The sequence below is a fragment of the Eulemur rufifrons genome, chromosome 2 (assembly GCF_041146395.1).
Source record: "Eulemur rufifrons isolate Redbay chromosome 2, OSU_ERuf_1, whole genome shotgun sequence".
Classification (NCBI taxonomy): Eukaryota; Metazoa; Chordata; class Mammalia; order Primates; family Lemuridae; genus Eulemur; species Eulemur rufifrons.
Window position 1 is genome coordinate 23096102 of NC_090984.1, and position 254836 is coordinate 23350937.

Below are 254836 nucleotides of genomic sequence, written 5' to 3' on the forward strand. Positions count from 1 at the left end.
CCAAGGCTGGCGTCAGGACCGAGTCAGAGTCAGGGCTGTGGCCACAGGCCAGGCCTGAGCCAGGGGCCCCCACCTGGGCCCAGCCCCACTCCCAATCCCGGCCACCCCCAAGATGCCTGCCTCGGGCAGGCCGCACACACTTCTTCCCTGTGTCCCACAGCCGCTGCCACGTCCTGATCAAGTCACACGGCCAGCGTCCACCTATGCCAACCAACACTGACCAGCAGGAATTGAAACAATTTCACATCCTCCTAACCCTGGGAGACAGCCTGCACCACTGGGTCCCAGTTTTGCAGGAGGAAAAAAAAAATTAAAGCCCAGATAAGTGATTTCATTAATGTCATAGAATTTGCCAGTTAGCACAGTGGAGACGAGTCCAGTCCTGCTGCACCTTTCTGCCCTTCCACAGAGCCACCTCATCAGCAGTCATCAGCATCAGTTCTAGTCGGTCCCCAGCACCCAGCCTCAATCTTTCCAATCCCGGCCAAGCACACCGGCCCCCCACCCTGCGCACACCCCGGACAGCTGGGCTGAGGCAGTCCTCAGCCAACCCGGGTGCATCCTGGCCAGCCCCCGCTCTCCCCCAGCTGTCCACAGTGGGGAAGCCCTTAGCAGCCACTTCCTGTCCAGACGCTTCCCGTCCAAACTCTGGCAGCCTCAAAGCCGCGCCGCCTGCTGAGTCAGCGGCCTTCCCCACTCCATTCATAAAGCACCCTAGGCGGGCACCACATCCTGTTCCACAAGGGCACCCCGGCCCACAGGAAAACCCAGCAGGCAGCCGCCTGTGCGCCTGCCCACTCCCTGCAGGAAGCACCAGGGCGAAGGATGAAGGCGCTCCCAGCTCCCAAGTCTGCCTTCCCTCTTCACCCCCAGACAGAACCAAGCCTGTCAGTTCTTCCTGGGCTGCCTCCCTCATGCTGCTGCTCTGCTGCTCTGATCTGCTGCCATCTCCCTCCCTGACCTGGGCCGACCTGTGACACTCCTCACTCGCCTGCTGGCTCCACTTTTTCCCTGCCAACTCCATTCCCCAAAATGCTTTCTCTTAGGAGCCAAGACATAAATTTGCTCTCATCCCTCCCCTGCTCAAGAACCTCCCATGGCTCCCCATTCACTATAGAAGTCAGCCCACATTCCTCTGCCTGGCACTCAAGACCCTTCTATGACTGTCTTCTCCATACACCAGGCTAATTCCTGCCACTGGAGTTCACTCCTCAGAATCACTTGGGAATGACACCTGTGTTCACGTGGGGGGAACAGAGAGCGCCCCTCCTGATCAGACCAACCAGGGCTCCCCAGGGCTGAGCATCCAGAGAGAGGATGAAGGGCTTTTGGGGTTGGGCACTGCGCTTCTGCTCCTTGGATTCCTTTCCTGGACCCTGGACCTGGAAACCCACCCTCATGGCTGGCCCTGGAGAGGAGCCTGATGGCCCAGAAGCCGGGAGACCTGAGAACTCCATGGCACCAAGACACTCCTGCCCCAGCAGCTGGGCCTCGAGGAGCCAAGGCCGGAGGGAGAAACACCTCTCAGAAATGAAGTGCTGCTCAGGGAATGGGAGGGTGGCCTGGGAACAGAAAGCCAATCACTGCCCGTCTGGACAGATGGGCGGTCCCGGGACCCAGAGCCACATGGAGATACGCAGACCTCATGCGACACACATGCCACCCACCCTCCTTTTCTATAATGCAAAGGGAAATTCTCATTCCCAAGCAGGACCTGCCCTGGAGTCAACATGTGTTACGCCTCCCTGTGAGTCACCAGCCAGCCCTCCCTCCTCCTCCTCCTCTTCCTCCTTCCTCCTCTGTCCCAGTCCCAGCCAAACGTGGGAACTGCAAGGCGCCTTGCCAGGAAAAACCACCCTGGGCTTTCACGGAGAAGTGGGAGTGAGAGGCCAGGCCACCCTCAGTCTAAGGGTACAGCAAGTACATCCAACCCCAGGGCCACAGAAAAGCTCCCAAGAGATGACCCAACATGTGCTTCCGTAAAGCCAAAACAACAACAAAACCAGACTGAGCCTGGGCTCTGAGCCAAGACGCCCTGGGCCTGGGGGCACCCAAGAGCATCTCCTTGCCCCCACCGGGACCACCAGCATCACTCTACATTCTCCTAACCCCCATCTCCTCCCAATCCCTGCAGTGGCTCCTTGGGCAACACTTTGCACAAAGAGGACAGGAAGGGTCAGAGAGACACAGAGCTCTGAAAATAGCTGGTAAGTCCCTGGATCCAGCTATGCCTGAAGCACACTGCATACCTAGACTGCCCAGACACTTGAGCCAATCACTTTTTTTCCTTAATTGGGTTTGAGCTAAGTTTCTATTATCTGTTACTAAAGGAGTCCTTGAATATACATTCATTCACGTCTTCGGTAATTCACTTCACTATTCACTGAAAGCGCCATAGGGAGGCGCCAGGGATGGAGGGGTGACTAAGCTATGTCTGTCCTCAAGGAGCAGGTTCTAACGGGGAAGGTGGCCATGCACATGGTCACTGCAGTTCAGTACAGCACACTGGCTGAGACACAGCAAGGGCCAGTGGAGGCACCTCAGAGACATGATGACCCAAAGGTGAGTCCTAAAAAGGTATAAGCAGCTCCCTGGGTAGACAAACTGGGAAAGGTGGTCCCTTCCCTCGCCTCAAGAGACCTGTCCTCCTGGCACTGCCTGCCTGCCTCCCAGCCAGATCCTGAAATTGTAGAAAGTGAACCCAAAGTACAGGTTCTAGTCCCAACTCTGATACTTTGCTGTGCAAGCTTAGTTAGGTGATTTCCCCTCTCTGAGCGCAATGTTCCTACCTATAAAAGAAAACTTTTGTGGATGCTAGTGGAACTTCATCAGTACTTTAAGCTTTCAGGTACTATATCCTTAAGGTTTAGCCAATTTGCTGCCATGCAGGTCACACTGAAATGTACAAAGTGACTGTGGCAGACACTACTGGTAGTCCTCTTACACCCATTCTCCCCTTCTGTAGAATTCTTAGGTAGACACATGGCCACTCAGCTAAAGACTACACATCCCAGCCTTCCTTGCAGCTGGGTGTGGCTGTGTGATGTGCACACTGCTGTATATAACTTCCGGGTCATGCCTTTAAATTGAGGGAGCATACCGTCTCCCTTCTACCCCCTTCCCACTGGCTGGGACACAGATGTGGTGAGCCCTCCAGGACCACACTGCCAAAGGCAATGCCCTGGGAACTGCAGAGCAGCAAGGCAGAGGACCCCGAGGGACTGTCATATCAGCCCTGGATATACCTGGATGGTCGCATGGGTGAGAGATAAACATTTATTCCAGCATACGTCACCGTTATTTTGGGTCTTTCTCACAGCATCTGAACTAACTTAGGGAGCCATCCCTCCTTTACCTTCCCTCCTCTTCCCCCTCTCCCTATCCCACGAAATTGCCATTGCTCAGAGCCACAGAAGGAAACCACACCTAAAATAGGTATTTCAAAATATGAACTGGAGACCATGTTATCAGGGTCACTTAGTGATGCCTGAGCCCAGCGTGGGCCATATTTCATGGGCAGACGTGGCCAGGCTAGGGGCTTGTTCGTATGGGAAGGATGCACTGAGGGCTTGCACAGATGAGCGAGTGTGGGCGCACATACTGGATGGGGAGACCTGGAAATGAAGCGGGAACAATCCCTACTGAGCTTGAGCCACGGGTCACACACGGTCCCATGAACTCCCGGAGACACAAAGCTGGAGCTCAGAACAGAGAATGACAGGGGAGTCATCCCTGCATTGGTGGTGGCAGAAGGCAACATTGAGATTGCTAAGAGGGATGATGGAATGCAAAGAAAGTCACATTTTGGAGAAACTACAGAAGTCAATGGTCAGGTGTCAGAACAGGGTGCCTCTCTCTGTCCCCCACCCCCACCAGCCTCTGTTTACCCTCTCCAGTGATGGGCACCTACTGACTCCAAAGGCAGTCCACTTGCTCTTGGACAGCTCTCATTGGTGGGAAGCTCTGCCTTACACCCAGCCCAAATTTGTCTCCCAGGACAGCCCACATCTCAGTGATTGGCTTAGGAACGGGCTGTGAGCCAAGCCCCAACCAATCAGAGACTTCCCCAGAGCCTTGCTGCTGGAGTCATCAGAAGACTCTGTCTTGCTGAGGTTGCTAAGAAGGACATGCTATGTGGCTGTTAGCAATGAATCTATCAGCTACCAACAACCTAAAGAACTGGTCCAAACAAATAAACAGGGGCAGAGATGAAAGCCAGAGGGATACAGAGTCCTAAAAACATCATTGAAACCCCCGTGCCTCAAGCTAGGTGCACACACAGACTGCCCAGGTACATGAGCCAATCATTTTGTTTGTTTGTTTTCCTCAAGCTAGTTTGAGCTAGGTTTCTATTACCTGCAACTGAAAGGGTCCTCGACTAGATCTGACATATTTTCACGTTCTCTGTTTCTCTCCACCTCTGCTTCTCTCTCTGGTCTTCCACATCACCATCACCTCTTGCCTGGATGACTACAGAAGCCTTTTCACTGGTCTGTCTCCTTTCTCTCTTGTCCCCCCGCCCAATGCTGTGCTCGTCTGTACTCTACACAGCAGCCAGAATAACTGATGTAAAAATATAAATGATATTATGTCACCACCTTCAATAGTTAATGCCAGGGCTGTTCACTTTCCTTGGGATAAGATCACAGCTCCTCCCCGTCCTACGGAGCCCTGTCTGGTCTGGCCCTGCCCATGTCCCCAGCCTCACTTCCTCCCACCTGCCCCTTACCACAGTGTGCTGCTTCCACTTCCTGCAACATAGAACTCTCTTACTTCACAGGGTTTTTGCCCACACAGTTCCTTCTTCCTGGATGACAGGGGTGCTGCTATGGTTCGAATGTCCCCTCCAAAACTCATGCTGAAATTTGATTGCCATCGTAACAGTATTAAGAGGCAGGGCCTTTAAGAGGTAAAGAGATGGATGGTAATATCACAGGAGTGGGTTAGTTACTGAGGGAGTGGGTTCCTGGTAAGGAAGGTAAGTTCCACCCCCATCCTCTGCCTCCTGTGCTCCCTGCCCTTCCACCACGGATAATGCAGCAAGAAGGCCCTTACCAGATGCCGGCACCATGCCCCTGCCCCTCTCAGTCTCTGGACCCATGTGCCAAATAAACTGCTTTTTTTTTTTTTTAAAATTACCCAGTCTGTGGTACCCTGTTATAGCAACAGAAAGCAGACGAAGACAATGGGTAACACCCTTGTACCTCGGCAGAAAAGTTAAGTCAGAGATCTGCCACTCTAAGGAGTTCCCTGTTCTTCACTGCACCCAGTCTGTTTTCTCCAAGTCATACTGGAGCTTCCCCGAGCAGAAACCACGTCTGCTCTACTTAACTACTACATCTTTAATTCTAACACAGGCTCGACACATAATGGGTGCTCAGCGCACCGCTGAGTACATGGATGAAGGAATAAATGATGCAGTGCATGTGCGTTTAGATAAACAGAAAGATGGATGGACAGATAGATGTTTGTATATGAGGAAAGGACCTGGAAGCCTGACAGTGAACCCAACCCTGGAAGGTGGGAATGAGGGTGAGAGTCTACTACCAACTTCTAACTGATATACTTCTGTTTTTGACAATGAACATGTAATTCTTTTTGCAATTAACAAAAGAAAAAAGGAAAACAGCAACATCAAAGATTTATGTGGATTTTAGACCAGGCTCTCTCACTCACTTGCTAGGCTCTCTGGAGCAAACCCCTTCCCTCTCCAGGTCTTCATCTCTTCAAACATCAAAGAAGAGCCCTGGCCACCACCCTGCACTATGACCATATCACGTGTTGGGCTAGTGAAATCACAGGTGGCTTCATGGAGGAAGTGAGCCCTAGTGTTTAAGATGACTTTGGAGTTGGAGAGACAGGTTCAAATCCAGACTCTGCCACTTCCTAGTCATGTGACTTTAGGGAACTATCTTCTCTGAGCCTCAGTTTGCTCATTTATAAAATGGGGATTATAAAACCTACCTTCACAGGATGATTATAAGACTCAACTGAGTACAATTATCTAAACTGACCTAATTAATACTAGGTGCTCTATAAATGGGGGAGGGGCTGGGGAGAGAGATGAGAGGTCTCCAGAGTTCCCTGGGAACAGCCTCCCTGTTGGCCTTTCTTTTTCCTGATCATCTGAGTCAGTCTTTTGTGTTCCAGACTGTGCACTGGGCACCACTCCCCAACCCCGTGATCCCACCCAAGAGAAGAAATCAATTCTTCCTCTCCAAGTGATTTCTGTGTGAGTCAGGACAGTAGTATGTCATCAGGGCCGGCCCAGCAGACTGGGGCCAAGGTCTTCCTGGAACCGGAGGCATGTACAGAGGCTGAGAAGCTGACCTGTACATGCACATGGGTGCACACACGTGTGCCTGTGCATACACACACATCCTTGGGGGCACAGAGCCCTGAAAAAAGCGAAAGCTACGCTGAGCTCAGAGGAGGTCAGCAAGAAGAAGGGATGGCAACAAGGGGAATGGAGGGAGGAAGGGAAGGGATGAGAGCACACGAGACCAGATCAGAGGGCAGACCTCAGGTCACCACGGGAAGCCCGTGGTGGCACTCACCCTTCGTTGATTCCTGCCAGGCACCCACCTAAATGTGTCCCGAAATCCCATCTTTTCCAGAAGCTTTTCCAGACGTTACTCAAGGAAGAGCACATTTTCTCCACATGAGTTCTGCTTCCAAATTCTTTAGGTTGCCACCCTAGCCTAGCAGAGCAACTCTGCCAGCCCCGCTCACCTAAGCGCCAGACCCCTCTGGCTCTCCCAGGGATTCCCTCTCAGAAGTGTGGCAGGCTCCACCAGTCCTCAGAGCTTGAAGGCCTCTTGGAGCTCCCTGGTCCAGTCCCAATCTCCATGCCCATTGTACAGATGGGAATCTGAGCCCAGACAGGGGAGGCTGGCTGCCCAAGTCCTCAGTCACCAGCAGAGATGGTAAGAGCCAGCTGATGGGTACCCCCCGGCCTGGATCCCTCACCTGTTACATGGAATCCCCAGGCCACCTTGCCTGTCCAGGGCACAGCATGGGCTAGGAGCAGGCAGCCCTGGGTTCAAATTCTGACACAGAAGTCTTGCTAGACACGTGACCAGGTGTAAATGACTTAACCTGTTTGAGACATCTGCAAAACGGGGGTGACAAGCCCAACCCCACAGGGCTGCTATAAGAATAAAATAAGACAATAGAGAGAGGGGACTTAGGACAGTGCCTAGCACCCAAACAGTGGTAACAATTATTACTCTTGCAGTTATTACTGCCATAGGCATGAGGACAAGGCCTCCCGTCTCCCCCCATGCATTCTCTGTGGCTAAGAGCTCCTCTGTCAGGCTATACATTGGGTCTCATGGACCAGTACTCCTTCTGCGCCCCCCTTTACACCCAGGCCTGCCCCCCACCCCCAGCTCCAAAGCAGCAAATGCACAACTTGACTCCACCGCTGGGTCCAGCTCATTCTAGTGGTCATCTCCTCCTTCCTCTTCCCAGAAGCCAGGTCACAGCTCTAGCACCCTGGGCTCCAGCCCTGCTGGTACCGTGCCGCCCAGCACAGGGCCTACCCCACAAACACACATTCCAATGTCTCCCCAGGGTGGGCACAGTTCCTAGGAGCCTGCATTGATTTTAGGGTGACCTGGGACCCCTGTCTCCTAGAAATAGTATCTCTCCCTGTTCCAAGGCTGCCAAGAAAGAATGCTTCTCGCTCCAGTCCCTGTGGATTTCCCTCAAACATATGCTCCCTCTGCCCAGGGAAGGCCAACGTTCAACCGCATCAGAGGTGTGGAGAAGGCATCCATTCTCTCGCCCACAAAGAGAATGAGGGAGAATGGGGGCAGCTGGCCAGAGCACTGGTCAGATCTGGAGGGTACAGGAGGGACTCCCGTGTGAGGAAGGGCAAGACTCTCGGCAAAGGCCCTGACCACTCTGTGAAGACCACTGGTCTCAGGGTCGCCCAGGTCAGGCCTGCCCTCTCCCCACCTCCCCAGAGTCCTATCTGCCTCCCTGTGGGGACCCTCAGCACATCTTGCCAGGTTCTAGAAAGAGAGGTAAAACCTGCCCCTGCCTCCAGAGTGGCAGAAAGAGCCAGTTCTGGAGGCGGACAACAACCCGGCTCCACGGTTTGCCCTCGTGTGTCTTTGGGCTGAGACTTGCCCTTTCTGGATCTGTTTCCCCATCTGTACAGTGGTACTGATGATTCTCTACCTCATAGGACTGCTATGACGATTCAATGGCATGATGTCTATGAAGCATCCAGCACAGGCCTACCCCCAAAACCAAAAGCCCAGTGCTCCTATCGGGCACACTGCAGGGGTGGCAGAACGGAGGGCGGCAGGTGAGGGCTGCATAACACTGCATGTGGCCCTCTCCCAGGTGTGGGGCCCATTCTGAGCCAACAGACCAAAGGAAATTTCTCAAAGATCCTACGGACCAGTCCTCACTCCTTTCCCCCTCCCCCAGACCATGGCTGTGCCCTTCTCCTTTTGTTAGTGGACTTCCCTGTGACTCCTGTCCTGGGGATGTGGGAAACGGACAGCAATGAGAAGTCACCACCCACTCAGAGGATAAGTTTATGGGCAGTGACATCATCCTCCCTGCCATTTTTCCTCCTCCCCTGACCCCGTGACTCAGATCCACAGCTCAGCAGCCCCGTGTGGTCATGATCTCGGAAGCTGCTTGGATTTGGTCATTTTTCTGCACGCAGCCCAAACCCCATATGACCAACCAAGAACCACCCACAACAGGCCAGACATTTGTTCTATAATACTTTTCAGGAGTCTCTCTGTGTGCTGTAGAACCCCAACTCACAGCTCTCTAATCACACTGCATCTCTGACCCCAAACAGTGTCGCCTAGTTCTGTGTCAAACCCAAATCCTACTCCAAAGAATGAAGATTTACTACTCCCGAGATGGTGAAAGTTTCAGGATGGGGGATTCCCACAGAAAGGTTCAGAAGTCAACCTCACCAGAATAAGGACACAGACTCCCCAGAGTAGGACTACTCTGAAGGGACAACACCTCTATAACTGTCCTTTCCATAAACATTAAAGCACTCGACCCAGCAGTCAGCTATCTGAGCATCTGAGATATTCAGCCAGCCTATTCCACTGGGTGCCGGGACAGAGGTGAACAGGGATGAGGACAGAGAGGAAAACTGGGTGCTCAAACACCAACACCCCTCCTCACTCTGAGGCTCACATCACACTTGTTTCTCACCTCTGACCAGCTGCAGGGTCTGACTTCTCGCAGCACAGGAGTCAAGAGTAAATTGAAAAGCTTACTGCAGGCAGGACAAACCACCAGCGATGCCATGAGGACACAGAAGAACTCCAAAGGTCAGTCATGGGACCATGAGAGCATCCCTGAGGCCACTTAATACAGAGGCAAAGCTCTGTCCCCCAAGAGTCCCCTTGAGCATCTTATGCAACCCCTCAGTGCAAAAACTGAAGTTCACAGGGCTGATTCGAAGTCATGAAGGAAAATGTCATTCACATCGAGACACTCTGGTAAGCTGACTGTGATGTATGTACATTTCCAGGGTCAACAGTTAACCTAAGTGTTAGTGCTAAAGCCCGGGAACTCCAGCTATCAGAGAAACGTACTCACCCCAAATACTCCCAATTCCCAAACCAGCTGGAAATAGCCACCCTTTCACACCCCACAGCCCCATCACCTCCACCCCACTCTACGCTCGCTCTGATCAGCCCAACCCACTGGACAGGTTTAGACTTCAATTTCAAGTTCAGACTTTAATTCCCTTCCGCCTCCAAAAGTGCCCCACCTATTTGCAGGCCCCCAGACTACAAGGGAGGCTGCCCAGAATCAGATTTCCTAGGGATTTCTGGGAGGCCAGAGGGAATTAGAGAGGCGGTTGAACTAAATAAAGAACTCTCTTAAAGTCAAAGCAGCTTCATTACTTTCTAATATAAAAACTAACTGCTAAAGATATGCTTGTAAGAAAAGGACCTGGGGCCTTAATTTAATGAAGAGATCAGACTCATTTACAATTATCCACATCCAATTTGAAGGTAAATAGTTTTTCTCAATTAAGTCAACCCCCCCCAACACACACACAAATACACACACACACACACACACACACATCTTTGCTTTTACTATTTGCCCAATGTTTTCCCCCAGCGACAGATTCCATATCTGAGTCATCCATCACGTATTTCTCATTAGGGCAGGTTTGGCTTAGAAATAAAACCCCTGCCTTAGGCTCCCAAACCTGCCAATTTGCTAGCTAAACAGTAATGACTGAGGGCCCTGGAGCCCTGGGATTCAATTCCCTCCCCTCTAGTGTGCCCCCACCCAGGCTCCTACCTCCCCCCACCGTCTCCCACGCCCTCTCCCACCACCTCCCCATCCTTGTTCGCTCCTCACCCTCTAATTTTCTTGGGTCTCTGTCGGCCTCCCCACCCTAACCATCCTTCCCAGAATCTGCACCCCACCCCGCCAACGCTCACTGCTGCCTGTGGACGTCGTCAGTCCCCGCAGCCGACCACTCCTGCACCTCAGGGCCGGGCAGAGCCGACCCACCTAGCCACTCGCCCTCCCCTCCCCCGCAGCGCCCCCTTTTCAGAGCTGGCGGTCCGCGTGTTCTCCTCTGCAGGGCCCGGGGGACCCTGCTTCCCTCCTAGCCCGGGCTCCGGCTTCGCTAAGCTTCCAGAGTCATCAACACAGTGACAGATCCGCCTCCACCCCCGCTCCACACCCCGGGCCTCCGCGAGCACTCTCTCCCATCCAGGATCCGCCAGCGCTTCCCGGGGGTCGGCACGGCGGACGCAGCCCCCGCCCCCGCCCAGCCGTGGGGAAGGGGAGGCTGCGCTGCGGGCGGGGTTGGGTGCGGGCGCCCCAGCTCCCTCCGGGCCCTGGAGCCCGAGCGGCGGCCCCGCGTTCCCGTGCTCACGTGCGCCGCGGCCGGGACCGGAGACGGCTGGGGAGGGGGCTCCGGCTTCAGCAGCCCGTGGCGCGAGCGCTGTTCGGCCTCGGCGGCTCCTCCCGGCCCGGGCCTGGCCGCAGACAAAGGCCGCCCCACCCGCGCCGCGCCGCGCCACGCAAGCACTCACCGCGCGCCGACTCCGGGGCTCGCGGCCGCGGCGAGCGAGGCCGAGCCCGAATGTGGGCCGGGGGCGGCCGGGAGCCCGAGGGGCGGGGCGGGCTGGAGAACGCTGCGGGCCCGGAAGGCGGCCCGGGTGCGCCACCAAGGCCGGATTGGCCCCGCAGCTGCGGCTGGGGGCAAAGGCCTGAGCCCGCCCGCTGGGCAGGGCGCGGGGCCTGGACCCCGCCCCCGCCCCCAGGCCGGACCCAGGCGGGGAAACCCGGGGCTCCCGGAGAGGGGCGCTGGTCTACTCGCTGCCCATCCCCCACCCCGCTCCCATACTTCCAAGAGCCGGGCTTTCTTTTCCGCCAGAGGGGACAGGTGACTATCATTGATCACTCCCACCCTCCAGGCTGCTGGCGGCAGAGCAAGGCTCGAATCCGACCGTCCAACCCCAGTCCTGTATTCTCCCTAGACACCGAGCTGGAACCGCAGCCTAGAAAGGGTTAACTCGACTGCGAGGAATTGAGAGCCGCTGGGAGCTCTCTATAAATACAGTGTCGTGGGCGCCCCAGCCAACCACAGGGCAATTTCCACTGAGTTGGTTTTCCTCTTTTCCTTCCACCCACGGCCACCCGGCCGGCCCTGCCCCCAAGCCCCAGGCCAGGCTTCGAGCCAGCCCAGGCTCCCACAGGGTGAGCAGGCCTGACGCCTGGTGCCCTTGGACTCTTGTCCTTACAGGGCCCAGCTCCAGCCTGGGAAGAGATGGGGGTCAGGCCTGTCCAGATTTTGCCTTCGTGCATGCCCTCCCTGCACCTGCTCTTGGATAGGTTCATCATCACACGGGCGGCAGCAGCTAGAGTGGAGGTTGGCTTCTGGGGCTGGAGTCTAGGCTAGGAGCTTTCTATGCTGGGCCTCTTTAGATCTTCACAACAGCTCCATCAGGTAGATAATATTACTACCATTTTACAGACGAGAAACCGAGACTCAAGAGGGATGAAGGGACTTCAACCTCGTGCTGCGGCCAGGCTCACCACCAAGTGACAACAGCAATATTGGAGAAGACTTGCGAAATGTGTATGAATACATGTATGTCTCTCTGCACATGTTGCCACCGTTTCAAGCTCTTTTCCATTTTATTGTCATTTAATCGTCACAACTTATTGAGGAGTATGCCATTATTATCCTCATTTTTACAGAAAAGGAAATAATACACGGAGAGATTAAGTAATTTATTTGAGGACACATAGCTATCAAGAGAGGATTTGTCCCCTTAAATTTAAGTGCTGTAGTCAAACTTAAATGTGTGTGTGGTACATGTGTAGGGGTGGTGATGCGTGGGTGTGGATATTTGTGAACACATGCACGTAACTCTCTGTATCTGAGTCTACGTGCACGTGTGTTTCTGAATGTGTTTGCCAGCAGCTGTATCTGTGGGATTGCTAACTGCGCCTACGGATGGCGGATGGCGGCAGAGAGGCCCAGCTGTCTGGTTCCTGATGACCTCCAGGGACCTCTAGACCAATCTATGCTTCTCCCCTCTGCCCTGTCAGGCCCTGTCTAGCCTTGTCCAGCCTGAGTCTAGCCACACAAGTCTCAGGATGAGTAGCCCCCACTTGGCCCGAAACCTGGGGAAGAAGCATCCCAGGGAGAGTGTCCTTGGGCTGGAGAAGCCAGAACCCTTGCAGCAGGACTCCTGTAGGAGGCTGTAGGTGGCACCGAACTGATCTAGAGGAACTTACTTTCCTTCCCTTCACCAAGAGTCAGTCATGTGCTTTGTGCCCTACAGTGGTGACAAGTCCTGTCCCAGAGGATTTATAGTCTGGCAGGGAAGGCATGACTCGGCCATGATGGACAGTGACGGAATGCCAGGGCAATGTATAGTGGGGAGTGGGGAGAGACTTTTATCGTAATTGCTCGAGAGCACAGGTCAGGAGGAAAGGAAACAGGTGTTGGCTCTCATTCCTGGAAGCAGTGGATTGAGGGGGCTCTGATCCCCTAGGAAAGGGAAACAGCTTGGGCAGGGCATAGATGGGGTGTCTATAGGGCCAGCTCAGCTGGGACTCAGACACTTGGCCCAGACATAGACATCTAGAATGACCATTCCAGCAGAGCAGTGTCTCCTTGGTTCACAGGATGTTTGTCTGGCTATCCCTGGGACTTTGGGAATGGGAGTGCTTCACAGAGGTCCCCATCTGAAGCAGAAAAATTCAGGATGGAGGGTTGCCTTCATGCATTCTTTCTGGACAGTAGCCTCCCCAGCAACACTCCCCACCTGCCTCCTGTGCCAGCACAGGAGAAGTGGATGGCTCAGAATAGTCTGTCTTCAATTTTGCCTCAGGTTCCCCAAGGAAGTTACAAAGCAATCCAAAAAGATCCAGATTGGGACAAGCCTTCCCCTACTTTTATCTACCTACCATCCTACAGGCTCCTCAAACTCAACATGTGCAAAAGTGAACTATCACCTGTCCCCCAAAACCTTTTTCTCCTCCTACATATACAGGAAGGACCAAGCGCCAAACCTGGACTCATCCTACACTTTTTCTTCCCCCTCACTGCCTCCACCCAGCCAGCCATGAAGGGATGCTCTAGAATATCTTTGGAATCCATTCTTTCCCTGAATACCCTACTGCCACCCCATCCTCATCTAGGTCCCCATCACTCCCCACTGGATTAACTGATTCTCCTGACTATAACTCCTCAGTCCATAGCTTCCAGAGAGATTTTTCTAAAATACAAATCCGCCTACAATGTCCACCAGCTACTCGAAGCTCTCCACTGTTCTCATTTGCCCTTGGGCTACTAGTTGTCCCCTAAAGTTCATTCTCCTCTTCTTCCTTACCAACAGAGTACAGCTTTTGTCCTAAGAAGTCCTATGCTTGGTTGAAAATACATTGGTTCTCAGACTCCCATGCAGCTGGAGGCAGTCACATGACCTAGTGTAGCCAATGAGATGGAAGTGAAACTCACTGATTTGGGGAAAGCTTGTTAAAGGAGCAGCCTTGAGCTATGGAAACCAGCATGGTGGTTCCTCAAAAAATGAAAACAAGAGTTATCTTATGATTCGGCAATTCCACCTATGGGTATATCCCCCAAAGAATTGAAATCAGGGTCTCAAAGAGATATTTGTACACTGTGTTCATAGTAGCATTATTCACAATAGCCAAAATGTGGAAGCAACCCCAGTGTCCATGTACAGATGAATGAATGAGCAAAATGTGGTATATCCATACAATGGAATACCCTCTTAGTACTTTCCTCAGGGCAGAAATTATGAGTTCATGGTGAAATTAACAGACAAATTCCCTTTGCCTCTTTTGGCATACAAAAGTAAGTCTCTCCCCCATTTGTTTACATATACTTAAATCAAGCAAAGGATTCCTTAACCTAGGTTTCAAGTGGGAGCTATGCCGATGTTTCTGGCCATCTTTTAGAGCAGCTAAGCAGTCTATCTTATAGGAAGGAGCTCAGAGATGTTGGGATATCTCCCCTAAGAGTGATACTAAAATCTATTCATTTTAACTGCTCCCATAAGAAAGAAAAATCAATTCTTGGCAGTGCTGCGGGTTTAAGGCCCCATTTGGGTGTTTTCCCAAGGATCCCTGTGACACTTAGCCAACATCTTGACACTGGCCTCCTTCCACTTGGGCCGGTTGGTGCATGTTACTTCTCAAGTTGTTTGCATTTTTAGGCCTCAAGTCCTTGATGCTTTGGCAAAGGCCACCACCCCACCACCCACCCTGCCCCCTCATTTAGGACTCACAGGACTGCCATCTGGAGCCACTCCACCCAGCCCAGACTAAGGCGACCACATTTCCCCCCGAATGACTAGATCCAGTGTGAAGGTGAATATGGTACACAGTGACCACTGCAGGTTCCTGCTTTCTAGTTTCTTATTCCTGGAAACTGAGTCTTGGATTGGGCTTCAAGTATCCAGAACCAAATACTTCCAGCTGGAAGCATCTGGCACGCAAAACAACAGGGGCAGCCTAATGAAAGAAAGGAACTGACCCACCAAGGGGAATCACCCATCCCCAACACACATGCTACAAAATAACAAAATATCCTATAACCAGGCTTGTAGAAATAGCTGCCTCCATCTGACCCACTAACCTTTTCTTCCCTGTTTATCCTCTTCCATTATCGGTCTTCCTCCCCTGTGCCTGGTGGAACCGAGCCATTCAACTCCCTCCCCCTTTCCTATGTCTTCTCCATAGCCCAGGCCAACAACACTCCCAATACTAGGAATCCACTTCAGAGTTTGTGTCCTGCTGCTGTTGGGGGGAGGGGGGGCGGTAGGGGAGTCCTCCATATAAGAGGGTTGGGACAAAGTAAAAAACAAAACAACAGAACAAAACAAAAACAGTCCTGGGGAATTCTTCCATCTCACTGGGAGTTGGTTTTTTCTAATAGTTCTCACGTGCAAATAATCGAGGCATTCAACATGGCTCAGCACTCGTACTGACCCGAAAGTGGGCACTTCCTTCAATTTTGCGTCACGGTTACCTCACACACCTCACCCTATTCTTGGCCCGCGACAGGCTCAGAGAAGCAAACACAGACCAGAACAACTAAGGGTTCCAGCTAGAAGAGTAAGTTCGAGTGCCCCTTGCCTAGAGAACAAGGAGTCCAGCATCAGAAGCTGGTGGTGGTGACCCTCTTAACCCTCTTAAGGAAGATAGTGGATAAACCACATGAAATATCCTAATTTCAACCCACGTGCTCAATTTTTTTTTCTTTTTTTGGGAGACAGAATCTCACTCTGTCTCCTGGGGGCTAGAGTGCAGTGGCATCGTCATAGCTCACTGAAACCTCAAACTGCTGGACTCAAGTGATCCTCCTGCCTCAGCCTCCCCGAGTAGCTGGGACTACAGGTGTGCGCCACCACGCTGGGCTAGTTTTTCCATTTTTTTGTAGAGACAGGGTCTTGCTTTTGCTCCGGCTGGTCTGGAACTGCTGACCTCAAGCAATCCTCCTGCCAGGACCTCCCATAGTGCTAGGATTACAGGCATGAGCCACCATGCCCAGCCCAAGTGCTGAATCTTAAGTGCTAATATCGCTGTTTTCAGAGTCCCAGAGTCTCTTTGTGGTCATTTGTTTTCAGCTGGGCTTCAGACATCCTGCCTAGGCATCTTCAGGGCATCTTACCATAGTCTCAGCCCTGGTATGGACTCAAGGGAACTGCCCCAGTGGTGAGAACAGTTTACCCAATCCTCCCTAATGGGGCATTCTTAACCTGTCAGTTCTTCATGTCAACCCTAATCCTGGGCAGGACCACCGGCTGCCGATCCCTGCCCCTTTTCCCTCCCTTGCTTCTCTCAGTTCACTGCCCTGTCTTCTGGAGGTAAGCATTTTGTGATGGAAGTGACCCTTCTTAGGACCATGTCTTGGCTGCCACTGGGTCTCCACCTGGGTTACTGATCTTGAGGAACAACCCACTCAGAGACAAGCCAGGCCATAGAGCAGGATGCGTGAGTTGCAGAGTCCCCATTCAGTGACCAAGGCTCAGTCCCCTTACAGTTTCCCGCCCACCCTGATTCTGCCACCGGATGTGGGGCTTTCTGACTACTGGCCCCGTTTCACCCAAGGTCACTACATCAGATGTGGGGTATTACTAATATTTCTCATTGGCCTAACTGCTTCTTCTATTTTTGTTGTTAGCAGGTGCTAAGGAATACAATCTTGTGTTTGTTTTCTTCAAACAGGACTTTCAGCACAATAACATATTGGCACCTCTTCTTTCCTCATTTCTCATGATGAGATCATCACAAACATAACTTCTGAAGAAATCTTCACAACTAGTCCAGACGGAAATCTGACACCTCCACAGGCACAGGGTGATGGGCCTTGGGTTTGCAGACAGGAACTTTAGCAGCAGCGCTGACTTTAGCCTCTCAGGGAGATGTGTGGCCACCCCCAAGGAATAATGCCAGCCACAAAGTTTCTCCCCTCACCCTAGAAATTCCCCAACCGGCCCTCCATGATTCCCTTGGGGTCAGCATTGCTGTCAAACGTGGTCCCTCTCCATCACCGTCTACACCTCATATTTCTCCATAAATTTCCAGTTCCTCTCACTCAGAAAGAGGGGGTCCTTCAGGGGTGGTCCTCTCAAAGTGGACAAACCCACTTACCTTTCTAAGCCTCCTCCGAAGAAGATGCCAACTTCAACCCTGATCTGTTCTGATATGTGCTGCCCATCAGTGTCCTCTGCTTGGCCCCTTCCATGTGTCCTGTCTCCCCAGGCACTTTGAGAGCTCCCTCAGGGCAGGAACCTTGGCTCATTCTCCTGCAGGCTCCCTACCCGGACCCCTCATGTTGCAGCTGAATGACAGCTTGAACTCTGCAGTGAATGCCTTAACCCTGGCTGGCGGGAGGAGGCGTAGACAACACAGCAACACGCTGGAAACCGGGATACCAGCTGTGCCAAGGACTAGCTATGTGGCTGGGGGAAGTGGCCTAACGTTCTGGGTCTGTCTCCCTTTCCTCCAAGAGTCGTTCCCAGGCTCCTCTGCAGCCTGTTAAACCGCTATTTCTCTCTGAGAGCACCAGGAGGATTTCCCCCTTGGCCCTGGAGCAGACAGACAGGACTAATGAAGCAGGCCAGTGCCATGGACAAGCAGCCTGCGAAGCCAGGAAGGGACGGATAGTTTGCCCCCAACCTCCCTGCTCTTTCGAGTTCTCGCCATCATGGTTGACACCACTTGCTACCCTGAGCCCCCTCCTGGTGATAAGTGGAAATGCATCTGAAGAGGGCCTCCGTCCTCCCAACCCTAGACCTACAAGGATACTCCTCCATGCCAGGTTTGGAATTGCAGGAGGAAATGGGAGGGGAGGGGAGGCAAAAACCGTGGGCTGGGGCTGTAGACGTCAGGAAAGGGTTCCCAGAGGAGGTGGGCTCATAGCTGACCTTGAACGATGGGAAGAACTTGACAAGTGAAAGGCATCAGGGGCCTGCCCAGCTCTGGCCTTCTCTAAGATGATACACAGTTGGTAAGACCTCAGTCTAATTGCCCTGGCAGTGCTGCTCACGGAGTCTGAGACCAGGAAAGGAGTTAAGTGCTGGAGGCGGAAGGGGAGGACCACGCCTTGAAGAGCAGAAGTGGGAGGGGAGAGAGAGCATCTGGGCTGTATCCTCTGCGTTCCCTTCTGGCTCCGCTGAGGCCAGCCCTCCTCGTATGCACGCTCACCTACTAAAGGACACCACACCAGCAATTCTGCCCTCTCCCCACATCATCAGTCTCTTTACTCTCTCCTGAATCATTCATTCCCTTTCTTGAAACACTTCCTGCTTCTAGAACACTTCCCTCTCTTGCTTTTCCTCTCACCTCACTGGTTGCTCCTTCTAATCTCCTATGCTAGGTCCTTCTCCTCTCCCCAACACCTTACTTTTAGGGAACTCCAGGACTAAGTACTCAGACTCTTTTCTTCTGGGTCTATGACCACTCCCTTGGTCATCGTATTCAGTCCAGTGGCTTTAAATACCATCTGTGTGCTGAGAACTCTCCAATTGAAATCTCCAACTTGGACTATATCCTTGAATTCTGCGTATCCAACTGCCTATTTGACATCTCCTCTTAACTTGCACTGAATCAGACTCATGATTTCGTCCTCCCTCCACCCACTGCCAAAAACCAAAACAACAAACCGTTTATCCTGCAGCCTTCTCCACCTCAGATGATGGCAACTCCATTCTTGCATTAACTCAGGCCAAAAACCTTGCAATCATCCTGATTTTTCTCTTGTGCAAAACCCACACCAGCAATCCTACTGGCTCTACCTTCAAAATCTATCCAGAATTAGGGCAACCTCTCCCAGTACACACTGCTACCACCCTACCCAAGCCACCCCCATCCCCGTCATTTGCCTGTATTGCAGTGGCCTCCTAGTTAGTTTCTTTCCTTCCACTTTTATTCTCTCTGGTTAACTTTCTACGCAGCAGCTAGAGTGATCCTTTTAAACACAGACAAACCAAATACTTCCTCTGCTCAGAATTCTCCAGAGTAAAAGCTAAGTCCTTAAACTGACCTGTAAGGCTGTGCATTACCTGGGCCTATGCTTTCCTTCTGGTCTCATCTCCCACCACTCTCCCCCTTGCTTCCTCCACTCAGTGCTCCCTTCCTTACCGTTCCTTAGATACACCAGGCATGTTTGCCTCAGGACCTTTGCACTTGCCATTTCCTCTGACTGGGATATCATGCCCCCAGGTGTCCACATAGCTCATTCCTTACTTTCTCTAGCTCTCTGCTGAAGATCCAGGAAGGCCTTCCCTGACCACCCTACATAAAGCAATACCCACCAGCCCCAGCCCCAGCCCTCTCCAACTCCTTTACTCTGCCTGATGCTTTTCCTTTAGTACGTATGGACCTGACAATATTACACATTTCTTGCCTATGCATTTATTTTCTATCTCACTCCATAGAATTTCACTTCCATGAGGGTCAGGACTTTGTTTTGCTCACTGCTGTAGTCCTGCACCTAGAACAGTGTTCAAGACATGTTTGTTGGATGAATGGGTAGATGAATGAAGCACCAGTAGTTGACAAGTACACGGATGAGAAAATGTTGTGGTGCTTTAAAAAAAAAAAAAAAAAAGATTTTATTTTTTAGAGAAGTTTTAGGCTCACAGCAAAATTGAGCAGAAGGTACAGAGATTCCCATATAACCCCTGCCCCCACAAACGTATAGCCTCCCCCACTATCAACATCCCACACCAGAATGGTCCATTTGTTATAACTGATGAACCTACATTGACACATCGTCATCACCCAGAGTGCCTAGTTTACATTATGGTTCACTTTTGATGTTGTACATTCTGTGGGTTTGGACAAATATATGAAGACATGTATCTGCCATTATAGCGCTATACAGAATAGTTTCACTGCCCTAGAAATCTTTTGTGCTCACCTTTAACTCACCCTTAACTCCTGGCACCTCTGATCTTTTTATTGTCTGCATAGTTTTGCCTTTTTCCAGAATGTTGTATAGTTGGAATCATACAGTATGTAGCCCTTTCAGATTGGCTTCTTTCGCTTAGTAATATGCATTTAAGTTTCCTCCATGTCTTTCCATGACTTGATAGCTCATCTCTTTTTAGCAGTGAATAATATTTCATTGTCTGGATGTACCGCAGTTTATTCATTGATTCACCTAGTGAAGGACATCTCGGTTGCTTTCAAATTTTGTCAGTTGTGAATAAAGCTGCTATAAACATCCACGTGCAGGCTTTCATGTGGACATAAGTTTCCGCCTCCATCAGTTAAACACCAAGGATTATGACTGCTAAATTGCATGGTAAGAGTATGTTTAGTTTTGCAAGATACTTGTCAAACTGTCTTGTAAAGTGGCTGTACCATTTTGCATCCCCACCAGCAGTGCATGAGAGTCCAGTTGTTCTGGGTTTTCGCCATTCTAATAGGTGTGTAGTGGTACCTGACTGTTTTAATTTGTATTTCTCTGATGACATGTGATGTGGAACAGATTTTCATATGCTTATTTGCCATCTATGTATCTTTCTTGGTGAGGAGGTAAGGTCTTTGGCCCATTTTTTTAAGTGGATTGTTCGTTTTCTTATTGTTGAGTTTTAAGAGTTCTTTGTATATTTTGGATAAGTGCTTTTATTGGGTTTTTTTTTTTTTTTTTCTGACAGAGTCTCACTCTGTTGCCCTGGCTAAAGTGGTGTCATCATAGCTCACTGCAGCCTCAAACTCCTGGGCTCAAGCGATCCTCCTGCTTCACCCTCCTGAGTAGCTGGGACTACAGGTGCGCACCACTGTGCCCAGCTGATTTTTCTATTTTTTGTAGAGATGAGATCTTGCTCTTGCTCAGGCTGGTCTCAAACTCCTGGCCTCACGTGATCCTCCCGCCTTGGCCTCCCAAAGTGCTAGGATTACAGGCATGAGCCACCGTGCCCAGCCCAGGTATATCTTTGGGAAATATTTTCTCCTAGTCTGTTTTTGGTGCTTTTTTTCAAGAGATGAGAGACCTAAGCATGTTTATGTGCCATGGGAAAGTACCAGGAGAGAGGGAGAAGAGGTACAATCATTGACATGTAGAGATCTCTGAGGAAGCAGAAAGGGACAGGACCCAGAGCATGCGGAAAGCCACCCCTTCCTGGGGCAGGAGGGAAGCAGGTGGGGATGAGGGAATACTGGAGTCAGATGGGGAATTGATGGAAACTCCACTGATGGCTTCATGTTTTTTCCCCCTGTGAAGTATAAGGCAAGATCCTTTGCTGAGAGTGAGAGGAGGAAGAGTGAGCAGAGACTGAAAAGAAGGGTGAAGATTTCGGGTAGCGGCTCTAAGAAATGGGGGAGATTGATCTCCTGGGACACATGGCGTGGTTTTTAAGCAGTGATGAAAGCCCGCAGTTTGGAACAGCACTAGTCATGCAGCCTTTCCCCCTCTGCCTTGGGGGTTGCAGGCAAGATCCCGGTCGGTCGGCCAGGAGAGCTGCTATGGGGAGGCAGGAATCCAGGTCTTCCAGGTCTGGTCTGTGCCCTGCCTCATGACCCAGCTCTCTTCAGCTGCGCCCATGACCCAAACCACCAGACCCCAGCTGCTCCCCGAGTTCTGGCTTCCTCTTGACTCTAATTCAACCCAAGTGTGGCAGAGTGGGTTCTCTGGGAAGCAGATTCTGAGATTAGCATGTTAGAAGTTTAGCAGAGAGTGCTCTTGGGCTCAGCACCTGGGGAAGAGAAGGGACGGGAATGGTGTGGGGCAGAGGGAGAAGATGGGCCACAGCACAGTTTCAACAAAGGCCTTGGCCAGCCCCCTGGACGCTCTACTCTGAAGCTGAGATAACCTCTTTAGAGTTGTCTTGTGTTAGGGGCAGAGCTGGCCTTTAATACTCAAGGTCAATTATTGGATGTGGGTCTCCTGGAGGTTACCTTGATCCAGGCTACTTTCTTCAGCAGAGGCAGTTCCCAAAGAGGACTTACAGCGGAGAGCCGTCTTCCTGCAGCACTCCTAGCAGCTGGAGGAATAAGTCCTTCAGCCATTACGGGGGATCCACTGCATCCACCATCGTAATACTCATTTAATTATCCCTTAGACTCTGCCTGACCCAGGGTCTTCCTTGAACTTAGTGGGGGGGCTTAGAAGCTTCAGGAACTTACCTGAGGCATTTGGGTGCAGGTGTCAGACTCCTGCCTAGAGTAAGCAGCCTTGGGTTCTACTCCTAGGTCAGCTACTGACTCACTAAGTGATGTCAGGCAAGTCTCTGACCTCTTTCACCCTCAGTTTCCCCCTCTGTATATGAGGGTTGAGCTGAAGTCCTTGCCCAGTAGTCTATGGCTTTACAGTGCCTAAAATCATGGGGGTCAAGGAGTGAGAGCTGCCTGTGCCTCATTCTTGGGACTCAAAGGCCCCACCCATCACCTCAGCCTTCCCACTTCTGGAGATGTCAAGTTCAGGTCTTTATGTCCAGAAATCACCAACTGGATCTAATGTTAGATTTAGGAGAGAGTGAGCATCCCAGCACTCCTTTCAAACCCTCCAACCCTTCTCAGAATGGAGCTCAGCTCTTCCCAGCAGCATTAATAGTTTCTGCCTCTGCAAAGAGACATCACTGAATACTGTATTTGGTAGGCAAGATTCTTGGAGGTCATTGTGTTTATTGCCCTATTTTCTGGCATCACCGGCAGAGAAACGCCTCTCTCCTGGAGAGTTAGTCTCACATTAGTCGTTAGCAGCTTTGGGGGTTTCGGGGGCTTTGAAAGAGGCCAGAGCACAAGATAAAAACAATTTAGAAGTCTGTGTGTGCTTTGGAAAGGAACAAAAACACTTGCACTACTCCCCACTCCAGATACTCTGCTCCCTGCCACCAGGTTTGCATTTCTCAGGGTAGTCCTCTGTTCACCCCACTCAGCTGCCCATCACAGGAACGGTGGGAATGGTTTTTGTAGATGCTGTATGCTTTTTTTTTTTTCCTAAGAGAAAACAGTCTTCATTTCTCATCTCTACATTTTCCTCTCTGACTACTCAGGACCAGAGTGAAATCAGGAAGACTGTGGTGCCACCACTCACATTTCTGAACTAATGCAGAATGTTTAGAAGAAAATGAGCCAAACAATAATTGGGCCTGATCCTTGGAGTCATAGCACATGGGAGGTTGAAAAACCCTCAAATGTCACCTGGCCCATCGAGTCCCATTTTACATATGGGAAAACTGGGGAAAGAGCAAATGAGAAATACAAGTTACAAAGCCACACAAGAACCCCTGCTTCCATTAAATAGGAGAGCTTTCAGAAGAAAAGTAAGGCTTTCAGAACATGATCTTGCATTTGAAATGACAGAAAAGATAGACAAATCATTTTAAAAACAATCAATGCATACAATATGCTATAAAATAAGATGAAGAACTAGTAGCAGACCAGAAATATTGGGTATGTTTTAGAAGATGGAAAGCAAACGGGTCTTCAGATTCTTATCTTGATGCTGGAGTGAGTGGACTGCAGATTCCCTCCCCCAGACTCAACCCTGCAGACTCTGTATAAGTGAGAGACAGATGATGTATCCAGAATCCAACTCCTGGAGGAACAAAAGCTAGATGGGTCGCAGTCTGGGTGAACATTGCAATGTAGGGTGGAGAGAATCAGATATCATGGACGGATACAAGTGTGGGGGAGGGCTTTCTAGCTGTGCACTGTTCTCTCCTCCATAATTATCCAGGTGGATGGTAGCCTGCCTCTGTGGGCAGAAAACACCAGCACAGCACCAGCCAAAAATGGCAAGGTAACCTCAAGGCAGTTCTGCAGTTAGCCGAACTGGCTGTTGGAAAACAGATTCAATAGATAAAGTGGCAGGGAGCCACTGAGCAGCCTCTTCTTCCTCTTCTACACCTTGATTGGCGTAAGTGACTACACAGAGGGAGGCAGCTCTTGGAAAAAGCAGTGACTAGAGAAAAGCTCAGAAATGTTCTCTGTCCTAGCACTTAGGAGGGCTGAGGTGGGAGGGTCGCTTGAGGACAGGAGTTTGAGTTGCAGTGAGCTGATGATGCCACTGCACTCTAGCCCGGGTGACACCGCAAGACCTTGGCTCAATTAAAAAAAAAAAAAGTTCTCTGGAGGCAGAGCTCTCTGACTTGTCTGTGGGCAGTGACAATCAGGGAACAGATGCCCTGAGGCTCTACACCCTGGAGCACTCCTCTCATAACTTTACCCCAGGAGGCAAAACCGGAGCCCATTCCCCACAGAGTACACATTATTGGCCAAGATAGCTGACACTTCCAAGGGAATATGAGCTCAGAGCCAAAATAACCACCAAAAAATGACTAGCAGAAGAAGTAAAATGAACAGACTAGCGAAAGAGGAATTTACCATAGAACAATACATATCTTCAAGACATAAGGCAGGACACCATAAATATGAAGCAGGAAAGCAATGATTTAAAAATAACTAGAAATGTTGAAACAAATAACTCAGTAGATGGGGTAAATGGCAGAACCTATTCAATCAAAGGATAAATTAGAGAGTTGGAAGATTGGGCAGAAGACAAACACTAACTTCAAAAATGTCAGGAAGGGTACAAGATAGAAAATATAAAAAAAGTTATATGGATGACAAAAGTAGAAGTGCCTACTCCATTTAACAGGAATCTCAGAAAGAGAAAACTAGACAGAAAAGTATTTTAAGATACAATGTCCAATTATTTCTCATAATTAAATACAGGGAACCTCTCAGATCGAAAAGAGTCTTTGAAGCGTGGTCAATTTTTCCCACAGAACATTTGCTGAGTGCTTGGGTGGCTCGGGAGGCTGGGGGAGGGGCACAGTCCAACAAAGTGAAAATTCCCACTCTCACAGTAATTAGTGGACAACATCCTGCTGGGGGGGGGGGTTGTGTCAAACCCACAGCTGGTATCCCTCTCATATTTGCCAAATTTGAAGTTATACTGGGTAGGAAGCTAAAGAGCTAAGTCCAAACCTTTGAAAGGCACAAATGAATTTCCCACATAGTGTTATGCTGAAGAGATAGAGACTTAACAAGCTCTCAGTCAAACCAAAGGGAGACTAAGTCTAACATAACTACAACTTAACCCTAATCTAGTTCATTTTCTAATCATATTGTTGTGATTGGTTCCTTATCTTACCTGCCTAATAAGGAAAGGGTAAAACCTATCTGGGGAAAGATATCATCATTTTCAGTCTCAGTTTATTTATATACAATCTTCACTGAATAATAACGAATTATACGTCATGTGAAGAGGCAGGAAAATATGATCACACATTCTCAGGAGAAAAAAAGATAACAGAAGGAGATCCACAGATGACGCATCTATTGCAGTTAGCAGACAAGGCGTTTTAAAATAACTATTACAAATATGTTAAAGATGATAATGAAAAATACAACAGAATGGTTAAAAAGAAAACTTCAACAGAGAATTATCTATAAAAATAGTAAATGGATTTTATGGACCTGCAAACTACAGTATCTGAAATTACAAATTTACTGGGTGGATTTAACATCAACAGACAGAATTAGTGAACTCGAAGGTCAGTATAGGCTAGGTGCAATGGCTCACACCTGTAAACCTAGCGCTTTGGGAGACCATGGTGGGAGGATTGCTTGAGGTCAGGAGTTCAAGACCAGCTCTGAGCAAGAGTGAGACCCCATCTCTACAAAAAATAGAAAAATTAGCCAGGCATGGTGGTGTGTACCTGTAGTCCTAGCTACTTGGTAGCCTGAGGCAGGAGGATCACTTGAGCCCAAGAGTTTGAGACTACAGTGAGCTATGATGTTGCCACAGAGAAAAAAGACTGGAAAGAACATGAGACATGTGGGAAACAATCAAAGTTTGGACATATGTGTACATGGAGTCCCAGAAGAGAGGAGAGAGAGAATGAGATTGAAGCAAAATTGGAAGAGCTAATGATCAAGAATTCTCAAACTGATCAAAGATATCAATGTACAAATTCAAGATGCTAGTGAAACCCAAGCAGGATAAAAACACATAAAACCATACCTGAGCACTTCCTAGTCAAATAGCTGAAAAACCAAAGCTAAATAGCCAATCTTAAAAGCAGTCAGAGAACAAAGACACATTACTTTCAAAGGAGCAACAGTAAGATTTGATAATTTTGCATCAAAAACTTTAGAATCTAGAAGGCTATTGAATGACATTTTCAAGATGCTGAAAGAAGAAAACCTGCAGATCTATAATCCTGTATCTAGCAAAGATACCCTTCAAAATATGAAGACAAAAGGAAGATATTTTGGGGCAAACAAAACTGTAACTGCGATAGTGGGCTACTAGTGAAACGACAGTCAAATAAACCAGTGGAATCAAATGGGAAGTCCAGAAACAGATCTCCATATATACAATCAAATGATTTTTTTTAAAAATGAAAGTGTCGAAGCAATTCAATGGGAAAAGGAAAATATCCTCAACAAATGGTGCTGGAACAATTGAATATCCACATGGGAAATAAAGGACTTCGATCCTACCTAACACTGTACACAACACCAACTTGATGGGTCATAGACCTAAACATAAGAGCTAAAATAATAGTGAAGATACTAGAAGTGCTGGGAGAATATCTTTGTGACCTCAGAGTAAGCAAATATTGTTTTTCTTTTCTTTTCTTCTTAAATTTCATTTTAACAGATTTAGGGGGTACAAAAGGTTTTTTGTTACATGGATGAACCCTGTAGTGGAGAAGTCTAGGCTTTTAGTGCATCTATCACCTGAATAGTGCACATTGTACCTGATAGGTTATTTTTCATTGCTCCCACCCTGCCCCTTCTGGATCTCCAATGTCCATTATGTGACTCTCTATGACCATGCATACCCACTGAGAGTAAGCCACGTTTTCTTAGGGTGGACCTAGAAAGCATAAACCTTAAAAGAAAAGATTAATAAATTAGACTTACACAAAATTAAAAAGTTCTATTCATCAGAAAGCACCATCAAGAAAATAAATAGGCAAGCTACCAACTGAGGGAAAAGATTCACAACACATATCTAATGAAGGGTTTGTATCTATAATATATAAAGAATTATTACAATTCAATAATAAAAAGGCAACACAATTTTTATTTTTATTTTTTTATTTTATTTTTTTTTTTTTTGAGACAGAGTCTCACTCTGTTGCCCAGGCTAGAGTGAGTGCCGTGGCGTCAGCCTAGCTCACAGCAACCTCAAACTCCTGAGCTCAAGCGATCCTCCTGTCTCAGCCTCCCGAGTAGCTGGGACTACAGGCATGCGCCACCATGCCCGGCTAATTTTTTCTATATATATTTTTAGCTGTCCATATAATTTCTTTCTATTTTTAGTAGAGGTGGGGTCTCGCTCTTGCTCAGGCTGGTCTCGAACTCCTGAGCTCAAACGATCCACCCACCTCGGCCTCCCAGAGTGCTAGGATTACAGGCGTGAGCCACCGCGCCCGGCCCACAATTTTTAAATGAGCAAACACCAGATATTTTACAAAAGAAGACATATGGATGGCCAATAAGTACATGAAGAAAGTGCCTAAAATCATTATTTATCAGGGAAATGCAAATTAAAACAACAATAAGGCACCACTACATACCTGACAGACTAGTTAAAATGAAAAAGATATACAACACTAAATGTTGGAGAAGGTGGAGCAACTAGAACTCTCATATATTGCTGATGGGAGTGTAAAATGAAGCAATCACTTCGGAAAATTAGTGAGTTTCTTAAAAAGTTAAATATACATCTATATGACCCAACAAGTCTCCTAGAGAAATAAAAACATATGTCCACAAAAAGCCTTGTATAAGGATGTTCATAGCAGGTTTATTCATAATAGTCCCCAAATGGAAACAACACAGATGCCCATCAAAAGGAGAATAAATAAACTCTGGTGTATTGCTATAACAAAATACTACTAAACAATGAAAAGAAACAAACTTTTGGTGCAAATGACAGCAAAGATGAGTCTCAAAAATATTAGCTGATGAAAAAACAGACACATCAAAGTATATTCTGCCATGATTTCATTTAGATGAAATTCTAGAGCAGGCAAAATTAACATACAATGATAGAAATTAGAATAGTGGTTGCTTCTGGAGGGAAGAAGGAATTGACTGTAAAAAGGCACAGCTGACTTTCTGAGGGGAAGGAGATGCTCTGGGTCCAGCAAAAAGGCGTAAATAGTTCACGGAAGGTCTATGAATTTCAGCACATGGAACATTTATACCTCAATAAAAATACGATGCTTGATGAAGACACACAGCCTTCAAAATCACAGACAAGCCAAAGATGAACAAGATACTACTACCACTATTCAACCTGGGCACTATAAAGTAAGACCAAATAAATAAATAAATAAATAAACTGAAGAGGAAGATTTAAGCTTTGGAAAGAAGAGGCAAAGCTGTCATTATGTTCAAATGATAGGTGTGGTCATATGCATAGAAAACTCAACAGAAAGTCAGACAATTGTTTTTTTTTTTTTTTTTTTTTTGAGACAGAGTCTCACTCTGTTGCCCGGGCTACAGTGCCATGGCGTCAGCCTAGCTCACAGCAACCTCAAACTCCTGAGCTCAAGCGATCCCCTGTCTCAGCCTCCCGAGTAGCTGGGACTACAGGCATGCGCCACCATGCCCGGCTAATTTTTTCTATATATATTTTTAGCTGTCCATATAATTCTTTCTATTTTTAGTAGAGATGGGGTCTCGCTCTTGCTCAGGCTGGTCTCGAACTCCTGAGCTCAAACGATCCGCCCACCTCGGCCTCCCAGAGAGCTAGGATTACAGGCGTGAGCCACCGCGCCCGGCCCAGACAATTGTTTTAAAAATAAATAAGCACAGTTGCAATATTTAAAAGATTTAAAATTCAGTAGCATTCATCTACATCAGATATTACCAACTAGAAAATGTAATATAAAATGAGATACCATTCACAGTAGCAAAAAAACGATATACTCTATAGTGTTAAAAGATAAACTTAGGCACATTAAATTTTTAATGAGTTTCTTTGGGCATTCAGCAATTCATGAATCCATCAACACCGACTGCGAAGCAGTTCAGCTCTCCACACCCCACTGAGGGGGTGGGAGGGAGAAATGTTTATAAGGTGCTCAGGACAAACAAAATATTTGATTGGTTAAATGGGAAGTCCTTGGTTAGAGGCTAGCTGATGGTTTCCTATTGGTTAAGCTTAAGTGTTGTTTTATCATTTATGGAGTTGGGTTTTGGTTTCTTTACATAAGACCCTAAGGCATTGGAGCTATCTCAGCCTAATGGCCTCCCAATTAATGATTTTAACAATAGAAATTAACCTATCAAAGAATGTATAAGAAAAACTTAAAAACCCTTATAAAAGACATAAATAAAACCCAGGACATATGGAGAGACATGCCATGTTAAAGAATGGGAAATTTTAATATCACAAAGATGTAAATTATCTTTCTAAATAATCTATATATTTAGTAAAATTTCTATGGAAAAAAATTTTAAACTTAACAAAATATTCTCAAATGTATAGAGGAGAATAGAAATTCACAGATTAAGACAACTTTGAAGGAGAACAAAGATTAAAACAAAGATATTCTACAAAACCATAGTTCTGTACCAAAAAGACTTGGGGCCAGGCACCGTGGCTCACACCTGTAATCCTAGCACTTTGGGAGGCTGAGGTAGGAGGATTGCTTGAGGCCAGGAGTTTGAGACCAGCCTGGGCAATATAGTGAGACCCCAACTCTACAAAAAAATAGAAAAATTAGCTGGGCACAGTGGCATGTGCCTGTAGTCCCAGCTACTCAGGAGGCTGAGGCAGGAGGATCACTTGAGCCCAGGAATTTGAGGTTGTAGTGAGCTATGATGATGCCACTGTATTCCAGCCTGGACAACAGAGTGAGACCCTATCTCAAAAAAAAAAAAAGTAGGAACAAGCAAATAAACCAGTGGGACAGAAACAGATTTCATGAATTTGAAATATGAAAAAGATGGAACCATAAACTAGTGGAAAAAATGTTAATTTTATAGTTTGGTGATATTGAGAATTTGGGCTCATTTTATGGATTAAAATAAATGCCTACCTCACACCTTTTAAAAAGGTGAACTCTAGATGTATTAAAATTTAAATGTAGAAAATAAAATACACAGTTAACAGAAGAAGGTATATAATCACTCTTTGTGATCATCAGTTGGGGGAAAGATTTTTTAAACACAACCCCAAAGCAAAAGCTTTCATCTGGAAAGAATTGATGAATTGATCTACATCAACATAAAGGATTTCTGCTCAGTGAAGGACACCACTGACACAGACAAGTGATGGAGAGAAGATATTTTCAATGTTTACAACTGATGAGGGAGTATGTAATATTTTCCAGACCGTAATAAGGGAGTCTAACAATCGACAAGAAAAAGACAGGACCCCCAGTAAAAATGGGCAAATTATGTGAGATAGTCAGTACAATTCCGCAAATATTTCTGCTTCTCCTCCTGGATGCATGGCTATGATAAGTGGCCATGTACCCACTCGCCTGCCTCCTTGAAGTTAGATGTGACCACATTACTTGCTTAGTCAATGAAATTTAAGTGACGAGTATCACTGCTAAGCAGAAGCTTTAAAAGCCAGTGTGCAGTTTACCACATTCTCTTTCCCTTCGGTGTGGTGATTCCACTGGATTGGGTCCCTGAGTGGCTAGGACAAGTGGAGACCACAGCTGGCTTGCAATGACCAAGAAATACTCCTTTGTCATGTTAAGCCATTAAGACTTTATGGTTGGCCAGGCGCGGTGGCTCACGCTTGTAATCCTAGCACTCTGGGAGGCCGAGGCAGGTGGATCGTTTGAGCTCAGGAGTTCGAGACCAGCCTGAGCAAGAGCGAGAACCCGTCTCTACTAAAATAGAAAGAAATTATATGGACAACTAACAATATATATAGAAAAAATTAGCCGGGCATGGTGGCGCATGCCTGTAGTCCCAGCTACTCGGGAGGCTGAGGCAGGAAGATTGCTTAAGCCCGGGAGTTTGAGGTTGCTGTGAGCTAGGCTGACGCCATGGCACTGTAGCCCGGGCAACAGAGTGAGACTCTGTCTCAAAAAAAAAAAAAAAAAAAGACTTTATGGTTGCTTGTCACCAAAGCATAAAGTAATCTATCCTAATTGATACAGAAGTAGGGTCCTACCATAATAACATAATCTAAAAATATATGGCGATGGCTTGCGAGCTGGTCACCAGGTGGCAAGGACACTGTTAGCAAGTGTTGAAAGGATGGTGATTCATGTCATGCAGTGGCAAAATATTGGAAGGTAGATCTTGTGCTTAATAAACTTTAACCCTAGGGGAAAGGAAGACAGTAGTGAGCATTAGTTTCTTTTGACTGCATCTGAGGTACGTTCAGAAAATAATCGGCAAGTTTCCAAGTAAGAGTGGAAGGAAATCGAAGGTGACTAGAAAATTTGGAGTCTTGCACAGTTGGAAGCCGAGAATAACTGTTCCTCAACCCTAACAAGTAAAAGAAAAAATGAGAAGGATTTTGAAGGACAAAGACCAATTAAAATTTCAGCCTTTCGACAACGATCAAATTAAGTTTAAGGCTGTTTCATCCGTTGATAAAAAACCTTTGAATGGATGAAGATGTCTCAAAGCGAACATCAACTAAGGATGAGATATTCAGTAATTCCTTTTAATTGACTAAATGGTTCTGGGAAAAGAGACCAAGTGTGCTGCTCTTCCACCGCAGCCTGGTAAGCTCAGTACTTTGCATGCAGCTACGTGAAGGGGGGGAGTGGGGATGGATTGAGGAAGAAAGAAATACAGCAAATCCAAGAAGAATGTCTAGAAAATATAGGTGGACTCTGCCATGTGGAACTGACTGGAATCAAATAAGAAAGCTACTAAATTTTAAAAGAGCGTTGCATTGCCAAAGAAATTATGAGTGTAGAATTTTTAAAATCTGTGACCCTCTGAGTCTCAAATGACCCTAGGGCCCCCAACCATCCATGAGCAGGAAATGGGCAAAGCTTACTTCAGATAACGGAGAAGAAAGACCTTCCAGAAGGTAAAGCCAGGGGAACAACAAGGAAAACAGGACAAGGTAGCTACTCCCAGAGCAGGAAATCGGGGCCAAAGCAGGGAACATGTGCATCCCCAGGACAGAAGGTGGGGACGACCGTGTGGAATGTTTGAGACAACTCCCTTAGATACGGAGGGAGTGTATTTTTTATGAAGGGAAAGAAAGGAAACTGAATATTTGTTGACCAGGACAGCCAATGCTTGTCGTTAGTGCTGTGCCCCCAGTATCTCCAGTTCTCTTCCCTCCAGACACACAGTAGGATTGCACATTTCAAAGCATTAAGTCGAAATCTATAAGGTATCATGGATATATATTTAAAACACAATGTTGACTGAAAAACGAAACAGAACAAGGCTTTTAGTACCTTTTATATAAGTTAAAAATATAAACATACATGAGGCAAAAGTACATTCTTCCTGTGATGAGGAATAGGCGTTGAGATGGTGCCTGTTAAGGACATGATTTGTGACACTCATTAAAGATGGCAATGGAAACTGCTCAAGGGATGCCATGGTGTTGGTAGAGGGACCGCTGCGTGGGGTCTTGCCACAGGGGAGAGAGACTAGCCGCAACTCTGACTCCAACAACGACAAGCGGGAATGTATAACCAAGGAGCAGGGTGGTGGTGGTGGTGGTCAGTGAATGGAAAATTACTCAGAGGAAACACCAGCGGTAAGGGGGATTCTTGCTTGATGGACTCAGGAGAATTCTTGCTGAAGGCAGGCCAGGGGGTCAGAAGCCACAGATGGAGGAGTCTCACTAAACTGACTTAGCAGGATTCTTGTTCAAACTGGATTCTGCAGGGACAAAGAGGAAAGTCCAAGGTCGGGCCAGTTAAGCAGAGGACTCAGAGGAGTCTGACCAAAGTTTTGGTCCAAAGAAAGAGGACTTGTCATGCATGAAGACCAAAATAAGTAATAGTAATAGCAGTAGTAATAATAATGATAGAGGAACATTGTAGATTGATGACAATTGATTACTATGAATGGAAGATTAATTCAATCCAATGCACCAGAGGTCCACAAAAGCAAAGATCAATTAATTAATAATTAATTATATTAATAATAATTAATAATCAACTAATCAGTCAATTGACAGACAAAGCACAGCAAAGAAATTCACATTCTAAATAAATGTAGCTGAGATTTGAAACCTAAGTTAGAGACGTTTTCTTTCAAAGAGCTTCAAGGAGTCAGCAAAGGCAGGGAGCAAAAGTGGAACTTGGAGTAACAAATTAAAGATCTGCTCTGGAACAACGGAGCCAGCCATCATCATCTCTCTTCTCTCCATATAGAGCAGCTGGTGGCAACGTTTGACCCAGGGTGATTACCACTCTCTGATTAAATTGGAAAATCTTCCTGAAGGGGGCTCTTAGCTCTTGAGACCAGAGAATTAGATTAGTCCCAAGACAATTCTGTAAATTCAAAAGTAAGTGGAGGAAAGGAAGAAAAAATAGAAAGGTTAACCCCACCCATGATTGAAATAAAGCACTCATCTCTAGAGTAAACCTTCCTTTTTTTTTTTTTTTTTTTAGCATCTGTGGGAGTTGTCTGTTTCTGACCTTCACACCCGGAGAGACTCCATCAATCTTGCAATTAAGGAGAAAGCTGAGCTGTGGAAATGGAGCTTCAGTTGTTAAGAGAATGAATGTGAACCATCTATCAGCCTAGTCTTGCTTTTACAAAATATGAATGGACAATTAAGAATCCATACACATTTTAGGAAACCAACAGCATGGAAGAGAAAAAGCCAAGATGAACAAATGGGACATTCAACCCCAGAGGGAACAGAGTTAATTCAGGAAACAGAAAAACTTAAAATAATTTTTTAAAGTGAATTAGTATATTTGAAGATAATCAAGAGCAAACTGCACCTATAAAAGAAGAATATGCTGCTGTGAAAAGGCAGGAATAGAAAAACAAAAGGAATATTGACATTTATAAAGCTACTTGCCAAATAAAATTTAAAATTAAATATTAGAGGTCAATAACATAATGGGCATGGCTGAATGCTGATTAAAGCTCTGAACACAGTCAAGGACATCTCTCAGAATGAAAACCATAAAAACAGAGATGCAGAATATTAGTGGAAAAAAAACAACCCCAGAGGGAACAGAGTTAATTCAGGAAACAGAAAAACTTAAAATAATTTTTTAAAGTGAATTAGTATATTTGAAGATAATCAAGAGCAAACTGCACCTATAAAAGAAGAATATGCTGCTGTGAAAAGGCAGGAATAGAAAAACAAAAGGAATATTGACATTTATAAAGCTACTTGCCAAATAAAATTTAAAATTAAATATTAGAGGTCAATAACATAATGGGCATGGCTGAATGCTGATTAAAGCTCTGAACACAGTCAAGGACATCTCTCAGAATGAAAACCATAAAAACAGAGATGCAGAATATTAGTGGAAAAAAAATAAGAATGTGGAAGGTATATCTAGAACAGCATTGTTCAATAGAACCTTGTGTGATGATACATATGTTCATTCTGTGCTGTCCAATATGGTAGCCATTAGCCACAAGTGACTACTGACAACTTGAAAGGTGGCTAATGACACTGAGGAAATGAATTTTTAATGTATTTCATTTTAATTAACTAAAGTTTAAATTTCAATAATCACCTGTGGCTAGTGGCTACCACATTGGACAGTACAAATCTAGATCCCATGTATATATCATAGGAATTCAGGAGAGACAGTATAATAAATCGGACCAATAAAAAATAGAGAAATTTTTATAACTCAATAACAAAAGCCAAGCAACTCAATTAAAAAATGGGCAAAGGACTTGAATAGAAACTTCTCCAAAGACAATGAACACATGAGCAATAAACACATGAAAAGATGTTCAATATCACTAGCCATTAGGGAAATGCAAATCAAAATCACAATGAGATACCAGTTCCACCCATTAGGATGGCTATCATAAAAAAAAAAAAAAAAACACTGAAAATAAGTTTTGGCGAGGATGTGAAGAAATTAGAACCCTTGTACATTGCCAGTGGGAATATAAAATGATGCAAAGCTGGGCACAGTGGCTCACACCTGTAATCCTAGCACTTTGGGAGACTGAGGCAAGAGGATTGCATGAGGCCAGGAGTTCAAGACCAGCTTGGGCAACATAGTGAGACCCCATCTCTACAAAAAAGTAATAAAAATAAAATAACATGGTGCAGCTGCTATAGAAAACAGTTTGGCAATTCCTCAGAAAGTTTAACATAAAATTACCATAGGATCCAGTAATTCACTTCTAGATATATATCAAAAAGAATCGACAGCAGAGACTCAAACAGATACTTGGCTACTAATCTTCATAGCGGCATTATTCACAGTAGCCAAAAGGTGAAAACAGCCCACAATGTATGACTGGATAGACAAAATGTGATATATACATACAATAGAATATTATTCAGGCTTTAAAAGTAATGAAATTCTGATAACAACTTGGATGAACCTTGAAAATATAATGTTAAGTGAAAGAAGCCAGACACAAAAGGACAGCTATTAATATTTTATGGTTCCGCTTATATGTAGTTCCTAGAATGGGCAAATTCATAGAGATAAAAGGTAGCAGAGAAGTTACCAGGAGCTAGGGGAGGAAGGAATGCTAAGTTATTGTTTCATGGGTTCAGAGTTTCTGTTTAGGATGATGAAAAATTTCCAAAATGACTATTGGTGATGGTTGCACAGCATTGTAAGTGTGCTTAATGCCACTGAATAGCACACTTAAAAATTGATAAAGTGGTAAATATTTTACCACAGTAAAACTTTAAAAAAAATAGAGAAACCACAAATGCTAAGAATATGAAAAGATTTAAAAATAAAGATAAAAGGGTGATTGTAAGGTTGATAAGAAATCAGTAGATCTTAATTTTTTCATTACTAAATTTACTAGAATAGATGCTTTCCCAGGAGATGCATAAAATACCAAAACTGACTCAACAACGGGCAGAAAAACCAAACTGTAGGAGAGGGAGAAAAAAGCTTTCTCTTCTTCCCCTCGAGGTTCTCTGGCTGGGGCCCTGGAAATTAACTGAGAAACGACAAATTAACAAGAGAAAAACAGAATTTATTAGCATGTGCAGTGCGCATATACTCAGGTGAAGCTCAGTGGTAAGCAACTCCAAGGGATGGTTAGAACTTGGGCTTTATAGCTTCTTAACAGAGAACAGTAAATTTGTAGAGAAGGAAAAGGTCTTAGGCTCCCAAAGGCAGCAAACCATGGGAAGATAAATACATGGGGAAAACTAGTAGAGCAAGGTTTGTTTGTGCAGACCCATCTTGGCGCCAACTCTGTCTTCTTTGTGGCCATAAAACTTCGCTGGGAGAGGGGATTTATAGCAGTCCTCATTTCTTAGAAATTTCTGCTTTTCATCACATCTCCAGGAAGGCTGCTTCTGCATGTGCTGAATTTCAAATGCCTTCAGCTCAAAATAACTGTAGGTGGCATATTTGGGGGTGGCACATTTTGATCCCCTACAAGACAAATAGTAAAAAAAAATGTCAGAGAACTACCTTTCCTCCACCTGCCCTTTCCTTCCCCACTAAACCTCAGGCCCACAGGGTTTTATAGGCAAATACTTTCACACCTTCAAGGAAAAGAGAATTCCTATACTATTTATACCAGCGGTCTCCAAACTTAGCTGCACATCAGAATTACCTAGGTATGTTTTTGAAAACATACATAGATTTCCTGGCTTTTCCAGACTCAGTGAACTAGAGTCTCCAAAATTTGGCCTGGCAATCTACTTTTTTAATAAAGATTTTTTTTTTCATTTCAGAAGTTATATTTAGTGGTTGTAAAAAAAGAAATCCAACAACATAGACACGTATAAAATAAACATTATCTCCCCATTTTCTCCTTAATCCCACTGCTTCTGAGACAAATTTTATCAATTTATGTACAAATGTATTAATTTATGTATATTCTTCTGTATTTTTTTGGTGGTTATACAAAGATAAATGAAATCTGTACTTTAAAATATATTCACAGGTGACTGTAATGCAGTAAGTTCTTGAACCAGTATATGGATGAATTTAAACCATCACAGAGCATGGAAGAACGTGGGATGTGAGTTACTGTAACCCTGAACCCAAAACCAAAGAAAGATCACATAAAGAAAAAAGAAAAACTATAGAATAGTCTCATTTATGAAGACAGGTAAAAAATTAAAATATTAGCAAAGATGGTGGACAAAGCACACATTTGTTTTCTCTCCCTCCTGAAACTCCATTTGAATGACAGTAAAAGAAAACAAACCTAACACAGCAAAGGGAAAGAGACTTTCCAAGATTTCCCGAAAACAGTGAGCAGAGAGGAGCTATTGGTGGATGAAACACAGCAGTGGGCCGACCGTCCAGAACAAGAGAAGGAGCTAAGGAGGGGTGATACGCCCAGCAGAGCCTAAGATTTGGCAGGGGGCCCAGCAATCTGTCTTTTAACAAGCCTTCCTTGTGATTCTGCCGCACAAATGTGAAACAATAACAATAAAACATTTGAGTACCTGTTCTTAATTTTGGCTGCATGTTGGAATCACCTGGGAAGTCTTAAAAATATGCTGATGCCTGGGTCCTCCCTCTAGAGATTCTGACTTAATTGGTGCGGTCTAAGTATTGGGATTTTTTTTTAAAGTTCCCCAGGTGATCTAATGTGCATCGAAGTTCAAGAAGCAGCGTTTTACCGCACATTCCAGTGCATTAGTCTGCTATGCAAATTGGGCCTCACACAGATCAATTGAATTGAAATCTCTAGGGGACCTGGGCGTTGGTGTATATATCTATTTTGGCGCTAATGTTTTTTCTAGCTCCCCAGTTGGTTCTAATATGTAGCCAGGACAGAGAATCATTTCATTATTTTAACACTTGTGGTCTCTTTTTACTTGCTTCTCCCTGTGGGCTCAGGAGTGAGTTTTCTGGTGGGCAAGCGAGGCAGGACTTGAGCAAGCGTGAGACCTACCAGCTACAGAAAGCAGGTGCTTGGTTCTGTTTCTTTATGGTGCCCTAAGTTTCCCAGTGGTAGTGGGAGCCTTGTGGTTTTCCTGCACTGCCAGTCTTTCTAAATGGAAAAGGCTGCCAAATTCAGGGGCAAAGTATTGGCAAGCTCACTTGGCCAGCTGACTAAGCCATGTTCTCCAACATCTCCTTTATAAGGGGGATATTTTGATCTCTATGTGTCTGACTCCATGTGTGTCTCTCAATTGTTTCCAAATTTGAGCAGGGTTTAAAAGGGTGTTATGTGTTAGCCCCTAAAACCCCAGCCACAACAATGGGGAGAGCCTAACTCAGCTGTTGAGTTGCCCTGCCCCATTTGTGCATAGGTGATCAGAGTGGAGATGGTACCCAAGGTGCTTCCTGAAGAAATGATGAGCACCCCAAACTCCTGGCCCAGAGGTGAACCAATGTTATACAAACCTCAGCAGACCTTGAATGGAGAGCTTGCTCAAGAAGAGTACTTTATCCTCACAAAAGACTCAAGCTGTCCGAGGAAGGTCATTACAAGAGATTGTCTTCATGGTGACTCAGCCACCCTCAGCACATTCCAAGGACTTGGGTTTGAATTCCAGCTCTGTTACCTGCCAGCTGGGTACCCTGAACAAGTCATTCTTCTTTCTGAGCTCTAGTTATCTTGTTTATGAAATGAGGTTGCTGTGATAACCAAGTGAAATGATGGGATAACGAACGTGGAAATGCTTTGTAAGCTGCGAAGAGCTGTGGCATGTAAGAGGTTGTTATAATGAGCTCATGTTCTAGATGGGGAGACCGGATGTGGAGATGTGTAAAGTTAACCCATCATGCAAGACTTGATAACAGTTTCCAGTGGTACAGAGAGGAGCTTACAGGCATCTGGAGGAGGAAGGAAGCATTGAGGGCTGGTCATCTAGCCCGGGAACTGCTAGAGAGTCTCCTTGTGTGATGGGAGGACTGGTCCTCCCTCCCAACCCACCACATTGATTTCTGATCTCTGTGCTTCCTTCTCTTCCATTTGGAGACAGCAGCCACCACACCATGGCCTCAGGGGAGAGGGCTCCTGTCCCTTTATGTTCTAATCCAAGAGACGAATCACCCTTCCCTTAATCCCTGCATCACAGCTGAGCCTTGAGGGGACAGTGAAACAAAATGTTATTAACAGAAGGAAATGATGATGGAGAGTAACACGTGGTCAGGTTTAGAGCTAGCACAGTTTATTCACTCTGCTTCAATATATGTTACTTATGGACAGATTTCCTTCATTGCCAACTAAGTAGGTTCTGGACTAGATTTTATTAAGGAACCTATGGGTTTTCTCACAGGTGATCAAAATCTCAAACTCTTGATGTCTTCCGCAAGGCATTGCCTGATCCTGCCCCAATGCCTCTCCTTCAGCCTCAGCCTCTTTTTGCATCCTTTCCCCCTTGCTCTCTGAGCTCTAGGCACACCACACTCCTCTGCAGACCTTGACAAGCTCCTTCCAGCTTCAGACCCTTCACATCTGCCTGGAACATAGGCCTATGGCTGCCCCATCTTTGCCTGCTTAACTCTTAAGCATCCTTCAGAGCACAGCTTCACTGTCTCTGTCTCCAGGAGCCTTTCTTGCCCACTCCTCCCACCCTAAACTCAGGTTTCCTTGTAACATACTCTCTTAGCATCCGATATGTCTACCTTTAGCATGGACCTAAATTATAATCAAGGAATTGTTATCGTTATTGTTCAATGTCCATGTTCCCCATCACCATTGTATGCCTATACCTCTGCACAGAGTAGGCAGTCAAGATTTGTGAAATGAGTGAGGAATGAATGGTGACTAGAGGAGGCTTCCCAGAGCAAATGGGATTAGAGTTGGGCCTGGAGGCAGACCTTGTCTTCATCATCAGAGTGGTAAGTAAAATGGAAGGAGCACTGAACTGAGAATTGGGAGTTTCCAATTCCGAGTCTTGCTGTGTGCTCCCTCTGTGCCAGGCACTGTGTTAGGCACCGGAGAAACAGTGGTAACAGTATGGATGCTGTTGGTCATGGCTCCTTCCTCCTGGGGGTCTAGAGAATGATCCAAATGCAAGTCAAAGATTCATCTAAGTTTTTGCATTTACCAATAGTTCATTTTCTTTCTTTTTTTTTTTTTTGCTGAGTAATGTTCCATTATCTGAATATTTCAGTTTGTTTATCCATTCACCTGTTGCTGAATATTTGCGTTTTGGCTATTATAAATAAAGCTGCTATGAATATTCTTGTACAAATCATTTTGTAGACATACATTTTCACTTCTCCTGAGCACTGGGGACACAGGAGAATTGCCGGTTATAGATTAGATATACATTTAATTTTGTGATAAACTGCCAAATTGTTCTCCCAAGTAGTTTTGTCATTTTTATGTGCGTAGTAGCAATGTATGAGAGTTCCAGTTGCTCTGCGTCCTCATCAATATTTGGTATTTTCAGGTTTTAGAAAATTATTAAATACGTGTCCATGTATGTGAAGTGGTATCATTGTAGTTTTAATTTTCATATTAGGAGGGATAATTTGAAGTTGACATCTAAAGGATGATGATAGACAGACCAGATGAAGAGCATGGGGTATTGTGCATTTTGGGCAAAGAACACAATATGCAAAGGCCCCAAGGTGAGAAGGAGCAGAACAATCACAAAGAGCTGAAAGGGAGTGTAGTGTGGGGCGGGGCTGCGGGGGCAGCACTGAACCTTTCACCTTCAAGGGGTCATGTAGACCTGCTCAATGCACACGCCAGCAGTGACCTAACCAACAAACATAAAAAGAGGAATGTCCTGGGCTGCATAAAACCCCAGGAATTTCATATGAGCAGGAGGGCTCATAAAGACCAAAATGGAATTTCTTGTCACCTCAGCAGGAAGGTGCTCAGAATAGATAAAAATTGATTTAGAGAAATAAAAGGAGGCATTTCTTGCAACTGACCATTGCAGTTGCAAATTCATGCTCAACACATATGAAAGAGCAAGATTGCTGGACAGTGTTGCATACCGTTTTGAGGTTTGAGATCATGAATTTAAAATGTAGTGATTCAGCCTGTTTGTGTGATTTTTCTCCGGCAACATTCAGCTGCTAAGGTGCCGGCATGAAACCCCATCTCAGATTGTAGTGCTCAGTCAGGTTGTGGTTTTCCCAGGAAAGTGTGTTGGAGATTGAGGCGGGCAAAGGAATGATTATGATGATGAATCGTGGGCCCTAAACCCAAGAGAGAAATGAAGAATGGACAAAGAGAAATTGGTGGGATTAGTGGATGAGTGGTCTCAGTGAGGTTGAAGAATGATAGCAAATGGGGTGCTAGTAAGAAGAACCGAAAGGCTAGGTGGTGGTGAATGCAGAGTGGTGTATTATAGTTTCATATTTCAAAGAGAGAGCCTTTGGGGGGTTGATTAAATTGTTGAGGGTGTAACCTTGAGAGGAGTAGTTTAGTTCAGGAGAAAGTTGTTGGCAATGAGAAGGTGAAAGGATTGAGAACAGAGTACTCAATAGGGACGGATGTTGAACTCACCCATGGAGTTCAAGGATGGTGCTAGGAGTTGGAAGGGGCAGGGAAAAGATTACATTGACTGGGAGGTGAGAAGATGACAGCAATCAAGATCAGCGGGGTGGTACATCTGAATAGAAAGAGTTGTAAACGAGCAGGGATCTTTGTTGGAGGGAGGGGGGAACCATTAGGAAGTTCAACTCTAGGAATGCTACCACGGTCTTTTTTACTGACATTTGTTAGAAATGACCTGGTGCCATTAAGAAAATAGTCAGACACAGCAAATTGTCTCAGCAAGGCAAAATCTTTACTTCTGATCAGAAGGGCACCTAGTAGCAGCAAGAGCAGCCAGCCAGCGCGCGCTATGGGGAGAGGGGGTGTTTCCTCACCTTTTATCCCTAACGCAGACCTATGGCTGTGTCTCACCCCATTGGCTGGGATTTCAACCGCACAATCTTGTTCTTACCCTAGTGGCTAAGGTGTGTTAAGACACAAAGGAAGAGGAGGTAGGGGGCTCTTAGTGTAGTAAATATTTAAAGTTGGCAGTCCATTCAGGCACATTAAGGTATGCAGAAGTGTGTTACTTCCTGACACTTGGGCAGAAAAGATCAAGCCAAGGTTATCTCCCCCTACACATTCTTCCAATAGCACACCAAACCAATCCACGCGAAGCCTCTCAATCAGGAATGCTGTATTACAGGTCTTCCCACCAGGGGACGCGATCAACACTGCAAAGCCGGCCAGCAAAGCGTGTCTCAGCCTGAGCTCTGAGGACCCCTAGGGCTCGTCTGAGGTATTGCAAAGAGCTCAGCCATCCTCTGGCACAGCAATACTTACTTGCAGAGAGATTTTTAAAAGTGTGTGTAAATCTGGAACAACAAAAATCCAAATTCCTAAATTCATTTAAAGAAGTTATGGAATTACTTGAAGGTTTTAGTTTTTATGTATCTTCTCAACAAAAGGGAACTAAAAGTACAGCTACCATCATATAGGATTTGGTGACATTTTCTCCTGGGTAAAAGGATTCCTCGTAACTGCAGGTTTTGAGAGTTGAATGATAAAACCCATACTTAAAATTTTTCTTCCTGTATCACTTTTTGTAAGCATGACATAGTGGGAAGAATCAGGCCTGGAGTCAGAATTGCAGTAGCAACATCATCATCATCATCTGAGTGTTTTCTATGCACCAGAAATGGTTCTAAAATTGCACCTGAATTTACTCATTTATTCCTCTTCTAATTTTATGAGGCAGGAACTATCATTAACCCCATTTAACAGAAAAATTAGATCCAGAGAGATTAGGTCACTTGCCTAAGGTGACATAGCCAGTAAATGGTAGTGTCAATGGTGTTGTGGATTTGAATTTCATCTTCCCCTAACCAGAATAGTCCAGGTTATGCTGTAGAAACAAATACCCCTGTATCTCAGTAGCTTAATTTAGCAGATGCTACCTGTTCTGTATGGGTTGGCAGGAGGGCTCAGGTTATTGTGCTCAGGGACCCATGCTGACACAAGGTTCATTGTGTCACGTGTTTTCATCATTTCGATCAGTGATTACTACCAAGACAAAAAAGTAGGTGACAATATCTAAACTGGGAATGAAATGCTTCTGCTTGGAGATGATACGTGTCATTTCACACGTTTCACTGGCTGAGGCAAGTCACATGCCACTTCCAACTTCAAGGCGGCAAGGAAGTGCCCTCCTACCATGAGCCTAGCAGCAGGCAAACCAGACTGTTTGGCATTAATGACTAACATAAACATTTCAAGACCCTGGGCAGGTCGTATCTTCTCTCAGCATCAGTTTCTCCGCCCACAAAAAGAACATAATCATTTTGTAAGAATCCCTTGTTGTAGGGATCAAATAGGGATGTTTGTTATGTTTATTATGAGGCAGAATGGCTGCATCCAACCAAAGCTTCCATCAACTGAAAATTTACATCCCTCCACAGGTGGTCCTGTAGCCCACCTTACAAGGCTATCTGCAGAATGGCCTTTGTCCATACAAAGATACATGCCAATCCTTTTGTCACACACACCTGAGGTCTTGAAAGATACAGTTTTCACTTCTATTAATATGCCACAGCTGTAGTCCTGGCCCTTGCTATAAAGTTTGGTCTGGAACCACTAACTGTCCAGTTCCTGTTGAAAGCTCAAGACTACGTTAGCTTCAGAGAGATTGTGAGAGTCTCTTTCCCCCAGAGTCTCCAAAGCCCTCTCTTTAAATCAAGCTAGGACTGTTTTCTTGGCTCCTCAAAGGTTCACTACATAGACGTCTGCTGGGACTCAGGGATGAGCTAAGCCATATAAACTCCTTTGCCAACCACCAGACCTGAGAGCAGCACAAAAAAAAAAAAATACCCTAAAAAAGGCATTTCCCAAACTTCCATGCAAATGGTAGTAACCACGTTGCGAATCAACCTCCAGAGTGCTTTGCTGGCTCCTTTCCTATGGGTCATTTGCTCTTCCTCATTCTTCTTAAAGACTAGGCTGTGAACTCCATGAAAGACTACCTGTTTATGTGGGTTTCACCATGTGCCTACTATACAACGTGTATTCAATAAATGCTCACTGTACTAAAATGCTTCTGAGTTTTTACATAAATTGATACACGATGACTTCCTTGTAGAATTGCGTCTTATCGACATGCAATTAGGCTAGTTGAACTTCAGGCCCTGAGAGTCTTTGAAGCTAAAATAAGGCCAAAATGGGGGGGCGGGGGGAGGAGCAGGCGGGGGAGGAAAAGGAGGACATTTCAGGCAGAGGGAGCTGATGTCGAAGCAGGAAAGCACAAGGTAGTAACGGGCACAGGGTGCACATCACTTTGCCTGGAAGGAAAAAGCAGCAGACGAGTGGAGGAGGTTGGGGCCAGAGACCAGTAGAGATCTGTGGTCAAAGTCCAGAAGGAAGAAACAGCAAGATAGGGGATAACGAGGCAGGCGGAAAAATAGGGCGTGGTGTATCCAATTCTGCAGTCAAGAGCTCTAATAAAAGAAAAGCAGGACGAGCGGAGGAAATATACCGTGTTACCAAGGCTTCCTCTTATTTATGGGCACTCCCGTTCCATGGAACAGTAAACAGAAGGCGGGAAATCTCGGTTCCGCACTGCCCAGAAAGCGGGCGGAGCCCCGCCTCGCCCCGTCACGTGCCCAGAAGCGCCCTTGGCACGTGACCTACCTTGCGCTAGGCCAATCAGCCTCTGCAGGGGCGGGGACGCCGAGTCCGAGGGGCGGGCGCATCCGTAGAGGCCTCCTCTTCTCGCGAGCCTTGCAGCTGTGGCTCCTCAGCCGCCCACGGCCCGGAGCCAAGGTCTCGCGAGTCTTGGGCGCTGCGGCGGTAGGAGGAGGACGGGGAAGGACGGAGCTGAGCAGAGGCGGCCTCCCTCGCTCACTCCCTCGCGCGCTCGCCCGCCCCCTCCCTCCCTCCCCTCCCTTCCCCGGCCCTGGCTCTGGCCCCGGCCCATTCGCTGTTGGGTCTTCTGCTAGGGAGGATGTCGGGTTCGTCGCTCCCCAGCGCCCTGGCCCTCTCGCTGCTGCTGGTCTCTGGCTCCCTCCTCCCAGGGCCAGGCGCCGCTCAGAACGGTAAGCGGGACGCCGGGGGCGGGCCGGGCGGGGGCTGCGGGGCGCCGGCGGCCGGAGGGGCCAGACCCGGGCCCGAGGAGGTGCCGTAGCAAGGAGAAGGGAGCCGGGCGGAAGTCTGAGGGGCTGCGAGTCCAAGAGGAGGAGATGCTGGTCGAGGGTTTGAAGAGGCGCGGGTGTGAGGACCGGAGGCGCCTGTCCGAGAGGTGGGGGCGTCCGGTGTGAGCCGAAGGTGTCGCTGACTTAGAGGCTGCACATCGTTGAGCTCGTCGCTCGGGGTCGACGAGGGGACACCAGGGAAGCCGACGTCAGGAGCTGGAGTAGCGGGGGCGGATGAGGAGGGGGCGCAGCTCTTAAGGTGGCAGAGGACCGGCGTTTGCGTTTAAGCGACTGGGGGTGGTGTTGGTCAGGCTCCGCTAGAGAACGGGGCTCCCGGGAGCTACTGAGGCCCCGTAAGACTGGTGACATCCTTAAAAATAAGGGAGAAATCGGGGGAAGAGAGTCCTGAAGAATACTGATGGTGAGCTGAGTACTAGAGCCCTGAGGAAGGGGTAAAGAATCAGGGAACCTTGGATCTGGGGGTGGGGGGAAGGTGGGTGGACAGATTAGGGAGTGGGTTGACTGCAGTGGGGGACCTGGAAGAGAGAAACAGCAGTGTCTCTGAACGAGCTGGGGGAAGAGGGCTGGGTTTGCTAAAGAGGGTGGAGTGCTGGGCATTCTAGGGTAGTGGTTGGGAGAGCAAAAAGGAGTTTCTAAATAAGGAGAGGAAAACGAGCAGAGGATGGGGAGAAAGGGTTGAAACTGAGGCAGGGGGAATAGAGATGGGGGTGGGTGAAGACGAAAAATAAGGGAAAGGAGTGAAATGCAGAAAGCCGGGGATGTAATATCGGTTTGCAGTGTGGGGGATAAATTAGAGGAGGGAGGAGTTGGGTTGTGGTAAATGCTGTGTGATATTGGTTGGGCCTTTGGGAAGACAGGGACACAGCTGCAACTGCAGGGGTGGGATTGGGGGCAGTGACTGGTGTGAGAGGGAGATGGAGGAAGTGTGTTTTTGAGATCTAAAAGTTTGAAGAAAGAAGAGTCGTTATTTCTGAGGAACATAAAAGTGATCCCTGTGATATGGGTATAGTGGAAATGAGAGAATTACTGGGTTTTGAACTGAACCTCTTTAGAGAAGGAGAAATGGGGGGGATCATGGGCATGGGGGGGTCTAGATAGAACAGATACTGATTGAAGACGTGTGTTACAATTCAGCTGCTGAACTGATCTTTCAGAAGTAAGACTAGAAGAATTGTGAACCTGTTTCTGCTATTGTGGAAATAGCCTTTAAGAGATTAAAAAAATTTTTTTAATGAAAGAATTTATGAGAAGTCAGTACTGGAGAGTGAACTATAAATTATTTTTGCTAATCTTTCAGTGCTTCTTTATTATTATGCTAGAACAATTTAAAATTACTCTTGTTAGAAAGGCTGGAATTTTGCAGTAAGGAAGTGGCAGAAAAAAAGAAAAAAAAGAAAAAAAAAAAAAGAAAGGCTGCAATTTAAATGACTTTAATTTTTAAAAATAATGATCCAGCCAGTGGATTTGAGTATTCTAAGGAGAAATGGCTTAAAATGCTGAAGATTACCATGAAAATATATCAATAAAGGGTTGAAAAAGCATCATTGCTTAAATATAAGTGTTTTTTTTGTACCAAATTGTGCTAATAAAATCTTATGTATGCTTCATGGCCTTGGATTATCACTGCAGGGGTCAGGAAGGAAACACTTTTCTGTTTCTAGCATTGAAAATGCTAAATATATTGGGTATTTTTCCTGTTTTCCTCCAAAGCATGAGGCCACTGTGAAAGGCAGGTTGGAGTTGGTCTGATTTGTCTCATCAGTTTTTCAATTGTGTTAATATAATTTAAAGAAGCCAAATACTAATTTCACGTACTCAATTTATGGAAATACCATGATTTCATTTTGCACAATAGGTGAGAGGATCTTGATCTTTACGTGTTTAGTCTCTGCTGGCATAGTTTTTTCCCAGTGATTTATAATACGGTGAAATTGTAGTTTCTTAGCAACTAAAGGTTTTTGGATAGGCCTACAAAGACTCATCTGGCTGCTCTCAGTGATATGTGTTCTAAATACAGCATAGAAAGCCCTTTGCCTTGAATTGAGCTTCAAATCAGTCACATGACATGACCCATGAAGTGAAGCTGAGCAGCTGGCTAGTTGACCCAAATGAATGTAAATTTAATTCAAGCAAGAAATGGCTATTTTTTTTTAGTTTGAGTTCATATAGTTAAGGATGCCATTTTATATCTTTCTATAACATATCTTAAGATAATATTCAAGATTTCAAGTGGTAATAGCCCTGCAATTGTCTGAATTCATGTCATGGAGTTTGTATTTTCTGACAGTGCTTCTGAAAGGGATACCATGCTTTGCATGATGTAAAAATGTTAGCAATGTTAGATTATATATCAGAGTTATGATTTGGAAAAAAAAAAACCTAAAGTGTTTCTGGATTGGGAATGTGGTAGTTTAGATCGAGTTAGATTTGTTTTGAAAAGGCCTATGTTTCATTATTCCTAAAAGGAAGAATTTGGAATGATGACCCTCAAGGTCTCTTTCAGCTCCAGTGAGTGTCTGGCCTATTATCATAAGGATTCAGAGATTTCATTCAGATAGATTTTGTTTCCCATCCAAATATTTAGACTTGTAATAGCACAGTTCAAATAAAATCCTTATATGTTGGTTGGTTTTTATATGTATTATCAGAAAGGAAGTTCATTTTAAGGAAGAAACTTGTTCTAAAAAGTAAGCTTCCTTATAAGACATTCAAAAGCTTTAGAATATGATTGAGTGAGTATAAACCAAGCAGTATAATATGATGATCAAGGGTACAGGCTTTGGACACTGATAGGCATGGGTTTGAATTGCAGCTCTATGTAGCTGAGTGACCTTGAGTAAGGTAAGCCTCACTTTCATCTTCTGTAAAATGGGGATTACAGTCATGTCCATTCTTTAGGGATGATGGGAGGTTTAAATGAGATAATGGTCACTTAGATTTTAGCCTGGCATATTGCAAGTCTCAGTAAATGTTAGCTATTACTATTATCCTTTAAAAAGTAGCATTTTTTAATGTATTTATTGAACACTTAATTGTTAATGCTGCTGTCATCTTGAATAAGGGTAAATAGGACATTTGAAGGCCCCACACAGAGATTTGTGCTTTTGCTTATGTAACTTTTTTAGAAAAGTGATCAGTAGGACTATGTCTGCAGTTGCAAATTTTGGTGAGAAAGTTTGCATTTCAGTTTGATTGTCTGGGAGATTTCATGGCTCTTTTTTTTTTTTTTTTTTTTAATATCTTTTCAAATGGGCCAGGTATCACTTTTGCATAGAATACCATCGTGAATACGGGAAAATAAAATGTAGTACCCAGCACACAGCAGTGGGCATGTTATAGAAGTTAGTGGAATGAATGAATGTGGAGTGAAGTGTAAAAACATAATATATTCATACTGAAAATATAAAATTGAATAATTAACATTGTTCAATGGAGGAAAATAAAGACTGTAATGAATTTTATTAACAAGCTAAATTTTAAGAAACCATTTTGCTTAGGTGATACTAGATAGTTGTGAACATTGTACTTTATAACAATGCCAGTATTTGTATTAGATGATTCATGGATCTTTTTCTTTTCTGTTAAGTGCTGTTTGCTTCAGTGGTTTTGCAGTTTTCTCTGAGTACATTTTTAGAGGTGTATTTGCTAATTGATTGTGCATCTGCTCTTTGGGTGAACTGAAATGCGCAAGAGAAGACAAATCTTATCTGTTGCAGCTGTAGCACAAATGACATGCCAAATGTCAAGCAACAAATTTTGACATAATTAAATCCAAATAAGATTTAACCAAAAGAAATAGTTTGCCTTGGAATAAAGCCTTTCCTAAGGAGATCACAGTCTTTTAGTCTCTCAGGCAACTGACTAAAATGTCACTACTGATACAGTGGAGCATGAGAAATTGGTTAGGGGTTTGGGAGGAAAGGCCATGTTAGTTACTACATCAGGACCTGTTCCTGGATTTGTTTTACAAGGTTACGGATCCAAATTAGAGATACAGATGGGTTTTTGTGTTGTCAGAGCTTACCCTATGAATATACCAATGTTTAAAACAGCTAAAGGAAATAAAAACTCTTAAATATAAATGTGCTCCACAGTTAATTTATTTTGCCATAAATTAAGATCGAAGTTCATTACAGGTGTGACTTTGTATGAGTTAATACAGAGCCTCATGAGAAATTAGACTGTTGTTTACAATGAGAGCACAATCTTTACAGGATCAAAAGTAGAGAATGAAGTTGTAAGAGAAAGGGAAAGACAAAAGAAAGGCTGCAGTGGTACAAGGAGAAAAGGTACCGCAGTGGTACAAGGAGAAAAGCAGGATGCAAGAATGAGGAATGAATCTTTGTTTGAGGAGCATCTGGAAAAGTAGAATCTGTCAGAAAGAGTAAATAGACCAGGGACCTCTAAAGTAAATTCACACATCAAAGTTAAAATAGTGGAGTTTAATGTTAAGCACCTTAGATAATGCATTTTTAAACTTGTTTGTAGGTCTTTGTGGAATTTTTTTTGGAATTCCTAATTTTAGTTGGTAAGGATTAGCTTTGGGAAGACAGGAAACCTCTCCAGTAAAATTAATTGGTTATAAATGGTTACATTTTATAGGCTTATATACATAAATAAACGTCTCACTGAATTTAAAAGTGATCCTGTGTGAAAACGTTATTCCAGTAATATTGATGTCTAAATTTAAAAGAGTGAATATACAAGTAAAATGTAACTTTTCATGAGTTTATTCAGTTTAGGAGGGGGAGTCAAAATTTATACCTAATTCCAATTTAGTGTGTTATCTGAAATTGAAAGTAGGCTTTTGTGTATATACAAAGCCTTTTTAAAATTTGCTTTTGTGTATATACAAAGATAAACATTTATCAATCACACCTTATTAATTTGAGGTTATTTTGACCTGATTGCTCAGAACTTTTAATTGGTCTATCTATATGGATATGGTGTTTGCTAAATATTTAAAAGAATTTCCTAAGTATCTACATTTACTTTTGCATAAGATAGGGGACACATTTAATGTTCCTCAGTCACTTGCTGGTTTTTTGTTTTTGTTGTTTTTCAAATAAACCCCAAGTCTTACCTGTTCATTAAAACTGAATGTGGTCAGCTTGATGAAAACATCTTGTTTCAGGTTTCTTGTGCTAAACGTACTAAATGATATTCTTTTGCATTTTTGAAAACAATTATGGAATGTTTTAAGACCAGCCTTCTTACCAAATCTTAATCACTGGAGCTTTATGGTATGCTTTATGGTATTTTCCAGAAGGATGTCAATTTGTACATGCGTCTTTTCCCTTTGCTTCTCATTGTTACACCCAAGTATTACTTCAAATTGACTAGACAGTGAAATATAAATGAGATGATGTGAAATCACTCTGAAAGTGTTGGGATTTTATGTATTATGTAAGGTTCTATTATTAGAAAACATTAAGTCCCAAATTGTACCAATGATCATATCTATGTGGGATACTCACATTCTAAAAGTGATTAAACATACACGACAAAATGTTAACTACTTTCCTGATGGAATACTAATGAGGCATAATGTTCCGTGTACATTAAGATAAACAAAAATAAACAGGTAAGAGTATGCTTGCATATATAAATTATTATGCCATTGATTATTCTTTTCTTCCTGATGGTAGTATTTGAAAACCACTGGACTAGATGTCATCTAAATTCCCTTCCAGTTCTAAGAATTGCACAATTCTATTGACCTTACAGCTTAGGTACTATCCCCAGTGGGTAAAGGGCCCACAGAGATACTTTGTGTTTTAAAAAGTTTTTGGAAACTTATTTTTTGGCAATAATGAAAGTTCACTTTCAGGCATGCACTGTTTTGAAATCTGACTATCTCTAAGTCTATTTCAGACAACACTTCAATTCTTGTTTCAAGGAAGGCAGAATAGCTTTTGCTATGCAGAGATCTCATATTAAACTTCCTGGGATAATTGTCATTGTGAGTTAAACAATTAAGAAATGAGAATTTCTCCCAGATAGGTAGGTATTTTGTGTTTTTTCTGTTGTTTGAAAGTGGTTGTTGACCAATGAAGAGACAGTGAAACACACTTAACTCTTTGTGTTTTTATGTTATTTTTTGAGGAAGTTTTTTTTCTTTATGTGACTTGGTTTCTGCAATCCCTTATGCATTTTTTTTTTTTTTGAGACAGAGTCTCGCTCTGTCACCCCTGCTAGAGTGCAGTAGTGTGATCATAGCTCACTGCAACCACAAACTCCTGGGCTCAAGCAATCCTCCTGCCTCAGCTTCCCGAGTATGTAGACTACAGGTGTGTGCCACCATGCCTGGCTCATTTTTCTGTATTTTTGTAGAGACACTGTCTTGCTCAGGCTGGTCTCGAATTCCTGACCTCAAGCAGTCCTCCTGCCTCTGCCTCCCAGAGTGCTAGGATTACAGGTGTGAGCCCCTGCAACTGTCCCTTTATGCATTTTTTTAAAGACCTCTAAACCTGTCCCTTATAGTTGAAAAAAGCAACCCAAATGTTACTTGAATTAAATGAGAGGAAGTGCCTATTCCTTAAAAACAATGTGTTTAAAGATCTCAATTTATAAACTTATTCATTGTACTACTTTGTTATCTGTTAGGTAGGCCCATTTCCTTGCTTTTTTTCCCCTTTACGTTTTTTGTTAGAATTTTAAACATGCTCAAAAATATGTCAAATAATTTAATAAAATCCTGTATACTCATCTAGTATCAACAATTTTCAGCTATATCCTTGCTGCTTATTAATTTTAACATAACCTAAAAAGTACTTTGCAAACTAGGATTTTCTAGGACCTGAAATGCAGTTAGTAGGGGTTGGTTTATGTTAGTAAAATAGAATATGACTCACATGTAATCATATTAAAATAACTTTAAAAATATGAAAGCTCTTTAGAAAAAGGCTTTCAAACCTTTTTGTCTGTGACCCAGATAGAGAAATAGTTTATTTGTGACTATTATAAATATGTAACAAAGTTATATAAATATGTAACATTTTGTGAAACCATACCTCTCCTTGCTCTGTGTGCTGTATTAAAGAAAACCACAGTGAACTTCTAAATTGATTTCACAATTCACTAATGGGCCATGAGACTCAGTTTGAAAAACAGCATTTTTAGGTTTGTAGTAGTTTTCTTTGTTTTATTTTTTACATGCCATGTTAGTCTGGAATATTCTAATTTTTGTAAACACAAAAATTTTCACGAGGCATTTATCAGTAATATTAGCACATACTGTTGCTAGTCATTATTTGTAAAGAAAATATAGCATTTTTGGATTTATACCTTAGACATTATTTGTACAATATTGATTTTTTTTTTCTATTAGAACTTGGGGGGAAAAAAGAGAAGTGATAGTATTTTGAATAATAAAGACGTAACTTTACCGGTATGTGTAGTTAGTTGAGTTTTAAATTAGAGCTGTGTGCCTTATTCCCCAGTCCCTGCCTTTGAGTTTAGTACACGGCTGGGAACATTACTGTTTATTCCAAGCTGAATGCTTACTGGATGCTGTTGTCACATTTCTGGTGAGTACAGATTGACTTGAATGCTGGCCAAGGGAAGGGAGGAAGGGGGAGGCAGAACCATCACTGAAGAATCATTTGCCTTTCACGTTTAGATCCTGGAGTAGCAGGGTTTTCTCGTTTTTAGACATTGCTTCTTGGAGGAAAAAAAAGGCAGCAAGATGTCCTTCCTGGTCCTTTGTCGGCAACTATCTGTGCAATAACTTTTCAATCCATAGATTGAAGGAATGTGTTAAATTTAATTTGGGATTTTTTTGATTGTACAAGTTTAGCAGGTTTGAGGAGCAATTGGAAAAAAATAGCACAGCAGCTCCAGCATGGAAATTATATTCATTAATGCTGAATCTCAAATCATTCACCAAGGGAGATGAAATAAATGGCCTTAATGCAAACCAGGAAACTGCTACTTGGAAAAGAGCAAGTATAAAGAGGTTTCAAATAGCTTGCAGTAAACTGTCATTGAATTACCTTTGGACAAATAACATAGTGATCACATATCAAAATTATGGTATTACTAACAGTGTTACTGTTTTCTTACTAGGATTGAACTCCAAATAATTAAGTATACTTTTTAACCACATTTAGGAAAAGACACAGAATCTATGTTGATGATAGTTTAAGATTTAGGAGAAAACCTGAAGGAGCTAAACTTAGGAAAAGGGAGCTCTAGGGGATGTGATTATCTATTAATACCTTCAAGGTAGCAGTGTAAATGAAGTAAGGGAATTAGGCAGTCTCCAAAGATGGATGGGCTGTATCAAAGAGCAATGGCCTAGAGCACAGGGAAGAAAAGCATAGGTCTAGTATTAAGAAGATGATTTTAATGGAAACTAGCAGAAGTGTAGAGTTATTTGTACTTACTCACTGTCAGAACCATTATAAGTAGGGCAAATAGCTGGTTGAGAGGGACCTCATAAAACGAAAAAGGATCACTTTCTGTTACATCTACTGTACTGCTTAGGATCTGAATAGGAGAAAAAATTTATGGAAATAAGTATGAAATGAAATAGGCTTCTAGAAGTTTTTAAGGGTCAGAAATTTGTTTCTAGCTGTAGCGTTCTATGATTATGAATTCAAGAAAAATGATAGATTAATTTGGAATCCATTAAAGTAGCTTTTAGGACCTGCCTGTAATAATTAAAACAGGATTCCTTTTATTATACCCTTTAGAAGCAACTTCTTTTTGTTTAGTTATCAAAAACTTAAACTATAAAATTCTTCCAGTCTGTGTTTAATACACAGAAGCATGCATAACTAAACTTTGGATGGAACCTAGTAAATGTATAACCTTTGGCCATTAGAAATTAGGCTTTTTCTTTTATATGGTAAATTAAAAGATATATAGTGTGCTACTAAGAAAGCCATACCACCTGGAAAAGAGTACTTCCATCCTAACTCCTAAGACTTAATTAGTCAAAATTTTGCTGTGATAGAAGCCCCAGCCTGTTCTTTAGGAGTGGGAGCTGGTGCTGTAATACCTTGGTAGAGATGGGAGCTCACTATAATTAGTGCAAAGAGGCATAGGGTTGTCAGATAAAATGTAGGATGCCCAATTATATTTGAATTTCAGATAAACAATGAAGAATTTTTATTTGCTCAATCTGGCAACCCTAGAAGAATGTTTTCTCTGCTATTTTGGCCACACAGAACTTAAAAGCAAAGAGCCTTGTAACTTAGTGAATTTTTGTGTATTAAAAGAAATCTTCCTAAATAGATTTAATAAGGGCAAAATCATGTTACATTGCAAATTTTGTAGGAGAAAATATAGTTTAGGGTAGTGTTTTATTTTGGTTACATCACATTTCCATATATGTTTTCTTCAATTCAGCTACCTTACAATTTGACAGTAATTTTTTCATTTATTCACTGAAAATTAAAGTTTTCAGGAAGGAGGTGAACAGAGGGCCTCAGGCTATTTTTCAGCAGTTCCCTGTTCTTACCTAAAATATTTTGAAATTTAGGGCATTATTGTCAGAAGGGTATATGATAAGGATATTTCTGGGGCTATTGGTTTAAGGATTATCCTTTTTCAGAATTTTGCCTGGGGGCTTGGAATATATTTGTATTGTTGGCTTGGAAAAGAAAAAGGTATGAATGAAAATGTGACTGACCACACCCTTTTCTTCCTAGTGGGTTCTGAATAATTTTCACTTACTGAATTATGATCACCTGATTTAGAGAGTTAGAGAAAGTGGATGTTAGCTGTGTGACGGACACAGGATGTGATTTCTTTACAGTTAAATTTCAATACTAAGAAAACTCATGGTTTTGTGAGTTTTATTATAAATTCTTTTGAGCTGTGGTGTGTCATTGTTTATTAGTAATTCAGTTTACGAGGTTTACCTTTTGTCTTTTTGGTGTGGGCCTGGTGGTTCCTATAATAAGAATTGAACAGTTCAGGGAAAATGGTATTAAGTAACATGAAACATAATCCTAAGTACTTACACATATTTATTTGAAATATATTTAAGGCAATTTTAAGAAGTATTAACAAGTATTTTAAGAAGAAATTTAAAAAAAACTTGTAGTTTTAATGAAATTAGGAATTAGTATTGTTTAAATTGGATGTCTAAACTCAGTTGGAGACAATATTACATAATAAATAAGTTGATATACTCTGTCACCATTGTAAATGTAAAATGTACATAAGAACTTCATTGTGAGGCAATGAAGTTGAGTAGAAAGAGCACTGGATTTGGCAGTATCCCTGAAATCCTGTCTCTTTCCATTTTAGTTCCTATGATTTCTGTTTTAAAAATGAGTATACTAGTTAACACACAGGGTTTTTATGAGATAACATGATAATGTACAAAAAGGTGCTTAATAAACTGCTATTGTAAAGTGGCATGTTTATATAGCTTTGAGTTATAGGGCCTGGTGTTTATAGTATTTACCTTTAATAGATGAACTGCAATTCTAGTAGTTTATAAGAAAGTGAAGAGGAAAAATAAAGTGATAATGAGAATGGCCAGATTATTTCAAGCTTGGCTTTTTGACAAATAATGATACTAAAATGTGCATTTTAAATGGTTGCTAATAGGCCATCCTTTTCATTTAATTAATTATTACCCTCTACTTGGGAAGGTTGATACTGAATTTCTATAATCTTTGTAGTGTGCCTACTGCTCTCATCTCAAGTTCAGTTTAGTTAAAGGGACCTCCTGTTATCCTTCATCTTCATTCCCTCCCTTTCCCCCTCCCCTGGGCAGGTCACAGAAAGTGAAGTCAAATATCTATCTTGTGTCTCATTTTTGTAGCAAATCTTTATAACCCCTCTTTACTGTCCTGAAAGGAAGTTCATAGGTGGTTTAACCTACGTACACATTATTAAAGGAAAAAAACCCTGAACAATATAATGCTCTAAATGTAATATAAAGGAGAAAATGAGACCATAACTTAAAATATTTAGATCAGTCTGTAAATGTTCAGGCATGGCTACACAGGAAGACAGTGAAGTAGCCCACTGTTTATGTATTTATGTAGAAAAACCAAGGATTGTTGCAGCTACAAGTGCAGACTTACACATTTGTGCTATAATGGGGACTCAGATACTACAGGCAGCATTGCTATTGATAATGTGATTTCTGAAAAGGTGAGCAACTCTTGCTAAAGTTCCAAATGGGACACAAAGAACGATCTATACTCACTTTACCTAGTAATTGCATTCCTGGAAAATTGAGTGATGATTAAAACCATGCAAGAATACTTCGTGTTATATTTAAAACAGTGTTAGGTTCTAGGCTCAGAACAAGGTTTTCATCTTGAATATCATTTGAAAGTGGTGTAGGAAGAGGGACAATTCTTTATCATGTAAGACTTTTTCCCATTTTGTGGGATATTGAGGATCTTTGGTGTCTGTCCACTAAAGGCCAGTAGTGCCACCACAATCATTGTGTCAACCAAAAATACACCCACAAATTTCCAAAATGCCCTAGAAAAGGCAGAGCAGCCTCCATTGAGAATATCTCCATTATGCCTCTGTACTTGTAAGTATCCTCTCATACAGGATTATAGCACTTAGTCCCCAGGACTACCACTGGTCTAAATCACACCTCTTCTAGCATTGAAAGGCAAGGAGAGCACCTGTTCACTTGCCTTTATTTTATTCTTTCTGTTACCATGCATTAAAGCAGGATTGTAAACTCATTTACCACAGGAGCTAAGCAAGTACCATTTGCTAAATTGGAGAATACATGCATTGAAAACTCTAAAAATTGGACTTTTAGAAACACTGTGTGGGGTAGGTACGCTGGCTCATGCCTGTAATCCCAGCACTTTGGGAGGCTGAGGAAGGAGGATTACTTGAGGCCAGGAGTTTGAGATCAGCCTGGGCAATGTAGCAAGACCCTGTCTCTACCAAAACAAACAAACAAACAAACCAACCCAAAAAATTAGCTGGGAGTGGTGGTGCACACCTGTAGTCTCAGCTACTTGGGAGGCAGAGGCAGGAGGATTGCTTGAATCCAGGAGTTCGAGGTTAGAGTGAGCTATGATCATGTCACTGTACTGTAGCCTGGTAACAGTGAGACCCTGTCTCAAAATAAAAATACTGTGCTGATCAAATAAAATTGTCAGCAGGCCTCCATGTTGTGTTGTCTTCACCAAAGGATTATATTATGAATTTTGGAGTCTGAGAGATTAAATTGAAATCTCGATTTTTGGCAAATCTCTTAATCTCTCTTAGCTTCCATTTTCTCATCTGCTTTCAGGCATAAGGCATACCTCATAGGATGGTGGTTAGGGGAGGTGGCTCACGCCTGTAATCCTAGCACTCTAGGAGGCTGAGGCGGGAGGATTGCTTGAGCTCAGGACCAGCGTGAGCAAGAGTGAGACCCTGTCTCTACTAAAAATAGAAAAAATTAGCTAGGCTACTAAAAATAGAAACAACAACAAAAAAATTAGCCGCGTGTGGTGGCGCTCGTACCTGTAATCCCAGCTGCTTGGGAGGCTGAGGCAGGAGGATCGCTTGAGCCCAAGAGCTTGAGGTTGCTGTGAGCTAGGCTGATGCCACAGCACTCAACTCTAGCCCTGGCAACAGAGCAAGACTCTGTCTGAAAAAAATAAAAATTAAAAAAAACCAAAAAAACAAAAAACCACAGTAAAATGAGATTGCATACATAAAATGCCTGTTTAGTGTAGTACTTGACACAGGTTGCGAGCTTGATAAAATTTTCTCTCTGCCACAAGTATCCATTAAGTTATCTTGGTGTACTTTTTAATCTTGTTTGAAAGCTAGCTATGTGTTCTATGGTGAAATGGTTATAAAATTTGAAATCTTTAATACAAGGGCTATTAGTCCCTTCTTATTTTTAACAAAAGCAAAGAAGTAATTAAAATGAACTTTTTTGGTTAAAACACAACCTGCCTACCATTTAGGGTACTTGGAGCCTGATGCTCACCACATTAAACATGCTGATTCCAGACCATTTCAATAGTTGATGTTCCTTTGTCTTTCAGTTATCTTTCAACATTAACATATCCAGGTAGCAATGATCTTTATTTTTGAAGTCATCTTGGAGCAGGTAATTTCGCTAGTACTATAGTAATGTATTGCACCATGAAAATTAGATTGTTCCATAGAAGTGACATGTTTTTATAGTTGTTGCTGAAGTTAGAAATTTAGCAACATGATTTTTACTGGAGAACTCTTGGTATATGATTTTCTTCCAATTATCCAGTGAATGTTTTGAAAGCTCAACATTTCTTGGTTCTTATGAAGTCCTTAGAGACATACACCTATTGCTATACATCTTGTTTTCAATCTTTAGCAGCAGAAAGTTTTTTTTTCTTTTTAAACTTTTCTTTAGTAATTAGGATGTTGATCTAAATGGTTAAAGCAATACAAGAAACATGTGAACACGATGTGCTTTATTCCTGTCCCCATAAAATTCTGTCATCCATCTTTGTTTTCTTCCACAATATGATTTATAAGACTTTAAAAAAATTTTGTATATATAAGTATATATATAATACATACTATATATAATGTATAAATTTTTATAAGTCTTTTTCTATTTTTCTTATATTAATTTTATTCTCTTTTTACCTATACCTTTCTTGGTCCTGCCCCTTCTGGTAGTTTCAGTTGTTTCTAGATAAACTAAATTCTAGATTTGGCATTTAAAAATGTTTTATTCTATTTTATTTTAATCCTTTTTGGTTGGAGGGTGGCATATTCTATTATACTTGTAATGTGAAAATTTAGTTTAGGTGACGTTTTTTGAGCAGGAGTGTTTGCATATTGTGACTTCTGGGTATTTTTGCATTTCGTAGTAGCTGTTTAATGATTTTCTTTATACAGTGGAGATTTTTCTACCATGCTTTTTTAATCTTTTAATCCCCACAGGGTCATAATGTCCATATTTCTCAGAAACAGCTGAGCTAGTTTTTGAGGCCTAGTGACAAAGGAAATTAATTCCTGATGGAACTGAGGACATCAAGGCAGAAGGAATTCCAGCAGGCTGCTGGTAATGAATATTGATTGTGAGCTGTGTGGTACTTGCTGGACTGGTAAATTTTAGAGCTTCTCTGCAAGGCCACCACTTACTGTGGAGTGCATATGAAACTTTCTGAAATGTCTGTCCATGGAGCATGTAATTTGCTACTCAGTGGCAGGTAGACATTAAAATTCAATTATGGGGTGGGGGTAATCAGACTTTACAGCTTGAGGATGAAAGGGCAAATTTTGCTATGCATTAAAAGGAAAAAAACCCACTAGAGTATACAGAGTCGTAGTTCTTGCAAAGGAACAACATTAGTTTATTAAAGTGAAAATTGCTCAGCAATTACCAGTAGAAGTATGAGCTTCCTGGCATTTGTATTTTAGTAACAGACATGTATATTTCAGCAGCTTTTTAAAGCCAGAATGGGTAAGAGTTTGAGTGGAATGTGTTTTTAGTGTCCAGTGGAGTGTCACCTTACCGTTCTGCAACACTATCTGTCACTGAAAGAGCTTTCAAGAGTTGTATCAAGTCTTAAACTCTCAAAATACACCATTGGAAAAACTTGACAGTCCTGGTAGTACTAGGTGAGCCTGAGGTAACCAGATACTTAAGCTTGTCAGCCATCTCTGCCTAGAATTTAATGAAGTTTTCATCAGGTTGAATTTTCAAAGAACAGATGTAGCTAAGTACAGGAGGGAATATTAGCAGACAGGAAGGATGAACCCTCTTGCATTGGGTAGTGGTTAACCAATATTTTGACATAGAATTACTTCATTAAATTTTTTGAAAGAAGGTTATTGGATTTTTAAGAATTAGGAAAGGACTTGCTTACATGATAACTGCAGTTAATACCTAGGTAATAAAAGTAAAATATTGAAGTTCTTCCTTTTATCCCTAGATTGCTACTGCCCAGGAATAAGTTAGTAGTTTGTTGTGTAGCCTTTCAAAGCTTGGTCTATGTAAACATATTGTTTACATACTGTGATGCTTTGCATTTAGTAGTAGTAATTATGTTACAGTTCATCTTGGCATTTATGGTCTTCTTTGAATCTAGTAATTGGAGTCACAGGTATTTTCATTTATGTAGATGTATGGAGCTGCTAAAATGCATCTGTTGTTACTAATTGTCACCGAAGGGAATTATGTTGATGACTGCATTCTTTTTTTTTTGGAGACAGGGTCTCGCTCTATTGCCCAGGCTGGAGTGCAGTGTGGCATGATCCTAGCTCAGTGCAACCTCAAACTCCTGAGCTCAAGTGATCCTCCCGCCTTAGCCTCCCAGAGTGCTAGAATTAACAGACATGAGCCACACCTGGCTGATGACTGCATTTTTTGACATTGAAATTGGTCTATTGAGAGGCAGCCTTCCTTATTCCAAACAAGGAAAGCTTCATTAAAGGGAAAAGAAAAATACATTTCTCTGATTTTTATCCTCAGGCACATATTTTTTTTTTTTTGGCAGAAATCTTGAATATTCACACATTAGTATCTTAGCCATGTGGATAGTTCCTGGGACACCTCTGCTAATTTTTAATGAAAGCATTCTAGAAAAAATTTTGCTGTCAAGTTTTCAAGACAAGCAGCAGTATTTTGCTGGTGTTTGGGACACTAGGTAAGTAATATAACCTGACCCTCCACCTCACTGTGGAGGTGGAGGTTCTACCCAATCGTGTAGTTATAAGGTAATGAAAACCTGAAACAAGTGATGAGAGTGCAAACAAGTAATTATGAAGTGAGAATAGAATAGATTTGGATAGTTGGCTGAATTTTGGGATTTCTTGAAGGATTGAGGAGGCAGCAGGTTTTAATGGATAGAACATGAGTGAACAGGAGTCAGAATATTTGAATTCTAGTAAGGATTCTGCAATTAAATGACAACCTCTTTGGACCATGGTTTATCTAAGTGTTAAATTGGGGCAAGAATTAGATTTGGGAGTTTTCAACCTTTAGCTGCAGAAAATTTTTTTCTTTTTAATATTAAGTAGAATCTCAATTTGTTAATTAGATAAAAGTAGAGCTGTTTGGGGTAGAGGGTGTCCCATAAGTGTTCCAGAGAATCCTAAGGGTCTGAGGAGCATGGTTTTTAAATTGATGAAATAGATGACCCCTTGGTAGACCTATTTTTAAAGGGTGTTTTGTCCCTTTGGTTCATGATCTACTCAGTCAGTCTTGGTACCTGCATGAAGGGATCCTGTGCGTACTTTGCAAATCAGTGATTAAAATACTTATATATGTGTCCATGGTTGAAATAAGACCAGAAGATGACCCCTTTAAGTCAGAATCTATACAATACCACAAAGATAATTATCCTATGCAAAATGAATTCAATAAAATAATTTTTATCATAGGCTTGTTAGCCTCTTTGTGGGAAAGAGCTACCTGTCATTTGCCCTGAGTTTCGAAACCCAGGAATATATATGATAGGAAAGTGCAGCGGTGTGCTGTAAGTCCCTGCTTGGAAAGGGGATGAAAGTGGTATTTTCATCCCTTCTTGATGGAAAGAAAATCTTAGGGATGTGTGGTTTTAGCATGCACCTTGAAGATCTGCTGGTAAGAACTGAAGATTTACTAAGTTCTAGTTTACCAGTTAGGAACGCCAGCTTTAAAAAATCGACCATTCAGCTAGGCAGAGTGGCTGACACCTGTAATCCCAGCACTTTGGGAGGCCAAGGCTAGGGGATCTCTTGAGGCCAGGAGATGGAGACCAGCCTGGGCAATATAATGAAACCCTGTCTCTACAAAAAATTAAAAAATCAGCTGGGCATGGTGGCTTGCACCTGTAGTCTCAGCTACTCAGAAGGCTGAGGTAGGAGCCCAGGAAATAGAGATTACAGTGAGCTATGAACATGCCATTGCACTCCATCTTGGGTGACAGAGTGAGACCTTGTCTCTTTAAAAGAAAAAATTGGTCATGGTTAGTAATGCCAAATAGTTTTTAAACTCATAGGTACACATAGAATTTTTATATAGGTAACTTGGATAATTGGGGATGGATATGTAGTGATAAAGACCTGAACTGGTTACCTTGTTGAGGAAGAAGTAGAATATACTCTATGCCAGTCATTCTAAGATAAATGTGTCTGGATTAAATAATGTATACAGGATATTATTTGATTCTAATTGTCCATAGTAAACAGCATTACTATCAGTGAGGCAATATAGTGTAATGTTACAAGCTCTGGAATTATACTGCCAGGGAGTGCATCCTGCCTCTGTACTATCTGTAGAATGAATGGTAATAACAACCTTAAGAGGTAGACTGTGTTATTATATAGTAAATTAAATTATATGATATACTGTGCATTATGTCTGACACAAAAGTGATCAGTAAAGATTAACTGCTATTATGAATTTGCTTTGAGACATTAGTTATGTGTTCAGTAATCTTTTCAAAATATTCTTTTTTTTTTTTTTTGAAATGTCCTACTCCCTGCCTCTCTGCGCCCCCATGGTTTTCTTCAAAGTTATCTTTAAAAAAAAAAAGAGATTCCCAGGCTGTTTCTGGTTCTAGGAGATTTACAGAGGATCTGAAATTCCTTCTCTTTTTTAGACTTGATGATGGACAGCATCACTACCTAATTTGGAAAAGAGTGATTAAGTTGTATTCTAACTGTACAGTAAAATCTCAACTAAAAAATCTATTTTATAATCAACTTTTATTCCTTTGCTTGTTAGAAAGCAGGCTGACAATAGGGATTTGAGTTTTTTCGTAAAAGGTAACTTCCAGGGCATCTATGGTAGATTCAGATTATATCTAATCTAGTCTAGTCTTCTGGAATGTATGATTCTATTGATATTCAGAATGGTGGCTCTGATGTCCACCTTTTTAAGAAAAACCCTATTAATCAAAGAAAGATGGTTTCATTTATTATTCTGGTTATTAACATGACTGGTACATTTTAAGTTAGGAAGTTGAAATTTAATGAAAAGATTTTATCCTTAATCCTTGGTTAATGTTTCTTTTAACAAATATCGAGTATAATGTGCATAGCAAGACATTGTGGAAATAAAAAATTAGAGACATATCCTGGTTTCCAAATAATTTATGATTTATTAAAATACATTGTTTGCTTCATGCATCTTCATGGTTTCGTAGAATACCACATTTCAATTAATTAACCATTTATACTATGTAGATTTGAAGAATATTAAAGCTGAAAGAACCTTACAAATCATCTATTTAAATCTTCTGATTGTATATGTAAGGGAAGTAAGCTTTTAGATTTTGACATATATGTATATATTTATTAAAAGAATGATTTCTATACACTGATATACTTTTTTAAAAGTCACAGTTTAAATTGCAATGTCCAGAATTTTATTACCATGCAGTTTGGTATTCATTTCTGAAATACTTTCAGAATACATGATAACGCATTCTAGAGAATGAATGCACGCCTACACAATCTTGGCCTGTTTTTTATTTACTTTTTTAACCAGGGTTTATGATTTTCCTAAATATGATAATACTCTGAGATTACTAAGTAGAGAACTACCTTTTGCAAAATGTTCACTAATCTTCATAAACTATCATTTAAAATTAAGAGAGATACTTTCTTTTTGGGGAGAAATAGGGCCTTGAATTGTGTACTTTATAGTAAAGTAAGAGATTCTGGTTAATGGGAAAATTATTTGAGCCAAAGGTGGTATAGCCACCAAATAATATTGAATGTAGAAGAAAAAGGTGGAAGATTTATCAGTTTTGATAGAAAAAAAAATAAAACCAGGAATTTGGAGGTGCTGTGGAGGACATGATACATTTGAATTCCAGACACGGGTATTTAACAATAGAAGGAGTTCTTAGAAAATTATTAAAGTGATTTGTAAGTCACAAATACACTGTAATTAAAATTGGAAGTTTATTGACCTGGGGTGTTATTCTGGGATAGCTCCACTCTAGTTTCTTGATCTTACACAACACATTCTCTAGGTTCCCTGTAGGTTGAGTCACCGTAATTCTCAGTTTGTGCCTGTTACCCTATCATGATTATTAATAGCATCCTTTTTACTCTCAAAAGTGTCCTGATTTGGATGACAAATTTTGTGGTACCTTACCCAGCAGTGTAATATCTGCCTCTGGGTACTTAGCATGATGAAAGCTTATGAAATTTCCTCCTATATTGAGTAACATTGTTTTCCCTATGATGAGAGATTTCCGTTAAATGGAGTTAAATTTCCGTTAAATTAGGAGGGCATTAATTAAGGTAGCTTAGTGGAAGTCTGGGACATCTCAAGGTTTAAGATGATTTATAGGCTGGAAAAAAGACCTGTGTTTTCTGTGCTTGTGTCAGTAACACAAGATTGCTTGCTTGTTGGGGCAGGAGTGAATTTTCATTGCTGGAAGATAGCTTTGCATTTATGTATTTTGTTTTTAAAATTTATCTGCAGTCAGATATACTTAGTCCCAAGGGCAAATAAATCTCAGTACATGATTATAATTATTTTTCAGATAATATACTTAATTAAAAAACAGACTTCATTTTTTTTTAGAATAATTTTAGGTTCACAGCAAAATTAAGCAAAAAGTACAGAGTTCCCTCAGACCCTCTCCCTCCACCCACACACAGCCTCCTCCGCTATCAACATTACCCTCTAGAGTGGTACAGTTGTTACAGTTAATGAATCTACATTACACATCATCATCACTCAAAGTCCATAGTTTACATTAGGGTTCATTCTTGGTGCTATACATTCTGTGGATTTTGACAAATATATAATGATATGTATCCACCATTAATAGTGTCATACAGAATAATTTTACTGCCCTAAAAATCCCCTGTGCTCCACCTGTTTATCCCCCCCTTCTTTTAACTCCTAATAACTACTGACCTTATTATTTTTTCCATAGTTTTGCCTTTTTTAGACTGTCATACGGGTAGTTGGAATCATACTATGTAACCTTTTCAGATCAGCTTCTTTCACTTAGTAATATGCATATAAGGTGTTCCCATGTCTTTTTGTGGCTTGATAGCTCATTTCTTTTTAGCACTGAATAGTATTTTATTGCCTGGAAGTATATTTAATTTTAAGAAAGTGTTCTTGATAGTCTGTTTTTAGATTGGTGTACTAAATTCCACAAGTATGATCTTTTAATTTTTTTAACAGTGGGTTGAATATATGATAAATTCCTATTTAATGGGAGCAAAATTGCTCATTGCTTTAAGAATGATTTGCCCTATGTTCCCGAATGAACAATAATTATAAAAATTGTTGAGAATTTGGGGAGGAATACAGATCTTCATGAACAGTGTGTGATGTCAAATATCACGATACTTGGACCCTCTTAATCTAATCATATGAATACTTTTTGCCGCTGTCACAACTTAAGTAGTGGGTAAGTTTATAATTTCAACACATTGTCAATATGATCTATATGTAAAAGAGTCAAATTTGTCATATTTCATAACTCATTTTGTAAAATTCAAAATAACAGTAAAATTCTACTGAGTATCCTCAATTTTTTAAATTGAGAGACCATTGGGACCTACAGGGAGAAAGGAAATTTCCCATTCCATGCCATTGTGGAAATGTAGACTCTCTTGGTCGCTTACCTGTGTGTTACTGTCACATCCTTATTTTCCAAAATTATATCTGGTTAGTTTTTACAGAATTATTGAAGAGGACCAGAACATAGGAAAAAGAGCATAAATATTATAATACTTCATAAACTTTTATCATGGTCTAAAATAGTAGTTACTATTTCTGTTATATTTTCTGTAGGATCACTTGGTCTGTGGCATATTGGCTTTGTTTGTTTTCAGTATTCTGCAGGGTACAGGGTAGGAGTTGGTTTACCTTTGGGCTTTAGGCTGAGATTTCATATATTTTCCTTTTTAAAAGTTGAGAAAATTTGGTTGGGATTATGTATTATCTTTTTCCTAACAAAGAGCATTTCTATGTTAAGTGAAATTAGCCAGGAACAGAAAGTTAAACACTGCATGTTCTCACTCATAAGCAGAAGCTAAAAAAAGTTGATCTCATAGAAATAAAAAATAGAACAGAGGTTACTAGAGTTGGTAAGGATAGGGGGAAGGGAGTATAAGGAGAGGTTTGTTAAAAGTACACAAGCTAGATAGGAGGAATAAGTTCTAGTGTTTTATAGCACTGTAGGATGACTGTAGTTAACAGTAATATTTATGTATTTTAATATAGCTAGAAGAGAGGGTATTGAATCTTCCCAACATGAAGAAATGATAAATGTTTAGATGATGTATATGGTAATTACCCTGATCTGATCACTATACATTGTATTAAAACATCACCATGTACCTCATAAATATGTACAGTTATGTGTCAATTAAAAACTTAATTTATAAAAAAGAAGCATTTCCACTTTGGAACCAAATGAGCATTGTTTTTCTCAAAGGTTAAGGCTTTTTTGTTAAGGTTAATAGTATTATGCACTCTAGTCAACTAAAGTCTACTGCTGCTTTAGGACCTTTTGGTGTGGATACTGTGTCTTATATCTCGGTTATTGACTTGGAGGACGTGAGAAGACTCTTTCTTTTTCTTTTTTTTTTTAAATCCTCTGACGCAGAATAATAAAGTGTTTACTTGATGTTATTAAAAGTGTTGTACAGTTTATAAGAAGGAAATTAATTCCTAATTGGGTGTATTTTATCCTAGTAAAAGTATGTTGCATTCAGTGGTGAATCATCTGGAAGGAAATGTAATTATGCCGAAAGTTCCATTCTCAGTCCCTTTTTCATCCTCCCTGGGTGATCTCATCTCCTCCCATGGCTTCAGCTTCCATCTAAGCTGATGATTCCCAAGTGCATATTTCCAGCTTCCATCTCTCTCCTAAAGATCAGATCCTTGTTATTAACTACGTCTTGGATATCTCAATGGAATAACTTATCCTGTACTTCTCCCAAGGCAACTCTCAGCTTGCCTTCCCTTATTCCATTCACAGTATCATTCCACCCCCCGGTTAACAAGTTCACTTGATTCTATCTTCTAAACACTTCTCACATCCATCACCACCTCAGCGTTGCCACAGCCACTCTTAGTTAGTTCAAACTCATTTTTTATTTGGATTATTGAAGAGGCTTTCTAACCCTTTCTTGACTTCCTTATTTCTGACATTCTTTGTACTGCCACCAGTTGATCAGTCACACCCCTTGTTCTGTGGAAAGAAGCCCAAGGTGTTTAGCCATATGTTCTTCATAGCCTGTAGGATGCCTGTCATTTTCCCTAAATTGTGAGGTCTTAAGGATATAGTTTGCCCTATTTTTCAGTGTAGGATGTGAGCACTTAACAGGTGATTGGCATATAATAACACTCAAAAAATGTTGAATTTTTTCACCTTTATCTAAAACTACTCATTTCTAGTACTTTTCAACATTGTGCTCATACTGTTTCCTCTTGCCTAGAACAAGACCATCTCTCCTCTCTCCCCAGCTGACAAGGCTAGACTCAGATTTTAACGCATAAGCTTTCTAGGTGTACATTAGCCTACTCCCCCCAGCAAAATTAGTTATTTCTCATATATGTTCCTGTTGTGTATATCGGTTATAGAAGTGGCTGTTGTCAATTTTACTGTATTTTGATGATTATTCTATCTCACGTCTTGCAAGGTTTAGATCTGCTTAGGAACAAAGTTTATTTTAATTATCCCTGTGCAAAGTCCTTGGTAAATAGGCCCTCAATAAATGGTAAATTGAATTCAAAGTGTGCTCTTAATGTATAGATTGGTAAACGGAACAAATCCAAGATAAAGGTCAGTGCTTTGAAATCATGGTGAGTGACATGTTTTTTAGCAATCATTTTTGCTACTCTACTTCTTTTGGTCATGGATCTCAAGACTTAACTGCTGGGATAGTCTTTACATGGTTTCAAAAACATCTATGTGGTTCCTATGCCCTTATTTACCTTCTATTTGAACAACTGAAAATTTAACAGTTTCAGACTCTCTAAGACATTAGTTATCAGAGTGTGGTACTGTGGTCCCTGGACAAGCAGTATCAGCATCACCTGAGAACTTGTCACAAATGCAGATTCTCAGGCCTCACTTTAGTTTCACTGAGTCAGAAGCAGCTTGGGATGGGGTCCAGCAGTATGTGTTGTTACAAGCCCCTCAAATGGTTTTGATGCATGGTAAAAAGTTTAAACATTGCTCCTCTAGGATTTTGTCATCTAAGGAAAGTTTTGTCTTTCATATATAATAACAGAGTTCCCATTGTGGTTTCTACTATAAGCTGTTTGTGCTTTGGAAATAATTCATCAGCTAGGAAGACTAGAACTAATATTACCTAACATGCTGGGATGTGATTCAAAAATTGAAATTCCCTCTGCAAAGTATTTGGCTCTGTGGTTTCTGGGAATGTCTTTAAAAAAAGGTGGAGGGAAGAGGCTTCCTGCCTCTTTCATTTAAAATGTCTTCTAGATTATACTCAAGACTGTCAGCTTGGACAAGTTGTGTTCATTGTGATACTCATGGGGTATATGATGATGGAAGAATGAGATGAATACCTTATCTTCCTTCCACATTTAATCCTGATTGTTGGTGTCTTGTCAGAAACAGAAAGTAAGCTTGTTATCAGAAATTGTACTGAATCTATAGATAAATGCATTTCATAGAAAAAATAATTAGTGAAGATTAGTTTTTGATTAGTGATAACCCATGGCTTTTAAAAATGGTTTCATTCAAATTGTTAAAAAATGATGCTTGTTAAAGCACAGTAAGAAAGACTTTATTCAGATCATTGTGATCAGTATAAGGACCACTATAGTATGATTTTGCAGTGGGGGAGAGAGATTGGACTCAACTTTGAATACGGCATGGTCAAAGTGGGAATTTATAGCCAAGGAGCAGGGTGGGGATCAGTGGATAGAAAATTACTAAGAGAAAACTTAAAGAGTAAGGAGGATTCTGGCTAAACCAACCTAACAGATTCTGACTGAGGACAGGCCAGAGTGATCAGACCTCACCTGGGGGATGATGGACGTTAAGGAAGCTGATGAGATACTGAGGGTGATCAAGGATGAGGGGTTCTTGCTAAACTGACTTAACAGGGGTCTTTGCTAAAACTGAATTTTACAGGGAAGTTCACAGATGAGCTTAGGAGAAGCCTGATTAAATTTTGGTTAAGCAAAGAATCTTTGTCAAACTGGAGTATTCAACCTTTCTAGCATATTGTTTAGATTTTGCCTTTAGTAAATCCTAACTGGAGGGTCAACTGAAGCACACTCTTAAAATACTATTTTTTTTTTTAATTAAAATTGTTTTTGGCCTCAAAGCTCCATTTTCAGTGTAGTTCTAGATTGGCCTATAGCTATTTTTGACAGTGTTTTGGGATAAGAGCTTTTATGAATATTTTCTTAAATATATAAGGGTTTTGCTTTTTGAACCAAACCTTTCATTAAGAACTCCCTTTAAGATACAGCCGGTTTGCGTGCATTTGTCTTTCTTCTTTGGATGAGACATCCTTGGATTTTAATGGCTAGCAAAACTAGCTTTTTCTCTTGTGTGTCAGCATCTTGAGTACTGTTTGTGGAGTTAGGAAGTTTTCTAACAAGTTTTCTAAAGTTTCTAAAGTTTTCTAACAAGACTAGCTTGACAGCAGACTGTGGCTACTGCGTTTTTGCCCTTGGACAGACACATTCTTAGTTTTTAAAAAGTCAGGGTCATTTTTATGTCAAAATGGGACCTGATCTATTGTATTTAGCCTTACTTTATTGGATCTGACTTTCTTTGCTCAACTTCCTCTTTCCTCTCTGGGGTGAGAAAGAAAGGTTAGACTCAAGGAGTGTCTGTGATAATGAGCTGTTTAAATGAGTACTATAAAAGCCTAGACTGGCTAGTATTTTCTGATAAATAACATATAAGCAGGGCTTTCAATCTGTTAGAGCCCATGCAAAGATATTAAGGCTCCTAGGCATTAGCCCTGGGAACATGTTAGACATGCAGGAAGAAATGCAAAGAGGCCTTAATTCTGAGCTGATTCTTCTCTTTGCTTTAAAAAATTTCCAGTTCCTTCTGTTTCCCAGATCTGGTGTCAAGTTCTATTTTTATAAGACTTTTTTTCTAAAACCAGAATTTATTCTAAATCATTTTTATTAACTGCTGGCAACTTTATCTTATTTAATGTTACTTTCTATTTGAAACATGTTGAAATTCTTTGGATTAGTAGGGTTTTTTTGTTTGGTTTGTTTTTTTGTTTGAGACAGAGTCTTGCTCTGTCACCCCGGATAAAGTACTGTGGGGTCATCATAGTACTTGATGCAACCTCAAACTCCTGGGCTCAAGTGATCCTCCTGTCTCAGCCTCCTGAGTAGCTGGGACTACAGGCACATGCCACACGCCTGGCTGAGTTTTCTATTTTTTTGTAGAGATGGGGTCTCCCTCTTGCTCAGGCTGGTCTCAAACTCCTGAGCTCAAGTGATCTTTCCACCTTGGCCTCCCAGTGTTAAGTTTACAGGCGTGAGCCACTGCGCCTGGCCAGATTAGTGGTTTTCAATGCTTTTTTTTTTTTTGGAAATTGAAAAATTCAAAAAAAGTCAATCCAGTGGACAACCTCCCACTTCCATAGGTGAGTCTGAGCCCTGCCTCCCATTTTCTCCCACATTGCTTTTGAGGTACCTGTAAGGCTGGTGGCAGGCACCCCTCCCTTCCCTAATGAAAGAAGAGGAGGCTCCTCCTGTCCCTTGGTGCCCGCCCCAAAACTGAAACAAAGAAATACCTAACTCCTGGCGCCGACATCTCCTGGCTGAAGAAGCTCCCATCCCCCAGCCTTAAGGACGTATATAAACCCTCTCAAACTTCTGTGCCACGCAACTTCCTGGGTCTCTCTCTCACGGGGCGGTGAACTTCGCCCGGGAGCGCCCTAATAAAGCCTCGTTGCTTTCCCCTTTTCAATTCTGTTTGTCTTTCTTTGTCTGGCGCCAGCTACTGCAAAGAAACCTTACAGTACCTTAACAGAATACCCCGGACTGGTTTAGATCATTTTTTAAGTAACAGGAGAATGCTTGCATAAAATTGTCGTTATATTATTACATTGATAGCTTACAGGTTACAAAGTAATTTTACAAACATCGTTCATGTGAATCTCACCATGACCTTATGAAGAAGATAGGAATTGTTGTCCCCATTTTTCAGACGAGGAAACTGAGGTTGAAGAAATTGAAGAATCCACCCAGATGTTCTAAACCATGGCTCATTTCCCTATAAGGTGAGCTCTCAGCTTAATAGAGAGACCCTTAACTGTTCACTCATCTAACAGTAGTATAATCTAGACTCAGGTGTGTCTGGAACACATCTGAAATTATATGCAAAATTGTGTTTGTATTTTTCTGGAATGAGAGAGGCCTATGACATTTTACAATACTTCTAATTTTTTTCTTTTTTTGTCATTTACTTTTAGACCCACAGATCCAGGTAGATCATGCTTGCTTAGCTTGTCAATAGGAATTGACCACAGGACTGAAAGAAAATCCTTATTAAAGGCGATCAGTCATATCAGATGTTTATCTCTTGTCCTAAAGTAACTTAACATTCCCATAGAGCTTTACAGTTTACAGAACTCTTCCACATATGTTATATGATTTTCACAACTATCCCAAAAAGTAGGCAGCATCATTCCCATTTGAAGAAACTGCTCAAAGTTAAGAGAATTTAAGTTGTAGAAGTAGTGACTCAAATGCTGACATTGTTTCTTAGGCTGAAATTAATTTGACATGATCTAAAATCCCATAACTACCATCTTATCTTACATTTTGTGAATTTACAGTTTAACCTGACCAATATCCACTTTCTTCCCAGATATCATTGTTAAGCAGCCTTATATATAATTGATAAGTTTATTCTTTGTGTTTTTGAAAAGGAGAATTTAAACTGCCTCTTTATTCTCATTATTCTTGGACTTTCCACAGTGTTAATAATATTTCAAATTTAATGGTTTATAACTAATAATGTTTGCTAATTCCTTGAGTCCATGGACATGTGTCTGCTGTTATCACTCTCCTCATTGTATAATAGTTTGCTCTAAGGATAGGAAGGAATGAAGAATTCCTTCTTTTTCATTCCATTCTGCGGTTAACATTTCTATTCTGGTTCTCATTTTATTTGAAAAGTTAAGCTTAATTTTTTTGTCGTTTCCTGAAGAAGTTGGATTTTAAAGTTAAACTGATTTTGGATGTAAAGTTCTGCATCTTAGGCTTCTGTGCAGTAGTATTGCAGGCTGCTGCCCATGGTCTGTTTAGCATTTATTTCTGTGGAGACATATAATAATAGCTAACATTGAGTGCTTACTATATGCCAGGCACTGTTTTAAGCTATGTTATCTCATGTAATCCTCACAATAACCCTATGAGGTAGCTGCTATTATTAGCCCTGTTTCACAGATTAGGGAGATGAAGCTCAGAGAGGTTAGGTCTGCTGCCTAAGATCAGACAGTTAATGACAGAGCCTTATTGTGAACTCAGGCAATCTGATTTTAGAGTTTGCTGCTTTTGGTCACCAAACTATAGTCTCTCTTGGCATAAACTAGATTTCCCTATTTCTCCAAAGCAGTAGGGTGGTTAATATAGGCTGAACAGATTCCTTTAGTCATTTTGGATGGCATAATTTCAGAATAAAGGGTGGGCCCTGGTTTCAAAGCTCCTGATAGGGATGATCTTAATTTCCAAACTTTTGTCATACCTGCCTGAAAGGAACAGGTGTGAGTTTGAAAAATGCTTTATAATTGCTGCCATCTTTACCTAGAGATCAGACATAGTACCTTCCTTCTGCTGCAGAGAATGAGGTTACTCTCTTTCCGGTCCACTCCCAGGGCTTCAGGCCTGCCGTACTCTTGGTCAGTCCGAACAGAGTGAGTGCATGTAGACTTCTGACCTGCCTTTGGTGTCAAGGAATAGTGATGAATGATCTGTTTCTTAATTAAAGTAAGGATAGGCATGCTGTACAGTAGTCTGAGGCTCAAGTCTATGATAGCCTTATTAGTAGTCAAGGGTCATTTAGATATTTGAAATACTCACAGTCCCTATAACCACATTTAGATGTCTGTGGGTCTTGCTCAGTCTTCTTTTTGAGGTAGATGACCTAAATTTGTGTGTGTGAGAGACAGAGACATAGGAGAGAGACATGCTCTTATGTCCTTGGCTGTCATTTCCTCTTTATTGTGAGGCACCCATAGGGAATTAGTGGTAGTGGGAGCTTGTAGGGAACAGCCTTTTTTAAAAGAAAAAAGGTGACAAAAGCAGGCAAGATTTAAAGGCCTGGCCTTGGCAATAGTCATCTGAGGGAGAGGGAGAGAACTTAGTCTTATTTCTTATTCTGTGGTTGCCCTGGAGGTAAATGTAAAAATCACTGATGGTCTCTCCTACAGAGAGCTAGGCTAGCTTTTTTTGCTTCTTTAGGGCACATATAAAAGCAGTTTTCTTGGGATTGGGCTCAACTTGCTTTTCTGTGTTCCCTTTTTCTTCTCACCCTCTGCTATATATCTACACATCCAGTTTTCCCTGCCAGAGAGCTCCTCCTTTTCTCCGGCTGCCGAGTCCCAGCTGTCATCTTTGCCTCCCATCCCCCCACCCCCAGTTATGCAATTTTACATTACACTTCTCCTGGTTTTGCTGCCTCCATTTTTAATGCTCTGCCTGTTATCCCCTCCGACACCAGCTTCTAGTCCCTCCCTCCCCCAAAGCCATTCAGCTCCCCTTATTGTTGCACTGAATGCACCAATATTAATACTTTCTCAAAACTCTTTGAGATCAGCCCAGTCACTTAAGACAGTGGGTGGAGATGATGGCAGGGAAGGGAATGGGGGGTGGGAGGTTGTTTTTGTAAAATTTAGGCTTTTTCTAAAATATTGGATGATACTTGACCTGGAGATCAGATTCTTCTGCTGGCCTCCCAACTTAACGGCAGTTGTGTGCTTTCATGTTGAGGGCACATAATTGTTTAAAAGCCCTTGGTAATGAAGACAGGGCAGTGAGTCAGGCTCTGAGCTGCCTACCTCCTCCTGCTGCGAGAGCTGGTTCTTTTCCTGAATTGGAGCTAATTTTGGATGGATAATGAGGTGGATGGTTGCTAATAACTTTCCCTTGCTAATTGTGATTTCACAGTACTGTGTAAAGAGGTGTTTTTTTCTTTCTTTCTCCTGCTGTTTGGAGGGGAAATAGATCTGTTTTCATGATTTTTGATGAGTATTCAGCTATCAAGGAATCCCCTAGTTGGTTTGTTTAGAGGCAGTATGGTTTATTGGAAAGAGCCCTAGAATAAGAGCTGCAGTCCCGTCTTCTAGTCACAGCCCCACGCAGGACAAGCTGCCTAAGTGATCTTGGGCAGTTCATGAACCTGTCTCTGCATCTGCACTATGAACACATGAGATGTGATGTATCAGGAAGCACTTTGCAAATGTAAAGTTTTATAAAAATTTTAGATGCTGCTCTTTACTAATTTGGCTACACCACCAGAGAAATGTTTGTAATGTCTTTTAAACTCCTTCCTCCTCTGAAGCTAGCCTCCTTAAGAACAGGGCTTTCAAATCATCAGAACTAGAGGCAGTCTTGCCTCAGAACAGGCTTTTCTTTTGTCTTCTCCCTGTTCATCCCTCACCTCCCCCAGTTGCTTTAGGAACTCTTTTCATCCTATGCTCCTCTATCTCCATTCTTTAGTAAGGTTTTAATTTTAAGGAGTTAGTGATCATAGTGTGTTGCATATTCCAGTGGGGGGTTCCTGGCTTTTTGTGGCCAGGAATTAATTAGTTTATTAAACTAAGTGGTGACAAAGCATAACTTCAACTTTTAAGTAACTACAAATACTTTTCTATCCTAGTAAGACATATTGACTGCAGTTGTAGAAAGTGTTAAAAGAGACCATGCTTTGCTTTGGATACATCTGGATTCCTGGGCAGACTTTCATTATTAGCTTGTGACTGTGGGGAAAATATTTAAATTTTTGGACCTTAGTTTCCACATCTTTGTGGGGATTATAATGGCACCTATCTTTTAAGGCAGTTGTGAGGATTAAATGAAATAATAAATATAAAGTGCTTAGCACATTGCCTAACATATAGCAACACAAATTTAGGAAATGTTACCTGTTTACATATATGTGTAATAATAATGGCTTTTAAAGAAAGCACAGGAAGATGTCCATTGTTGGTGTTTTAAAGGATTTTTAATGTTTTTAAATAAATTTGTTTAAATACACAGCATATAATTTACTAATTCAAAGAACATTTTTGTCTTGATCCCATTGTCCTCAGTGCAAGTAGAAAATTGAACTGACTCAGACAAGCATTCATTCCTCCTTAACAAGAGCCTTGCCTGGGGTGTTATGATCAGGCTGAATGACTTGCTCAGTTCTGTGCAGTGGGAATCATGTTGTTTAGACTGTTTCTCAGCTACCTTTGAATTGTGTGGCATTGGGATTTGGGGTTACACTGAAATTGGATGGATTCTTGGTGGTTCTGAACATACTTTTGCAGGCATCCTTTTTACATGAGTGTGGCCAAGAGGTTGAGAAATAGGCCTGCTTTGAAGTGCAACTCGGAGGAAGGAAAAAAAAAATACAAAACAGGTCCACCAACAGAGTTTTAGGGCATAAACAAGTGCATAATTACAGCATTTGAGAGGCTGTAAACTCCCCAGGTTCACAGAGAATGTGATAATAAGACCATTTGTGATTTCCACTTATGGTCAAGAATATGATTAAAACAGAATAATAATATTATTACTGCATTCCAGGGATTTACTGATATCCAATTTTCTTTGATGGCTGAACCAGTAGAAAAATGAATGAAACCAGCTTCATTTACCTTTGCCTTTGTATTAGCTGGCATTGACTTTGACAGGTGGGCAGGTGGCAGTTTGTGAGATGTACTGAGACATGGCTCCTTGGATACCACTTTATTTGGCAGTGAGCTCAGCTCTTTATACAGGGACTTGGGGGCTCTTTTCTGTAATTCTAAAACTTCTGCATTTGAGAATGACATCTGTTTCTTGGATCCTCTGGTAGATATTTCCTCACAGGGAACAAGACTTGTTGAATCTGAAGAGGTAGTTTAGAATGGCGTATTAAAGGCAGAACATTTAGTTTGAGTCTATTAATCACAGCACTCCTGTGCTCCTCAGATTCTAAAAGTTTCAGGAATTGAAAGTCTAGTATGAATTTTTGGAGGTCTTGATCTCTGCTTAAGTAAATATATTATCTCCCTTCACATTCTTAGATCCATGGGGTAGGGTTTATCTCCATAGGCAAATACCACTATGAATATAAACAAATTTTTCCACTTAGCAACCTCCATTTTTAGCTAGTCCTGTTAAATCCTTGGCTTCTGGACTGTAGGAAAACTGTTTCGTTTAGTTTTTACTCTCCTCTGGGATGTTCTTAGTCTGATGTTGGCAGACCCTGACCTCACTGCTCACTGCAGAGGGACTGGCTTGGCTTATGCTCCAGATCTCCCAAGGGAAGTTGCCAAGCCACTGAGTGCCCTCTTTCTTGCCCTGTTACCTTAGAACACTACCTGAATTGGTAGAAATGCTGAATGAATCCCAGGTGGAGTGAATGGGTAAGAGAGAGTGTGCTTGCACTGTGATTTTGTTACCTGTGGACCCAACTCCAAGATTTCAAATAAGCCTGGATTTTTTATTTTTTATTTATTTATTTTTTTGAGACAGAGTCTTGCTTTGTTGCCTGGGCTAGAGTGAGTGCCGTGGCATCAGCCTAGCTCACAGCAACCTCAAACTCCCGGGCTTAAGCGATCCTACTGCCTCAGCCTCCCGAGTAGCTGGGACTACAGGTATGCGCCACCATGCCCGGCTAATTTTTTCTATATATATTTTAGTTGGCCAGATAATTTCTTTCTATTTTTAGTAGAGACAGGGTCTCGCTCTTGCTCAGGCTGGTCTCGAACTCCTGAGCTCAGACAATCCACCTGCCTCGGCCTCCCAAAGTGCTAGGATTATAGGCGTGAGCCACCGCGCCCGGCCAAAGCCTGGATTTTTTTTTTACACTTTTTCTGCCATTTCCACTTTGTCTTGAGGAAGTGTAACCTCAAGCAAATTATGGGCAAGTGGAGGTAGGCATCAGCTTTAATTCCTGGGCAGTCCCTGACAGTGTTGGTTGAGGCCTGGCCTTCACCCTAAAGTTTAGTTTAATTAATCAGCATACATTTCTCATTCTTTTTGAGCTGGCTTCTAGTAGCCAGGCAGCTAAACTATATAGAGCCTGTGAAGTATAACATGGTTATTTCTACAACTCCCTTGCAGAAGATTTTTCTAGTTATATGTATTTATGGGATTATGGAGGGCATAAGACCCTCCATTGGCTGGTGATGAGTTGGGTTGTTGGTGCTGCTGGTCCCACTCCTGAGCTGACCCCCAGAGTATCTCACTGTGGTGTGAAATACAGACTGTCCTGTCCTCCTGAGTCTAAAGGTCTGCATTCAGGTGGAGGCTGCCTAATCACAGACAACTGGGTTGGTTGTTTGCCATAGCCCCAGGGAAGAATAGGAGGTGGAGAAAGTCTAATCTGAACTCAAGATAGGGTGCTGCATGAGAGAGAAATTTGCTACACTTTCAGTTGAAATTTGGGCTCTAAATCCCAAGAGAAAGCACCAGTAGGTCAGTTAGTACTTCTTGTTGAGGCTTGCAAGAGACATTGCGTCTCTAACAGTGTTTACCCATCCAAAAAGAGATCCTGACTTGGTATATAAACCTACTGCCACTTCCGGTTATCTTTCATCACTTGCCTGAGCTTGAAAAGGTAATGAATGGTTTGTGTTCTAAGAAAAGAGGCTCTTTCCCAAGACCTGAGGCTTTCTCATTCCCACCGGCTGGGCCCATTGCTAAAATGCTTTCCAGTGGGCTTGCTTCTGCCTGGCCAGCACCTGGGCTGCCCCAGCTTGTAATTAGCCTGCCTTTGCTTCATAAGCTTCCCAGGGTGGTTCTTCTTCTAAAAGCTTGTATGAATTGCTATTACTGTCTCTTTATAGTTTAAAAATGAATCCTTTTTTGTTCTTTGCAACTCATTTGCTTTTTTCTTTTCTTTTCTTTAAATTACTATTAACACCTGTTGATTCTTTTTTTTTCTGATTGGCCTGTCACTGCATTCCTGCTCCCCCTCCCTCTAGCTGGGTTTGTCAAGTCGCCCATGTCAGAAACTAAGCTCACGGGGGACGCCTTTGAGCTGTACTGTGACGTGGTCGGGAGCCCCACGCCAGAGATCCAGTGGTGGTACGCAGAAGTCAACCGGGCAGAGTCTTTCAGACAGCTGTGGGACGGTGCTCGGAAGCGCCGTGTCACCGTAAACACCGCCTACGGGTCAAACGGCGTGAGTGTGCTGAGAATAACCCGGCTCACCTTGGAGGACTCTGGGACTTACGAGTGCAGGGCCAGCAACGACCCCAAGAGGAATGACTTGAGGCAAAACCCCTCCATAACATGGATTCGAGCCCAGGCCACCATAAGCGTCCTTCAGAGTGAGTCCAGCACCCTACAGTAGTAGTACTGTAGTCATTAGAGGTGGCCCAATGACCCTTCCCTTCTGCTTCCTTTCCCTCTTCCCCAGTATGATCACTCACCCCACCCCTTGTCTTCGTTTTTTTCAAACCCACGACCCTTTTGGTTGTAGTGTATGAAAACATCTGTGGCAACTTTTTTTCTTCTCTGCCGTGCTCTCTGCCTCCATTGTCCCCCAACCCTTCTCTGTGTCTTTCTTCTCAGGAACAAAGAACTTGAGGAAATCCGTGACTGTCCAAATTCATCTGCGTTGGGGAAAGGGGGGGAGGGAGAACTGGGGAGGTTAAAAAAAATTTAAAACTCACAAAACCAGGCAGTCAAAGAGAGGGTAGTGTTGAAATTGTTTCTTTCCCCTCCCCTTTTGATTTTGTAGTAGGTTTCCTGCTATCCTTTTGCTGATTTCTTCTCTGGTGCCTTTCCATTTTTGTTTCTCTCCCAATCTAACTACTTTTTATTTCTCCTGTTCATCTGTTTGAAGCTCTCTGAGTAGCTGCCTTCACCTCTGGTTTTGAGTTTGTGTCTGCCCAGCCTCTTCCCTCACTGTGACCTGGTGTCATCCTGTTCTGTGATGGGAATGTTGCCATGGGTGCAGTGTGGTGGTGTGTTTTGGTTGTTGGGTGGCATGTAAGCTTGGATACTTCCATAGTTCCAGCTCTTTTTCTTTTCTAAAACAGTGGCATGTGCTTCTCTGATACTAGCCCTCCACTACAGCAGTATACTCCTCACCAGGCCTGCCCATTCACTCTCCTGTTCTTAAAAGCAGCAGCCCGAGATTTCCTCCATATGTCTTGCTGTTAGAAGCCAGGTGACACTAAGCTGCAAAATATTTTTTTTTTAAACCCGATCACACTATCTCAAAGTCTGAGTTGTATCTCATTCCTGTTCACAGTTTGATGACTGACTGTTGGCACAGTGCTCCTCATCCCGGAGAATGGCAACCCCAGAAATGGTTTGGAAGCCATTCACATTGGCCTTTTTCTTTGTGTCTTGAAAAAAGAGGAAACTAAATTCCAGCCCTCTTCCTCTCAGTGATAAGGTGAGCTGAGCAGCTGGCTCAGAATCTTCCCCTTCATCTATTATAGCAGGTACAAGTTAGACATGTAACAACAGGAGCTTTTGTGGCCACTTCTCTTTCTTGAAAGAGAAGAAAGTGGGAAGGAGAGGGAAGGAGAAGACACCACAGAACCAGTGCGCTTGTGGGCCAAGAAGAGTTCTAGCCCCATGTCAGACCTGGTTATAATTGAGTGGAAAGATCCTCTGGGTTTTTCACCTTCTTCAAGGATTCAGTGAGGAACCTATAGCCAGTTCTTAAAGAGCTGATCAATTTAGAAAGAGTAAGTGAAAATAGTAAAATACTAGTTTTATGAGGAATTTGGTGGTAACACAGGAGGTAATATGACATTGGCCTTGAATTTATATACTTATATGGAAAATAGCAAATTAGTGTCTGTTCTTTGTGGCTGCTCAGAGATCCCTATGGAAGAGAAAAAAAGAGCCCATAGACCAGAGACGGGAGAGGCTGCTGCAGTTGGCACTGTTGAATCAGAGAACCTGCTTCTGGAAAGGGGAAAAGAAAAAACCTTGTCTATGTGAAAATGGGGAACATTAACCCAGTAATTTTTCTTCTTTCTTTTTTTTTTATTTAAAAAACAATTTTTTTCCCTTGCACGCCTCCTTTTCCTGCTCCCTTGCTCCTTTCCTTATAAAATCAGAATTATCCAAATGGCCACAGAGGTCTGCAGAAGTTTATAGGCATGGACTGGGCTGGGCATTTGGTACTTGTACTTCCAGGAGCCTGACTCATAGCTAGAAAGACCATGCTTGGGGGCTAGAGAAAGAGGAGGCTTTGGGGCCCTACCTACCTACCAATCCCAAGATTACCCAACATTTCCCTAGTTTGCTTAGAAACAATTTCCTAACTTATGGTTGTCTGCATGTGGTTAAACCCAAAGCCTGGCTAGTCAGTCTCTCTCCAGACTTCCCCATCAGTCAGTTAACCCTAATTAGCTGTTTTGGAGAGCCAGGAGGTTGCTGCTGTTGTGGGTTTTTTTTTTTTTTGGTTTGTTTGTTTCCTTAAAGTGCCCTGGATTCAACTCTAATTGGATTGTTTTATGATCTCAGCATTCCCAAAGACATTGCCTCCAGGGAAAGGTTGAAGTCTTCTATCTAAGAATGACCTCCTGGCAGTACTTTCCCCAAAGCTCCTTGAGTATTGCAAGGCAGGAAGAGAAATGTGCCCAGATTTTAGGGTTATCTCTCTGGCCATAGCATGTTCTTTACATACGCATGATGGCTAGGGTAAGGGTCTCCTACCTGCTGCTTCTAACTAGGAGTCAGTGGCAGGTAAAAATGTTTGAGCTTCTCCTGAATGTTCATCTCTCTTGGACTTCACTGGGCAGTGCTTGGCCACAGAAATAAAAGCCCCACCTTCGTCCTGGTGCAGAATGCAGACGTGGCACCATGGCCAAGGAATTGGTCTGGCACTAGTTTTCATACACAGCAATCACAGGAGGCAGGTTACCCTACCCCACAACCCTCCTATGGTACAGAATCATATTTAAACCTATTGAAATTATCCACTTGCTCCCAGCTGACTCTCCTGGATCTTTAACACTTAAGGGAAAAAGTGTTTTCCTTTGCCTTCCAAGAATTCTTGGCAGAAAGTCTACCAGGTTGCTTTCATCAGCTTCTTAATCTCCCTGAGCTGCAGTGGTCATTTGCATCGCCACAGGTAAGAGTAGCATTTACTTTGGCCTCCTTGTATTTATTTAAACATCTGGAAGCTCTTGGCCTCATTCTCAGAGTTCACCCTTTCTCAGTGCAATCTGAGAGGAAGAGCCAGAAAGTCCTAAGCAGGACAGAAAATGAAATTGGTTAATAAAAATTCAGTGAAAACCTAAAAGTGTGTTTGGGTTTTAATGTTGCCTTTATATTTTTTTAATTTCTCTTCTGTGGAGTACTGGTTCTATCTTTTTCACTTTTGTTTTTGCTTGGTTTTGATTTTTCTTGGAATTGTGATGCTTTCTGCTGATTGATGGTGTGTGTGCGCCTTCCATTGCAGGGTTTGCAGCCGTTCTGCTCGACTTCTTAAGGCCCAGGGATTTGACTTCTGTCCAGTGTGTCTTGGAAACCATGGGACACCACTGCGCTAACGTGTTTACATGCATCTGCTTCTGTCTTAGTGGCTGCTATGCCTCCATTATCTGTACATAGAGACCCTGTTTGATGTTACTGATAAGGACCAATGCTGAATGGAAGATAACCATTATCCTTTTGCCAGAGTTGGAAAATAGTTAGAACCAATTTGTTAATTGAGCAAACTTAAGGATTTGCTTTAGTACAAGTTTCTCTGAAGGTACTAACTCTACAGTCAGAAATGTTACATTGGTCAGGAAGTCCTTAAGGCATTACATTTTCCAAGTATCCCATGATGTCTCTGTCCTTTCCTCCTCCCTAAACTGCAAACAAACCTTAGTTCCAATGGAGGGAGAGAGTTCTGTTCTCAAAAGTTAACGGTCAGCACTGTATTGCATAAAATGGTGAGGGGATGCTGCTGTGCAGTTGTAGACAGGAAGTAGCCAGATACAGGAAAGTGGGAAGTCAGTCAAGGGTTTCTGAGAAAGAATTCGAAGAAAATAAAAGAGCAAATATCAAATATCCCTTATTGTGGGTGAAAAAGATGATCAGTTTAAACTTCACCTGAAAATGTTTGACCAAAAATAGAACAAGAACTAATCCTGGAAAAAAAATTAACGACAAACAAGAAAAGACAAATAACAAACATGGAAACATCTTGACTTTAATATAGTGATGGATTTCAGAGTGATTTAAAGATGAAACTTCCAGGAATGATAGAATATGACTTAAAAAATTTCTGTCCAATATATTGTAATATTTGAGTCAGATTATTTTTTATACACTAGTGATCCCAGGTTATCTAAGCCCAGGATAGAACCAGAAGGTGAAGTATATGCCTTGCCCTAGGGTGGAAGGTGGGGGTGGGGGTTGGGGTCGGACCGGGATAGAGAATTTAGTCAGATGTGTCTTCTAGGCCCAGCTTTGCCACCAATAATATTTATGGCCTTGCTCAATTTATTTCACTTTTCGAGAGAGTGGGATTCAGCGAACTCTAAGCTACAATTCTAGGAGCCCTAATACCAACACATATTGCACTCTAGTTATATTATCTTGGAATAGAATGTGTTTTAAAGTGCAATTCTGAGAAAAATTTTGTTTTGGGAATAAATATGGGCTGGAGAGAAGAACTGATAATTCCTTAAGAATTTTGCCTTAGCAAAATTTGGAAAATGCTAGAGACTTCCAATAGGAAGTTTGCATTTAGGATCTATGCTGTCTTTTTCTACATAAATAATGGCCATGACTGGCTTGCTATAGGTTTAACATTTCAGTGTGGGAAAAGCCATACATGTATTATCTAATTATACCTGTCACTGTTCTAAGGCCCATAGAGAGTTTATTAGTTATGTAAATGATGTTGCCTTTGTCTTCAGAACTGGGAGGTGGAGCCTGGTTTTCTAATTGAAGCTGAATCGGTGGGTGGTTCTTATATCATAAAAAGGTGGTATTCAAAAGCATAAGTTGTTTGTTGCCAGTAAAATACCTGTAATACTCCCATTCTTTCACGTCTAGGCCAACTGGTCTTCAGGCTGTTGTCTGCGCTAGTGGTCATTTGCTTATAATCATTGTTTTTCCTTTCTTGACTTCCTCCAAAGTGGTAAAGTGAAATTCCTCATGTGGTCCTGTCTGCCCTCCCTCTTCTTCTAGTCTCCCCTTCCTACCCCATCCAACTCTCAGGCCAGGGCTGCAGAGGATGGAAGGCTATTGCCCCCTATCATTGTGTACTCTTATTACAGAGCCAAGGATTGTTACCAGTGAAGAGATCATTATTCGAGATAGTCCTTCTGCTCTCCCCGTCACCCTGCAGTGTAACCTCACCTCCAGCTCTCACACCCTTACATACAGCTACTGGACAAAGAATGGGGTGGAACTGACTGCCACTCGTAAGAATGCCAGCAACATGGAATACAGGTGAGAGGGGCTAGCAGCTCCTGGGAAGGTGGGAGGGATTGTGGCTGAGCTCACTCAACATTCATGATGCATAATTATGCCATGTGGGAGGGAAATGAGATATATTTGGTCCTTCCCTGGAGAGTCTAATCCAGTCTAATCCTGGCATAAGGTCCAGGAATCTATAAAAGATTTCCAGATGATTCTGATGAGCAGACAGATTTGAGAGCCATAGATGATCCCCTCACTGTGATATTAAAGAAATTGAGGGCATGAGAGAATGATTTACTCAGAGTAACAATGCTAGTCAAGAAGAGAGGTGCAATTAGAGTGCAGTGTCTTACCTTAATCCAGTGGTTTGAGGAATCAGATTGAAGTCTGCTTTGAGACTATTAGAGCAAGACATCTTCCTAAATGATCTTGCCACTGGATAGATTTCCTAGTGAATTGCCTCTTAGGAGTGTTTAATATCACCATAAACCTGATAAGGACCAGCAGATACAGGGCTCCTTAATGATCTGGAGTGAGGATGGTAGCCTGGAAATATCCTTTGAAGAAAGGAGGATATTTGCTGGCTATTGCCAGCGCCCAAAGATCTGGGGCTTTTTGGGATATCTAGAACACATGACACCTCACTTTTCAGAATAATTTGTTCCTGGTTGAAAACTAATCTGAAAAAGCATCAGCTAATCTTGTGTGGTATGTTGATGCAGTCAGTGCAAAGACAGAGAGGACGGGAGTGAGACCAGGAAAACTTTTGTACCCAGTAGTAGCAAGAACATTCTCTGGTGTTTTATAGCATTGAGATCTTTTTACCCCCTTATTTAATTGATCTACTTGAATTTTTGGGCCCCTCTCCTTTTCTCAGGCCAGGAAACTAAGACTCAAAGAGTAACTCTTGGCTGCTGTAGAGCCAAATTCTATATCTAATAAATTCCAGAACCAAGGCTAAGTTCCAGGTCTTCTGACTTATTAGAAATTTTTCTAGAATTGGTGGTTTTTTGTTTGTGTGTGTGTGTGTTTTTTTTTTTTCCCCTGCTATGCCGTACTACTCAGTGGCAAGTTAACCTATCTCCACTGTAGTTTCTTCTGATATAAAGTTGGAAATATAGCCTCACCTATATCCTCATAGTTGGGAAAGGGTTAATGAAATAAAGATGTTGGATAGATTGAAAGGCATTTATTCTTGGTCTGACCATTAGTTTTACAGGTTTGCTTTTTATAGTACTTCTTTCAAGGTTACAGACACCCAGTCATGTTTCTCTTGGGTCTTGTACTGTTGCCCACAAAGCTTTGAGCTGTAACTTCATAAAATTTCAGCCTGACTTTATAAAATGCTTTTTCTGCTTTTTTTTTTCTCAGCTTATTTGAAGTTCTCCTGGGGTATTCTGCATCCCTAGAGTTTTTCTGGGATTCCACATTTTGTGGGATAACAACTGATGAGTCCCCTGGGCTACCTAATAAGTCAGCCATGGGCCCAATTTCAGAACCCTGCCTCTGCTCAGCCTGTGGGGGACGTTTCCATTTTCTTCAGTTTCTTCATAATAGCTAGCCCAAGGGAATGGTGTGGGGAGATTTTGAGCCCATAGGCATGGCCTCAAGAGTGGGAGATATCTTACCAAATAGTTTTCACGGAACTTAAAGTTGGTTTAAACCCTGAAGATAGATATAGCTGCTGCTCCTCCCTCAAACTCTGGAACACTTGCTGTCAAGAGCAGTTAACTTGTGTCTGGTTTTTTACTGGGAGCATGTTGATTTAAGAAGAGGCATCGTGTCAAATTAAAAAGACATCTTGACTGCTCCTCCTAGAATACTATGCTGCCATGGATTTGCTGACACAGTCCTGGAGACAGGCTATGTCTTTTCTCATTCATAGTCTCTTAACCTGTGTTTCTTTTTTGAAATGAGCAGTAAGATGAATATGCATGGTGCCAGTCAGTGGTCCAGTTGAGGAGTTTTTCTTAGACATTAAATAGTACAGTGGAGATTCTACCATCACAAGTATCATATTTTAACCACTAAGCAAAAGAGCAGGTGCCCAGCCCTATATAAATTTTAATTCTCTAATCTCAAGGCTGTCGTTTCTCTGTTTTCTGTAATTACTCACCAACCTTTCTGCATGTGTTGATGTGTATGCGTGTAGGCCGAACTATACTGAGCTGATGCGAAGTTGGCCCTCAGGGGCAAAAAGCATGTTTGGGATCACCCTGTGAGATTCAAAGAAAGTGTTGTGGCCATACACACTTCTTACAGTCCTCCCTGTCACGCTGTTTAACCTGGTCTGGATCTGTGCACAGCTGTTCAGTCTGAGTTTGTATTCCTTTGGTCATTCGTTGGTTTGTTTCTTCATTCCCCTCCTGTATTCCAGGCACCAGGCAAGGTGCTGGCTGTAGAATCGTGTACCAGATAGTGCCTACCCACTTAGAACTTTGTCTGTTGGGAAGTCAGACGTTAATAAAGCAATCATGTAAATGTATAATCATATGTTGTGATAAATACTGTGAAAAATCACAGGGTAGTGTGAGAGCGAATGTCATGAAGGGGGATGAAATTTAGATTGAGGCCAGACAAAGTGACATGTCAGCCAAGACCTGATGGAAGAGGAGTTAGGTAGGCTAAAAGTGATGGGAAGAACATTCTTTGTAAAGGAGCATCCTGTGTGAAGCTATTGAGGGAGGAACAAGTTTGGCACATTAAACTGAAAAGAGACCAGAAGGGCTGGAAAGTGGCATGGAGTATGGCCAGGGAGGTAGGCAGGGACCAGATCATGCAGGTGCTGGAGTTGATGATAAGGCTTTTAGCTGCATCTCTGTGGTGATGCTCTAATGGCAGTTTTGTTGTTTTTTTGTTTTAAGCTATATCTGGGTCCTGGTATTGAATAGACTTATTGAAAGACATGCTACTAAAATACAGAGTAGGAAGAGCGGGACTACCAAAACAAGGTCTTTAGGGAAGCTCAGAAAAAGCTTGTGGTTTTTGTTTTCTGTTCTTGTTTATCTGACTAGAACCATGAGATGAGCAAGAAATTTTCAGTTATGGTTCCATGCTCTATATCTTAGTATAAATTGTAGTACTTTGTACAGCCCTCTATTTTGATTACTTATTTTGCCGTTTGTTTCTCCCAATGGACCAGAGCATCTTAAGGTTAGAGACAGTGTGCCATTCCATCTTTGTATTCCTGGCATCCAGGAAAGAGTAAGGCATTAATGTTTTGGGATGCACAGAGGAGGGGTTTTACTTTTAGTTAGGGGGAGGTGAGTTGCCTTAAGGGGCAGGATTTGGAGAGCAGGGTCCCTGACTGCTCCTTTGGTTTTCCTTTTGTGGTATATTTTGATCATTCTCAGTTTCCTCACTTGGTTTTTCTTCTCATCTCTGCAGGATCAATAAGCCGAGAGCTGAAGATTCAGGCGAATACCACTGTGTATATCACTTTGTCAGCGCTCCTAAAGCAAATGCCACCATCGAAGTGAAAGGTACAACCCAACAAAGGCTGCGATGGGAGCCTCTCACTCTCCTTCCAAGACATTATCTTGGTCTGGGCTCTGAGCGTTCAAGCTCTTCTTGTTTCCATTTCAAGAGGCAATATAATGTTATGGTTAGGACCACAGTCTTGGGAGCCTGGCTGTCTAGGTTTAAATTCAAACCCCATCGTCTACTAGCTGTGTGACCTTGGCAAGTTACTATCTTCTCTATGCTTCTGTTTCCTCATTTGTAAAATGAGGATATCAACAGTACTTACCTCATGAGTTTGTTAGCAGAAATAAATAAGTTAATATAGTAGGTTGAACTATATGAAATTGCCATTTTTGTATGTTAGAAATGTTTGAATGTTGGCAGTTCATATGGCTCAACCTTATGTAATTAGAACAGTGCATCACAAGTATGATTACTTAGGTCTTTAGTGGGCCAGCAAGATTTGGGAAAGTACAATGTGCGGGTGAACATAAGCTGTTTGTGGCTAATTCATTAGAATTTTAATAGAAACCCTATGGGTGCATGACATCTTAAAGATGAGTCTGTAGCAGACAGTTTCAAGAAAGGGCAAATAGAACCATAAAAGTTGGAGCTATCTAACATCATTAATTTCAACTTTCTTGTGTTATTTCAAAGATGTACCTAAGACCCAGAAAAGTGAAACCACTAGCTCCATGTCACATAGTGAGTTTGTGAATTTTCTGGGGCTAGTCTAGAACCCAGGTCTTGACTCCCAATCCTGTGTTACTTGCACTGTCATAAAATGACCACGGAGAGGCAGGGCTACTGTTTGAAGTCAGACTGAAGAGTTGATGTTTTTTATTTTCAGCTTTTTCATTTTGCTCAGGAAGGACACAGACTTGTTCTTTAAATCTGTAGGGTCATCCCCAGAAGCTGGAAGGATAAATTTAGAAGAAAGGGCAGGCTTATATAATAGATCTTTTGGTCTTCCTTAAAATATTTGGAAGATTAAAAATGCAAATTCAAGAAAGTAGTATCTTGGTGACATAGCCCTAACTTGTGAGTTGATGTAGGATGACCATTGCCTTCTCCAGCTGCTGGATTTAATTCTGAATGCCTGAAGAGGTTGAGTCAGGCAGAATGGTTACAGGTCACAACAGGCCAGAGAACCTGGCATTTCATTTCTTCAGTGGCTTTTCTTGCACAGATCTGGGTTTCTCTCTGTTTTTGAAGAATGCCACATTTGTTCAACATGAGGATGAAGGGTGTGGGAAAACATTTTCTCTAAGCCAACCGAGGGCCTTTTCCAGGCTAGGTGAGCTGAGCTTTATTGGGGAGACTTGCACTCTCTAGGAGCCTTGAGGCCCTGCAGCATTCCTGGCTAGCTGAGCCTTTGACACAGAGTCCAAGTACACAGGGACAGGATGGGCGAGGGAGGGGAAGAGCGGGGTGTCTCATTAATTGTCCTCCCAAGCCTAAGGGATAATTACGTACAATTCCACGTACTGACTAACTATAATCATTACCGATTTGGAGTTAATGATTTCCAAGCAGCACTTTCAGGAGTGGAACCAGAATTGGTTTTTCTATTTGTTTGACTACTTGAGAAGATGGGGTTCAGTGGCCCTAGAGGCATCTTTTCATCATATTCTTTTCAGCAGATTTGAAGCAGTGATCGGGAGGGTCAGAGAATAGAAGGTTGCAGGCCAGGCGTGTTTTCAGAGGAAATTACAACTTACACGGCATCATATTTAAGGTGATTACTGTGCACTGTTGCATTTTTACTGTACTAACAGCCCCATGAGGAAGATGGGACAGGTGGTGGTGTCTTGGTTTTAAAGTAGACCTTGAGAGAATTCTGTTTTATAAAAATCCTGAAGCATATTCTGTGACTACCTCGGACAGATATATTGTTTGTCTCTCAAGAAAATTTGTAAGGGATTCTAGTCTTTCTGTCCTCCTCCCAACACCTGGATAGAAAACAGCTAAATGCTTAATGCCTTGTCTTTCAGGTTGTGGATAGTTGTGTCTGGTAAAGACTATGAACATTTGGCTTTTTCTAATAAAAAGATTTGCCGTGGGCCCAGGATCATATTCTAGGCTCACTTCCAATTGTGGTTGGGATAGAAAAACTGCCTTGCATTTAGAGTGGTGCGTATGTATGTGTTAATTCCAAAGCATTTTCATACAAACCCTCATTTTATTTCCTTAATTCCTCTAGGGTGGAGATAAGAGACAGTTATCTTTTTATAGCTGTAGTGATTTAAAAAAATCTGCTGAGTAATAGAGTGGTAAGAGGTGGTTGTACTTGAGAACAGAGAGATTGGGGGATGTAAGTGACCTTTTAGCTTAAAGGAGTCTGAGAATCTTCGTTATTTGTGGCTTTAACTGAATCTGTACTTCAGGGGAATATAATTCAGACCATACATATGTATTTCCTCAGCATCTATTCTACCCTCAGCCATTTTCTTCCCCATTTGGCTTTTCCTGCCTTTCAGAACATCTCTGGGGTGGTATTTGGCCTCAGCACTGTGGGGAGTGAAGGACTTAGCCAAGGCAGGGACTGGGCATTATCTGTCACAATACCGTATCTTGAGTTACCTGTGTGTACAAAAGAAAAGAAGGCTGAAGGAATCAGAGAGGGATATGTGCCTGGGTCTAGACCCGAGGCGACCATGCTTTTAACCCTAGCCTCTAGATCCCTGTCAAGAAAGGAGTTTTGAGGGTGGTAGTATCTACATGTAGTGGGGGAGGCCTTGCATGTGAAGTAGGGTTTTTTCCCCTCTCTTTTTCCTAAAGGACCAGAATGAGACGCAGTGTAAACAGGAAGATACTATTAAGGATTACATTTCTTAGGTGTTTGGCAGGCAATCTGAGCAGATGAGGAGGAGGAAGATGGAGCATGGCTGGCAGGAGAGGGGAGACAGCAGTGACTAGGCTGGGACCTCTGCCCCAAGTCCTGGCCTCCCTAGGATCCACTTATTACACAGTTGACACTGGGGAGGGCATCTTTTCCACAGCCTTCTGATGCTTCAGAGGCTGTGGCTTTCAGAAACTCTACACTTTATCACAGAGAATTTGTGAATGAATAGGTGTTGAAATTTTCTATCCCTGTAATTTTTCAACTTCTCACTCTGTAGTCCCACTCTCTTCCCCTTCCTTCCTTTTCTAAAATTAAAAAATGTGCTCATAAAAAAGCAAATTAGGTCAGGCGCAGTGGCTCACGCCTGTAATCCTAGCACTCTGGGAGGCCAAGGCGGGAGGATCACTTGAGCTCAGGAGTTTCAGACCAGCTTGAGCAAGAGCAAGATCCTATCTCTACTAAAAATAGAAAAATTAGCTGGGTGTTGTGGCATGCACCTGTAGTTCTAGCTACTCAGGAGGCTGAGGCAGGAGGATCACTTGAGTCCAGGAGTTTGAGGTTGCTGTGAGCTATGATGATTCCATGGCACTTTATCCAGGGTGACAGAGCGAGACTCTGTTGCAAAAAAAAAAAAAAAAATAAGATTTCTATATCATTTTCGAAGTAAGAAGAGAAAATCCCTCTCATACCTCCTAAACAAACACTGTCTTTATTCCTCAACCATTTTGATTAATACAGTAAATAAGGAGTTTGATTTTTATTGTTGCTTTTAGAAAAAAATTTTGGTGGGCATCAAATCCTTGGCAACAAACATGCCACTGCCTTTTGTGAGAGGTACATCCCAGCCCCCGAAAGCTTTAGACCCAGTGTCTTAATAGGGTCATCTCTCCCTGCTCACTGGTCATTTCAAATGAGTTTCTATTTTTTGGTTGCTATAGAGAGCCACAACTGATCTTGTTTTTCTCCACTCTACTTCTTAGCTTTCTTTACATTTGAATATTAGGACTACGTGTTAGGATTTCTGCAAGTGGCCTTGCTTTGCTTTCCTGTTTCCTTCTCTGTCACAGTGCCTTACAAGTGACATATCAAAATCCAAACTGGTGAGATCGACTGTGGTGATGATGATGAATATCATTGCTAAGAGTCACATTGTACAGCACTTGCTGCATTCAATATATAACAACTGAAAGCCCTTGGATTGGGAATTACAAGAAATGAGTTCTAATCTTGCCCCTGCCATTAAACTCTCTGTGACTCTGACCAGTCACTTCCCTTCCCCGGACCTCAGCTTCCTCAAGTGTATGATGAAGTAGGATGACATAGTTGATCTTTAAGGTTCCTTGGTGCTGGCAGTCTGTGGTTCCCTCATATGGACACAGATGAGAGGTTGGTTATGGAAGCAAATGGTTTCCAAGCTCATTTTCCGAGTGGTACCTTCCGTCCCCTTTCTCAGGTCCGTTCTGTTAACTTCATTTGATATCAGCTGCATCTGAACATGCCTCCATGGCCTGAGTTTCTATGGCCTCCAGCCTTGCAGAGAAGCTGGATGCTTTGTTTGCAGTGCAGGCAGGTTGGGCAACAGAGGCTACTGAGGAACATGTATCTGTCCTCAGCCAAAGGCCAGGACTGCCTGGATAATGAAATTGGGTCAGGAGCTGTTGGGTAACTAAGACTCTTTTGGGACCCCTGCACTGCTATTTATTAGGATACTGGAAGGATATCCATTAACTAGTGTGATTCGAATATGTGACTAACAAGGCTACAGAGTGAGTTAACTCCCAAGTGGGTCAGTGATCTCTTCTAAGGGTCTCTTTGTTACTTTGTTCCTTCTACCCTTTGTTCTTGCCACTCAGTCTGTGCCCTGCTGAGAGGCTAAAGGGAAGTAAGAGGTACTTTCTCTGTCTCCTTCACGATATGAAGGCTTGGTCAGACTCTCCAGACCTGCTTTTAGACCAGCAGGGCCTGGTGAAGCAGTCTCTTATTAAATGGCAAGCCCATAAAAGGTAAGGCACTAAAATAGGTCATTAATCATAATTTATCTCACCTGATTAAACCTTGTTAGTGTTACAAACAAAAGTCCTGCTCATATCGGCAAGTGGGGAAGGTACATAGTAATCAGCATCTTTTTGATATCTTAGAACAATGACAGAGTCCAAGCCTTTGCCTCTTCTTTCTCTGACTAGTAGCTTAATTTAAATGTTTATTTTTGACCCTGAGCCCCAACCATGTGCTAGATGATTATAGAGATGTAGTTTAATCTTTATAAGACCTCTATGAAATAGTTATTATCCCCATTTTACAAAAGTGAATACTGAATCTCAAAGTATTTTAAATGATCTGCCTCAGATTACTCAGGTGGTGAGTAGTTGAGCCTTGATGGAGTCCAGATTTTTCTGTTTTCAAGTGCAAAGCTCTGCTTTTTACATTATACTATATGGAGTAAAGTCTGGCAGATCACTCAGTCCCACCTCTAGGGTGTTCTAGTACATCTACAAGTAAAGATAACATTTGGAGAGTTTGCTGTGCAGCTACCAGTAGTGCATGTTGTATATTTTTATTTTTGTGAGCCCTGTTCTAGTTTGATTTATTTTCTCCTCAGTATGGTAAAGTACAAAAAGCATGGCCTCTGGATTCAGACAGCCCTGAATTTGGATTCTAGCTTTACCAGTAGACATTAAATAACTTTGCCAAACTTGAATTTTCCAATTTATAAAAATGGAGTGATGTCTGCTTCATTGGTTGGGATACTTGTTACCTATTGCTGAATAATAAATTACCCCAAAACTTAGCGGCTTAAAACAATACTTATCGGCTGACAGTTTCTGTGGGTGAGGAATTAAGGAGCAGCTTAATGGGGTGTCCTGGCTGGGGGTCTTTCCCGAGATTTCAGTCAAGCTGTTGGCTGGCGCTGTAGTCATCTGAAGGCCTGACCAGGTCTGGAGAATCCGCTCCCAAGGTGGCTCACTCCTGTGGCTGTTGGCAGTAGGCATGGTTCCTCATTACATAAGCCTTCTCCGTAGGCTGTTTGAGTGTCCCTCTAACGTGGTAGCTGACCTCCCCCAGGGTGTGTAACGAGACAAAGAGAAAGAGAGAACAAGAAAAAAGCTGCAGTACCTTTTGTGAACTAGTTTCCAAAGTTGCACACCTTTACTCTTCTGCTTTATTTTATTCGTTAGAAGGGAGTCACTAAGTCCAGCAGTCTTGTGTCAGGTTTGAGTTAGCCTAATTGTGTTAACTCTGACCAGGGGGCCAGGAGGTTTTATAATGATTCAATGGCCAAGTAAATGCTTTTGAATTTATGGTTTATTGTGAGGCTTTCACACACCAACAATCATGTAAATATATTCAGCACACAAAGATAGTAATAAGAGAGAAAGGGGAACGAGCCACTGAACCCCAGTGAGTAGCTCAAGAGACCAGTACACTGACTGATGAACCCAGCAATTCTGGATTTCTCCTGAAACACCGTCAGGGGTTGGGGGTGGGGGAGGAGTTGTTGCTCTTTTCTCAGTAGAGCTTTCAGCAGCAGCTGCCTGTGAAAAAGAGGCCTCAGAGTTCTCACTGGCAGAGCTTTTGTAGACATCACAGCCATGGTCAGTTTTTTTTGTGATTTTTATGGCCATCCATAGGAGTGTCTGTAAGCCATTATCTCAGCCACCTTTTAGCTTTACTTTCTTGTCAGGTCTCTGGTGTGCCTGGCCGCAGCAGGTGTTACTCAGTCCACCATACAATGCTTATCACTTTGAGGGGTCAGCAGTTGTACTGTAGGCTGAGTTACTTGTCATAGGTGATACTTACTTTGAGACATTCAGGATCACAAACATTATTATATATCAAGCCCACACTCAAGAGGAGGGGAATTAGGCACCACCTCTTGAAGGAGGGGAGAATTTGTGGACTGGCAGGGCTATTTCCAAAAAGCCCTGAGGGGCCCCCTCTCTGATCACTGCTGACAGGTGCTCTGAGAGCCTGGTTCCCTTCCTTGCTGTGAGTCCACTGCCCTGTTCAGCAAGTGGCAGGAACAGGCATTCTAGTTGAGCAGCTACCATAAAAGATAGAAGTGACAAACCTTTTCATTGATCCAAAGGCTAAAGTGATAGTTGTTATAATGACTCCCTATAGGGGTAGAGTGATGTGGCTTGGATTCATTTTCTCTCTGTCTAGTGTACCAGTAATGTTTCCATCATCTCAAGTGTAAATAATCAGGGCATTATTGTTTGAGTACATTAGGTAGAGGGGATGGGATGTTCTTAAGCTACATTCAGTCTTTAGTAAGATGAGGAGAAAGCAACAAGAGATCTAACCATTGAAAATTATTTCTTGTAGGCCTATACTGTGTAAACATGGCCAAAAAATTGACTGGGGGTTAGCTAAGCTAATAAGTAGCTTTTGAGGCCATGTTCTCATCTATAGTAGAAACCTCCATGTAATACCGCAATGGAGGAATAGAAAAGGGAAGCGTATTCTCCTCCTGCACACCAAGGCAGGAGTGAAGACCATCCCTACCCCTTTCCCAGGTCCTGATCTTTAAGTCTGGGTCCTTTCAGAATAGTGACTTTAGAGGTTATACGGCTATATGTCAACTCATTTTTAGCCTTTTTTTTTTTTTTTTAGACAGAATTTCCCTCTGTTGCCTCGGCTAGAGTTCGGCAGCAACCTCAAACTCCTGGGCTCAAGTGATCCTCCTGTCTCAGCCTCCCGAGTAACTGGGACTACAGGCGTGCACCACCACCCTGGCTAATTTTTTCTATTTTTAGTAGAGATATGGTCTTATTCTCACTCAGGCTGGTCAACTTTTAGCCTTCTAGGTGGTTCTAATCTGTAATCTTGGGGATGAGTCCCTAAAGCAAAAGCTGATAGTACCAAATTCAGAGTACTGTTGCAATTAGTCAAATAAATGACCCAGAGTGGATGTTCTCTCTGAGGCAAAGGAGAATGAGAATGAGAAAATGTGCCACATATAAGCTAATTTCTGAAGTTTATATCTCTACCCTAGATCACTTCCCTGAGCTCCAGACTTGATAATTCAACTTCCTACTTGACAACTTCACTTGGATATTAAATAACTGTCTTATATTAACATGTTCTAAACCTTGAACTCCTGGTTTTTACAACCACTATTTCTCTATTCCCCCCCCAAAAAAAAGCAAACAAAAAACCACCCTGATTCTTCTGCAGTCTTCTTCATCTTAGTAACTGGTAACTCCATTCTTGCAGTTACTCAGGCCAAAACCTTGGAGTTATCCTTTATTCCTTTTTCTCTCACAGCCCACATTTAATCCGTTAACAAATACATTATCTCAACCTGCAGAATATATCCAGAATCTCACCATTTCTCCCCACTTCCTCTGCTACTGCCCTCTTCCAAACCACCCTCTCCCTTGCCTGGATTACTCCCATAGCCTCCTTATTCGTCTTGCACACACTGTTGTCTCTCTACAATTGTTGTCCACATGATATCCGCAGGGAGCTGTTAAAACATGCAAGTCATTTGATACTTGCACTTCGTATTCCTCAGTGGCTTCCCAACAGATGCGGCAAAGTGCCAGAGTCATCACAGTGGCCCCCAAATTCCTATCTGATCTGGGACCTCGGTCTCCCTGATGTCATCTGCTGTCTTCTCCTCTTTACTGTGTTCCAGCCACACTCCTCTTTGCTGCTCCTTGTACATCAGCACAATCCTGCCTCAAGGCCTTTGTTTTTCCTTCTACTGGAATGTTCTTCCCACAAATACGTGTGACCTACTCCCTTATTTTCTTCATAACTTTGCTAAAATTCACTTTGTCAGAAAGGTCTTGCCCAACCTCTCTATGACTTATCTGGAATGTAGTGGGTGCTCAGCAGACGTTTGTCAGATGAATGAAACACAGCTGGAGACAACATGTGGTAGCTCCTCTGCTTGTTGTGCCCCCCCTGCCTCCTGCATGAGGCTGTTCTGGTTGCTGCATGGCTGTGGCGCTCACTCCTTGAAGTGCTGGGTATTTTCTGACTTCTGAAGAAGGCTCTGAGGAAGGGTGACCAGGTTGAGCAGTAAGCCTGAGACTTAACTAAGTAGCTGTGGGAACAGGATAGAGCCAGCCAGACCACTCGCTTCTGTAGTAAGGAATTTTCCCTTGAAAAACAAAAAGACATTCCTTTGTAACATCCTGTCTAGAAAGCACTTCACACTGAGTGGCACTGAGCAGGCCTTGGTTTGGCAGGGACTGGTTACAGAGACAGCTTGGGCCTTGCCGATTCCACTCTCTTGTCCAGGTGCTTGTGGAGGATGAATGTAAGACCAGTTTGTGAGTAGTATAAGCCAAGAAAAGCCAAGCCAGTTAAAGGTGGCACATAGGATTAGCCCATGATATGGTATAATTTTACAGGCTTTTATAGTCTCAAAGTGAATGTTTTGACATCTTATTTATCCAAGAACACTGGGAGGTCAGCAGGGGCAAGAATTACTTCCATTTGGTAATGGGTATAGAACGGAAGCACAAATAATTAAAGAACCAGCAAACCTGACATTTGGACCAAGGTGTATCAATTCACTTTCCCATCTTGCCAACAAAATGACGTCTGGCCTGCTTTGAGTTTTATTGCTTTCCAATTACTGTAACTTGTGAGGCATTGGTGGAAAATATAGTTGAGATGATAGAAGGCTAAGTTCAAAGAGTTAGCTTCTCAGGCTTCTTAGATCATTAAAACTTACCTAATTTTTAGACTACAAGTGCTATTTAGTTCTTCCTAAGTGATCCCTAAAAGCAGAGGAGACCAACGCCTCTAGGACATCTAGAAATTCCTTCTATGTTGGGTTCATTGAGATTTTTGTGAATCATGTATACAGGCAGATTCTGTAAGCTGTGTATAAAAGCTCTTGGGACATTGGTTGAATTTCCTGTTCATTCCTTTCCTCCCCTTGTGAAGACCAGTTTGCCGGATTCCCTCTTCACTGGGAGAGGCTGGGTCATTGTTATTCATCAAGTAGCTTCTCCAAGCATTCATTGTTTTTACATACCTTGTAATAGGATTTGATTGTGGGTGTTTGATTTTAGGATCTCTCATTTCCTTAAGGAAATGTGTCACATTTGACATGATGCATAATTGTTGTTAGTGCAGGTAAAACCTAAATTGATAGAGGGGATGATAATAACCTGTGTTTGCATTTTCTTTAAAGGAGGGCTTAATTTAGGGCAGTTGGGCCTGTGTTCTTTTCCAGTAGGTTGGAGAACACCTACATTAGAAGCTCACATATTAGTAACCCTGATATCTGCTTGGGCTGCTTTGGTGGGTGGGGATAGGGGATGGGGTTGGTCCCATTACCCTCTTCTGACCTGAAATGCTCTTTCTCAAATCCGAATATAAGGGTGGGCCATATTCTAATGTAGACTGACTACATTAGAAGCAGGGCTCTGAGCCAGTGGGTGGGGCCTTAATATCCTGTTAGAGTAGGCTTCCATCGTAACGGTGTCTAACACTTTTTCACAGCTGCTCCTGACATCACTGGCCATAAACGGAGCGAGAACAAGAATGAAGGGCAGGATGCCACGATGTACTGCAAGTCTGTTGGCTACCCTCACCCAGAGTGGATATGGCGCAAGAAGGAGAACGGTATGCCCATGGTGAGTAGGAGGCAGCCTTGGGTCTCTGTAGTTGCTGGAGTTTCTCCTGGGGAGGCCCAGACATCTGGTCCAGTTGCTGTAACAGCTGTATCCTCAGATGTGTGCATGGCTTGGATCACTCTTTCTAGAGTCATAACTGGTTTACACTGTGAATCTGGAGGTCACGGACAGTCTGTCCAGCATGAAATCCTTGTACATGATTTGTTAAAGCTATCTGTCTGGTAAGGGTCAGATTGCTTGCTTTCAGGGTAGGATGCTGAAAGAACTAAGCCTAATCTTAAACTTTTGCTATTATTCTAGTTCATTTATCCTAAGGAAAATACTGTTCTTGAAGTGGTCTTAGAGCGCCTGTCTTGTGTTTTGGGAAGACATACGGTATTAAGGGCAATTATAGTATATCTGGAGAACACAGAAAATACTGACAAGGAATTGGGGCAATATGAGGAGGCCCAGGGGCAGCCTTAGATATTGAGAATCTGACAGTATTTGTTCCAGAAATGTTCAAAGAAAACATCTTTTCCAATCGGTGGGATGATTCCTGATCGTGTTTTAAAGCCTTAGACTCTTGCTTTCTCTCTAATGATTTTTGACCAGTTACCTTTTCTGTGAGAGGGGATATCATACCTTCCGCCCATTCCAGGCATCCTCTTTGATTATCAGTCTTCAGAATCAGAAAGAGCCTTAGAGATCATTTAATCCAGCTTCTTTGGAAAGGTTCCATAGTAACCAAGGTGAATTAGTGGCAAAACCAGGGGTCGTATCTAGTCTTTTTATTTCAAGTCCATTATTCTTCCCACTTCATTACCTCTTGATAATAAAATGTCAAGTGGTAATAATAACTCCAGCATCAACAATTATGGCTAGATTTCCCCATTAATAAGGGGAATCAGGATGAGGAATAGAAAGGTGAAGATGCTGAGTTGAGTATTTTCAGGGTAGGCCCTTGAAGGTTCAACAAGATACTGAGTTTTCTGAGGAGGTGTTGAGGGAATGCCTGTTTCTCTCTACTGGTCACTGGGAAGGACAGTCCTTGAGCTTTAGCTAAAGTAGGTTGGAATTACACAATGGGCATTTTCATCTCTTGAAAGATGAAGCTTGAAGCATCACAGAATAGCTCTTCTTTTGAAGGCTATGAGTTTTCCATTTCAGCCATACCCACACTTAAATGCATACACAATTGTATGCTATATCTCTGCAGTCCCCAGGCTCCGGGCCATGGACTGGTACTGGTCCATGGCCTATTAGGAACCAGGCCACAGCAGGAGGTGAGCAGCAGGTGAGTGAGTAAAGCCCTCATCTGCATTTACAGCTGTTCCCCATCGCTGGCATTACCACCTGAGCTCTGCCTCCTATCAGATCAGCAGCAGCATTATATTCTCGTAGTGTGAACCCTACTTATAAACTGCACATGTGAGGAATCTGGGTTGTGTATTTCTTATGAGAATCTAATGCCTGATGATCTGAAATGGAGCTGAGACAGTGATGCTAGTGCTGGGGAGCAGCTGCAAATGCAGATTATCATTAGCAGAGAGGTCTGACTGCACAGTAAGTGTAATGTGCTTGAATCATCCCAAAACTATCCCCGGCTCTGTCCGTGGAAAAATTGTATTCCCATGAAACTGGTCCCTGGTGCTAAAAAGGTTGGGGACTGCTGCTGTACCTGGAATCATTTGGGGGATGATCTTCCCCCTTTTTCTCTGCTACTTCTGGTAATGTGTTAATTGTTGCAGGGTAAAGACACACAAGTCCATTTTTGCCCTGCTAGGATCCCCTGAACTGAGTGTGCTGCAAGCCATCCCAGCTGCACTCAAACCCCAGCTTTTGCACTCTGACACCTCTGCCTTTGCACACATACAGATCTCTGCCTGGAGTACTTCTCTCTGCTTGATCAACTCTCCTTCTCCACCGTCTAGTGCAAATGTTAGCTCTTCTGAGAATCTTTCTCTGACTCTTTCTGGCAGTGTCTGCTCAACCTGTGCCCCCTAGCACTCCATACAGACTCCTTTGGGGCTTCATAACACATTCTTGTAACTAGTCATCCCTTTGGCTATCAGTTCCCTCTTGAGGCTAAGCTCCTTATTCATTTTTATGTCATACTTCTCCCTGTCTATATCACCTTCCCCTTAGTAGGATATAACACATGCAGTGTACATTAGTAAGTATTTGTTGATTGATTGAATAACCTTTCCTCTAACCCTGTAGTCCTGAAGGAAAGGGAAGTTATGAATTTCCCCCACTCTGACTAGGAGGGAGTTCTTAGCATTGCTGTGGAGGAAGTTTAAGGAAACTTTTCAGAACATACCAAGAGTGAAGTATATGTGCTGACTCTGAAGTCATCGGACAGGTCTGACAATGGGAGTCACAGCCCTGCTTCCCTTATCCTCTTCCAGCTACTGTTTCTTATCTGGTGTTTGAAGCAGCATTTTACTAGATTGTTGATCTTTTTTGGATCTATAGGCGGTAGGATCTCTACTTACTTACCGCATGGAGGTTAGAGAAGTCCAGAGGACCAAGAACAGGGGAGGCTTGTACCCTGGCTCTACAAGAAGTTTGTTAATTTGTTGTAGTTGCTGTTAAAGGGAAGTCATTAATGAAGTGCTCAGAGTTCCTTGGACAAAGATGGTACCTGACACTGCTCCTTCATTCCAGCCAATGCCCTGATACAAATGGACAGCAGCGGCACCCTCTCTTGGACACTGGCCCATCTACTCTGACCTTCGTGTGTTCTCACTTTTTCTACAGGAGCTTGTCAATACTTCTGGCCGCTTCTTCATCATCAACAAGGAAAATTACACCGAGTTGAGCATTATGAACCTTCAGATCACAGAGGACCCTGGCGAGTATGAATGTAATGCTACCAACTCTATTGGCACCAAATCCGTTGTCACCATCCTCAGGGTACGGAGCCACCTGGCCCCACTCTGGCCTTTCTTGGGAATTCTGGCTGAAATTATCATCCTTGTGGTGATCATTGTTGTGTATGAGAAGAGGAAGAGGCCAGATGAGGTTCCTGACGGTAAGAGCATCCCTACAAAATAGTTTAATGTTGGGATTGTTTCCTTGGGGTAGTATCCAAGTACCCAAAGAGGACTATAAAGATGTTGGGATTCAGTCCCAAAAAGAAGGAAGAAAAATTCTTATACCAGTTCCTAACTCTCTAAGGTTTTTTGCATTAGCCACCTAGAGATGTAACTAGCCCAGTCCTGTCTGCCTTTCAGGCCCCATGTAGTGAATGGGCAGCTGTCAGTCTCTTTATTCAGCTCTATCCTCCTTCAGTACAGATCATCAGGCAGATTGAGCTTGAGGAAAATCCAAGTCAAGCCTAGAAGCCACCCCAAGATTGCAGGCCACCTGGCCTTTCAGGCAGATTTAAGGTATCTAATTGGTTGTCACGTGGTTGCCTGGTGTAGCCCCCATAGGTAACTGCCCCAGCCCAGTCATACTGTTCTCAGCAAAGCCATTGATTGGAACAAGCCAGCCTTTGGTTCCTTTGGTTGGCCCTTTGATAGGTCTTCAAGGCTCTCTGCTGGTTGACTTTTCTGTATGTCACAGATACAAATGGTGGAGCATGTCTGATGTGTCCACTGACCCAGGTTAAGATGGAGAAAGCTAGGTGGTAACACCTGGAGTCCATGCTCCAAGACAGTGCCCTCAAGCTGGCCTAGGGTCAGAGAAGGGAGCGGATAGTAGCAGCAGGACTACAGCGAATTGTTAAGCATTAGAAAGAAGTAAGAGGTGAAACCTTTCATTACTGGATATGACTAGAGTCAGAAAAGTCCTGGGAAATTTTTGTGATTTTTTGATTATGGATTTTCATTTTCAACTGTGATTATAAGCAGGAGAAGCTACTGATGGAGACTTGTATCAGTAGTATTTCAGATGCCTAATGAGCTCCCCATCCCCATCCTCCAGCCCTGTAACATGACCAGGAAAAAGGAAATTAATTGGCCACCAACCATTACCACCACTTATCTTTCACTGGCTAGACTAGAATGGTGTGCCCCACACATAGTATGCCCCTAAGCTCAGTGGAAGCTGACCTGGGGTGATGGTGGGATTGCGAGCTGTAGACCTGGATTGATGGTGGGGTTGCCAGCTGTAGGCCTGGGGTGATGGTGGGATTGCGGGCTGTAGACCTAGGGTGATGATGGGGTTGCCGGCTGTAGGCCTGGGGTGATGGTGGGGGTTGCCGGCTGTAGGCCTGGGTTGATGGTGGGGTTGCCAGCTGTAGACCTAGGGTGATGGTGGGGTTGCCGGCTATAGGCCTGCGGTGGTGGTAGGGTTGCCAGCTGTAGACCTAGGGTGATGGTGGGGTTGCCGGCTGTAGATCTAGGGTGATGGTGGGGTTGCCAGCTGTAGGCCTGGGGTGATGGTGGGGTTGCTGCCTGTAGACCTAGGGTGATGATGGGGTTGCCGGCTGTAGACCTAGGGTGATGGTGGGGTTGCCGCCTGTAGGCCTGGGGTGATGGTGGGGTTGCCGGCTGTAGACCTGGGGTGATGGTGGGGTTGCCGGCTGTAGACCTGGGGTGATGATGGGGTTGCCGGCTGTAGGCCTGGGGTGATGGTGGGGTTGCCGGCTGTAGACCTAGGGTGATGGTGGGGTTGCCGGCTGTAGACCTGGGGTGATGGTGGGGTTGCCGGCTGTAGACCTAGGGTGATGATGGGGTTGCCGGCTGTAGGCCTGGGGTGATGGTGGGGTTGCCGGCTGTAGGCCTAGGGTGATGATGGGGTTGCCGGCTGTAGACCTGGGGTGATGGTGGGATTGCGAGTTGTAGACCTAGGGTGATGGTGGGGTTGCCGGCTGTAGACCTAGGGTGATGGTGGGGTTGCCAGCTGTAGACCTAGGGTGATGATGGGGTTGCGGGCTGTAGACCTGGGGTGATGGTGGGGTTGCCGGCTGTAGGCCTGGGGTGATGGTGGGGTTGCGAGCTGTAGACCTGGGGTGATGGTGGGGTTGCCGGCTGTAGGCCTGGGGTGATGGTGGGGTTGCGAGCTGTAGACCTAGGGTGATGGTGGGGTTGCCGGCTGTAGGCCTGGGGGGATGGTGGGGTTGCGGGCTGTAGACCTGGGGTGATGGTGGGGTTGCCGGCTGTAGGCCTGGGGTGATGGTGGGGTTGCGAACTGTAGACCTAGGGTGATGATGGGGTTGCCGGCTGTAGACCTGGGGTGATGGTGGGGTTGCCGGCTGTAGGCCTGGGGTGATGGTGGGGTTGCGGGCTGTAGACCTGGGGTGATGGTGGGGTTGCCGGCTGTAGGCCTGGGGGGATGGTGGGGTTGCGAGCTGTAGACCTAGGGTGATGATGGGGTTGCGGGCTGTAGACCTGGGGTGATGGTGGGGTTGCCGGCTGTAGACCTGGGGTGATGATGGGGTTGCCAGCTGTAGACCTAGGGTGATGGTGGGGTTGCCGGCTGTAGGCCTGGGGTGATGGTGGGTTGCCGGCTGTAGACCTGGGGTGATGGTGGGTTGCCGGCTGTAGACCTGGGGTGATGGTGGGTTTGCGGGCTATAGACCTGGGGTGATGGTGGGGTTGCGAGCTGTAGACCTAGGGTGATGGTGGGGTTGCCGGCTGTAGACCTGGGGTGATGATGGGGTTGCCAGCTGTAGACCTAGGGTGATGGTGGGGTTGCCGGCTGTAGGCCTGGGGTGATGGTGGGTTTGCCAGCTGTAGTTCGGCTGATCTGGGACCTGTGTTTGTGCACTTGTGGTGCTGTATTCTGCCCCACAGAGTTGACTGTCCATATGGCCGAACAGTCGGACTGTGGCGCCCCACCATGTCTGTCATGGAGGATACTAAGTGAAGTCTGGTGCTCCCCTAGAAAGAATGTAGTCCCAAAGTCATGCCAGTGGCTTTAGACTCTCTGGAAGGACATGTTTGAGAGCAGCAGCCCTGTCCTTTTTTTCCCCTTTCTTCTCAGCAGCTCCTAAATCTCTTTGCTTGCAGTAAGTAGAGTATTAGGGTGAGTGAGGTTGGAGAGATTGTTTTGTTGACACTGTCGATGCCTTCGGGAAGGCCTGGTGAGCTCCCCTCCAAATGTACACTGAGCAGTGAAGTGGATGGAGGAGCGTGATGGGCGTCATCTGGAAGCAGATCGGCCTTTGTAAGAGTGGTCTAGTTCCCTGCAACATGGCAGTATCCCCAGGAGTTTTGCTTTTCTACTCTGTGAAGTGAGCTTGCTTTCTTGGGATTATCATGTATCCCTAATGCTTTTTTCTCTCCAGATTTTTCTTTCCTGCTGCTTACTAGGACTCCCAAGGCAGAGTACACCTGTATTGAGACCTGAGAGTAAAGGGAGAGTTGCCTGCCTTTCGTGTGTTTTCTACTCTGGCTCTTTGGGAGCAGTTATGCCTCATTCCTAAAAGGGGCCTTTCCATCCCCTCAGAATGCTTTTGCTTTGCCACATACCACCTTCCTCAACCCACCCTTTGGAAAGGTTGAGAGGCAAAAAGTCAGGTAAGAGAAGGCAAAGATGGGCTTCAGAAGCTGATTTTTGAATTTTAAGACAGACTAGCTCCCACTTTCATGACAGAGTGACACATTGGCCTAGCATGTCCCCGTCAGAGGTCCAGTCTTTATCCTAAGAAGCCATTACATTTACAAGGTTGCTATTGCAGTGTATGCGGCAGGCCTTCTGGTTAGATTTGAGAAATGGTTAGTATTGTTCTGTTGGAAAAGTGCAGACACCTGCCTAGGGAAGCAGCTATCTTTTTAAAAGAATTTCTTGCTTATTGAACTCAAATCGGGGACCAGTTTTTATAGGAGACATCTGTGGCCAGCAAATCTTCTGAACAGCTTCCTGGAGGGAAAATACTTCTTTTAAGCTAAGTTACTATGTAGACAGTGAATGAATCCCACATAAGAGATGACTGCAGGGTAAGTGCAAAGTAAAACCTCCTTGCTCTAGTCTCTTGGGAGAATACTGTAATGCAAGCAGCTTTTACTTCTTGGTTGCTGAATTGGGGTGAAAAGTGTGGGGTGCTGGACTGATTGCAGTGTTTGCCTTCTCTCCTTCCCTTCCTGACAGCCAGTGTGGGCCAGGCTCCATTCTCCACCTCCTTCCCTTGCCCTTGCTCCAGCACCCCATTCCATGCTTTTCTCCTTGTCCCTCCACCTTTCTCCCAGACTCCTCCCTGCTCCCACGTCCTCCCCCTTTTTCCTCACCTCTCCTGGAAGTAATTGTTAACAACAACAAAAAAGGTCAATTGTTCTTCTGTGAGTTTTCTTTATTCTGTGGCTTTTTCTTCTTTAGCCACTCGCCCCTCAACTCCTATGCAGTTCACAGCAAGGACAAACTCACCTATATGCTTTCTTCCCATTTATTCCCCCCACATTTACTTACACATACGTGCATACACTGCTTTTTCAAATAAGTGAATTATATTTGATACAAACTTGGGAGTTTTAGGGGTGATAAATTTTTACCTATTAGATAATCATCTGTGGCTCTGTGTTGGCTTATTTATGCCATTTTGAAAATGGGAACCTTTTTTATGGGCCTGACATGCTTTTTCTCTGCTAAGTAGGTACTTTATTGTCAAGATATACCTACGGTTCATTTCAGACTCACTGAACTGTTTATACACACTCACAGTATTCATATTTTGGGTAGTCTGGGAGTTCTTGGTAAGTCTGCCCTTACTAGAAAAGCACTAAGGCGAATAATATAAAAATATAAAAACATACAAATTTGAATTTATATAATATTTAGTTTGAATGTGTTTCACTAGAAAAGCAAATATCACTTTAGAGTTCTCCCTGAAAACACTTAGAGTTGAGGTTTAACTGCTTCCTTTAAAAAAGCCCCATGTCTTTTTATCTACTGTTTATCTACTGGAGTATATATACTCAGGCCATTTTGTAAATGAAATCTCACACCTACGTTTCTTTAATCCCCTGTTATGTCTCTTTGAGGATCAGTGCCCAGTAGGTTGTTGTGTAGGTGAATGATCTATGTATCGCCTTTTACTTTCAGTGGTTTCAGGAACAAGTGAATCATGGAGCCAAATAAAAGCTTTGTTTTTCACTTTATTCACCATTTGTCTGCATTCCCTGAAAATGTTTAATAATTCTCCAAAAAGACTAGGTCAAGCTAGCATCCTCTAGTTTTCCATCCATGTTACAGTTGGCACCTGCTGGGATACACCTTCTATGTTGGTTCCCTGCCGACTATCCTCCGAGAGCTGCAGGGAGATGGGACACGAACCTGCTTAGTTGCTGGGGCCTTCAGTTCTACGGGGCATTTTATTGATCTCACAGACATCAAATTAAAACAATGGCTGATTGAAGAAATCAATTGAAGAAAGTGCTGGCATCAAAAAGCACTTTCTATTTTCATATTGGGATAATTTTTATAAGCAAGTCAAAGGGACTCTTTAAGCTACTGGTGGAGAAAATATTTGAGGGTTTTGAGAGCCATTTTTAGTAGCTCTGATATATTCAAGCTCTTAGATACTTTAGAACTAAGAGCTATACTAATGTTCCAAAACCTATTAGTTTGTCAAAACATTTGGTAGCATATAAACCCCTTACAGCAGGCCAGGGATATGGAAAATGAAATATGACTTTTAAAATGACATCAGAAACACACATTCAGTGTCTGTTAACTAGGGGTCATCTGAGTCAGTAACAAGTTACCTTATGGGGAAAATGCAATAGGACCAAAAACAAGGGAAGAAATTGGAAGTAATCATAAATCACTCTTGGGTTTAATGCTAATCTGCGGAGATTAGGCAAAATTTAAGTGGATTTACAAACCATAAAACCCCATCCTCAGTGAGATGAATGCAGTGACAGAGGAGCTTTGACCAGAGAGTCAACTCTTTGTTATTTTGACTTTAAAGCCATCTTTTTGGAAGTGAAACCTGCATTAGGCAATCTGTTATTTACTAGACATCGCAGAGCACCCCTTCTAGATGATGAGGCGGATATAGATGGAGTGAGGGCTGTAGGGCATATGGTTGGGAAGACGGAACATGCAGCTAAATCTGTGTGTGCAACAGCTCCACCAGAAACTTCACTCTCATAAGGTGGATTCCAGCAGCATCTTGTTTCCATTCTCCCCCGAGCCCTACTCCTCTCATCTAGCCAGTGGCTGTAATACCGAGGTGGAGAGAGCAGTCATTGTTTAAGCTGGCTATCTTTTGGCTTGAGGGTTTGGGGGTATGTTGATATTTGTCGGTTACTATGACTTCTTTTTTTTCCCCCCTCAATTGCATCAAACCCTTAAAACATGGTGGTAAGTGAGCGATATGCATGCTTTTGGAGTTTGTTTAATCTCCGCTTCAGTCTATACGATGCACAGTTCATAATGTTAACACTTTTCTTCAAGTTTACTTCATTCACTTTCACAACTAATTTGGATTTCAGTTTGCTGTTTAATCCTCATTTACTTTGATTTTCGTACCTTTTTTCTGTAGTTCTGTTCTTTCCCCCTCTCCTGACTTCCCTGTTAGGGGTCAAGTTGTTTTTTGTCTGACCTGTAAGGGAGAGTGGTGCTGTAGACAGTGATTCAGTCCAGGAGAGTGGGGGGAGACATGAGGCTCTTTCCTTTGTTCTTTGTCAATGTGAAAGTGGATCTGGGGAGAGAGAGGAAGGGGGGCTCCTGGGATTTGGCCCCCAGCGTGAGACTCCGCTGCTCCCACTCGCAGGCATGGCAGCTACGCCAGAAGCACTGTCGCTAAAACACCTCCATGCAGCCCTTTGCATGTTACCAGCTTGTCGGGCTGGAAAGTGATGTTACTAATCAGACACCAGGGAGTACCCCCACTCCAAAAGGAAAAAAGCCTGTGGTGCGAGGTGCTTGGGTTGGTGCCTACAGTGTCATGCTTTGAAAAGATTAGCCTGGCTATTGCAATTCTCCCTCCCCTGCTTTTTGTTTTAATGTTGGGAGTAGATCGGTGTTATTCTTGATTGAGCTATCTTGCATTAGAATTTTGTATTTTTGGGTGCACAGCCAGAGCACTAAATATATTCTAAGTTTGCTCCTGTGTCTTTTTCTTTAAATCCCCAAAGTGCTTAGTTCCTAGCATGTAGCTGAGCTGGCTTGGCCGAGATGCGGAGCATTAGGATGTTGTGAGGGGAGGATTTAGGCTGGGCTTGTGTGTCTTAGTACCTGGTATGTCTCTGTATCTCTCCACTGCATACACAGCACACAGATGTCCTGGGTGTCCTTCAGTCTTAGTTTGTTCTCTGTACCTGTTTGATAGTGTACTGTTGTTAGTAGTGGACTCCTGTGGACACTGGTGTGTCGCTAGCCTATTGTTTTGGCTGATGAGTCATTGGTTTGTGGTTAGTTCTTTTTTTTTTGAAATCCTTTTTTGCTCCAGTCACTGTGTGTGCTGGCGGTGGCTTTGCCTCTCCGTTGCCTCGAAGGAACAGGTGGAGCAATGTCTCCCTCTGACAGACATTACTCCCGACGTGTGCTCCTGCAGATGCCTACACTGAGACTGTAATCTCCATAACTGCTTCATGTGCACCAAGCCCCCTTGTGGAATCCTGCTGAGAGTTTTTCTAGAAGCCTTCAGTGAAATCAAACTGTCTGAATCATGTAGTCCACCTGACTTTTGTATAACAAAAACTAAGAGCACTTACTTGTTCCCTCCCCTTTGTGGGTCTTAAAAAAAATTCTATGTATGTATATATCTGCTTTAAGGGGACTAAGTTGCCCTTAGTTGAAATAGGAAAGAAAAACTTAAAAATCAGAATCATAAAGTATCAACTTAAGAAGGCTTCTAAACTCAGATAATATAAGCTTTTTGATTAAAAAAAAAAAAAAGATATCTCATGGCTCACCTGGGTTTGGGTTCTGGTTTTGGCCAGGGTGCAAGAGTGAGCCTGTCTTTGTATCTCAAGTCTTTTCTAGAGGGATGTCACCACTATTCAGCTTTCCTTGGTGTGTCACAGAACATCCTCTGGTATGCAGATGCTTGTTGCTGGCATAGCCCAGCATGGCTGACCCAGTATCAGGTTGAACTATTGTGGCTGCCTCTTTCTCAGTCTCATTCTCCAGACTAAAGACTCTCCTAAAGATTAAAAAATAGCAAGGAAAACAGAGTGCCCTTTGGGGAAGTGAGGATGTGTAGCTAAACATACAGAATGTACACATCCATTTACATTGCAGGGTTGAGCCAAAACTGCATGCATTCACCACAAGAAAACAAACAGCAGGATTTTACAACTGAAATGTTGGTTTGTCTTCTCATCTCTCTAAGAGTGAACCACTGGAACTTGGGGACAAGATGAGTATAATGATATTGCAGCCTATCTGTCCGCTACAGTTGCAGTTTTTCATGACAAGCATTCAAAGTGTTAACTAAAACCATTGAAACAACATACCTGCCATTAAAACTTGAATCTAGAAATAATAACTCCATGAGTGTTTTGCACCTCCAGATGGAATGGCCTTTAATAAATGCTATGAATAGCCATGTTTGCCACTTGCAGTTTGCTGTTCTATTAATCCTTATACAGAGTCTAATAATTTTCTCCTTTCCTCTCTTATCTCTCATGGATTATTAAAAAACTGAACACCCATGTAGATGATGAACCAGCTGGGCCAATGTAAGTACTTTATTGGACATCGATTCAACAGTTTCTGACTAAATTGTGTTGTATTTGCAGTTTAATCAAATGGAGTAGCTAAGATTGTTGTTCTGGAAGACAGTGGAAATGAAGGTTGAAGTGTAGACTTAATCTGGCATGGATTTGACTAAAGACCATTTGATTCCCAGGACAGGCTGCACAGTCTTGTTTTTAGTAGCCATACAAATTAGAATACCATGCAAAACAATTTTTTTTTTTAAATTTTTGCACATTACATATGCTTAACCCGATAATGCAGGGGAAATGACCAGTATGTCTGAGGCTTCAGGTTTTGTTAATTTCAAGATGGACTATACAGCATAGATAAATCTCTCTTGGATAAGCTGGTATCCAGGGGAGATGGAACTCCAAGTATGGAATCAGTCCAAGACTGGCATAATATTCTAGAGCTGGGGACTAAGGAGTGAGAGGCAGGTAAACAGTGCCCAAATTATTTAAGTGTCAGAGGGCACAGCACTGCCAGCTTATGATTATCTTTTATCAGTTCAGAAGAGACAGTGGTGTTTAGTGGAAAAAAAATCCACTCACTCTCACCTTTATAATAATTGGATTATAGTTTGGAAATCAAAAGGAAAGTTACATATATGTTGTCTGCTTTGGGAGTCAAAAGGAGGATTAATTGAAGGTATATACAGGCTGAGTTATACCTAATATGAAAATCTGTAATCCAAAAATGCTCCAAAATCCAAAATTTTTTAAAGTGCCAACATGATGCTCAAAGGAAATGCTCATTGAAGCATTTTGGATTTTGGATTTTTGGATTAGAAATGCTGAATTGTAAGTTTAATGCAAATATTCCAAAATCCAAAAAATCCGTTTTCTGAAACACTTCTGGTCCCAAGCATTTTGGGTAAGGGATACTCAACCTGTAGGTACTTTACATAAGGAATGTTTTTATGCACTAATACTGTGCGGTAAGATTTCTTACTACACTAGGGATGGCAGTAAGTGAAAGAGTCCGTGTATTTCCATGTGTTATACTTTCAAAAGTTATTACTTAGTTTAACTCATGTAATGCCATTCTTCCTCCAAAGGAAAACCAACTCTACCAACAATCACAAAGATAAAAACTTGCGCCAGAGAAACACAAATTAAGTACTGCTTATAATGTAAGTATGACCTTCTTTAGCAGTTTTAAAAATTATATTCAAATGAATGTGCCTCTGTTGACCTTGTTATAAATTCAGTAGTTGGTGTTATGTTGTAAGGTCTTTTAGTTCATTTCAGAGCAGCTGATACTGATAGAACAAGTTCTGCCCTCCCAATTTAGTGACTGGAAGCATTTTTCAGCTGCATTGTTTCACATATTTACATAGATGCCATTTCAGAATATGCACGATGTTTTAAAATAAATACTTTGAGCTACTATTTACTTATAACTTTAAAAAGAGGTAGAAATTAAATTGTCACCTTCTTAGGTGGATTATGCCCAGAGGCCTATTAGTCCTTGCTTCTGAGGGCAAGACAAGAATGGTGGCCAGGCAGCAGCAGGGCCAGAACGCCATCCTGTTAGGCACATGGAGATCGGAATTTCACACCACATCCCTGAGCATGCTGTTTGAACCAAAGCTTTATTTTATGTGGCACTGTGATAGAGTCCTGAGTGACCATGCATATTCTCTTTTAATTTCCAAATACATCTTTCTTTACAGATCTTTAGGTTCCTGAAACTGGTGGCAACATGACCTGCTAAATTTTCTGCTTGGACCTCTTTGGTTCTCTCCCCTTTCAAGTGAGCAACACCACGATGACTGTCTAAAGCATGCCTTATTTAGCCTCTCCTGTAAGGGTGACCTAGCCAGGTACATTTTAAACAATGCTTCAATGTAGAAGGTGTAAACTATTTTGGGCTTGATGTGCTGTGAATGTTGCTTTTTTTTTCCTTTGTTAAAATATTTAAATAGAAGTGAAAAGGTCCTCTGAGGATCAGATCATGCATGCGCCATTTTTTACTTAATGCAGCTGTTAAATTGGCAAAGCTCTAAAATGCACTGCTGCCATCTAGTGATACATTTTTGTAAAGTACAGCAAAACCTACAGATATATACAGTATATAAATATATATATATATATTTATATTTTTGGGGATGGGAGAAATCCAAAATAAAGTAAATGCTCGTTTCATTTTTAAGCTGCTGATATTCATTCCTTATTGTATGTTGTCAGATGAGGAAATGTGTAGTTCTGGTACATAAAGATGAGTAATATAAACTGAAATCTATCATTTTAAGGGCTTAACCTATGACTTTAATATGAAGCTGGAACAGTCCACTGAATGAGTAAAATGAATTGCAGTATATACATGATTGCTTTTTAAGTGATTATTTTTTTCTTTTGTTAAATCGTGTAAATTCTTAAATCCTTTTGCACTGATGTGTTGAACCTTATTCTTGTACATTCAATCAAGGCAAACTTTTATAATTTTCCTTTTGTTTTCAATGACCTTGAAATGTTATGGCATGGTGATATTCTATGCAACTATAGTTATACTTTTTGGTTTGACACTGTATTTTTTCACATTGATTTAACGGTTGATGGTAGATTTTATAACCTAACGGTTCTCATGCGGTGCATAACTGTAGATGCATGTACTTGTGTTTTGTGTAATTGTTGAAGTGCAATGATGTATAAAAAAAGTGGATTCACCTGTTTTTAAAAATAAAACATTGATAAAAGGTGTTTGGAATAATGCTCTTTATTCTAATATCTTTTTTTAGTTTTAGGAGGAAGAATTTTACAATACTTTGAAGTTCCTGAGTTATATACGTACAGAGAACATTAATTTCTCAACATTGTCAGCTTTTTAAGTTCCTTTTCTACCTCTTCCACAAATGCTGGAAAATTCTGATCCATGAGGCACAAGCGTAGAAAGGGGCCTAACTCTCCTGCGCCCCATGCAGATTGTTCATAGACAAGGGGCAGCTCCTCCGATGCCAGGATAGACTGCAGGGATACCAGAAGAACAGTTTGTTAGAGATTACAGGCGACAGCAAAACCCTGAGTAGAACACAGAAAAACAATGCTTTAAGGTAAGATTAGGGAAACACACACTAGAAAATTAGTGTTAATTAACTTTACAGGCTTCCTTTACATAAGTTTTACTGTTATATTTATAACTTTGTATATACATTTCCTCAATATGCATAGAAAGTGAGATAAACTTGCATCCATAAGGAAAGTATTTTAAATGTATTGATGAAATGATCTGCAAAACTGAGATCCTCTTAGATGAATACTGTGCTGATAACATCCTGTGGATTGACAAGAAACCTATTTATTAACAGATGAACTCCACTAGTTTGGTTCATCTTCCCCACAGCGTAAGTTGTAGAATGGGTGTGAACAGTCCACCGTGTGGAAACTGGGTTCTGAATGTAAGAGAGGTCACAAACTGACTGCCCAAGGGACACAATTAGCTCACACCAGCACGTCTTTTTTTTGGTCATATATGAGATTTGTCAAATTGGCATGTAACTATCACCACAATCAAAATACAGAGCCATTTCCATCACCTCTCAAAAAATTCTCTGCCTATTGTTGTCAAACCCTTAACCCCTGGGAACCACTGATTTTTTATTCCTTATAGTTTTGCCTTTTCCATTATGTCATATAAATGAAATCATATAATACTCTGTTGAAATCTGGCTTCTTTCACTTAGCATAATGTATTTGAGATTAGTCCATGTCATTGAATATATCGGTAGTTCATTCCTTTATATTCCTAAGTATTCCATTGTTTGGACATTCTCCACTTAAAGGACATTTGGGTTGTTTTGCTTTTTGCAGTTATCCATAAAGCTGCCATAAACATAAGTTTTCATTTCACTTGGGTAAATACCTAGGAATGGGTCATATGGTAAGTGTACATTTAACTGTGTAAGAATTGCCAAATGGTCATCCATGGTGGCTGTACCATTTTACAGTCCACCAGCAGTGCATATAAGAGTTCTGTTCTAGTTGCTCATCCGTCCATCACTTGGTATCATCAGTTTTTGTTTTCAATTTTAGCCATTTTAATAAGTGTGCAGGGATATCTCACTGTGGTTTTAATTTACATTCCCCTAAATGACTAATAATGTTGAGCATCTTTTCACATGCTTATTTGCCATCTGTATGTTTTCTTTGGTAACCTATAGTGTTTTAAAACCAGTTGAATAAGTTGCCAACATTTAAATATTAGGAGAGTTCAAATAAAAGTCTGACTGTGCTTGACAATTTGGAATATCTGGCAACACTGGATCCACTGTTCCAGATGATGAGGACGGGCTGCAGCTCTGTGTGGTCTGCTTGCTCTGGGGCAGACATCTTATTGACTCTTCACATTAATTCTGTGAGGTAGGTAGTGGTTTTATTCCCTCACTATGGATAGCACGGTTTGGTGTATAAGTATGCAATTGACATTTCTCTGGGAACTATCTGTCATAGAAATTTACTTTTGTAAATTCACATTGGCTCTTCTTGCCAACATGGATTCCTGAAAAAAGAAAAAAAAAAAAAACAGAAAAAAAAAAAAAACATACTGGCTCTTCAGGCTGCTTAACGGTATAAAGAAAAAAACGAAAATAATGTGGAGGTGTTTCCACTGGGAGCCACTGCTAATGTTAATGTATATCCTTCCAAACTTAGTGTGTGTTTATTACAAAAGTGAAATCAGACATCCTGTTTTGTAGCCTACTTTTTTAAAAAAAAATATATTGTGAATATCTTTCCATGTCAACAGATAAGGATCTATCTCTCTCATTGATTGTATTTTTATCCCATTTATAGTTACACCACACTTTAACCACTCAGTATCCTACTAAATGAACATTTATGTTTTCAATTTTGTTATTATAAACATTGTGATGAACATACTATATTTGTGTAGTCGAAATGGAATTATAAATATAAAATTAAATTTGGTATATATTGCTAAGATGCCTTCTGAAAAGTTTTACCAACTTACATTCATAGACTGACTTGTCCAAAAGGTTACAGCAAACAAATGACATATCTGAGCTCCAGGCCTCATGTATTTTCTCATTTGTATATGTTCTTCCATACTGTAAATGAACTCGGCAAAGGTACACTTTTTATAGCAACTCATATTTCCTAAATAAGGACATCAAATTCTGCCTTGTTTTTCTGTGGGTTTTTTTTTTTTGTTTGTTTGTTTTGGTAACTCTAGTGTCCTCAGCCTCTCAGATTCAATTAACCCCTAAACCTAATACAAATATGGGCATTATGAAGTCTGCCCTGCTGCTGGACAAATAGGCTTTTTAATTTTTTCTGTCATAGTTGCTGAGTTATTAAAAGAAATAAACATGAATTCTTATTCTTCTTACCTTTTTTTTTTTTTTTTTTTTGAGATAGCGGCTCACTCTGTTGCCTGGGCTAGAGTGCCATGGGCAACAGCTCACAGCAACCTCAAACTCCTGGGCTCAAGCAATCCTCCTGCCTCAGCCTCCCGAGTAGCTGGGACTACAGGCATGCGCCACCACGCCTGGCTAATTTTTTCTATATATTTTTAGTTGTCTGGTTAATTTCTTTCTATTTTTTAGTAGAAGGCTGGTCTCGAACTCCTGACCTCGAGCAATCCTCCCACCTCAGCCTCCCAGAGTGCTAGGATTACAGGCGTAAGCCACCGTGCCCGGCCTTACCTCTTGAATTCTTTATATTATTGTCCATTTATTTTGAGTTAGTGGTAAGGCAGATGGAGAAAACACCCATATTTTCTTTTTTGTGCCACTCTTTTAGCACAGTTTTAATAGATGCATTAAACAATATCCATTTTTGAATATTGATGAACTCCACACAGAATTCTACAGAAAGCATAGGTAGCTATTGGTGTGAACACCTGCTGCCAAGTGCAGCCGGAAATGCAGTTGAGGGAGACAAAGTCCTTGCAGAGCTCCCAGCAGAGTGGACATCAAGCCACCATGATTTTGAATGAAGAGGTTTTGCAGCAAGAGGAAAGGGGCTGAGGCACGTCTGAGGTAACAAGAGTTGAATCCAGATCTTAGCACTAAAAATTTGCCCCTATAGGCCGGGCGCGGTGGCTCACGCCTGTAATCCTAGCACTCTGGGAGGCCGAGGTGGGCGGATCGTTTGAGCTCAGGAGTTCGAGACCAGCCTGAGCAAGAGCGAGACCCCACCTCTACTAAAAATAGAAAGAAATTATATGGACAGCTAAAAAATATATATAGAAAAAATTAGCCGGGCATGGTGGTGCATGCCTGTAGTCCCAGCTACTCGGGAGGCTGAGACAGGAGGATCACTTGAGCTCAGGAGTTTGAGGTTGCTGTGAGCTAGGCTGACGCCACGGCACTCACTCTAGCCTGGGCAACAGAGTGAGACTCTGTCTCAAAAAAAAAAAAAAAAAAAAAATTTGCCCCTATAGAAACCATCATAGATCTGACTCCAGATTTATTTTGATACTTGTCTTAAAATAGTTCCAAAATTTCATTTCCAAAATTAGTTAAAGTCTTCCATTTATTCTTTTTTGGAAAATGGTGATTAAATTCTCTCAAACATTCAACCACTCTTCCTCTTTTTATTTCCTCTGGAGGGTAGTTCTTGAGTGTGTGCCATCCTGTCTAATCTCACAACAGGGGTAGGTGACAATGGCCTGTCTCTATCATCCTTTATAGTAACATCTTAAGTTTCTATTCTAGAACAAGGAAGTGAACAGAGGGATACAAATTCTTAGGGATCATTGTTTTTTGTGACAAGAAGACTGAACCCTGAAATGGGACCTACCTGAGCTAACTGTGTCACTGAGGTCCTTCGCTCTGGAGTGCCTGTGCCGGCTGGTACACGCGCCTGCTCCTCCGGGTGCTGGTGGGACTGGAATAAAACAACGTGCAATTAGGAGATTAGCTAAACATAATCATAAATACCACAGAGGCCAAAGAAGTGGAAACAAACTTCCTGCCTGGCACACAGCCCTCCAGCTCACCCCTCCTCTGTGCACTGATGCACTCACGCACCCCTCCATTCCAGCACTGCCCGAGTCATAGGACGGTCACGGTTTTACTTTTTAGGTTCTCGCTAGGCTGTGGGTCTGGGAGGGCAGGACCTCCGTCTTGTTCTTTGTGGCTCCCATCCCTCTATCACCCCAGTGTCTAGTATGTAGTCTTTTCAAAGAAAAAATACCAATAAAAGTGGTAAAAATCATTGTCAGCATAGGTCTGTCCTGGTTTAAATGGAAGGTTCCTTGGTTTACCACAGCAGAAGTATGTAAAGAGTTTAAATCTGTGGCTCCTGACCCGTAGCTGGTGTGGCTCGGCGTCTGGCAGGCTGTCAGTCTCGCGTCAGACGTGGGGGGCATCTGTTTCCAGAGGCCCAGCCCGGGGCCAGGGCAGCACCTGCGGAAGCAGGTGCTGTTGCTGTGGCGGCTGCATGCAGTGGCCGGGCCCAGCTTCTGATGATCGTGATTTGTCACCTTCTAAAAACCGCTATTTAAGTAATAGATGTTCATTTTAGGAATGCAAAACGGGAAAGCGCTATAATTTTGAGGCAACTATTTTTAATAAAACTGGGTTTCATGTTTTTTTTAAATCTCATTTTAGACATTCTGAAGGAATGAGTTCTATGAGTTCCTCTATAAGTGAAATTCCTAGATATCTTCTTTCAACAACTGTTTGTGCCTACTACATACTAGACATGGGTGGTACAGGGATGGGGGCCACAAAGAACAAGACGGAGGTCCTGCCCTCCCAAACCCACAGCCTAGTGAGAACCTAAAAAGTAAAACCGTGACCGTCCTATGACTCGGGCAGTGCTGGAATGGAGGGGTGCGTGAGTGCATCAGGCGCACAGGAGGGTGAGCTGGAGGGCTGTGTGCTAGGCAGGAAGTGCAGGCATGCCCCAGGCTCCGTTCAGGGGAATCAGGTAGAATACAGGATGCTTTCCAGGCAAATGCAATGAACCAGGTATGGGAGGTCTAGAGGTGTGAAGGGCTGTCTCTCTGCTCCTTCCTAGCCACATGTCTGCAGGCCCTGCGATGCTTGGATACCGGTGGCTTCTGCAGCACTAATCTCCAGACAAACAGTGGTGTTCCTGCACTAGGTATAAGCTGAGGCTGTAATACAGGGAGAAAGTCCCTCAGTGAAGTGTCTGACTGCCAGAAGGCAAAAGTTGCCAAATTCTGTCTTCTGTCCTGTAGAGGAGCTGATTGTTGCCAGTCAGTAGGTAGCAGAAAACTAGATCTGGAAGCATCCAAAAAAGGGCGGATAGGAAGGAACAGTAAGGAGGAAAGAACAACAACAACAACAACAAAAAACTAGTCAAGAATTTTAAAATCAGAATGGGCAAAAACGTCAAAGGACTCTATAATCAGGAGCCCTTAGACAAGCCCCATTTCTCTGTTCAGTTTCTTCAGTTTCCTCCTCCTCTCATCTACAGCCATACCACCCTGAACACACCTGATCTCGTCTAAAAAGTCAGACTCTAGTGCCTAGTGTTTCTGCCAGCTCTGATAGTTGATGCTTCTTAGGATGCATAACAATTCAGCTCCCACAATGTTCTTCAAGCTGAGAAAAGTGTCAACCAAAATCATCTGCTACAAACACTAAAGAGCCAAATGTGACTAAAGCACCTGAGGCTAGTGGGCTCTCGGATTAGATGGTCAACCCCTGCACGGCATAGACATGGAAGGTTCTGTGTGCACAGCTGAAGGCCCCGGATACTTTCTTCTGGGCTTTTTGTGCTAACAAAAGAGTTCACATAAGAACCACCATCCTCTTTTCTGTCTTACCCGCCTCCTCTCTGGGGTGGGCCGGGTTTCTTTAGAAGCCCTCAGGTTGAAGTCACCTGGTTAGGACACAATTAACAAAATTACAAGGCTAAAAAAAAAGTAAAAACTAAAATATGAGCCAGGAAATGACTCAAGAACTTGAAATAGAAAGGCATAGAATTATCTCTATTTGCAAAGAAGGGAACAACTATTATAGACTAAAAAATATATAGGTATTAGAAAAATGACACACCTGAATATAAAAGGACAGCAAGATGACCAGAACTTGGCCATGCCTTACAACTCTTAAGATGGATTCCAAGAAATGGAACATGGTCCCAAATTTCCACTGTGGCAATTAAAGGCAAACCTGGGAAGGTTTTTGTCATTACTAAGACTAGAATGTTCTAGGCAGTGCCTCACCTCACAATGTCTGCACTGGAATTAATCCAGTGGCTTTATCTTGTCTAATGCTCTGCAGCTTTAGATACTTAATCTTGTCATGTCCCCTCTTGGTCTGGAGGTTCTGATCCTTGCTAATTGACCAGGATGTTAATTTGTTCATTTGCAAGAGAAGATGCATCTGAACAGGTAATGGTACTGTCAATGTAATGTAATGTAATAGTAATGATGAATGTTGTTTAGATTATATTTGCAGGCATTGTACTAGATGCTTTCTATCCAGCATTTCAATCTCACCAAAATTTTACAGATGAGGTTCATTGGCTTGCACGAGACCACACAGCTACTACGCAATAGAGCCAGGATTCTCACCTAGATCCATTTGGATCCAAAGCCTGTGCTTTTTGCACATCATGCTCTCTCATCTACTCAGAACACCAAATTGCAGATTAGAAGATTCTAAATATAGAATCAAGAAAAGACATGGAAGTTTCCTAAGCACTTATGAGCTATTTCTACCTAGACATTTGGAGCCAGCCTTCAAAATCAGAGAGCCGGAGCCTTCATCTGCTGCGTGTTCACAACTCTTAGCCTGCGTGTTACTACATGTTAGAACTTCAATTTAGCTTGCGTTTTTTAATATCTAGATAACTGCCTGATGAGGTTCTAGCCTGATGTGTCTTCACATATTTTAGTTTTCACTTTTCCTCAGCCTTGTAATTTTGTTAACTGTGGCCTAACCAGGTGTTTCTCAACCAGAGGGCTTCCAAGGGACCCCCACTGGGATCTTGCACTCTGTGGATTGGGGCTCCTGTACTATCATCAGAATCTAATGGTCAGTGAAACCTATGAAAAAATCCACTTAAAGGGCAAAGAATCATAAGCAATAAAGTAACTTAAACCGCTCCATCCCATTTTTCAGGAGGGGACTCTCAGAATAAAGGAGGAGTTGATGAGGCACGTTGTTTGGAACTAGATCCAGGGTTCGTGAGACAAGCAGCTTCAGCGTTAAGGCATCTTCACAAAAGTCAAACGAAGGGAACGAACTCTACAACACCAAAATCTGTTTGTCAAACTGAGCACATTCAAGAGAAAATCATGCAGTGCCCTCTTAAAGAAAAAGACCTTGTACTAAATAAGGTAAATTTATGTTCACCTTGGATAAATTATGAATGACAAAAAACTCAGTGATAAAACAGCAAAAATGGATTGTCTTGGTGAAGGGAAACTAACAGGATGAGGTAAAGGAAAAACCAGATTTGGAAACTCATTTCCCAAATTAGAAAATAAAAACCCAGCTTGAAACAAATTTCATCCTGAGAGCACAAGTAGGTGCTTATTCTAACAATATTTAGGACTATGCCAAAGAAATGCTACAACACATCTGGGAGAAATTCTAGAGCAATGAGTTTCAGACTTTTGATCTCACGACCCCTTTACACTATTACAAATCATTGAGGCCCTTAAAGAACTTTTGTTTGAGTTACATCTATCTAATATTTATATTAGAAATTAACAGAATTTAAAAGTATTAATTCATTAAATAAGTCACGTTAATATTTTCCAAAATGACATGTAATACAATTTTTGCAAATATCTTTAGCTTAACAAGAGACAGCTGGACTCTCATAGCTGCCTCTGCGTTCAGTTTGCTGTAATATGTTGCATTGGTATGTGAAGAGGCTGGGCATGGTGGCTCATACCAATAATCTGAGCACTTTGGGAGGCTGACATGGGAGGATCACTTGAGGCCAGTTCGAGACCAGCCTGAGTAAGAGTGAGACCCCCATTTCTACAAAAAATAGAAAAATTAGCTGGGCATGGTGGTGCCCGTCTGTAGTTACCCAGCAACTCAGGAGGCTAAGGCAGGAGGATTGCTGGAGCTCAGGAGTTTGAGGTTGCTGTGAGCTAAGATCATGCCACTGCACTCTAGCCAGGGCAACAGAGAGAGACCTTGTTTCAAAAATGAAAGAAAGTACATGAAGGAAATTTGGCCTCATGCAGATAGATATATAGATGGAGAAGGAAGGAGTATTTTAAATTTTCCTTTTCAGACAGTTGTGGATATTCCTTAATATGACACCAAAACTCAACAAGTGATAGTTGCTCGAAGGTTAGTTGTGATACAGAATCTGCAACCATAGCAATGAACATGTTATACTGTTATATTGCAATCCGTTAGTCTGTCTTGCACTTTGAATAACTCTTTTATCCATGTATGATTCTGTAGCACCACGCGTGGGTCTTTTGGAGACTACTGATTCATTGAACTATACATATCTTTCAAATATTGACACATTTTGTCATGTAATTAATTTATGAAAAAATAATTATTACATTCATTAATAGCGCCTTCAGAAAAGTCTTCTGGGTCAGGAAGGTGTGAAGCTCATGTGGCAGATGGAAGTTTTCTTCCAAGATTGTAATTTTCACTTGAAAGTTAAATTTTATCATTATCAATAAATACTATCAGTTGTTTTCCTGAAGTGATAGGCTCACTTCATTCATTTTTGAGAAAATGTCTGCCAAATACCCAAATCTGAATGACCATTATCCACTGTTCTTTTGAGTAATAATGGTGTTTCATGAAAAAAGAGGCCAGTTCAACTCACAACACAAACATCACACAGGGCTTTCCTTTGAGACAGCCACCGCACTGCATAATGCTGGGTCATTTTATTCTCACTGCAAGTGACTGACGAACACGATGACTATTAGGATAATTTGGTGCCACTGCTTGATTTGTACTGAGAGACAGCAGCTTCACTCATCATGCTTTTTGTCCCATCAATACAGACGTCAACACAGTGAAAAGGGCAAATAATGTCTTTAAATATTATGAAAATAATTTTGACCTTGTTGGCTCCCTGGCAAGGATCTCAGGAAGGGGTCCATGGAACGCACTTTGAGAATCACTGTTCTGTAGTGACACCTGGAATGCGGCTGGGACTCTCCCTAATTTCTAGGATTATAGGTAGCTACAGTGAATATCAATCTCGATTTTAAGAAGTCACTCAACATTAGATATCTTTTAAAACTACAAACCCGATGGACTTGACAAATCCCATTGTGGTTTTGGCCCCCACAGTGCATGACCTCATCAGGTTTCTTGTATAGCCAACACATCAGCCTACTTACTTGGTGCTGTGACGGGACGCTCTTGGCAGGGTCCTGCCCTTGGCTTTCACTTGCCCACAGTGGGCCAGGACTGGGCCGAAGCTCCTGGATGATTCCGTCGGGCACCTGAACGGTTACGTACTGGGCCAGGTTTTGCACACAACTGCAGCAGTGTTCCAGCGCCTGCTCCTTTGACTCTCCACTAAACTGTACTCGAAACATGCGACTCTTGTCCTGTTTGACAAGTCAAAAGTTATCCTGAGAGAACCTTGACATACCACTTTACTTTTACTGTGGGGTCTTCTAGCAAGTGGTTCCCTTTTCTTGGAGGGGGGAAGAGGTGTGGCTAAGGGAGCACTCACCCTTGCTTGTTGGTGCAGGTATAGAAAAGCCAAAAATTCATTTTCTTCTCCCTTTTGGGAGCTGTTTCTCATAATTCATTTCCCTCAGGGAACTGACATCAAGAATGGAAAAGCCCATGTCATAAAGACAAGGAAGGTCATTATACTGATTGCAGAAGATCAATGTTTTATCTTGCTTTGGAATAAAGATTTCATAGTTTCTAATTGCTTAAGAGGAAAATCAGCGAAAATAATACAGCAAAGTCCTGGCTCAACAAAATTTTTCTATACAGAGTAAATAAAAGAGGAAAGCAGGCAGATGCCACATTAAACAAGGCAGTGAACTTAACAATAGCAAAGCTAATATATCTCATGTTAATAATGTGTAGTGCCCTTTATTCTTAAAGAGGCCAGACTACCACACGGATCACACAGTGGAATGTTGCCTTTAATTTGCTGTATGAGTTACATCCCTGGGCAAATTAGCAAATGTGGGACAGATGCAATGAAAATTTTAAAAAAATCTGTCAACTGCATCAAACTTATTTGATTTTAAGTTTAAAAATAGATCTAGATTGTAATGACATAAAACCATTTTTTTTAGAAGTAGTTTCTTCTTTTTCTAGTCTAATATTCTGCCTAGTTTAAAGGAGTCAACTTACATAAAAGCCACCCCAAAGAGGATTATATGTGCCATATACCTTTGTTCAGTTTCTTCTGTGAAGAAGTACAGATGCTAAGCTCAGCATGGTGACAGTCCTTTTCTCTTCTTAAATATATAAACCACAGGGCTAACCTGAAACCCTTCTAGCCACAGTTAACAAAATCTTGTAAGTTCCTATAAACAAATAGTCCTTGATTTTCCTATTCACAGTTTACACTATTGGTTAAATAGTGTAAATACAGGCAAGGCCATATATTTAGGATACAGAAAACTCTTGGCATGGCTAAGGAATGGCAAAATGTCATGTTTAGAAGAACAGACACCCCATCCTTTTTTACTGCCACTGTTTGGTTCTCTTCACATTTTAATTCATTTAATTTTTTTCCCTTGGTATGAAAGTAATCTATTATCATTCCCTCTAACATTGAAAAAATATGGAAAGGAAATATATGCATATATATTAGAACATATAAACATATTTTATAGGTTATATATATAATATATAGGTTATGTAGTGCATATATATTTTTTAAAATACACTGCTGTTCTGTAGCCTAATATTTTATTTAACAATATATGAAAATAGAAGTATACCTCATTACTTTTAATGGCCGAAGAGTATTCTTTTATTTAACTTGCTCTCTACTGATGAACACTTAAGGTTATTTCCAGACTTTTTTCCTACTATAAACCACAAAGCTTTGATAGGCACTCTTATGCATACATCTTTGTGTATAAATGCCTGAAAGCAGACTTGCTGTGTCAAAGGATGTGTGCATTTCATATTTTCGTGCACCATGCCAGACTGCCCTGTGGCAAGATAGGATAGATTTATTCCCATCAAGAGTCTGTGTACCCATTTCCCTGCCCCTTTCAACACTGGAGATTCTTATTTTTAATTTCTGTCAACCTACTAGGTTAACATAGCTTTGAAAACAATTTCATTTATTTGATTAAAAGTGAGGTTGAATATTTTTCTTATGCTTATTGGTCATTTGTATTTTTTTCTTTGGTGTATTGCGTATGCATGCCCTTAGCCATTTTTCTCTTGGATGGATAATCCCAAAATTGGCAAGTCACTGAAAGCTAACTTTCCTTGCAGAAGGGAAAGGCATCAATAAGAGAACTGTACGCTCAGTTTGTGATAATACTATGAATCTTCTTTTGTAAAACTGAGCTTATTTCTTGTTTACAGTTAGTTAATTAGCTGTTTCCAACTTACCCTACTTTAGACTCCACATGATGACATCTATATAAAGTACCTTTATATTAGCCATTTCTTTTGGGATTCTGTAATCTTCTGAGAAACAGTTAACATTAGAAATTGTAGCTCATAGCTAGCTGAAAAGCTGTATGCACAAGCAGACACTTATTAAGTGTGTAAGCAAGGCAAAGATCTGAGACCAATTATGTAAGTCTAGAGGTATCTATGTGTGAGTGTACATAAGAATCAGTTTGAATAGTTAGGGTTTCTTTGGAGTGTAGTTCCAAAAAAAAACGCCAGGGTAGGTTAAATGTCTGATAGCCTAACTGAAGTCCTGTTTGCTTCTGTAAAATTCTCAGACAGATTTTGAGCTTATCATCTGAAGCCAGAAATACCACTTCAGTCAATGTATATGGACCCAAGATAAAACCAAGGTACATCAGGAAAAATCTGAAAATCAGTTACACCTCCATCCTACATCCTCAATGCCGTGGGTTACCACAATAGAAAACTTGCTACTGGGTTAACCAAAAGGACTACTGCTAGGTTGGAAATCTTGATGAGATTTATTTTTATGTCATAATTAAAAGTCAGAGCACCTTGCTGGGAAGTGAAAAGTTTTCAAGTATCCCAACAGTCATAAATCACCCCAAATGTATTCTCTAGTGAGATTGGCTCATAATTACTATATTTTAAGTGATGGCTTACGTGTTAAGTTGTACCCGCTTTACTTCAGAACACTTAATTTCAATTTAAGACAATTGATAGGAAATTCCCTTTTGCACAGACTCCTCGAGGAGACAAAAGTGAAAGATAAGTGCTTGTCTTTTTGCAATTATCCACATGTATTCACAAGAAAATCAAGGCTTCACTTTTTGGGAGGGATTAGGCCCACCCAAGTGCTGACTCACGGGGTGAGTAACGTCTCCATGCAGAGACACCAAAGCCACTGGCTCTACAGCAGGTTACAAAGGCATCACCACACCTGGAAGATGTGCCCAGTTAGTCCTGTGTAGAAGAAGAGCCAAGGAGACATCAGAGACCTCACAAACCCGGTGGGTTTTCCTGCTGGTTTTAGATTCATCACTCAGACCTATAAGAAATTTTCTATCACCACAAGGACCCCAATTGAAGCAGTTTTCACTACCACTAATAGTGAATTCCTCCACTGGAGGAAATGCGGAGGGAAGTACAGAAAAATGGCTTAACCAGAAAAGGAACTTCATCATTTTCTTTCATTCTTTGCTTTGAAACCAAGAGATAATATTCAAAGCCTAGGCCAGACAAAATCGCAAATTCTTCAGTGAGTTACTGGGAGTGAGAAGGAAAGAGGACAGTGGTCCAGGTTTACTCCTCTGACCAAAGTGCCCTTCAGAGACGTGTAAGTCTACGTTAGCCTACCAGCCAGGACCCACTGGATCAGAACTGCTGAAAAAGAAAGGAAACCCACCTTACGCGTAGGTAGAATTTATTTAATCTACTGATTGAGCCCAGAGAGAAAAGAAATGTAATGTTTATTACCCACAGAATTTAAGTTATATAAAGTTGCTGTTAAAGGAATGAAAATTTTACTTCCTCCATTTGTCAGTTTAAACAATAGTGTTAGTTGCATAATTCTTGGTAACTACAAGTTATCCAAGGCGAGAAGCACTAAAGATACTGTTTGCCAGGTGAGGCAAAAAGAAGAATCTGTTGGTTCAATATTAATATATCAAGTCAAAAGATTAAAGGAGGGAAAAAAACATGATCTTGAAAGGTGTCAAAAAGCATTTGATAAAATTTAATATGTAATCCTGATAAAAGTATTGGTAAATAAACTATAACTGCAAGAGTATCTCCCGTGCATGGTAAAGAATATCCAATCAACAGCCAGAGATGTACTTAACATCTAAATACTACTTCTCATGAAAGTCAGGAAGATGTCAAGGATGCCACTATAACCATATGATTACAGTGTTCTGGAAGGTCTAGACAATTCAGGAAGGTGGGGAAAGTAATAAATATATATTATTGAAAATAAAATTATTGCAGATTATAAAATTACTTTCCTAGAAATGAAACAAATTAACATAAATTATCAGAGTTAATAAAAAGTTTAGTAAGAGACAAAATTTAAATTAATTCAGAAAAATCCAACGATAAGTAGCTGGAAATACCTTTGGGTTAAAGAATATAATTTGTAAGAACAGAAAAAAGGTTCCTAGCCTTAAATATTTAAAAATCTATATCATATATGTACAAATATGTATAAGAATTATATAACTACACAAATTACTCCATACTATAGTGCCTAAATAGTTTGAAGAGGAGAAAAATTAGGCAAAAGAAGTAGACAGGCGATACACAGAAAAACAGATGTCTAAGACAAAAAATTTCCATTCTCATTAGTTTTTAAAGAAATGCAAATTAAAGGAAGATGCTCATTTGTTCCTATGAACTTGGAAACTAGTTTTTAAACTTAAATTATATCACCCTGTTGGAGAGGATTTGGGTAAATGAACATTCTTACTCATTGCTAGTGCAGAAGCAGGGACAACTATCTGAAGGGCAAATCTACCAAAAAAAAAAAAACAAAAAAAACCACGGACTTTTATCTCAAGAATGCTGTAAATAAATCCTTATGAAAATGAAAACATTTTCATAATTGTGAAAACCTGAGGATTAGTTGGATTCTGGTGCATACAAACAATAACAGGCTTACATAGTCATTAAGAATGTTGTAAAAGACTACGTCATGACTTGGTATAATGTTCCTGCTAGAATGCTACATGGCAAAAGTACAGATACAAAGTACTACAATCCCAATTTTATAAACTATCTATATGGCACACCCTGTTAATTGCCATGAGCCAATCCGAAACACAGGCTGAAAAAGCCAAATGCTTATTTTGGTTAATCACTGAGCTTTGCAGCTGGGGACAGCGGTATTATACTGTTCTGGTCCATTTCACATAAGCTGACAACCTGGGCATTGTGGGTGGTGGAGAGACTTACAGGAAAGTTTATGCTCTCCCTATAAAAGGGACAGGTGAAGCTGACCTTCCTTGAATGGAAATATCATGGAGGCGCGGCAGCCATTGTGCAGCTGTGAGGGAGAGGGTAAGAGAATTAGAGAATTAACAGAGATGTTGCCGTGGATGCTGTTGTGTTGCTGAACTCATGCTAGTAACCACCTGTTTCTGAATTTCTTACTAAGTGAAAAAAGAAACTTACTTTTTTAGGCTAATATATTATGGGTGGATTTTCGGTTACATGCATCTGAACACAATCCTAACTCATAGAATAGATATGCCTAGTAAAAACTTCAAAATTTTAATGATTATTTTTGAGTGGTCAAATTATGGTTGACTTTCACTTTGCTTTTCATAGTTAAAAATTTTAATAATATGTAATTAGAAAAAATTAAAACTCAAACATCAAACACATAGCATAGTATAGCTTTTTAAAAGATCCATACATTCATTCAGCATGATATAATCCTGGACTGGGGTGAGAAGACCAAGGGGCAGCCTGGTTCTCTGACAGCTAGTCATAACCTTGGCTACTGGCGTAAGTTAAATTCAGTTTCCTCAAATGTAAAATGAAAACAAGGGTTCTTGAATGTTTTGGAGCATGTGCTTTGGCAGTCTGGTGAGCCAGTGGACCCCTTTTCAGATCAATGTTTTTAATCACAAAATATACAAAATTACAAAAGAAACCAATTATACTGAATTTGTTTATTACAATATTAAAACACTAATTTTTGAACTAATAACATATGCTTCTTTATTAATGTATTCAGTAAAAGATCCAGCAGGAGGACTAATAAACACCTTAATTTGGAGGTAGCGATGAGCACAAATGTCATTTGAGATATCTGAAACAACTGCAGTGTGATATGGAAGTACCTGTGATTTCCATTGGTGAGAAGGTCTGAAATTACATTCATAATGGGAGGAAATAATACATTTCAATTAGAGGTCAGTCAAAGATCCCTGGGAGTTCATGGACCCCCTGAATTCTATGGGGACCCTGCGGGGGTCTGTGTACCTCAGGTTAAGACCTTTTCACTAGATGCTCTTGAAGACCTGTTCTAACTCTCAGAGTCTATGGGTCCATCAAAAATTTGTATCTTTCACCTAAATTTCAATCTCTATTCAGTGAATATTAACGGATTGGTTTTTATAGTTATATCTGAAGAAAAATAATTCAGGTGATTAGTTTGCATGTTTCTTTGATGAGGATCATTCTTTATGTGTAGTACAGCTAGAGAGCAAATGAAGGGGAATTTCATTTTTTAATATTAAAAAGGGGAAAAATGAAAAGACATATTCAGCGAAGCATTTGAAAATACACACCTTTTTAAAGATCTAAATAGCAAGACAAACGATGTGCTCTGCCACCTCCCAGTTTGTGCTTGGGGGATGGAGGAGGGTTGCACAACACCATTAGGCACGTACTGACAAATCAATCAGAGCCCTGTCCTCCTGCTCACGAGGCTTCTGCCTCTGTACACTCCTTGTCTCATGTTTTGCTCACAATACAAACCTTTCTTGAAAGATGTGTATTCTTCCCAGTACCATTTCACCTACAAAGAGAAGCTCCCCCATCCCCCCGACACACATAGGCGATGAGAAGAGTATGATCATTAGCTTAAAAATATTTGGCTACACAGCCAACTTTATCTTGCCTTTATCGTTGTTCCAAACAACAGACAGTCCATGCGTCTCACGATCTTCAACCAGTTCTTGCTACCAATGAGTGAAAACCCTTCCTGGAACAAAATAATGGCAAAATTAGTAACAGAAGCAAAAAGAGACGTGAAGAATAGCTATGGTGCAGCTGCTTCCCGTTAGAAAGCTGTATCTTTGTTTCCTCTGTAGCTTAAGCACAACAGAAATGACTCAGTAGCACAGTCGCCAGGGCTGGCCCTTATGCTAAGTCCCCGTGTCCTGGTGCTCTTCCTACAGGATCAGCATTAACAGTCCACCTTTTTCTCTTCTTAATCTTTTCATATGGAAAATCAATAAAATATTAAAAATAGTAAATGTCCATAGTCATAATTGCTACAAAATTCATTTTTATGTCTCTAGAATTTGCCAAAATATAACTATATATTCCCAAAAAACAAAGGTTTCATTATCCTAATTTATCAGCTTTTCTGGCACATTTCTAACTACATAGTGAGGTTTCTTTGCACAAGAATCTTTTTTTTTTTTTTTTAATTTCATCTTATTGTTATGGGGGATACAGAATTGCAGGTTACATACGTTGCCCATGTACCGCCTTTCCCCCCAAGTCAAAGCTCCAGGTGTGTCTGTTCCCCAGATATGCACAAGAATCTTAATTTCAGATTCCTATCAATGGGAAAATTTGAAGCAATTTGTTTTTGGACACGGAATGTTTCGTTCTTTATTTCCATCTGAAAAAACAAACCAAAGAAAGGCAAAGAGGGCAGTAGAGGGCACACAAGTCTCAAAAGAGGGACAACAGTTGGATCCTTAAAGTGAAAAGATGAGCTTTTTCTGTAGTTTATTAATAGGGTGAATGGAACGGACGATCTGATGATTGTGGCAGAGCTTCAGCTCCAACTGCAGTTAGTGGGTTTCCGCAGTTAGGCAGCCCATTGACTTAGAATGAGTTTAGCACATGGTAGAACTAACCCAGGGAACTGATTAACTGACAGCAGGCAAAAACTGCAGGCAAACTGCCTTTCTGCCCTCCTCTCTGGGGAGGCTGCCAGAGGAACTGGAGAATTCCCTAACTCTTGGAAAACAGAAGAAAATGTAGTTCCTATTCATTCTAACCCTCAAAAAATCCCTCTTCCTAAATCTGAATATGATGAAAGTTGCAGCTTCCTAGAAATTTACATTCTGGGAAAACAGTATGGGTTCATTCGCTGATATTTTCATTTAAAAAAAATCAATTATAAAATGCTGAGTCTATGCATTTTATCATCGATACAGATTTTCTTAATGGAAAAGGAAGTTAGGCAAACCATTTTGTGATTGATTCTTAAAACTCTCTCAGAAATAGCAGAAGGAAATGTGTTAATTATTATATCCAAGAAAATATAAGTAATTGTAGTTTCAAATGGCGGTATATGGGGAACCTGGCATTCACACACACCACTGCTGGGAGTGCAAATTGGTAAGAGGTTTATGGAGGGCAACTTGGCAATATCAAGATTGCAAATGCATTTACCCTTTGATCCCGTAATCCCTATGCTGGGATTCATTTACAGCTCAACCTGCACACATATGAAGTGATGCATGTACAAAGTTAAGCATTTCTGCATTTTTTTAATAGAAGATTAGAAACCACTCAAGTATATATCAAAGATAGACTGGTTAAATAAATTATAGTAATCTACACAATGGAATACTATACAGCTGCAAAAAGTAATAAATGCTCTATATCAGCACTGTCCGGTAGAAACAGAATTTGAGCCACATATGTGACTTAAAATTTTCTAGTATCCCTTCAAAAAAATAAAAAGAAATTGGTGGAATTAACTTTAATATTTTATTTAACCTAATATATTAAAAACATTTCAACATATAAACAATGTCAGACAGAATTAATGAGATAGTTTAAATTTTTTTGTACTAAGTCTTTGGTGTGTGTTTTACACTTAAACCACATCTCAATTTGGATGTTGTATTTCAGTGGTTAAAGTGAAATGTAGTCCTACCAAAACAATAAAGTTGAGTTTAATAGGAAAATATTTTATACTCCTTCCATTTGTAAATCTAAATTTAAATTAAATAAAATTTAAAACTCTACTTTTTAGTTGCACCAGCCACATTTCAAGTGCTCCATAGCCACGTGCGGTTAGTAGTGACCTTGGACAGTGCAGCTCTATATAAACTTATCTCTAAGGTGTATTGTTAAGCAAGAAAGCAAGCTACAGAACAATGTCCATAATATGCTACCTTTTGTGTAAGAAAGGGAGGGAACATCATAATGTATATTCTTATTTGCTTATATTTACATAAAGAACTGAAAGGACAAATACACAAGAGGCTAATAAAAACGTGATCTGCAGGGAGTGAGAATAAACATGCAGACCAGCAGGGAGGCTGGAAGAGCTTTCACTGTATGTGCCTTTTTATATTGCCCTGATCTCTGAACTACATAAGCCTCTTGTGCCTGTACACGGGAACACCTGTGCCGACACAGATACCCATTCCAACACGGCACGAACTTAAGGAAGAGGCAGAAGCAGGACCTGGGGGAGGGTGTGGCCTTCCTCCCTGACAGCACCTCTTTGTTGAGCCACTTGATATGGCTCTACATCAATTTGTCCAAACCATTTTGCCCTAGAACTCCTATATCTCTCCCCTCTGCCTCCTTCTCCTGACTTTTTTGCCTAATTAACCTCTAATTGTTCATGTCACACCTAACCTCAACTAGGTCACCCTGTTACACTTTCCCTTAACACTCTACTTTCTTCCATAGCATGTATCATTGCGTGTGTGTGTGTGTGTGTGTGTGTGTCTGTGTGTATGTAGTGATTATTTGCTCAAGACCTATTTTTTACTAGACTGTAAACCCCTTGAGGGCAGGGACTAAGTTTGTTTTGTTCACTATGAACATATAGCACCTACTGTAGTGTTTGACACTGGAAAGCATTTCAGTAAGTTTTACTGAGTGAATGAATAAAAGAATGAAACCCTTTATTAAAATTAATTAAAAGAATATTTCTCCAGGTGTGGTGGCTCATGCCTGTCATCCTAGCACTCCCTTGGGAGGCTGAGGCAGGAGGATTGCTTGAGGGCAGGAGTTGGAGGCTGCAGTGAGCTATGATGATGCCACGACACTCTAGCCTGGGTGACAGAGCAAGACACTGTCTCAAAAAAAAAAAAAATATATATATATATACATATATACATATATATATATTTCATGCCAGTATCATTTTTGAGAACAATGAGCACCACAAATCTACTACCTGTCCCATGATGTAGAGCGCCTTACTTTTATTTGACTTATACTAATCTTGTTCAAAATTCAGAAAGAACTCTTTGATCCTAATGCTGAGATTTAGTAAAGAGGCCTGTGTACCTAACCATTCATCCTTTGTAGGTTCCCAGATTTCAATAATTGATCTGCCTCTCTGTGGAAATCCACCGATCAAAATCTCCCCAAGTCTTATCCATCTGATGAATTCAGTTTAGCTCAACGACGGCTCTTCTGTGCAGCCTTTTCTGACCTACTCGCAGGTAAGTGACCTGCTTTGTGCTCCCATAGTGCGTTGTGCTTGGGGCCACTAAACACGCAGCTAACGTCACTGAGCTCCTACCGTGGCTGGCCACTGTGTCAGGTAGGGTTTAAAAAAAAAAAAAAAAAGACACAGAATCTGCCTAAGAAGAGGGGAGAATGTCCGAATCACCCAGGCAGCTTCTTCCATTGGTGTTTGGGATACCGTTCCGCCATCTGGTCAAGAATCACTGCCCTCGGAAGCCACTGTTAACTGCTAAGTCTGTCATGACGCTTGGAAGTGCTGAGGTAGAAAAATGGTTGAGAACTGATAGTATGGAGTGGGAAGGAAGAGTGGAGACCTCCAGGAAACACCAAATTTACCATCAGACCAAAGACCAGGAGCTGACACCAGGAACTAATGTCCAGGATAGAGTAAGAGGGGTGAGAGTTGCAAGTCGGGGACGGCCAGCAGTGGCAGGTGATGCCCAGGGACAGGGTGGAAACAAGGCTGCCAAGTCTGTGGGGCACCCAGCAGTGGGAGGGGCCACACCCTGCCCTGTCTGCGTGTCTATCGCCCTCCCCTTGCTCTCTTTTGGGTCCCACCTTGCTGCAAACTCTGTGACAGCAAGAGTTGGGTTTCTGTGTGTCCAGAATGTCTGTTGAAGGAAAAAGAAGAATGCCAAACTCTGGTACATGGTTGACACCCTCATTTCCTCCGATCCGCCTCCTTGAAGAGCACTGGCCAGAATGCCACATGATGCCAAGGTGGGCATCCCATACACTTTATATAAAGCGGGCCTCAGGCTTCGGTTTGCATGCATTATAAATTATGAAATGCATTCCTAGATTCTAGTTATCCATGCTCTCCTTGGCCCCTGTTACCATATATAATGAAGAGTTGCCACCAAGGGAAGGGGAAAAGGACTGAAATAAAACAGAAAGATTCAATGTACACAATCGGAAGTCCAAGGATGGTGAGAACAACTCCCTATGCCCTTACTCTACCGAGTCTGACTCTGTCATTGAGCTAGTTTCTTCAGTATCTCAGACACCTCTCAGCTCTGACTCCGCCTAGCCAGGAAGCCAGCCAGCCAGGCAGATGCCATGGGGAGCACTGGCATTTAGCTGGGTACGTTCGCTTAAAAGCCTTCCAGTTATGATTTCATAAAAGTTGTGAAGAAAACAGCATTTTACTTTTATAGAAATGACAATTATAAATGTTCACACCTGCTATAAAACCCTGATTCAGAGGAAAATAGCATAGGAGAATAAGGATGCAAAAATAACTTGATGACTAACCATTTGACAATCTACCTTGTCCCCAGGCCCAGAGGACCAAAAGGGCTTCTTGATAAATGTGAGAAGGTGTTTTGGTGCCAGGTGATTTATTTAAAAATTAGATCCTGGCTTAAGCTTCAGGGTTGTGTTTCTGACTCACTTTCCCAGAGCTCAGGGTTTGTAAGGTTCAAATTGCACTGAAAACTGAAAAAAAAAAAAAGAGCTGCTACAAAATAGGAGGAAAATAATGTGAAGAGGGAAGAAAGCAAGCAAAAGAATTGGGATTTTTAAAAATTAAATTTTAATAGTCATAACCAGTTATTAGGTATTAAGTTAATAAAAGGGAGCAATGAGGTAGATAAAAATAATTTATAGCTTGTTTGAGGATTAGATTTTGGTCTTAGATTTGAATATGGATATTTCTGCTACATTCAGAAATACACAAGATTGTGCTTGGAGAAGAAATAGTTGTCTTTACTGAGAAGGACCTACTCACAGTTCACTTGAAGATAAATAAACTATCATGTCTCAGATTGAGACAGCTCAAAATAAGACCCCCATTTAATAACTTACTTTAGGCCGGGCGCGGTGGCTCACGCCTGTAATCCTAGCACTCTGGGAGGCCGAGGCCGGTGGATCACTCGAGGTCAGGAGTTCGAGACCAGCCTGAGCAAAAGCGAGAACCCGTCTCTACTAAAAAAATAGAAAGACATTAGCTGGACATCTAAAAATATATATATAAAAAAATTAGCCGGGCATGGTGGTGCATGCCTGTAGTCCCAGCTACTCGGGAGGCTGAGGCAGTAGGATTGCTTAAGCCCAGGAGTTTGAGGTTGCTGTGAGCTAGGCTGACACCACGGCACTCACTCTAGCCCGGGCAACAGAGCAAGACGGTCTCAAAAAAAAAAAAAAACAAACAAACAAAAAAAACTTACTTTATTTTGGAGTTATATTTTTCCTGATTCATAAAATAACCAGTTTGGTTTCACGCTGAAGCACAGGATGTTTGGGAGAAGTAAGATAAATAAAAATTAATAAATGTTAATTTGCCACCCAGAAATCATGATATGCTATGAAAAGTCACTATTTTTTCCAAAAATATTTACTAAGGATCTATTATGTGCCAGATTCTGTGCCAGGTCCTATGACTGACACTAAGGATAAAAGTCAAGTGGTCCCTGCCCTCAAGGATTTTTTGATTTCTGAGGGGAATCAAACAAGTGGCTAATAACAGTAACAACGTGGGAAGTTTCACATTTCCACAGAGCACAGGAAAGGGGCATCAGAGCACTAGGCCCAGAGGAAATGGCCTTTGACCTGATTTTTAAAGAACTTTTATTTTGAAATAATTGATTTATTTTTAACTCTGCAGTGTGAATTTTCCAACATATACAGAAATAGAGAAAATAGTAAAATAGTATGATGAACCATTCATCATGTACTCATCTTCCACTTCCCACAATTTCCGTAACGTGGCCAATCTTACTTCCCTCACACCCACACTCAGTAACCCCCGCTCCCTGGATTATTCTGAAGCACATCCCGATATCTGTAAATATCTCAGAATGAATCTCTAAAAAAGCTAAGGACTTTTGTTAAAACAGAACCACAAAACCATTATCACACCTTTGAAAATTAACAATTCCTTAATGTTGTCAAAAATCTTTCTGGTTTACATTTCTCTGATTATCTCAGTTTTTTTTTTTTAACATTGTTTTATTTTTTGAAAAGAGATCTGAATAAGGTCCACATATTGTGATACTTGATTGATATGTCTCTTAAGTATCTCTTAAACTGTTGATTCTTCCTTTCATCTCTTTTTTTTCCTTGCAATTTTTTGTTGAAGAAACTGGGTCATCGGTCCTCTAGATCAGGGGTCGACAATTTTTTTCTGTAAGGCCAGTGAGTAAATCTCTCAGGCATTGTGGACCGTAGTCTCTGATGCACCTATTCAACCCTGCGCTGGCGTGAAAGCAGCCACAGACGGTGAACAAACGAGCATGGCTGTCTTCCAACAAAATTTTATTTAGGAACACTGAAATTGGACTTTCATATAATTTTCACATCTCACAAAATAATATTCTTCTTTTGAATTTTTTCAAACATTTGAAAATGTAAAAACTATTCTTAGCTCAAAAGCTATACAAAAACAGGCAACGGGCCAGATGTGTCCCGTGGGCCATTGTTTGCCAACTCCTGCCCTAGAGTTACCCTCACTAAATTTTGTTATTGTATCTCCATGGTGTCTTTTTAATATGTACTTCTGTCTCTTACAATTCTTGTAAAGTGGTAGTCAGATTAAAAAGCTTGATCAGATTTAGGCTGGACTTTTTCCCCTCAGATTTATAACACTATTTCCTAGGTTGTGGGGTGTGATTCCATAGGAGGTACAATGTCTTTTATTTCTTTTTTGTGCAATTAGCAGCCATTGATGATCGCTGCTTAGATTCATTAATTCATCAGGGATTGCAAAATGATATTTTAATTTTTTTTTTACTTTTTAAAGAGACAGGGTCTTGCTCTGTCTCCTGGGCTGGAGTGCGGTGGTGTGATCACAGCTCACTGCAACCTCAAACTCCTAGGCTTAAGTGATCCTCCTTGCCTCAGCCTCTTGAGTAGGTAGGATTACAGGTGTGTTCCACCATGCTGGGCTAATTTATTTTATTTTTTGTAGAGATGGGGTCTTGAACTCCTTGGCCTCAAGTAATCCTCCCACCTCAGCCTCCCAAAGTGCTGGGATTACAGGTGTGAGCCACTATACCCAGCCCAATTTTTTTTTTCATTCTTTCTCCATTTATGAGCTGGAATACATCTACAGAGAAGAACTTGGCCTTATCAACTATTTTATTACTCTAGGTAAAAATAGGAAAGGCAGCATAAATGCTTGCTTGCTTCACTTCTTGTGTTTGCTGGCATTCGCAATAATGAGGTGGTTCCCTAGTATCTTCCAAAGATGATGATAAGAGTTTTTAAGTATCATTCGAAACTCACAAATTTAAATATATTTCATGTTTCAATCCACTGTAGTTATGGATCCTTAAATTATCTCTCCTTGGCCAGTGAGGACCTTTGCAAGTTGACGCCTGAGTCCTTCTGACACGACCTTAGTAATCTCAAGGTGTCAGGATCTCAGAAGCTGCCTTCCTCTGTTTCTTCCTGCACAGATGATATTATCACACAGGTCTTCTCTCTGTCAGTGACTTAGTGTCATCCAGTCATAGTGGAGGGTCACAGGAATGCACAGTCATCTAGTTTTGTTGTAGATGTCATCCATGGGTCCTTGGTTTTGCAGTCCTATTTAACCTGTCTATTTTTATGGAGAGACTTCAGGAAATTCAAAAGCTATGATATCATTTCTGACCAAGAGGGAATAAGAGGGTCAAAAATTATACTCCTGTTATAAACAACTAGAAGACTGGACAAATGCAACTATTTCCACACAATGGAAAACAGGTAGTGCAGCACTGTGATAGCGAATCAAAGGGAAATAAGTACAGCGAGCCCTATCATCACCCAGGCTTTCTGCCTAGAATTAATTTCCAAACTGTGGCACAGGAATCCAAACACAACCTGCGATCTCAATGAGCTGAGGAGAAAGAGATGGTAAGTCAGGAAAGCCAAGGTGCCAAGTGAAGCTGCCCTTTATGAAGCCAGCCCCACCTGATTCCTGGCCCAGCAAGAAAAACCAACGAGATAAATTAAGCTCTCACGAGTGGACAAGTGGAGCCCCTGACAGACCTTAAATACCTCTTCAAGAAAAACCCTGCATAAGTAATTCCTTTTGATCTTTGCCATTGTTGCTTTATACAAAATGGTGGGATACCCACACCCATCTTTATTAGATGTGTAGTTCACATGGTTATTTTATCATTGCCCTAATTATCATCACTGGGAACATCTGCATCTGGGATATTCTATGCCACGCCAGAACGGTTCCCTGCTCACCTTTGCTTAGACACTCCTAACACTTAGGCTTCTCAAGGATGCCATCTTTTGGTGTTGTGACTTCAGCCACCCTACTATCCCTCCTTCATCACAGGGCCTAGAATGGCATGACAACACAGTAGTCAAACTGCCCAAAGTATTGCAACAGAGAAATCTGTCAAATTGTGGGATTTGCCAGCATCTCCCAAATTCCAACCAAGACAAACATCTGCCATCCGTGACCCCTGTAACTGACTTTTTAGACGTCCCTGATGTGACCACCCACTTAAATCTTCCTCTGTCCTTAACTACTTTTCAAGTTCAGTTGGTCACTCATCAAGATACCCTTACCCCATGTTTTGACTTGTCCCAACTCCTCAAGATTGGTAGAAAACAGTGGTCGACTGGACCACCTCGATCCCTAGCTTATTGGACTAACAGATGTAACCAGGATGGGACACAGAGTCAGGTTAAAGGGGTGTTGGCTTTATGCCAACAGGTAAGGCACCTAAAATTCCATGTAGATAGACTTTAGAAAGCTTGTGAATGTTCTAACGTTTGGTTTGATTTTGTGCTGGTTAAACTCCCTATGAATGAATCCATAAATGGATATACCCTCAGAGCTGTTACATGTGCACCCCTGGGATGCACATTTGTGTGTGGGATGGGGTCGGACCCTCCATAGCTGGGGTGGGCCCCCCCTTGTACAGACAGCTTGCACACAGAAGGCTCTTGCCTGCTAGGTCACTTTATAACTCCTTTTACTATCCTAACAATAAGATCCCCACCCCCTGCCCCACAGACTTAAAAGAGGGTTGCCAGGAGGATACCAGGACGCCTGGTGGCAAAGCTTGCTGGGAATGCTAGTCCCTGGTTATGGAGTATATGCCAACAGAGTCATGATTAGAAACCGGTCTGCAATTCTAGGACTGATGGCGGAAAAAACTGCAAAAAGCCTTAGGGCTCAAAAAAGGTCCCTCAATTCGCTAGCCCAGGTAGTCCTAGATAATTGGCTGGTGCTAGATTTCCTATTGGCTAAACAAGGGGGAGTGTGTGCAGTGTTAAACACTACCTGCTGTGTCTATATAAATACCTCAGGAGATATTGTAACCAGAATAGAAAAAATTTCCCAACAAGCTGTATGGTTACAGCAGGGCTCTACCAGTGACCCCACACCTGATTGGTTTTTGGGAATATTCACTTGGATTCCCCAAAACTTCAGATCAGCTCTCTAGGGACTCTTGAAGTTAGGACTCTCACTCCTCATTCTAGGGCTCACTATCTATCTCATAGTCCATGGTTCACTTTAAGTACTATGCTAAGGCTCTAAATGAGGGTACTAATGTTCCTGTCATGTAAACCCTAGGTCCGAAACCCAGTACTGTGACTATTTACAGATGACTGCAAAACGGTTTCGTTCCTCCTACCCTGGGCTCAACCCCAACTACGCCCCTCGTCAGCAAGAAGAAGCCAAATTGGTGGTCTGCTCTTTCCCTTCTCATTTGCCCACACCTCAGGAATGAGGCTGGGTAAAAGCCCAGGGAATAATTGAAGCCGTCCTTTATAAATTAATAAAGGGGTCCAAGGCGAGAACTGAGGTAAGGGCCTAAAGCTCTGCAAAGGCACAAGCATAGCTAAAAATAATGATAATGATAATGACCAGCCACTGTCCCCTTGTTTGCTTTCCCATAATTGCTACTCAGGAATCACACAGCAGATAGTGATAAAGATTCCTAACTTTCCCCATAAGTAACATCACCCTTGTGAAAATTAAGGCTAGTGTTTGATATATCTTCCAGGCCCTGCATTCTAGGGGAATGGAGGACCCACCCAGACCAGTGGCCCATACCAAGGAACTGACTCAACTGGTATTGCGACCTCCGCCCAAGAACCGACCCAGCTAAGAAGACAGTGTCTACACCTCTATGGTTCTGCCCTGAACTCAGCCAATTAGCAGGCACAATTGCCTAGCTTTTTGCCCACCAAACTGTCTTTAAAAACCCTTTTTCCTAAATTTTTGGGGAGATGAATTTGAGAAATTCCTCCCATCTCCTCACATGGCGCTTACTATATTAAACTCTTTCTCTGCTGCGACACTTGCTGTCTCAATGTACTGGCTTCCTCTTGGGCCCTGGACTGTGAACCTGGTTGGGTGGTAACACTAGCATCTTCAGGGCAGAGTACCCCAAAGAAGAAGACTACACAGAGGAAGAGCTTCAGAAACCTACAAAGGGGCTCCTGAATCTCTGGCTAAATAGTAATAGTACATATGCAGAATGAGATCCCACAAGACTGAGCAAGAACAACTACTAGAAAAATAAGAATCACCAGGAAGCATAAGCCAAACAGTCCCAGGATTCCATAGGTCTGGGAATTGTTTAAGTTACAACTAGCTACAGGAGAGAGTTCACTGAATACAGAGGACATTCAGTAGGAAACACACCTTAGGAGTATTGCTAAATTTGTCCCAGGGTAAAGGCTACTCTAGACCCAAGAGATTAAAAATAAGATTCAAAAGGGTCAGAGTGATTACAAGTAACTTAATTAATTGCTTGAAAAAAATTCAACACTCTTTAAAGGAACATAAGAACCAGCATTCAGCAATATAAAAGTCATAATATCTGACATCTGATAAAAAATTACTAGACATATGAAAAACCAGCAAATGACTCATAGCCTCTAGAAAAATGAGTCAATAGAAACAAGCTCAGAAATATAAGAGAGAATAGAATTAGCAGAAAAAAGTATTTAAAAAGCTATTTCATGAATATGCTCCATATGCTCAAAGCATTAAAAAAATGAACATAATAAGGAAAGAAATGGAAAATATAAAAGAACCAAATATAATAAAATTATAAAGATGAGAAATAAAATATCTGAAATTAGCAAATATGATCTACACAAAAGAGGGAAAAATACCAGAAAGAATATATGAGTATATAATAAAAGGAATTTTCTTCCTTATATTTTAATTTCTATAACAGATAATAGACTTTTTTCAAAACAATATGAATGTACTCTACACTACTGAACTGTACTCTTAAAAATGGTTAAGATGGTAAATTTTATGTTATGTATATTTTGCCTCAACTTTAAAAAATCTGCCATAAAATAAAATGCTAGTCAACTTACAAAATACCCTTAAAAACAAATTAGATACTCTCAAGTTGTCTTATCAGAGTAAGTGCCAATAAAAGATACAGTGAGAAAAAAAGATAATAGACTTTTAAAAGCAAAATGTATTGTGGGGTTTATAACATATTCAGAAGTAAAACATATGACGACAGCACAAAGGAAGAGAATGGGCAAATGCAAGTACACTATTGTAAGTTTTGTACATTGCCCCAGAAGTGGTGTATTTGAAGACAGGTTGTGATCCGTTAAAGATGTACATGGTAAACCCTACAGCAACCATACTGGGCAGGGATAAAGAAGGAGTAGCCAATAGTGAAGATGAAATGGAATCCTACAAAACACTGGATTAATCCAAAAGGAAGTAGGAAAAGAAGGAAAAAAGCAACAAAAAACAGATGTGATAAACAGAAAACAAAAGGCAAGATGGTAGATTTAAGCTCACACAGAAATAATGCTAAATGCAAATGGTCCAAACACTCCAAATAAAAAGAAGAGGTTGTCAGCATAGATTTAATAAGCAAGATCCAACTATATTCTGTCTAGAAGGAATTAACTCTCAATGTAACAGATAAGTTAAAAACAAAAGGATAGAAAAAGATATGCCATTTAAACACTAATCATAAGAACACTAGAGTGGCTATATCAATATCAAATATATGTCGGAGCAAAGATTATTACCAGGGATAAAGAGGAACATGTCCTTATGATAAAAGGTTAAATTCATTAAGAATACCTAACAATTCTAAATGTGCATATACCCAATAGCAGATATTCAAAATACAGGAAGCAAAAACTGACAGAACTGAAAGAAAAAAGAAATCCACAATTATAACTAGAAACATCAAAACTCCTCTTTCAGCAATTGATAGAACAGATAGACTGAGTATCAGATAGGAATGTAGAACACAGCGCTATCCACCAACTTGACCTAATTAACATTCACAGAATACTCAACATTAGCAGCAGAATATACATAAAACAAACATGAGGATGGGCCATCCACAGGGCCATAAAATAAATCTGGTTTTATGAAAATGGTAATAATATAGGTTCTTAAAAGAAGATTGAAATACTATAGAGTAGGCCTTCTGAGCACAATAGAATTAAATTAGAAAAAACTTAAATAAAGATAACTGGGAAATCCCCAAGTATTTAGAAATTAAATAACACAATTTTATTTTTTTATAGGTTTAGTTTCTTTATTTGCTGTTTTTAAAATCAATATCACATATATTGGACACCTATTATGTGAGAAATACATACATTTCATCCTGTTTGCCTCCCCCTTTTTATCATGTGCTCATTCTGTAAGAATCTCTGTTAGAAGGTTGGTCTCCCTGTTTATCACATTGTGCTCAGATGTAACACTTTTGGTTCAGATCCCAGAGCAACAATAAAACTGAAAATATTTCCAGTCCTTATGTTTTTTTCAACATGAGGCAGAGTCCCAGCACATGCTCCCGCCAGCTGCTCCCAGCTCTTCCCCACCTCTGTGTGTGTCTCTGGGAGGTTTATGCACCTCATAGACACTGACAACTCACACTGAAGGCCATGTGGACAGCCATACTCCAGGCACTGTCCTTCCCCGCTTGGTTCCACTCTCCAGTCCAAAGTTTCACACCATCTTGGAGAAGGTCGGCTCCCTCAAAACAAAGTTATGCTATCACTATGTCTCTAGGACCCAGAATAGTGCCCACCACGTGGCAGAAGGTCAATAATTCTTGAATCAAATGTGGTACATCCACAAAAACATGCTGTTTACTTGTTTACCCGTTTTCTTTCTTTTCTTTTTTATTTCAGAATATTATACAGGTACAAACGCTTTGGTCACATAAATTGCCTTTGCACCACCCAAGTCAAACCTACAAGCATGCTCATCCCCCAGACAGTATGCACTGTACCCATTAGGTGTGAATTTACCCGTCCCCCACCCCACCTGCCCAATCCCTGTTGACTGTTACTTCCATATGTGTACATAAGTGTTGATTGATTAGTACCAATTTAATGGCGAGTACATGTGGTGTTTATTTTTCCACTCTTGTGATACTTCACTTAGAAGAATGGGCTCCAGCTTCATCCAGGATAATACAAGAGGTATTAGTTCCCCATTTTTTATGGCTAAGCAGTACTCCATGGTATATCTATACCACATTTATTAATCCACTCATGTATTGATGGGCACTTGGGTTGTTTTCACAGGTTTGCAATTAAGAATTGTGCTGCTATTACTATAAACATTGGAGTACAGATACCTTTTTTACAGAATGTCTTTTTTTCTTTTGGGTAAATAACCAGTAGTGGGATTGCTGGATCTTTAAATGGTAGTTCTACTTTTAGTTCTTTGAGGTATCTCCATACTACTTTCCACAGAAGTTGTATTAGTTTGCAGTCCCACCAGCAGTGGTATGAGGGTTCCTATCACTCTGCATCCACACAAGCATTTGTTGTTTTGTGACTTTTTTATAAAAGCCATTCTCACTGGAGTTAAATGATATCTCACTGTGGTTTTGATTTGCATTTCCCTGATGATTAGAGATGTTGAGCATTTTTTTCATAGGTTTGTTGGCCATTAGTCTATCTTCTTTTGAAAAGTTTCTGTTCATATTCTTTGCCCACTTTTTAATGTGGTTGTTTTATTTTTTCTTGCTGATTTTCCTGAGTTCTTTATAGATTTTAGTTACCAGCCCTTTGTTGGATGTATAGCATGCAAATATTTTCTCCCATTCTGTAGGTTGTCTATTTGCTCTAATGATTGTTTCCTTGGCTGTACAGAAGCCTTTTAATTTAATCAGGTCCCATTTATTTATTTTTGTTGTTGCTGTAATTGCTTTTGGGGTCTTCTTCATAGATTCTTTGCCTAGGCCAATGTCTATAAGAGTTTTTCCAATATTTTCTTCTAGAATTATTATGGTTTCATGCCTTAGGTTTAAGTCTGTTATCCATCATGTGTTGATTTTTATGAGAGGTGAGAGGTGTGGATTCTGTTTCAGTCTTCTACATGTGGCTATCCAATTTTCCCAGCACCATTTATTAAATAGAGATTCTTTGCCCCAGTGTATGTTTTTGTATGCTTTGTCAAAGATCAGATGGCAATATGAGGATGGTTTTATATTTGGGTTCTTTGCTCTGTTCCATTGGTCTATGTCTATGTTCTTGTGCCAGTACCATGCTGTTTTGGTTAATATAGCCTTGTAGTATAGCTTGAAGTCTGGTAAATTGATGTCTCCCCAGTTTGTTCTTTTTGCTTAAGATTGCTTTTGCTATATAGGGTCTTCTCTGGTTCCATACAAAGCGTAGAATTATTCTTTCTAGATTTGTGAAAAATGATTTTGGTATTTTAATAGGGATTGTATTGAATCCATAGATCACTTTGGGTAGTATGGACATTTTAACAATGGTGATTCTGCTGATCCATGAACATGGTATGGTTTTCCATCTGTTTATGTCCTCTGCTATTTCCTTCCTCAGTGTTTTGTAGTTCTCCCTGTAGAGGTCTTTCACCTCCTTAGTTAAATATATTCCTAGGTATTTCATTTTCTTTGTTGCTATTGCAAGAAGTATTAGTCTTTGATCTGGTTCTCGACTATTGTTGGCATATATGAATGCTACTGATTTGTGTACATTGATTTTGTAACCTGAGACTTTGCTGAATTTATTTATCAGTTCCAGTAGTCTGTTGGAAGACTCTTTTGGGTTTTCTAGATATAAGATCAGATCATAAGCAAAAGGCATTAGTTTGACCTGTTCTGCCCCCATTTGGATACCCTTGATTTCCGTCTCTTGTCTGATTGCTCTGGCTAGGACTTCCAGCACTATGTTGAATAGAAGTGGTGATAGAGGGCAACAGCCTTATCTGGTTCCAGTTCTAAGTGGGAACGCTTTCAATTTTTCTCTGTTCAGTGTGATGTTGGCTGTGGGTTTGTTGTATATGGCTTTTAACATTTTTAGGTAAGTCCCCTCTATGCCTATTTTGTTAAGCATTCTTATCATAAAAGCGTGCTGAATTTTGTCAAATGCATTTTCTAGCATCTATTGAGAGGATCATATGATCTTTGTTTTTACTTCTATTTATGTGGTGAATTACATGTATAGATTTGCATATGTTTAACCATCCCTGCATCTCTGGGATGAAGCCCACTTAATCTTGATGGATTATTTTTTTGATGAGCAGCTAAATTTGGTTTGGTAGGATTTTACTGAGAATTTTTGCATCTATATTCATAAGAGATATTGGTCTGCAGTTTTCTTTTTGTTGAATCCTTTCTTGGCTTTGGTATCAAGGTGATGTTGGCTTTGTAAAACATGTTGGGGAGGATTCCTTCCTTCTTGATGTTATGGAATAATTTCTGCAGGATAAGTACCAGTTCTTCTTTGTAGGTCTGATAAAATTTGGATATGAAACCATCTGGCCTGGGACTTTTTTTTTTTTTTTTTTTTTGGAAGATTTCTTATTGCTGCTTCAGTTTCAGTACTTGATATTGGTTTGTTCCGGAATTCTATTTCTTCCTGATTGAGCCTAGGGAAGCTGTGTGTTTCTAATAATCTGTCCATTTCCTCCACATTTTCAAGTTTATATGCATAGAGATCTTTGTAGTATTCATAGATGACATATTGTATTTCTGTGGTATCAGTTGTAATTTCTCCTTTTTTACTCCTGATTGATCTTATTAGAGTCCTTTCTTTTCTGCTTCTGGTTAATCTAATGAGAGGCGTGTCAATTTTGTTTACCTTTTCAAAGAATGAGCTCTTTTTTTCATTTATCTTCTGGACAGTTCTTTTATTATCAATTGTATTTAGTTCTGCTGGGATCTTTGTTATTTATTTTCTTCTGATGAATTTGGGATTGGTTTCCTCATCCTTTTCTAGTTCCTTGAGATGATTCATTAGATTGTTGATTTGTGATCTTTCTGTCTTTTGGATTTAGGCATTTATGACTATAGCAGGCCTTGCTCCTTTCCACTCTTCCTTATTCTGCAGTTTCTCCCAGGACATTCATGCATTGGTGATCAGTGTGTAAAATGCTACAACCAGTTAGGAAAACAGTTTGGTAGTTTCTTATGAAGTTAAGAATATACTTACAATACTACCCAGCTATTTAACTGTTATGTATTTACCTATGGGAAATGAAAATATATGTCCATACAAAAATTTGGATACTAATATTTATAACAGTTTTATTCTTAATAGCCTCAAACTAGAGGTAACTCAAATGTCCATGAACATGTAAATGGATAAACAATTTGTGGTGTACCCATGCAGTGGAATACAATACAGCAATTAGAATAAACTACAGATCCAACCAATAACATGGGTGAATCTCAAAAATGTACTGACTGAAGAAAGCCAGACACAAAAGAATTCATACTATATAATACAGATTATATGAAACTCTACAAAATACAAGATTTATCTATACTAACAGAAAGAAGATGGGTCAGCTGTTGTCTAGGGTTGGGTGTGGGGGATATTTATAGAGAAGGGACACCCTTTTAAGGGTAATAAAACGTTCCACATATTGATTGTGGTGGTGGTGGTGGTGGTGGTGGTGACCAAGATGCCTTTCATTGTATGTAAGTTACACCTTAATAAAGATGAAAAAATAGGGAGGGGAGACTGTGTTGCCAGCATTGTCCCAGAATCCTAAACTGACTTTTGAAAGACAAGTATAAATTATTGGGTAAAGAAACAGGTGGTACAATATGTGTCAAGGCAGAGGTGCAAGAAACAACATCACATAACTGGGGAAGTGTAAACCAATCCATATATGGCTCAGGGAATGTGTGTCTACATGACAGAGGAAAGAGAGAAAGCTGGAGAAATAGGTAGACTCTGAAAAGGGCCTTTTCTGCTAAGCTAAAAGTTTGTATCTATCAAAATGATCATATAGTTTTTCTACTTTCTATGTGGTAGATTATACTGATTGATTTTTAAATATCAAGCTACCCTAACATACTTGAAATAAACCCACTTTGCTGTAACATACTGATTACATAAATGGACTATTTAACAGAGAACCAGAAGAAAGAAGGTTAATGGAACATACAAATCTATCAATGCCAATGCAAAGTAAAACCACCACATAGTTTAGGAGCACACAGAGGGCAAAACGGGGCAGGTAGGGTAGTGACGGTGATGCTAGGTACATCTTCTGACAAATTCAACCCCTAAATGCCCCTTGCCTTAGGTCATGTGCACCAATCTGTATTAAGAAATACAATAAAGTAGTCCTTAAGGAACATCTATGTATGTTATTTATTGAATTAGTCAATGTGATTTTTTTAAAAAAATTTTTCATTGTGGTAAAATACATAGATAAAATTTACCATCTTAACCATGGTTAAATATACAGTCCAGTGGTATTAAATATATTCATAATGTGCAACAGATCTCCAGAACTTTTTCATCTTGCAAAACCAGAACCTTCTACCCATTAAATAACAACTCCCATTTCCTCTTCCCCCCAACCCCTGGTAACCACCATTCTACTTTGTTTCTATGAGTCTGACTACTTTATATACCGCATCTAAGTGGGATCATACGTATTTTTCTTTTTGTATATATGTGCTGCCAAAGCAAGCATGAGTATTTTTCTCTTTGTGACTGGCTTGTTTCACTTAGCATAAGGTCCTCAAGGTTCATCCATGTAGCATGACAGGATTTCCTTTCTTTTTAAGGCTGAATAAAATTCTGTCGTATGTAATACCACATTTTGTTTACCCATTTATCCATTAGTGGACACTTAGGTTGCTTTTACTTTTTGCCTATTGTCAATAATCTGCTATGAACCTCTCAAAGGTGATTAATACTAATACTTCTAATACTATTACATTGAGAATTAGGTTTTGACATATGAATTTTAGGGGGACACAAACATTCAGGCCATAGCGCCAACACTTGTTATTTTTTGTTTCATTGATAGTCGCCATCCTAATGGGTGTGAGCTGATATCTCATCGTGGTTTTGATTTACATTTCTCTGATGATTAGTGATGTTGAGCATCTTTTCATCTGCTGATTGGCCTTGATATGTCTTTAAGATTAGTTATTATTCATCTCCACAAACAAATAGCAGCATCTGCAGCAAGAATAATTATAACTTTCTTTAGTCGTAAGAATCTGACCCAATGCCTCTTTCTATAAGTTACAACAACACAAAGAGGTCAAAAGATTACCTAAAAAGTATATTGCAGAAGTGGGTATTCAAATATATTAGGCCAAAGGCTTTTCTTGAATGGCTGGAATAAATGTCTGTTGTTTTTACATCCCCAGCATGCATTCTTCCTTCTTCTGGGACCGACATCTTGATTTTCCTTTGGGAAATAACCCCTTCCCCAATTCACAGCCCATGTGATTCAGACAAGGCTGCCTCCTCACCTGGCTCAGCTCCAGGGGTGAGCAGGTGACTTAGAGCTGGCCTGTCAGCATATCTAATTGCTTCTTATCAAGATGATTAGTTTATAATAAGCATGTGATATAAATTAGTAAAATCCAAGTAAATCCTGGGACGTTTGCTAGAACTGGGAAGGAGGAGCTCTCTTTCCATTAGGTTGGTTTATTATAAGGATGAGAAAAGCCTGAAGTTGCCAGGGGCCACCAGGAGAGAGCCTTCCTTAGAGAAAGGTAGAAACAAGGAGAGACACAACTCATAATACTGTCAGAGCCTCTGATTTCATTTGTACAGAAGGCCACTCGTATCCCTGGACATTTCAATTCCATGAGGCAATAAGTTATTTATTTTGTTTAAAGGAACCTGAGTTGGGCTTCTGTTATTTACAACCCAAAGAGATTAATGTACAGTTTAGGAAGTATAATAGCAAACACAATTCACTTCTTTTTTTTTTTTTTTTTTGAGACAGAGTCTCACTCTGTTGCCCAGGCTAGAGTGAGTGCCGTGGCGTCAGCCTAGCTCACAGCAACCTCAAACTCCTGAGCTCAAGCGATCCTCCTGTCTCAGCCTCCCGAGTAGCTGGGACTACAGGCATGCGCCACCATGCCCGGCTAATTTTTTCTATATATATTTTTAGCTGTCCATATAATTTCTTTCTATTTTTTTAGTAGAGGTGGGGTCTCGCTCTTGCTCAGGCTGGTCTCGAACTCCTGAGCTCAAACGATCCGCCCACCTCGGCCTCCCAGAGTGCTAGGATTACAGGCGTGAGCCACCGTGCCCGGCCCACAATTCACTTCTTTAACTACTCAATTATCTATCCAAATTTCCCCATCCAACTGCCCTATATTTAAAAAACTTCATGTCTCCTCATTTAACAATATAACAGTTAACAAATTAATTTATCTTATTCAATGTCTTAGCAGGATTCAACACAGTTGACCACTCCTTCCTTTTGGAAACACTTTTGTCTCAGCTCGTACGACCCCACACTTTCCTAGTTTTCTTCCTCCTGCCCTTGACCGCTCCTTCTTTGCCTACTCTGCTATCTTACTCTCAACCTCTTCCTTCCCTTGTTCATTCTTTTCCCCTCCCCCAGGGTATCCTCACCAGACCCACAGTCTCCACTGCTATTTAAATGCCTATGATTCCCAAATCATATCTCTAGCATAGCCCTCTCTCTGACCTCCTAAGAACCAGGCGTGCTAATTGTTAAACAGTAAACGATGAAAAGTGGAACTGACATCTCTGTCTCAAAGACACCTCCAACGCAAACTGTCTGAAACCAGAGCCCTGGTCGTCACACACGCCTGCTGCCAGGCCTGGCTCTTCTCTAAGATTCCCTAACCTCAATGAGTGAGGCTACCTTTAGTTAAGCTGCATAAATCAGAAACCCAGAAGTTTTCCTTCACATCTCTCTCCTCCTAACTCTCATTTCTGAACTGCGCTAGTCCTATTGATTTTTGCTCTTAAATATCTTTTTAATTAATCCATTCCACTCTAGTCCAAGCTCCCCTCTTCTTTCTTGATTTACTAAAATAGCCTCCTAAGTAGGCTTCCCGTAGCCTCTTGCCCACCCCCCCTCCTCTTCTCCACAATACTGTAAGAGATACTGTTTTTATCTAAAATATAACTGGCCCTGTCATTTCCCTGCTTAGAATCCTCCAACAGCTTCCTATTTCTCTCAGGATAAAAACTAAATGTTCATATGATCTGTAAGGGAGTAAGTGGGAAGGGTGAAGTGTTTATACACCTGCATATCTAATTGATGAATAGAAGACTTTTGAAAATCAAACTGCCAAGAAATCATAAGGACAATCTAGGACCTGAGACCTCCTAAGACAAAGGTCTACAGACACAGAACAAGTCTCTGTCTTAGTGAGGCTCTCTCAACTCCTTCCCCACCTTCCCCAATATGGATTTTGGGAGGAATGAAATTGAGGGAGTGGTCTCACAAAACAATGCAACTTTGGAGCCTATAAACATCTCCTACACACCTCTCTCCGAGAAAGAGTTGGCTCAGAAAGCAGCCTCACTTTCACGTCATTCATCAATACAATCTCCAAGGTTCTGTTGGCCTATTTTAATTTCCTTTTCCATAGGACTCAGCCTGGGAGCAATCCTACCTCCCTGGGAAATCTTTCTATACCTCTGCTTTGATTTTTACCATTTATTTCTCTGAGGGAAATTTATTTCTCTTGTTCTACACTTTTGAAGATCATAAAAGTTCTTGGTTATTTTCAGGCTATTGGTGAGTGTTTTTCTAAAGCCTCCAGATACTTAGAATACTAATAATCAGAGTCTTAATTTTATTGGTAGTTTAAAAGGTACAGAGGGCCAGGCACAGTGGCTCATACCTGTAATCTCAGCACTGTGAGAGGCCGAGGCAATAGGATTGCTTGAGCCAGGAGTTCAAGACCAGCCTGGACAACATAGCAAGGCCCTCATTTCTACAAAAAATAAAAAAACTTAGCCAGATGAGGTGGCATGTGCCTACGTACCTGTGCTCCTATAGTCCTAGCTACTTGGAAGGCTTAAGTGAGAGGATCTCTTGAACCCAGGAGTTCAAGGTTACAGTGAGCTGTGATGACACCACTGCACTCTAGCCTGGGCGACAGGGTGGGATCCTGTCTCTAAAAAAAAAGAAGCTATAAAATCTTGTCTTTATGTTCAGTTCCTTGTTAATAAAATAGATTACGGGCAAAATACCAAAGTAGCTATTGTGTGCCTTCAACAGCATCCCATAATCATGAAAAGTTAGCCCATGTTTTAGTCAGCTCAGGCTGCCATAAAAAAAATACCATAGGCTGAGGTGGCTTAAACAACAGACATTTTTTTTTCAGAGTTATAGAGACTGGGAATTCTGAGATCAAGATGCCGGCAGGTTCAGTGTCTCGTGAGGGCTCACTTTTTGGCTTATATATAGCTGTCTTCTTACTAAGAAGAAGGTTATGCTCACATAACCTTTCTTTGGTTCACGTTCTAAGAAGGGAGAGAGAAATTTCTCTCTCTCCCTTTTTTTTCCAGACAGGGTCTCACTTTGTCACCCAGGCTGGAAGGCAAGTGGTGTCATCACAGCTCACCACAACCTCAAACTCCTGAGCTCAAGCAATCCTCCTGCCCTAGCCTCCCCAGTAGCTGGGACTACAGGCATGCACCGCCACACCTAGTTAATTTTTCTATTTTTTGTAGAGAGAGGGTCTTGCTTTTGCTCATGTTGATCTTGAACTCCTGACCTCAAGCAATCTTCTGGTCTCGGCCTCTCAAAGTGCCAGGATTACAGGCGTGGGACACTGTGCCTGGCCCCTTGCCCATTTTTAATTGGGTTATAATTTATTAATTGAACCGTAGACATTCTTTATATACATAGGAAATGAATACTTTGTCTTGATTTTTTTATCTGTTTTTTTAAAACTTTGTTTATAGTATTTTTTCCATGCAGAAAGTTTTGATTTCTTATGTAGCAAACTTTATCAATCATTTCTTTTATAGATTCTGGGCTTTTATACATGACTTAGAAAGGTCTGCTCACTCCAAGACTTTAATTTTTTTGTTTGATTATGGATTTTATTTGACATACCAAAATTTTGCACTGCTATATAGTCAATATCTATTGATCTTTTCCTTGGGGATTTAAAAGTCCTTTCTAAGGTCAGAATGTTATAGAGTCAGTACACAAATTTCTGTAAGTACTTTCTTGCAAAACTGTATTGCTTGTGATCTTCCCAGGGGCCTGTAATTTTGATGTGGTTATTGGCCTCTCAGGTATAGAGATGGGATTTATAAAACTCACCGATTCATTTACATATATCCCCTCAAAAGATTTACAATTGTAGTAATGATGCTACAAATGATTGAATTTAGTTTTGATAAGGACATATATACAGTTGAATTAAAATATAATCCTTATCAAACCAAGTATATCTACATTGTTCACAGTTAAGAATAATCTCTGATGTAATTTTTGAATTATTAAATATAGCACTTCCACTTGCATTCATTTCTAGTGGAACTTCAGCCATGTTATATCAGCACCACAGGCATCTTTTTAAACTGTTAATTTTTAGATTTCACAAGTAGTAGTAATTATAACAGCACAGTGAACCAGCTGAGTTAGGTATAATGCCACCTCTTGCTATTTCAGTACAGCTTAGACAATAGTAAGTGATATTAAAAGCAGAATCAAGATAACATGGCAAAGCTTTTAAAAAATAGAAGGGTCAGGCCGGGCGCGGTGGCTCACGCCTGTAATCCTAGCACTCTGGGAGGCCGAGGCGGGTGGATCGCTCGAGGTCAGGAGTTCGAGACCAGCCTGAGCAAGAGTGAGACCCCGTCTCTACTAAAAATAGAAAGAAATTATATGGACAACTAAAATATATATATAGAAAAAATTAGCCGGGCATGGTGGCGCATGCCTGTAGTCCCAGCTACTCGGGAGGCTGAGGCAGGAGGATCGCTTGAGCCCAGGAGTTTGAGGTTGCTGTGAGCTAGGCTGAAGCCACGGCACTCACTCTAGCCCGGGCAACAGAGTGAGACTCTGTCTCAAAAAAAAAAAAAAAAAAAAAATAGAAGGGTCAAAACTCAGAGCTCTATTTCTCAGTTCCCACTATCTTCCATTATTAGAAAATAGATGTGATAAAAGACCAGATGCAAAAAATAAGGCTTTTAGCTTCTAAGAAACAACAAAGTTTTCCTTACCTTTCATTTATGGAGCCTAGTCCATTAAGTAAATAATAAATAAATAACAATTCCATTTTATAGAAGCTTTCGGTATAAAATGACTAAATCAATATGAAAACATGTACGAAAAGGAAAACGAAAAAGCAGTGGGGATGTCCATTTTTGCCGGTTTGGAAAGAACGTGCTCTGCACAGACCACACTTCCCAGGCATGTCCTCTTCCAGTGCTCCGTCAGTAAGAATGAAAACAAAAAGAGAGCCTTTTTAAACTAAGAGCATGATGTCACAATAGCTATAATAATCAAGATCTAATCAAGAAATTTTCTATGAACTATAATCAGGGTAAGAAGGAGAACTGCAGCTGAATGTTGGATAAGGAAAGGCCCGGTACAGGGCAAAGGGCATCGGTAAAACAGAAAAGGATCCTAACTAGCTTGTACCAAAGAGATGGGAAGAAAATCTACATACACAGCAACGGGACACACACACACACAAAATGTTTTCGTAAGAATCTTGGTACATCCTGCAAATTTGAGACAAACAGCTTGAGTACACATGGTAGGGCCTGAGCAATACACACATGTAGTTAACTGGTAAACTTACACTGACTAAATGTCAAACTAAATTATAGAAAAAGTTTAAAACTGCTCTACCTGGAGAATACCACAAACACAGTGAATGTAAGTTAAGTTCATGCATAAACATTTATAGGGCACCTGGTACATTTTAGGAACAGTGCAGGGTAAATGGGATTAAAAGATAAATAAGACATAGTGAGAGCTCATAGACTAGTGAAGAAGATAAACATGTAGAAGTTTCCCAACCAGTGAAGAAAAAGAAATGTTATTTGTGAGGACAGAAAATACAAATGTACAGAGTACAGGAACATGGCATGAACAAGTAATAGAATGTAATTTAGTTTGGCTAGAGAAGAGGATACAATTTTACTATTGTAGAAATTTAGGTAACCCAAGATCCAAGGTTTCTTAACCCAAATTAAAATAGAATCTAATAAAATGTCTATATTTTCTAATAAAACCCTTTAAAACAAAGCCCATAACATTTTTTATGCAGCATATAAAACATATGTAATCAATGCTTTAATAAATAACAAAAATAATCTAAAGCAGCCATTCCAGACCAGCCCAACATGTAAAATCAGTAGCCTGGCCCTCCTTGCCCCAACTCCCACCAAGTATACTCCTGAGGAAAAATAAAAAGTGACCCATTTCCTAACCTGGAAGGAAAGCAAAGCCAAAGCAGCACAAATCTATAACTATTCATAAAGAAACCCAAGAGGGGGGAAAGCAACTGCTGGTTGTGGGGAGGAAGGAAGGGCTAGGATTGTTCTCACCAGGCAGAAACATAGTCCAGGAAGGGAACCTACACCAGCAGGTAGCCCAGTGATAAAGAGCTGTAGGCTGCATTCCAAATCCGTAGGAAAGGTAGTGTAAGGACAATTGATTATCCATATATATATATATATATATATATATATAAAAATTGGATTCCTACATAACACTATACACAAAGATAAATTCCAGAAAGCTTAGAGATATAAATACAAAAAGAAATAATAAAATATTTCTATGGAAGAATTTCTGAAACAAGATATAAAAAGCACAAAGAAATAGACTGATAAATATATCCATGTAAAAATTAAAAACTTATGTTTATGGTAGCAAAAGCTACCATAAACTAATTGGAAAGCCAACCACGGTCAGGGTAAAGAGATTTACAATGCATGTATCTGGCAAAGGACTGGTATCCAGGATACACAAAGGTCTAAAATCAATCCTCAAGGAACCAGAAAAGCAAGAACAAACCAAACCCAAAGCCAGCAGAAGAAAAGAAATAACAAAGGTCAGAGCAGAACTAAATTAGCAAACAAAAAAACAATGCAAAGGATTAACGAAAGAAAAAGTTGGTTCTTCGAAAAGATAAACAAAATTGAAAGACCTCTTGCTATATTAACCAAGAACAGAAGAGAAAGGACCCAAATAAGCTCAATCAAATGAAAAAGGTGACATTACAACTGATATTGCAGAAATACAAAACATTATCCATGAATACTATATAATTCTCTACGTGCATAAATTAGAGAACGTAGAGGAAATGGACAAGTTCCCAGAAACACACAACCTCCCAAGATTCAACCAAGAAGAAATAGAATTCCTGAATAGACCAATAATGATCAGTGAGATCAAATCAGTAATAAAAAAACTCCCAACAACAAAAAAAAGCCCTGGACCAGATGGATTCACAACTAAATCCTATCAGACCTACAAAGACAACCTGGTACCCATAATACAGAAATTATTCCATAATATTGAAAAGGAGGGAATCCTCCCCAACTCATTCTATGAAGCCAGTATCACCTTGATACCAAAGCCAGGAAAGGACACAACAAAAAAAGAAAACTACAGACCAATATTCCTTATGAATGTAGATGCAAAAATCCTCAATAAAATACTAGCAATCCGAATTCAATAGTGTATCAAACAAAAAAAAAATCCACCAAGACCAACTGGGCTTCATCTCGGGGATGCAAGGGTGGTTCAACATATGTATATCAATAAATGTGATTTTACCATATAAACAAAAGCAAAAACAAAGACCATATGATCATCTTACTATATGCAGAAAAAGCATTCAACAAAATCCAGAACCCTTTCCTGATAAAAACCCTCAAAAAACTAGATATAGAAGGAACATATCTCAGAATTATAAAAGCCATACATGAAAAACCCATAGCCAACATCATACTGAATAGAGAAAAGTTGAAAGCATTCCCCCTAAGAGCTGGAACAAGACATGATGTCCACTGTCACCACTCATGTTTATCATAGTGTGGAAGTCCTAGCCAGGGCAATCAGGCAAGAGAAGAATAGTAAGGGTAGCCAAACTGGGAAAGAAGAGGTCAAACTATTGCTCTTTGCTGATATAATATGATATTGTATCTAGAAATACCCAAAGATTCCACCAAGAGTTTCCGGAATTGATAAAAAAAATTCAGCAAAGTCTCAGGGTACAAAATCAATGTACATAAATCAGTAGCATTTCTATATACTAATAACAGTCAAGCTGATAGTCAAATCAAAGACTCAATACCATTCACAATAGCTACAAAAAATAAAATAAAATAAAATACCTACGAAGATACCAAGGAGGTAAAAGATCTCTACAAGAACTATGAAACTCTGAGGAAAGAAGTCAGAGAGGATACAAACAAGTAGAAAAAAAAACATATCATGCTCATGGATAGGTAGAATCAACATTGTTAAAATGTCCATACTACACAAAGTGATTTTCAAATTCAACACAATCACCATCAAGTTACCAAAGTCATATTTCACAGATCTAGAAAAAAATAATTCTATGCTTTGTTTGGAACCAGAAAGCCTCAATAGCCAAAGCAATCTTAAGAAAAAGAACAAAACTGGAGGCATTGCATTACCAGACCTCAAACTATATTATTAGGTTATTAAGTATGGAATGTCTGATTTCCTTAAGTACTAAGTTTGATAGTTGATATCACTGACATTTCACTTTGAAGCTTCCTGTTGTTTTTTTTTTTTTTTTTATTGTGAAGGTACGTACTCATTCTTTCAAACACATTTTGGTTTGTGATAATCTTTCAAATTTTTTTTATAGCAATTTTTGCAAAACCATGGACAAGTCAAAAATTTGTGGTTGGTTGGTTATGTATGTATGTATGTATGTATTTATTTATAGAGCTGCAGCATCCCATGCTTTATGCGTTATTTTTTAATATGAGTTCCAACATGGAACCAGTGCAGAGCAGACAGCTCAAAATATCAATGAAGTGTTTGGGAAAGATGTGGCTAATGAATGCACAGTGCATCAATGGTTTGAGAATTTCCATTCTGGTGATTTTAATCTTTTAAATGAGCCATGTGGGTTACCTGAGACCAAGGTGGATAAAGATGAGCTGAAAGCTGTAGTGGAAGTGAATCCATCTCAACCTACGTGTGAATTAGCAGTAAGGTTTGACATTACTATTCCAATAATATTGGACCATTTGAAATAAATCAGCATGGTAAAGAAGCTGGACAGATGGGTACTATATGAATTAAATGAGCATCAGAAGAGAAATCGTCTCAAAGCTTGCCTTTCATGATACAAAGGTGAACCATTTCTACACCGTATTATTACATGTGATGAAAAATGGATTCTTTTTGACAATTACAAGCATTAGGCATGATGCTTGTGTAAAAATAAAGTGCCAAAACACAGTCCAAAACTGATATTCATCAAAAAAAGCTAATGTTGTCTGGTGGTCCAGCATTGGTATTATCCACTACAGCTTCATGAAACCTGGTCAATCAATTACAGCAGATGTCTACTGCAACCAATTGGATGAAATGATGAGGATGCTTGTAATTAAGCAGCCAAGCTTGGTCAATAGAGACAGGCCAATCCTCTTGCAAGATCATATGTTGCAAAAAACAATGCTGCTCAAATTACAGGAGCTAGACTTGGAAACTCTCTGTCATCCACCATATTCACTAAACCTTGCACCAACTGACTACCACTTATTCCAGACTTTGGACCATTTCTTGCAAGGAAAAATATTCAATGCTTACCAAGCTGTGGAGAATACCTTTCTTGATTTCATTGCCACTTGCTCTCCAGACTTCATCACTGCTGGCATAAGCAAGTTACCATTAACATGGCAAAACTGTGTTCACAGGTTAGGCACACACTCTGATTAATTGCATTGCTTCTTGTTTGAAATATAATAAACTAAACTTTTGATTTGAAATCAGACATTTCATATTTAATGACCTGATACAAGGCTATAGCAGCCAAAACAGCATGGTATTGGTACAAAAATAGAGACACAAACCAATGAAACAGAACACAGAACCGAGACATAAAACCATCTACCTACAACCAACTGATCTTTGACAAGGTAGGCAACAATGTACACTGGGGGAAAAGAAGCCCTATTGAATAAATGGTGCTGGGAAAATTGGATAGCCACATGCAGAAGAATGAAACAGGACCCCTACTTCTCACCACTCACAAAAATTAATTCAAGATGGATAAACGACTTAGATGTAAGAATTTTAGAGGAAAATGTAGGAAAACTCTTCTATTAATAGATATTAGCCTAGGCAAAGAATTTATGAAAAAGACCCCAATGGTAATCATAGCAACAACAAAAATTAATAAATGGGATTTGATTCAACTAAAAAGCTTCTGCATAGCTAAGGAAACAATCAACAGAGCAATCAGACAACCTACAGAATGGGAGAAAACATCTGCAAGCTACATATCCGATAAAGTGCAGATAACTAAAATCTATGAAGAACTCAAGCAAATCGGCAAGAAAAAAAAAAAAACAAAAACAAACAAACCTATTAAAAAGTGGGCAAAAGACACAAACAGATGTTTCTTAAAAGGAGAAAGACAAATAGCCAAGAAACATGAAAAAATGCTCAACATCACTAATCATCAGAGAAATGCAAATTAAAGCCACAAGAAGATATCACTTTACCCCTGTTAGAATGGCTTTTATTAAAAAGTCCAAAACCAGTAGATGCTGGCGAGGATGCAGAGAGAAAGGAACACTTATACACTGTTGGTGGGACTGCAAATTAGTACAACCTCTATGGAAAACAGTATGGAGATTCCTCAAAGAACTAAAAGTAGACCTACCATTCGATCCAGCAATTCCACTACTGGGTATTTACCCAAAGGAAAAGAAGTCATTTTATCAAAAAGACACCTACACTCCAATGTTTATTGCAGCAGAATTCACAATTGCAAAGATGTGGAATCAACCCAAGTGCCCATGAATTCATGAGTCGATTAATAAAATGTGGTATATGTACACCATGGAGTACTACTCAGCCATAAAAAAGATGAATTAATACCTTTTGCAACAATCTGGCTGGAACTGAAGACCATTCTCTTAAGTGAAGTATCAGAAGAATGGAAAAACAAACACCACATGTACTCACTATTAAATTGGAACTAACCGATGAGCACACAAGTACACAGAGGGAAGTAAAATTCAGTGGAAAGCCACCAGGGAGGAAGGGGGGAAAGAAGAGGGGAGCAAACCAACCTAATGGGTACTGTGAACACTATTTGGGTGACAGGCACACCTATAGCCAGGACTCAAGCATTACAAAAATGATCCATGTGACCTAAAACATTTATACTCTTAATATTTTGAAATAAAAAAATAAAAAATATTAAAGATTGGTTAAAGCTGAGTGGTAGATGCTATGGTGTTTATTTTCCTATGTTTTTCTATTTGAAATATTTTCATAATAAAATATAGTAAATGGCCAAAACAAAATTATTTAACTTCTATACCAATACATGTCTTAAAGAGGTTATCCTTTATGCAAAAAATAGTCTACAAGCAGTTTTCTGGGAGGTAACAGTGTTCTAAAGAATGGGCTAGGATTTCACAAAATCAATATAAATTCAAACATTTGTGCCCTATAAAGTTTTAGTACTAAAACTTACTTAAATGAAACCTAAAACTAATTAAAATTGACCCTTGAACAACATGCATCTGAACTGCATGGGTCCACTTGCACATGGATTTTCTTATACCTCTGCCACTCCTGGAGCAGCAAGACCAACCCCTCCTCTTCCTCAACCTATTCAAGGTGAAGGTGATGAAGATGAAGACCTTTATGATGATCCACTTCCACTGAATAAACAGTAAATATGTTTCTCTTCCTCATGATTTTCTTAATAACATTTTCTTTTCCCTTACTTTATTGTAAGAATACAGTGTATAATACATACAATGTAGAAAATACGTGTTAATCGACTGTTTATGCTATGGACAAGACTTCTGGTCAACAGTAGGCTATTAGCAGTTACCTTTGGGGGGAGTCAAAAGTTATACTCAGATTTTCAACTGCACAGGTGGTTGGTCTCCCTGCCCTCGTGTTGTTGAAGGGTCAACCATAGTGTGATAAGGTGATGTTACTATGGAAATTTAATCTTCAGCTTTGATATTTTATTTTCATTATTTTTTCATAAGATTTGTTATTTAATAGTCACCAGGAGAATACAAAGTATACAAGTGTTACAGTCTCTGTCAGCAAAAATGACTGGCTCTCCATCACTCGTAAAGTCGTACTTTTCACAAGAGAACTCTCTTAAATCCTGAGCTTACTTACAGAAGAATGTGATCTTAATAAAAGTCATTTCACAAAAAAATAAACTCTCTTCAGGAACTGCATAGATTTCAGTATTCACTGCTCTGATCATCACATCTTTGTGCCTGTTCTCTGATTATCTGATGAAATATTTATTCTGAAGAATAAAACATGAAATCAGTTTGCTTAAAAATGAGTCAATTCTGTCCTTCTTCAATAACAAAACTGGCAATGGCCCACAAGATAAACTCTCACCACCATTTGGGACCTTCCTAAGGATTTTTACTTTCAACACTGTTCCTTTAATAGAAAAAAAAATGACAAAAAATGGTTGCGTAAATGCCTTAAACTCTTGCCTTAAACTTTACTACCCATGTTCACATTACGTGTAATAAAGACTTGTTTCTTTTAAACTTCAACTAACATTTATCCAACTAGATTGAATAGCACACCCCACAGATGTGCTGCAAGATACATACTTAGATAAAATAGTGTTTAGATTTTTTTTTACTTCAAATATCATACTTCATTAACATGGATACATACGTAGGTACTAAAAATGGCTTAATGCACATGCCTTAAATTCTCACATGATGTATATTAGCAACGTGAATCATTGCCTTTCCAAACGACAACTCCTTTGGGCCAAGTCCCACCCACAACTCTTGTTAAATGGGTGGTATGACAGATGACTCTCTCCCTCAACATACAGACCACGGGGCCACTTGACACACAGTGGGCCCATCCCCACAGGCTGCTCTGCCTCCTCCGGGGCAGAGGTTCTGAGGATGAATAAGAAGGGAAAGATTCAATTGCTATTTATAAAATGGACTCATCAGAGTTCAGAGGAGGGAGTGGGAGAAGTCTGGAGCAACTCCCAGTTTTCCAATTTGGGTAATCAAGAAAATGACGTAACCAGCAGGAAAAGAAATAATTGAAGAGAGCAGGCTTTCAAAAAACAAACACTTCAAAAGATTGAGTTGCAACTTATATACAGCAGAGTACTGTACATAAATCTTAACTTTACCACTTGATACATTTTTACACACATATATTTCACCATCATTCAGATCAAGATAGAACATTTCTAGAGCCTAAAAGTCTCCTTCGTGCATGATCTCTCCCGGTCAACAATGCCTCCACCTCACCTGCTGCCAAAGGTACCACTATTCTGACCTCTATCACCAGAGGTTAGTTTTGCCTTTCTTGAAAAAATAAAAATAAATATATGTGTGTGTGTACATGAGATGAAGACGGTATGAGGATGGTTTATTATTTCCAATCATATTTATTAAACACCTATTATGTGTCTATCTACATTAGGCATAGAGAACACCAGGTAAAAAAAAAAGATTGGTACCTACCCTTAAGGGACTTACAATGTTGGGAGAGACAGGTAAATGAGTAATTACATTTACAAGCACTCTAAGAGCAGGACGTTCCAGGTGCTAAGGAGGACACAGGAAAAGGAGTAGCTCACTTTGCTTTGGGAGGTCATGGAAAACTCCACTAAAGACTGAGTTGAAAAAAAAAAAAAAAAACACCAGAGTTGAAAGATTTGCTAAATGCTGATACTCTGCAGTTTGGTAATAAACGAATGGGGGTTTAATATATTATTCACTCTACTTTTGTTTGTGTTTGAAAATATCCATAATAAAAAAATTTTTTTAATTTAAATTGTGTCTCGAAGCATGGTTAGGATATAGTCAATAAGACAATAGCAAAGGTGAGAGGGAAAACTGCAGCGTTTTCAGGGAGCCACAAGCCATTTTGCGAAGTGGTAGGAGTCAGGAATGAAAGGCCAGGCCAGGGCCAGATCATTAAGGTCCTTGCATTCCATGCTAAGAAAGCTGGGCTTTATCTTAAGGCTATTGTGAGCTATTAGAGAAACTGTGATCAAGAAAATGATCTGATCAGAACTCGCATTTTAGAAGGGTTATTCAGATATTAGTACAGACTAAATAAGAGACTAGAGCAGTGATCAGTGGGAGGCTACCGAGTAACCCTGAAAGGGATAATGAGGACCTAAACTGGGGTAATGGGAATAAATAGGAAGGGAACTCAAGTGTTAAAAATACTTGGTTTTAATGTGATTTATTAAAAAATGCTCTGTTGTTCTTTGTCAACCAAGCTGAAAATTTTGCACAAAGGGCTACATTAGACAGCAAATGGTCAAACTGAGTTCTGGTGAATCAATATTTAATTTTGCTATTTAAGGCATTCTCTATATGGCCTTGCAGCAATTAAAAATATTTTCTATGATACTTGCCCCTTATAATTGGTTTCAGATAAATTAAATAAAAGGAACCAGAGTAATTAATTCAGAAGTGTTAACACCTTACCAGGTGTTTCATGGGAGCGCCCATTGCCCTTGCTGTTGTCATCTGGAGAGTTTTACATACTTGGTAGACAAGTGACAAGGGGAAGAATTCAGCTCAGCACCATTCTACTAACAAGTCAAGAGCCAAAGACCAACAAAAAAGATGAATTCCAAGCTAAGACCAAAAGCTAAGCTAAAACCAAAAGTCTAAAGTTTGTTCATAACATTTCTTGTTCATTTTTATGTCTCAGTGGATTTTACAAAACATCCATCCCCCAAATAACTGGCATAAAATAGCATCCCTTAATAGCTTCAGTACCTTATGTTAGCTTTTATACACATACACAACAAGACAAATCTTTTCAATCTTTTACTGTATTAAAGAACATAGAAGATGCCAACTAAAATAGCCTAAATCCATTAATATAATCATTTACTGTGACCTATTCTTTATTTCATTCTGGTTTCATCCCTTTATTTGGCCATATTCATTAAAATTAAAGTAGAAAAAATATCATGGTGTGAAATCTTCTACTTTTCAGTTACAAATGTTGAACAAAGTGGAAACTCACTTATTCTTCCTTGGATATCTGAAGTTCAAATACTGCTATTTCTACTCCCTGTTCCCATCACTGATAACTGCTGAAGTCAGGACATCTCATTAGAATTTGCCACCTCATGGCGCTCGGGCAGGTCGACCTACTTAGCAGCTCAGTCTACTATTTTTTGCCTGATTGTTGTGACAGGAAGAAATAAAACCTTCATCCCCAAAGACAAAAAAAAAAAAACAAAAACAAAACCCAACTTAAATCACACACTTAGTGCTCAATAGATCCTCCAAATGCCTACAGCAAACAGGATGGGAGAACAAATGATCCTGGGCAGTGGATATATGTATTGATTGAGAAACGTAATGAGAAAAAGTCACATCAAGGACTTTTGTACACAGTATTGTCATAGGTACCTAAAAGGCCTTGCAAAACAAAATTGTAATAAAAGCCAAGAGTAATAACATTCACAACACCTTATGGCTTTGTGTGCTTCACACATCCTTAATAAAGTACACCAGAGATAACGTTTCCAAACCAAACATCAGTTGAAGGTACAGGAAAAAATTAAGTTAATGTTGTTTTTATATGCCACATTGAATTTGGCAATATATTTTGTTACATGAAATAAGAGTTTTCAAAACTAATAGTCAAAGAAATAGATTTACTATTGCATGATATTCTAGGGAATTCAGAAAGTATTTATTGCACACAGCAGAATGTGTGCTGCTCTGTGTTTCTATGATTTACTTTTGGCTTCCATCTGCCTCTCTGCTCCATACAACTGTTTCTCTCCACCTTCATTCTTGTGCCTCCCTACAGAAATAAGTGCACAGTTTAAAACAGGGGTGGGGAATGTTTCATGTTGGAAGACTGCATTAATCTAGCTATAATCAAATAAGGCCGCATTCAAGAAACTTTAATTAGATATACTTAGAAATGTACATTATTTTGTAAAAATCTAACTACTATGTATTTAATAATTTCAAAAAATGAAAACTATTTGCTAATTTTAAAGTTAACTAAACTTTTAATAACTTTGTTCTGTCTGCTCTTTGTTGGAAAGCATTTTAATATTTGGTTGCAGCATGGAGGTCTGCAGTTTCAGTTGATCCTCTAGATCTGCAGTTCCCAACCTGCAACCCTGGACCGGTACTGGTCCGTGGACTGTTAGGGACCAGGCCACAGAGCTCCACCACCCTGCCTCTAGCCCCCACCCGTGGAAAAAGTGTCTTCCATGAAAATTAGAAAGAGGGCACACAGCAAGAGGTGAGTGGCGGGCAAGCGAAGCTTCATCTATACAGCCACTCACCATCGCTTGCATCATTGCCTGAGCTCTGCCTCCCCCGCCCCACCACCTGTGGAAAAATTGTCTTCCACAAAACTGGTCCCTGGTGCCAAAAAGGTTGGGGACCGCTGCTCTAGATGGGTATCAGTCATTTGTGACCTTAAGGGCATCTTGATTTGGGGTAGGTAGGAGAATACAGATTCACAGCAATAAGTGGTCAAAAAGCAAGAAAGCATTTTTCAGGTATGTTGCCAAAGGCATGGGTATTCTACTGTATTTTTCCATATTGCAATTGGTTCTTTCTTAGCATCAAACAATGACCTTAAAATGTCATCTACTGAGAGCTCAATCAATTCCATCTGTAGTTCCTTAGGTACCTTGGTGATATCAACTAGGTGAGGCTGAAATGCTAATTTGAGTGTGATGTCATCATTCTCAAGGTAAATGAAACTTTCATTATATTCTCCAATTAATAGGTCTATAACAGCTGTGCATTCTTCAAATGATTCGCATATATCATCCTGGTCAATGATCTTTGCTAACTAGGAAAATGTTCATCTGAAACTTCCTTTGGAAGAAGTAGTGTTTTGGAAAAAAAAAATAGTTTTGAAATGCTTGGATTTTTTGCCACATATCATATATAGACTTAATGTTACGTTGCAAAGGAATATTCAAGTCATCACGATTTGACATGATATCACACAGAAATGCTGCATTCCTATAGAAATCTTCTTTCAATAATTCACATTGCTGATTTTCTTCTTCATAAAATTTATCTATCTGTTTTTACAGAGATAAAATTTTGGCCAACACATGTCCCTGTGATAGCTAATGCACTTTAGAATAATAAGCAAATCCACACTGAATACCTCATTGTTCAACTCTAGCATGCTACCAAACTGACGATGCCCTGTCACATTTGCATGAATATAATTAACAATACTTATAACTTGTTGCAAAGTGCCACTTAAAATAGTAGCTTTAGCACAGAGATTTTGCTGATGTAAGATACAATGAGAAGAAATGAGTACATCTGGATCTGTTAATACTTTTTTAATCTGTGTAATAAACCCTTCATGTTTTCCTGTCATGGAAGGTGCACTGTCTGTACATACACTCACTAAATTTACCAAATTCCGTCCAACTTTGATTTTTATTTTGAAAGTTGTTGAAGATATCTATTCCCTGTGTTCTGTTCACAAGAGTGCCCAAAGCAAGTAACTCTTTGTAGCAAAGAAAATCTTCTGTTATGACCCAAATGAAGGATAAAATCTGTGCTAATATCAGTAAGATTCATCCAAAGCAATTGAATAATATATATTTTCCTTTTGAAGTATTGCATGAAGTTGGTCTGTTAAGTTGAAGGCAATTCATGCTGCCAATCAGTTATGGTTCTCCTTGAATGAGGCAGTTGTCTGTACTTTGAAATGTTACTGGAATCTAAGCATCCTACAACTTTGACAACACATTCTTTCACAATTTCTACATCACTGAATGGCTTCCCATTTTTCCCAAGTATATAAGCTGCTTTATAAGCTGCTTCAGTGGCATTATTTCCAGATCTTATTGCTACTTGAAAGAATTGTCTTTGCCTTTTTTTTTTTTTTTTTTTTTTTTTTTTTGAGACAGAGTCTCACTCTGTTGCCCGGGCTAGAGTGGCGTGGCATCAGCCTAGCTCATAGCAACCTCAAACTCCTGGGCTCAATCGATCCTCCTGCCTCAGCCTCTCGAGTAGCTGGGACTACAGGCACATGCCACCATGCCCGGATAATTTTTTCCATATATCTTTAGTCGTCCAGCTAATTTCTTTCTACTTTTAGTAGAGACGGGGTCTTGCTCTTGCTTAGGGTGGTCTCGAACTCCTGAGCTCAAAGGATCCACCTGCCTCGCCCTTCCAGAGTATTAGGATTACAGGCGTGAGCCACCTCGCCTGGCCTGTCTTTGCTTTTTCTTTTCATCTTTTAATTTCTGCAACACAACCTTTTGTGCCTTTCCCTCTAATTTAAAATATTTGTGGTCCTTATGAGTGCTATAATGCTGATGAGCATTGAATTTCTTTAATGTTGACAATGCAGTATCACAAAGCAAGCAAATCATCTTAACTTTAGCAGAAACAAGATAATATTGCGATTCCCAATCCTCATTAAAAAATCTGTTTTCTTCCTTCAGCGTTCTCTTGGTCTTCTTTGACATGATGGGCTGTTAAGCAGACAGAATTAAAAAATACCATCGAGCTGTGCAACTATTCACAAATTCCACTTCAAATAGAAACACAGTGCACCACTGTCAAAAGCTGATAACAGACTGGTGTACTTGACCCCCATAAACTCTCTCCAACCAGCCTTGTGCGATAGTGGCGCCAGTCAAGTGGGGTTAAGTTAGAATTAAATCATGAGTGTAGCAGCCACCAATTTAGCCCTTATGGCTCACTGATGTTCTAATTGTGCAGGTCAATCCGGAAGGATTATTTCATTGAAACTTATTTTATTCTTTGGTATTTTAAATACGTTCATTTTAAAACATAAAATAAAAATATAAAAGATGAACAAAAACATATTAATAAAAATAAAAGGATTTGTTCTATAAAATCTGGATTCAGTCAAAAGGCTGCACTTAAGGACCTAGAAGGCCACATGTGACCTCAAGGCCGCAGGTTCCTCATCCCTGGTCTAAAAGAATTAACTCTCAAGTATGCCCCTGAAAAAAGCCTCTGTTCTCTGAACACCCATAGGCATTTAGCAACAAAATAATGACAATATTACTATTTATATAACATTTTATAGTTTATAAATCTATTTTATATACAGCAGAGTGGATATTATTATTCCCATTTTACTACTGAGGGCATTGAGGATGGGAATAGTTGAATATTTTGCCTAAAGTCAAATTTCATGGTACATGGGAAGTTAAAATAAGAACCCTGATAGTCTAACAGGTAACATGGTGCTTGTGGCAAAATGATAGTAATGGATGATATCCCACACAATAAAATAAATATCCATGAGTCCATGCTGATATAATCAAATAAACCAATATGTAAATAAGTAAGGGAAAAGAGACAGCCCTTTATTACAGTAGAATTCCAATTAATAAATGCTGAAGGAATGATAGAAATAGAAAATCGCCATTTGGCAAAGACCAGAGCAGTAAATATTGCAGGCAAGAATCATCAACGGATGCTAAAATTAGTGGGCAAGAGTAGACTGAGAAACAGCATATCTGTTTACTAATTACAAAGGAAAAAGAGTAAACACAATGGAGAAAGCTGGCACATACCACCTTAGCCACATGATCAAGGTTAACGTCACCAGTAATAACGCATTATCAATATCATGCACCTCCTGGGATAAGGAACTGAGAAAGGCCAAACATCTCTTCTGTCTTTCAGAGACACCCTACAAAATAACTGGCTAGTACTCTTTAAAAGTGTCAAGATCATAAAAAATAAAGACTGAAGAACTATCTCAGATTGGAGGAACCCAAGAAGACATGAAAACTAAATGCAATGTGGAATCCTAGGTTAGATGCTGAACCAGCAAAAAGACAGTGTGACGATTTTAAAATTGAATAAGGTCTGTAGATTAGTTAATAGTACTGTGTCAATTTTAACTTCTTGGTTTTGATCACCATTCTATGTTAAATGTTAACATTTGGGGAAGCTGCGTGAATCATTCACAAAAATTCCTTATGCTATTTTTGCAACTATCTTGTAAGTTTGAAATTATTTCTAAATAAAAAGTTTTTAAAAAACAATTATGGTGCTAATGCTTATAATCTAAATTATACCACTTAGAACTGCATTTTCTTGGTTTCAAGTATATAAATTTTATCTCCTCAATAAGCTCCACTGAAAGATTATACATTCCCAAATATTAAATTACTTTAAAGATTCAAAAAGAAGAGTTTAAGTAGTAATAGTCAAAGTAAAATCTGCTCATTTCTCCTTCATTAATGATTAGTGATATAAAAATGACAACTTTCCCTGATAATAATAAAAGATTTACTATTTTAAAAGAATCCAAATAAAGCCAGTCCAATTGAATCTAGTATAGACTTGAATACTATGGGGGAAAAAAATCTTATAGCAAAGTCTTTCAAAAAGACTATAAATTCTGCAACCCCTTTACAAGCCAAGGAATCCAGAAGCCTGGTCAATTACTATGAAATGAGTAAGCTTCTCATGCCATGTAATTTGATAAGAAGCTAAATAGGGAAAGAAATTAAACTGCAGTCAAAATAAGAGAAGCAAGGAATTTTTTTTAAGACTGGCACCACAGAATATTTTAAGACTGTGGTATTTCAATGGTTTTTTTTTTTTTTTTTTTTTTCCTTTGGGCGGGGGGTTGTGGCATTAATGATACAGTATATCAGAGATAACTAGTGAGTTACACATTGATACAAACTTTCAGCATACTCAATATGAATCAACCACAATTTAGTCCCAAAGAGGCACTTTTTTCTTCCAAACTACAAATCTAGTAAACTAAATGGGTGCTCTAAAAATAAAGACACAGTCTTTAAAATCTGGCAAATATGTCTGACTCAAATATGTTAGGAAATGAAAAAAGGAGGAGGAAAAAGGCACTTGGGATTTAAGTGTCAAAATTACTCTCAATGTGAGTAGTTAGTACCCTTTCAATAGCATCATCGCCAAGTTATGACTCACTTTAGAGAGCAAAGATGAGAAAGAAGAAATGAAATGGTCAATATTACTGGCTTCACATACTTAAGATTTTCATACTAAATATAAAATAGAAGCTCTTTAAAAAATTATTGTCAAGAATTAGCCCCTAATTAAAGAAGGACAAAAAATACATATAAAGGTCACAATGTAAGTGCAACAGAACAAAGGCATAATTATAGTTTTAAAAGCAAAGCAGGCTAAGTAAGTCCTTAAATTCCCTATCAGAGCTATTACCATATCAGTGAAGCTAGATATATACACTGACTTCCCACAAAACACTTAGTATAACAAGGCTTAGGTCAAAGATCACCATTTTAGCTACCCAATTAGCGTGCCTCATTTGTCTGATCCATTCTAGTAAGTGAATTATTTAGATCTGCATAAATGTTCTTGATTTATATTTGGATGTTCTAGCCCACTGGCGTATCACTTCATCTGAAGCATAACTTCATCTGAGACAGCATGAACAACCAAACCTCACAGAAAGTTAGAAAACTTTAACTGTTACTCTACAGTAAGAAAAGGTACATTTTGGGTGGGAGAAGGGGGAGAGTGGGGATACTTAAAACATTTTAATTAAAAAAAAAAAAGGAAGGAAGGAAATAAAAAAGAAAAATAATCTAAAATATTTTAGACTTCCAGGTAAGAAAACATCTTGAACAGAGGTTTTTAACTCACACCTTCATTCCATTGAAATTAAAATGCCAAAACAAAATATAAAATAGGGGAGAACCATATCAATACTAAAAACTAGGAATGGATGCCATTCATATGACAAAATCTGGATGGAAGAAAGATGCCAAGAGGCAACTGGTGACTTGCCTTCCTGAGAAAGGAGTGCTGTGACTCAGAGAGAAGCAGAGGAGACACTGCAGGAACACCATTACCAAGAGTGGCAAGAGCTAGAGAACAGGGAAGCCATAGGAAACAAATAAGAAACCCTCCATCTGGAATTGGTTTCGCCACTACCAATCAAGAGCATTTGAAATAACTATGTCCCAGGATGTATACTGCAGTACACCAAGCAATAATCTAGGAAATCAAAAGAGTTTCTCTTAGAAACAATGGGAAGTCATACTAGGAATGTACACAAATAACTACAGTATACAGCTGGCTGGCATTGTGGCTAGCAAAATACTGATTGCTCACAGAAGAGATGAGAGACAACTCCCTTGCTAGGACGGCTCTCAGTCCACTCCTCTCAGGCTTCTGGATCAATGAACAGAAATGTAAATGTATATTAGCCAGGTCTCTTATGTAATATCTGAAAGGAAAAATCTATTAGTGTCCAAGGACAGTGAGGTTATTGCAAATGAATCCACCTTCAGGCCTCTATAGATGAGACATCTCCATGCATTTTATTATTTATTAAAATAATAAAAAGGGAGAAAGAGGAGAAGTAGCAGGAGGAGAAAGAGAAGGAGAAAGAGGAAAAAAAAAAAAGAAAAAGCAATACAGGGTCTATGAAAACATTCTGCAACAAAAATGGAAGAGGGAAAGTGTAATACCCAAGATACAAAAAATGGCATAGTTTTGAAAACAAACAAGGCTGGAAATAGAAGTAAATTTTAATTAAAATTGCACTGTATAAGATTAAATAACTTTAGAGAAATGTAGATTATTTGAAATAAGAGATTAAAGATCAGATATTAAGCAACAGTCTGAGGTTTGGCCAGGAGTAAAATAGAAATAAGTAGAGAGCTTGAAGAAATAAGAAAATAAGAAGAGTAAAAAAAGTAATAGCAGAAGTAAAAATCACATTAAAGATAATCCAATAGAAAATGAGCAAAGATTGCAAAAGACACTTCACAAAAGAAGATATCCAGATGGCTACTAAACATAAGAAAAAGGGCTCAACCTCATTAGCAATTAGGAAAATATAAATTAAAGCTATAATAAGATATCACTGCATACACATCAAAATGGCTAAAACAAAAATACCAACAAGAACGTTGTTGTCAAGAATGTGGAGAACTCTCATATATTACTTGCATGAGTATAAACTGGGCATAATAACTGTGGAAAACTCTTTGGCAGTGTCTAGTAAAGCTCAACATAGGCGTACTCTGTGACTTTATCCTTCTAAATGTGTTCCTGGATCAGCAGCATCAGCATCACTGGGAATCTGCTAGAAATGCAAAAGCTCAGCCTATACCCCAAACCTGCTGGTTCACCATCAGCATTTTAATAAGAGCTCAGGTAATTCATAAGCACATTAAAGTTTGAGATGCACTGTCCTATAACTCATCAATTGTACTTCAAACTCATCCATTCTACTCCTAGTTATATGCTCAACAAAAACACATACAAGTGTTCACCAAAAGACATACTAAACATATACTATAGCGGCACTATTTGTAATAGCTAAAAACTGGAAATTACCCAAACACTCATCAATACAATGGATAATTGTGATATAGTCATGAAATGAGAATGGACTATCTATAACTGCATACAACAATATGGACAATTCCCATAAATATAATAATAAGTGAAAGAAGCCAGACATAGAAGAGTCCAGTATTATTCATTTTATACAAAGCACAAAAACAGGGAAAACTAATCTATGTTATAAGTTAGAAGGGTGGTTAGCCTTTGGGAGTGTAGTAGTCACTGAAAGAGAACATGAGGGAGGGGTACCGAAAACGTTCTATTCCTTAACCTGCCCAATAAGTATATAAAAACATGATTCATTAGTCATCCAGAAAATGAGAATTAAATGACAATGGCACAACATTACACAAACACTAGAATGAGTAAAATTATAAAGACTGACAATAGGACTGGTAGCAAGAATATGGAGTGACTTGAACTGTCAAAGCTGGTGGAAAAGCAAAATCACCCAATCCCTTAGAAAAACAGTACACAAGTTTCTTACATATAAATACTCACTGAGCAACCCACCTATTCCACTCTTAGGTATTGTCCAAAAGTAATAATAGTAATACCCAGAGACGTCTATGTAAACATTCATAGCAGCTTTATTCATAATTGCCCCAACTGGAAATGACCCAGATATCCATCAACAGGTTAACAGATGAGCAAATCGCAGTATATCTATAAAATGAAATACTAATCAACAACAACAAACAAAACATGTTACACACAACAGTGTGGACAAGTCTCAAAAACATCATGCTGAGTTAAAGAAGCCACACACAAAAGAGCACATATAATTTCACTTACATCAATTTCTAGCAAAGGTAAAACTAACGTGTAGTGCCAGAAGGCAGAGTAGACAGAAAGTGGTTGTCTGAAGGTAAGTGGACATGAGGGAATTTGGGGGGCTGAGAATAGTGTTTTATATCATGACTGTGGTGGTTTATACAGTTGTACATATTTATCAAAATTCGGTGAACTCAACAAGTACATTTTATTATGTATGAATTGTACTCCAATAAAACTCAGCTTTAAGAAGCCAATGACAAACCAAGAAAACAGATTTCGATATACAAAGATTTAATATTCTAACTCTACAGAGATAATGCCAATACCAACGACAAAACCTCAGTATCCCAACAGAAAATGTGAAGGACACTGTGGATTTCCAAAATGCTATAAAGTTTGATGATAAAAAATTTTCGTGGACACCTGAGCACTGACAGCTTTGAAAAAGATGCAGATGTGAATCCAGGCTTGTAAACACTCCCTTAATCAGAAGCTGTTAGTGTAAATTCTTCTGAAATCGTGACGTAAGTCCCAAGTATATAGGGACCATGGCCTAGCAAAAAGTGAGTTTTTCCAGAGCCTGTCAAATACCAGTGTTATCAGAAAGTGGGGTTAGGAAAAGCTATGCTGAGATTCACTGTATCTATTCCCGTCATGGTGTGATCACCTCAGCTATCTGCTGAGAAGCATCACCAGAGGAAAAAGATGTCTAAAAATCTCCATTAGTCCAGCTATGATATCTTGGAGAAGACAAGCAGGGAGCTGGGGGCTGAGCACACCCTCCCCCTCTGTACTACTGAACAGCCTGCCGCTTTCTGACCAAGAAGGCTCTGTGCATGCAGTTTTCTAGGAGGCTCAAAAGCTGAAGAAGCAAAAAAGGGCCTTAAAAGTTGCAGCAGCAGCTCAAAAACAAGACTAGAGGAACCCGGAGAGCTATTCCAAAGCCTGACCAGAGGCACTCAAAGAAAACCAGTACTTTCTGTCAGAAATTTTTTAAAAAGAAAACAGAATAGACATTGCTCTAAAGAAGATATAAAATGGCCAAAAAGCACATAAAAGATGCTCAACCTTACTAATTATTAGAGAAATGCAAATCAAAACCACAGTAAGTTACCATATCACACCTGTTAAGATGGATACTATCAAAAAACAACAACAACAACAACAACAACAAAACAAGCATTGGCGAGGACATGGAGAAATTGGAACCCTTGTGCACTGTTGGTGGGAGTGTAAAATGGTGTAACCCCTGTGGAAAACAATATGGCAGTTCCTCAAAGAATTAAAAATAAAATTGTCATATGACTCAACAATTTTACTTATGGGTACATACCCATAAGAATTGAAAGCAGGGCTTCAAAGAGATAGTTGTATACTCATGTTCATAGCAGCATTATTCAAATAGGCAAACGGTGGAAGCAACCCAAGTGTCCATCGGTAGGTAAGTCAGTAAACAAAATGTGGTATATACATATGGTGGAATATTATTTAGCTTAAAAAGGAGGAATCTATGACACATGCTACAGCATGGATGAACCCTGATGACATTATGCTAAGTGAAACACAAGCCAGTCACAAAAAGACAAATACTGTATGATTCCTCTTATGAGGTACCTACAGCAGTTAAATTCATAAAGACAGAAAGTAGAGTGATGGTTACCAGGGGCTGTGGGAAGAGGGAATGGGACAGTTATTATTTAATGGGTCCAGAATTTTAGTTTTGCAAGATGTAGAGTTCTAGAGATGGATGGTGGTGATGGTAGCACAACAATGTGAATGTACTTAATGTCACCAACATGTATGCTTAAAAATGGTTAAGATGATAAATTTTATGTTATGTATGTTTACCACAATTAGAAAAACTTTTAAAAGCTCAAAATAGCCAAGGGAGAATCTGGTCAAAATGCCAAGACTGGAAAGGAGAAGCCAGTTGAGCCTAAGTCCAAGGTAGATTGAGGATGGGGTGCCAAGGTACCTTAGCCTTCTTGTTATACCAATCCTTTGACATCAATGACATTAGAACAGCCTAGTGGCAGGTCTGCACAAAGCCCTCTGGCAATGACATGCCCAGTTGAATGCAGATGCTAAATGGACACGTAAAACGGATACCTATGGTTTTACTAGACACCGTGCATTAAACTAAAGCATTAAGTTTCCATGGACCTCACAGGAAGTGGCAATCAGAGACCTGTGAAGTTTAAGGGAAATTATGTTTAAATGGCTGCCCAGGACCAAGCAGAAAGCCCAAAGTCTTGTCAACCTGTTTTATTTCCACATAAACATATCACACACATGGAGCTGTTACTGGGCCCTTGCCATCAGCTTCCATGAAAGAAATGACTATTTTTCAGAGGCGTTGTGCAGCTTCCACAGAACTTTGCGAGTATAAATATAGCACATTTTAATCCATGCCAGCAATTGAATTCTTGTACTAAGAAGTGGCTAAAACTTTCCATGACCATCCTTGTCCCTACCTTTTATGAGACAAATTCTAAAAATATATCATGACCCAGATTAGTATGAGGAGAGAAAGTGTGTAAATGTAATACCAACATAAAGTTATAATAGAAATGTGTTATGATCCAAATGTGTCGCTCTTCTGTGTGTTGGCTCTTGGGAACCCCCAAAATACTGTGAATAAACTGCATGAACTGATGAAAATTATTCTTTAATTGAGGTAAAATATCTTTTAAATATGTATTATTTTGATCACACATGTACATAATTAAAAAATTTTTTAAATACTTCTACAATATTGATCCAGTAAGAACTGAATACTCTTAAAATGTATATATATGTAATATAATAACAAAATTAGAAAAAGAAAAACCATCTCAATAGATACAGAAAAGCGTTCAACAAAATTCAACTACCATTCATCATTTAAAATTCTCAAACCACAGCAAAGGAGACAATCAGCAAAATCAAAGGGCAACGTAGAGAACAGGAAAAAATATTTGCAAACTGTAATTCTGATACAGGTTAATATCTAACATATATAAGGAATTTAAGAAACTCTATTCAAAAAGAAAAAAAACAATTAAAAATTGGCAAAGGACCTGAGTGGACATTGTTCTAAAGACAACATATAAATGGCCAATCGGTATATGAAAAGTGTTCAACAGTACGAATCACCAGGGAAATGCAAATCCATACCACAGTGAGACATCTCCTCATGGCTATTACCAAAAACACAAAAGGTAACAAGTATGGACGAGGATGTGGAGAAATGGGAACCCTTGTACCCTGTTGGCGGGGATGTAAATTGGTACAGCCATTATGGAAAACAGTTGGAGCTTCCTCAAAAAATGAAAAATAGAACTACCATATGATCCAGCAATCCCACTTCTGGGTAAATACCCAAAGGAAATGATATCAGTATTTCAAAGAGATATCTGCACTCCATGTTCACTGTAGCATTATTCACAATAGCCAAAATATGGAAACAACCTAAGCATCCATCAATGGATAAATGGACAAATTGTGATACACACACACACAAAGGAATGTTAGCTTCTAAAAAGAAGGAATCCTGCCATTTTCTACAACATGGATGAGCCTGGAGCACATTATGCTAAGTGAAATAAGCCAGACACAAAACAAAAAATATTGCATGATTTCACTTATATGTGGAATCTAAAGAAGTCAAATTCATAGAAGCAGAGAATAGAATGGTGGTTACCAGGGGCAGGGCAGGGGGTTCAGGTGGAGGAAATAGGGAGATGTTGGTCAAAAAGTACAAAGCTTCAGTTAGTAGGATGAATGAATTCTAGAGATTTAACGTACAGCATGGTAACTAGGATTAACAATATTGCATTGTATACTTGAAATTAGCTAAAAGAGCAGATCTTAAATGTTCTTGTCCCACACACAAAATGGTACTATGTGAAGTGATATGTTAATTAGCTTGACTATAGTAATCATTTCACTATATCAAAATATCATGTGTATACCTTAAATATGGTTTTAATTAATTTATTAGATTTAGGGGTACAAGTATTTTATTGGTTACATGAATGAACTGCACAGTGGTGATATCTGGGTTTTAGTGTACCTATCACCTGAATAGTACACACTACATCTGATAGGTGGATTTTCTTCCCTCATCCCCCTCCTAGCCTCCCCTTTTGGAGTCTCCAAGGTCTACTGTGCCACTATGTATGCCCCTGTGTACCCATAGCTTAGCTCCCACTTGTGAGAATATGTGTTATTTAGTTTTCCATTCCTGTTTACTTCACTTAGCATAATGGCCTCCAGTTCCATCCAAGTTCCTGCAAAAGATTTCATTTCATTTCATTCTTTTTTATAGTTGAGTAATATTTCATGGTATATTAATACTACGTTTTCTTTACCCTCTCCTTGGTTGATGAATACTTAGGTTGATTACATATCCTTGCAATTGTGAATTGTATTGTGATAAACATATGCTTGCAGGTATCTTTAAGATACAATGACTTCCTTTCCTTTGGGTAGATACCCAGTAATGGGATTGCTGGATTGAAAAGCAGATCGACTTTTAGTTCTTTGAGAAATCTCCATACTGTTTTCCATAGAGTTTATACTAATTTACATTAGTGTATAAGTGTTCCCTGTTCACTGCATCCAAGCCAGCACCTATTGTTTGACTTTTTAATAATGGCTGTTCTGACTGGGGCAAGGTAGAATCTCATTATGGTTTTAATTTGCATTTCCACGGTGCTTAGTGATGTTGAGCATTTTTTCAAATGTTTTTTTGCCATTTCTATCTCTTCATTTGAAAATTGTCCATTTATGTCTTTTGCCTACCGTTTGATGGGATTTTTTTTCTTGCTGATTTGTTTGAGTTACCTGCAGATTCTGGATATTAGTCCTCTGTCAGATGTACAGCCTGTGAATATTTTCTCCCATTCTCTAGGTCGTTTATTTACTATGCTGATTGTTTTGATTGTTGTTTACTATGCTGATTGATTTACTATGCTATGCAGAAGTTTTTTAGTTCAATTAAGTCCCATTTGTTTATTTTTGTTGTTGCTGTATTTGCCTTTGGAGTCTTAGTCATAAATTCTTTGCCTAGGCCAATGTCCAGAAGAGTTCTTCCTAGGTTTTCTTCTAGAATTGTTATGGTTTCAGGTCTTACATTCAAGTATTTAATCCATCTTGAGCTAATTTTTGCATATGGTGAGAGATAGAGATCCAGTTTCATTCTTCTGTCCAGGGTGGGGAACCTATGGCCTTGGGGCCACATGTGGCCTTCTGGATCCTTGAGTGTGGCCTTTGGACTGAATCCAAATTTTACAGATCAAATCTTTTCTTCATTTCATTGTCAGCTTGGTCATTATTGGTGTATAGAAATGCTACTTATTTGTGTATGTTGATTTTTTAACCTGAAACTTTCTTGAGCTCACTTATCAAATCTAGGAGCCTTTTGGAGGAGTCTTCAGGGTTTTCTAGGTATAAGATCATATCATCAGCAAACAGAGATAATTTGACTTCCTCTTTTCCAGTCTGCATTCCCTTTATTTCTTTCTCTTGTCTGATTGCTCTGCTTGGGACTTCAGTACTATGCTGAATAGAAGTGGTGAAAGTGAACATCCTTGTCTTATTCCAGTTCTTAGGGGGATTGCTTTCAACTTTTCCTTGTTCAGTATGACATCGGCTGTGGACATGCACACTATACACACACACACACACACACACACACACACAATTTTAATTTAAAAATAAATAATCAGAAGTTCAAAGGGAAAAAATAACCTCTCAGGAAACCAGGAATAGAAGGGAGCTTCCTTAGTCTTATAAAGTATAACTATAAAAAAAACTACAGCTAACTTTACATTTAATGGGGGACAGACTAAATACTTTCCCACTAAGATCGGGAACAAGGCAAAGGTATCAAGTTTCGCCATTTCCATTCAACATTGAAAAGGACATCCTAGCCAGTGTAATCTGAGGGAAGACAGTGGAGGTTACAGGAAGAGTTTATAGATTAGGAAGAAAGAATACAAAATTGTCTTTATTTGTAATCTATTAGTTCTATAGCTTTTTTGTAGATTCTTTGTGATTTTCTACATATATAGAAAGAATCTACAAATATACAAAGAATCTACATATATACAAAGAATCTACAAAAAAGCTATAGAACTAATAGATTAGTTTAGCAAGATCACAGGATATAAGGTCAATATTAAAAAATCAACTGTATTTCTACACACCAACTATTAGATATTGAAATTTTTTAAATCCTATTTACAATAATATAAAAAATATAAAATTCTTGTGGATAAATTTAGCAAACTATGTGCAAGACCTGTACTGTGAAAATTACATGACACTGATTAGAGAAATTAAAGAAGATATAAATAAATGGAGAGCTATTTATATCTCACAAGTTGGAAGATGCAATACTATCCTCATGGGTTGGATGATGCAATGATATGAAGTCAATTCTCCCCAAATTGATTTATAGATTAGAAGTAGTCCCATCAAAACTAGAGCAATTTTTTTGAAAAGAGGTCATTCTAAAATTTGTATGGAAATGCAAATGACCTAGAATAGTCAAAACAATTTGAAAAACCACAGTTAGAGGAATTATACTACCTGATTTCAAAAATTACAATAAATTGGAAGACAGTGTGTTATTGGAATACGGATAGACATAGAGGTCGATAGAACAGAAAAGAAAGTCAAGAAATAGGCCAGGTACAATGGCTCATGCCTGTATTTCCAGCACTTTGGGAGGCCAAGGCAGAAGGATTGCTTGAGGACAGGAGTTTGAGACCAGCCTAGGCAATACAGTGTGACCCTGTCTCTACAAAAAAATTTTAAAAATTAGTCAGATACGGTGGCTCATGACTCTACTCAAGAGGCTACGGTGGGAGAATCACTTGAGCCTAGGAGTTCAAGACTTCAAAGAACTATGATGGTGTCACTGTACTCCAGCCTGGGTGAGAGAATGAGACCCCATCCATATATAAATAAATAAATAATATTAAAAAATATTAAAAATTAAAAAAAAGAAAGTCAAGAAATAGACAAACACATAATTCACAAACTGACTTTCAATGAAGATGCCAAGGTAATTCAACGAGGAAAAGCTAGTCTTTTCAATAAATGGTGCTGAAACAATTGATATCCACACACAAAAAGAAAAACCCAAACTCTTAATTTCACCATATATTAAAAATTAATTCAATGGTTCCCGAAGTAAATTCCCTAAGGCCCATGATTATATTCCATAATACAGTAATTTTATCAATACCACATGGCTTTAATTGTGGGGAAGAAGGGACTCTATACAAAATAATAAAAACAATATTATAATAATATTAATAAATTATACTAAAAATTCATAATGGACCATAGGCCTAAATGTAAGAGCCAAAACTATTAATATAAACCTCTAGAAGAAAACATAGAAAAATCTTTTAATCCTAGAGTACAGAATAATTTCCTAAAGAGCATACAAAAAGGATGAACCAACCTGGGCAACAGCAAGACCCCATCTCCCAAAAAAAAAATTTTTTTTTAATTAGCCAGGCATGGTGGCATGTGCGTGTAGTTAGTCCCAGCTACTCATGAGGCTGAGGCAAGAGGATCACTTGAGCCTAGGAGTTTGAGGTTGTAATAAGCTACGATGACGGCATTGTACTCTAGCCTAGGCAACAGAACAAGGCCTTGTCTTAAAAAACAAAACAAAACAAAACAAAACAACAACAAAAAAAAGGATGAACCATAAGAGAAAAAAAAGTTGGACTTCAAAATTTTAAACTTCTGATCTTCAAAAGACACTAAGAAATGAAAAGGAAAGCCACAAACCGGGAGAAATATTTTATAGAACATATTTCTGATAAAAGAGCTATAAATACAAGAAGGCAAGCAACTCAATTAAAAACATTTAAAAGACATGAGCAGGAACTTCACCAATGAGACATCCAAATGGCAAATAAACACAAGAAAAGATGCTCAACATCATTAGTCATTAAGAAAATGCAAATTAAAACCATCATGAGCCACCACTACACACTCACTAGGATAGTTAAAATGAAGAAGACTGACATTACCAAGCGTTGGTTAGGATATGGAACATCTGGAACCCTTACCCATTGCTTATGGGAATGCAACTTTGGAAAACAGTTTTGCAGTTTCTTATAAAGTTAAACATAGATGTACCACATGACTCAGCAGGTCCCCTCTTGGGCATTTACCAAAGAAAAATGAAAACACATGCATATACAAAGGCTCGTATATAAATGCTCAGCAGTATTTATTCATAATAGCCAAAACATGGAAACAACTCAAATGTCTATCAATAGTTAAATGGATAAGCAAATTAGGTTTCTCTATACAATGGAATATTGTTCAGTAACACAAAGGAATGAACTACTGATAACACATAACAACATGGATGAATCTCAAAATCATTATGCTAAGTGGAAGAAGCCAGACACAAAAAACTACATGTCATGTTTCCATTACATGAATTCTAGAAAAGGCAAAACTACAATGAGTTAATGCATATGTTAATTAACTGGATTTAGTCATTCCACAATGTATATATACTTTAAAACAATATATTATGCACAGTAAATATAATTTAATCTGTCAATTTAAAAATAAATAAATAAAAATTAATTAAGAAAAAAGAAAAGGCAAAAAAAACTATAGTGATGGAAAGCAGATCAGTGGGTGCTGGGTGCTGAGGGTGGGCAGAGGGGACTGACTGCAAAGGGGCAAAGGAAACTTCTTAACTGAAAAATTCTATATCATGATTGTGGTGGTGGTTACATGACTATATACACTTATCAAAATATATCAATTAAGGCCAGGCATGGTGACTAAATCCAGCTCTTTGTGAGGCGCAGGTTAAGAGGATTCCTCGAGGACAGGAGTTTGAGACCAGCCTCGGCAACATAGCAAGACCCTATCTAACATATAAAATTGAACACTTAAAATTAGTGAATTTTATTTTATGTAAATTATACCTCAATAAGAGTAATTTATGAAAAAAAATTTAGGATTAAAAAATATTACTCAATATCTAAGTTATATATGTACAGTCATACCTCACTTAACAACAGGGATATGCTCTGAGAAATGTGTCATTAAGTAATTTCATTATTGTGCAAACATCATAGAGTGTACTTACACAAGCCTGATGGTGTAGCCTACTACACACCTAGGCTATATGGTATAGCCTGTTGCTCCCAGGCTACAAACCTGTACAGCATGTTACTGTACTGAATACTGTAGGCAACTGTAACACAATGCTAAGTATTTGTGAGTCAAACATATCTAAATACAGAAAAGGTACAGGAAAAATATGGTAGAAAAAATAAAAAAATGGTATACCTGTGTAGAGCATTTACCATGAATGGAGCTTGTAGGACTGGAAGTTGCTCTGGGTGAGTCAGTGAGTGAGTAGTGAGTGAATGTGAAGACCTAGGACATTACTGTACACTACTGTAGACTTCATAAACTGTACGCTTAGGCCACGTTCTTATAAAAAAATATTTCTCTTTCTTCCACAATAAATTAATCTTAGCTTACTGTAACATTTCTACTTCATAAATATTTAAATTTTTTGAAACTTTGACTCTTTTGCAATAACACTTAGCTTAAAATACACATACGGTATAAAAACTTTTCTTCTATTTACATTTTTTTTTTTATTTGTTAAATGTTTTTGTTAAAAACTAAGACACAGGCCTGGTGCATTGGCTCACATCTATAATCCTAGCAGTCTGGGAGGCCAAGGCGGGAGGATTGCTTGAGCTCAGGAGTTCGAGACCAGCCTGAGCAAGAGCGAGACCCCATCTCTACAAAAAATAGAAAAAGTAGCAGGGCGTGGTGGCGTGCGCTTGTAGTCTCAGCTACTTGGGAGGCTGAGGTAGGAGAATTGCTTGAGTCCAGGAGTTTTAAGTTGCAGTGAGCTATTGATGATGCCACTGCACTATAGCCAGGGCAACAGAGGGAGACTGTCTCAAAAAAAAAAAAAAAAAAGACTAAGACACAAACATACACACTAGCCCAAGCCTACACAGGGTCAGGATTTTCAAGACATCACTAGTGATAGGAATTTTCCAGCTCCATCATAATCTAATGGGGCCACCACCAAATATGCCATCCTACATTGACCAAAACATCATCATCAGGCACATGACTGTATATGCAACATGCACCAATTTGTAGAGTTGCTATTATATTTCTCAGTAGTGGGTATCCTGGAATTAGATAAACCTGTTTTTATAACTGCAAGTGCAAAAATCTTTCTATGTATGATACAAAGAAACCTCTACCAGTTTGTCAACAACATTTACCACCGGTGCAAAAAGATGGAGCACAGACAAAGCATGAGGTGGTCCCTACGCCTGAGGAAGTCAACCTGCATCAATGTCACCATTCAGCAAAGACCCATAATATTAACAGGGAGAACTGGCTGTGTGCTAGGCATCCCTCCTCCTACTGTCTGAAGTATTCTTCATTAGCAGCTGAAGAAACCTTATCTCTTGCACTTGATGCAGGCCCTGACAGCGGCAGATAAAGCAAAACAGTACAACTTGTGCTGCAGTTTTAAAAGTCACAAGAACACAAAGATGACTTTGCAGGTCACCTCATATTCAATGATAAAGTTATATTTCATTTAAGTGGAAAGATGAATCATCACAATACACACATGTGGGATCCCACCATCATATTATAACAGAACATGTAAGAGAGTCACCAGAAATTAATGTCTCGTAAATGTATTTGACCTATTTGTTTACCACTGTTTCTCCCAACTAGAGTGATGATACTCCACGACAGGGATTTTTGTCTTCGCTGTTCACTGCTACATCCCTAGCACCCCCCCAAAATACCTAGCATATACTAATTACTCAATAAATATTTATTAAATGAATTATTCCCATGTAGATATTCAGTCAATATTTGTTATATGAATTTATGTCTATGTAGACATTCATAGCTAAATGAAATAATAACCTTCCATTATATTTCCTTTCTTGTAGGATTTCTTTGATTGGAAGTTAATAATTGTCTTGTTTCATCATTCATTTTGTTTCTATATACCAAATAAAACCTAAATTTTCAAGTAAGGTGATTCTTATTTCTTCATTCCAAAATTTCCTAAAATGTATACATATTCAGAATAAAGAACACATGTGTCTTTATAAATTGAGAGTTTTGTGGCAGCCTCTATCAATTAATAATGGCATACTTTTGTTTTCTTTCATCTATTTCCTTAAATCTATCCCTCTGCGTATGCTGTTTTCCCTATTTGGAAAACCCTCCACACTCGTCTCTATAAATCCAGTCTATCTTCAACTCAATCTCCCCAGTTAAGAATCCTTTATCATACTTAGATCCATTTTGACTCCCAAATAATCTAGACCCCTTTAAAGGCAGGCAATATTCAGTATGTTTCTGTATTTCCCACTGTTTTAGCACATTTGATAAATGCTTAATTTGTTGACCTTGATGAATTTCAGTGAGACTGGAGAAGCTTGAGGACATAATCCATGTAAAGCTGAGAAGATACAGAAATATTTGCATACCAAACTATTATGCACAAAACCTACCAGTAGCGTCTGTCCTTGGGAAATGAAGAAATGACCTGATATAACTATGGTGAGAACAAGATATCCAGATTCTTCATTGGAATCAAAAACCTTGAAAAAGAGAAAGAGAGAAATATGTAAAAAATAAATAAATAAATAACATTTCTGTAATACTGATTAACTTACAATACTGATAACCAAACTATTTTCTCATATTGATCTTCCTACCCTGAATGTTCCCTTTCCTTTTATTTAATCTGTAACCATTTCTATATAGCTTCAAATTTCTCCATATTTTAAAAGCCTGGCCATTAGTCTATCAATATATACTTCTAAAAATAAAATTAAAAACTAACATTTTGAAAGAAAAAGAATACCAGATTAAGAATCAAGAGATGCGAGTCCCGAGCCAACCATTTTTCAGTTACACTTTAATAAATCACGTGCGCTGAGCCTCAATTTCCTTTCTGTAAAATGGAGATCATGCCTTACAGGGTTGCTGTGACACGTCAAGTCCAAGTTTCCTCAGCCACATAATCCATTTTTCATAACCCCTCTAAACCTGGTGCTTTCCTTTGTGTGAGCTCTACCTTGTCAATGTCACTCTTGAAATATGGTGCCACAAACTTACCATAACCCTCTTGGTATAATCTAATTATCTCCCATTACTTGCATGAGTGCAGCCTATCATCACATTGGCCTTCTGAGGGGGTAGTCCCACTGAAGTTTGATCTTCAGTCAATAAAACTTCCTGAAACTGCATCACCTATGTTGGTAAATCCTACTTTCTCTTTCTTCATCTTGAACCTCAATTAAGATCTGTTATATTTTATCTTGTAAGGTTTGGTCTATAATTTCTAACTTACTGGGTTGTGGTGAGAAATTGAAGCAATTAAATCCAAATGTCAGGGAAGACATGGCTGACAGATACACAAGAGTGGATTTGGGTCTTAAGGGACTACACTATATAGGTGGCTTTATTATTAATATCATTAATAAATATCATAAGGTAAATACTTACCTTAATGCTCAAAGTTCAAAATAATTAACATATATAGAATTCAACTTAGGTCTATTTTTATAAGGTTACTGCATTCTATTGAGAAATAATGTTATATCTTATAGTTTCCTATGTGAGATTTGGAGTTTTAATGCTATCTTTAAAATTTTAATTATATTTAAATTTAAGATTTTCTACTAAGTTTTCTCTAATTTTAAATTCCAAACTTAAAAATCAAATAACATTTTAGATGTCAAGGGGGATATACTGAGCCCTTCACTAACTCCTTCAGTAGTTGTCATTCTGCTTCTTTCCCAGTATTCAGAACTCAGTTCCTTGCACAACACTCTTCCTACCATAGTTTAAATGAATTATTTTGTATGCTTTATGATTAGTAAGAACTAGAAGGATAACTAGGAGTCAAGCACAGCTTTCAAAACTAGAGTCTGATCAGTAAATTCGTTGGAAAGCAACATGTTAACATGACAGTTTAACTTTTTTTTTTTTTAGAAATGTAACATGTCTACCAAAAAGTATCCAAAACATAAATGTACAGCTCAATTAATGATGACAAAGCAAACACATCATCATTACCCAGGTGAAGAAATTGAACACTACTAGACTTACAGAAGGTTCTCTAGTGCTGTCTTCCAATCACTACCTGCTTCCTCCTCCCCTAAAATAATCTCCATCCTAACTTTTAACACCATAATTCAGTCTTATTTATATAAGCGGAATCATAAAGAAAGAATTATTTTATGTTTGGCTTCATCAATGGTGTTACACAGACATTCATTTTCATTATTATATAATACCATTCTATGACTACACCACAATTTTTCATTTTTTTGCTGTTGATGAATATTTTTTCCCAGTTTAGGTCTACTACAAATAACACTGTTATAAATTTTCTTATCTATGTCTCTTGTTGGATAAAAATACTCATTATAAAAATTTCAATTCTTCCCAAATTACATTACAACTTATTCAAGTGATGGCCTATGACTTCCAGGAGAGTCCCAGTCTAGACTTCTTCCCTGTCCTCCAAATTGTTACATCTAGCTGCCCAATCAGCATCTCCATGTAAAGGTCTAACAGTCATCTCAAAATTAACAGTCCCCAATATGAACTCCTAAAGTTCTCATTCATTCATTATTAATTCAATATTTACAAAGCACCTATCATGTGCATTTGATTTCCACAGTATTCTCACTTCAGAAAATAATTCTACCTTCCATTTCTTTAGGCTAAAACCATGGAATCATTCTTTTTTTTTTTTTTTTTTTTTTTTGTTGAGACAGAGTCTCGCTTTGTTGCCCGGGCTAGAGTGAGTGCTGTGGCGTCAGACTAGCTCACAGCAACCTCAAATTCCTGAGCTCAAGGGATCCTCCTGTCTCAGCCTCCCGAGTAGCTGAGACTACAGGCATGCGCCACCATGCCCGGCTAATTTTTTGTATATATATATTTTAGTTGTCCATATAATTTCTTTCTATTTTTAGTAGAGACGGGGTCTCGCTCTTGCTCAGGCTGGTCTCGAACTCCTGACCTCGAGCGATCCACCCGCCTCGGCCTCCCAGAGTGCTAGGATTACAGGCGTGAGCCACCGCGCCCGGCCATGGAATCATTCTTGACTCCTCTCCTTTTCTCATGCCTATATCTAAGCCATCAGCAAATTCCTCATGTTTACCTTCAAAATATCCAGAATCCAACCACTCCTTATAGTCTCATCTGAGTTACCATCATCTCTAGTTGGATTATAATAACAATCTTCTAACTGGCTTCCCCTTTTTTGTTCTTTCTTCCCCTCTCCAACACACAGTTTATTCTTAATACAGTAGCCAGAGTGATCCTGTTAAAGTTAAATCGGATCATGACACTTCCAGCTCAGGGCCCTGCAGTAGCTGTCCATCTCATTCAGAAACTCCCGCAAGGTGCTCCACCGTCTAGCCCTCCACAGCCCCCCCACTCTCATCCTCCACCACCCGCTGCACACTCTGCTTGGCCACACTGGCCCCCTCACTGCTCCTTGAACCCACTGGGCACGCTGGTGACTATAAACCTCAGGGGCTTTTACCATTGCTCTTCTATCTGAAATTCTCTTCTCCTAGATCTCCACATGACTCACTCTATCTTTGTCAGGTCTTTCCAGATAAGACTTTTCCTAACCGTCCTACTGAAAACTGACTCAAACCAGACCACTCCTCTTCCCTTCTCCAGTTTTATTTTTCTACATAGCTCTTACAACTTTTTTTTGTTACTTTAGGTTTACTTATTTGTTATCTGTCTACCCTGAACAGAATTTAAGCTCCATGAAGAGATTTTTTTTTTTTTCTGTTTGGGTCACTGCTGTATATGCAAATGTCTAGGATAGTGCCTGGCACATAATAGGTGCCCAATATTTCATTGAATGGACAAGTGAATATGAAATTCCAAATAAAGGCACAGATTAAAATGCAAAATTTTCAAAGAAAATAAAGATGTTTTCAGAAAGAACTAATCACCAGCAGACCTGCACTGAAAGAAATGTTAAAGGAAATTCTTCAGGCAAAAGGAAAGTGGTATCAGATGAAAGCTGAGATCTCCACAAAGGAATGAAGAGCACTGGAAATATTAATTACATGAGTAAATATGAGAATATATTATTTAACATCTTAAAAGGATAATTGATAAGTAGGATTATAAATAATATTCAATTAATCCAAAAGAAGGCAGGATCAAAATTTAAAAGGAACACAGAACAGATGGGAAAAATACAAAACAAATAGCAAGATGATGGCCGTAAACCTAATCCTATCAATAATCACATTAAACACAAATACCTTAAATGCCCCAATAAAAGGCAGAGGTTGTCAGATTAGATAAAAAGACAAGATGCAACTGTATGTCACCCACAAGAAATGCACTTTAAATATGAAAATATGAACAGGTTAAAAATAAAAAGATAGAAAAAATATATAACATGCTAGTCAAAAGAAAGCTGGAGTGGCTATCTTAACATTAGATAAGAATATCAAAAGGTATAAAGAAGGTAATTTCATAATGATAAATGAGTAAATTAATCAAGAAATGTAATCATCCTACACATTTATGCCTCTAATATTACAGGGCTTAAAAATACATGAAGCAGTAACTGATAGAACTGTGAGGAGAAACAGACAAGTTCACAAGTATAGGTAAGAGATTTTAATACCCCTCTCTCAATAACTGATAGAACAAGTACATAGAAAATCAACAAATATATAGTAGACTCGAACAACATTATCAACCAACATGACTGATTGACATTTATAGAATATTCTACCCAACACCAGCACAAAACACATTCTTCTCAAGTATACACAGACCATTTACAAAGACAGACCATAGACAAGTTTTGGTAAATTCAAAAGTATATTCTCTGAGCACAATCAAATTAAATTAGAAATCAGTAATAGAAATATCTCTGAAAAATCCTCCAAATATTTTGAAACCAAATAATACACTTCTAAGTAATCCATGGGTAAATAGGAAATTAGGAAGTACTGTGAAAATATAATTCACCATGCTAACACACTAAAAAAGAAAAGCCATGTGGTCACCTCAATGGATGACAGAATGCAGAAAAAGCATTTGAAAAAATCCAACATCCATTCCTGATTTTAAAACTCAGCAAACCAGAAATAGAAAGAACTTCCTCAGGCTGATAAAGGGCATCTATAAAAAAACCTATGGTTAACTTCACACTGTGTGGTAAAAGACTAAAAGCTTTCTCCCTAAGATAAGAAACTAGAGGAGATGTCCACTCTCACCACTTCTACGCAACATTGTTACTGGAGGTTCCAAGCACTATAATCAGACACAGGAAAAAGAAATAAAAAGCACCCAGATTGGAAAGGAAAAAGTAAGACCATCTCTACTCACAGGCAATGTGATCATCTATGTAGGAAATCCAATTGATTTTTATTAGAACTAATATGTGAATTTTAGAAAGATAAATGAAAACCAATTGTATTTATATATACTAGTAAAGAACTAGAACTTGAAATTTTAAAAGCTTCAAAATTTACAATAGCATAAAAAATACGAAATACTTAGGGATAAATATGACAAAAGCCATGAAAGATGAACACATTGAAAATTGAGAGAAAGAGCACATAAACATATGGAGAGAGATACTTAGTTCACGGATGGGAGGGTTTAATGTTATCAAGATGCTGTGGTATGCAAAATAATGGTCCCCCAAAGATTTCCATGCTCTAATACCTGGAACCTATGAGTATGTTTACATGGCAAAAGGGGCTCTGCACATGTGATTAAGTTAAGGATCTTGAGATGAGGAAATTATCCTGGACTATCCAGGTGGTCCCATTGTAATCACAAGGGTCCTTACAAGGGAAAGAGGGGGACAGAAAGAGTCAGAGAAGGAAAAGTGACTGCTGGCATTGAAGATGGAAGGCAGGTGGCTAAGGAATGCAGGCAGCCTCTCCATGCTAGGCAAGGCAAGAAATGAATTCTTGAGCCTCCAGAAGGAATGCAGCCCTACTGACACCTTGATTTTAGCCACATAAAACCTATTTCAAACATCTGACCTCTAGACTATAAGTTAATAAATTTGTGTGGTTTCAAGCCAATAAGTCTGTGTTAGTTTCTTACAGCAGCAATAGGAAACTAGTACAGATGTTAGTTCTCCCCAAGTTGACTATCCAATCCCAATCAAAATTCTAAAAGTTTTAATTGAAATTAACAAGCTAATTATAAAATTCATGTGGCAATGCAGGGGTTCAGAGAAGAGACCATATACCAAGCATTTAAGCCAGTGAATTAATAACAAAGTACCTGCTATGTACTGATCCCTTGTATAAGTAATTTGGGGAAGAAAAAAACATAGAAGGAACACCTCTGACCTTGAGCTTCATTCACTTGGTCATGCAACAAATATTTATTGAGCACCTACTACATGCCAAGCATTATTCTAGATGTGATACATCATTGAACAAAACAAAGGTCCCTGCCCTAAGGGAGTTAGTGTGGGATGGCCATGCAGAGCAAGAGTACAGACAACAATAAACAATAAACATAATTAGTGACACACTACAGGTGGGGTGGTGGGAGCTGTCCACCCCAGGTGCAGGCAATAAAGGAATGCTTGGTCTGTAGAGAATTTATAACACTGACAAATCAATCTGCTTTGTATCACCACCATGTACCAGCAATTCTAAACAATGTCAGTAATAAAATGCTCCTTCCTGAAAAAATCTTCTGTTGGTCTAAGTTCTAAATAAGTACTGTATGAGTTGTTTTGTTTTGTTTTTTTTTTTAGAGACAGGGTCTTGCTCTGTCACCCAGGGTGAATATGGCGTAGAGTGCAGTGAGCAATCAGAGCTCACTGTAACCTTGAACTCCTGAGCTCAAGCAATCCTCCCATCTCTGCCTCCCAAAGTGCTGAGATTATGGGCATGAGCCACTGAGTCTGGCCCTGAGTTTAAATAATACATATGCAACCTTAAAATTATCAGATTTTTATTATTTAGTCTTAAATAAACTGTTTTCCACATAGAAGTTCACTGGGACAACTCCCATTTAGAGCTGGCCCCCATACATGCAGACTTAGCCACATACACACATACACTAAGGGTAGTTCTCAATGCTTTGTTGTACTCAGAGGCTGTTGAATATGACATTCTTATTTCCAATGCTTTCTTAGGATGCAGTTCGCTTCTCCAACCCGGTGGTACTACATTCTTCTGCATTTAAATGGTAGATTCAAAACAAACAAAGATAGTACCATGATTGCAAAGACCAAGAGACAGAACTTGAGGTATTCTAATCCTGTCATTTTTATGGGAACTCTGGTATTTATATTTGTGTTTAAAATGTAAAACAATGAAATATAAACAGCAAGATGTAACATTTTTGTTTAGTAAGTTAAAGTTTAGTTTATACTCAAAATATTTTACTAAATTTGAACAATACCTTTAACATTAAAAGTTATTCTTTTTAAATTGTTAAATGTTCAAAATTAAGCATAAAAGAGAATATAACATATCAGTAATTTTACCAGTAGTTACTTAAATTGTACCTTTTCGAAGTGTTCAGTTTTCCTTAAAAAATTCACTTATTATTTAATGGACAATTAATTATATAAAATATCAGTCTGTAACTGGAGTATCAAAGTTCAAACAGTTAACTAGACATAAAAGCAATTGGCTTAATAGTTGTGGGTTTTTTCCTGCCTTACACTGTAATGTGTATTTTCTATTTATTTATTTAACTGGCATGATTATAATAAAGCTCAATAAAAGCAGTTTCACTGTCTGCATAATAAGTGAATATTATTTTTAATTCAATTTCATGATTATTTCTGAAAATAATTTCATCATTTAGGGGAAGAAGGTATTAAATTATTCATTCTGGGTGTCAGATGGTCTAGGCACATCACCAAACATAGTAAATAAGTAGATTACCTAGTATCTAGGTAAATTAAGAGAAAGGGAAAAAATATCACAGGGCAAGGGGAAATCAGAGTGCCAAGACAGGGCACAGAAGCTACAATATAAATAGGGAGGCCAGAGTAGGCACCACTGAGGTGAGGCTTAAGCAAAGAATGGAAGGTGTGAGAGTTAACTAGATATCTGGGTGAAGAGGACTCCAGGCTTATTATTTTTCAGTTATCTGTTGCAATGCCTCATCTAAAAGGTCTACATGGTGTGCTCAAACAGTTTGAAAATGTCTAATTTAAGAACTTCCAAGGGGTTCAGGAAAAAATGGTAGCTTGATTGCACTCCTGCAGTCTTCCCTTCCCAAATCCAATCCAAATACCACTTACCTTTCCTTAGTAATTATTAAGATCAGCATCTAAGTGGGCCGGAGGGGTGAGCTGAGGTCTCAGGGTCCAGATAAAAGGAGTTGATGTAATGTTTCCCCCATCTGGGAGGAAGAAAGCCCTGAAAACCAGAGCAAGGAGCCCTCGGGCAAAGATAACGCAGCAGTTCTTGGACAGAGTCTAGCCCATGGAAATTGGTAGACCCCAAGAAGATGGGCAGGTCAGATTGTGTGCTCTGAAGTTCCAGCTGGTCTCCCAGCCTCCAAGGAGCCACATGGCACTGGACAACTTAGCTGAGTCCTTCCTACTCCTCTACAGGAGGCCCACAGCACCGTGACTTCTGCATCTCCCAATACTCAGCACTTACAGTATCTACCGTTAGACTTGAGGCCCAGGGGTGAAAAGAGTCATAGGTTAGACAAGGAAAATAACAACACATCCAGTGGGCTAAAGTGATGAAAAACAAACAGAAAACCCAGAACAGGTGACTCCTAGTGGAATAAAATTGCTGGAGGAGATCAACAACAGTTTGAACCAAATAATAATAACTCTTATCTTATTAATAACACTTAAGGAGAGTACTGGAGCTAAAACTATGCTTTATGAATATAAAAATTCAATGGCTAATTGCAGAACTAGATGGATACTACTGAGACCAAATTAATGGTCTGAAAGATCAAGTAGGAGAAATATTTAGAAACAGAGCAAAACTACAAAGAGGAAGAAATCGTATGTAACAATATAAGATAAATGAAGCAAAGATTCAAATCCGGGAGAACAAATGGTAATGAGAAGGGCTAAAGTGGAGGGAGAAAAATAGACTGAGAAAAGATATTGATTAAACAATAGAAAAACATGACAGAAAAAATATTCTACGACTGCAGAAAGGCACGAGACTGAAGATGGAAATGGCTCAAGTTTCAGGTATTAATGGGGGGGTGGACACATCCTGATAAAATTCCTGAATTACAAGGACGGAGGAAGATCTTAAAAGCTTCCAGTTAAAAACAAACATGCCCTCCTTCAACACTAGAGGATTCCAGAGAATTCATTTTTTAAGTGGTATATGAAGAGAAAAGATCAAGTTATTTATCCTACTTCCTCTGTACAAACCAACCACCAGGAACCTCACTTTTCTTCACAGAAATATTCCAGATAATATATAAAGAAAATACGACAAAATTACAATATCAACATTTTGCAGCTCCTAATTAATGGCTGTAGGCATTGTGCATCAGAAATAGACACAATATACCTCCTAAAAGAAGAAAACCAAACTACCTATGAAGTAGTCTTGCCAAAAAGAAAATCAAACTTGAATTTGATCAAACCTCTAGATTAAACTACCAACTCACAAGAAGTACAGAGCACAAAAGATCACAGTAAACTGCGCCGCAGAGATGCAGTCAGCAAAATCTATACTGCGATAAACTCTGCAGAACCCGGTTTCTTCAACAGATAAATTGCAAGGAAGGGAGAGAGGTGGGGTTGGGAAAACATATGGAGCGGAAACCTAAAAATTAAAAGATATACTAATCAATCACAACGTGTGGCCCTGTTTAAAAGAATTATGACATTTATGAGACCATTTGAAATCTGATCCCTGACTAATAATATTAAGAAATTATTAATCTTTTAGGGTTTTATGCTTATGTTTTTTAAGAGTCCTTATCTTTCAGAGATATGAACTGAAATAACTCATGAAATGGCGTCATGTCTGGGATTTGCTTCAAAATAACCTGAGGAGGAAGAAGTGAATAGGGTACAGACGAAACCAAATTGGCCGTGAGTTGCTAATTCTTAAAGCTGGGGGATACATACGTGTATCACTACGCTATTCTGTCTACCTTTGTGCTTGAAATTAATTAGAATAAAAAGTGCTGCAAGAGGTTTCCATGTCCTTTGTTAACTAGATAGAAGCAAGGTTAAGGAAATCATGCAGCTTACTACAAATGACAAGGACACTAAGGACTTGAATGTAATGTCCTAATTCTACAGAAAAATTCCAATATCATAGCACCTAACATAATCCAGTTATCTGAGAAAACAATCCTTATTTCTGGCTCTTGGGAAATACCTTTAATGAGTGATAATTTTTATGTTCACATTAATGCAATATGGAAAGCTCAAAGAAAAATGTTATCTCTAATGACCAAGTCGTAACATACAAAGATAATAATGTTAAGGTGTCACCGAGAACATGTATCATATTCACATCTCTTCATTCCAGCTGCTAACCTAAATTTACCTTAGCACTGACATCAACCTGACCCCTGTCTCTGGCAGTATGGTGACATCAACACAATAGCACACACTGAGATTTATTTGGAGCCTGCCTATCAGAAGCTTATACATCAGTTAAGTAACTAGAGCACATCTTATATGTAGGTTAAATAAACAGAATCTTCTCAAAAGTTATACACATGTATTTGTGCAAGTCTGTACAAAAAAATCTAAAATGAAGTAGAAAAACATCAAGAGAATATGAAAACATAGAAAAGTATTTCAAACATACTTACCCTAAACTGTAGATACATGAAAGGCTAAAGTAGTACTATTCTTCAGATTGTGATGAATTAAATTATGTACTTGATTATGGGTTTTGTTTTCTGTTTTTAAGACCCTTCAAAAAGTGTAACAGCTTTATATATTGGCCCAAACTGCTGATTTGTGCATTACAAAATATGAAAAATAGGCAAAATTGCTAAATAGGCTATCAACTGCCTCCCCACTGACTCGTGGTAGCTAAAGAGTCTCATAAATTACTTTAACAAACTTGTAGAGTATATTATGCTAATGAACGTGGTCCTGCCACATACCCATTACCAAACTGTAAAATTCAGCATTTTTTTGATGTTTCACAGAAATGCAAAGTGTTAATAGTAATAATAATATAAACAATACAAGAGCAATAGATCTTCCTCCCTGTAAAGTAATGATATATACGTTGGGAATTTTTTTCTTTTAGAACCTACAAAAAGTACCTCATGTATCAAAGCATGAGATGTGATTCCCCTTCTTTTACCACATATCCCTAAAATTAAGATTATTGATCATGAAATTATCCAGTCCTATAAGGATAATTATAGCTACCAAAGTTGACTTGATCACCTCTACTAGTAGCCATAAATATATTATTTTAATATTTACTCAAAACATCTTCCATGCAACAAAAGAGTAAGTTCTTGTCTCTGAACTTACTAACCAAGGACCCTCTGGATATTGTTCTTTCTATAAAAAATACTCCTAGGACATTTCTCCAGTATGTTTAAAAATCCTTAAAAAATTTTCCCAGACTAATAAATCCTATAAAAATCACCAACTATACCAGAAAGTGGCGCTTCCCATTGGCACACCTATCTATCCTAGGTCTCTGCAACTCTCACCTTCACCTTTGTTACCTTCACGGACACACTCTTCTATTCATTCACAAAAACAAAGCCCAATTAAGCTCATAACAGTTCCAATATCCAAATTATATTTCTAAATCTGAGGTAAAGAAACACCTTAATTTATTTCTCAAATACAGTGCTGTAATTTATAAAGTGAAAAACACCTTATATTCCAAATGAGCAGGTACTTGAGCTTAATTGGTGAGCTCTTTCAGTAGTATTGCCTTAATGCATAGTGTCTGGCACATAGTAGGTGGGAAATAAATCCTAAAAATGAATGAATTTTAATACTCTTGGGCCTCCGTTCTGAACTGTAACTTCTTGGACTCCTTAAACCACTAAACTGAAAAAAATATTCTTCACTATATTTGTCCAGATAAATTCCACCTTAAATCATGTTATACAAACAAGCCGTGGCCTCTATGAAAACTATGTCTGTTACACAATAAAATTAAGCTTTTGTTTATTGAAGAAAGAGACCAGAGACGGATCCCAAGTTGGAAATATGTATTTATAAACTAGTGCTTTGGAATAAGCAATGATTTTTTTTTTGAGAAGTAAAGAGGAGTTTAATAATTTGCCAGTAAATGAGGAGGTTGGCAGACTCCCATCGCAAAGTACCAACATCCTCATAAGCAATGATTTTGTCATAGAAAACAAACATTGAACAACATTTACAAAGTTGTTCCTCAAAATCCTATGCAAGCTACAATGTATATGGCACATAATTGAATTAAACATAACTACAAGCATAGAAATATGTCTGTATCTATCAGTCAGGTATAGCCTAGAGTATGTAGAAATTAACAGCCCCCCAGAAACACAGGTTTATTTCTCACCTACACTACCTATCCATCCTCATTCTACCTGTCTTCACACTCTGCCTCGCATTGCTTATCATTCTCACTGCAGGACCAAGGCCGACAGAGAAGCCAACATCTGCAACACTGTGGCAAAAGGAAAGAATAATGAATCATGCACTGGCTGTTAAAGCTTCTGCCCATGACGTCTGTCAGTTCTGCTCACATTTCATTGGCCAAAACCAGTTATATGACACACTTAACTTCAAGAGGCCAGGGCTCTGCAATCTTAGTATATTTTGTAAACGGCACTAATGACTACCACTTTATAAAAGACAATATCTGGAATCAGACAGCCCTAGGATCAAGTCCCATAATTGCCACTTAGAAGTATACTTTACTCATCTGCAAAATAAAAATAGTAATAACTGTTTTATAGGATCATCTGAAAGATTAAAAGAAATGTAAGATCAGATGATTAGTGGAATGCCTGGCCTTGATTCAGTCATTTAATAAATATTTGAGGAGGGGGATCCGCCAAGCACTGCTCTAGGTATTGGCATACAGTAATTAGGCACTAAATAATAGTTTTTTTGTTGTTGCTATTATTATAAAATGCCTTTTGAGTTCCTACCAGGGACCCAAGAAATAAGTCTATTTCTTAGCAGTCTCCAGATTCAGAAGAAAAAAGTGTATGGCAGACTGCCAGCTGTCCTCCAATATCTACTTTTCCTTCTTACGCGGTAATAGAACCCTTAGTTTTCAGCAAGACACACGACCTTGTGGAATACAGACCACATACACCAGCTGTCCAGGCAGCTAGGACGCTCACAGGTCTAAGTTCCGGCCACTATGTTGTAGGAGGAAGTGTCATATGGTGGCTTACAGGAGACTTCCTTAAGAGACAGCAGGCACGCACCTTTTGTCCATTTCTTCATCCCCTTCTCCAAAGAGGGTTAGAATATCAATTCTATCTCAGACTGTGAGACCATGGCCACTCATGGCACAGGACAAAACAGAAGGAGCCTCACTTCCTGCCACTGGAGTGTCACACCAGCTCTGGACTTTAATGTGGAGAGTAACAAACTTTCATTTTATTTAATCCACTGTATTTTTTGTCACTCAGACCCAATCTTAATCCTAATTAACACAAAATATTACCTGTTAACTCTTCAAAAAAGCACACTACATGAAAAAACACTAGCTCTTGATGATACTCCTACAGCTGCATAAGGGAAGACACCAATGTAGGAAGGAGCAGTGTAGAGCAGAATGAACATGAGTTTTAGAATCAGTTCTTCCACTTCCTATGTTAGCCTTTGGCAAGCTGTTTAACCTAACCAGGTCTCAGCTTCTTGTCTATAAAGCGGTAATAAGACCTTAAGAGTTGTGAGAATTAAATGGAAAGAGGGTTATAAAAATACTTTATAAATTATAAGGTGCCATATAATATCAGCACTACTTTGGCAATTACTCCCTTTTCCCCACCCTTCCTTCAGAGCTGGGGCATGCAGATTGATCACAGTACGTCAGAATCAATGAGAAAGCTATCCCAGAGATTCTAACATGCTAGGTCTAATAATGCAGGAACCATGAGGCTGCTGTTTCAACAGGCACCCCGAGAGACTCTGATGAATGTCTTCCGCCCACCTTGAGGAAACTTGCTTCATTGATCAGGGCCTACCTGTTCTTGTAATCCTCTACTCAAGTGCCCTAATATTTTAAGATTGTGCGATGTTCCATAGCATCTCCAATGTCCAGCTGAATGCTAGGTACCCGGTAGATAATTTAATAACACTTCTTGAACTAGTTCTGAAGTAGAAAAAGACTAAGTGGAACTGAATCAAAAGACCCACTCTGGACTTCCTCTTCTAGCCAACAGGTAAAAACAGATACCTCCTGTTACTTACTCTCCTACCTGAAATAATTAAAAAACTGGACAAATCAGAGGAAGCAACAGTTTTTAAGATAATAGGTATCAGGTAATAAAGGACATGATTACCGAGAAACGATAGGAAACAAAGGAGGTGAGCCTTACCGCTGTCCCAGATTACTTTTTGGAGAGTCTCCAGGTCGAAGTGCAAGGAGGAGAAAGCCAGGCAGAGCCTGGCAAGGTCTCTCTGAGTGAAGGAGATGGAGCTGCAAGTCCAAGAAGATCAGTGCGGCTGGAGTTTGCAGGACAGAACAGCAGCGAGAAGAGAGAAAAGCTACATGGAGGGAGAACTCCAGACGCTTGTTAAGACTCCCGTCAGCTGAGTACTGATCAGCATATATATGTGGGAGGAAACTGCCAGAGGCTGGGGAAAGAACCACCTGAAAGGATTCAGGGAATAATACCCAGAGCTAACTTAGGGCAGGGAATAGTCCTGGTAGCAGTCAGAGAGAACATAATTTTCAGGGCATTGAGTAGAAGAATACTCCAGAGTTTTGCCTCCGGAGTGAGAAAAAATTCACCCTAGACGAAATCCTCTGGTCCCACCTGACAAAGATTAAAAGCAAGACTTGAAAGGATCAAACTGTTTCCAAGTAACCTATCCCAGAAAAAAACTCAGGAATATTTACAGGAATACAAAAATATCCTGCACTCAAGAAGGTAAAATTCACATTAGGCATCCAGTAAAAAATTATCAGGAATGCAAAGAACTACCATTTTGCTATTTTAAGAAACAATTTGGGGGTTTTACTGAATCTCAAATTTTCCTTAAAAACAAAAACAAAATGTCCATTTTTGTTATTTTCACCTTTGGGTTAATCTCAAAATTCCTCATCCACATCATTGGACTGCTATTAGCCATATGAAATATTAGCACTTCTAAGGCAAACAGCATAGAGGGTAAAAGCACAAGCTTTTTTAAGACAAGAAAACCAAGGTTTGAATTCTTTCTTCTCAACTTATCTTTGTGTTCCTAGGAAAGCCACTGAACCTGAGTTTCAGTGTCCTTACCTATAAAACAGGTATAATGGTGTTTGCTTCACAAGGCTGCTGTAAGAAGCAGTGTTAAGTACTAAACACTTAACAAATAGTAGGTATCATTTAGTCATTATCACATTATCATAAGAACAGTTACCAGACCATACATTCAAACATTTACTGAGCACCTATCATGTGCTAGGTACTATTAGGCACCAGGAATACAAAAGCAAAAAAGACAGTGTAAATCAAAGTAAATCTTATGTTAAATCAACACTTAAAAGTTCATTTCAAGTACAAAATTCACATTCTATTTCTTAATTTCTAAGTAGGGCAATTATTTTAAGTTCCTCCTATAAAAATTAAAGGAGGATTTTTTTTCTCTATGGAAGGAAAAAATAATCTAGAAGTTGTCAGGTTCAACCAATTAGGGCATGTCTGAGAAATCCCTGGAATCTGAAAAACATGGGAACTCTTTAATTTAAAAAGCAACCTGCAATTAACATCACCTTTCAAAATTATTCTCAAATTAGTAGACTAAATTATATTCAGACATAAAATACATAAAATGGACCAATCTGTTATTATGATAATCTTTTCAGAAAGGCTGGGCCAACAGATGTAAGGAACTAAAATCAGGTTCCAGTTTGTATTTCATTTGCTCATTCCACTTAAATGGCGACAGATGGTTTAAATATTAACTCTATTAATATAACGTTTGCATATTCACTATGAATCTGATTGCCTGACTTCATAACTTCATAAATTCATTTTATTAATTTTGCTATATGGCTGCCCATTTCATTCAAGGTCTTCTAAGCCCTAGTCTCTCAAAGTGTGGTCCTCAAACCAACAGCAACAGTGTTACCTGGGAGCTTGTTAGAACTACAAAATCTCATTTCCCATACCAAATCTATCCTGGCATTTTTAACAAATTCCCAGATACGCACATGAAGTATGAGTAACATAGCTCTAAAACATTGGATTTTATGACTTTTTTTTTACTGTGTTACAAAAAATGTATTTGCTTCCAAATTGCAGTTAATTTCTCTCTAGATAGTGACTTTTAATAAGAAAAATTCAATTTAGAGAAGTAAATCAAATCAGTATATATAATAAAGTATATTATTCTATAAAATAGACAGTCTATAGAGAATAATCTTTTTGTCTTAGATTTGACCTTACCTCTCAACTAGGACTTCAAGTCTTAGAAATCTTGTTGTACTATTCATTTTTTCTCTTGAATTGACATTTTTGTCTTGGCATGTAGCCATTGTGATGAAAGTCTTCTCTGTAATTAAACAACTATATAGAACAGAACCGGAAGAACAGATTCTCCCCATAATTTCAGAAAAAAAATGCAAAAACTCAAAATAGGTTCAACCAAGGTTGAATTTTAAAGTTTCTGAAATAAAAAAACAACTAGAATGACTCTATCCTCTGCAATAATATATTTTTATGCTTTACCTAACCTATCTTTTTTTATTGCAGGTACCACATATTTTTAAAATAAAAAATTCACATGGGACTTAGAGAGTACAGTTCTTTAGATGGCTCATCTTTTATTATTATTATTGCACAATAGTCACAGTGCCCATAAAATAGAACAAATCTTGTTTTCTCTTTCGTTTGTCCAAAAAAATGACAGACCTAGGCTGAAACTGATCACAGCAGGTAGGATGGTTCGGCACAGATTCAAAGGAAGGTACAAATGTTCAGTTTTCAAAAGCACTGCAAAAGCCAACCTCATCTCTTGTCACTGTAGACGTGGCTTTATGCCAAACATTTGAAAACTGGTGAAAAGTACTGTTCCTCATAAGCAATTATGAAGAGCTTTGCAAAGAGAAGGAAAAAAGTGTAATAACAATCAACTCCTTTGAATGGTCAAATGTCCATGCCCTCTGGGTTGCAGGGTAAGAATATAAAAGTTACCTGGCTGCATCTGAGCCAATCCACCCAACATAGAAGCCTTAAAAGAAAGGGTTTAAAGAGTATTAAGAGAAGGTATCAAGGAACCTGTTGGAGCAATCGCAAAAATTAAACATGTCCTCAGACAGTCCTGGCTTTTTATAAGACCCAATCATAGACCAGTCATCCTTGAATTTAATTCTTTCTTCACCCCATTTTGCATTTTCGGCTTCTGTCATTTCTCAGGATACAGTGTTCCAGAAGAGTACAACTAAGTATTTAATGCCTTTGTTATGGTCCTAGATACACTGATTTCAAGCTTTAAGGAATTCCCCTGTTCTAATATTCTAAAATGTGGTGAATAATTCGTCATGCCCTATCACTACTCACAACCATAGCCAAGCCTCTCAGAAGAACTGTCCATACACAATGGCTTCACTTCCTGACCCATCAGTCACTCTTCAGCCCACTCCTACCTGGCTTCCACTCCCTTCACTCCATGGAAACTTGTCTTAACAAAGACCATTAAGGGCCTTTATGCTGCTAAACTCAATGGACACCCCTTCATCATCATTTTTCTTCACTTTGCAGCATCATTCAACAAAGTTAAGCAATCAGGCTTTCCCCTTGAAATGAGGAAACTTCATTCTCCTGGGTACGACACTGCAATAGCATTCTAAGTGATCTTCCTAAATCCACTTATATTCTCCTCCAGTTCCAACACTCTGCAGCCAGAGTGGGGATCTTTCAAAGATGAAAATGCCCCTGTTTAAAACTCTTCGGTAGCTTCCTATTGGTTTTAGAATAATGTTCACAGGGCACCTGCCTACCTCTCCAGACAGCCTCACCTCAAGCTATCATTCCCTTTGTTCTATAAGCACCAACCTTACTGACCTTCTCACTACACATCACACATGCTGAGGTTTTCCCAGGTGTGGGGCCTTTGTACATGTTGTGTCTTCTACCCGGAATATTTGTTCTCTTTATTTTACTTTTCTTCTATCTACTGCTGCTCAAAACAAACATACACACGAGTGTGCACACACATGGACGCACACCCACGTGTGTGCATAATCCCAAACCCCAGCATCCACATCCAAACCAGACCAAAGGGAACTGAATGACTGACAATCTGTGGTGTTAAAACATACCACCAGAACAAAATAATAATAACAGCAAACCCTTACATAACTTAACATATGCCAGGAACTATTTTAGGTGGTTGAGTAAGTACTAACTTATTCAATGCCCAAAACAATCCAATGAAGTAGGTACAGGCATATCTTGTTTTATTGCACTTCATTTTATTGTGCTCACAGATAACTGTTTTTTACAAATTGAAGGTTTGTGGCAGCCCTGCATCCAAGCAAGTCTATTGGTATCATTTTTCCAACAGCATGTGCTCATTTGTGTCTCTGTGTCACATTTTGGTAATTCTCAATATTTCACACTTTTTCCTTATTATTATATCTCTTATAGTGAGTGATGTGTGATCTTTGATGTTATTATGGTATGTTTTCAGGAATCACAAACCATGCCCATATTAGACAGCGAACTTAATCTATAAATGTTATGTGTGTTCTACCTGTTCCACCAACTGACTGTTCCCATCTCTCACCCTCTCCTTAGGCCTCCCTATTCCCTGAGACACAACAATATTGAAATTAGGCCAGTTAATGACCCTTTAATGACCTCTAAATGTTCACATGAAAGGAAGAGTCACATGTCTCTCACTTTAAATCAAAAGCTAGAAATGATTAAACTTAGTGAGGAAGGCATGTCAAAGGCTGAGATGGTCCAAAAGCCAGGCCTCTTGCGCCAGTTAGCCAGGTTGTGAATGCAAAGGAAAATTTCTTGAAGGAAATTAAAAATGCTACTCCAATAAATGACAAGAAAGCAAAACAGCCTTACTGCTAAGATGGAGAAAGTTTTAGCGGTCTGGAGAGAAACTGAAACTAGCCAGAGCACTCCCTCAAGCCAAAGCCCAACCCAGAGAAAGGCCCTAAGGTTCTTCAATTCTATGAAGGCTGAGAGAGGTGAAGAAGCTGCAGAAGAAAAGCTGGAAGCTAGTAGAGATTGGTTCATTAGGATTAAGGAAAGAAGCTGTCTCCCTAACATAAAAATGCAAGGTGAAGCAAGTTCTGATATTGAAGCTACAGCAAATTATCCAGAAGATCTAGCTGAAATCATTGATGAAGACTCAAAGCTTCAAAAGACAGGCTGATTCTCTTGTTAGGGGCTAATGCAACTGGTGACTTTAAATGGAAGCCAATTTCCATTCTGAAAATCCTAGGGCCCTTAAGAATTAAGCTAAATCTAGTCTGCCTGTGATCTATAAATGGAACAAAAAAGCCTAGATCATGGCACATCTGTTTATAGCATGGTTTGCTGAATATTTTAAGCCTACTGTTGAGACCTACTGTTCATTGACAATGTATCTGGTCACCCAAGAGCTCTGATAGAGACATACAAGGAGATTAATATTGTTTTCATGCCTGATAACACATCTATTCTGCAACCCATGGATCAAGGAGTAATTTCAACTTTCAAGTCTTACTATTTAAGAAATACATTTTGTAAGACTATAGCTGCCATAGATAGTGATTCCTCTGATGGATCTGCGCAAAGTAAGTTGAAAATCTTCTGAAAAAGATTTACCATTCTAGATGCCATTAAGAACATTAGTGATTCATGGGGAGGAGGTCAACATATCAACATTAACAGGAGTTTGGAAGAAGTTGATTCCAACCCTCATGGATGACTTTGAGGGGTTCAAGATTTCAATGGAGGAAGTAACTACAGATTGGTGGAAATAGCAAGAGAACTAGAATTATAAGTGGAACCTGAAGATGTGACTGAATTGCTGTAAGTTCATGATAAAAGTTGAACAGATGAGGAGTTGTAACTTATGGATGGATGAAGAAAGAAAGTTATTTCTTGAGATGGAATCTACTCCTGGGGAAGATGCTGTAAACATTGTTGAAGGATTTAGAGTATTACATAAACTTAGTTGGTAAAGCAGCAGCAGGGATTGAAAGGACTGACTCCAATTTTGAAAGTTCTGTGGGTAAAGTTCTATCAAACAGCATCACATGCTACAGAGAAATCTTTTGTGAAAGGAAGAGTAAATCCATGTGACAAACAGCATTGTCTTATTTTAAGAAATTTTCACAGCCACCCCAACCTTTGGCAACCACCACGCTGATCAGTCATCAGCCATCGACATCAAAGCAGACCCTCCACCAGCAAAAAGATTACCACCTGCTGAAGTCTCAGATGACTGTTAACATAAGTTATTTTTTAATCAAGGTATTAATACATATATTGTTCTTTTAGACATAATGCTATTGCACATTTAATAGATGACAGTATAATGTAACCATAAACTTTTATATGCACTGGGAAACCAAAAAATTCATGACTTGCTTTATTGCGATGGTCTGCAACCGAGCCTCCAATATTTCCAAGGAATGCCTGTTCTACTGTTATCTCTTTTTTAAGATAAAGTAAGGTATAGAGAGTTTAAGGAACTAAATCAATGTCACAGAAATTCAGTGGCAAAGGTAGGATTCAAATTTAGTCCTGTGTGAGTGCTTGACTGCCAAAGAGCATGACAACTTGGTTATGGATGATTCAATCCTCCTTCCCATAATTACATAATTATTTGGACAAATACCATATCCTTCACTAGACTAAAAACATCAGCGAGAGAAGGGATCTTTATATCTTGCTCATTGCTATATTCCTAGCACCCTGAATGGAGTCTAGCATATACTTGATGCTCAATATGTATTTGTTGAATATATGAATGTTTACTACTCCCCTGCATAATTAATGAGAACATAATGGGTTCCAGTCATGTTTCCCATTACTATACATATGTGTGTGTATGAATTTATATATTTATATCTATTGTTTATGTTAGCTGTCGGCCTGTCAATTCCTTGCCATGCCTGGCAGTTCCTCGGTGTCCCCTCCTCCTATCCAGGTCGCATTTGGGGCACGGATCCCTCAACGTGGCCACTGGCCTCCCCTCCTCCCTCCCTCCCTGGGGGTGTGAGCACCTCAGAGCTATTCCTGCCTTCAGACCTCACCTTCCACGTGGGGGAGGAGGCTGTCCCAGCTTCCAGGCCAGGCCGGGGCAACTCTCCGGTGCCTGAGGGCATGTAGCGACCATACCGCTGTAGAGACCACTGGGCCGCTCCTCCTCCAGGGAGCCCGAGGCCTGCAGGCACTTTTCCCGCTTCCGCCATGTCTGACCTCCACGCACGTGCAGCCGGCGGGAAGCTGCCAATCTGCGCAACTAACCAATCAGGAAGCCACCCAAGGCCCGCCCTCCCCCTCAGCGGAGGCCAATGGGCAGGCTCAGAAGACTCCTGCAGGGGGCTCCTCCCGGCATTGGGGTCGTTCTCAACCATGGCACGGAGTAGAGGTTGTCACTTCTACCTTGAAGTGGGGTTGTGCCACTTGTAAGTGGTAGTTGATCTCACCTCTGCAGCATTCTGGCCCTCTCCTTCCCTCAGGCAGCCCATGTCATCGTGCAGCAGCTCTGACTCTGAGAAATTTCCCAAACTGGCTGACTCCTTGAAACTTCTACTCACTGGCACCAGGCCGGCTTTCTGAGGCTGCCTGGACAAGTTCCCTTCCTCACAGCAACCTTTCAGATGACTAAGTCCCTGACCCCGCCTCAAACCCACCACAACACAGCCCCAGTTCCACCCGCCATTTGGGAAACGTGGCTATTTCCTCCTCATCCATCCTGCGGCCCCCTGGACATAACTCCTTGCAGACTCTGAGAGGAGCAGATGGGTGGGGGGCTGCCGGCGACAAGAGATATGCCTCAATCAAACAGCAGCTGCAACTAAACGACATTTCTGCATGATTTATAGTCGACGGACCATTGCCACATCTGTTATTTCATTTGTCCTCCCAACAACCTTGTAGTGAATTAAAGAAGCAAAACAAGGATTATTACCCCCATTGAACAGAGGAAGGCAAAATGAGGCCCAGAGGGTAGAAGAGATTTGTCCTTGGTTGCACAGCCAGTGAATGGCAGAGCCAGAGTAGAACTGTGGACTCCACCACCTGTCCATGTATCCTCCCGACTAGCAAAGAATTTAGTCTGTGTCAAGTCAGAAGCAAAGTGTACAAAGGGTGGAGGCTATGTTAACCAAACACATAAAATAGAATTAAAATTCAAACAATTTTTAAAACTATGCATCCATAAGGGTACTAAATGCACAGACAATAGTTGGAGAGGTGGTACCATATTCACTCAACAAAGCATCGGTTAAATATCTACAGTGAGCAACTATGCTAGTCAGCATAGGGGTTACAAAAATGGATAAAAGGCATGCAATCTAACCTCCTGGGACCTCAGGCTCTAACAAGGAAGACAAAGCAAAGTGCAAACATACCTATGATACCTGACAGTTAATGCCACAGGAAAGGTACAAACCATGTGCTCCAAGGGTTCAGATGAAGTGAAAAATCTACCACTGGGGAAAGGCAGTGGCATTTGAGTCAGGACTTGAGCGATTAGAAAAAATTTCCCAAGGGAAGATGGAGGAAACTGGTATTCCACCTGGAGGGGAAGTTGAGGAGTGAAGTTGCAGAAATGAGGATAATGACATAACTAGCTAGAATGCAAAGTTGTTTTTTAAGGAAAATGAGGCAAAATGTGAGTTGGGGCAAAAGAGCACTGAACAGCTGCTAGGGAGCATGGATTTTACTCGGTAGGTGGTAAGGAATGTGGAAAATTTGCATAAGGGAGTGACACTATCATACTGGCAGGTTAATCTCTCCAGAGCATATAGGATAAATTGGATTAAAGCAAGTGAGATGTGTTACTTATGTTTCCAGTACGCCAGTAAAGTTTACCGAAGGGGTCAGATTTCAGAAACTGCTTCTGAAGGTCCTTAAATGACACAGCAGTACTGCACTTAATGTAGTAGTAAATGGTTAAAAACTTGGTTTGAATCCTAGGTTACTTGCCAGCTGTGTAACCTTGGGGAAGTCACTTAACCTCTCTGTAAAACAGAGTTATTAAACAAATACATTTGACAGGGTTTTTTGAGAATATAAAATAAGAACATATGTGGGAAAACACTTGGTAAATTACAAAATGGTACATATGTTGGCACTTTCTATTTCCAGGGTTAAAGTGACTTTGCGTGGGCTCCCTACAGGCAGGGAGGATGGGAATGGGAGCCTGACATTGGGTCTCAGAGGCACTCACCTTCCAGGTCCAGGGCCGTGGCTGCTGTCAGACACCCTTCACAGGAACAGATGGTGCTCACAGTTGGGACCCTGTCAGTGCCCAAGGACACCCAGAGCCCTGCTGGGTTCCCACCTGCAAGCTCTCTTCCTAGACAATGCACCTGTGCTCGAGCTTCTGGGGCCACCAGCGTCTGCCAAAAACAGGTCACGTCTGCAAAGGAAGATATGATAAAGCCACAGCTCAATGTACACATGCTCTTACAAACTCATAATATTAACAAATGTGACGTGAGCACTCAAGAGGTCCCAGGCACTGTGTTAGGTGCTGGGGATATAGTAGAGAACAAAACAGACTTTGCATAAGGGAGTGAAAGAGCTTCTGCCCCCTGAAGCTCATAGTCTAGTCTAGTGGAGGGCAAAACATTGAAGAAATTACTCCATATTTTTAATGGCCATTGAGTTTCTTTTTTAAGAATAAAGCTGTAATATTTATTAAGGTATAATTTTATACAATAAAAAGCATAGATCTCATATGTACAATTAGGCAAGTTTTGACACCTATATACACTCATGTAACCACCATCCAAAACAAAATATAGAACATTTCCAAAACCCCTAGTTTCCCTTGTGAGTGCCTCCTCTCTGTTAATATTACCCCATCAGGGCAACCGTAGGTCTGATTTTTATCACCACAGCTTAGCTTTCCTGTTCTGGCACTTTATATACATGAAATCACACAAAATGTACTCTTATATCTGCTTTCACTGCTTGGTGTAATTTTGTTTCCTTAGCTCCATCCCTGTTATTGCACATATCAATAGTTATTCCTTTTTAGTGCTAAATAGCATTCTATTGTAGGACTGTCTCACAATTTACTTATTCTTCATCTGTTTCTGGTCTTTTGGGTTGTTTTCTAGGTTTCTTTCCCTAAGATTGTTATGAACATTTTTGTACAAGTCTTTTTTATAGATATGTGCTGTCATTTGTTTTCAATAAATACCTAGGAGTAGAATTTCTGGGCCCTCGAGCGATATGTGCTTAACTTTATAAAAAACTGCCAAAGACTCCTCTATAGTGGTTGTACCATTTTGTACCCCCACCAACCTCTTTCATTTTAGCCACTCTACTGGGTGCATAGTGGTTTTTCATTGTGATTTTAATTTGCATTTCCCTGATGAAGCGTGATGCTGAGCCCCATTTCAAATGGCTTATTGGCCATTTGCATATCTTATGTGTGAAGTGTCTGTTCAAATCTTTTGCCATTATTGATTTGTAGGAGTGCTTTATATATTCTGAGTACCAGTCCTTTGTCAGATATATGTAATGAAAATATTTTTGCATTCCATGACTTGCCTTTTCATTCTCTTAACAATGTTTTCAAAAGAGCAGACACATTTAATTTTCATGAAGTGCTCTTTATTAATTTTTCAGGTGCTTTATTTCAGGGCTTTTTGTGTTCTGCCTAAGAAAACTTTGCCTTCCCTAAGGTTGCACCCGTATTCTCCTGTGTTTTCTTCTAGAAACTTTATGCTTCTAACTTTTGCATCTAGGCATAGGATCTTTCTTGCATTAAATTGTTTGTGTGGAATGAGGTAGGGACTAAGGTTCATTTTTTTCCCCGGGTGGATATGCAAATAATGTTACCAGGGAGCAGCTGTCAACCAGTGATTAATGGAAATTGTCATAAAACTACCCCAGCTCCCTCACTCCTCACGTGGGATAACTCTGAGATTTGGGTAATACCCTGTTTCCTAAATTCCCCAGTGGGATCAAGCTCATTACTCATCATGGTAACTAACTTGGTAAATGATTCTTTCTGGGCTAACTTCCCTTTCTCCCTCCCCTACCAGTTATTCCTGGGATCACCTCTCAAATAAATTGCTTGCACTTGAATTCTTGTCCCAGGGTCTGCTTCTGGGGGAAACTAAACTAAGATAGGGACAAACAAGACAGACATCCCTGACTTCATGTATTTAGCTTTAAGGTAGTTACATACAAGACGATAGTGTAAGAGGCCTCTGGAGGAGAGACAAGTCATTCTAACACCCAAAGTTGACCCTCCAGGGAAGGGGAAGAGGGGATGGATACATCCATATCTAACGGAGGCAGTGCATGCTCTCCGGAGGGTGGGCACGTTTGTCGGGTGGCACAAACGCAATTTACATAACCAAAGCATTTGTACCCTCGTAATACTCTGAAATAAAAAATTTTAAAAAATAAAAAGTAAACCCTCAAATGTTTTGCTGACTAACAACAGCCGAACAACAGCATTTGTGGTCAGAACTAATAAATGACCAGTGACCATGAGTTAACACATCCCCCTCTTTGGAGACCGTTACTAGTTAGAAAAACCTAGCCCCTGAAGTTTAAAAAAAAAAAAAAGAAAAAGACATTTATTTCACTGAATATCTTTTTCATCCAAAATCCTTTTGCTGTGTAATTCTATTTTGCAGATGGCATAAATAACACAGAGAGATGCTAGCTGTGTGAGTAAGTCAGCATCATTGTTGGAGGCAGGCTGCAGGGCTGGTTTTGGAATCCTGGCATACCCTTTTCAAAGCAGACTAGGGACCCCATACATCACTTCTCCCTAGGATAGTGAGTCAGCAAAGGAAGTGATGGCTTCGGTCTCCTTGGATCCCCTAGATGACAAAATGACAGGCTTTGCTCTGCCTGCTGTGTCCCTCAGCAACAGCTCTGGGACGTCATGCAGCGTGGTTGAGAACTGCAGAGCAATGCTAGTGACTGCGGGGGTTTCCCCAGAAAAGCCCTGTTTGCATTGGTCAAGCCAGATGAACTCGGTCCATCACGTCAGAGCCGGGGATGCTGTGTAAGAAGGGCATGTCCCCACGGTGCTTTACACTCACTACTAGAAAGCAATTATTTTCAAGTTTCTACTCTGTATATTTCACGCGCAAAAACCAACTGCTCCATTGCATGTAATTGAAGGGATTGCGGCATGGCCAGGCACAGACAATGGCAACTTGTCCACAGGCTGCTGATCGCTGGCACAACATGAAGAGATTAACATTGACTTTTCCCTTTTATTAGAAGCACAGAGAATAACAAGCTAGTAAAAAATGTTTGCCAGCTGGTAATTTTGGGAGCACATTTTACAACGGTAGATTAGAGTCAGAAATAGGAATTTATAGCAAATCCTAGAGAAAGACTATGAACTCACACTTTGAAGAAAAGGACTATATATTATTGATGTTGGAATACAGAGTTCCTGGCACATGGTGGGTTCTCAATTTTTTAAAAATGAAAAGACTGAAATTTTTAATGTGGAAGTGAGAAAGGGACAATTTAAAAATCACTTTGTGTGTATGAAAGGGCTAACAGGGGAGATGGTTAATAACCCTTTCCCATCCTACCTCTACACAGTTGGAACAAGAAGAAATATATTCACCCATGTCATAAGGAATCAAAGCTAATGTTAAAGAGGAAATTTTTGTATCTCAAAATCTTAATCTAATAGCTGGTATATTAGGGGAATTTCTAACCCTGATGCCTGCAAATACATAGTCAAATACAGAAGCATAGAATCTCTAGAAATCTCTTCCAATTTGATGCATCACTTATTCCATCATTTGTTGCCTGACCCTGAAGAAGTCATTTAATTCACCTCTGCAGAGTGAAACTTAAAATTTACACCTCAGAGGGCAGATGAAAGCATCATAAAGAAAGTGCTTTGTGCTGGGAGTGACTCAGCAGCAGCATTTTTGGGCTTAGTGGTTGGGAATATTTTGAATAATTTAGCCTGCAGCCATCGCGACTGTACCTCCAACAGATGTTAGGTTAGGACTGGCTGAGGCTGGGAGGTCAAAGTTGTAGGGGGACCCTGGAAATAGTCAGGGCTGCTTGTACCATTTCCTTACACCAAGGGCTTTAGCTCTGAGGGCATTCATGTTTCCAAATGAAAATCCTTTCCCTGGGGGATAATTCTAATGATAAATTGAGAGACCCGAGGAAGAATAAATTTTTTTTTTTTTGGAGTGGTCATATCAGTTCAGCTAATTTGTTCATTCCTTTATTCAGTAGGTATTTGTTGGACTTACTGTGTACCAGACACCAAGCAAGGTAACAGAGATACAGATCTGAATAGGACACAATTCTTCTCCTGAAGATACTTACAGTCTGGTAGGGGGACAGACACAAACACAAACAATTTGCAATATAATGTGAAAGATGTTCAATAAAGATAAGAAAGGGGGAGTGATACATTCAAACAAGAGCAGTTAAGAAGGTGTGCAGAAAGGTGGACTCTTTTTTCCTTAAGTGTAAAATTCACATAACATGAAATTCATTACTTTAACCATTTGAAAGTATATAATTGCAATGTACGTTTGGTACATTTACAATGTTGTGCACCCATCACCACTGTCTAGTTCCAGAACATTTTCATCACCCCAAAGGAATGCCCATACCCATTAACAGTCATCCCCACCCTCCAGCCCTGGAAAGCACCAATCTGCTTTTTGTCTCTCTGGATTTGTCTACTGAGGATATTTCATATAAATGGAATCATGTGTACATACATACATACAGTCACACAATGGCCTTTTGTGTTTGGCTTCTTCTACTTAGCATAATGTTTTCAAGACTCATCCATGTGATAGCAGGTATCAGTGCTTCATTCTTTTTACTTCTTTTTAATGAATGACTAATATCCTATTGTACAGATATACCAATGTTGTTTATCCATTCATCAATTGATAGGCATTTGGGTTGTTTCCACCTCAGTGGGGACTCTTGAACATTGCTTTATTGATTTTAGGATAAAAATGGTTTTTTTTATTTTCCAATAAAGCAATAATAGAGGCTGCCAGGCAGCATAGTACACTTAAGTTTACTCCTCAACAACTTCTTCCATCTCCAGATGCATAATTATGACAGGTCAAATAGAAGAGATGAGCCAAAAGAGATAGCTGGGATCAAAGGCAAGGCAAGCATCTCTGGGACCATAAATCGACAGCAGTGAGCAGGGATGAAGCCAGGGGCGTGCTGGGCTCCAGGTCTGGCCTCAGACAGCGGTGGCAGGGAGAACAACTCTGGCAGAGAATCAGGGACCAAACAGCTGCACACAAGGCACAGAATGGATTCAGGCTCCCTGCATGAAGCCAGGAGCTGGAGTGGGGTGCCTCTGCTTTGAAACGGGATTAAAAAGGCTGCAACATGCTGCCCAGCGTAACTGTTTTCAGGAAGATAGGAACTGAAGGAGGCAGGTAGACAGACACAGCCTCACGAGCAGGACCTGAGCCAAGCCTCCTGCAGGCTCTGGGAAAGGATATCCCCAGTGTTGCGGCAGATGAACACCTCTATCGGACTGAGTCCTGGACTGGGGCCTGGGGGCCTAGGGGACGGCAGTAGCACCACTCTGCTACTAGAAAGTAAAGGAAAGGTGAGGAAAAGCAGAAAGATTCCCACTTAAAATGACCCCCAAAATCAAAATCTAAAACACACAAGGAAATACAATTCTGGCAAAGATGGTCAACGAAATTAATTATAGGAATACCAACTCACTTCTGACAAAACTTAATTGTATAGAACAGACTGACAAAAAATGCTGTAAAATGATTAATATCATAACAACCTGCAACAACATGGATGAGTAACATAATATTGAACAAAAGAAGCCAGACGCAAAAAAACAGGCCAACTAATCTGTGGTGTCAGAAGGCAGGATAGTGGTTACCCTTGGAAGAGAGCCTAAGATGATGCTGGAAATGTTTTATATCTTGACTTGGGTGCCTGTTACATGGGTGCCTTGTCTTTGAGAAAAGTCATGGTGCTGTTCAGACAGTCAGTCCTCATTATTCCCTGATTCTGTATTTGCAAATTTACCTACTCAATGAAATCTATTTGTAACCCCGAAATCCACACTCGTGAGATTTGTGGTCATTTGCAGACATACACATTAAGGTGAAAAACTTAAGTCACCAGATGCACATGCTCCCAGCTGAGGTCAGATAAGGCAGCTCTCTGCCTCCTTGTTTCAGTTCTCATACTGTAAATATGTGTTTTTTTGCAGTCTACTTAGTGCCACGTTTTTTGCTGTTTTGTGCTTTTTCATGTGATTTCACTGTTTAAAGTGGCCCACAAGCATAGTGCTGAAGTGTTATCTACTGTAAGTGCAAGATTGTGCTGTGCCTTAAGGAGAAAATACATGTCTTAGATAAGCTTCACTCAGGTCTGAGTTATAGTGCTGTTGGCAGTAAGTTCGATGTTAATGAATCAATCATGTATATTAAATAAGGTGTCTTTAAACGGGAACACACACAAGACTATATATTGATTGGTTGATGAAACTCTTGTTACCAGAGGCTTGCAAGAGCCTAATTCCACAATGGTTCAGAATTCACTAATTCAGTGTTCTTGGTGACTTTATAAAACACAATTTCCACAAATAATGAGAATCAATTGTATATAATTTTTGTACATTTATATATGTTATACTCCAGTTAAAACATTATTCATTTAAAAATTTAAACAATTACTGGGTGCAGTGGGACAAGCCAGTGGTCCTAGCTATTTGAGAGGTTGAAGCAGGAGGATAGTTTGAGCCCAGGAGTTCAAGACTAGCCCGGGCAACATAGCGAGACCTCATCTCATTAAAAAAATTTTTTTTAAACAGTAAATTTTCAGTGTAATAACTAAGAGAATTTATACTTCAGGATACTCACTAAAATAATTATTAGAGGATGTATTTAATAATAGCACAGAAAATTGTTTCAAATGTAGAGAAATTTAACTATTGAGTATTTAAAAATTCTTTTATGTTAAAAATGCAAAATGGAAACTTTAAGGAAGTAATAACATGAAGGGAGAGAGGTACTCAATGAGTAGTTAAATTATGACAATGTTCATTTAATAGCTTATTTTTGTTAGAAAAGTGAAGAGTTAAGTGTGCATGTATCAAAAAATTATATAAACTACTAAAAAAAAAGTACGATCTATAGCTTCCAAATAAGTAGACTAGAAAAAGAAGATTGGGATAAACAAAAATCCATCAAAAGAAAGAAGAAATAAGAAACAATGGTAAACAGAAATCATGCATAGGCTTGTTCTAAAAATATATATATTTTTTGTATGTTTATATGTTCTAAAAATATATATATATTCAAATATATTTTTAAATATATTCAAATACATTTACATATTCACAAAAATGTGAATAGATTATAGTCACCTATTAAAATATAAACTATCAGATTAGATTTTTAAAATCTACCTATATGCTAGAATCAATTATATTATATAAAATTATAGTTAAAGAGTTATCAACTAGAAGAATATCACACTATAAAAAAAAAAATCCTAATTATCAGACAAAAACAGCACATAGATCCCAGAAAAGTAAAACATCAATATAGTAAAACATCAAAAACAGAAGTTGTAAAAACAAAGGAATAACTTAAAAGACCAAATGTATTGTCATATTAATAAATGTAGCTATCAATTCACTTAGCAGGGGAACAAAGACTATGATCACAAAGCAAAGTGGAGGAGAGATTTTAACGTGTTTCTGAAGAGAAAAAAACTATAGGAAGAAAGGTACCTGGTCGAGTAGGGCAAGGGAGGCTGCAGCCTGGAGCATATTAGGGAAAGGATATAGCCTAGAAGAAAGCTACCATGTCTGGCAGAGATGCCATGTGTCCCCAGAGGGCAGGAGTGAGATGTGGGGCTGAAACAGATGGGTTAACTGAATTTCTGTAAATCCTCTCAAAACTTGAGTGTAAAACAGCTAGCTACAGGGCATCTCTCCCCAGGCAGAGGGTTCTTCCATAGAGAAATGGAATAACTCCCTTTTATCTGGTATTTGGGGGCCACTAGGAGTAGAAGCAAACTTCCTACCTTCCCAACTTACCTAAAGCAAAGTTCACCAATTCTAATGCCCAACCAGAATATTATCATTTCAATCGCTTTTTAGTGCCTCACTCTTAAATAGAACTCAACAATATTATCAGACCTTTGACAAAAATCTCCACCATAAAAAAGAGACCAGAAGAAAGGATAAATGATGCCAGAGAACAGAGATATCTAGAGAGGAGAAGAAAAAATATAACTAAAATCTTCAGAGAGACACAAGAAACTATTACATCTATAAAACAAGAACAGGTTGCTATGAAAAAAAAAGCAATTAGAGGAAAGAGAGTGCTCTTAGAAAATTAAAGATAAGCTGGACAGGTATAAAAGAAAACAGAAGAATTAGAAACTAAAATTGAGGAAGTCTTCCAAAAAGTAGAACAAAAAGCCAAAGAGATAGAGCACATCAAAGAAAAGAACAATCTGAGAGCTCCAGTGGGATCCTACTCAGTCATTCTGACCTATGTACAACCTGGAAATGTGAGGGAGTTAACATCCCATGGAGCAACCCTTCACCACTGGAATCTGGGAGCCCATGGATAAATGAGTTCATCTCCTATCCTTGGGGCTAACATTCTATGGTGTTTTCCATGAGGTTCTCAAAGGAATCTCTGGTGAGATAAAGCCCCATTAGAATAGCCTACAGTGTGACCAGCTAGAACAGATATTCATCCTTGGATTGGCTTTCTTCTTTCCCTCTTCCTAGGCCTCCCACCTCTATCTCCTGGGACGACTTCCCTAAATAAACTCCTTGCATGCAAGACTCTGTCTTCACCTCCTCTTTTGAAGGGAATCTAAGATAAATCAAAAAAGATTTTTCACTATTACAAAAAATCCTGCTTTGTGTTTTAATATATTTCCTTGTGACCATGTGAGAGTTATTCTCTAGGGTGTAAAAGTAGGACTGTTGAGTTACATAATGTGTGCATTTTCAATTTTATTAGAATTGCCAAGTTACTTTCCCATATGGTTGCACTAATTTACATTGTTGTCAACACTGTTGAAAATTCCCATTTTTCCATATTATCTTTAATACTAATGCTGTCTGATTTGAATTTTATTAATAGTATTTTATGGTTTTAGTATTTTAATTTAATTTAGTATTTTATGTTTTTAGTGTGCATCTCCTTGACCATAAATGAAATTAAGCCTGTCTTCATTAAGTTCATTGCCTGTTTTACTTTCTTCTTACGTGATTTGCTTATTTATATCCTTTGCCCATTTTCTCTTGGATTTATTTGTCTTTTTGTTATTGATTTATAGAAGTTCTTCATATATTCTAAGTACTAATCCTTTTTCTGTTAAATATGTTATGAATATTTTCTCTTGATGTTTTACTTGTCTTCCAATTTTGCCTGTGATACTTAGTTTTTATTTTTAATGTAATCGAATCTATTTTTCCCTTTATTGTTTGTGACTTTTTTATGTCTTGTTTAAGAAATCTTTCTTTTTGTCAAGGTTCATAATTATATTTACTATTTTCCTTTCATGTTGTTACAGTTTGTTTTTATGTTTATGTCTTATTACACCTGGAATTCATTTCCACACATGGTGTGAGGAATAATTGTTTTTTGAGCTAACAAGTATTGGGAAGAAGCTTTACTTTGCATTGAAAAATGTTTTTTGCAAAGACATCTTGACATTTTGCATAATGTACATTTGTCAATGTAGAAATGGCAGAAAGGTAGAAAAGGACGGGGAAGCATGAAGAAGCCAGAGATGGTAGAGGAATTTCACATTCTATCCAAATGTGAGTACTGTGACCTTGTTTGGGCGAAGAAATCATCCAACAACCACTTTGAAAAGATTTACAATGGTTCTCAATTATCTACAGGTGGCACATTAGTGAATATTTTTGGATTCTCTCACTTCCATTAGTCAGTTGAAATGCGCTCAGGGAAATTGTGAAAACTACAAAAAGGGAAAATAAGTTGCTTCAGTCTGAACCAAACACAATGAGAAAAGGAGGTCTGCAGCAAGAAAATTACATTTCAAAGACTAAGCTAAAGGGTTTGGGGATTTTCTGCTATTTTGGAATAGCTACTCACTCTATACTCATTCACTCAACAAACATGTATTGAGCATCTACTTCATTCCAAGGACAATACTGGATACATGGGAGCTATAGAGATGAGTAAGTCCCTCTTCTTGCTCTTAATAAGCTTCTTTCTAGGTAAAAAGATGAGTATGTAAGGAAATAAATTTCCATTCTATGTGATAAACACAATGAAGGTGGCTACAGCATGCCCTTCAAACTTAACGCAGAGCAGGAGAAATGACTTATCTAGGTTGGGGATGAGGTAGTCAAGGAGATGTTCTTGGAGAAGCTAACATGTGAAAGACTATTCAAGGGTGAACAGTAGTTGACCAGGTAGAAAAGGGGGTGGGTGTGAGGTGCCTTCAGAGGACATTCCAATTAGAGAAAGTAGAGAAAGCAGACAGGTGAGAGTCAATTGTGCCTCCAGTAGGTAGGGGAGGATCTGAAAATGTCACACAAACAAAATCTATTTCTCCCAATTTTCTATTTCTCATCTTCACTTATCTTAATTCTGAAGAAAAGGCACAATTTCAGCAAGGAAAAGAAATATGGGCTGAAATTTATCTTCTTTTATAGAATATATATTAATATATATCTAGATTTCTTCCATTTACATAATAAATAATTTTTGTTAAACACCTACTGTGTGCCAGGTGCTAGCAATACTTGAAACACTCTTGTGAAAAGACAGAAATACAGACAGTTCTTCCAATGAAGGTTATACCCAGGTCCTGGGTGTGTAAAGACAGCACCTGACTCTGCCTGGGAGAGTCAGGGAAGAGAGAATGGGGAAGTAGTCCTTGAGTTGAAACTTGGCAAGAAAATAAAAGTTTACTAAGCAGAGAATTAGGAAGGAGACCATTCCAGGTGGAGGCTGTAGGGTGTTGTGCTACCAGCATGGCCACTAGGCCTCTTCCAGCTGCAACTGCCCCACCCATGACAGCCTGCTTGGGGAAGAGAAACAAAGCCACCCTTTGAAGGATGGTGGGGCCGGTTGGACCAGAGGTATCCTCCTCACAGGCAGGCAGTGTCCTGTGAAGTAGCCAGACACAAAGGGCTTTACCCAATTATGAGGCATTGGAAACTGAATTTAGCCAATTAGACTAGTTCCCTCAAGAATTCTAGGAATACAAATTGGACTGTCCAGTCAGAGTAGAAGGATGATGAAGCCAGCATTCACAGAGAAGAAGGCAGCTGGGTAGAGTACCTGGTGCCTAGAGTCCCCTTGAATCATGAACAGCCTTTTCTCCCTGTTTTATTATTTTTTATTGACACATAATAATTGTATACTTATGGGGTATAGTGTGATATTTCAATACATGTGTACTATCATATCCATTAACCACCTCTCCCCATTTTCCCCACCCCCTACCCGTTCCTGCCTCTAGTAACCACTATCCAATCTCTACTTCTATGTGACCAACTCTTTTAGCTTCCACATATGAGTGAGAACATGTGGTATTTACCTTTATGTTCCTGGCTTAATTCTATTAACATAATGTCTTCCAAGCTTATCCAAGTTGCTGTGAATGACATAATTTTATCCTTTTTGTGGCTAAATAGTATTCCATTGTATATAAACCATGTTTTCTTTATCCATTCATCTGTTGATTCCATATCTTAGCATTTGTAAATAGTGCTGCAATAAACATGGGAATCCAGATATCTCTTTCACATACTGATTTCCTTTCCTTTGGACGTATTCCAGTGGTGGAATTGTTGGACCATACGGTAGCTCTATTTTTAGTTTTTTGAGGAACCTCCATACAGTTCTTCACAATAGCTTTACTAATTTACATTCCCACCACAAGTGTATAAGAGTTCCCCTTTCTCCACATTCTTGCCAGCATCTCTTTTTCTTTCTTTTTTTCTTTTTTTTTTTTTGTCTTTTTGATAATAACCATTCTTATCATGGTTTTGATTTGCATTTCCCTGATGATAGTGATGTCAAGCATTTTTTATATACTTGTTGGCCATTTGTATGTCTTCTTTTGAGAGATGTCTATTCATCTCCTTTGCCCATTTTTTTAAATTGGATTATTTGGGGTTTTTGCTGTTGAGTTGTTTGAGTTCCTTGTATATTCTGGATATTAACTCCTTATCAGATGGATAGTTTGAAAATAGTTTTTCCCATTCTGCAAGTTGTCTTTTCACTCTGTTGGTTGTTTCCTTTGCTGTGAAGAAGCTTTTTAGTTTGATATAATCCCATTTGTCTATTGTTGCTTTTGTTGTCTATGTTTCTGAGGTCTTCTCCATAAAATCTTTGCCCAGACCAATGTCCTGAAGTGTTTCCCCTATGTTTTCTTCTAGTAGTTTTATAGTTTCAGGTTTTACATTAAGTCTTTAAATCCATTTGGAGTTGATTTTTTATAAGGTGAAAGATAGGATCTAGTTTCATTTTTCTGTATATGGATATCCAGTTTTCTCAGCATCATCACTAAGGAAAGAAGAGACTGTTCCATCCTCAGTGAACGTTCTTGGTGCATTTGTCAAAAATCAGTTGGCTATAAATACATGGATTTATTTCTGGGTTCTCTATTCTGTTCCATTGGTCTATATTTTTATGCCATTTTTGGTTACTATAGCTTTGTAGTATATTTTGAAGTCTAGTAGTGTGATACCTCCAGCTTTGTGGGGTTTGGTTTGGCTATTTGGGCTGTTTTGTGGTTCCATATGAATTTTAGTATTTTTTTTTTCCTGTTTCCATGATGAATATCATTGGTATTTTGATAGGGATTGCATTGAATCTATAGATCACTTTTGGTAGTATAGTCATTTTTATAATATTAAGTCTCCCAATCCTGGAACATGGGAAGTCTTTCCATTTTTTCATGTCCTCTTTAATTACTTTCATCAATGTTTTATAATTTTCCTTGTAGAGATCTTTCATTTCTTTGGTTAAATTTATTCCTAGACTTTTTTTTGTAGCTATTATAAATGAGATTGCCTTCTTGCTTTCTTTTTCTGCTAGTTTAATGTTGGTATATGGAAATGCTACTAATTTTTGTATGTTGATTTTGTATCCTGCAACTTTACTGAATTTGTTTATCAATTCTAAGAGTGTTTTGGTGGAGCTTTTAGGGCTTTCTATACAAAATATCATGTTGTCTGCAAACAGGAACAATTTCACTTCCTTATTTCTAATTTGGAGGCTCCTTATTTCTTTCTCTTGCCTAATTCCTCTGGCTGTGATTTCCAGTACTAGGTTGAATAAAAGTGTGAAAGTGGGTATCCTTGTCTTATTCCAGTTCTTAGAGCAAAAGCTTTCAACTTTTCCCTGTTCAGTAGGGTATTGGGTGTGGATTTGTCATATACGGCTTTCTGTTAAGTTGAGGTACATTCCTTCTATACCTAATTCATTGAGAGTTTTTATCATGAAAGGATGTTAAATTTCATCAAACACTTTTTCTGTGATCAATGGTCATATGGTTTTTGTCCTTAATTCTGTTGCTGTGATGTATCATGTTTATTTATTTGCATATGTTGAACCATCCTTGCATCTCTGGGATAAACTCCACTTGATAGTGGTGAATATTTTTAATGTGCTGCTGAACTCAGTTTGGCTGTATTTTGTTGAGGATCTTTTTTTATTGTTAGAGATGGGGGGTCTCACTATGCTGCCCAGACTGGACTTGAACTCCTGCCCTCAACTGATCCTCTTGCCTCAGCCTCCTAAGTTGCTGGGACTATAGGCACATGCCACCATGCCTGGCTTTTTTGAGGATTTTTGCATCTATGTTCATTAGAGATATTGGCCTATAGTTTTTTTTTTTTTTTTTTTTTGTTCTTGCTGGTTTTGATATCAGGGTAATGCTGCCTTCATAGAATGAGTTTGGAAGAATTAATTCTCTCCTCTTCAATTTTCTAAAAGGGTTTGAGTAAATTGGTATTAGTTCTTCTTTAAATGTTTGGTAGAATTCAGCAGTGAAGCCATCAGGTCTTGGGCTTTTCTTTGATGGAAGACCTTTTATTATGAATTTAATCTCATTACTTCTAGTTGGTCTTTCAGGTTTTCTATTTATTTTTGGCTCAATCCTGTTAGGTTGTATGTGTCTAGGAATTTAACCATTTCTGCTAGCTTTTCTATTAATAATTTGTTGGCATATAGTTGTTTGTAATAGTCTCTAATGATCCTTTGTATTTCTGTGCTATCCATTGTAATGTCTCCTTTTTCATTTATAATTTTATTTATTTGGGTCTTTTTCTTTTCTTGGTTGGTCTAGCTAATAGTTTATCGATTTTGTTTATCTTCTCAGAAAACCAACTTTTCATTTCATTCATCTATTTTTTTAGTCTCAATATTATTTATTTCTTCTCTGATCTTTATTATTTCTTTTCTTCTACTCATTGTGGGTTTGGCTTGTTCTTGCTTTTCTAGTTCCTTGAGGAGCATTGTTAAATTGTTTATTTGAAGTCTTTCTACCTTTTTGATGTAGGTGTTTATTGTTATAAACGTCTCTCTTAATACTGCTTTTGCTGTGTTGCATAGATTTTGGTACGCTGTACTTCTCTTTTCATTTGTTTCAAGAGATTTTAAAATTTCCTTCTTAATATCTTTATTGATGCCATTGGTCATTCAGGAGCATGTTGTTTTATTTCCACGTATTTGTATAATTTTGAAAGTTCCTCTTGTTGTTGATCTCTAGTTGTATTCCATTGTGGTCAGAAAAGATATTTGATATGATTTCAATTGTTTTAAATTTGTTGAGACCTGTTTTGTGGCCTAACATGTGATCTATCCTAGAGAATGTTCCATGTGCTAATGAAAAGAATATGCATTCTGCAGCTATTGGATGAAATGTTCTATCATCAACTTTAAGTCAATTTGGTCTAAATGCAGTTTAAATCCAGTGTTTTTCTTGTTGATTTTCTGTCTGGATGATTTGCTGGACAGCTTTTCGGACAGCCAGATCCAGTCCACATATGTCCCTACAATAAGTATCCTTTGTTTCTAAAGTAGCTTCATGACTCAAGGTCTCGCACTCAAGCCCCGTACACCTGCCCACACATACATGCAGTGTACAAAGTAATGGAGGGTTGAGTAGCGTAACATTTCAGGGAACTTGTAGAAATATAGGGTAACTTGGGGTGAGGCATAAGGAAGGTTGTATGAGTTAACATTTATTGAGTGCTTACAATGTGCCAGGAGCTGTTTTAAGTGCATTTTAAATATAAACTAATCTAATCTTCAAAAGAACCTCAATAAGTACTATTAGTCCCATTTTATCAACAAGGAAACCCATGCACAGAGAGATAAAGCAACATTTCAAAGTTGCCCAGCTAGTAAGTGACAAAGGATTTGAATGCAGGCAGTTTGGTTCTAGAGCCCTCAAATATAGCCACCAAGCCAGAGATGTTGCTGTAGAGGTAGGTAGGGGACAGATCATGAAAGACCTTGTATGCCTTGCTAAGGAGTCTACATAATTCAACAGAGCAGTTCTGCATTTACCTGCTTTACGTATTATACTTCCGTTTGAAGATTTCATTTAGATACAGGGTTATGCTTCTAAGACTGCTATAGGCAATGGCAATGACTGAGGCATTTTGAGCTAGAGGGTGATGTTGCCTGATTTACCTTTTAGAAAGATCATGCTGGCAGAGGTGTGGAGAATGAATTGGTGGTTTCTGCACCCAGAGATAGGGCTGGCACAATGGTCCAGGTGAGAAATGAAGAGGTTTGCTGTAGAACACATAGTAGGGATGGAAAGCAGAAATGGGTGTGAGATATATTTAGGAGGGGGAATCAACAGGACTGAAGAGACTGATTGAATGTGGGGGCAGAGAGAGAAGTAGGGGTCCCGAGTAACTTGGACCTGTGCACTCCATGCATACTCACAGGCACACCTCATATATGTGCACATTCATTGGCATGTACACACTATGCAGAGAGGCGCACTATTAACTCTGGATAAGAACATACATACTCAGATTCACAAATGCGTTTTCACAGTAGGTGATACCACTCGTTGCCACATCTGCAAAGCTCCTTTTGTCTTCTTACTCTGTGCCAGAATCCTGTTCCGAAATAAGATGTTGTTCCATCTATTACAGATAGATTTATTATAGATCTATCTAAATGGTGCTCAGCTTGGGGTATACCATCCCACCCCTCCACAAGGGAAGGTTTGAAAATGTGTGGAGGCAGTTTTAGTTGTTAACAATGACCTGGGTGTGCTATTGACCTTTGGTGCTCAGGGACCAAAGCTACTAAACACTGTGCAATAAAAAGCTGTCCTGCCCAAAATACCAACAGCAACACCTCTGAGAAATACCGGAAGAACTTTGTAGGCAAAGAGTCCTAGGTGTGAAACTCAGCTCCTCCCCTTACCAGCTGGGGCAACTTAACGTCTTTGAGCTTTAGTTTCTTCACCTACAAGATGGGAATCTATTACCTTCCTCCTAGGGTTCCTGTGAGGATTCAGCGAGACAGCACAGTGCCTGACATATATAGAGTTCTTGGTAAGACTAGTTTCCTTTCTTTGTTTAGCATCACATCCCTTTTCTTGGCTTCCTTTTAGGGGTCATGAACCAGTGTGCTAATTTCTGAGAAGCAAATGTTATTCCTGCCCCTGTCATGATCCTGGGTGCATGGCAGGCCTGTGCAGTCCACTTCAGGGGTAAGTGATTGACAGCAATATGTCCCTTGAAATAACTCATGAACAGCTTGTGGAAGTTGAGCTGTCAGAAATTCCAGTTCAGGAAGAGCTGTTACCAACACTAGAGGCTGTCAGTCCATTATATTTATAGAGACAGGGGCAGTGTGGATGAATGGATGGTTCAAGCCCAAAATGAGGTGAAATTATGGAGACATCAGTGGCTATTTCCTTACTTCAGAAATCAGAGAGCTAGTCTTCCTAGAGGGGCATTTGTAAGCTCCTGGGTTTTTCAACCAGTCTCTTGAGATGGTAATAAGAAACGCTTGTCATTGATTCACTCCGCACTATGTGCCAAGCCCCGAGTTAGAAACCTTATTTACACTATCTCTGAATGTTCATAACCAATTTTGGAGGCAGTTCTTGTATTACTCATTTTATAGATATGAACATTGAAGCTTGGCCGGGTGGAGTAGCTTGCCCAAGACGGCACAGCTGTAAATGAATGACCTCATTTTGACATTGGTTTGTCTTGATTCCAATGCTGTGTCTCTTCACTAAATGCGACAGAGGACTAGGGAGACTTTTGTGAGATTTTATTTTCGTTTTCTTAGGCCATGCTTCCACTGGTGTTTGACAGTGACAGTCCTGATCACCCTTGAAGCTGTGTGTATCTGGTGGTGAGATCTCTTGTACTGGCACAGTGATGGGTGGGTGGGTGTGAGTGAGGAGCCCCTAGCGAGGGGGTGCCCAGCACTATTGGCTGGAGGTAGGCTGGACAGTTTTACGTGACACTCCGAGCTAATGGTGGCTGGTAAGTAATAATGACTGTAATTGTGGCTGAGGTCACCAATGCAAGGTAATAGCCAGTGACACAGACACTCCCCATTGTTTGGGTACTCATTCAGATTGATTGACAACTGTGTCATACTGCTCATTAAATATTTTTAATATTACCCTTAATTGCAGTATCAAGTTAAAGCTGATTTCAGAATGCTGGCCTTGTTCTATATATTACTATGCAAAAAGCTAGTAAAACAGGTTTGTTACTTTTTCTGCATAAAGAACATATTATTATAAGTAGAAAAGAGCATTTTTACACTTATGGTTTCTGAACTTCCCAAAGAAATACAAGTTTATTCTAAAATTCTGGAATATACTTAAATATATTAATTGTTACCTGCCCAGCCGGCGTTCATTCCCTTCTCTCCCCTTGCTAACGATACTCAGACTTTTTTTCAGGCATCTACCCCTCCCCATCATAGCCCATCTGTTTTGAGTGGGCCCTGCCTGGGCTAAGATTGATTAGGATGATTCAGACGTGGAGATGTGACATGGTACGGCCAAGGAGACTAAAGTGTCAGCTGTCTGGAGTTTATGGGAAAGAAATTTCCTCTTATCCTGCAGGAGAGACCAGAAGAGACATCCCCTCCCTGGACAGTACGCAGATGTGGATGCGCAGCCTGGAACCGCCACAGCCATTCTGGTATGTGAAGAGAGCCAGCCTTGGGAGAAAGCCGGAGCCGTGGGAGGCAGAGCAAGAAGAGGGAGGCAGGTCCCTGATGGCATTGCTGAACCAAACCTCTGAACCAAATCAGCCCGAAGCTCACTCTACCTCTGGCCTTTTCAGTTACGGGAGCTAATAAGTCACCTTTATTTTTCAAGTCAGTTCAAATTGGGCTTTCCATTTCTTGCAACTGAAAGCATCCTGAGTGATACATTACTGAAATTGTTTTTTTTCAAAAAAGAAAATGAAACTTATCACCCATAATTCTACCAATCAGTTTTGTTAGCATTTTAATATGTTTTCTTAAACCTTTTCCCACCGTTGTAGCTATATATATATATATTGTTCACAGATAAGATAGTCCATATAGTTTTGTGTCCGCCTTCCTCTTTCACATTCTAGCATGAGCATTTCTCCTTGCCATTAAGAATTCTTTGTATCTTTTTTTTTCAGTGTGGTAAAAAGCATATAACATAAAATTTACCATCTTAAACATTGTTAAGATGTATAGTTGTATAGTTCAGTAGTATATTCACATTGTTGTGAATCAGAGCTCCAGAACTTTTCCATCTTGTAAACTGAAACTCTGTACCCATTGTCAACTCCCCTTTCCTCCCTGCCCCCATCCCCTGGTTCTAAGTATAATTTTAATGCTTGACTTATGTTATATCATTTGGCTTTATCCAAAATCATTCTCCCCTTTTGTTGGGTATTTTAAGTTGTATGAAAATTTTTTATTTTTTCATGTGTTTCTTCTAAGCATCTCATGGGTGTCACGTGGCCTGACACCTGGGACAAATTTTATATTAATTTCTTAGTTTGGGTTTCTGGACCATCAAGGAGTATAAATTCAAACAGCAAACCTAAGTCAGGTACAGATCTATGGTTACAAATTCTCAAAGGATAGATACACATTTTTAAATTATTATTATTTTTTTGCCCAAGCAAAGAAGGATAAGCTTTTTGGACATCTCCCTTTGTGTAGGTGGTGAAGGTGGAGACTTTTTCTAGCCTACTGTAGTGTACATGTCAGGGACACACCCACATCCTATCAGCACTGTCATTACCATGCAAACCCACGGCATCCCACCGTAAACACCTGTGTCTTTCTATCTGCGGCTTTCCCTAGGCTCATGCATGGGTGAGTCAGACGTGCTAGGGAATGAAGCTCCCTGGGAGTGATTCTTAGCCAGTGATGAATGGGAGGAGAAGGGTTGACTCCCAGGTGTCCACAGGGGAAACCTGTTCATTAATACAGCCCTTATCGATCCTTTCCCTTCCTTGTCACTCTTCTCTGTCTCTGTACTAGTGCTGTCTGGGAACACCTTCCAAGTAAGTCCCTTGCACAGAAATCCTTTTCTCATTCTAAGAAAACTGGTGCCAAAAGTGATCCTATGAAGCAGATCCTCAGAACAATTCTGAAATTATACCATTTGCCAACCAAATGTCAGCCAGCAGGAAGGGGGTGGTAATACCAGCTCTCATGCTACAGAATCACATTTAATAAAACTCTTGCCTATAGGTTGGGATGGGATACAGATGGAAGGGGTTGCAATGCTTGTTCAATAGCACTAGCACTTGAAAGAGATGCGGGCAATGGCAATTATAGGGATGGCAGAGTTGGTTGGCTATTGCTAAACACCATAAAAAAAACCCCAAATAGCAAGCTCATGTCAGCCTACTATCAAATCTGGATACATTTGTGAAGGCCACAGGGCCTGCATGGCACTGTTTAAAGTGATCCACATCTCCTGCAGCTAAAGGACAGATTGTGCTAAAATTCAGGCCAAGATTTGATTGCAAAAGTGGTGGAGTTACAAAGGAAGATGAATTCACGGCTCTAACAAGTCTCCTGTGCCAAAATCAGGGCCCTGGTAAGGTGAGATCAAGACCTTGATACATGGGATATTTGGGTAGATGCCTTCAAGAACCTGGAACTCTCTGAGCCAGCAGGTGTGGCCATCCCCGCTCCACTTCCACTTGTTGGGATGGCAGCTTCCGGTTGTCACCCCGCCTTGCTCCTAGATTGATGACGAGGGTCAGTCTTAGCATGGCTGAATCAAGAAGTTTTGTTCTTGCCATGAAATAACAGGGATCATTCGCCAAAAGAGCTGCTGAACCTGACTGATGTGTGAGAAAACAGGTGGGAATGGATCCCGAGACTGCTGGATCAAGGAGGTTGGAAAATAAGGCCAGATATGGAAGATTTGATGCTGTGGAGACACGCCCATGGCTTTGGATTTAACATCGCCCATGGCTTTGGATGCTTGGAGCTGGTCCTAATGTGGAATGGCTCCTTGAAGTCTGGAACCAGCGATCGATGGTCTATAGGAAATAACAGGGAGGTGCCTTAGCAGAGCTCTGAGGAGGAGGAGATCAAAAGCCTCAGAAAGGTGAGCATGCTACAATGGAGTTATTATGTAATTCCAGAGAACCCTGCAGCTGACTGTGTTCTCTGGGAGAGCCCAGAAGACACTTCTTTCATTAAAATAATGAGGACTACACTAGGGAGGGGGCTCCGCGGTGGCTGTCCTCTGCGGGCCAGGGTTGATGGCAAGAGACTTTCTGTGGAACTGGAGTCCCTAGTGTCAATGAGATGATAGGATTCAGGAATAGCACAGACCAGGGAGCAGCACTTATCTGTCAGAGACAATGTGGGTGTAATTAGCATGATGAACAGCAAGGCCAGAAGGAAATCCATGGCCCTCACCCACGGGGCTCCAGAGCAATGGCTAATAAACAATGGTGTTTCTAGGGGTGAGATAAGTGGATGGCCAACGAGGATGTGGCTTAACTTTTATGATCAGAATTGGTGAAGAGAAGATGAGCAGAAGATTGATTGCAATGGAAAAATGTCATGCTCTCTCACTGTTTCCCAGACCCAAGCCAGCTTTTAAAGCACTTGATTGAAGGGGCTGTGCCCCCTTGAAGAAGGATCCTGCAATGCCACATCAAGTGTATGCAGTGGGTGTTTCCTCAACCCTGACCCCAAAGGGACCTACAGTCATTTATCACAGTAATTGTGGAATGAGAGCAGGGGACTGTCCAGATTTTTTTTTCTTTTCGAGACAGAGTCTCGCTCTGTTGCCCGGGTAGAGTGCAGTGGTGTCATCATAGCTCACAGCAACCTCAAACTCCTGGGCTCAAACGATTCTCCTGCCTCAGCCTCCCGAGTAGCTGGGACTACAGGAGCATGCCACAATGCCTGGGTAATTTTTCTATCTTTTGTAGAGATGGGGTCTTGTTCTTGCTCCGGCTGGTCTCAAACTCCCGGCCTTCAAGTGATGCTCCTACCTCGGCCTCCCAAGGTGCTAGGATTATAGGCATGAGCCACTGTGCCCGGCTATCCAGATCTTTTAAAAGCTAGTAGATAAAGAGTCTGAGCTGACATTGATACCATGGGGGTCCAAAATGCCATTATGGCTCCCATGCTTAGGGTAGGGGTATATAGAGGCCAGGTGTTACATGGAGCCCTGGCGCAAGTTCATTTTCCCAGTCCCTGATTGCATAATTGAGATGACTACAATTAGTAGTTGGTTCCCTGGCCTGCGAGGTAAGAGTCATTGTGCTATGAAAGGCCTGATGGAAGCCCCTTAAACTACCCTCCCCCAACCAAGATAGTAAATTATAAGTAATACTGCATCATGGGTGGAATAGCAGAGATTTCTACCACTTTTAAAAACCCCAAAATCAGATGGATCAAGGCAAATGATGGTAGATAACCATAAATTTAAACAGGTGGTAGTCCCAATCCCAGCTGTTGTGCCAGATTTGGTATCTTTACTGAACAGATCAACATAGCATATGGTACTTGGTCTGCATCTGTTGAGCTGGGGAATGTATTCTTTTTAATCTCCATTAGGGCCAGTCATGGTGGCTCACGCCTGTAATCACAGCAGTTAGGGAGGCTGAGGTGGGAGGATCACTTGAGCCCAGGAATTCAAGGTTACAGTGAGCTATGATCATACCACTGTACTCCAGCCTGGGTGACAGAGTGAGACCTCATCTCTAAGAAAAGTAATAATAAATTAAAAATAGAATAAAATAATCTCCGTTAGGAAAGCAGGTCAACAGCAGTTTGCATCTACGTAAGACAGAGAGCAGTACACATTCACTGGTCTTGCCCACAGCTAGATTAACTCTCCTACTTTCTGTTACCATATAGTCCAAAGGGACTTTGATCATCTTGATTTTCCACAAAACTTCATGCTGGCCCACTACACTGATGAAATCACGCTAACCAGATCTGGTAAGCGGGACATGATAAGTATTGTGGAAGCCCTGGTAAGATACCTGAATACCAGAGGGTAAGAGAGAAATCCTACAAAAATTCAGGGAGCCTACCACACTGGCGGTTTTCAGGTGTCCCATGGTCTGGAGTATGTCTCCACCAGGTAAAGGAGGAACTACTGTGCCTTGTACCTCCTAGCACTAAAAAGGGGACTTATTACTTGTAAGGTCTCCCAAGCACATGCCATGGTCGGAAACATTGTGCGATCCCATTTGTCAGACGGATGGGCAGGCTGCGGGTTGTGAGTTGCGCCTAGAGGAAGAGAGGGCTCTTAGCAGGTCCAGGCTGTGGCAAAAGCATCCCGTCCCTGGGGTCATATAATCCAGCAGAGCCAATGGGGCTCGAGGTATCTGTGGTGGATAAAGGTGCTGCAATGGAATCTCTGGCAAGTTCCTTTAGGAAAGTAGCAGATGCCCTGAGGTTCTGGAGGAAGGATGTGGCACCCGCAGCAGAGAGGTAGCCATCATCTAAACAACAGCCCCAGGTATGCCAGCGAGCCCTGGTAGAAACTGAGTGCCAGCCCATGGGGCATCAGGTGACTATGAGCCTGCATCTGACCTTGTAAATCAAGTCCTGTCACATCCACTGAGTCATAAGCTTGCGAGGCACAGTGGAAATCCATCACATGGTGGAATTGGTACATTTGGAATTGGGCCCAAATAAAACTGCAGAGCTCAAATAATTTACACTATGGGGTGTCCCAAATCCCCTTGCCACCTATCTCTGTTGTACCGACACCTCTCCCTCAGCTCAGACCTGAGACCTCCTGGGGAGTTCCATCTGACCAGCTAATGCAAGCAGGAAAGCACTGGGCTGTGCGTGAGTGGAATGCCTTGGTTTGTTCTGTAAGCCAGGAATGGTCTGCTGCCCCACTGCAGCTCCACTCACGGCTGTGGTCCTCCTGGTAGGCAGAGCTCTACGCAGTGTGCCTGGTCATCAACTTCTGTGCTGGGAAAAGTAGCCTGAGATAAGTGTATTAATATTCCATTGCATGGTTACACTACCTTTTGTTTATCCATTTATCAGTTGATAGACATTTGGGTTGTTTCCACCGAGGGATGCTATTGTAGTCATCTCTCGGTATCCACAGGGGATTGGCTCTAGGACATCCCTCACCCCCCTACCCAAATCAGCATGCTCAAGTCCCTGATATAAAAGGGTGCAGTATTTCCATAGAACCTATGTACATCCTTCTGTATACTTTAAATCATCTCTAGATTACTTACAATACCTCATACAATGTAAATGCTGTGTAAATAGTTGTTCTACTGGGTTATTTTTTATTTGTATTAATTTTTATTATTTTTCATTTATTTATTTTTAACATTAATATTTTGGATCCACGGTTGGTTGAATCTTAGGATTCAGGACCCAGAGATACTGAGGGCCACGTATAAATAACGGTGTTATGAACGTTTACGTCCACGTTTTTCTTTGAACATGTGTTTTCAATTCTCTTGGGTGGAATTTCTGGGTCATATGATAATTCTATGTTTAACTTTTTGGGGGATCTGCCACACTTTTCCACAGTGGCTGCACCACTTCACGTGATCATCAGTAATGTGTAGGGTTCCAATTTCTCCACACACTCACACCCTTACCAACACTTGTTTTCTGTTTTTTGTTTTTGTTTTTGTTTTTAATTACACCCATCCTTGTGTAAAGTGGTATCTCTTTGTGGTTTTGATTTTAATTTCCCTGGTGAATAATGAAAGATTCACTTTTCTTTCTTATAAGCTTAACCATACATTTTAAAGAATAATGTGTGTCCTATTTTATGTCTAAGTATCTATAGCAGGCAGACTCAGAATTCTTTCCCCACCACAACACAGAGTCTTTCTCCACAGTCAAGGCTTAATATTAGCGTTCAAAAAGATTATAATTAAGCGTAGAGATGCATGGCTAGAGGGAGCAGTGTGTTTTTGGTTAAGAAGCATTGGTAATAGGAGAGCATTTCACATGAAAGTGTCTGACATACTCCATCACTGATGTAGAAATGAGATGGCTATTAACAAGGCATAGAGTTTGTTGAGGAGATGGGCCACCCAGTCACTACCGTACGCTCATTATGGGGCATATATTGGAGAGATATGGGAGTCTCTCGTGCCTAGCTTTGCCTACGTCCAGAACCTTCTCACGCTCTAGGTTCAATTTATATTAGTCCCATGTTTTGAAATATGGAATTAAAACTATAACCAAGTGACCAACCAGACTACCCCACTGGGATGTCAGTGTGACAACACAGTGCAAATTATTCATTCATTCATTTGTTCAAGCAATAGTTATCAAGCATCCAGGGCCCAGCATTGAGAACAGAGGCAGTCATCGTTCTAGGCTCAGAATACACGGTGGTCAGCAAGGCAGAGCAGGTCCCTGCTCTCCTGAGTCTTATGTTACAGCAGTCAGGGGAGCTGGATAGCCTCGGAGTGTTCCTGGACCTGCTCCTCCCCCACATGCACGGTTTCTACCCTCAGACAGGACAGTCGCCTCTTCAAGGTGGCCCCCATGGCACCTTCAGAATGCAACTAGAATGATCCAGATAGAGACTGTCAAGTGTGCACTTTCACAAAGAGACAATCTAGATTTAATTAGAGAGAGGATTCCATTAACCCATTATTCAATCAACTGAAAGGCCCTCTAACCTGAAAATTTGGAAATGCAAATGAAGACAGACACAGTCAGAGAGATTTTTAATATCTAAGTGTCCAAGGGCCAGATTACAGCTCACTCCACAGGCACAGTTAATACTCTCCAAGCCTTTTCCCAGTAATTACTGTAAAAAGCTTTGAGATACCTTGAGCATAATCATAGTTCCAGGAAAACACATTAGACAGCACATTAATTACATTGGTTGCTAAAAATATGGGGGACCAAGGGGTACAACTTCATAAGAGTTGGGGCTGTGAGGCAGCCAGGATGAAATAACATACTTCAAGCTGTTAAAAAGTGCAAACTGGGACGTCTGAGAGAACCGTCACCTGGAACCCAGATGGTCCAGGGAAGAACACTGCTGACAGCCTGATGGTCAGAGGGGGACTGGGCAAAGCCACTAAGCACTGCGATCGCACTGGGCCCGCAGAGGAGGCACAGCCTCGCCCTGCAGGAGCCTCTGCTGGGATGAGAGAGAGCTCTGGGCCACAAGAAAGCTCCACAGAGCTTGACAAGCTCTGCAGGATGCTATGTCCAAAGGGGCAGTGAGACACCCTGATTGAACCCTAGCTGATACACTCCCACATGAATGCTTTGCTGAGGTCAAACCGATGTCCGTCCCCAAAACTGGCCTGGAGTTTCCCATCACTGTCACTGGCCCATGCTAGAATATTCTTCCTTCTTTTTCCACTTATCAATTCCTGTTTATCATTCAAGACCCAGTTCAAAGGTGACTTCTTGGACCAGCTATCCTACACTGCTCTCTCCCTTCCCCAAGCATTCATGACTTACAAAGTCCACACACTGATCACAGACTGCCTTGGGTAAGGAACGGGCCCTCTATTCAGCTCCAAACATCTGGGAGGATAGTGCCTGTGGACCAGACCCATGTGGTTCTTGCCCTCTCGGAGCTCACGCTCTGTATCTTTTAGTTAGTTCCCTCCTTGACTGGGAGGTAATAAAACATACGAATCACCAAGAGCTAGTTGCACCAGCCAAGGCTTTTAGGTCCAGCAGAGCCAGCCAGGGAGTGTGGGCTGAGCAGGGAAGTAAGAGCAACTCCACCCTGAGGAGCCTCAGGAGCCCCCAGGCAGCTGCTGAAGTCTTTAGCGTCCACCCTCCAGCCCCAGCTCTTCACACTGCCTGGATCTCAGCTCAGGGAGTGCTGGGACCCTGGGGAAAAGGATGAGGGCAGCCCCAGTCAGGATTCAGGCCACCTGGAAAATTCTTCTCTCAGCTGTGTTGCTTAACTCTTTGTGAACTGACCTACTGGTGTTCGGACTGAGAAAAATGTAAAGTAGATTGGAAAGAGCCTTCACCCGGGAGGCGGGAGGCCTGGGCTCTGTCCCCGTTCTGATGATCACTGCTGCATGGCTTTGGATGAGTCGTTTAACGCCTTCAGATTCAATTGCCTCATCTGAAAATGGGGATGAAAGACATCTGATATGCTTGAAGGAGTGGACCTAAACCAGATGGCCTCCTGATGTCCCGTCCAAACCTAATATATATTATTTTCCACCTTTTTATTTTGAAATATAGTACCCAGGAAAATACATAAAGCTGATGGTTCCCGATGAATATGGAATAATCATTCTTAGGCACTGACCACACGGGTAATCAACACAGCTAAGAAAGAGAATATTACCAGCACCGCTGAAGCACCCCCATGTGCCCTTCCTAATTACAGCCTCCTTCGTCCCCAAGAGGTAGGCACCATCCTGATAACTACAGTCGTCACATCCTACCTAAGTATGCAAGCCTAGGATAGGCACTTGGTTGCTAGTTTCTTAAATGTCATATTGTTGGAATCACGTAGTGTTTATTCTTTTTTATATGGCTTCTTTTGCTCAAAATTGTGTTTGTGAGATTCATTTATGTTGTTGCATGTGGAAAGGTTCATTTTTGTTGCTATATAATATTCCATCATAGAGCTATATCATAGTTTATCCATTCTACTGCTGATGGCCATCTTTCTAATTTAATGCTATTTCAGACAATACTGCTACGAACATTCTTGCCCATACACATTCTTGTACAGAAATTTCTGGGTCATAGAGTATGCACACCTTAAACTTTGCTAGCAAATGCCAGTTTTCCAAAGTAGTTGTGCCAATTTACACTTCCATCAACAGTGTAAGAGAGTTCCCCTTGTACCACACCCTAACCAATGCCTGGTGCTGCCAGACTTTATAAAGTTTTTTTTTTTTTTTTTTTGAGACAGAGTCTCGCTTTGTTGCCCGGGCTAGAGTGAGTGCCGTGGCGTCAGCCTAGCTCACAGCAACCTCAAACTCCTGGACTTAAGCGATCCTCCTGCCTCAGCCTCCCGAGTAGCTGGGACTACAGGCATGCACCACCATGCCCGGCTAATTTTTTTATATACATATCTTTTTAGATGTCCAGCTAATGTCTTTCTATTTTTTTAGTAGAGACGGGTTCTCGCTCTTGCTCAGGCTGGTCTCGAACTCCTGACCTCGAGTGATCCACCGGCCTCGGCCTCCCGGAGTGCTAGGATTACAGACGTGAGCCACCGTGCCCGGCCTTTATAAAGTTTTTTAGCCATCTGATGGGTGTGTAATAGAATCTCATTGTAGTTTTCCCTGATTAATAAAATTGAAAACCCCTTTCCTTAAATATCATCACCATTTGGACTTCCTTTTTTGTGATGTGTCTGTTCAAGTACTTTACTATTTCAAAATTATGTTGTCTTTTTCTTATTGATTTCTAGGCATTCTTTCTTACTGGTTATATATGTGGAATATATCTCCCCCATTATGTGGCTTATCTTTTCACTAGTGTCATTTCTTTTCTTTTTCTTTTTCTTTTTTTTTGAGACAAGAGTCTTGCTCTGTTGCCCTGGTTAGAGTACAGTGGCATCATCATAGCTCACTGCAGCCTCAAACTCCTGGGCTCAAGAGATGCTCCTGCCTCAGCCTTCTGAGTAGCTGGGACTACAGGCCTGCACCACCACACTGAGCTAACTTTTTCTATTTTTGGTAGAGACGGGGTCTCACTCTCGCTCAGGTTGGTCTCGAACTCCTGACTTCAAGCAATCCTCCTGCCTTGGCCTCCCAGCATGCTAGGATTACAGGTGTGAGCCACCACACCCAGCTTACTAGTGTCTTTTGATGAACAAAGGGCTCAATGTAGAACCATCTTCCCTTCATGGCTGGTACTATTTTGCATCTTATGAAATCTTTTCCTATGCTAATGTCATGTAGCTAGTCTCCTATATTATCTTTTAAAGGCTTGATTTTTCTGTCTTTAATTTTTAGGATTCCAATTCACCTGAAATTTATTTTTTGTTGATGGTGTGGAAGTAAGAGTCAGATTTTCTTTTTAATTTTTTTTTCACATGGATACTCTCTTATTAGAAAGGCAATCTTGGCCAGGTATGGTGGCTCATGCCTATAATCCAGAGTTCAAGACCATCCTGGGCAATAGCGAGATCCTGTCTCTGGAAAAAAAATTAGCCAGGCATGGTGGTGTGCACCTGTAGTCCCAAATACTCGGGAGGCTAAGGCAGGAGGATCACTTCAGGCCAGGAATTTGAGGTTGCTGTGAGCTATGCTGACTACACTCTACTCCAGCCCAAGCGATAGTGTGATACCCTGTCACAAGAAAAAAAAAAAAAGAAAGGCAATCTTTCCTCAGTGTTCTGCATTTTTATCTTTGTCATATATCAAGTGTCTATCTATGCACAATCTATTTCTAGGTCCTCTATTCTATTTCATTGGTTCAATTTTTTAATCTTTGCACCAATACCACACGATCTTAATTACTCTAGCTTCATAGTAAATCTCAATATCTGCTAGAACAAGCCCTCTTACCTTTTTCTTTTACCTTGCATAAGCTTTACCTTTTACATTTCCATATAAATTTTAGAATCAGCTTATCATGTTTCATAAAAGAATCTTGTGATTTTAATTGGGATTGTACTGAGTCTATTGATCAATTTAGGGAAATTTTATATATTTACAATATTGGCTTCCAGTCTATGAACATGGTATATCACTCCATTTACTTAGGCCTTCTTTAAATATCTCAAAATTTTATAGTTATCATTACTGAGGTCTTGCAATTAGACTATCCACAGTAGCCACTGCCCTCGGGACCATCTCAGTGACCCCCTCTGGTGCCACCACTCACCCAGATCTCCCTGTCTGAAATTCCACTCTCCCCTCAAGCCTGAGCCAATGCAAAGGGGACAAAGACATCTACTTTACCTTCCCAAGCCATTTACCTGTTTATCATGTTTTTAAGCTATTGTAAATGCTGTAATCCACTTCTATATCAACTCAGCAATGAACACAATTCCCTGTTAGCCCTGATGCTCCCTGCTGGTGGCACACAAAATTGCCAGCCAGTGACCTTGATGAGTTGATGCTATTTGCTGCAGAAACTTCCCTTGAGTTCTTTCTTCTCACAGTAGCCTGTACATCCCCGTGGTGATGCTCCCACTCCAGAGGGGCCACTAACGTGGTAAGGTGGGTTTTTCAATCTCTAGATTTCATGGTGTCAAAGACTCTATACTTCCTCAGGTCTACAATCCCTGTCCAAGGTCCGGGGATGCCCAGGAGGCATTGAGGCCAAGGAGGCTGGGTGGACACTGACGAAAGGCACCCCTCACCTCTCTCAGAGTGATGCACAGATGCTCCACTGGACAGGCTGACATGTTATCTGTGGCCCACAATCCTGTAGTTAACACAGACATATCCCGTGGCCTCTCTCAGCCTTACATTCCTCAGCTGTAAAATTGGGATGGCATTTGCCCTGGCAGATCCTGTAGATCAGCTGATTCAGCATCTGTTCCCACCGTGTTTTCTCCTGCTTTGCTTTACTACACAGGCTGGCGAGTGAAACGCTTACATCCGCAGCCTCTCGTGCAAATAAAGGTGGCCATGCTATGGCATAGCGCTAACTAATGAGATGCAGGCAGAAGGCCCCAGGGAGGCCTCCCCTTCCAGAATGAAAAAGCAGTGTCTGACAAGAAGGAGGCTATTGCATTTTGCCATTTGCTTTTTGCCGAGTACTTAGACGGGATGTGTGGAGGTGCATGGAGCATCTATTCTATTCAAGAAAAAAGAAGCCCACACTAATGGTGGTGATGCAGGTAGATAGAAGCCTAGTCCTTCATAATGACCTTGACCGGCAATGCAGTCCTGAATTTCCTAACATGAACATCTGTTTATGTGAGAAAAATAAACTTCTTATTTGTTTAAGTGAGTGATAGAGTTTTCTGAGGCTTGTGGCCAAAAGCATTCCTTATACACATATGGTACAGGCTTGTGATGAGAAAGACAGTGAATGTGAAGTCTGAATAGTGCCTTGGTGTTTGATGGTTGCTCAGTAAATAGAAGCTATTATTACAGACCCCTGTGTGTGAGTCCATCTACCCAAACAGACTAGGAATTTCCAGCAGGCAGGACCCAAGAAAGTGGAATGGGCAGACAGCGAAGGGCTATTCAGACTGAGTTGAATTGAACTGAAATGAACTCTCTCCTGGGAAAAATGTTACATCTATTTAGAGGCTCTAGCAGAGGATAGATGCATCAATCAGTTCAGTGCAGTAAACAGAAATTGTTCTAATTATTTAATAGAGCAAGGGATATAATACAAAGAATTAGATAAGTTTTTGGAAGGAATTTGTGGTGTGGAACTCAGGGTTCTGCCACCAGGCTATCAAATAAGTAACCGTGCCACTAAAGCTATCAGAAACCCACAGCTGCTACTACCTCTGCAGACACCAAAACACCCTTGTACCACAAAGCTGGGTGCTAGACATTGGAACTCAGTCCAGCTGCTGCTGCAGCCTCCAAACACTCTTGACCTTGCTAACCAGCAACAGCAGTAGATGGCCTTCCCCTCACTGCTTACTTCCAAATACCATCTGAGTTCATTCATTTGGTAAAAGCTACTTTGAATCCAGGAACCTAACTGCAAAGGGATCTGAGAACCCTAGTTTTTAGCTTGTCAATGTCTCTAACTAGAGGAAGGCAGGATGGAGGCTGAGAGGCCAATCTTTGCAGTAGATACATGGAGAGAAGAGGAGATGGGTAAGCGGAAGGGAGGGAGAAGATGTGATCTGGGATTTTCCTGTGGTTCTGTTGGAGGTGGTGAGGAAAGGGGACCAATCACAGCCTTCTCTGATCACTGATGGTTTTGCAAGAATAAATTCTGACAGGCAAGCTGACAGCTCCCGCGGCAGGAGTAAGCAGACCACATGCTCGTACATGTCTCGTTCTCTTAGTGAAACAGGAGCAGGTAAGGGTGGGCTGGGGCAGCCGTCCCAAGGGGAGCAGCGTCTGTGAATTGACATGCTGGGTCACTTTCCTTTTGTTTGGCTCGGCTACACTTTAGAGAGGGTGCATAGAGAGGCCAGGGAAGGGCAGGGAGGCTGGAGCTGCCCTCTCACACTACTCTCTCGTTCCAGGCTTGGTCAGGGAGACACTGTCTGTCTGAGACTTGGGTTGTAAGTCTGTGAAGTCCCCTATTCACCTAGCGTCTCTCCAACCAGAAAGAACCCAGAGCCACCGTGACAGCTGCCACATCAGTGTGCTAATTGCTTTGTGCGTGGGTTTCATTCAACAGTCAATGAATACTCATTTAACACATACTGGAAAGGTAGAATGCCTTTTGTGTATTATGCTATGGTCTAGGAGAAGAAAGGAAATAAAAATGTCTGCCCATATAATAGGTATGCATGACAGCCAGGATTGCTCAGATGTAGGGATTTCACATTATCTCTGCGGGCCAAAATCAATCCATTCTGAGCACCTGAACCTCTAACATGTAAAGAAGTGCTGATCGCCTCCATGGTGGGTCTATGGCTCCCTTTTCCCCACTATTGGGCCTTCCTTGGATTGCAAGGGTTACCTGGGGCCTGGTCCTAAGTCCCATGTGGTTAAGGTTGTTCTTCTCGTATCTTCTGCTGTCCGTTGCTGGGCCTCCCCCACCTCCTGCACTGCTGTCCCTGATGGGCTACTGATTCACCCAACACAGTGACCTTATCTACTGACCACCACTCTTGTGCCAATCTAGTCTTTCTCCAACTCAGTTTTCCCAAATGTCACAAAATTTCCCTTATGCCCCTATGACACAGTGGGATCCTCCACTTGCAGGAAGAGTCTGAGTGACGGAGAATGGCTCATGAGAGAAGCAGCCACAAAGCCTGAGGACACTGCCTCCCTGGAGCCTGACGGCCAACATCATGGATTCTAACTCAGCTGGGCAAGGAGCAAACGCACCCTCTCCTACAAGTGGCGGACCTCTCTAGATAAATCCAGCCTGCCCTGCAAGCCCACGCTGGAGCTCAGAAACATCAGCACACTAAAGGAGACTTTCGGAGATGCAGAAAACGCCATTGATTGAACATCCATTCATAATACAAAATAAAAATAACTATTAGCCCAATAAGAATAGGAGGAAGCATCCTTTTATTCCCTTAAAGTCCAAAGTAAGACACAAATCAGAGGCATTCATATATGCCAATAACAGTCAATCGGAAAACCAAATTAAAGACTCAATACCCTTCAAAATAGCAACAAAGAAAATAAAATATCTAGGAATATATCTAACTAAAGAGGTAAAGGACCTCTATAAGGAAAACTATGAAACACTGAGGAAAGAAATAGCAGAACTTGCAAATAGGTGGAAAACTATACCATGCTCGTGGATCGGAAGAATCAACATTGTTAAAATGTCTATACCACCCAAAGTGATCTACAGATTCAATGCAATCCCTATTAAACTACCAACATCATTTTTCACAGATGTAGGGAAAATAATTATACACTTTGTATGGAATCAGAGAGGACCCCGTATAGCAAAAGCAATTTTAAGCAATAAAAACAAAAGGGAGGTATTAATTTGCCAGACTTCAAACTATACTATAAGACTGTGGTTCTTAAAACTGCCTGGTACTGGCACAAGTGCAGGGACACAGACCAGTGGAACACAACAGAAAATCCAAATATAAAACCATCCTTATATAGACACCTAATCTTTGACAAAGCAGGCAAGAACATACACTGGGGACAAGAATCCCTATTCAATAAATGGTGCTGGGAAAATTGGATAGCCACATGTAGAAGACTGAAGCAGGACCCACAGCTTTCACCTCTCACAAAAATCAAATCACGGTGGATAACAGACCTAAACCTTAGGTGTGAAACGATTAGAATTCTAGAAGAAAATGTAGGAAAGACTCTTACAGACATTGGCCTAGGCAAAGAATTTATGAAGAAGACCCCTAAGGCAATCACAGCAACAACAAAAATAAATGAATGGGACGTGATTAAATTAAAAAGCTTCTGCACAGCCAAAGAAACAGTCACGAGAATAAACAGACCACCTACAGAATGGGAAAAAATTTTCGCATACTGCACATCAGATAAAGGACTGATAACAAGAATCTATTTAGAACTCAGGAAAATCAGCAAGAAAAAATCAAACAACCCTATCAAAAAGTGGGCAAATGACATGAATAGAAATTTCTCAAAAGAAGATATAAGAATGGCTAACAAACATACGAAAAAATGCTCAACATCCCTAATCATCAGGGAAATGCAAATCAAAACCACAATGAGATATCACTTAACTCCAGTGAGAATGGCCTTTATCAAAAAGTCCCAAAACAACACATGTTGGCGTGGATGTGAAGAGACAGGAACACTCATACACTGCTGGTGGGACTGCAAACTAGTGCAACCCCTGTGGAAAGCATTATGGAGATATCTTAAACAGATTCAAGTAGACCTACCATTTGATCCAGCAATCCCATTATTGGGCATATACCCAAAGGAAAAAAGGTCATTCTATAACAAAGACACATGTACCCGAATGTTTATAGCAGCACAATTCACAATTGCAAAGATGTGGAAACAACCCAAATGCCCATCAATACATGATTGGATTAGTTAACTGTGGTATATGTATACCATGGAATATTACTCAGCTATAGAAATAACGGAGATACGACATCTCTATGGTTCTCCTGGAGAGAGTTGGAACCCATTATATTAAGTGAAGTATCCCAAGAATGGAAAAACAAGCATCACATGTTCTCACCAGAAAATTGGTTTCCCTGATCATCACCTAAATTCACATCTGGGAATGATACCAATTGGATATTAGACTGTGGAGGGTAGGGGGAGGGGATGGGGGTATGCCTACATGATGAGTGCATTGTGCACCGTTTGGGGAATGGTCACGCTTGAAGGTGCTGACTTGGGGAGGGGGTGATGCGAGGAGGGGATGGGTATATACCTACATGATGAGTGCAATGCGCACTGTCTGGGGAACGGACACGCCTGGAGCTTTGACTTGGGGGGACAGGAGGTACATGGGCAACGTATGTAACCTGAAATTCTGTATTCCCCATAATAAGATGAAATAAAAAAACAAAAGTCCAAAGTAAGACAATGATGTCCACTAGGACTACTTCTTTTCAATGTGGTAATGGAGATGGAGATCCTAGCCAAGATGGGGAAAAGCCATATGCACCTCTATTAAAGCAGAAATAAATTAGTACAGAGATGTCAAAAAATGTATTGGAAATAAAGAAAACCATCATTATTTGTAAAATATCATGTAGAAAAATTCAAGATGAAGTAAAATTATTAGAACTAAGAGTAGGTGAAAATGTCAATTGCATTCATATACAGCAACAATAAATGCTTATAAAATATAATTTTAAAATACTGTCAATATAGCAAAACAAAACAAAGCTAGATATTAACTAAGAATAAACCTAACTAAAACATTCAGGGAGAATATTTAATGGAAACAATTATAAAACACTGTTGAAAGGTTTAAAAACAGACTTAAATAAGTAATATATAATATTATATTATCAAATGATACTCTACATCAAATAATATAATAATACATTAAGAACTATAATATAATAATGTAATAAGTCCTATATTAAACAGAAATATAGTATCTGTATAAGACCTAAATATAGAGATTTATAAGTGGGGAAAACCCATAAGTAGAAGTATGGCAATTATCTCCAAATTAATATATAAAATCAATATAGTTTGGGACAAGAGGGTTTTCTGTGGAAATGAACAATCTGATCCTAATATTTATTTGGAACAGTGAAGGATCAAAAACAACTGAGAAAATTTTGAAGATGATATGAGGAGACACTCCCCAACAGATATCAGGATTTCATATAAAGCTACAACAGCTAGAGAGTATATTATTGGAATAAACATTGACCAGTAGAAACTGCTGATGGGATAGAGAGCCCCCAGACATGTCTATATGTATGTAGCTATTTGATATATGATAGAGGTAGAATTTTCAATCAGAAGCAAGCAGTGCTGAAAACATCGGTTACACATATGTAAAAAATTGGGTCTGTAGCTCATACCACAGGCAAAACAAATTCCAGATGGATTAAAGACCTAATTATGAAAGGCAAAACTTAAAAACTTTTAGAGGAAACTATAAGAGAATATTTATATGTCCTCAGAGTAGGAAAGGATGTCTTAAATGAAGGAAAAAAGCATCCACAAGAATGAAAAACGAATTCAACTTCATTAAAAATAAAAACGCTTGTACAAAAAATATACCACAATTGAGAAATCAAGTTATTGACTATGAGACAATCTGTGCAATGCATAAAACCTACCAAGGATCAGTACATAAATTATTGAGAAAAAAAACCAACAATGTAAAGAAAAAAAATGGTCAAACAGGGAATTCACAGAAAAGGAAAATATAAGTGGCCAATAAAAGGGAAAAGATGCATGACCTCACAAATAATCAGAAACATGAAAAATTGAAAGCATATGATAGACCAGTTCACACTCAACAGATTGGCAAAAACTAAGAGCTGTGATGGGGCGTGGACTCCCACACGAACACTGTGAAAAGGTGCTCCTGAATATAAGATGCAGATAGAAATCAACAATTATCCTACCGGCAGCTAAATAGAAACTCTCATACTTATGGATGAGAAAACGTGTACAAAAATTTTCATTTCAGCATAGTTTGTAATAGAAAAATATTGGAATCAAACCTAAATGTCTATCACTAAGAGAATGAATAAATAAAGAAATTGTGGTATAATCAGGATCAACATAGATAAATCTTGAAAAATGTAACTGAAAAAAGCAAATTGCAGGAACTTACGTATGATAGAATTTATATAAAGTTTAACAACATGCAACACAGTGCTGCTATATATTGCTTATAAATACATGAATGGTGAACACCAAATGCAAGCTCGTGGTTGCCTCTGAGAACAAAGGGAAGAGAAGAGAATTGCACACTGGCTTGCAAGGGCTTCAACTGTATCTGTAATATTTTAGTTTAATTTATTAAAGAAAAGGCCTGACGCAAAGATGGCAAAATGTTATGATTTGACAAGCTGAGTGGTAGGTACATGGATGTGTGTTAAACTATTTTTATATACCTTTTTTGGTGCCTAAACTATCTCCTAATTTTAAAAATGATATGGGAAAGAGCCACCATGGTGAGCTCACCAAAGGTGAGCCCTTTATCTCAAGGACTCTTTTGGCATCCCGGGATGCTTCTTTGTGGAAGGGAGTGTGGAACAGTCCATGTCAAAGTAGCCATGCCGTCAGCTGTTGATGTGCACAGCTAGAATCCTAGAGAAGGCTTGATTAGTCCTTTACTTCTGGTCCAAATATATGACCCCGTTTTTATGGAGCTACCTGATGGTACAGGTTGTTGTCTCTGCCCAGCTCCCTTCCTGAGGGTCCTGCCTTCCTCCCTGACTCTCAGGGAGAAGCACGTGGCCACCTGCCCAGGAGGCAGGGTTCTCCTCACTGTCTTTCCTCTCCCTTGCAATCCCCTATCCTTTTTCATTTTATTTCATTATTTTTAACTGTGTAGTACGAACATTTTCAAACATATAAAAAGTCAAGAGAATGGTATCGTGAACCCTCATATATCATCACCCAGTTTCAACAATGATTAATATTAATGCTTGCCAATCTTATTTCATAAATTTCCCTGATAGTTTTCTTTTTCTGGCTGCAGTATTATAAAGTACATCCCAGATGTCATTTCAATTCATCCATAAATACTTCAGTGTTAGCAGATGACTTTTTTAAATTTCCAGAATGCCATTATCACATCTAACAAAATTCATGATAATTCATCATTATCTTCTGACACAACCAGTGTTGCTCTCAGACCTGAGCCAGACCCCATTCTTATAGGTTCCCATATATTTCTAACACCAAAAAATAAATTTATCAAAGAACACACCTCTGTCACCCTAGATACACACACAGCCCCGGCACAATGACCCACAGCTCTGACACCTGCCCCTGTGACTGACACCATTCAGGCCTCAGGGAACTGCTGCTGCACCTTCCTGCCCCGAGCCTGGCAGTAAAATGTACCTGCACTGGAATACTGAGTAGGCATCAGAGCCGGGCAGCTCCTGGGGTGGAGGTGGGTCTACTTCCAGGAGCCTGCGGATTTCAGCAGCAGAAGCACTTAAGTAGAGAAAGATAAATTAATTAACTTGTCAAATCATTGCATGAATGCAGTAGATTCTTGCATGATAAAGTGTCTGTCTCAGTAGTGCCAAGAGACCATTTTCTTGCTTTTCTTCATATTCTAGTTCACAGTTCTAGAGACACTCATGAATTAGCGAAGCATTTGTAATAGTTGTATATGGTGACTGTGGAGTATTTTGCAAAAGTTACAATTTGAATTACTCTTAGATGTGTATATGCTAGATCGAGATGCAATATTCCTGAAGTATGACGATGATTTGTTTCATTGGCAACTAGACAATAAATGCTAAAATTGTGATTACTGTTAATAAAAATACTTAAGATGTAACTAAATTTTTAAAAAATAAATACAAATTTCAGCTTTAGTCACATAATTTTGATACTTATGATTTGGTTTTTGTCTTTTAATTAAATAGATAATTTAGAATATTTCAGACCAAGGGTTGGTAAACTTTTCCTGTAAAGATTCAACACACTAAATATTCAAAGTTTTGCCAGCCACAAATGGCATACAGTCTCTGTCTTATATTCTCCTTCATGTTGTTTGTTTGTTTTTATAATCCTTTCAAAATGTAAATGTCAACCACAACAAGAGACACCACTTCATAGCCACTAGGATGGCTAAAGTGAGACAGACAATAACAAGTGTTGACATGGATGTATAGAAATCGAAACCATCACCCATTGCTGGTAAGAACGTAAAATATTCCTCTTTGGAAAACAATTTGGTAGTTCCTCAAACAATGAAACTGTTTCATTGTTTCATTGCTATGACCCAGCAATTCCACTCCTTGGTATATACTCAAGAGAATTGAAAACATATGTTCACACAAAACTTGTACGTGTATATTCATTGCAGCATTATTTATAATAGCCTCAAAGTAGAAATAACCTAAATGTCCATCAACTGATGAATGGATAAACAAAATGTGGTATATTGTGGTATAATAAAAAATATATTTGCTTTTTGTCCCCAGTTCCTGGTACAGAGCTCCTAAAACCATTGGAATTTCCTAAGTGATAGGAGTGTCTTGTTATATATAACAAGCCCCTTTGACTACACTTGAGTTTTTTTGGTGAGGTTTTGTTTTGTTTTGTTTTGTTTTTCTTGAGACTAGGTCTCTCTATGTTGCCCAAACTGGTCTCAAACTCCTGAGCTCAAATTCCTGCTGCCTCAGCCTCCCAAGTAGCTGGGACTACAGGTACATGCCACTGCACCCAGCATACACTTGAGTTTTGCTAATGAAATGGCTCAGGGTGTGGCCCCTAGGTAGCTTCAGGATGAGGGCTGGTCACCAGAAAAAGCAAATATGTGACCAGAGGGTAGAAACCTTCAGTGCCCTCTCCCACCACCCACTAGCTCCAGGGAGAGGAGAGGAACTGGACATTGGGTTGTAAAAGCTCTTGAATGTGAGATTTGGAGAGCTTCCAGGTGGTAACACATCTAGGTGCTGGGAGGGTGGTGTGCCAAGAGAGGACATAGAAGCTGTGCCCAACTCCCCATATATTACCCTATGCATCTTTTCCATTTGGCAATTCATTTGTATCCTTTGTAATAAGCCAGTGATCATAAGTAAAGCACTTTCCTGAGTTCTGTGAGTCATGCTAACAAATCACTGAACCTGAGCAGGGGATGCAGGAACCCTCAAATTTATAGTCAGATAGAAGTGTTAGCAGCCTGGGTACCTCACTTACAGCTGGCATCTGAAGTGGGGGGAGTCTTGTGGGACTGAGCTCTTAACCTTAGGGGTCTTTAATAGTGTCAGAATTGAAATGAATTGTTGGACACCCAGTTGGTGTTGGAAAATAGGTGGTTGTTGGTAGAAAAATGACAGGTATTTGGTGTCAGAGGAATATTTGGTGCCAGATGTAGTGTCAGAAAACGCCACACATCATATATCCATGCGATGGGATGTTATCTATAAATAACATATACTACAACATGGATAAATCTGAAAAACATTATGCTAAGTGAAAGAATTCAGATATAATAGGCCATATAGTGTATGATTCCACTTATATGAACTGTCCAGAAAAGGCAAATTCATAGAGACAGAAAGTAGATTAGTGGTTTCCAGGAACTGGGGGGATAGAAGAATGGGAAGTGATAGCTAATGCGCCATGTTTCTTTTTGGGGTGATGAAAATGTGCCAGAATTAGTGGTGATGGTTGCACAACTCTGTGAATATTCTAAAAACCACTGAATTGCACACTTTCAATGACTGAATTTTATGGTATGTGAACTATATCTCAATAAAGGTGTTACTTAAAAATTATAAAAAACCATTTTTAGCTCAAGGGCCATACAGAAAGGGTCTAAGGCGAGATTTGACCTGCAGGCAGGAGTTTGCTGACTACTATTTTAGATGACAAAACTGTTTTTGGAAACATGTAGGAGAAAATTTTAAATTTCTACTCTTGACTCAAGCTCTGTTTACGTAAGGGGTAGTCCTGATTTAATATCTGATCTATTTTAAAGTTCTTTATTTTCTCAAAATGTCTCTTAACACATTCATTCCCTTCCTCCTGGGGTTCTGCCATCTCTTGCATCTTCCCCCAAAACTTCCGGTTCTTCTCTACCCATTGTTCCATCTGGTTCCACACAGATGGAGAAAAGGGAGAGGAGGAAGAGGTTTTCATGCAGCTAGAGCAAATATCTAAAGCACAAGTAGACCTTTTGCACTGTGAAGATGCAAGAGCATAAATTCTGCACATTTTATATGATCATATAATTAAGGTGCTAATGGCAAAACACACAATGGTGGTCGTGGGTGGTGGTGGCAGTGATGGAAGAGGACAGAGTCCTAATGCAGATAATAGTGGTCCATCATGGAAGGATTACCGAAAGAGAGATGTTTGAGAATAGACCCTTTTTTCCTAGCAATATTGCTATTTTCTCTTATTCTTGAGTTAGACTGGAAAATGAGTCCCTGCCAGGGTCTGGGCAAGTAGGAGTCTGCAGTAATATTTAGAGATCTATTTTGTGATTTTATGGAACTGCTGAAAAGGTCAAGAACATTTCTTTAAATGTCAATGGCCTGAGGGTCCAATTACCCAGGGGAGGACATTCTTGGAAGAGGAGCTTTGTAAGCCTGGCAGAATGGCGTGGGAGGAGCTCGGGGAGTAGGGAGCCAAGAGATGGCCCCAGGCTGCCAGGGGAGAGGGTCCCAGGCAGAGGGAAGGTGGGCCTTTGCAGAAGCTGTTGATGCGTTCTCCTGCGGATGAGGAAGGCCCAGTAGAGTTGCTTTCTCCGGACAGGGCCTGCTGCTCCCTCCACCCTTTCTTGTGAGTCTGAATCCACAGGGGAAGCAGGAGCCTGAATGAAGAGCCAGGTGCAAGCTGGGGGCAGGGTGGGGGGTGGATACATCCTCTTCCCAAACTCCAGACTGTGGAGTTTCCAGAGTCCTCTGCGCTGATCCCTGGGACCGACCTGAGGAAGGCCAGCAATTGCATTACGGGCCATGCGTTCAAAATCCTGAGCAGTTGATTTCAAACTTTAGTGAACGTATGAAAAATATAGATTCCTGAGCCCAATGTGTAGCCATTTGGATTCAAAGATGAACAATGCTGTTTTTCCTCACAATGGGGAAGGAAGCTATTTTCATGGGAGATTGGTGGCTTGTTAAAATGCATGTCCCTAGGCCCTTAACCCTATTGACTCCGTACTTGGAGGAGGGGTATGTGAAAGGGACATGCGACCCAAGAGCTCGTACTTTCAGCAACTTCCCAGGAGATTCTGAGGCTGATCTTCTCCAGGCTGCCCTGTAAGAACCAGCACACTTGCCCAGAGAATCTTCTGTGCCCTGTGAATCTCTCCTTCGGAAAACTGGGTCTGTTGTAGTACCCACATGGGCAGCAGCATAAGACGGCTGTGAAACCAGTATGATCTTGAGCAAGTGATTTAGCTCTTTGGGCTTTCAGTTCCTCATCTGTAAAACACAGGCACTAATGCCCACTTCCGGGGGTTGTGGAAAGAATTCAATGTAATAATGAACTTGAAGAGGTTAGTCCAGTGCCCGGAACATGTATGTGCACTGTAAATGCAGGCTCCATGGCTATTATTAGACATCTGGGAGGCCTCAGGTAGGGCTTCTGGTCCTGGCCATCTGTTTCCCTCTGCACACAGGCCTGTCATGTCTGTGTCTGACAGTGTGCTGGCACATGTGTGTTCACGTCTTTGATCCTCCTTGTTCCCACCCCGTTCCCCCAATCACTACTATGCCCACCAGCTAGCAGTTCAGGGATACTGACCCAAACAAGGGGGAGTGGTGCTGAGATGTGTTTGCCAGTATCCCATACCTGGTCATGGTCAGCTCCATGGAAAGGACAGCCTGTGCCGGTACAAAGGCCGATTTGGGCAGAGATGTAGACCATGGCCCCATGGGATCCTGTGTTTGGGTTTTCTCTGTGGCCTGAAATATTTAGAAGCTGGAATTTCCTTGCGACAGATTGGCCAGAGTCCTCCTCCCCTGATCCACTTTGCTGTCAAGATGCCCGTGGGGGAATCAGTTCTTTTCCCTGAAGCCTATGGTGGGCCTGAGGGCCTTCACCAGGGCCATAAGTTCTCCCAGGAAACAGAGGCTCCTGAGAGTTGGCCAGAAGGGATGTGTGTGGGCTTAGCTGGGGAGGGGAGATGAGGTTCTCTCCTTCAGCCTGCAGCTAGAAGACAATCCTCGCCACCCTGCCCCCACCTGCTACAAATAGCTCAGACACAGTGATCTTGCTGTTCAACAAAGGAGCTGAGAAGATTATACATCTTGGTGTGGCTTTTTTCAGGCTGCATTTACTGAGTGTCTACAATGCGCCAACAACTTACATTCACCATCTCTTTTAACCTACGCCACAACCCTGTTGGTTAGGTACTGTTAATATTATCTTCTCCATTTTATAGGTGAGGAAATAGGGCCTCAGACAGGTAGTAAATGGTGGCACCTAATTCAAACCCAGGTGGATCTTACTCTGAATCCTGGAGTCTTATCTTTGGAGTCCATTCCAACTGTTAAGTACAGCTGACCAAGACAAAAGGGTGCAGGGCAAGATGGCAGGTATGGGTCACCAGGGCCAGAGTCTGGGGTGACAGGTGAGGACAGTCCTTGGGTCAGGATGACCGATCCGGAGCTGTGGCAAAGGGAAGGAAATATATCCAGCCATGTGTGCCCTAGGAGCCAGAGAAGCACACAGAGCCGCCCTAGTGAGACCTGTGAACAATTCCAGTCCTCTTTGTGAGAGAGATGAAGTTGAAGCAACTGATTTGTCTCCCTGGCCCTCCTCTGAAATTCTGGGGAGACCCCCTTTTCCACCCATACAGCTCTCGTGGCACAGACTTTTTTTGACTCTACCCTTTGGTCATAACGGACTCACCCAGGGCAGGACCTGTACCCAAGCTGAGCCAATCTGACTTCGTCCCTGGGAGTTCTCGAACTACCACTGAGATTAGGAGTCCATCTCTGTTCAGGAGCTGAGGTTGTGGGGCGAGAGGCTCAGGAGGTAGAGGAAGCCCATCTGCAGTCAGAGAGAAGCAGAGATGAGGGTTGGGGACAGAAGGAGGAGGACAGATTCTTGGCCATACTCAAGACTTGGTTCAGATGTTCCTGAGGTCCAGCAGGCAGCAGCCCTGCTCTTTCCAAGGTTGACTGTCCAACCCTTACTTTCACTGGGATATGTTTGCAAAATCCCATACCTGACTCTGTCTGGATCCTCAAAAATGACACCTGGTACCAACACATCTACCAATAAAGTTCTTTTTTGTGCCAAAGAGAGTATGAACTGGGGTTTTGTCCTTTACCACATGACCAATCCATCCCTCATCTGTCACGGCTTCGTGAGGAAGACACAGCCAGCATGTTCCAGAAAGTTGGGGTAATAAAGCCAACTAGAGGGGCCCAGGTGTCTGACGGTGACAGGGGGCCAAGTGGAGGGGAGCCGCAGGCCTGGAACAGCTGGCTCCAGCTCTGGGCTGCAGAGCCCTGGTCAGAAGCCAACCTTCTGGGCCAGGCTGGCTCCCGGTACCCAAAACAGAAGCCAAAGAGGTTGGGTTTAGAGGTGGCTGCTCTAAATTTGTCATCACTCAGATGCCCGAGCCAGGAACGATGCCTTTCCTCTGAGCCTCAGGGAGTCACCAGGAAAACCACTGGCTTTCCCTGGGAGTCCAGGGCCTGCTCAGTTCCCTCTGGGATCCCTCAGCCCAATGTCCCTCAGAGCCAATGTGGATTAGGGAGGGAAGAAAGGGTGGGAGGTAGAGGGAGAGGGGAGGAGGGAGGAGAAGGAGGAAGGAGACAGTGAAGAGGAACCTGCAGAAAAATCCATCTTTCTTTCTTGTGTCAGCAGCTGCCAAGGGGTCCTTCCTCCAGCAGACACCCCGGACTTTCTTCTCCTGTCAAGAGAGCTTTTCTGTTCAGTTGGAAGGAGTGGTCCAGAGTGCAGGGCTGAGCAGTCCTTCTGGGTTTTGGCTCTCCCAGGGGCTTCTTGGTCCTGGGTGAGGACCCTATAAGATGCCCATTTTAGGATGGAAGGAGCCGGAGCCTGAGACTCTGCAGCTGGCCATCCTGTCCCTACTGGACACTCAGCTGAGGACTGTGGCTTCCATTTTTGCCTGTGAAGTGAGGATGGTGTATAATTGAATAGTGCCTGACAGCTGTTGTGCTGGGAGTCTCCTACTGGGGGGTCAGAGCAGGGAAGAAGACAGTGCCCTGCCATCTCCCCACACTCACTACCCCACCCCCAGTCTCCTTTTTGCTTACAATGGACTTTCCCTTGTGTCATCTCATGGGAGGGTCACAAGAGTCCCTAGAGGATGACCAAGCAATAACCACCATCTCTGCATTCTCAGAAGGATTCTCATCCACTCAGCACCCCACAGCACGTCCCTGCAGACCTGGGTCCTGCTTACTGCACCACCTACCTGCCCCTGTAGCCCCGGTCCAGCGCCTCCCTACAGCCTGGTGCTCCCCACATAGACACACATCTTCCCTGAGCACTTCTAGCTTTCATCCTGGGCTAACTTTTAACATGTTCTGCTTTAGCCCCTTCGACTAGAGTGAGCTGGCAGAGGTCTCAGGCTACGTGTCACCATCTCTCTGTTCCACTGTCTCTCTGTCCCCCCACCCCTCACCCCTTCCCCTCAGGACAGCCTTGGCCTTAGGAACACAGTGGCACTCCAAAATGTCATGGGAAATGCAGGTGACTAGCGGGGCTTGCCCCACCCCAGTCCCTCTCTCCTTTTTGCCCAGCCTTCTCAGACACCCCGGAGGGCTCTTCAAGGCAGACCCGAAGCTATGTAGCCCCCAGGGCGCTTGGGAGGCAGGGTGGGAAGATGAGGCTGTTCATTAAAATTCACATCAAGCGAAATAACTAATCAGAAGCCATTTGTTGCTTAATTGGTTTTAAACTTCAGAAAGATTCCTCATTAGCCTAGGGGTGACCTCTACAGAGCAGCCCAGTTGGGAAGGGAAGACTGCAGGGAGGGGAGCAGGGGCCCCCTACTCCCCAGTTGGGCAACCAGAGAGGTTCTCCGTTGCTTGCCATGGACTCCCAGAGCCAACTTCCAGGTTTGCAATCCTCTTCTTCCTTCAAGACCCCCTCTTCCAGGAAGCCTGTTGCTATGGTCTGAATGTTTGTGTCCCCCCAAAATTCATATGTGGAAACCTAATCTCCAGTGGGAGCGTATTAAGGTGAGGGCTTGGGAGGTGATTGGGCCCTGAGGGCAGAGCCCTCCTGATTGGCATTGGTGTCCTTATAAAAGGGGCCCCAGGACTTGCTTGCCCCTTCTGCCACGTGGGGACATGGAGAGAAGTTGGCAGTCTGCAACCTGGAAAAGGGGCCTCGTCAGACTGGATCATGCAGGCACCCTGACCTTGGACTTTCTAGCTTCCAGAACCATAAGAAGTAAATTTCTGTTGTTTATAAGCTACTTAGGCTGTGGTGGTCCGTTACAGCAGCCTGAACTGACTGAGAAACCTGCCCTGACCACCCAGGGGCGGCTTCTAGCCATGGGCTCCTTCTGCCTATACAGTCTGCACCACATCGGGGATTTTTAAAGTATTTGATTGAGCTTCCCAGCCTGAGAGCTAAGGCTTTCTCCTCATTCTCCTGATTACCTCCCTTTCCTCCCTCATGCTCTGCCTCCCCCACCCTGCCGCTCTTCCCTCTTCCTTCCCCTCCTCATCACCCCCACCCCCATCGCCACTTTTCCTTCCTTGTCTTCCTCCTTGGTCAACTCCCCTGTGGCTAAAGGGAACACCAGGCCAGTGGCTGGCTCCAAGGGACACTAAAGCCCCCACATTTTCCTCAGCATTCCAGCTGATAATTCTCATTGCTGGGCCCTATTCCAACTTCCAACCGGATTGCTGCCTTCGGCCCAGGAGTAGAGGAGGAAGGAGGATGGAAACCCATTGTACTCAGAGAGATGCAAGAACCAGAAGAACTTAGAGAAAAGAAGAAAAAAGAAGATTGGGGAGGTTATAATGACTCTTCAGATTTCCAAGGGGCTGACCCAGCCGGGTGAATGGCCTTGCCCTGTGCAGGCAAGAAGGACAGAGCTAGGACTGGTGCTGGACTGGAGGTTGTCACGAAGACAGAGATGTAAGGAAGAAGAGTGGTGAGCAGCCACTCGTTTTGTTTGCCCAGCCTTCTAGGAACAGCATTCCTCCCTGTGGGGAACCTACCCTGCTGCAGGCCTTGTGGTTCCAATATGGCTGCCACTCAGCGTATACCGTGTCCTGCCCCCAGGTCATGGGATGAGAACTGGCCAATCATAGTTGCCCATGGCCCTGTCTGCAGTGATTGGCTCAGGGATGTGCATGTGACCCAAGCCCAGCCTGTCTCAATCCTTCTCTGGGATTTTATGTGTGGTCACTGGGAGAAAGAAGCACTCTCTTCTCTTCCCTAAGCCGTGAGGATGTGTGCTAGGCGTTGTTGGCTACTTTGCCCCAATCACATGGAGAAACAGACCCAAGAGTTGCAGGGAGGGAGAAGGAAAGTCCTGACAACATTGTTTGGGTCTCTAGAGCCCTTGAGGTCATTTCCACTCCTACCCTTCCCAATTTCTTGGGCCAATAAATTCCCTTTTTTGGTGAGCCAGTGAGTTGAATTTCTGCCACTTCAACTCCAAGAGTTCCTGACTGACGTAAGAGCTGTCTCACAGTCAGAGCTGTCCAAATGGGGCTGGGCTGCCTCAGGAGGTGGCAGCTCCCCAGAAAAAGCTGGACAACCTCCTTCCAGGGACACTGTAGAGAAAGTTTCTGGATCCAGTTGTGCCAGATAACAGCTAACATTTATTGAGTGCCTGGTGTTTTATAACCATTACCTCAGTCCTCACCTCTGTAGGGAGGCATTCACCCCATTTTATGGATGAAGAAACAGAGTTTCAGGGAGGTTCATTAACTTGCCAAGGCAGCACAGCTCCAGGGTAAAGCACAAGTCTCTCTGACTCCAGAACTCATGCCCTTCACCCACACCCTTCCTCAAAGCCTGGATACCTCTGGAGGGGGCAAATGCAGACCTGGTTTCTGCAGTCAGCTCAGCAGCTCCTAAATAGGGCAGTCAATAGAGGCACGGCACTGTGTCCAGGTGAGCAGAGAGGCACATGGCCCCAGCTGGCTCTGGGGACAGGCTGCCAGCAGCAGCACAGGAGTGGAAGAAACCCAGAGGAGGGGAGTGGGCCTCTCGGGAGGGGCAGGCAAGCAGGAGGCACTTTTCCCTCCAAAGACCTGGATGAGAGGTTCTGCAGCTTTTTTATGTCACAGATGCCTTTGGGAGTCTGACGGAATCTCTGAACCTTCTCCTAGAAATGAGGACATGTGTGCAAATACATAATGTTTTGCACACAATTTCAGGGGCTTCAAAGATCCCCTGGAGCCATGGTGCATGGAACCCCAGTAGCCCAGTTAAGAACTCCTTAGCAACAAGCATGAAAAGTGCCCAGGGGCCTGCCCTAGACCAAGTAGCAGTAACAATAAAATCTCAGAGAAGGCAGACTGACCTCACCTGATTATTTTAACCAGCAAGTCCAGCTTGAGAAGGTGATGGAGTTTCTTTGCCCCCTTTCCCTTAGGACTCCACCCCTAGCATCTTGGACTCTGCCCACAGCTCTCCTACTTCCTAGTCCTGCAGAGCCCCCAGCTGATACACAGGCCCCTGCCCATGTGAGCCTGACTGCTGATACTGGGATGAGGAAGAGGAGGAGAGAGATCATGGTAATTCCTCTCTCTCCACCTCTGTCTGCACACTTCTCTGGAAGAGATTGAGTTTTGGGAACTAGCCAATGACTCAGGGTGGGCAGCTGAGGCAAGACGGGTGAGTTGTCAGTGACGGGGAGAGTCAGCGGGCTGAGGACAGAGGTGGAGAGGAAGCCCGAAAGATGAGGACTCTCCTGGAGAAGCTTCGGCCTCAAAACAAAACTGAGATTCATGGTTGATGAGCTAAACCCAGTATGGCTGCCTAGGGAAGGAGGGCCTACTCGGAAGGGCCCTGGAGCTCAGGCCTCTGCCTCTGGGTCCATGCCATCCCCCCACCTCCCCTCAAACAGGCCCTTCCTTCCCAGATCCTTCCTCTGGAGTCTGACCCCCTGCCTGAGGCCCCTCTGTCTGAGCAACCTGTCATGCATATCTGTCCCTTTGGCCCTGGAGGTGTGACTCTTATCTGCAGTGTCTGGGCTCCTGGAGCCAGGCACTCACAGGCAAGTAGGAGACAGATTAGCCGGGAATGCTCGGGGTAGGGGGGTGCAGAGGAGATGCCCCTGCAAAGGCTCTGAGAGGAGTGGGTGGAATGTCTGCTCTGTCACCCCAGGTCTGCGCTAGGCCTCCCTGCTCTGGGCTCCCGAAGCTTGGCACACTTTCCTGTTGAAATTGCCTGATTAATTGCCTGTCTCCTTTCCTATGAAGTCAACATCTAGCCCACTTTTACATCACCATCGCCTAGCAACTCGCTTGGCACATAGTAGGCACAGCGTGTCTAGTAGGTACCTGACCAATATCAATTTATAAACGACACTGATCACACACACCGTCCACCTCGGGAGGTCCCCAGCCGCACAGAGGAAGTGGCATGGGGTGGAAGAGCCCCGCTGGGCCGGGAGGCAAGAGGCCTAAAGTTTGCTGAAATTCCCCCCGCTCCCTTCTCTGGACCTCAGTTTTCTTACCCGGAACTTGTTCTCGATAATCTGCGGTTCCAGTGCCAATATAAGACTTTTTAAAGTATCATGATTAATACATGAAAATTTTGACTCACAGTCAACAATCCTTGGCAACTTAGCCTTTCTTTTTCCTCACGCCAGGCTCTTCAGGTATTTTTATCTGTATGTCCCTGATCTACCAACCTTCTGTCTCTCCATCCAGCCATGTGCCCACAGCCACAAAATGGGTTAATTGATTAATTCGCTCCCTCATTTGCTTACTCATTTGTTCATTCAATGAATATTTATGGAATGCCTATCTTGAGCCAGAGATAAACTGTGTTTCCTTCCCCATCTTTGTGGGGATCTCAGAGAGAGCCGGTAGGTCCCGGGG

General features: G+C 40.9%; 2 protein-coding genes across 6 annotated transcripts; one reads left to right on the forward strand and one right to left on the reverse strand.

The window, feature by feature from the left end:
• The first annotated feature begins 44791 nt into the window (after window positions 1–44791).
• On the forward strand, window positions 44792–111809 carry NPTN (neuroplastin). 4 transcript variants are annotated; one of them, XM_069457676.1, is made up of 9 exons: window positions 44792–45056; window positions 78216–78563; window positions 83478–83652; window positions 87010–87104; window positions 97397–97530; window positions 100273–100546; window positions 109067–109088; window positions 110165–110239; window positions 110783–111809. In XM_069457676.1, exons 1-8 carry the CDS (start codon window positions 44966–44968, stop codon window positions 110223–110225), a joined length of 1200 nt encoding a protein of 399 aa, XP_069313777.1. In that variant the 5' UTR covers window positions 44792–44965; the 3' UTR covers window positions 110226–110239; window positions 110783–111809. The 4 variants fall into 4 exon arrangements, with proteins under 4 accessions (XP_069313777.1, XP_069313786.1, XP_069313795.1 ...); XM_069457685.1 differs by having other exon boundaries at window positions 109079–109088; XM_069457694.1 differs by lacking the exon at window positions 78216–78563.
• Window positions 111810–111908: 99 nt separating this feature from the next.
• On the reverse strand, window positions 111909–203919 carry REC114 (REC114 meiotic recombination protein). Of its 2 annotated transcripts, XM_069457713.1 has the most exons (6): window positions 203761–203919; window positions 182875–182964; window positions 128244–128327; window positions 121387–121599; window positions 115869–115955; window positions 111909–112073 (listed from the first exon to the last, which is right to left on the reverse strand). In XM_069457713.1, exons 1-6 carry the CDS (start codon window positions 203917–203919, stop codon window positions 111909–111911), a joined length of 798 nt encoding a protein of 265 aa, XP_069313814.1. The 2 variants fall into 2 exon arrangements, with proteins under 2 accessions (XP_069313814.1, XP_069313824.1); XM_069457723.1 differs by lacking the exon at window positions 128244–128327.
• Window positions 203920–254836: the final 50917 nt, after the last annotated feature.

Coding starts and splice junctions, on each gene's coding strand:
- NPTN (XM_069457676.1), top strand. CDS start 44,966: ATGTCGGGTTCGTCGCTCCCCAGCGCCCTGGCCCTCTCGCTGCTGCTG. Junction 83,653..87,009: donor GCCAGCAACATGGAATACAG/GTGAGAGGGGCT, acceptor TCATCTCTGCAG/GATCAATAAGCCGAGAGCTG. Junction 97,531..100,272: donor AGGAGAACGGTATGCCCATG/GTGAGTAGGAGG, acceptor CTTTTTCTACAG/GAGCTTGTCAATACTTCTGG.
- REC114 (XM_069457713.1), bottom strand. CDS start 203,919: ATGGCGGAAGCGGGAAAAGTGCCTGCAGGCCTCGGGCTCCCTGGAGGA. Junction 121,600..128,243: donor TGTTTGGAACAACGATAAAG/GCAAGATAAAGT, acceptor CTTGTCAAACAG/GACAAGAGTCGCATGTTTCG. Junction 115,956..121,386: donor GCGTCCCGTCACAGCACCAA/GTAAGTAGGCTG, acceptor GTTTTATTCCAG/TCCCACCAGCACCCGGAGGA.